The 288,358-nt window shown below is 45.8% G+C and overlaps 1 long non-coding RNA gene across 1 annotated transcript; it reads left to right on the plus strand.

Moving 5' to 3' along the window:
* The first annotated feature begins 6,054 nt into the window (after window positions 1–6,054).
* Window positions 6,055–213,137, plus strand: LOC125152520 (uncharacterized). Its single transcript, XR_007147235.1, has 3 exons — window positions 6,055–6,137; window positions 66,289–66,412; window positions 213,075–213,137. It is a non-coding gene; the product is annotated as an uncharacterized LOC125152520 (long non-coding RNA).
* Window positions 213,138–288,358: the final 75,221 nt, after the last annotated feature.

A 288,358-nucleotide genomic window follows, 5' to 3' on the forward strand; every position in this document is an offset into this window, starting at 1 on the left:
AACATTTAAGAATTGATTCAGCAATGGATAGAATTTCATAACAATGAAGAATGGGCTTCAAAGTCCAGACAGAGTTGCTTGTTAATCCTACCACTGAACAATGACCTTGAGCAAAGCAGATTGTTAACCTCTTGTAGCCTCCGCTTCCACATCTGTAAAATGAAGATGACGCTTGTGTTATTTAACCATTGCTGTATAAACACCTCCCAACATTCATGCGCTTAAAAGAATCTTTTTTTTTTTTTTTTTTAATTTCTTCAGCATCTGTGTTTCAGATGAAGTCATCTGCACTTAGTTGGGTGACTCTGGTCAACTTGGCTGGTCATGGCCACATGACGGTGGGTTGGCTGGGAGTCAGTGGGAGTGGCTCTACTCCACGTGTCCCTCATCCTCCTTGGAGCCACAGGCTAGCCGAAGCCTGCTCTTCTCATGGCGATGGCAGAGGGACAAGCCGGCGAACCCAGCCATTCAACCCCCTGGCAAGACTTTTGTCACTCCTGCTCACATGCCAGTGGGTGAAGCAAGTTATATGGCCAAGGCAAAGTCAAGAGCTAGGGACTTCTGTCCCTGCTCCTCTTCCCTATTTTCTTCCTCCCCCCACCTCCTCTCCCCTCCATCTACCTCTTCCCCTTCTTCTGTGTCTCCTTCCTCTTCTCTCTGTGAGCAGTGTGAGGGGGAAAAAAACCCATGTTTTACTAACCTCTCTCCACTTGACACCCTGTGGGTACCTGATGCATGTTGACTGAAAAAACACTGTAAGGGAGTTTGCACTAAGCTCGTGAAAACACATGTGCTCCTGCACGGACACACACACACACACACACACACACACACACACACGGTTGGAAGATGTTGGACACGTTCTGCTTCTGAGTAAAAAAAATGACCTCAGCCTTGTCAAATGCTTCAGGAGAGAAAAAACATTTTCTCTCTATGCCATCATTTGCTCAAAGGCAGATCCAGAGTGTTAGTTCAAATGTTTCTTCTCCCCCCGATTATCTTGTACAAAGCTCTCCATTTGGGACTACTTGCAGGCTTCCTTGTCATTCTCCAGCTCTGGTTTATATAAAAATGGATCATTTGTTGAGGCAAACTTCAAAGCCAGAGAGTGCCCTAAGTCATAAATGGTTCCGTCGTTTAATTCAGGCATAATCCTATTAGAGACACAGCTCTCAGGGCTGGGGAATCCTTTTAGGCCTCTTTGATCAAGGGAGCACATTTGAGTTCAGCGGCTTCAGCTGCCCAAGCCCTAAAAATAACAGGGAACCCATTTAATATCTGGAAATGTCAATTTCTCTCATTTCTGGTGAAAGAAGTATATTCTCAAGTGGACCAGTAACCGTGTCTGAATTCAAGGGAAAGAGTTGTGCTGTGTTGCCCAAATGTGGGGCACCCTTGCCGGTATGCCAAAGAACTTAGGTGACATTAAATTGTGTCTGGAGGCATTTGCTACCCTGCTGGCTCATTAGCCATCTTCAAACCATGTTTCTGATTGCAGGAGATGAAAGTTTCAGTTTGGTCTTTGTTTTTTGCTTCTCAAACTCTCGTTAACTTTTTCATCTCACGGGCAACATTAGAAAAGATGCTCAGCGTCGCTCCTCATCAGGGAAATACAAATCAAAAGCACACTGAGATACCACCTCACGCCAGTCAGAGTGGCTAAAATGAACAAATCGGGAGACTATAGATGCTGGCGAGGATGTGGAGAAACGGGAACCCTCTTGCACTGTTGGAGGGAATGCAAACTGGTGCAGCCGCTCTGGAAAGCAGTGTGGAGGGTCCTCCAAACATTAAAAATAGATCTACCCTATGACCTAGCAATAGCACTTGCTAGGAATTTACCCAAGGGATACAGGAGTGCTGATGCACAGGGGCATGTGTACCCCAATGTTTAGAGCAGCACTTTCAACAATAGCCAAATTATGAAAAGAGCCTAAATGTCCATCAACCGATGAATGGATAAAGAAATTGTGGCTTATATATACAGTGGAATACTACTTGGCAATGAGAAAGAATGAAATCTGACCATTTGTAGCAACATGGATGGAACTGGAGGGTATTATGCTAAGTGAAATGAGTCAGGCAGAGAAAGACAGATACCATGTGTTTTCACTCATATGTGGATCTTGAGAAAGTTAACAGAAGACCATGGGGGAGGGGATGGGGAAAAAAAGAGTTACAGAGAGGGAGGGAGGCAAACCATAAGAGACTCTTAAATACTGAGAACAAACTGACGGTAGATGGGGGGTGGGGGAGAGGGAAAAGTGGGTGATGGGCATGGAGGAGGGCACTCGTCGGGATGAGCACTGGGTGTTGTATGGAAACCAATTTAACAATAAATTATATTTAAAAAAATAATAAAGAAGATAAAGGGCATGTTGAACACAGGAGCCCACCTGGAAGAGATTCCAATAGCCAAAGTTGGAATAATTTGAGCAACAAACTAAAGATAATATAGAATTATAACCGCCCCCCCCCACCAAAAAAAAAGACTGGGGTTCTTTGCACTGTGCTAGCCTCTGCCTCCCTGCCGGCCTGCAGTCTCTGCTCAGCCCCGCCTTTCTCTCCTGCCCTCCTTCACACTGCTCCAGCCACCTTGTGTTAACATTCCAGACCTGTTCCCACCTCACAAACTTAGCACACTTTGTTTCTTCTGTTTTGGAAGGTTTTACCCCCAGAAATCCACGTGACTCAGTCCCTCACCTCTTTTTTTTTTTAATGTTAATGTTTATTTCTGAGAGAGAGAGAGAGAGAGAGAGAGAGAGAGAGAACCAGTGACAGCGTGAGTGGGGAAGGAACAGAGAGAGGGAGATAGAAGCAGGCTCCATGGTCTGAGCTGTCAGCACAGAGCCTGATGCGGGGCTCGAACCCATGAACTGTGAGATTATGACCTGAGCTGAAGTCGGACGCTTAACTGACTGAGGCACGTAGGCGTCCCAATCCCTCACCCCCTTCTGATCTTTGATCAAATGCTGCCGTTTCCATGAGTCTAGCTCTGTCCACCCTGTTCCAAGCATCCCCTCACCTCTGGCATCTTCTCTCTTCCGGCTCTGTTTTGTTTTATTTTCACAGCACTTTCCACTACTCATCACAGTATAAAGTCACTTACGTGTTTACTGTGCATCTCCTCCATGAGCAGATAAGCTTCTTAAGTGCAGGGATTTTTGTCAGTTTGGTTCTGTGCCATATTCCCAGGATTTAGGACGTGCCTGGCTCATAGAAGATGCTCATTAAAGATTTGTCGAACGGATGAGTGACAGAACTGCTTTTTGGCTTTGGTGGATGATAGTGTTTGGCTGGAGTTTGGTAATGCTGCTCTGTTTCCATTGGAATCATTTTTACCTGGCCTTTCTATTTAAGGCAAATGACACTAACATCTGGGCCCACAGTTCCTGGACCGGAATTCCTTTTAACCTTCTGCATTCTGATTCCTCAATTATCTGCCAGGCCTCTAGAGTTCATGGCAATATTTATCACACTCTTGGGATCTTTCCTAGTCCGGTTGAAATATGGGTCTCATTGGGTTTGGAAAGGTACATTTTGAGGCCCTATTTCAATTTATGGTTTTCATTTGTTTTTCTGAGTTTTTCACGTACAGTCCGCATTTTTCATGATCGGGGAAATGAAATTTGTGGACAGGAGGGCTGCGTGCTCTTCTTGTGTCAGCTTGGTTCAAATGTAACGGAAGAATTCACCCATCAAGTTTAAAATGGAACTCTACCCTGAGCGCCATCTCGGAAGGATGAGAGTCCTTGGAAGTGCTTGGAAGGTAGAGTCCAAGAGTGAGTGGGCTTGCCTCCGATTGAGCACGTAAGGCCTTTCCAGACACTCAGAGAATTTACTGTGAAGAAGCACCAGCCTCGGAGAAATTTAAAAAAAAATGGTGAAAAAGCATCAAGGAGGCAAAAAGAGTCGGGCCTGAGCTTGACGGTGGTTGGGAGGCAGAAGTCTGTGACTCTGAGTAAACAAATTCAGATGTACCTGAGCTGTCCTCACCCAGCGGATGCAGTGACCCAGATCACTCGTGAGGCAGCAGGTGTATTGAGCTGCTTTTACTTACCAGGCACCATGCTGCGTGCCTGCCACCCAGTGATGAAGGAACAGAGAATGGAGTTCATGTCCGGTAGGCAAGAAAACAAGCCAACACTCTAAGTAATTATCCAGTTCCAAAGTGGGAGAATATCTCTGAAGGAAGAGGGAAGAGAAGTGGTCCGAAACTAGCAACAGGGGTCAGAGACTCTCGGGCTCTGACTCGGACTGGAGGGAGAGCATCTAGCATGCAGTGGGGATGTAGGGCTCTGATTTAGATTAGGATTCAAGCTGAAGGTCTGGCCAGGCCATGTGGTGGGGTCCCCAACGTCTGCCCACTTCTCTCTTCACCCATGAGCTCCTTCCTGTCCTTTCCTTACTCATCTTCTACCCCTAGGCCGGTGCCCACCAAGCCTGGCTGAAGATTGGAACCTGCTAGGGGGACTGCAAATGGATAACCCTGGGGCCCTTTGCAAACTTAGGGACTCTGAGTCTCCAGGGATGGGTCCAGGGAATATGCATTTTGAAAACTACCCCTCACATTGTTCAGTTGGCTCATGCTTGGGGGCTCTGTTTTGGGAGAGCTTCTGAGAGTCCCCCGGTTCTCCCACCAAATGACGCTCTGGGACGTTTCGCTTCTGCGCCTGCATCTGCGTGCCCTTCGTCATTACGTGCCATCTCTGACCTGTAGCCCAACCACACGGGACTGTAGCAGTTGACTCTCGCCTGCCCGTCTCCTTTGTCTGTTTGGAAGGCCCTTGAGTGCAGGGTGGGGATTTCCATGTGTGCATCTCCAGCATGCCTTGTGAGAAAGTAAATGAATTATAACAGGCAGCACTTACATGGCACTTACAATGCGTCTGACAGTGTCCTGATACTTACACAACGTGTCAAGTCCTCCCAGATTCCCCAGGAGGTAGATACTGTTGTCATCCCTACTTAATGGGAGAAAAAACTAAGACACACAGGTATTAACGCAAACACGTAGCTAGAAGTGGCAGAAGCAGGCATCCTGATCCCAGAATCCAGATCCTCGAGCGTTGTGCAATTAGTGAATGAACGAATAAATGAATGAATGAATGATTTTTGTGTCACCCCATCCCATTTTATCCTTGAATAATTAGTACACACTGTGTTGGGGAAGCCCTTAGAATGGTAAGGAGCTTTGATCTCTGTTAACACAAACCCTGTTTTGACTCATCCCCAGCTTTTGAAGATTTCATTACAAATACCTTGAGACAGGCAGTGGACAGAAAGTCCCCAAAGGGAGGGATTTCCTAGTAAATAGCCCTTGTCTTTCTCCTTCCCCCACCCCCTAGCATCACTGTTCCCTTAATGCACATTGTTAAGCTGTTGATACTAAGGCACTGTTGGATATCCACTGCTCATGTCCATGGGTGGTTCTTGCATGGGGCTGAAGCAAGATATGGGGAACTGATCGTAGTTTACAAACCGATGCATAGAGGGAGTCTCTGGGTTGTGTCCAGCGTCCTAAAGTGCCAGAACTCTCTTCTCTTGCAGCGTGTGCTAGGTAAGTCAGGTGTGGTTATTTACTCAGACCTGCTACAAGCCAGGCACTGCACAGGTAACACCACTTAGCTCATAGTGGCTCCTTCCCCAGATGGTTGGATGGCTTGACCCAGCAGACATTGCCAATCTGCTGATTCACTGGTTCCCATTCTTGGGTCATATCAAGATCACTCGGAGAACCTGGCAAAAATACAAAGTCCTCGGTCTTATTTCAAGGATCCTGGGCTCTTGTCTTTAGTAACTTTCCTTGTGATCCTGATACACAGTTACTTTTGAGATCCTCTGTAGTAAGACAATGAGCCCTGCACTTAAGGAAATATCAGAATTAACTAGGGGAGCTTTTAATGCCAAGCAAACTGGTGCCCAGGTGACTCTGATTCAGAATCATGCCTCGGGCTTCATTCTCACCTGCTGCACGCCGCCGGCAGTCATGGGAAGACAGTAGGCTGGTCGCTCCTCCTGAGTCCCAAATACTCCAACTTACTCTTCCCTCCCAGGCTCTGCAGTCTCCTGTGGGAAGATCTGCATGGACCCAGCATCCTTGCTACAGAACCCTGGGACTGCAGGCTTTTGTCAGGGTAAGGAGATCTTTGCCTTTTATTTTGAATACAGTATTTTTGGTCTAGGTTGCTTTTGGGTTGGCTCTGTTTTTTGAAAGCCAGATCAATGTGGTTTCCTAAAGGCTGAGGCTGGGTGTCTGTTCTACGCGGCTTAAGGTAGGCCCTATCTCTAACGAAGCCTATTTCTGTGCCACGTTTTCCTAAGCCTGTTCCCACCCAGCCTGTCTTCCGTTCTCCCCAAGTGCAGCAAGATTGGAGGGGTGGTTTTGTTACAAGAGAGGAGACTGAAACACAAAGGAGAGGCTGGGGCGATAGCCGAGGACTTCTGGCTCTAAGCCGGTGCTTGCAGAGGCCGTGATGTGCCAGCCCCTGCGCACCGGCTCTCTTGACAGAGGAGGGTCCTTGACATTGCGGCCCGAGGTGGGGCTTGGGGAAATCTCCGAAACTGCACCAACCGCGGCTTCTACCACAAGCCATAGCGACCCTAGCTAGACTTAGGGCCCTGGTGATAAATTGGCATTAATGAAATCTTAATAATCTAGCCACGAAGAGCAAAACAAAAATCCATAATGAGCCGTGATGGACCATTAGGTGTTAATAAGAATACCACAAATGCCTGACAGAGTGCGTTACGGAGCTCAGCGAGCCTCGCCCAGTCCCTCCCAACCTGTAATGTCTCAATATCTTCACTGTCTACATAGACGCTGGATTGGGGATGATAGGGACTAAGATTGTGGGGGAGGGACCTTGCAAGTTCATGGTGGCAAACCTTCACTCACCGCCGGAAGAGACGGGTTTGGGCGAGACTTTGAAACTCTGACCTTCTCTTTCCAATCTGTAAAATGGGAACAAGACATTTTCTTTAGTCTTTTATTTGAGAAGATGGAAAAAGGCCATGCGGTCTTGTCTTGTCTTGCTTTCCCCTCATTTCTAGGTGAATTGGTCCCCTTTTCACATGCGGCTTTTGTAGTTGTCTTGGCCTGTCTGCCTGCCGAGTTTCTTCTTTTGAGGTGTCCAACTGTACATTATGGACGTTCAGCTTTTTTTCAGCTATGTCGCAAATATTGTCTCCCTATCTCTTTTTTAAAATAACTGTACTGAAGTATGACTCACACACCATAAAATGCAACCGTCATAAGTCTACCGTTCAAGAATTTTAAGTGAATTTACAGAGTTGTGCAGCCTCACCACAATACACTTTCAGACCTTCTCTGCCAACCCTGAAGTTTTCCTTGTGCCCATTTGTAGTTCATCCACACTCCCACCTCCCAGCCCTTAGCAACTACTGGTCTGTACTCTGTCTCAATGAATTCACCTTTTCTGGACTAAATGGAATCATACAATATATAGTTTTTTCCATCTGACTTCTTTCATTTAGCATAATTGTTTTTAGGTTCATCCATGTTGTAATGTGTCAGGACTTTATTTCTTTTGGCTGTTGGATAGTATTCCATTGGAGGGGTATGCTGTGTTTGTGTCCTGCTCAGTCCCTGCTGTGTGTGTGTGTGTGTGTGTGTGTGTGTGTGTGTGCGCGCGCGCGCGCGCTCATGCATGTGCATACTCAGCCAGGAATGTGCTGTCCCCAAGACCACAACTTCAACCAAGTAAAGCCATGGGCCTTCCCTGCCTCCACGATAGTCACCTTCACTGATAACACCTGCAGGTTTGGGCATTGTCCTGCTGGGCATGTGAAGTTGTCACTCCTCAAAGCTATCCGCCCTGGCCGGATCTCTGCCAGCTAGGCACTAGCCCTCTGGTGATGGTGGTGGTGATGGTAGTGGGTAGTCAGTTCTGGTCGCAGTCCAAGGCGAGACTACTGCAGAGTCCCCCTGTTCTTAGTGAAAGTCTAGCGGTTGTATACGCACAAACACTTCGCAGGTTGTTGTGTGCCTTTGGTGATGTCCAGGGCTCTGAAATGGTTGTTTTTGTTAATATTTTTCAGCTTTAGAATTGCTTTTAGGGTAATGATTTGCTGAACTCCTCATCCTTGGCTGGAAGGCTCACCCTGCTTCTCAATCTCTTGATTGCTTTCAACTTAGCTGTGAGGTCTATTGTCATAGAACGACTTTAATTTTAGTGTGGGTGTATGTGTCATTGTTTCTATTTTGGCATCTATTTTTTTGTCTTGTTTAGAGAGACCTTCTCCCTCCTGAGATCACTAACAAATTCCCTTATATTTTCCTCTGATACTTTTTTACAGCTCTGTGACTTACATGTAAAGGCTCCGATTCATGTGCAATTGCTTTCTAGAAGAATTGTATACATGTATTATTCCAGTGGAAAAGTATTAGAATTGAAAAAATCCTATGCTAGCTAGTGTTAAGATTCACATATATTTTCTCTACATTAAAGGTGTTTTTTAATTAGTTGTTTATCTTGTTTTATGAGTTTATGCTGTTTGCCATGTATTTCTTATGGAGTCTCTACACAGAAGGTATTGAGCCCGCGTTTATGATAATTGCTGCAAATATTTCACCAATATGCTGTTTGGGTAGTAAGTGGCTTTATTTTCTGACGATAGGAATATAAAATCATTTTAGAAAAATGGAAAAATGAACACAAGAAAAAATTGGAAAGTACAGTTTCATTTAAATTTTAGTATTGATGCTTTTTGTGGTCTGTATAAATATAAACACATATTTACGCAAAAAGTCCACCTGACATACCGTATCTTTTCAATTACCGTATCATGAACCTCTCAAGGTAAACAGAATGGTAGTGATTGAAAAGTATTCTATTATATGGATATATGGATACACTCTAATTTTATATCATTTACTCCCTTCACTTGGTCACGTGGGTTCTTTGCAATGTTGTATTCTCTATATAACACTCTGAGGAACAAATCTGGAGCTAAATTGTGATGGAGGCCTTATTCATTTCCTGGCATACTTTGTCAGAGAACGTGACGATTACCAAAGCTTTTGATGCCTCTTGACAAGCCGGCCTCCAGAAAACTTACTCTAGGTTACATTTTCATTGGTGGTGTATAAAAGTAACTTTACTCTGAGAACAGCAGGTGTTACCATTTTAAGAAAATCTCTGCAAATTTGGGAGGCAAAATTGTATCCTTTCAATGTGTTTAGAATAGATTCATAAATTTATATATTTTTATAAAAAGTAAAAAATATATGCATATGTGCGTTTGCGTGCATATATCCGCATACTTATATATATGTGTATGGATGTGTATATGTGTAATGTTTAATTGCAATGATTTAGTTACTAATAAGTTTAGACCGTTTTTAATTCATGCAATTGCATTTCTTCTATGCATGGTCTCATGTCACCTGCCCAGTTTTTAATGTTCATTTATTTTTGAGAGAGAGCGTGAGCTGGGGAGGGGCAGACAGAGAGAGGGAGACACAGAATCTGAAGCAGGCTCCAGGCTCCGAGCTGTCAGCCCAGAGCCCGACGCGGGGCTCGAACTCACGGGCCATGAGATCGTGACCTGAGCCGAAGTCGGATGCTTAACCGACTGTGCCACCCAGGTGCCCCTACTTGCCCAGTTTTTAAAGGAGTATTGATCTTTTTCTCATTGACTTACATGTTTTTAAAAGCTGTACTTTCTTTTCACTCTAGTTAACGGTGTTATATGAGACTTATGGGTTCCTTACATATTTTCATTTGACAAATATAAGACTACAGTATTTTATAGTGTGTCTTTCTTAATTTAGACTATGTAGTGAATCTAATTCCATATCAGTAGTAAATGTTTATATTAATATCAAGAAGATGGCATTGTTTTACCTGCTTTCATTATTCTTTTGCCACTGTGCTAGACCGATTGCACAAGTCAATCAGAAAGTTCCCAGTTCTCTATCTTTTCTCCTCCATGTGCTCTCTGTAATAAGACTTTGCCCTTCATCCCATCCGGGCATGGAGGCGTTAGTCTATGCTGCCTCTGAGACTTGCTTTGGCCAACTGAATGGGGTGGAGGTGACAGTGTGCCGTGATTGTTCTTTCTCTTGGAATTAGGCCACTGTCATGTGAACAGGCCCGGGGCTGGCCTGGTGGGTGCTGACAGACAGGGCCCGGTCACCATATTGCCTTGGCAGGCACGAAGCCCACTGCCAGACTGGTACATGACGGTGTCATTGACTACCAGACCCAGATGACCTGCCAGCTGACCAAAGGTGCGTGAGCAAGTCAGGCCAAGATCGTCCCAGACAGTCCGGAGGAACAGAGCCCTCCAGCCACTCCCTGGAGTTGTTAGTGGTAATACGTGGTGGTGTCATGAAGACTTGGGAGTTCCTTTTACTCTACATGTGGTTGTGATTTGTTATGTATCCTATTTTTTCATGATTATTTTAATTTAATAGGTATCTTATAACAATAGGGGAGTTTTCAGTCTTTACCACCAGTCATTTTATACAAGGTGCTCATGTTCGAGTTCCTCATTTTGAGTTCTCTCTTGTTCTGTTTTTGTGCATATTGATGAGGAAAAAGTGACGATGCAGCCTGATTTTAAAATGTTTCTGTTAAAGTGACCGTTTATGGTCACTTCTGCCATAATTTGTACAAGGCAGGAGAGAGGCGCTTTCTGCCGGCTTCTCAACTCCAGGAGAAGAGGGACTGCTTTTGTGTCAGTCGAGATAATTACAGCAACTTCAGAACGTTCATGGTTGTCACATTTGATGAGTAAACTAAAATTCCACTCCCTGAAACAAACACAAAGGGTGAATAAAAGTTCCCTATTAGCAATAAACGAGTGAAGTTAAAGTAGAATCTTACTGAATAGCTTCAAACGAAGTAGGCAGAATTCAATGTTTCTTTAATGAATCGCTAATATTTAATTTCTTGGTATATTTAAAGCATCGGATTCTTCTCCAACTCTGGCCTTTATATTCTTGGATGTCATGGTTTGTGCATCAGATTCTTGAAGCTTTATATCAATAATCAAACTTCCGTAATCTCTCAAGTTCATCTGTGACCTCTGTTTCTTTTTGTTTGTTTGTTTGTTTCTATTTTAGAGAGAGAGCAGGTGAGCATGTGAGCATGGTAAAGGGGCAGGGGGAGAGAGGGAGAACCTTAAGCAGGCTCCCTGTGCTCAGCAAGGAGCCTGCTGCTGGGCTGGATCCCATGACCCTGGGATCATGATGTCAGCCAAAATCAGGAGTGGAACGCTCAGCCGACTGAGCCACCCATGCACCCCTGTGACCTTTGTTTTAAGTGAGATTTTAATCCAGGCTAAATGAAAGATTTGGGATTTATTGTTTTCTATTTCCCCTAGTATTTTAGTGATTTTATTCCCTACAATCATAAATGAATGTTAACATTCATGTGTCACTACTTATCTAAGAATGTCATTTAATTATCTTCAGATGCTTCTGTCCATTTGGCTGGGTATAATATTCTCAGGCTATGCATGTTCGAAAAACCGTTTGCAAGGGCCTTGTTCACTTTTCTTCTGCCCTGTGCTCTTGGAAGGCCAGCCTGATTTTTCTTCCTTTATGGTTAACCACCGTTTTCTACCTGACTCCTCTTAATTGTCATCTGTTCTTGGATTTAAAAGACAAAGCACACAAACAACCACAGTGAAACAGGTTTTTGTCTAGCTATTGGTTCCTTTATGTTGATTTTGCCTGCTTTTTTGCTTACAGATTAACTTATTCAGCTTCATTGTAGCTTTGCATTTTACTTTTGTTTCCTTTGTTTTGGTTTTCTGCAACATCCATTACCCATATGTTGCACTTGGAGCTTTGCCATTTGTTTTTCTTGGCTACCAACTTCCCCTTCAACTTGTATTTGCTCTTTTAGTTGGTGTTCTGTGAAAAGCACACCAAGCTTGTTCTCCACTTTTTTTTTTTTTCGGTGTCAATTTTACTTGCCATGGTTTTTAATGCTATTTCCTTTTTCATTCAGTAAAGGGTTTTGTTTTTTCCTTACATATGTCAGGAACCATTATATCTTTAGGTTCCCTTATCTACATATCCTTGTGACTTCTCTCCCCGGAAAGCAGACCCTATGCGTGTAGTTAAGAGAAGAAAACTTGTAAGGGACGAGATACTAAGCTAGCTGACACAGTGGCACCTAAAACCAAATCCCAAATGGAAACTGTAGGAAATGGTATAAAACACGTGCATTATCCCATCCGGTGTGAGGAATCTGGGGTATTTACACTGTTAACGGAACCTGGTCTGGATGACCCGGCGGAATAACCAAGCGGCACTCAGAGATCTCGGAAGGCAGGGGGTTTATTTCACACTGGCGGGCTCCGGAAGAGATCACTCTCCAGAGGTCTGAGCCCGAGCACAAATGATAGTCTGTTACTTCCGCGTTAGTAGCAATTTGGCGCATGCGCGGCAAGTGGAGTAGGAAGAAGAACCCGGAACGGGAGTCTCCGGTCGGGCTGGAGTTTCCCTATCAGTCCCGTTGGCCATCTTATACCAGATTTTTCCCTGTCAGTACAGCACGCCTGCCAGCCAGTGCTTAAGGGCTATCTGCAGGGGGGATGTTAACATCCCAGGGACCACAGCTCGCCTCCTCCAGAGGTTGAATGGGTTCGGGAAGCCTGAGGGCAGACATCTGAAAAAGATGCTGGCCTTGGCCCTTGTAAATGAGGCTAGTGTGCCTGGACATTAGAAGGAGCCTTGAGGGACTATGAGAAGAGTGTTACTTTTGGCCACGTCAGATGAGAAGAAAATCAGCAAAACTAGCTGCTGCCCTGATAAAGCCAGGCTGACAAGGATGTGAGTAAGTGCACTTTAAATTCAATTCACTTCTGCCACTTCTTGGCTGTGTCTCATATCGCTAAGACTGCATTGCCTCGTGTAATTTAGGTATCCTTATAGGGTAGCTTCCAGAGTCAAATATGATAGTGCCTGGTATCTAACAGGTGCTCAAATAGACAGGTATCTATTTAAAAAAATTCAGTTGTGATTTTGCCTTCAAATGCAGCTTTGGCCATATCCTTTAATTTTGTGATGTAGTATTTTTTGTGGTGTTTTAAATGTGCTCTGGGTGGGTGTGTGTGTGTGTGTGTGTGTGTGTGTGTGTGTGTGTGTGTGTATGCTCCTTACCTCACTTGAGACCATTTTAAAAAGCCGCCCAGCTGCCAAGCCTGGGCAAACAAAAAAAACTGAAACAACAAGACTTTGTACTTGTTTTGTGTTTTGATGTTTAAAGGGCTTCTTAAATGTAAATCTTTTTCTGAGAGTACCTTTGTGAGGTTTTATGGATGAAGAATTATGCTCAGAGAGGTTAGGCAATGTATCCGAGGTCACAGAGGAGGAAGTAACACTGTCAGAGCTAGAGCTCTCTGACTCGCCTTCTGGTGCGTTTTCACAGTGTCCTTTGTGTGGTAGTCAGATACTGGCCCCCAAAGATGTCTACGTCCTAATCCTCTGAACCAGTGAATGTTATCTTCTATGGCAAAAGGGGCTTTGCGGTGTGACTAAGTGTTGTAGATGGAGAGCTTTTCCTGGATTATCCGCACGGGCCTAATTGAATGCTAAGGGTCCTTGTAAGGGAGGGCGCAGGAGGGTGTGGGTCAGAGAAGAAGATGTGATGGAGAAGCAGGTTTGGAGAGTTGACAGGGCAGGGAGGTAGGGAATACGAGGGGAGGAGACAATGGGTGGGAGAGAGATTGGAAGCCACTGTGTTTCTGGCTTTGCAATGATTGAAGGGACCCTGAGCGGAGGAATGGTGGGGGCCTCCAGGAGGCAGAAAGGGGAAGAAAACCATTCTCCCCAGGGAACCTCCCAATGGAATGTGGGTCTGCCACCAGCTTGATTTTAGTCCTGTGATTTCAGACTTCCAACCTCTGAACTGTTAATAAATTTATGTTTTAAAAGATTTATTTTTAGGGAAAGAGAGCAAGTGTGGGGGGAGGGGCCTAGAGGGAGAGAGAACCTCTAGCAGCCTCCACGTTCATGGCAGAGCCTGACGTGGGGCTCGATCCCACCACCCTGGGATCATGACCTGAGCCAAAATCAGGAGTCGGATGCTCGACCAATTGAACCACCGAGGTGCCCCAAATTTACGCCGTTTTAAGTCATGACGTTTGTAGTCATTTGTCACACCAGCCATAGGAAACTGACACGCTTTGTAATGGTAAGCGATTTGCACACCCACAGGTGCACTTGAGGTGTTTAGAAATTGCTGATTTGTTTTCCATGCTAGGAATAGTAGTAGGAAGGACAGGCAGGGATAAAGGCAGGTTCCTGCCAGCGAACGCCTCAGAGCTGAGAGCAGTAGCATGGAACATTAGAAGGCTTTGACCATAGGTTCAAAGAGACCAGCTTAGATCCTGCATGAGTAGAGAGAGTTCAGAAGAGGTCAAGGTGCAGCTGGAGCAGAGAGATGGGACCCGGCTGCCCTAGGCGGCAGGAACAGCATGTGCACAGCCATGGGAGGAGGCTGAGGAGGGCGGGGCGGGTCAGAGGTAGCACGGGGAGCAGCCAGAGCAGCATTCGGTACGCGTGGAGGGTGATGACAGATGTGGCTGGACAGGTGCTTCTCCTCTATGCCCCATGCTCCCCAGGTTCTTCCCTGTAACAGCTGGCCTCTGTGCCTATTCCCCAGCACTCCTGTGGGCTTGCTTCCACTGCTCTGGGCTGGGAAGCCCCAGGCTGTGGGCTGCTCTGGGCTGGATCTGGTCTTCTCAGCAGAGGAAGGAGAGCAGGTCAGCATCTGCTGGCAGTTCTCCTGGCTCCAGAGGGGCCTTCAGTCTGCTGATTCATAGGCACTGAATGTCAATAAAAATAATCAAAGGAAACCAGCAGCCCAGAAACAATATTAGCTCCAGGACTGGTAGGATACATGGGGTAGGAGAATATTGGTGCAGTGTGCACTGGGATGCTGGCCCAAGCCCCAAGGTGAAATGGGTTTTCTCTATTAGTAACAGATGCTGATCAAAAGATCAAATGGTAATGGTTTAATTTTATATGTCGAGGGGAAGACCATGTTCTTTCCTCTTTTCTGTGTATCTCATCTTGGAGTTGGGTCTTCTCTTCTGAGGTCAGCTCTGAACATTTCCAGGTTTTCCAGGAGAGCTCTGGACCCTGTACCTGGAGCCTCCCTGCTGCTGGGTCTCAGGTTTGGTTGAGCTCATAGCCTTGACCCTACTACTCTTTTTTTTTTTTTTTAAGTTTTTAATTTATTTTGAGAGAGAAGGAATGTGTGGGAAGGGCAGAGTGAGAGAGAGAGAGAGAGAGAGAGAGAGAGAGAGAGAGAATGAGCATATCCCAAGCAGGCTCTGCACTGCCAGCACAGAGCCTGATGTGGGCATCCAACTCACAAACCATGAGATCATGACCTGAGCCAAAACCAAGAGTCAGATGCTTAATCAACTGACCCACCCGGACACCCCGATCCTATGACTCTTTGACACCAGAATTCAGATTCCCTCTACCCTGCCCCTTAAGTAAAATTCAAATAGCAAATACTCAGATATCCAGCTCATGTGAAAAAAAAAAATCTAGGTGGATCGGTTTTGAGTGTTAAAAGTAGGAAAGGTAAAAAAGATGAGAAGCTGACTTGGTATGCTTGCTGTTTCTTAGCATCCCTTGCCTGGTTTCATTGACCAAGTTTACTAGTCATGTCTTCCAGCTCTGCCCTTTCCCTTGTGCTGTGTGGACAGAGCCTGACACCCAAAGGCTGAGTCACCTGGACACCCGTGTTCTCCCTGGGGCTCTCTCGCCTCAGTGTGTGTGTTGTATTTGTGTAGCACGTACTGTATGGCAGGTATTCTTGTAAGCACTTAAAGATATCACTTTATTTGATTTTCGTAACAATCCTACCTGGCAGTGACAGTTATTAACCTGCGTGAGCAGGGGAGGGTCAGAGCGAGAGGGAGAGAGAGAGACACAGAACTGCAAGCAGGCTCCAAGCTGTCAGCACAGAGCCCGATGCGGGGCGCGAACTCCCGAACCATGAGATCATGACCTGAGCCGAAGTCGGACGCCCAACCGACTGAGCCACCCACATGCCCCAGTTTGGTTTAGTTCTAACGCCGCCTCTTGGGGAATGAGAGATGTGGTCACTCTGCAGCGTCCTCTTGCTTGCCAACCTCTTATCTTCGTTAGAAGCCACATCTCTCACACCTCAAGGTGTTTTGCCTTCTCTCACACCAGCCCTGTGTGCTTGCAGAGGCCGAAACCTCTCTGCTTGCCTGGCCCTGGCCCAGGGAATGCCCCCCTCTCCTCCTCCTCCTCTCTTACTCTGTGCTACCAGGCGCTGAAGGTCGACCCCAAGGGAAGCCCTCCAGCTCCCTGGGCCTGCCACCACCCATAGATGTGCCCTGCTCCCAGACGTACAACCAGGCCCTTTTTTGGAAACTGACAAGTGGATGCCAGTGGACAAAGAGCTTAAGTATCCTGCTGTATCCACCTCACTGGCCACTCACCCCCCACCATCCCCCACCACAATCCCAGAGTTTGGGGCAGAAGTGTCCGTGTTCTTTCAACAGCTCCTTTGAAGTCCCATCACTCTTCTGTGGGGCTTAAGGGGTGTGCTAACCTCTTAGGGTCATTCAGTAGCACTCCAGACAGGGTAACGGGAATGAAGGTCTGCAGGATCCAATCTTCTGGACGGTGCCTTGGTAAAGATACATCTCTTAAGTTGCCCCTGTGCCCTGTACAGAGAGTGATTTGATTTTCTGAGTGCAGCATGGTCCTGGGCAATTCTCTTCGACTTCTTGTTCCTTCCATCAACACGTATAGACAAGTCAGGCCCCGTGTAAAGCACAGGGAAACCAGAGAAGTTCCTGCCATAGTTGTTGTTTCATTGAGCTCATCATCCCCTGGGCGGAAAACAGATAAAGGGGCAATTACATCAAAGGTGGAGAAATGCTATGATAATAGCAAAAAAGTGGGAGAGACAGGTAGCCTACTGCAGGGTAAGGTCTTAGGAGCTGACCCTACACTGTGTCCTAGAATAAGTGGTGGTTATCTGTGTGGAGGAAAAAGAGAGACTGTTCAGGTGTAGGGAACAGCATACGCAAAGGTATGAATAAGGGAGAAAACATTTTTGAATGCTGCTTAATGTGACAGTTGATCATGGGATTAAGATTTGCCAAACAAGGGGTGCCTGGGTGGCTCAGTTGGTTAAACTTCCAACTTTGGTTCAGGTCATGATCTAACAGTTTGTGAGGTCAAGCCCTATATCAGGTTCTGTGCTAACAGCTCAGCATCTGGAGCCTGCTTTGGATTCTGGGTATCCTTCTTTCTCTGCCCCTCCCCTGCTCATGCTCTGTCTGTCTCTCTCTCTGAAAAATAAACATTAAAAAAATGAAAAAAAAAAAGACTTCCCAGTCAAATGGATACTCTTGTGTAAGAATTGATGTTTGGCACTTCAGCAGCCATCTTGTGATCATGAGGCTGTGAGCCAGAGGATTGGAGCCAACTCATTTGGGATGTTTTGTAAAGTATTAAGTATCCTTAGGATCTAAGCCACCCTTTGTTGTTGTTGTTGCTGTTACTTTCAGCTTGAAAGATATTAACTGATACAACTTTGATAAGGAATTTGGCCTTTATAATAATGAGAAGACCTAAAATGTTGAGTAAGCCGTCTTTTTTCTAGACATGTCATGTCCATGATGGGTGTGTGTGTGTGCGTGCACGTATACTTGAGTGTATTTTCCCAATACCGCATACTCCGGTTGTGTCCTTACGTTATTGGTCTCAATAAGTATCAGTCTAAATGGGGGATAGATGGAGACATACCTGCATCCCTTACACTTGCTGGAACACAAAACCTTTGTGAACGGTCACCCCCATAACAGGCCACATTCATGCAAATATTCACAAGGAGGATGCCAGCTCTCTTCACACCCACCCTGCAGCTTTGGAAAACTTTTCAAGTTCATCATTATTTAGAAAGTTAATGCTTATAATGAAAAGGTTTGTCTTTGATGTGGGAGTGTTTTCGAAGCCTTGGTGACCTATATTGCCGACGCACTCTGTGTACGAGGTGAGGCAGGGACCGGCTGGGGAATTACCCGTGTTTAATGAACACTAAAATTAGAATTTGACTGAAATCCACAGAAATGGCTCGACAGCAAGTTCGAGATGCCCCTGGGGAGCTATGGGCAGCTCAAATTTACCCACAGGCGTTTTTGAAAATGTTTTCTTTTTTTTTTTTTTTTTTGAATCAGCATAGTTGGCTCTTTTGAGCGGAGAATCCTGCTTGTACTCAAAGTTCCCTCCCCCTCCCCCCCCCCTCCACCCCGACAGTGATGCTTCGGGGACAGCTAACGGCCTCTGTGGGCCTTTGTCATTTGGTCATGCCCTAGTGAGCACAGAGCATGGAGCCCGGCGATGGTCCGTTTCGCCTGTTGCCGGTGGCCATGCTCCTCATGGAAAGTTCTAAGGGAAATCACAGCATCGTGACCAGAGGTATGGTCAGCCGAAAGGGACCCTAAATGTCTTCCTGTTCTGTGAACCCCAAAAAGGGGGCCTCGAAGTTAATTTTGATGTTCAAAAAGGCCTAATAGAAATTCTCTGTTTAATGAGAGCAGAGCCCCACGTGAATAAACGAGCTTAGTTTGGTGATGATCTCTCCAAACCTAGGAACCATATAAATGAAGCACTTAGGAAATAGAGTCCCAGATGTTGACAAAGGGTGGGTTTGGAGAAAGGTCCAGAGTGCTCTGTGCCCGGGCCTCTTATCCCGGTCTGGACACAGGTGCTCCACTTGTATTGGAATTCTCAGTAAGCATTTTATGTGCTTGTATAATTCTAAGACTTCTTTCTGCTTTGAAGCTATAAAAGCATTTATTAAAAGTGCTTGTTTTAATAAGTAAATAAAATACATGTATTGAAGTGTAAGCACTCCCCACACTTGCCAGTTTCTGCTAAGGAACTGATGTTAACATTTGATGTGTAGTATTCTCTAGTTTCTTCTATTCTTTATTTTTAAATCTTTTTAGGGGCGCCTGGGTGGCGCAGTCGGTTAAGCGTCCGACCTCAGCCAGGTCACGATCTTGCGATCCGTGAGTTCGAGCCCCGTGTCAGGCTCTGGGCTGATGGCTCGGAGCCTGGAGCCTGTTTGCGATTCTGTGTCTCCCTCTCTCTCTGCCCCTCCCCCATTCATGCTCTGTCTCTCTCTGTCCCAAAAATAAATAAAAAACGTTGAAAAAAAATTAAAAAAAATAAATCTTTTAAAAAAACATTTTTATTTATTTTTGAGAGACAGAGAGAGAGTGTGAGCAGGGGAGGGGCAGAGAGAGAGAAGGAGACACAGAATTGGAAGCAGGCTCCAGGCTGTGAGATGCCAGCACAGAGCCCGACGTGGGTCTTCAACCCACCAACTGTGAGATCATGACCTGAGCCAAAGTTGGATGCCCAACCGACTGAGCCACCCAGGCACCCCTAGTTTCTTATATTCTTATGTAAACATACAAATATATAAATTATAGTTAGGTATGTCTGTACTTCTTAAAAAGGGTATTATGCTCTTTACTCAGCACTTTGCTTTTTTTACTTAAAATTACGCCAAAAGTACCTTTCTTCACGTATATGCATCCTCTAACTCAGAAGAATTGTTCCATAAAGTTCTACACTATTCTGATTTACCAGAATTTATTCATCACTCCCTATAGATCCGCTCATTCACTTTTCAAAATATATTTTCATGTGTCCCCCTCTCTGTTACTACTACCCAGATCCAATGCTTCTCAAACTTGAGAGTGTGTAAGAATCACCAGGTAAACTGATTAAAATGCAGATGCTGGGGCCCAGCTCCCAACAATTGTGGTTCAGTAGGTACAGGTCAGTCCTGGGAATCTCCTTTTCCGAAGGTCCTGGGCGTGGGGTGATACTGCTGGCTGAAACATGGCTTTGAGTAGCTCTGCCCTGGTCTAAAGTCAGTCACCTCCTAGTGTGATGGGTAAATTCGTGTCTTAACTCACTGGCTCTCCCACACCTCCTCTATCGCCTTGCGATCTGTTCTTGGTGCAGCCAGAATGATCTTTTGGAAGCAAAGCTCATTAAGCTTGTCACTGCTGAAAACCTTTCAGTATAATCTTTTGTGCGGTGGTCTACCAGGACCTGCCTCCTTTCGTTCCCCCCCACCCCCTTCTCAAGGCTCACTCTCCTTGGCTCTCTGCCCTTGAGCCACGATGGCTGTCTTGCGTTTTCTCCTACTTGCCTTGCTCCCTGTAGCCTCGGGACCTTTTCATGTGACTTAGCTGCTTCCCCCAGTGTCTTTCCTGCTGTCCTTTGCCAGCATAGTCCTTTGCACATAGTACAATTCAGAGAACAGCTGTGGAATAAATGCACGTATAAGGCAGCCCTACGATCTTTACAGACTTGGCAGACTCTAAAATGGACTTTTTGGGGAGCCGAGGTGTGCAAATGACACCTACTCGGTTTGTTTCTGTTCTTCTCCAAGGTCAAATCGAAACCACCTGTGCTTTCCAGGAGGCAGAGCAGACTGGTACTACTCTGAGCTGCTCTCCGAGGTGTGATATTCATTAGTTGCAGAGAGAAAATTCATCACTAGCATATTGTGTTCCATGTTGCCCACCCTCGAATCCAGACCAGTTGCTGCTGGAGGTCTTGGCTGGTGACGGCCAGAGAGCACTAATCCAGGTGGGCTAGACTACAGCCACTATAGAAACTGCCCCTCTGTGTGTCTGGTTTTGCATTAACAGGCCCCCTTCCCATGCCTCTCAGCCTCTCCCTACTCTGTCTTAAGCACACCCCTGTGTTCCTTGGCAGTCCGTTCTGGACTTCTGGACAGTACAGCCTGCCAAAATGGATAAACAGGAGGTATTTCCTATGTTATGCCCACCCAAACCATCGTTCATTTAAAGTGTTCAAATGTTTCCGTATCCTATTAAAAAAAAAAAAAAAAAAAAAAAAGGCTGGGACCCATCCGTCAGATTCCATCTTGAAAATTAAATCCTCCTTGAGTTCTCCTATGACTGCTCCCCCCTCCCCGCCACCACCAGTTTGGGTCTCTCCACCCGCCACCTCCTTCAAGGCATGTATTTGTAGTCTGTATCCTCACCGTAATTAAATATGCACCACGGGACAGAAACCACTTTAGGGACAAAATCATGATTATTTTGGCTCTTTTTTTTTTGCTAGTCAATTTTCCTCCCCTCAGTCTTCGGCGGCTGGCACGTAGTAGGTGCTCATCAGACATGTGCTTCATGCCTATGTGAGCGCGTGGACAGATTCACAGCACGCCCCCTGCCCAGTCCTTCACACACTCTAGGCCCCAGATAGAGTCCTGTACCCTAGGAAACAGCACGCTTCTTCAAAAATCTTTGCCTTCCCATGGGATTCTCCCTCCTCCTGAAATGTTGTCTTCTTCCTCCTTTCCTCTCTTCACCACGAAACACCTCCCCACCTGTTGAGGCCGAGTGCCAGTGTCAGGGGCTCTGTGGTGGCTTCCCAGGTGCTCGCGGTGAGTTTATCTCTCCCTGGGTTGAATGTGACTCCTGATGGCTGTGAGCCCCACCCTGGGTTTGAATCCTGCTCATCTCCCCTTTAACGCCAGTAATCCACACCCACACCTTAGAGCCTCTGCTTGAACATGTTCACCAGGGCCCTGGATCCTGTGACTTTTTTCCAATGGGAAAAATTGTATGGCATTATATATCAACCCCAAAGCCTTGACACATTGCTTAAATCATAACGAAGACTCAGTAAAATACCCATAGATGCCATAAGCTGTCATGTTAGAGTGTAAAATGCTTACAAGTTTGCATTTGAACACCAACAGATCACACAGATGTTATCTATCGACAGGTTGTCTTGTCTGCTGTGAGGCTGTAATGTATTTTATTTTATTATTAAATGTTTTTTTAAGGTTTATTTATTTTTTTTTTTATTGAGAGAGAGACAGAGCATGAGCAGGGGAGGGGCAGAGAGAGAGGGAGACACAGAATCCGAAGCAGGGTCCAGGCTCTGAGCTGTCAGCACAGAGCCTGACATAGGGCTCGAACTCACAGACCGCAAGATCATGACCTGAGCCTAAGTCAGATGCTTAACCGACTGAGCCACCCAGGTGCCCCTATTATTATTATTATTATTATTATTATTATTATTATTATTTTAATGTTTATTTATTTATTTATTTATTTATTTTTTTCATTTTTTATTTATTTTTGGGACAGAGAGAGACAAAGCATGAACGGGGGAGGGGCAGAGAGAGAGGGAGACACAGAATCGGAAACAGGCTCCAGGCCCTGAGCCATCAGCCCAGAGCCCGACGCGGGGCTCGAACTCACGGACCGCGTGGGGCACGAACTCACGGATCGCGAGATCGTGACCTGGCTGAAGTCGGACGCTTAACCGACTGCGCCACCCAGGCGCCCCAATGTTTATTTATTTTTGAGAGAGAGAGAGAGAGAGAGCAAGTGGACGAGGGGCAGAGAGAGAAGGAGACACAGAATCCGAAGCAGGCTCCAGGCTCTGAGCTGTCAGCACAGAGCCCGACGCGGGGCTTGAACTCGCGGACAGCAAGATCATGACCTGAGCTGACGTCTGAGGCTTAACTGACTGAGCCACCCAGGTGCCCCATTTTTTTTTTTTTAATTTGAGGCTGTAATGTATTTTAGTGCAGCCACATCTGAGACATGTGTCCCATCTGTTGGCCTTCAACTAGCTCTTTAAAATATCTACATGTCATTCTGACATTATGCTGATTTTTGTCTGGAAGGTCATACAATTCTTTATTTGCACATTGTTTTTAAAAAATATGTTGCCCAGAGTTTTGGGGATGTAAATATATATTTTCCTTGATAAACACTGGTAGAATAATGTTGAGAAATAGTTGCATATTTTTGGAGAAGTAGTTACATTCTTGAAGTTTGAGTATTAAAAACCAAAGTGTTCTGCTAGAAAAATGTTAACTGGGGAGATGTTCTCTCTGGAAAAAAAAAAAAACAACACATTTTTTTCCTAAAACCAGCCAATCAATAGCACCACCTGGAGAACTTTCGCTTAAATGATTCATAGTCTCCTCCCCCCAGAGATTCAACATCAATAACTTTGGGGACCTGGGGATGGGGCCCTGCAATTGATCCCCAGTTATTTCACATGAACAACCAGCTTCAAGAATGATTGGTTTAGATTATGGTCTTTGCCAACTAGCTCATGAATTTTTCAGTGACAGGAATTCCTGTGTGGCTTTATGCTTGGATGTCTGGAATGGAGTGGTGTTCCAGTGGAGTTGAAGAGTCCTGATGCTGTGTATACAGCAGGCCTGCTGTTGTGCTTAGTTGAGTTGAAGAGTCCTGATGCTGTGTATACGGCAGGCCTGCTGCCGTGCTTATTCAGAAGTATTTGTGTGGGACCAGATTCTTTGAAGATTGTCCTTGCTACCTCTGCTGCAGGGCAAGGAGTATGAGGAATCAGTTGAAGATATTTCTTGGTGACAGATCTCGAATAGTATTTAGTGTAAAATGTTCCCTCTGCTTTTCCTGAGTCAGGCGGGTTTGGTTGTTTGGCAAGACTGAGAGTTTCTCGAAGCATCTGTAAGGCTGAGTGAAGCCTGATCCTTGTTATAATCATTATTGTCATCTGGTTCTCATATCCTCCTGTCCACCCTAGGGCCAGGTCAAGCTGCCCCCTTCCTAAGCTCTCGCCTCCAGTAAAGCTTCCTACCCTTGACCTTGGGGCCCATCAGCTTGCACTTCACTTTGCCTCTCCAGCAAGTTCAGGGTTGCCTCTGGGGCTCTCACCTTTCATTTTATTTTCGCTAAATCCTTCTGGGGCTTCTATTTTTATCCTTGTGTTTGAGATGTCGGGGCTGTTTAAGATGAGGCCTTGCTGTGGTAGTAGCTCTCCTTCCAAGGGTGGGGACTGCTGTCCCCACGCGGCCACCTTGTAGCATTTACCTGGACACATCGGGGTGACTTCCTTTCTCATTCTTCATCCTTTTCACACGTAACAATGCAAGCACATGCTGCCGTTTAGCAACTGATAAGAGGGGAAAATAGGACTTGGTCAATTTCTGGTCACTTCTCTTATGTGTAATTCATTTTAAGCTCTAAGTATTTTCTGACTAATACCAGTAATTCAGCTTTGATCATGTAATATTCTGTCCCTTTAGTAAGGCTGTTTGTTAGACTCTTTGAGATCAGAATTCTGTCTCACCCACCTCGTTGCACCACCCAGGAGCCCTCGGTGGCTGCTTGCTGAATGAAATGTTAGGCTGTGGATTTCTGAAGACACGGCCATTGATGCTGAGCAAAATAAAACACTGAAAAACAAAATTCCAATGGTTTATTTTTGAAACGTGCAAAATTTAAATTCTAAGATACAAAAATGTTTACAAAAATGCTTGGTTTTAGCAGGTAAAAAAAAAAAAAAGGAAAGAAAAAGTTAATAGTCATTCCCCACGCTTCTTCAGCCTCTACACATTAGGGAACCAATGTGAACATTTGATGTATGGTGTTCTATAGCTTTTTCGATACTTACATCAACATACAAGTATGAAGATATATAGGCAGACCTGTCTACATATTTTTAATGGGTTTTTTCATGTGTTTCCCATTTATAGTTAGATGTAAACAGCTGAGCAGCACGACTTGCTCTCATGTCCAGGAAACAGGTTGGTGAATGCGTCAGAACCCTGCCTCGCACACGTCTCCATGGTGACCGTGCCTTAGCTTGCCTTCCTCTGGAGAAACGGAGGAGCCCATTTGAGCAGAAACCGATCATGAACGAGGAGAGGGGTTGCAGTGGTAGTCCCACAATCCACCCTGAATAACACCTACATCATGTCTGTAGCCCAGTCTGCTTTTTTTTTCCCCCTTCGACAACCTTTTCCCCCCATAAGCTCCAGCACATCTTTCTCCCTGAAACACTGTTCCCTTGTTCTCTTCACCTGAGAAAGGTCTGCTAATTTTTCCCATGTCAGCTCCTCCAAGAGGCCGACCCTGACCTCGCTGCCCCTTGGGACGGCATTAGGGGCCTCTTCTCTATAGTACCGTGGCCTCCGTTCTTCCCTTGCCTCTGTGTGTTGTTATTCTCTGCAGCAGTTTTCAGCATAGTGCACGCGGAGGCGCACCGCCCAGCTCCCCTGGGAGGCAGGACTGGATACCCAGCAGCAGGCCGTCTAGGTGGCCCATGGTGGGCGAGCCACGTAAGCTGGGGCAGCCCCCGTCCAGTGACTGAGCGAGGTGGCAGGTAAAGACCCTGCCGTTTGACCCAGGTTCCGGACAAGCCCAGCAGGTGGTTCCTGCCCCAGGGCGTCTTACTCAGCGAGCCGAGGTCCTCTCGGACCTGCCTCCCAGCCCCCTTTTCCCTCTGCCCGGTCCTGCACCTTCCCTTCCTAATAAACATCCGCACCTCAGCTCTATCTCACTGTCTGCATCGGGAAAGCTCAGACATCGGGTTAATTGCCTACCTGCTTCAGGTGAGGACAGGGAGAGTCTCTCACTACTTCACAGAACTGGGTACTGTTGACGAATCTATTGAACGAATAAATGAATGAGCGGAATGAATGAATTTGCATGGCTCCAAAGAAGGCTCAGATACTTGTTTCCCTCTGACCTCGGCCAGCTGCCCCTGTCTTCCCATCACCCCCGTGACCTGAGCCCTGTCAGTCTTGCCTTCCTGCGGAGAACAGCACATTCACTGCATCTCTCCCCTTTTGTTCTCTATCCTTGCCTGTCCCTGGGAGGGCCGGGCAGGGGTGCTAAGAAGCCCACAACAGACAACCCCTTTTATTCCTTTTGACGGCCTCGGGGAAGTTTGATGGGGATATTTCCATAATCGATGAGGGAGCCCTGTCACCCCAAACATGGAGTCTTTAAAGAGAATAGGTTTATGCAAATGAGATATTGATGGAGTAATGATTAATTGGCCCTGAGCCTTTGTTAATATGCAATTGTAGTAACAGAGATACATTTATAATTATTTTGGTTAATTGTTCAAACAAGCACTCAGGACTTAATTGCACAGAGTAATTGAAGAGCCTTCGTATTAACATTATTTCTTTCCAGAGAAAAATTGGAGGTGTTTAACTAGTTGGACTCCTGTGCTGAGTGGGGGTGGATGAGGTCTGATTCTTTGAGGTTCCTGTAACTCCACCACAAGATGGGACAGTCACGTACAGTTAAGTCTTCTTGTGTTCGCAGAGGGTTGGGGATACGGGCTTTGCCTTAGGACGGTTGAAGGTTCAGAGTCCCAACTTTGCCACTTCAGTAGCCCTGTGGTGACGGGCAAGTTATTTAGCTTCTCTGAGCTCGTTTTTTTACGTCTGTAAAATGCGAGAAATAACACTTGACTTATGCCGCGGTGGGAGATACACACGAGGCAGCCGGTGCCCCGTACGCGGTCCACGGCCCGAATGGGAGCCGGGACAGCACTGCCGTTGGCAGAGGCAAAGACAGAGGGAAACCAATGCAAGCCGCCAAACACCTGTGAGCCGGTGAACAGGAAGCATTTGGGAGAGGAAGGGCATAAAAGGCCTGACTTAGAGAGTTTATTTAAAAACGCAGAGATTGAACAGATTGGAGGAACATGTGCTCTGTTGCTGATCTGCAAAAGGTGAGGACAGTGCTCTGCAGGGAGCTGGTTTGGCCACCCACCCTAAGGTGACCCACTTCTGGACGAAAGCAGTGTCAGTTCCAACTTTTTCTTGTTTGCCTCTCTTCAAACTCTAAAGGAACTTGAAGCTGTCTGGTAAGGGGAGGGTGTTCTTTCCAGTGGTCCCTGGGTTTCTCTCCGGCCCGTCCTTGAAACTGGACCCTCCCAGCCATGCAGGGCGGGAGACTGCGGGATGGGCCGGTCGGTGCCGACCAAGGGCCGCCTCAGCACCTGCAACCCAGGCCCAGCGGGAGGGGAGAGGACGGATAGTGGTATTCAGAGCACAGGCTAAAGAGCCCTACCAACATATTTGCCAGTCCAGGCTGTGCCATGCCCAAGTCCTTGATCTTGGACAGGCCATCTAAGCTCTGACTCAGTTTCCCTATTAGTAGTTTGGACTTCAGTGAGCTGAAATGAGGCCTGAGTGGGATCATGCAAGGAAAGCATTTAGCCCGGTCCCCAAGCACTGTAAGCTAAGTGTTTGACAGATACGTGGTGATGGTACTGAGGGTCGAGAGCTCTGAGATGGCCTCAGCCAGGCCTGTGGGAAGTTTTAGAGGTACCACCAGGGAGATCTCCCCTTCCCACGTCACCCCATCAACCGCAACCGTCAGCGGAGTCACCCAGGCTACGTGGAACGTTTATTTCCGTGATCTTTTGGTGGGTAGACCACTTTTCCAAGAGAACGGCTAGTGATTTCTTTGGCTGGGACCCTCCACTCAGCACGGCTAACCATGCTGCCTTCTGGTCGTCTTCGGCTAAGATCACAGAGCAGAAGGCAACAGGCACAGGGAGGGTTGGTTCTGCGTGGTAGACAGACCATCGAGATCGCTAGCTTATTGATTTGGTTACAACAGATGCTGTGCAAAGAACAATTCTGTGTAGCGAACGATTCCTCTGTCCCATCGGTGTGGGGCTCAAGACCGAGAAATGCTGAGGGCGCCCTATATATGCAGTGGACTCTCACAGAGTCATCTTAGTGAATTTCGTCATCAATGCAGGACGCGGGGATTTTCGTGATCGCCATTTTACAGGGAAGCAAGCTGAGACTGAGACGGATGTAAGTTGTATGTGTGAGGCACAATTCTCCATTTCCTGGTATATCGGGGAATCCCTTTTCGTAAAATATTCTACAACCTACTCACTGAGGCTCAGGGTTTTGCCATCAAGGCTCCAAAGAAGTCTTTCTTCCCTTTTAAGTTAAAAATCATGGTGATGAGGTAGGGACGTGTGCAGACCCTTCCTGAGGCTTTTACAAGCAACGGACGTTCCTGTGTGATTGGTTTTGTCGCTGCCGAGCGGTGCCTCCGCATCGGGAGCTGAATTTATTCCCACTTCGTCAGCCGCTTGCCCTCTCTGAGCGCCGGTCCCTTCTCTGGTAAATGTGGCCACCGTGGCACGTGTCTCATCAGGATGCAGTGAGGATGAAATTCACCAAGGCCCACTCAGGATTTAGCCCGTGGTTTGATGCGATGTGCCGGCATAATAGGTAATGTTTTTGTCTCTTTTTGAAAGCATGGAGGAAAAGCACCAAGGAAGCTGGGTGACGGGACAGGAGGAAGGGGTGACGTCAGGATCGAGAAGGGGACTGGGCAGGGTTGCTCTTTCTTGGCGAAGGCATTCATTTTTGGGAACTTCCAGTCTCTTGCTTCATAAGAAGTCTACTCTGGTCTAAAGTTTAAGGTGTGGTGGAGGGTTGCATCCTATATAACACAATGTTTTAGCTAATAGTTGCTCTACATCCCAAAAGGAAAGGATTCAGTTTTCAAAGAATGTGAAGGAAATAATACAGCAGAGTGCCCGTGATGTCCTTGTCCACTGCTTGGTGCGGAGAAAATGCTCCGTGAGTACATGTTTACTCCGTGGAAAAAATGAATGAACTCTGGATCTTCCTGCTCCCAAGCACTTTGCTCTGGGTTTCTCTCTGTTCTTCTCTTCTTCCCCTCATGCCTTCCTGTCTCTTCCCCCTCCCCTCCCTGGGAATCTGGGGGACCAGGCACCCCTGTGTCTCATGATCCCATGGGAATGATGTCTGAGACTCCTCTGAGACGGTGGAATCCAAGTCCAGGGCCTAAATGAGGGCTTGCTCGCGGACGTTTGCCGTGGGCTGCTTCCTTCACTGTTTTCGTGTCCTTCCTTCTCCGCCACGAAGCGCGAAGGCTGCTGCTTTGCCCATCCAAATGCAGGGAAGAAGGGATTACCGGTTCTGTGAGCGGGACCCCCTTTATCCTCCTGTGTCATGATCGTTCCCGATTTCTGCCCCCACCCGGTCTGGATTGGGGGATGGTTCTCCTCGACACTGCTGTGCGTCAGGAAGCAAATCCCCACCTAAGCAGAAAGAACTCCTTGAGTTACTTTGCTTCCTTGTCTTTCCTGGCAGCTCTTTGGTCCTGTGGCCTTTGTCAGCTGTGGTGTGCCAGACTGCACGGAGGAGGCCAAATGCATACGCGCGTTTCGGAAAACACTTCCCTGACCACTTTGCTGCCAGCTGCAGGCTCGGATTTTGCTTGGGGGTGTCACCCCCATCTGTTTCCATCCCATCCTGTGACACCAGGTCTGGCCCTGGGCCACTCACCCTTAGCAGCCTCTCCCCAGGCCCTGGGTCCCCACCTCCCTGGCTGTGTCTTCAGGCTTCCTGGAATCGGGGAGTTTCACGGCCTGCTATATTCCATAATGATCCAGTCATCTTTATTTCACTCTCTTCTCTGAAGAGGATGAAACCGGGAAGCAGAGGACTGTCACCGATGGCAGGTCTGGCCCAGGCGTTTTATACGGAGGGTGCTTCCCAGTGGCCTTCTCCTCCCCACCTGAGGCACCAGCTCTCTTCGCAGCTGCATCTCTGGAAGCACATTTTGTGTCCGGTCTCCCTCGCCGGATATTACGCTAGATGAAGAGGTTCCTAATTGCCCGCTCTACTCTTGTGCATCCAAGCTTACCTTCAACGTATGTGTGTCTTTATATTTAAGACCCCTCTCTTATACACCACATATGCTTGGGTCTTGATTTTTTTTTTTTTAATCCAGTCTAATGATTTCTGCCTTTTGTTTAATGTAATTGTTGATGGGATTCGATCTCACCTGCTTTGTTTACTATTTGTTTTGTCACGTCCTTTATTTTTGTTCCCCTGTCTCCCCTGCCCCCTTTTTTTTGGTGTTAGTTTAGAGCCTATATTACGATTCCGTACAACTGATCACCTTTTTAGGTGAATCTGTTTTTAGTACCGTCTGTAGGTACTTGAATATATATTCCTGACTGTATGCTCAATCTACCTAGAGTTAGTATCTTGCACCACTTCAAATAGAATGTAGAAAACCTCCAACTGTGTGGGTCCGTCACCTCCATCCATGTTACAGTTGTACGTCTTCTATCTACGTATGTTATAAGCCTCACAATAACATTTCCTAATATTTGCTTTAAATATGGACAACTATGGCCTACAGGACAAAACTTAGCCATTAGCTCCTTTTGTAAATAAAGTTATATTTATACGTAAACAAGCTCAGCTGTTGACGTGTCGTCTGTGCCCGCAAGTAGCTCCAACGGAGACCACAGGGGCTACAAAGCCCAAAATATCTTCCAGCCCTGTGCAGAAAAAGTTTGCTGACCTCTGCTTTCAACTAATGGTGCATATTATCAAGGGACTGAGAAGAGGAGAAAATCCTCTCACGGAGTCCACACAGTTGTGCCTCTGAAGCTCTTCGTTTCTTGGTGAGCGTCCACATTTCCGGATTTGCTGCCATTTCCCATCAGCCTGTGTCTTGTAGCTCAGAGTCTGCAGCGCTATCTTCTTTTTGGTGTTACTCGTTTATTTTTTAATTTCCATCCGAGTTGCATACGGCGCAGTGATGGTTTCAGGAGCAGGATCCAGTGACTCATCCCAGCAAGTGTCTCCCTCAATGCCCCTTGACCATTTGGCCCTCCGCCCACCCACGGCCCCTCCAGCAACCCTCCGTTTGTTCTCTGTAAATTATTTAAGAGTCTCCCGGGTTTTGGGCCCCTCCCTGGTGTCCTATTGTTTTTGGTGCCCTTCCCCTGCGTTCGTCTGTTTTATATCTTAAATTCCGCTTACGAGTGGGGTCATACATGTCTTTTTCTGATGCGACGCCATCTTCTAAGTGCTGGTGCCCCTCCAGACTCTGTCTGCCCTGGGTCCCTCTCCGAAGCCCGCAGGTAGATTTAAATATTTTGTTCCGAGTGTTCAGTTGTTACCTGCAGCAGTAATCTTTTTGCTAAGAGTTACTCTGCTAGGCCTGGAAGCAGAACCTCTGATAGCCTCTGAATTCTGAGTTAGTAGACACCTCCACTCATGGGGTGTGTGCAGCGATGCAAACAGACTGTGTATCTGATTGCAGGCGCTCTGGTAAACCCTTCAGGCACTTACCGCATTGCACCTTTATGAAAACCCTCCGACTTGCGTATGATTCACGTCCCGTTTCACAGATGAGGCCCGGGAAGGTCTGAGGGACAAACGGTGCGCTCAAGGTCACGCACCCAGTAATGGGCCCCCAAATCGAACCCACGTAGTGAGCCAGGCCTTTCCAACCTGGGCAGCCTCGGTAGGCCCGCAGCCCCACCCTGCCCTCAGCACGTGCCTGATCTTACAGGTGTGGAGAGGCAGGGCCGCTGTGAACTGGCTGGGATGGGGGAGATGCTCAGATTAGGAAATGAGTGGATCGTTAGAGAATCAGAAGGCAGTGGTGGGGTGGATAAGGCAGGGGCCAGGGAGAAGGGGTGGACTGGGTTCTGGGCAGGGTGAGACACTGAGACGATAAACAAGGAAGGACAAACTCATCTGCAAGAGGCAGAGCTGACAGGAGACTGAAATCTGTGCCCATAAGAGAAAAGGGACGGGTTTCAGGAACAGGGTAGAGAGGTCAGCCACCAAGAGAATGCCTGGATCATACTAACTTGCTTTTGGAAGGTTCACAATCTGCCACTTTTTCCCCAGCCAAGAGAATATACCTCCCTTTCTCTCCCTCCCTCTCCCTCTCCCTCTCCCTCTCCCTCTCCCTCCCCCCCTCCCTCCCTCCCTCTCTCTCTCTCTCCCTCCCTCCCTCCCTCTCTTTCTCCCTCCCTCCCTCTCTTTCTCCCTCCCTCCCTCTCTTTCTCCCTCCCTCCCTCTCTCTTTTTCTTCCTCCCTCTCTCTCTCCCTCCCTCCCTCTCTCTCTCTCTCCCTCCCTCCCTCTCTCTCTCTCTCCCTCCCTCCCTCTCTCTCTCTTTCTCTTCCTCCCTCTCTCTCCCTTCCTCCCCCCCCCCCCTCTCTATCCCTCTCTCTCTGTCTCTCACAGTTTGAGCTCCCAGAGTTTGGCTCCTGATAGCAGGTGCACAATAAATCCTTGTTGAATTAAATTAAAATGTTTAAGGAGCCATTTTCTGAGCCAGGCCTCTCTCTGCCATCAAGGAAGGATTTATTTAACAAGATCTACACTTTGGCAAACGAACTCTACTTCTCTTGGCTGGTCCGTGGTCATGATTTAAGATGCCGATATTGCCGCCCGCTGTTGGAAAATGGGTTCTTGTTTGGGGAAGGGGGTGGGGCTTCGTGGTTTGGGAAGCAGATAATTTCAAGATGCTTGAAAATGATAGTTGTTTGACACTCTGGGGCTTCCAAAGGACTCCGGCTGGATCCTTGAAGCACACGCTTGGTCCTCAAAAAGAATAGTTCTGTGAGGGCAGTTGGTCATTTGTGTTGCAGCTGCAGAGGCTTTCGTGTCAGAAAAGCACCTCCAGATCATCCCTTTGCAAGAGGCGGGGGATATTGATGACATCATTGCGGTGTCTGGTGCCCGTTTCCTTTGTTTCCCCCTGTGGATGTTGTCCATAGCAAGTGCTGGCTGAAATACAGTGTATATTTGCCGTGTCTGGGAGCACCGGTCAGCAATCCGAAGCGGCCCCTAGTTATCACTTCATGGTGCATCTTGCCTCCTCTTATTTCATGACCCACAGCGAAGCCTTTCCCTCCTGGAGCAGAAAAGTTGCTGTCCTTTTCTAGAAAACCCAGGGCTGAGATGGAGTGTCTGTGCCAGGACTTAATGATCACCTGTTTCTCAAGAAGAGGGCCACAGCAGCTAGAAAGAGCCCCATGATTCAGTGAGGTAAGAACGAAGGGAGACGTTTTAATTTTAGCGGACAAGTGCCTTGCTGCTGCTGGGAATCCGGGCACTCAATCTCCAGTCCGATGAACGCCAGCTCTGTCTCCAGTTCCAGTGGACAGGAGAGCCAGGGCCTGTTGGCAAGAGGGGCACCTGCCAACCAGCTCTTGCTTCTTCAGCGGAGACGGGGGATCAGAGGATAAGGAAGCCACGTAGGTGCTGGTTTGGCCCATGTATCTCTTGGCCACGGGGCAGCAGCGTGGCCAAGTACCCGGGATGCTGTTATATTTGTCCAGATCTCGTGCCTGGTCTCAGCTGGGGAGAAGGTCCAGCAGACAATCTACAAGTTGTTAACCTTCCTTATGGGTTTCATACATCGGACCTTTGGATCCCTCCGGGTATAATTACCTGAGAAGTAGGCTCCGTCTACTTAATTATGTAGGATTCTCTACTAACCCCAAATGATTCCTTTTGCAGAGCTGATGTGAAAGAGGGAACAAAGTTTCAAAGTTGCCAGACACTTGGGCAATCAGAGAGTTCATTTGCCCTTCTCCCAGTGGGGGCTGGAGTTAACAGTGAATAAGGCATTCCCTTCTAATTCATCTTGAATACTTCAGTGTGAAGACAGTCCTGTTCTGAGCATAGTGATGTGTGTTCGGTTTCCCAGCAAAGGCTTTTCACAAGGCATTTTTCTTCCTTTGCTGCTTCTTTCCCACATATCACTCCTGCATATTTTAAATAAATAAAAAACACAAGTATTAATGACTTTAAAAATTGGAAATCTAGGACCCCAGCTAACCCATCATGATTTCATTTCTGTTTATCTTCTCTGCCTGTGTAATTACAGAGAACACAACACCAAAACTACTCCTCTGTGTTTGATTTGCGCTGACACTTTCCTCTGTGATTACACAAACTCATTTTAACGATCCCTCAGTATTCTGTCCTGTTGCTTTACAAATATTTATTAAAATTGTCCCCAAATATTGAACATTTATGTTGTTTTCAAAGATTAACTTTTAGAGGGAATATGCATTAAGTATCTGCACGCATATAATTTTTTTTTCTTCCGTTTCTGCTGAATTACATCCTTGGATACAATTCAGGAAAGCAGGATCGTTACCTTAAAAGGCCTGTTTTTCTAAATCCTTTTTTTTTTCCTTCTAAGATTTTATTTAAATTCAAGTTGGTTAACATATAGTGTGGTATTGGTTTCAGGAGTAGAATTTAGTTGATTCATCCATGACATGTAACACCCAGTGCTTGTGATGACGTGTGTCCTCCTTAATGCCCATCACTCATCTATCCCAACCCCCACCACCTCCCCTCCAGCAACCGTCAGTTCTCTATTGTTAAAAGTTTGTTATGGTTTGCTTCCTGCTCTGTTTTAATCATGTATTTTTAAGTTTATTTATTTTGAGAGAGAGAGGTTGGGAGAGGCAGAGAGAGAGAGAGAGAGAGAGAGAGAGAAAGAGAATGAATCCCATGTAGGCTCTGTGCTGTAGAGCCCGGTGCAGGGCTCGATCCCGTGAACCGTGAGATCACGACCGAGCCAAAATCAAGAGTCGGACCCTTAACCAACTGGGTGGCTTTTGATCTTCTTTCTAGCAAGAAAGTCCTGGTCGTATCTGAGCTTGTCAAAGGCAGTGTTTACTTGGCTTCGGGGCACACACAATCCTTTCCCTAAGGGCTAAGAATTCCTGTAACTTCTCTTTTGGTGAGTGAAACCCAAAAGAGACAGAATCCATTGTCTAGCAACGTGATAACCCAGGCTGTCGTTCCCTCAATGGGGAGGGATTCTGCTTGATCCTTGATTATTCTACTTGATTCTACTTGATTATTTTCTCACGTCTGAGACCCCCAGCTCTTGTGTGTCCTTAATCCAGTGCAGAATGTTCAGTCTTCATCCTACTGGACCCTCAGCAACTCTTCATCCCGGACCATTCTCTCTTTGAAACAGTGTCTTCCTTTGGGGTCTGTGACCTTGTCTTCCTTATGTCCTTTCACTTCTCTAGCTGTTCTTTGAGGTCCTTTGTTGCCTCTGTCTTCTCCCACCTGGCCTTTGAACGTGGGAGATTCCTGATACTTGCTTTAAGGTCTTTGGAGGCCTCGTCCTCCATGCACCCCGGACAGTCTCAACCTCACAGAGGCTCAGTGATGAGCCTTCTCTGTGCCGTGGCTCCTAAATGGAAATCTTCATCTCAAGCCAGAGTGCCAGACACAGAGATCTGAGCATCACCTGAGCATCCCTCTCCCCCCCCCCCCCCCCCACCGACCTTCTGGTACGGTGTGGTTGATTCTGACGTCTTGGGGTTCTCTGTCCCAGCACTGGTACCTGCATTTGTTCATTCAGGCAAACGGGGACCAGGCAGCATCCGTGATCACACTTTACCCTGTGCTCGCGGACGGCTGCACCAGTGCCAGGGCCTGGAGCTTCACCTCCTGAACCTCTCTGGACTCCATTCAGCTCTCGCCATCTCCAGAGTTGCCACCTTGGCGCACGGGAGCTGGTGTTGCCACGCCTGCTCGACCTCACCTCTCCCCACTCCGCTCAGTTCTGTTCTCTGCGCCGCAGCACGTGGCTTCCTTTGCTTAAGACCCTCTGTGGCTTCAGCTTACTCTTGGAGTGAGGACCCAAACTTCCCATGGCCCCCAAGGCCCCACATGATCTCATCCTGGCCCTGCTGTCCAGCTTCATCTCCGCCCACGCCTGTCCTTGCTTTCCGTTCCAGCCCCGCATGAGCCTTCTCTGCATCGGTCACGTGTTGATCCACGTGCTCTGCTACCACAGGGCCATTACACATGTCTTCCCACTGTTGGCTATAGCTCCCTGTCTCCTTGGTCTCTAGCTCCTTTTAGGGATGTGGGGTTGGGGAGTGATGCTCACCATTCCCATTTAAGCATTCACCCCCTCTCCTGCCAGGATTGCCATTGGCTGACAGCTGAGTCTTTCCCCAGATGTTGTCCTCAGCTGAAGGGAGCTGACTTGACCAAAGTTATGAGTGGTTGATGTGGGGGTACAAAGTCCAGGCGTCTTGGCCTCAGCTGGGGACATTTCTAATCAGTCTCCCCAGCTCCTGAGCTCCCAGGTCCTGGAGACCTGAGCCATAGCCCTCCTGCTTGTCTTTTAGGTCTTGGCTCATACTTCAGGCATCTTCCCTGATGCAGTAAAACTGTGTCTTGATTAGTATCATTGATTAGTGCATGGCTGGACTTTGAGCTCCTTGAAAGCAGGGAGCTCACCAAATACTCAGCTCTAGGCATGGTGCTTGGCACAAAAAGGGTGTTCAAAAAGGGTTGATTCTCATTACCCGTGGTGGTTACGTTAGGGAACATTACAGAGAACACTGAATTAGCCATCGCTGAACCACTCTTCCTAGGGCAAAGAAAGGGTTAAGTTCCAACCAGCCTCTGGTCACAACATCTTCATCAGCTAATCTTGTCTTATGTGTGTTTCTGTTTAAAAACACCGGATTTAATATGTATTGTTGATTCATTAACCTAGAACTCACGGCCAATAGAACCACAGCTTATGCCTAAAGGAAGCTTATCTGACACCCGTTTTTTCTCCATAAGGCACATCACAGCCTTGTCGTACTCAGGACCACTAGACAGCGCTATGTTTTGGGGCCGTTTTAAACCGCAAAATCGCCAACACGCAAGAGCACCCCAAGATCGTAAAGAAGTGGCCCCAAGTAGACCACAAGCAGGGGGCTTGTTCTGAAACGAGGGGGTGGGGTCTGGCCACTGAAGTGCTGTGATTGTTGATTTTGGGCTTAGAAATTAATTCAGTGAGTACGTGAACTTACAGATATGGAATCTGTGAGTAATGAGGATCAACCCTATTTGTTTAATGAACAAACGCGATAAATTAATAACGACCACATACGATTCCTCTGGCACACCCTTTGGTAATCACCCCCTGTACTGACTCTGAGCTGGTCCTGGGACCTGGTCAGTGGGACGGGAGCAAACAGAAGGCAGGCAGAGGGTTGGGGAATGCTTATGCGTTGTGGCATACTGTCTTGGTGTTGCCTGGAGCCCCCCAGCTACCACCACGTGAGGGAGCCTGGGCCAGCCTGCTGGGGGACAGGGCGTGTGGCCGGGTCATAGCCACGCTTTCCCCTCATCTGACCTTGAGTCACCTGCCAGGTGTGTGAGCGAGGCCACTCTGGATCATCGGTCCTGGGCCACCTGGCCCAGCTCAGAAGGCCTACCAGTTAAGCCACAGAACCTCGAGAAGTAAAAAAAAAAAAAAAAAGCAAAAATGTGTGGAACAAATTGCCTCCGCTTCCGGAGTTTGAGGTGATTGTTCTTCGTGGCCTCTCCCAGTTACGAATGGGAACCCCTGTGGCATCTACAAAGGGCAAACTGTCTGTGAGTATGTAGACTGGGCATTGACAGTTAAATACAAAAGCTCTAAGCTTACCTGTCGAGGCTCTTGAACGTAGTAAGTGGAATTCTGACCTGCTCTGCTCTGGGTGAGGAAGAGAGGGTGAAGCCACGTGTGTGGGGAGCAGTGACAGAATTCCTTTGGTGGCTGTTCTCAGGCCGCGGCAACAGGCCACCTGTGGACTCCTGAGGCCCGCGTGGAGTGATTCATAGGACAGTGCTTCTTCCTGTGTTGTTGCATCGTGCCAACCTGTGGACTTACAGCCCTCTCTCGCAGCCAGTCTGCTTGCTGGTGCGTTTGCCTTTGATGCTCGGAGCCTTCATGTTTAGGTTTCCTAATGCCGTGTTTAAAAGTACTTTCCAAATCCCCGAAAATCGTTTATCTCAGGCCATGGTGCCTCTTGGGGAGAAAGACATCTTTGCATCAAAAACCAGAGCGGCAGTATTTCTCAATAAAACTGGGGGAGAAATCAGAGTAGCAGTTAAAAGGCAGAGAGGTCCACAGGGGTAAGTGTAAATTGAATTGGGAATAGGATGTACGACAGACTTTTCAAAAAACCAAGAACTAATCATGCAGTAAGCCAACAAAGTTATTTTGTAAGGCAGGCTTTTTCAACAGCTTCCACTTTTTTTTTTTTTTTAAATGCTTCAGTGACTAAAAATAGCAAAAACATTTTATTTATGTAAAAAGAAATCCCTTGTATGCAAAGTTGCAGCAGCTGATTATAGGTATACAAACGAATAAAAGCCTGGGAACACGCTGCGTTTTCTTTTTTTAATGGAAATCTTGATTCACTCTTCAGTGTGGAGTTGAGAATCCTCCCTTCAGTGGTTCAGTGAACCCTTCTTGGAGTTCAAACTGGACTGACCTCAAGATAGGAAATTCTAGGGAGACGTCCCTGTCCTGGTTATATCTCATTAGATGCAATTTTGCTTTCGAGAATTGTGACTTTCGTGATGAAGCTAGAAAATAAAAACAATGATGCTGGCGGCAGTAATAAGTAGTAAAATTTCTAAGCAATCATTGTTTAATATTATCTGATGTACTTTTCTCCTCCCCTACACCCGTGTCTTAAAATAATCATTTTTTCCCAATGAAGAATATTCAAAAACAGAATAATGACTCTAAAATTGTTCAGAGAGGATACCAGAAAATATTCCGTACTTCGATTAACTTGTTTTTGGTGACTCAGAAAAAGAAAAAAAGAAATCCATTGTGTATACTGCAGACAGGAATGATGCTTTTATAAAGAAGATCATATAATCACTTATCTTTCAGAGCACCATCCAGTCTAGTTTTTAAAAAAATTTTTTGTTATTAAAATTTTTAAAAATGTTTACTTTTTCTGAGACACACACACACACACACACACACACACACACACACACACACACAGAGTGTGAGTGGGGAAGGAGCAGAGAGAGGGGGAGACACACAGAATCCAAAGCAGACTCCAGGCTCTGAGCTGTCAGCACAGAACCCGATGCAGGGCTCCAACCCACGAACCGTGAGATCATGACCTGAGCTGAAGTGGGACGCTTAACCGACTGAGCCACCCAGGCAGCCCCAGGCTAGTTTCTTTTTGTTCAAAGGCAGTAAAGTTAACTCTGGAAGGCAATAGTGATGGGGGTTTAAAGGACAGAAACTGGGCAGGGACCCAAATGCTGTCATGGTCAGACCTTGTGTCTGGGCACCTGTCCTGAGGAGGGACAGTCTGGGCAGAATGGGCTCAAGAAAAGGTGATTGTTCTCTAGTAGCAATTTAAAAAAAAAAAACAAACTTTTTTTTTAACATTTATTTATTTTTGAGACAGAGAGAGACAGAGCATGAATGGGGGGAGGGCCAGAGAGAGAGGGAGACACAGAATCTGAAGCAGGCTCCAGGCTCTGAGCTATCAGCACAGAGCCTGATGCGGAGCTCGAACTCACGGACTGTGAGATCGTGACCTGAGCGAAGTCAGACGCTCAACCGACTGAGCCACCCAGGCGCCCCTCTAGTAGCAATTTTTAACGAGGGGCACCTTTGTCCCTTAGGTGACATTTGGCAATGCTTGAACACATTGTTGGTCATCAAAGCTGGGTGGAGGCCAGGTCTGCTGCGGAATATCCCACAGAGCATAGGACAGCGTCCCCCACAATCCCCCACAAAGGATTGTGACCCGAATGTCCACTGTGCAGAGTGGGAAGCCATCAGGTAGTGAGACCCTTGCAGTGGCTACGATACTCCCCCCGGGCCTGTCGGGGTGTTTGTGAAGAGGAGTGGCCGTGAGTGCCAGTGAGGAAGCAGAGTCATGGAGGTGGTCAGAGCCCAGCTGGAACTTCGGTCCCCAAGGAAGAGCAGGGGACACAGAGTCTAAGCTCCGAGTTCCCGTACGGGGCTCTCACTGGCACGGACACTGGAGTTGGCAACAGTGAGGGCTTCGCAGGAGCCCGCTGTGCCACATGACGGAGAAGGGCTGCCACCCAGAGTCCAACGGCGGGGGTGAGAGTCCATGTTCTGTGGGGGGGGCCTTGGGCCCGTCACTTAAACTGCTGGGGCTGGATTTTGTTGCTTATAAAATGAGGACATTGCATCACGTGATCTCTCAAAGACTTTGCACTTGGCCCGTTCTAAGCCTCTCCATGATTGCATGAATTTTCTGCCTTGTTCTGGAAGGGATTTGAGGCAGCTGACGCGCTGATGAGCATGTGGTTTTCCCCCACTTGTCCAGCACCCGAGAGTCTCCTGATGGCCGTTGACCGAACGATACCATTCACAGCATCTTCCCAGAAGCCTTTTCTCATGGTGCCCTTTAGTTTTGCCAAGAGAGACGGGGAGTGTTGGCTGCCCCTTACAGGGAGGCAAGCTGAGAGTTAGCAGCGGCTCGCGGTGCCGGAGATGCTTGTGCCGAGCTTGATGCCCGCGGGACTCCCCACGCCATTTCTGGGAAGTAGAAGCTTCAGGTGAATGTGCGTAGCCCTGTGCGTTTGCATCAGGTAATTGCTCTAAGGTATGGTCGTGCTGAACACGTTCATCTGAGAGAATGGTGGGTCTGGGAGAGAGTCTTCCAAAGCCGGGAAAGTTCACAGGGCCGTGCAGAGTCGGGCAGGTGTCCCGGCAGTGTCCCTCCACGCCAGGCACCTCCCGGAATCCGTGCAGCAGGGGCTCTGTTTTGTGGGTGTTGTCAGAGGGTGTCTTCCTCGGGGCGTCCAGATGGCTTGTCAGCCCAATCATGGGGTTGGTTCCAGTGGGGTCCTGACCGCGTGGTGGCACGGAGCTCAGCTCAGTCGGTCCTGGTGCAGGATGTGGCAATGACAGAAGGTGGTCCGGGCGCCTTTTGCTTCCTGGAAGTGTTTTCTCTCTTCCTAGCTAGTCCAGCTGAACGCTGGGGCTGAGAGCCTTTCCAGTGATGAGCACGAGGCTTTTCTTTCATTCCTGATCAAGTTTCTGTTCCCTTCACCCCCAGTCTGCCCAGAGGTTCTGCCTCCGAGCTGGCATGTGCCAGTCTCGCTGAGTTGGCCATGGTTTCTTCGAAGGCATGGACGGTGTCATATTTTGTCAACAGCTGGAAGAGTGCCTGGCATGTGCTAGATGCTCAGAATTTGTAGGAGTGGCCCAAGTAACAGTGGGGACGGGACCCTCTGTTACCAGGGACATTCAGTAAGCCTTACTCTGTACTGGACACTGTTCTAGGCCTTTCCATCAAGTCAATCACTTGGCCCTCACAGCAGCCAACAGTAAGGACTCTTGTTATCACCGGTTTAGAGGTGAGGATGCTGAAGCCCAGGGCATTTGAAGGACATTCCCCCAGTTGCTTGAGCCCAGGATGGAAAACCTGGAGGCTACCCTAAGAGCCTGGCTTCTCGACAGGAAACCAGGACTGCGTAAGGCACTCCGTGTTCTGTTCGTGCTGCCCCTGCCCCCTGACCTCACCCCTCCTCTCTGTAAAGTCCCATTTGCATTTTTGCTCGTGGCATTTGTAGAACCGTGTGGTCTCCCAGACCCTGCACCCCAGCTGGAAGCCAGAGACATGGCTCTTATTTATTTTTTTAGAGTTTTATTTACATTTATTTATTTTGAGGGAGTGAGCGTGCATGCAGGAGGGGCAGAGAGGGAGAGAGAGAATCCCAACCAGGCTCTGCACTGTCAGTGCAGAGCTTGACTCGGGACTCGAACCCGCGAAGTGTGAGATCGTGACCTGAGCCCCAAATAAGAGACCTACCCTTAACCAACTAAGCCCCCCAGGCACCCCAGAGCCGGCTTTTATGTTACAGGCACGCTGGGGATGCGGTGGGCTGAGGTGCGTGTTCCTACTCTCTCATCTATCCACCAGCGCCCCAGTCCATTGTTCTCTCCCTGCTGTCTGGTCTTCCTCAGCACCGGCCATCCCCGCCTCCAGGGCCTTCAGTCAGCAGCATCGCCCTCTCTTTCCTGCCGTTAACCATTCTCACCAAATCTTCAGCTCCGTACCGGGATGCAGGCTAGCCATTTCCGTGCCAGACAAACTGCGTTCTGCCCCCTTCTGCACTCATGGTCTCTGCTCTCCCCAGCAAGAGCCACCTTCCAGGAGTAGCTAGCGAGCTCCACTGATACCCTCCCCTTCACTCTGTGCTCACCGCAGTGCTGTCTTTCTCTTCTTTCCACTTACTTGCTTATTTATTGTCAGTCTCCCCTTTTTTAAAACCAGAATATAAGCCTCTATGTTAAGGCTCTATCTCCAGTGCTTGGAACACTATGGGCAATGTAGATACTTAGAACACACGTTTCGGAATGAACACATAACGGGTAATGTTTAATTAAATTTCTGAAGGCAGGAGGCCTCATCTGACTTGTGGGCCTGTTTCTTATCCTGGTCCCAGCTTTGCTCCCAGTTAGCATCATTGAGGGACAGCAGCTGTGAGCCAACTTTGGGAATGAAAGTGTTGTGGGGTTGACTCATGTTCCCCTAAAAGACCCATTCAGTTGCTAAGCCCCAGTACCTGTGAATATGGCCTTATTTGGAAATTGGGTCTTGGTAGATGTAATCAAGCTGAGATGAGGTCATACTGGATTAAGATGGGCCCTAAATCCAATGATTGGCGTCTTTGTGGAAAGACGACATTTGGACTTAGAGACATGAAGTTACACACAGATGGAGGCAGAGATTGGGGTGATGTGTCTACAGGCCAAGGAACGCCTAGGATTGTCAGAAACAACCAGAAGCTAGCACAAAGGCGTGGGACGATTCTCTCCTAGAGGCTTCAGAAGGAGTGTGGCTTTGCTGACACCCTTCTATCAGACTTGGAGCCTCCAGACGGAGAATACATTGTGTTGTTTTAGCCTCCCAGTTTGTGGCCCTTTGTTGGAGCAGCCTCGGGAAGCCAGCACACAAGGGAACCTGTCTCAGGGTGCTCCTCATACTTTGGCTATTCCTCGAAGCTTGGGAAATGCTCAGGGTGCTCCTTGTCCTTTGGCTAGTCCTCGCAGCTCAGGAAATGGTCAGAGTGCTCCTCGTACATCGGCTAGTCCTCGAAGCTCGGGAAATTCGCCCCTGAAATAAACCCAGCGTGAACTGGCCAACTCAGCATTGCCAGACAAAAGGATGTCAGAGAGGCGAGGCAGCGAATTTTTCACTCCCACAGAGCAGGGATGTGACCAGAAGCAGCTCTGGGAACCACCATGGGCCTGAGTGGTGCAGGACCTACGTGAAGCCTCTTGGTCTGGACCTCCCAGATACCCGGGACCCGAGAGCTAGTAGTGGGGACGTGAGCCAGCTTCTAGCTTAGACGAAGCCCAGCTTTGACAAATGTCCCCTTTGTGTACATTATTGTGGCTTCTGCGTGCGCCCTTTGGAAGGGGCACCTACTTGTCATTACTTACTGAATCTTCATCTTTTCTCTTAAACTCTAGACTTGAGGAGGAAAAAGACTTTTTCTGTCCTCAGGGCCCAGTTCCTGGTACACAGTAAACACCCTGTACCGTACGTGTAATTGGACCAGATTGATTGGAGTTACATATCCTTGCAGTTATTTATCCTTTGATAATTAAGTAAGGAGTCCAGTTAATGTTTATAAAAAGGCTGTTTTCGTGCCTTAAAGAAAATTTTAGTGATTCCTTAGGTGCTTAAAGGGGTAGGAAACCATCTAAAACAAAGCATCTGGAAGCCTGTAGGAGGTACACCACCAAGAGTGAGCTCTGATGTCAACTGCGGACTGTGGTTAGTAAGAGTGTATCCATATTGGTCCATCAGTTGTGACAAATGTGTCACTCTGATGCACAATGTTGATACTGGGCCAGCTGGGGTGAGTGGGGGAGGAAGGAAGAGAGATTACATGGGAACTCACTCCACTCTCTGCAAACCTAACAGTGCTCTCAAAAATAAAGTGTATTCATTGAAAACATCTAAATACCAAAAAAAAAAAAAAATCTCATTTCCTTATCATGTCCTTATTTTCTGGAGACTTACACTTCTTTTCCAGGATTACTAGCAACATCTCTCTCTCACACACACACACACACACACACACACACGCTTAAGTGTTTTAATAGGAATTGGCTGTAAGAGGGGGTATGAGAAGGGGTTTCGCTCGCCTCCATCCACTATTTAAAGCCCCTTAGCGAGAGTTTTTACCCATATTAACTCCATAGATTAATTTTTATATGTAGAAGCCCAGGTAGCAATGAATCAAGATGCAACCGATAACAAATTGCATAATTAATGCCCTGCCTGAATCCCAGATCATTCCTCCCACACACGGCCTTAGCTTTGGTGGCTCACACTCGGCCTCCTGTTGGATTTCAAGATCTCCTTGACAGCCACCTCTGGTATGATTTTTAGCCGCTCCTCAAATCCGTTGCAGTTGGAAGGCGCTGTTCTGGCTAGCACCACAGTCTGCGTTTTCATGATTCCACGCCTCTGCCTTTTGGGGAAAATCCAGAAACTTAGGCCGACAAAGATGATACGGTATGTATGACCCTAGTGAGATAAATGGGCTCATCAGCACCCTCTCCCCAAAAGTCCACCGCAGAGGAAGCTATGGTTGGAAGCGGAGAGAGGTCGCCTCTGCCACAACCTTTCTAGCGCTTTGCGATGCGGGAGCAGGTAATGAGTCAAGTAGAGATGACTGGATGGTGGGAGAACTGGGTGAGAAGGTCACCCTGAGCGACGCAGACACCTAACATGGCCAGGAGGAGGGAAAGTAAACACTGAGCAGGCCACGGAGGGAGGAGCGGGTTTGGGGGGCAGTTTGATTAAATGGAAATCTCCGGAGAGAGTGGGAAGTAAGAATCAGGAGGAAAAAGAGGGGGTTGAAGACAAGTTTCTGGGCCGTGCTAGGTGTCCTTCAAGGGAAATGAATGTCCTATTCCAAGTCATTTGTCAGCCCTTTAATTTTTGGTTTCTTTTTTAAACATAATACATTCTCTGAGACAGAAATGGACACCTTGTGCCTTCACAACCCCTTGTAGGGTGTGTGGGACCCCGGGAAAATTTTGGGGGTCCTCGTCTATATAAGCAATTTGATTATATGGGGCGCCTGGGTGGCTCAGTTGGTTGAGTGTCTGACTTCGGCTCAGGTCATGATTTCAGGATCTGTGAGTTTGAGCCCCGCATCGGGCTCTGGGCTGACTGCTCAGAGCCTGGAGCCTGTTTCAGATTCTGTGTCTCCCTCTCTCTCTGACCCTCCCCCGTTCATACTCTGTCTCTCTCTCTGTCTCAAAAATAAATAAACATTAAACAAATAAAAAATAAATAAATAAAAATAAAAATAAAATGTCTTCAAAATTCATGGGCCTATGTAAAGGTTGGCGATCTGGTGAAGATCTAGAATAGCAGGCAGAGAACACAGACTTATTTATTGACCCAGTGGTGCATGCAAGGAGTCCCGGCACCATTCACCCAGGTCTGGGGACCACTTCTTTGTGCCCCTTCATTGTTAGTGCCCCATTCCCGGTGAATTTCGTACCTTCTACCGGGAGCTGCTGTCGCTCGTAATTACGCCGTGACTTTTCATAACCTGCTTATATTCCAACAGGTCGGGTGTTCTTGTGTTTGCAGTGCCCACCAGCATATAGTTAGTGCCGGTCCCATCATTACTCACGGCGATGCATCATCCTTCGTGCTGTCTGTGAATACCACTAGCCTCTGGTGATTCTTGCAAAGGTTGTGCTTTGTTGATGGCGACCACAAATACAGGAGGTTGGGCATGACGACTCATTGCCTGGTCATGTTAAATCTGCCGTTCAGAAACTGTTTTTGTGTGTCCATGTAGAAGAACACATCTTCCGACCGTGTCTCCTTCTGAAGTCTTGAGGGTATAATCACTGTGTGCCTGGCACGTGATTTATTTTGATGTTGATGGTACCCTGCCATTCTCCGAGTGGGATGCATAGGGGTAGACAGGAAAGGGCCCGTGAATGGAGAAATGGGAGTAGTTCATTTGTGCAGAGTATCTGTGTCTCATGCAGCATGACCTTGGCAGGTCCTGGCTGTGGGGCCTCAGGGAGACCCTAGAGGTAGGAATTTTGGAACTAACTGGGACATCTGTTTGACTCAACATATGGGGTAAAGATCTAAGAGTACCCCACAATGGAGAAATGAAACCCAAAGTTTAAGGAAGGTACTCCAAAGTGTGTGGTCCCTAAGGCATGGAGTCAGGTTGGGGCCCTACTAGCCAGGGCCTAAAGACTCCTTGCTTGCTGTCTGTTGTCAGTAAGATTATGAAGACAAGTCCTCACATGGTATCACTTCTCCCCAGTCTCCTGATGTTCTTTGTGACCCACCGCTCAGGTTACTGTGTTCTCTCACCTCCTTGTTCTCTCAATGCAATTTCCTGCCCTATGGTTGGATAGCAGATATTACAAGTGAATTTCCTCCTCCTCTTATGGTGAATGTTTTTTTTTTCTTCAAAATCCAGCTTATTCCCTCCTTTATCAAATCTTCTGGTACCTTTGCATCTTCCCAGTCCCTTGATCTAGCCTAGAAATGAGAACTTTCTAGTGGGTGCCTATCCTGTGCCAATCTGTGTTCCAGGCATTGTATCAACAGCAGTGAACAGGACAAATCCTCTAAGTTGCCATGTAGGCCCCCTGTGGACTCTCGATATTACTTTTTAATTTTTTTTAAGTTTGTTTCTTTATTTTGAGAGAGAGAGAGAGAACACCAGAAGGGGAGGGGCAGAGAGAGAGAGGGGGGACAGAAGATCCAAAGCAGGCTCTATGCTGATAGTAGAGAGCCTGATGTGGGGCTCGAATTGATGAACCATGAGATCATGACCTGAACCAAAGGCGGACGCTTAACCACCTGAGCCACCCAGGTGCCCTAGACTCTTACGTATTTATATTTCCATGTCTCTTGTGTTAAAATTACTTTTATATGCCAGCACATGTGTTCTGTAAAGGGCCAGACAGTAAACACTTTATACTTTGAGGGACACGTGGCCTCTGTTATAACTACTCAGCCTGCTGTTGTAGCACAAAAGGGACCAGAGACAATGTGCAAACAAATGGGTGTGGCTGTGTTCCAATAAAACTTTATTAACAAAACAGGCATGGACTTTGCCCGCTAGCCTCAGTTTGCTGGCCCCCTGCAACGAATAGAAGCTCTCTGAGAATAGGCCTGATGTTTTTCCCCCTTATTTTTTTGCTGGTGTCTTCCAGGTGCTTAGAACAATACTCTGCACCTAGAAGGCACTCGACATAGTTTTGTTAAATAGGAGAAGTGAATAAATGTCACCTATTAAACGGGAAGTTCCTGAAAGGCAGGGCTCCCTGTACAACTCGATCAGCTCAGAGAACACGTTAGGTGAAAATGGACTGAATAGGCGACGAGGGACGGAAACCCCTCCTCCCATCAGCACCTCTGCTGGCTGGACAGGAACCGGGAGGGTCCAGGCCAGCCTCATTCTCCCGGCCCCGTCACAGCGGCCTCCTCAGCGGCCAGCCGTGGATCCACATGAGGAACCAATAACAGGATCACAGGCGGGCCTGGCTGCTCCCCGCGCCCGCCCCACGGCCAGCTGTGACAGCCGGCTGCAAGCCTGCAAAGCAGAGGCCAGGTTTCAGGGAACTCGGCAGCGGAAAGGGCCATTAAAGTTAAACACGACTGCCTGTCAGGGGGACGAAGTGACAACAGGAGCCCCGCTCGCCACCATCCAACTACCTGTCAGCGCCAGCCGGTTGGCCTTCCCCGGGGGCACCATTCTGGCGCTCGGGGCACCGGCTGGGACAGGCGGGGCCCTGGTGTTGGGTGGGGGGGGGGGGGCGCGTCAGCCAAAACCCAGAGGCCGAGCTTGTGTCGTTTTTGGAAATTGGGGCACGGCCAGTGCAGCCGGATAAAAGACGGGAGGGGGAAGGGAGGGTGGGGGTGCTGCCCTGTGCCGGGGCGGGGGTGGGGGCTGGCCAGCGGGGCCCTCCGCTGCTGGGGCCTCACCCAGAAAGGACCCGGCTCCTCTTCCGTTGCACGTCAACTTCGCTGCCATTGGATAGTCTGCGAGATTTCAAACAGATAAATGCCCCTTTGGGAAGCCGGAATGCCGTGGCAGACAATTTTAGGCCTTGATTTGATTGATAAATCCTTTGTGACAAGAGGGGATGAGAGAGGCCCCCGGTTTGGTACATATAAATAGGAAATTAGCTGGCAAAGTTGTCAAAGATAATTAACTCTCCGATTCTGCGGGTCTATTCAGGTTGACATCCTGAAATTATTTGGAAATGCACATGTCAACGCTCTGACAGAATTTGGGGCTGATCAGATAAACAGATTTGGAGATGTTTGATTGTAAAATGATGTAAGCGCTTAGCTGGTGCTTTATCACCGCGTGCTTCCGTTCTCGCCAGTGGATGTGGCCGGGAGAGGGTTTGGCTGTGTGGGGATGGGGGATGGGGGATGGGGGATGGGGGGAGATTGGGTAGGATGCACAAGGTTGCACCCGTTGCCTTCTTCCTGCTTTTTCTCTCACGGACTTGGGAGATTCCTGACCCTCAATTCAGCTGCAGTGAACCTTGGACTCAGCCCAAGGACTTGTCTCTGAACCTCAGCCTCCCGTCAGAAGGGAGGTGTCACAAGGATTCAGCGACGTGTGTCCTGTCTCCCCCTGAAGCCCAGTATGGGTCAGGCGAGCGCAGAGTACAAAACCATGTAGAGTCACTGCTGTTCCTTCTTCATCCCGACTTTAGGGTAAATCACTGGGCCTGACATGCTATTAAGAGGGGAGAATGCTGTCTCTGGCATTTCCATCTTGTTATTGGAAATTGCCTTTTAAAAAGCAGATCGGTTTGGAGCCAGATCCTTCCAATGAGGAAGCATCCTTCCTCCAGGTGGATGAAAACTAGTATTTAGTGGGCACCTACTATGTGACAGAGACCGAGTTGGAGGCTGTATTGTAAGATTTGCTTACGTCGGTCTTCAGAATTTTGGTAGACGTTTGTCTTTCTCGTTGGGATGAGAAAACATACTGAGAGAAGTTAAATCAGCTACTGGAGGTAACCAGCCATCAGAGTGAAATTTGGATTTGAACTTGGGTTTGCAGTCTCAGCCCTTCCCCACCTCCCACCTCAATGTTATTTTATGGTTAATTGCATCAGCTACTTAGAAGAAAGGGAATTTGGAGATCATCTAATTCAAGGTTTAATAACCTATAGGTCAAATCCATTCTGTTACCTGCTTTTTTTTTATTTTTTATTTTTTTTAATGACCCATGAGCTAGGAATGCTTTTACATTTTTAAGTGGTTGGGGAAAAAAAATCGAAAGAAAAATATTTCGTGATATGTATGAAGAACTGGTGAAGTTCAAATTTGAACTGTCCATGAGTAAAGTTTTATTGGGACACAGTCTCCCTCCTTCATTCATGTATCACCTATGCGTGTTTCTGTGCTCTGAAGGCAGGATGGTGACAGAGACCATTTGGCCTTCAAACTTCAAAAGCTGAAAATATGTACCGTTTGGCTCTTTACAGAAAACATTTGCTGAGCCCTGGTTTCCCTCTGTCTCAGTGAGAGCTTACTGAGCTGGCACTGGTAAAACTCTCAACAGGCATTACCTAATTTATCGTAGCCACTTGAGGTGGGTCCCAGTAAGTATTACACAGGCGAACAAGCTAATGTTCAGAGAGGTTCAGGAAGCTGGCCTGGCTAACACAGCAGAGCCAGGATTCATGGCCAAGCCCGCCTGATTTCACACTCAAAGCACAGACCCTGAATTCCCTCTCTTTGTTGCCATTTCACTGGAACTTCATGTTACCTGGAAGTGGCTTTTCTTGGCCAGGCGCTTAAGACACAGGGGTGATTACCACCGTGGTGGGCGGAATAACGCCCCTGCAAAGACGTCCTCATCCCAGTTCCCAGAACTGTCACTCAGCTACCCTCCGTGGCAGAAGGGACCTTGCCGATGTGATTAAGGATCTTGAAATGAGAAGATGGCTCTGGTTACTTACAAGAGGGAGGCAAGGAGGTCAAAGAGGAAGAGCCGGGAGACTGAAGCAGAGGTTGGAGTGATGGGGCCCACGGGCCAGGGAGAGCAGGCTACCTCTCAAGGTGCAAAAGACAAGGAAACGGGTTCTCCTCTGACCTCCACCACTGCAAGAGGATGGATTTGTGTTGCTTTAACATACCAGGCGAGTGGTAATTTGTTACGGCAGCTACAGGAAACTACCGCACCCCTGCCAGGTCCTTGCCTTCAAGCCGTTCATTCTGGTAGGAGACGCGGCCATCAACCGGAGCAGGCTTCAAAGGGAAACCTGAGCTGCAGGCGTTGAGAATAAAATCAGACAATTTATTGGGGGGTGGGATCATCCTCGAAGGCCTTCCTCAAGGAGGGGCCAGAGGGCTCGCAATAGTGCAGAACTGTGTCCTGCACGAGGTCTGTCTTCATTCTGGTTTCTGGGGCCAGATCCTGGCATCTCCCAGGGCAGCCCCAGAGCATAAGGAGGAAGACAAGAATCAGGCCATTTCCTTCACTTTGCCCTGCTGCAGTGTCTGCCCTTTGCACTGCACATCTGGGGCCAGCCTCAGGCTTTTGTGGCACGTGACCTACAGCTGCTGTGCGCTCCTCAGCGAGTTTGCTTTTGGTTAGTGAGGACCTAGACTTTTGCAAAAGGGAAATCACAGTCTCGCCTTCATTTTATTAATATCGTGACCATTTGCAAATGAATTTCGAAGGCAATATAATTTACCTCTTGTATAGAATTCAGTTTTGATTACTGCCCAGTCACTGAAGTTCCACCTTTCACGAGAGCTCTTATTATGAGAAATTAAGATACCTTTCTCCCTCATCCCAATAAAATAAACGTATGGCTATGGGATGCGATCAAATTAAAAAATATCATTTAATCCAGGGAAGATAATTATTTGAATGAGGCTGGAGAGGAGAAACTCAATCTAGGGTTTGATTGTTGTCGTGGAATTTTGAAGGCTATTTTCACTCATCACTGACTTTTAATAGCATTTTGCACAGAGTAATTTGCAGCATAAACCTTGTTAGGGTGATATTGGTTATTTCGGAATCATGTTGGATCCCAAGACAGAACCTTTCTGCCGACCATGTTGTGGTGCCCCAGTATGTTTGAATGGATATTCCAGGAGCCTCATTTAACCAGACATCGCTATGCCTCTCCCTCGTTAGTGGTGACCACAGTGGCTTTATTTAATTTGGTCAGGCTTTGTTCATGATGTCATTTGGGAAGGAAGCAGAAAAGTTAGCTTTTGCTGTTGTACCTTGTGTATGCCCCGCGTTGTGTGTGTTTGCGGCAAGGTTCGTAGACTTGAGGGAGTGGCCTCGATTTTCAATGCTGGACTGTGTGCCCTGAGTTTTGTTTCAACAGTAAAGGTCCCTGCCATATATGTTCTTGGAATGTAGCACTTTGGAGCACACCCTGCCTAATTCCCACCTGCAACCCCTATGATTGTTTTGAGTGCTTTCACTGCCCTGGGAAGCCCAGTCTGCCTGTTTTGAAGGAAGCTGGAAGTGTTGCGGAAATCATAGCCCTCAATAACTCATGTGCTTTGGTGGGAGGTGGAGACATACTTTCTCTCAGGGTGGAGTGTGGGTGGCCACATGGCTATTGTTCTATGTGCCTAGTGTTCCCTGGTGGGAGCCCCAGTTGCCCCTAATGGTCACAGGCATGAAAATCCATCCTTACCCCAGTTTGTGTCCCTCCTGTGTGTCACTCTCCCACTTCCTTGAAGTTACCGCCCAAGTAGACCACTTGCACCCAAATCCTGTCTTGTCCTTTGGGGGAATCCAAATCAAAATGATCATTGTACCAACAAATTTGTTTGCTTGCTTATTCAGTAAACACCTGTCTTGAGCCTGTTCAGAGCAGGCAGCTGGGAAGTAGGTAAGACCTCTGACTGGAGGAGCATAGACCCTGGGGGAGCAGACAGATGAGATAGGCAAGCAGACATAGAATGAATAGTTGTACCGAAGTGTCCTGCTGGAAATAAGCGGGGTCGCCGGAGGGAGAGAAGGGAGACTCTTGGCATACAGCAGTCGTCAGGTGAGCTGTGGTGAGCTGGTGACCTGAAGCCTGGCGAATGGGAGGGAGCCAGAGGCACAAAGACTAGGGCAGCATCGGAGCGTTCACGGAGCGTCAGGGAGGATGTTGAGTTTGTGGTGTTGATGGGGATTGTCGTGGGAATCAGAGAAGACACAGGAAGGACCCAGATCACCCAGCTCTCTGGGGTCGTGCCAAGACCTACTTAAAATTTTTTTTTTCAATGTTTATTTATTTTTGGGACAGAGAGAGACAGAGCATGAACGGGGGAGGGGCAGAGAGAGAGGGAGACACAGAATCGGAAGCAGGCTCCAGGCTCTGAGCCATCAGCCCAGAGCCCGACGCGGGGCTCGAACTCGCCGACCGCGAGATCGTGACCTGGCTGAAGTCGGACGCTTAACCGACTGCGCCACCCGGGCGCCCCATGACCTACTTTATTTTAAGGGAGACCGACAGCTCAAGTTAAAATCTATGTGAAGAAGCAGGAACACTTGAAGTGAACCTGACACCTGAAGAAATGATCAGACTTGGTGATTGCCATTGCTGACAAAGGCTGCGTTCAGGTTTCAACGATAATAAAGATGGGGATGAACGAAAGGGAAGCAGCACTTGCCATGAACTTGCTTGGCAGAGTGCTTTGTGCCTGGCAATATCCCACTTTCATGCTTTCTGCTACCAATTAAGCTGGTCGTTTCCCATCCCCGTTGACACGGTGAGAACATTGAGGATCCGGGAGTTTGGATAATTTACCTAAAGCTAAGTGAGATTTGAACCCAGATCTCTCTGGCTCTTCAACAAATGACATCCCAGTTACTAAAACACTACCCTCTTTGTTTTGTCTGAAACACTGTTTAAAATAATTGATACGCAGCGAGTTGCCAGTAAGAAAACTAGCATGAGACCTTTTGATTCAGTGAAGACAATGGAAAGGTTTATTGACTCCATGGCTATTTAACTTGCATGTTTCCTATTCCACAAAAGCATCAGCACACTTTGATCATTCCACCTTGCCAAGCTTTGAGTCTCTGATCTACTGTTATTTTTCATGCTTAGAAAACTCCCTAACTGGGGTGTGTGCATGTGGGTGGGGTATACCCTACAGGTGTGGTGCCGACTGCACTCGGTGTGTTCATAGTCAGACGCCATAAAAGGTAGGAAAATGCTTAGCTCCGTTCTGGCGGCCTAACGTTAGAAATGACGATCTTCCCTAGGCTGGTTTGTATCTCTAGGACTTGCTTAATTAGACAAAAGTGTTGCCCATCCACTGGAGATGCTTAAAGCAGTTCAGTAATCTCTTAACAACCCTTATCATTTGCCAATAGAAAGAGAAGGAATATGTTTACTCCTCTTTAACCCCCCACCTACTATTGATAAGCAGTTTAGCCCCTTCTTAGCTTGTTTAGCCAAAGAACTGAACACTTTCTCCCACGGCAAGCCTTTGGCTGGCGAGATGGGATGAAGGGCGGGGTGGTGGGGGTGGTGAGGAGTCCATAAACGTATGGAATACTTGCTGGATTAATGTTAGAATTTTGTTGGGGTTCACTTTGAATTTAATGTTAATATTACTTCAGTAGTTGAATCAACCCAGCTGATTATAATATTTTGATTGGCATGGCCTATCAACTCATTTATGAAGAAATTATTGAGCACTTACTATGTGCTGAGCACAGCGGTTGTGGCCATGACCACAACATAGATGGTCCCTTCTCCTCTGGAGCTGCAGTCTAGGTGGGGTTTCAAACAAACAAATCCCCATACCTCAGGTATGCACATGAGTTTTGGTGATGCTAAAACCCAGGGAAGTGACAGACACCGGTTGCAGGCGATCTTCAGACGGGGTGGTCGGGGAGGGCATCCCGAGAAGATGACAGCTGAGAGCTGAATGTTGAGGATGACTCCAGGCCAAGATGTGAGAGAGGAGCTTGTCAGGAAAGGGGAAGTACAGATGTCAAAGTCCCAAGGCGGGAATAAACTCAGTGCAGTTTCAAGAACATATAAATCAAGCCACGTTGCTGGACATGAAGAGCCAAGAGGGAGAGAGGCAGAAGGAGGTGTTGGTGAGGTATGCAGAGTTTATACCGAATTGTGTGGGGAAACCACTAGATGGTTCACATCAGACTCATGGCATGCTCGGATGCTCATGTTTTTAAAAGATCGTTCTGGCTTCTTTAGGAGAGCAAAGACCAGAAGCAAGTGTACCAGCAAGGGAGCTGTGGCGGGAGTTGGGGATCGCTGTGTCTGGCATTAGGCGGTGGGGGGTGCGGAGGGGGCAGTGAATGGATTTGGGAGAGGCCTTGCAGGTAATTCCACAGTGCTTGCTGATGGATTAGATGACCGGAGGGAAAAAGAGGGAATAGGAGTAAGTCCCTTGGGGGCGGGGGGAGGGGGCAGAATGACAGGGCGGTGCCATTTTCTGAGATACAGATGACTGGGGGAGAAGTTGGCTTAAAAAATGAACCGAGAGGGGGCGCCCGGGTGGCTCAGTAGGTTGTCTGACTTCGGGTCAGGTCATGATCTCACGGTTCGTGGGTTCAAGCCCTGCCAACGCAGGGCTGACAGCTCAGAGCCTGGAGCCTGCTTCGGATTCTGTGTCTCCCTCTCTCTCTGCCCCTCCCCTGCTTGTGCTCTGTCTCTCTCTGTGTCTCTCAAAAATAAATGTTAAAAGAAAAATCAAGAGTTTTGTTTTAGTCTTGGGTTTTAGACATCAGTGGAGAAGTCCTATATATGATTTTATACCGTTTACCATTCTAAGAGTTTACAGATCAAAATTTAAAACACAGCCTAGTCAAAATAACTTTAGGTTAACATGATCCAACTCTTCCATTGTGTAATAATAATCTCTGTTCTCTGAGTCTTTGTCCAGGTTAAGACAAAATTCTATATTTTACTCATATCCTTCCAATGAACTTTTGAGGACACTTTCATCGTGAAGTATGGCGTATGTGTGTGTGAGAGAGAGAGAGAGAAAGGGAGAGAGAATCTTTGTTTCTTAAAGTTTTTATTTTAATTCCAGTTGATTAACACAGTGTTCTATTAGTTTCAGGTGTACAATATAGTGATTCATCATTTCCTTACATCACCCAGTGCTCCTCACAACAAATACACTCCTTAATCCCCAACAAGTATATTCCTTAATCCTCATCACCTCTTTCATGAGAGGGATAATCCTTGGTGTATTCCTTCCAGGCACTTTGCACTCACCTTGGCTTTGTAGGTCTCACAGAAAACCTATGAAGTTGGTACTTGACTCATTATGATGAAATTTGGCTTCACTTACTGGAAAGTCTCCTGTAGTGGTTTAAATACACAAGGTTGATCTCACAAGTGAAGGGATAACTGGAGCTGGGCAATCCAAGGCTGGCATGGCAGCTTCATGAAATCATTAAGGGGACACGGGTGGATCCCTTCTGCCTTGCTGCTCTGCTAGTTTTAGCTTGTTGTCTCATGGTCCAAAATGGCTGCTCAGGCTCCAGCCATTATATTCTATTCCAGGCCACAAGAAAGTAGGAGTGGAAGGTCTTCTTCTTCTTCTTAAAGGACTTTTTTGGAAGTTTTCTGCCATAAAATTTTCTACTTATAGCTCATTGTTGTATGTCTACAGCTAGCTTCAAAGGAGTCTGGGAAAATAGTAAAGTGGCATTTGCTAAGGAAGAAAGAGATTATGAATATTAGCAATTATCTAGCAACTTTCCTTCAGTCCTAGTATGCCTGCTTTACTTGCCCACGACCACATAACAAAATAGGTGGGTAGGCTTTACTATTATTTGTTTTCTTACTTTCTGCCTTTCTTATTCTCAGCTCTTCTATTAACTTCACAGTTGAGAAAATGGCTAGTTTTTTTTTTTTTTTTTCCTCAAACACCCTCTCAGAGCTATTTATTTTCCCATTTCTAGTGCCAGGACCTTTCTGTGAGTTCTGCAAAGTGTTATGGGAAACAGAAGAAAGGGAAAGTACTGATTTTCGACCTTGCAATGCAATATCTCCCAGCTTCCATAAATCAGCAGGTTTTCAGGAGGCGGGAAGGAGAGTACCATCTGATTTTTACACCTGATTCACAATAAAATGTGCACGGGGGCTTCTGGGATGCTTGCTTTCCCAAAAGGCTGAGGCAGCAGAAACATGTCTATTATGTCAGGAGAGAAGGAGTCGCCCATTTAGAAGTAAGTGCTAATGCTGATAGAGAGCATTTGAACTTTCTGTATCTATTTTTAATACAACTTGGTGGGACACGTCCTTCCACGTGTCTTTGTACATGTCCTGAGACTCCCAGAGAGGATCCTTAGTGACTTTTCTGCTGTAAACCAAAGCTTCATTTTAAAAATCGGAACACTGAGTATGTGGACCTCAGATCTCTTGGATCAGCATGGATGTGTGGCTTCTCAAGGTCCCTCTGCCATAGATTCATATCCACTGGGTTATATGACTACAAACCCAAATCTTGGGCTTGGTGTCAGTGTCTTTGGAATCTGGGGACCACATGTGAACATAGAGGCAAGGCATAGCTCACCTGGAAACAGAGGTACCCATTGTCTTGACGTGGAAGCCACTTCAACACTTGGGTCTCAGGCTCCGTCGGCTCCAGGTGCCAGTCCGTTTAGACCATTTACCGCATTCCTGAACAGGGTGACGGGGTGGTAAGAGTTGTGATCTGTTATCCTAAGGGTGCCATCCTGTGACTGAGGGCTCTCAGCAGGAGTCCATTAGGTGAGCTCCTTTGGAGACACACCGTTTCCTGGACCCTGCACATTCTCACAGCATCCTCTTGGTAACTCCACGATGTAGTTGCTGACATCCTTGTTTTACTATCGGGGAAACTGAGGCTGGGAGAGGTCAATAACTGACTGACACTCTGCCTCATAAGGAGTAGAGCCCAGATCAGAGCTCAGACCTTTAACACCTGTCCTCGAGCTTTCTTTCAAGAAAGCTAATTTACTACACGTACACCCCAAAGGAAGAGTTTTTCAAACTTAGCAGCACAGGGCTGGGTTAGGTTGAACTCTGTGCCACCGCAATACTCGATGGTATTTGTGCTACGAACATGTCACTTCCACGTGGCTCCATCAGTACCTGAAATAACCCCTTGCCAGGTTATTTGATTCATTTTAGGGTTGGGAAACTATAATTATTAAAGGACTCCTCTGCCGTTAATATTCTAGAACCTGTAATCCCAGCGCAAATGAGCATAGTGCCAATAAGGACAGCATTATCGATAGGCTTGGCCATTACTCCTGGCTAGACATCTGTTGTCCCCTGTCCTTCTGCATCCCACCAGGAACTGCTAGCTTTCCACAAAGAGGAATGACACTTCTTCAGTGAAGTACTTTCATGGAACTTAGGTAGTTGCCTTTCGGAAAAAAAAAAAAAACATTCTTTACTGCCACAGTTACAAAAACTTGTAAGATTTCTGCGTAAAGACGTTTACTGCGTAAAGAGGCACAATATGTACGTGATCGCGGTCAATACAGGAAGGTCGGACTGGAGGACTTAGGAGAGCGTCTTAGGGACTGCCAGTGAAATGGAGCGGAGGCTGTTTTATTTTCTCCCTGCTCTATCACACTTTTGTATACTGCCCAGCTTTCCTCTGTCATATGCTTTATACACACACACACACACACACACACACACACACACACACACTTATGAGAAGGAAATCAAATCCTCAAAAATGAAAGAAAACTCAAAAATACAACTTAAATATGGTTGGGCAAAAATATTGATGCGAAGAGGAAGTCTTACTCTGTCTTTTGGTGGAGAAAGAGTTTGATTTGCTGAGACACCCTGCCTCTACGAAAGGAGTGTGGAGGGGGCTGTGGGGGCGGGTGGGGGAAGGAATACGAAAAGGGTGGAACAGCATGATGGCAAGCTGGGAGGATTCTAGAAGGAAGGGGACAACGGTCACACAGTGGGATATCTCACTGCGATGCCACATCCTCCATGGTGCCTCCCTGAGCCCCCACTCTGATTAGAGTCTCCCAAGTGCACCCTCATTAGGATGACATTGCGTGTTCAACCAGGACCTCCTGGTTTTAGCACTGCAAGTTCCATCTCCTGGAAACCCACTGCGATGGTTGGCCACCTGACCGCCGTGGTCCTCTTTCCTTTCCTGTCGCTGTACTTAGCACAGATGAGTGCAGTTGTTAGTTACGGGGTGTGTAATTTCTTTATCTCCTTCATTTTCTTATAACTGTTTTCCCCTGTTAGGCAGTAGATTTCATGAATGCAAAAACTATACAGTGCCTTGCACACAGTGGGTACTAGAGTATTTATTGAATGAAGAGATACGCTGGCCAGGAGCAGGCAGTCAGGCTGTGCACGTGTGAAGATAGGTGGGGAGAGAACTTGGTATATTCTATAAGCAGCACGTTCACAGCAAGGCCAGTGAACAGTCAGAGGCTTGGGGTGAGACCATCCTAGAGTATTTGTATTTGGAGGTTCATCCACCCTCTTCACTGTCTGCCCAAAGCTATCGACCTGCTCCCCACAGAAAGGCCCGGCTGCACATCATTTTGCATATATCTTCGAAGGTTAGAGCAAGAGTGACAAGACTACATCCCATTGGATAAATGTGGCCAGTGGCATGTTTGTAAATAAAGTTTTATTAGAGCACAACCACGGTCATTCATTTGCCTATCGTCACTGGCTGCTTTCTTGCCCGAGGGCAGAGTTGCATGGTTGTGACGGGGAGTATGATGGGCCTACAAAGCCTCAAATATACCTTTGGGCCCTTTACGGAAAACATTGGCTGGCCCCTAGTTTAGAGAGTGCCGAGGGCCTCTGGGTGTCTAGACGTAGGATCAACCTTGCTGTAGTGGCTTGAGAGCCACTGAAGGATTGTGAAGATGACAGCAAAGCTCTCAGTCTCCCCTTGGGGATGATGGCTCTGGCTGTGCTGTGGAGGGGTATAGAAAGCTTAAGACTGGCAGTGGGGGAACCTTTGTGGTCACAGCCCACAGGTGGGATGGTGAGATTGAACTAGGAGGGAGGCGGAGAGGAGAGCATGGAGTTTCAGATGCCTGCCTTTCCCGCTTGCTCTGCCTCTCCGTCCACCCAACTCTGCTCTGGATACGCCCCTGGCAGTTGCAGTCCGCACTTGACCATGACCTGCTGGGTCCCACGCAGATATTGTCCAATCAGCCCCTCTTAGGCTCATCCCTGGCAGCATGCAGAGCTCTCATCAGGGGAATTCACTCATACGCTTGTGCTTTGTGCAGTGCTGGCTTTAAAAAGATCTAAATGCAAAAATTGAAAAAAAAAATCTAAAACCCTGTGGGGCTCACAGAGCAAGTCAAAGAGCAAGAGCTTATTGTTGGCCTTTGAAACAACCATTGCCTTTGAAATGTGAGGTCTTGACAGTTCTGCACCAGGACAAAGTTAGGATGCAGTGAGATCTAGCTACTCTGTACCCTTTGTCTATGATGATGCTGGGAGCATTGAGAAATAAAGAACAACATGTACCCTGAGATGTACTCCCCCCGGGAACCCTGTCTTCCTGTTTGCTATGTCAGGGTACAGGGACCACATCTAGAGATGAGATAGATATTGGAAGTGAGTGCTCATCCCACAGTTACCATCATTTTTTTTCCTCCACTTGGAAGGACTTGTACAATTATTTGCCATAAACAGCGCCCTGAAGGAAGAGCTCCACCAGTGCTGGGCTGTTGTGGGCTCTGAGAATGTTCTGAGGGGTGATGTGAGGTGGGACAAGCCTTGGAGGGGGGGGGGGTCAATTACACAGATCATGCTGCGGTGTGGATGAACCTGAGAACAAAACACTAAGTGAAAGAAGCCAGTCACAGGAGACAACAGATTGTATGATTCCATTTGTGTGAAATGTCCAGAAGAGGCACATCCATAGACACACAAGATTAGTGCCTGCCAAGGCTAGAGGGAATGGCGAATGGGGAGTAAGTGCTTAATGGGTCTAGAGGTTTTAATCTGGAGTGATGGAGGTATTTTGGAACTAGATAGAGATGGTGATTTCACAACGTCGTGAATGTACTAAATGCCGCTGAACTGTCCATTTTGAAATGGTTACTTTTATGCTCTATGAATTTTACCTCAATAAATTACTCTAACAAAGGAGGGGAGGAAGAGCAGGAGAAGGGAGAGGCATGTCCCTCAAAGGATTACACTTCTTATGGGATTCAAGAGTCACCTTCATCTATCTCCCTTGTAGAACTGTCTCCTGTATGTATGTGGCTGTGTTAGTTCTCCCACTTTTATGTTCTATGTCTTGCTCCCACAGAATGTGGATTTACCCCCGAGTCTCTCCAATCCACCTCTTCCTTTCTTGTCTTGCTGTTACCCCCTTTGTCTGGGACCTTCATCTTGCCAGAGTGGGAGATGCCCTTTCTCCCTGCCCCCAGTGCCCCCACTTCCAATCTGCTCTCAGCCCTGGACTGGAGAAATCTCAGTAGCACACCTCTGGCATGACTTCACACTGCTGTGCCCCATGTCTGTTCTGGTTCCCCTACTTTTTGTAGAGAGTTCTAGTTTACCAGCCTGGTATGATAAACTGAAGAGGACCGTGGGCCTGGCTTCAGAAACTCTGGCCCAACCTGATTCTGACATCCCCCAGGGTGGCATCTTGGCCAACTTGTGTGTATGTGTGTTAATTTACACAGGCTCAGTTTTGTTTCTCATTTGTTTTTTCCTTTTGTTGCGTGGTGGTAATGGCAGTGTGTCATGGGGTTTGGTGTGAATCAAGTGATGTTATGTGTGGCTGACAGTTGCTGAGCACTTGTGCTGGCAGTGCTGGACTAAGTACCTAATTTGAATTTTGTCATATAGTAGAAGACAGCATCAACCTGAGGGTCTACCGATGTTTGGTATACCATTTTCATCAACATCATCACTACTTTTCACTGTTCTCTTCAGTATGCTCTATTGCTTTGGCTCATTGCTTTCATTGTGTACATTGGGTCCATTTCCCTACCCCTGAACATGACTCATGTGTGCTGGCCTCCACACCATTGTGTGGACTGTCCCCTCTGCCTGGATCTCCCTTCCTTTCCCCAGAGTCAGGCTACCTGCAGTACCTCTAGTAGCCCAGTTCCCTGCAGGGAAGGTTTGAGAGGACTTTGGTTATTTTCCCAAAGGTTTCTCAGACTCAAGCTGCCTGAGGTGGCCATGGGGAGTGAGAGAGGCAGAAACCCTCAGAGCTCTCCTCGCCCTCCCTGCTGAGCCTCTAGCAGAAATTCACAGCTTCACCTGCAACGGTGTGTTCCAGTGTTGGCTCAGGAGAATTCACATCCTGGTTTGCTAAATTTCAACCGTGCAAATATTTACATTAACATGCCCTACCCTTACTCTTTGGTCAAATGCCAGTGTTGGGTAGGACATTCCTTGTAAATGCCACATGTGTTTAGTGTGGCTCATCCAGCCTCTGACTCCCTGCCCTGGGATGGACCTGCTTCTTGTGCATGGTCCAGAGCTTGGGTGCTGCTGTGCGGTCTCCTTTCCCTCTCATCATTCAGGTTGTATCCAGGAAGGCTGATGAGGAAGGAGGCCTGCAGAGAGGCAGGAAACTGACAATTGCCACTTTTGTGATCACTTGACACATAATGTGACTTCCCACACATCCAAACAGAAACAAACTTTCCCCCTACCCCTCCCCTCCTTATTGGAATTTTAGCCTTAGATCTGGCTGAAAGGGAGTACACAGGCCCAAGACTTGGCTGGGGTGCTATGGACAGTGTTTGGCTTATTGATCCCCTGAATGAATGTTTATTCAGTACATGCTCTGTGCCAGGAATTATGCTAGGTGTTGGAGTATGAGGTGAAGCACGTGAACATGCTCACGGGCCTCCCAAAGTTTACCACATAGTACGGATGACAAATAAGAAATTACCATCAGGGGCGCCTGGGTGGCGCAGTCGGTTAAGCGTCCGACTTCAGCCAGGTCACGATCTCGCGGTCCGTGAGTTCGAGCCCCGCGTCAGGCTCTGGGCTGATGGCTCGGAGCCTGGAGCCTGTTTCCGCTTCTGTGTCTCCCTCTCTCTCTGCCCCTCACCCGTTCATGCTCTGTCTCTCTCTGTCCCAAAAATAAATAAAAATGTTGAAAAAAAAATTTAAAAAGAAATTACCATCAGACAGTGTTGTGAGGGCAGTGGCAGAAGTCAGAGTGTGTGTAGGAACGTAAAACAGACTACTCCCTAGTGAGGAGTAGTCTGGGAGGGCTTCCTGTAGGAGTTAACATACCAGCTGAGGCCTGAAGAATCGAGAAGAATGAGCTGTAGGAGCATCGCAGGCCACTAGAGTAGCACGTGCAAAGTCTTGGAGGTGAGTGACAATGTAGAACATTCAAGAAAGTGAAAGGGGGTCAGCATGGTGGCTGGAGTGAATGGAGAGTTCTGTTGGGTTAGGAGGGACAGGGAGAGGGAGAAAAGTGAGAAATGAGGCTGGAGAAAGTAGATGGGCCTGACACCTGAAGTGCCTCGCTGACCCCAGGGTACCCAGAGAGAGTCCCTTCTGTGCCCTGGTTGTTGAAAGGGCTGGAATCACAGGGCCTTCTGTGTTATAGCTCCCCCAACACTTAACAGCAAGTCACTACTGCTGAACCATGGTGTCTTTCTCTGTGAAGGAACATAGCTGGCCTCGCCATTCGCGTGGACAGAGGATTGGAGGGGAAGTGCCACTGATCACCGTTTCCGTGTGACCGACGCTCCTCTGGAGGTGCTGATGCTGTGGCTGCTGGAGCTCAGCCTTCTCTGGCCTCCGCTGGCAGCCATCGAGCCCGAAAGGCTGGCCAGTGAGCAGGCAGGAGGGGCGTCCAGCTGCACTCGGCCACAGACAGAACCCCTGCGGTTTTCTTCTGATTCCTTCAGTAGAGGAGAGGGCTTTGGTACCACACACATGCGGACTTGGCTCTGTTGTGTTCTCTGCTCATTTTGTTCATCGCTTCTCTCACTCCAACATTGCTTGTCTGTTGTGCACAAGGATGTTCTCAGCCCCAGAGAGACACCCAGGCATGGTGAGCCAGCCACACATGATCGTTGTCCTTGGAGACCTTACCGTCTAATCAGGAAGAGGGGAAGTTAACAAAGACTTGCGGAAGTAATGACCAGGACTGTCAGAGGACCGATAGAGGGCCAGTAGGGCATGACCAGGGCTCTTGTCCCACATTCTAGTTCATAGTTTAAATCTAGGCTCTCCTGATTATCAGATGGGGAAGTTCTTGGACTTTTCTATGCCTCGGTTTCCTCACCTGCAAAAATGTGAAGATTAGGGCTAAACCATGCAAGAAATGCTTCTAAACTTTGCTGCATCCGAATCCCCTGGGGAGATCTTAAAATTCCCATTGGCCAGGTGGTACCCACACCAGAGCAGTCAGGATTTCTGGGGCTGGGGCCCAGACACCAAAGTTTTCTTAGAGATGCTTAGGTGATTCCAGTGGGCAGCCAAGTTTGGAAACCAGACCTCTAGCCCAGTGCTTGTCCTATTTGAATGTGCCCATGAATCACCTGGAGTCTTGGAATATGCAGATGCTCACTAATTAGTTCTGGGATGGGGCTGGAGCATTTACATTTCTGACGAGGTTTGGACAATGGTTCTCAGTTTCGGCGGTTTTGCCCCTAGTAGACCTTTGGTAAAGACTGGAGACATTTTTGGTTGTCAGAGTTGGAGGATGAGGGTGCTATTTGCATCTGGTGGGTGCGGGCCAGGGATGCTGCTAAATATCCCACAGTGCACAGGACAGCTCCTGTCACAGGACTTGCTGGCCCCAAATGTCAATAGTACTGAGGTGGAGAAATCGTTTTCCCACTGAAGCCGATGCTGCTGGTCCACAGACCACACCCTGAGTGGCAGCAGAGTCCCCTTTTCTGGCTCAGCCACAAGGACTCTGGGCTAAGCTACACAAGCGAAGCTGAGAATTTGTCACAAAAGTGAGCTGACAAAATTAGCAGAGATCAGCTTTTATCCCTTGTTAGGCTTTTGGCGGCAGGTAGAGAGGATTTCACCAGCTCCCAATTCCTGGCATTAAAGAAGTAGCTGTTTGAATGTTTGGAAGGATGGGGCATTCAGAAAGCAAAGGAGCACATGCACACAACCGCCGGATTTAAGCAGCGAATACGAAAAGAACTGAAGAAGGCAAGGGCATGAATTATTAACAGGGCTGGGTGTGAAAAGTGTAGTGCAAGCCTTTTTAACACTGTTTGAGATCAGGATGAGGAAAAATGGGCAGAGACTTAATTGTTTCATTGACTTCTGCAGAGGAAACCCAGAGTCATCAAATACACACACACAGAGCGGAAGAAGAATTCACACACCACACTCTCCTCCTTTATTTTTTTTTAAAGATTAATTTGTAATTTATAGCTTTAATGACCTGCCTGGTGATGGAGTCGAGATCTGGATTTAGGACTCATAACATGGTGACCCTTCCACAGCTCTCCAGAGTGTTCCCTCCACCCCGACCCCCTTGCCATACTTACACCCTCGTTGTTTCTCATCCAGATGAATTCAGTGGGTTCCTAAGTGGTTTTCCTGCGTTTACCCTGTCAGCCTTCCCTTCAAGCCATCTCCACGTTGTGGCCAACAGGAGGTTTCTCAAGAGAATGTCTGATCTCCTCCAGTCCGGGGGAAGCTGTCCATTGACACTTCCCGGATGTGGTCACTTAAGCTTCCTAGTGCTGTACCATTGCCGAGGTCCTCTGAGCATGATCCAGGAGACCTCGTGGGTCCCCAAGACTTGCAGGAGGTCTGCGAGCGCAAAACTATCTTCCTAATGTTGACACATTGGCTTTTTCATCGTACTGACACTGGGTCTGATGGTGCAAAAGCCATGGTGGATGCCAGTGTTGGTGCCTTGGCGGGAGTCAACACAGTGGTTACAGAAGCTGGGTTGTACAAGCTACTACTGTCTTCTTCACTCCCCTGCTCTCACATTAAAAAAGAAAATAAGACAACTAGAGCCAGTTTTTCTTAAGCACGTCCTTGATAAAGCAATAAAGATTATTAATTCCATGGAATCTCAACCCTTGGCCACACAGCTTTTAATATTTTGTGTGATGAAATGAGAAGTATGTGGAAAGTACTTCTGCAGCCTAGCAAGAGTGCGGTGGCTGCCTTGAGGAAAAGCACTTGAGTGACCGCGTGCTTGGGTTGTGAGCTCAACTAGCCACTTTGTTCATGTGACACCATCACCTAGAAGAATAATTGACAGACAAATTATAATTATGCGGAGTTGGCTATTTGGCAGACATTTTCTCGAAAATGAGTAAGGTGAGCCTGTTGCTTCAACAGACACAACCGACAGTCCTTGTTGCCAATGCTAAAATTCAAGCTTTCAAGTGGAAATTAGAATTTTGGAACACTTGTATGTGCAACTGTGAGCTTGACAGCTTCCCAGTTCTGGATGAGATTGGTGGTATTAACACATGTGTGATTTATTTTTTTGTTAGTATCATATAAATGAAATGTGAAAATATTTAGAAAAGATCTACACACCTCAGGGAATCTGTATTTTCTTTTTCTTTTTTTAATGTTTATTATTTATTTTTTAGAGAGGGAGAGTGTGTGTGTGTGTGTGAGCAGGGGAGGGGCAGAGAGAGAGGGAGACACAGAATCTGAAGCAGGCTGTAGGCTCTGAGCTGTCAGTACGAGCCTGATGCAAGGCTTGAACCCGTGAACGTGAGATCATGACCTGAACTGAATTTGGAAGCTTAGCTGACTGAGCCACCAAGGCACCCCAGGGAATCTTTGTTTTCCAAATGATTCATCATGCATGATAAACCATTCAAAGTGCGAGATAGACTGATGAATTTTAATTGGACAGATTAAAAAAACATATTGACACGGTTTCAGATTCTACATTGCAGCTAATCTTGGAGAAATACCCCTTGTTGAGTTTTGGTGTAGTATCAAAGAAGGCTACCCACAATTATCTGAGAAGACTATTTAAAGTATTCTTCTCTTTTCTAATTACATACCTACGTGAATCTGGATTTGCTTCATAGACTTCAACTGAAAACCAAATTCTAACAGATTGAATGTATAAGTAAATGTAAGATTCTAGCTGTCTTTTACTAAGCCAGACATTGAAGGCATTTGCAGAAAATGTTACTAAACAATGCCACTGTTCTCACTAAGTTGTCTTTTGTCTTAAAAACTATGGTTATTTAAAATTGAAACTGTTACTTAGGTTGACATGTGATGGATTTAGTATTGCTCTTTTAAAGGAATGAATAAATATTTTAAAATGTCATCAGTTTGAGTATTGATAGACATAATTCACACAAACCAAAGCTCCTTGAGGCCTTCCATAGATTGTCACTGTGAAAATGGGTCCCTGAGACCAAGAGTTTGAGCAATACCATCTTAGACCTTCACTACTGACACCTCTTTGATCTTCTCTGTGCTTAGAGGGATGTGCTACTCTTGTTCTTAACCTGTAAATGTGCACCACTCCAGAGATTGTTGCATTTCATAGCGTGGTCACATTACATTATCAGCTGAAGTTTCACAAGGCTGAGGAGTTTGGGAGTTTGGAGGCTTAATGACCTGCAGCACAGAAAGCCATGCTGTGAAAAATAATACCAAACAGCTGGTGAGAATGCCCACTGAGAGTTGTCCTTGAATGTGTCAATCTTTCACCCTGAACTTGGAGACCTGCAACTCTCAACCCTCCAATCAGCGGGAGCTCGGTTGAGTCTTGTGCGGGTTATTCCTTTAAGGCGCACTTGTAACAGGTAGATTGGATTCTTGGGGTTGCCTTCTCAGCATTGTGTCTTCTTCTTTCTCAGAGATGATCCATTAGTCGCCATCAAGACCCAAATAGACCGGTCGCCAATGAGAACGTCGGTCTTCCACAAGCCCGCCTCCACAGAACTGCAGGCCTTGTCGGGCCTCATCTAGCCTCCTCATGGGGTAAGTTGTCTTGGCCTGGACCAGATGGATTCCCCCAGGAGGTTTGGCTAAAACGTCTTCTTTTTCTGAACGTTTGAAGCCCTCATGCTTATAGGCACCCATCTGTTCCTCTTGGAAATGTGTCTCAGCCATTGGGTTTGGGATAATCTGGAATTTCCCCTACAAATGAAATATCTCTGCTCCATTTTCTCTGACACCCAGTTGCCACTTTCACAGGTGATGGGTTTGCTGAGAAGACTCAAATATGACACTAGCATTTTAGAGTTCTGTGTCTGATTGTAATGTCTACATTCTGCCATTCACCCTCTTGTTATCTAGTCTCCTGAGACAAGGGAGCTGTGTGACCAAGGGCAAAAGCTGAATGGAAAGCAAGGAAGGACTTGGACAGAAATTTATGTACCAAGAAAAGTGAGATTCCTACAATAAGCAGAGATGAGACCAAGGGCTTCAGAAAAACTACTTGCTTCTCCTTCCTGAACCTCTGCTTGTTTTACCTGGAAATAATAGAGAGGGGTACTATGAGTATAGTTCAAGAACAAGTCAAATCAATGGCACCAAATAGAGAGGGTAGCTAGACACAGGTGGCCTACGATACTGGCAAGTTATTGGCATGGGCAGCCTAATCCTTGCTGGTCCACATTACTAGGTCAATAGTTGGAGAAGGGAGAATGGAGATGAGAAGGTTTGGTCTCCTGCCACATGGGGGACAATGCTTGGCCTAGACTGGAACTGGAGAAATAACTAAGACTATGTCCTTCTGGGCAGTGTTTCTCGGTCTCAGCACTATTGACATTTTAGGCTGGGTAGTTCTTTATTATGGTAGGGCTGTCTTGTATATTGTAAGATGTTTAGGAGAAACCCTTGATCTTTACCAAGTGGATACTAGTAGGACCCTCCTTCCCCCAAGTCACAACAACCAAAGATGTCTACAGACATTGCCAAATAGGTCTTCCTTAAGCTGAGAACTACCAATCTGGGGTCACTGGAAGAGTGGCCTTGTTTTTTTCCTTGAAGATACAGGAATCAGTAACACATAGGCCAGTGAATCTCCTCCACCTCTGGACCACCAGCTTAGAAAGTCATCTGATGAGGGGGAGCTTGGGAAAGGAGGGAGCCCAGGGTCTGAGGCTCACGCTCCACACTGCTCCCGTATACAACGCCTCTTTCTACTTTCCTGTTTGAAGAAAAGCAGAAATTCAACCTTTCTCCACCCCAGTCCCCATAAGAAAGAAGAAAATGCACATTGTGGAGGTCAGTGGTACAATGTTTGGTTTATCCCTTGGTAATGTACTATTCTAAGTATTGTGCATCATCCAGGACTCAGATTAGCAGCCCTTCTCTAGAAAGTGTTTTCTGGCTACCCTATTTCATATCATTTCTCTCAGTCTTTCAGTATGTAACTAATGATCATTTTGTGTTTCCCAGTCATTTTAACAGAGATTTTTTAGTTTGTTTTTTTCCCACCCACTGGAAGTAAGGTTGCCAGGTCTCTTATTTATTATTAGATACTGGGAAGGTGTTTATTGATTATCCATGCCACCTCCATGGAGGGTGAAGCATGATGTTACTGATAAGGGCTGCACTGTAGGTTCCAATCTGGGCAATCTGAATAAGCATCTATTTCCTCAAATTATAAAAGGAGGAGCTCAAGTCAAAAGCAATTAGTGAGAAGAAAACATCTAGACATGTGTGACACCTAGACATGTCAGAGATCCATCAGACACCATCAGTTATAGCCCCATTCACTTCTATTCACTGTCAGCCTTTAGCGAATCACTTTACTACCTTGAGCCTTAGTTCTTTAATCTGTGCAATACTAGCATAGCAATATGTGCATTCGAAAGCTTTCAGGAAGATGAAATAAGGAATGTGTACAGTAAAGACTGAGCCCTGAAGAGGCTCAAGAAAGAGACTATCAAACCTCTAGGGGTTGAGTTTGGGTGGGGCAGGGGACTTGAGAACGTATGTCATTGTAGGGAGATGGGCCCAAGAATCTTTGGGCTGCTAGGAAAGTTTGGGGAGGAGTAGAAACATCTAAACATAATTTCTTAACAAGAAGCTGTGTTTGTGAAAAAATAAATCTGTCTTCTACTTAAAAAAAAAATCTAGGTAGTTGCTAGTTTATTTACATAAGCTTTCAAGTCAGATTTTTGTCTCTTTCCATTGGCAAATTCTACAGAAAGAACCAGGAAGGAACCCATGTATTTATAAATTACATTAAAGAGTGGCTCTAAAAACTCCCCTTAAGTTCTCACCAAACACTGGGTTCTTCTTCAGCCCTTCTCTGATAGGATCCTGTGAGGGTAGGTATCCTGTGTAAATTCTGTGTGTCCCTCACTTATAAGTGACAGATATTCTAAGTGTGCTGACATGTTGACAGATCTGACTGGGAATGACAGGGGCAGGTGATGCCACTTGGATAAAGTTTGTGATGTATTTTTATGACGGGAAGACTAGCCTTGTGCTTTTTGGTCTAGACAGGAAGTGATCGAAGAGGAGCTTGGACCATGGTTGATTCTGTTATTTAAAAACATTTATACGACAGCAGCCATAGAGTGGAACAACTCACATTACAAAACAGACATGGCTGGAAGTCTGTTGCCATTATTTCTGGGGCTGGAGCTCATACTGATTCATTACTGAGGCACTCAGAGCAAGCTTCCTGTGATGAAACCGCCCTGATGAATTCGTGGCAGGAATTGGTGGAGGGTATTTGGTTCCCTGTCAACTTCCCAGATCCCAGAGAGGAGAATTAGGTGAGCAGTGAAGGGCTGATGGTCCCCAAGGAGGCCCCACTGCCCAACAGAAGCAGCCCCATGTGGGGAGGGAGGCTGGTGTTGGGGTAGATAGAGAAGGTCCAGCACGTTGTACATTTCTTCTCTTAGATAATAGCTTTATTGAGATATTACTCACATACATAAAAGTTACCGTTTTTAAACGAGATTTTATGCTTTATTTATCTTTATTATTTTTTTTAATTTGAGAGAGAGAGAGAGCACGCGCGCGCACATGAGCACGAGGGAGGAGCACCGGGAGAGAGAGTGCTCAGTGGAGCCCGACACAGGGCTCGATCCCATGACCCCGGGATCATGACCTGGACCAAAATCAAGAGTTGTGTGCTCAACCGACTGAGCCACCCAGGTGCCCCTAAATTTCATGTTTTAGGGCAGTTTTGGGTATACAGTAAAATTGAGTGAAAGGTACAGAGATTTCCCTTATACCCCCTGCTCCCACACATGCAGAGCCTTCCCCAGTAGCAGCGTCTCTAGCTAGATTGGTACCTTAGCTACAGCCTTTGAACCTGCATTGACACATCATTATCACCCAAAGCCAATAATAGTCTACGTTAGGGTTCACTCTTGATGCATATCCCATGGGCTTGGACAAGTGGATAATGACATATATCTACCGTAAGAGTATCATGCACAACTCTAAAAAAAACCTCTGTGCCAAAACTCACCATTTTCAAGTGTAGAATTGAGTGGTTTTTAGTGTGTGAACATGGTTGTGCACCCATCACCAGCATCTATTTCCAGAATATTCTCATGGCCTCTGAGGAGAAACTCGTTAGCCCTTAGCAGTCACTCTTCACCCCTCCTCCAGGGACCCCTGGCAATCGCTAAACTTTCTGTCTCTATGGATTTTCCTGTTCTGGACATTTCATATAATTGGAATCATGTAATATGTGGCTTTTTTATGACTGGCTTATTTCATTTAGTATGAAGTCTTCAAGATTCAGCATGTGTATCTGTTCTTCATTCTTTTTAATTATCAAATAATATTCCATGGTTATACAACACGTTTTGTTTATTCATTCCTTGGTTGATGGACATTTGGGCCGTCTTCCATTTTTTGGCTCTCATGAATAGTGATACGGTGAACATGCATGGTTTTTGTGTGGACACATATTTCTCCTGGAGATTATCTTAGAAATATGCCTAGGAATGGACTCGGTGGATCATATGGCGACTGCATGTTTAGGGTTTTGAGGAGGTGCCGAGCTGTTTTCCAAAGTCGCTGGACCATTTTATGATTCCACCAACAATATATAAGGGTTCCGATTTCTCCAGATCCTCAACAAGACTTGTTATTGTTGGTCTTTTTGATGCATCTCTTTATTCTTTCATGTATTCACTCAGCAGTTAGGCGTTGGGTACCTGTATGTGCTAGAGACTAGGGTATGATAGTGAGAAAACCACACAAGAAGCTTAGGACATGTTGGGAGAGACAAATAACAATTGTAGGATAATATAAGTAAAGATGTGATTATGTGAAGAATTACAAGGGGAGAGCAGTGCATGATGCTCTGAGGTTGTATCCAAGTGACACCAAGTGAGACCAGACTTTGACCAGGGGTTTAGCAATGGTTTCCCTGAGGGGGCAATGACTGGGCTGGGAGGTGCAAGGTAATGAGAATTACGTGGTGGTTTGATCCTGAGCAGTCATGTGAATGTGTCCGTGCCTCCGTTCTTCCTTTGTAGTATGGAGTTAGCCAGATCCACATAGCAGAGTGGTTTAGGCGGCTCAGTGAAAGCCATCGTCAGGCACAGGTTAATTCCCTCGATTAGTGATTCTCTGGCTTCCACTTGTCGTCTTCCAGCCCCCCGCACCTCCCTGCCCCCCACCACTCCAGAAGATAGGTCCCTAGACAAGTGATGGTGAGGATGATGCTGATGACGATACTGAGGTAGGCTAGGATTTGGTGAGTGCCTTCTGTGCGCCAGGTACTGTGCTAAATAATTTACATCATATTCATTCCTTATGAGGACACTGCACTAGAAGGAGGTCAGCATGAGATTAGAAAGGGTGAGAAGATAAGGCAATGGGTGAAAAAGGCCCTGGGTTTATGTCTGCAGGAATTGGGCTTGTGGTTGAAGAAATGATTTTACGGCAAATATTTCCAAGGCCACGTTTAGAAAGCACCTGAAACAGGTACTTGGTTTCAGAAAATATATTTTTATGCAACTTAATTCTGTGTATACTTAGAAGGCTATTTTATTTCTTGAATATGGAATGCAATTTCTTTTATTTCAAATGACTTCTCTGGTATTAAACTAAATAGTTTAGCTTAATCACATATAACACACCTCCCAGTATAAGGGCCTGGATCCCAAATCTGGCTACAAATTAGTTTCTAGCCCGGGCAATAAATGCATACCTGGAGCAAATTCAAAAAGGGAAACCACTTTAATTAGGTTTGAAAGTGTCTCCAATCAGTTCCAGAATAGCTGTCGCTGGATTTATGATGCACCTTCCAAACCGTGGCTCTTTTTATATCTAGCTGAAGTGAGAAAGCCCCAGAGAAACTGAGCGTAATTTCTTGAAACCTAAATATTTATCTCCCCCAAATAAGTGCCCCAAGAAAATATGGACAAGACTGATGGAGGGAAAGCTGGCTCACCTTAGCCAAGCCTGTCAGCTAGCCTCTATCATTGTTTCCACATAATTGCAAGGGTTCTAGAAGGATTAATTCAATCAAACCTCCCTTGGAACGTTTCCATAAGGATAGTCTGACCCCACTAATCTGTCACACAACAATTACCTTCACTGTTACATTTATGTCCAGACGGCAGTAACACAGGGCCTTACTGGAGAAAGAGCTGGCAGTGAGACTCAGAGAGGGTCGTGACTTGCAGAGTATCACCGAGCTCTAAATGTCAGAACCAGGACTCAAGCCCAGGTCACTCCACCACCAGGATTCTGAGCCCAAGGAACATACTCAAAGGAAAACATTGCAATAAAAATAATGATCGGTCATCTCATTTACATGATTCCCAGCTGCTCTGAGGTTGACTCACCTGTTAATTTCTGTTGGAGTCTTTTATCCTTGTTTTCCCAGCTGTAATACATGGATGTGACACAAACATGAGAAAATATACAGACAGCGTGGGGTGCAGAGTTGGAAAAGCTGGACTAGAGCCTGGGTTTCCATTTCTCTGTCATGTGACTTTGGGCTTAACCACTCTGACCCTTATTCTCTTCCTCTGGGTAGAGAGAATTAACACCTCCAAGGAGAGAGTCGTGAATATGAAGGCAGAAAATGCCGTGTAGGCTCTGAAACGCCTTCCATGTTATTTACGACCTCTAAAATCTGTAAGAGTGTAAGTCTGACAAAAGAAGTCTTCGTGGGCTTCTCTAAGTGAGTTCTTTGGAGATGTCGTTGTGTCAGGAGGTCCCAGTGCCACTTATCCTTGGGCGCTCAACAACCAGCTCTTTTCTTCTTGCGGGAATGGTGTGGTGGTTGCAAAGAGGGGAGGACCTCAGAGTTAGAACTAGTGTTTTTTTCCCCACAGTGTGCTGGACACCTACCAGATGCTCTGTGAATATCACCTCTCTGAAGCAAGTCTGTGTAATTGGTCGTTTTATAATCATCGTTTCCCCAGAATGGAACTGACCACAGAGTGGCTCAGTTTGAGTTGAACCAACTCAACAATCATTTCTTTTGTTCCACCTTCTTTTGCCCTTCCGTTTCTTTGTTATGTTCAAAGTGACTTGCCAGTGGAAGTTGAGCTCTTTCTCCTAGGTTATTGTCATTGAATTTTAATCTGACTGACTGTACAATGGTGTAGTAGACAGAAGACATCCCTGTCCCCCTCCCCCGAGATGTCCACACTCTAACTTCAAGACCTGTGAATGTGTTACCTGACATGGCACAAGGAACTTTGCATGTATGACTAAGGTAAGGACCTTGAGGTGGGAAGATTATCCTAGATTATGTGGATGGGCCCAGTGTCGTCAGAAAGGTCCAGTGTAATCCAAAAGTCAGAGAAGGAGGCGTGATGACAAAGCAAAGGCCAGAGTGGTTCATCTTAAAGATGGAATAAGAGGTCAGAGCCAAGAGATGCAAGCAGCCTGTAGAAGCTGAAAGGAAAGGAAGTGGATTCCCCCCTAGAGCCTCCAGAAGGAACCCAGTTCTGATGACACTGCAGTTTTTGTCCAGTAGGACCCCCTTTGGACCTCTGACCCCAGAACTGTAAGGCGTTGGTTTTAATTCACTAACCTTGAATTGCCTTAAGCCACTAAGTTGCGGTAATTTGTTATAGCAGCTATCAGAAACTAATGCAGAGGGTCAGACCAAATAATTGTTCATGGTGAACAAACCAACCACAAAACTTCGTCATAAAAATTCAAATGAGTATAGCTCTGCCGTGGATTATCAACATTCAGAGTGGCAATGGATTGGGAGGCCAGCCAGTGAGGTCAAGGCCACCCAGCTAGGAAGTGCAGCTCCTGGAATCCAAAGCCCCGTCGTTCTGACCACGTCTGCCCTCTGTCTTTATAAATATGGCCTGCATCGTGGCTCACTCAGGGGTTGACAGCTGACTACCATCAGAGCCAGGCTTACAGGTGGTCCTTATTCTGCAGATACATTTTCTCGAAATCAGCGACGTGAACGCACACTCATCCCAGGAAGGGGATGCCAGACCTGGCTCTTGCGTCTTCTCCATGCAACTTATTTCTGCAAGCCCTTGAGTGTGCTGCTCGTTCATCACTTGTGACTAGCTTGTCCGTCCTCAGGATCCTGTGCCAGCGATTAATTGGCGTACAATAGAGCTCAATGTGAAATAATCACTAATGAAGTGGTTAATGTTTGCTGAATGTCCCAGGACTGCACTTTGATTCCTTGTCACCACCATCCATCATCGAATGAGAGTCCCGATAGAAGAATCTCTTGTGGTGTAAACAGAAGCTAGGTTTGCGCACGGTTCGGGGCATATCCTATAGAATATCATGTCCTGCCCAGGGCTGAGATGAGGGCACGGCTATGTGACAGAGCTGTGTTTCTAGGGTAGGGAAGGAAACTGCATGTGGCTGGGCACCCATTGTCTCTACAAAATTATACCTAGTGCTTTCAGATCTGTGAATCCTCACAGTGGCACTGCGAAGTATTAACAGTTCCTCTTTCCAAATGTGGAAACTGAGGCACAAATATTATGGGCAACAGGACTGGAAGCAATGCTGGGAAGCTTAGAAACGTGGGATCAAAAAAAGAAAAAAAAGAAACGTGGGGTCAGTGGTGTTAAGAAACAAAATTCAGCCGAGTAAATTTGAAGCTTTAATTGGCTTTAGTAAGCAATTCATAAGTCAGGCAGCAAACTTTCTAGCAAGTAGAGAGATGCTCTGAGGAGTTGTACAAAGTGGAAGGTTTTTATAGGAAGGAGGGTGGGGGGAGGAAGTGATAGCAAAAGAAAAGAAAGGATTGCTTTAGGTCTGGACACCCTTTTGGCAGGACTTTTATCATGCAGATTACCTACCTCCCCAGTGCTGATAGGAAATTTCAGATGAACTATTAGTTAAAAGGGAGAGGTTGAAACTGGGATTCATTCTTGGTTTGCTGTCCTGGGGTTCAGATGACTCTATTTTTTGGCTCACTGTCTCTTTTTTTTTTTTTTTTTTTAATTTTTTTTTCAATGTTTATTTATTTTTGGGACAGAGAGAGACAGAGCATGAACGGGCGAGGGGCAGAGAGAGAGGGAGACACAGAATCGGAAACAGGCTCCAGGCTCTGAGCCATCAGCCCAGAGCCCGACGCGGGGCTCGAACTCATGGACCGCGAGATCGTGACCTGGCTGAAGTCGGACGCTTAACCGACTGCGCCACCCAGGCGCCCCTCACTGTCTCTTTTTTAACATTGGGGGAAAAAAACGAAGTTGTGATTCATACCCTTGGGTAATCAACAGGCACTAAATGTCCCCTTTTTCCACCTACAAACAGCAGTCTTAAAATGCCATTATTGGCCAACACATAACGTGTAGTTTATGTGGGCATGCACATGTCCTGAATAGAGATGCTCTAAATCTATTTGTGTGGTGCTGGGTGAGCCCTTGAAGGTTGGTGCAAACTAAACCAGCATAGGATTCAAAGAATTGGATTGTAGTTGGGTTATTAGTCCTATTTATTTATTTATTTATTTATTTATTTATTTATTTATTTTTATCTTGAGCAGATTAAAATTTAAAGAAGTCTTCTCTCCAGACTTTCTTACCTGTTGAGGCAATATACAGTATGGAAAAATAGCACAGGCTTTGAAGACGGGCAAACCCTGATTAAAATTCTGGTTCAGCCAGGTGCTAACTGTGGCCTCGAGGAAGTCACTTAACCTCACTCGTCTTCAGGTCCTTCATTAGGAAAAGGAAGATAATGATATGTGGCCAGTAGGGCTCTTTAAGAACTGTAAATAATAAATTACAAGCATCCAGAAAGCCAGTTGGCACATAATAGTTCCCAGTAAGTGGTAGCTCTACGAGAGATGTTCAACTAAGTAATCTCTGGATCTCTGCATGTCTATAATTTTAGTTTTTCAAAACCTTCAACTGCTGTTTATGGGGGACTTATGACATAGTAGGCTCTGTGCCAAGGATTACACCTGCATTATCTCATTAAATTTTGGTCACAACCTTAGGAGGTACGCTATCAAATCCTTATAGATAAGGACACCTAGGCACAGAGAAGATAAATAGACTGCCCCTGTTACAAAAACTAGTGATAGAGTCAAGATTTAAATCTAATTATCCCTGACTCTAGAACTCCCACTCTTAAAATTAAGCCCTTGTTAATAATACGTGTCTAGGCATACTATTGCTTTCACAAAAAAGGCTGGACATCGATTCTCTCTTTTCCTCTACTGTGGGTGACCAAGCTGTGACTTACTGAGTCCTTGTGAGTCCCCGGATGGCATCAGGACAAGAAAACTCCAGCATAGACTATCCCAGTACTTTCAGTAGAAAGTTATAACTGAGAGCAATTGTCAAAGCTGTGGGGAAAAAAGTGAGATTCACGTGTTTGGTTGACCATGTTGTTAGTGAGAGGAAGAGGCTCTGCTCAAGGCAGGTGGGAGCCTTTTTCTCTGAGACCAGCTGGGAGATGTTGGAACAGGGCTTGCCCCTTTCCGCCATGGTGATTCCCAACCATTCAGTAGGTTAGACAGTTGGGAAAGCCAGTCTCTGAATCATGTAACTATCTCCAAGTTGCTTCCCAGAAGATTCACATTTAATGAGCATCTAGAATCTGCCATGCAGATTGTTAGCAATGAGAACATAGGAAAGAAGATAAAGTCTTTATCCAAAAGAAAGAAAGAAAGAAAAAAAAGAGAAAAAGAAAGAAGGAAAGAAAAGCCCTGATGTGTAGCATCTGCCCATGTCTGTGGTGTACTCCCATCACAGCCAATTTCAAGCTCCAAATGTGATGTCACTGAGCATGAAGTGGGGAGGAGTTGCATGTAGTTGGCTCTGGCGAACTGGTACAATCTGGACCCAGCCCCCACCCAGTCCTCCTCCTGGGTTCCCAGACGTGTTCTTCACTCCTCTGCCTTGTTCATGCTGGCTCATCCTTCCCATCGCCACTCAACTGTCACTTCCTCACAAGTTTCAGCTGGACCTTTGCCCTGGATGAAAAGCCTTCTGAGAGCTTGAGAGTCCTCTCCAGTCTTCTCTGTTGTTTCATGAGATCCGAGAGAGCACCCACAGAGAGAGATTTTGGCTGTGACTCCGCGTGAGAACCCCTGAGCAGGACAGAGACTGGGGTGAGGTGCACACAACCTTGAAGGAATCTTTTGAGCTGGAACCTTTCTGTCAGAACAGCTCTTGGAGCGCATCCTCGGTCCCATGGAAACTTTTGCAATGTATCAAACCCAATCTTCCCATAAAACAACTACAAAGAGACTAGCTGACATGTGCATTACATAATACTGAAAGCTCCCACCCCATGCGTTCATTGTGGAACACGGGATAACGCTCTTAAACGATGTATGGTTCTACCTTCCAGTGGCATTTTAGGTGTCACAGGGCAGAGTAAAGACATTTAGTTGAAGGCTTTGGAAATACTGTAGCAGCACCCTTGTCTTCTCTCTAGAGGCTGCTGAGCTCATTTGGATAAAATAGGAAATGACTTTACCCGTTAGCCTTGAACAAAATTGGGACAGAGTTAAATGTGTGAACTTCAAAGGAGTTCACCCACCTTCTCCCCTGCTGGTCTTATTTGCCTCTGCTTTCCCTTCCTAATCACCACGCCTGGCCAGCTGTGGGGATGTCCCATTGGAAGTCAGCTCTGCCTGGGGTATTTCTGGCCTCACCCAAAATAGGAAGAACCCAAGGTCTCCTGAGAGCCGTATCGCCAGAGATTCCCGTCCGAATCTGAAATCCCGAGAGAGAGAGGAGCATTTGCAGGACTTGCTGTCAGAGGCTGAACTCTCGTCTCCTCATCAAACTAAGGAGAGCCACCTACTTTTGAGAGGGTCACATGTTACCATTTGTCACCAATGCCTGGGGATATTGATTTTTTTCTCATGGTCTGTTCTGACACCAAAGAGCCTTTCTGGTGCCTCCTCTTGGGTCTAATTGCAGACATTCACAGAGCCTCTACGATGATCCAGTGGCCTGCTGAGCATGAGCATTTCCCATGTAGTGTCTCATCTAAATCTCACAACAACCCACACACTTACGGTTTTTGCTTTAAAGTTGAGAATTCCAGGACTCAAGTTAGGAAAATTGCCTAAGATCACATAGCTCATAAGTGACAGATTTTGAGACTCAAATCTAGGTCTGGTGACAGAACCGTGTCTTCTGTCAATAGCCCATCTAATGGAAATCGATGGAATGATACAATTTCATTTGGGAAAAAATAACTTCTTGGTGAACAGATCACTTAGGGGTTATATTTTCTTCCTGTCACTTAGTTACTCTCAAGAAAACTTGCTGTCTGACCTCTTCCTGATAAAGACAGAAGCCATGGGCACATCAGACATAGCTCGAGGCCTCCAGTGCAGGGCTCTTTGGGGCCCCCCCAGCAGATGTGCTGTTTAACCCATGGCCATCTTCGTTGGCCCCTAACCTCCCATAAGGACCTAACTGGCTTCTCCTCCAATTTCTCTAACAGCTGAACAAGACGATAGGACATATATAAATAGTGAAAAAAATGTTTTTAATAACTTTATTCTCACTGCACATATACGTGCCTCAGATTCAACAACAGGAGATGTTTGGCTCTTTCATGACTAATTTGAACGATTTTTACTTTCCCACACATAATACCCTTGTCTCCAAAGGTCTTTGGGCTTCCCTCACCATGCAGGGAGGGGCTGGTCATATGGTCCTCGCAGGGAGGCCGCAAAGGTAGAATTTCCTTAAGACAGTTTGAATGACAGATTCTGCCTCGAGGCTGCCTTTACTGTTTTTCCTGGATAAAAAAAAACTCAAAGTAGTGAGTGGATTCTGCATTTAGTATTCTAGGGTACAAACAGCCTCACTGGGGGTTAGAGCAGTGGGCTTGCAAGCAGTGGGCTTGAACCTCCAGAGGTTCCCAGGGAGGAGGAGAGGAAGCAGGGTCTGAGTTGGGAAGGGATTATATGGCCTCACAATTGGCCTGAGAAAGTTCAGTCAGGCAGACCCAGATGCTCTGCCCAAATGATGGGGAAAATCTATAGTGATTCTGGCCTAGGAACTGAATCTGGAGGGCAATAGGCAAATCCCCAAGTCAAGATGGATGGGTGTCTATATCAGGAGATCTGACTACATCATAAAGAAGATTAAGAGACAAGAGGGAAATTACACCTAGAGAGTATTTACTTTGTACCATGTTTTTTATATATCTTACTTTAGTTTAATGTGGGACTAAAGCTTCAGATAGATCTGGGTTCTATTTCTGGACCTCCCTGAGCCCATCACTTCTCCACTTAGGAGAATGGAGTAAACTGATTGGTGGGCTGGGTCACTTGCTTAATTCTGTCTCATATGGGGAGTTATGGCTCAATCCTTTTCACTTAGATCCCACAGAATGGGTTCCCTGCAGGAAGTGTATAATTATCAGAAGTAAAGAGAATGGATGTGGAACAGCCAGAAGCAACAAGTGTCTGTTCAGTGATTGAGCCCCAAGTCCCCAATATTTGTTAATCTCTATACTGAGGGCGGGAGGGAGAGGAGGTAGCCTCCAGAGCTCCAGCTTCAAAGAAGCATGGAAGACTGATGTGAGCCACCAAGTAGAACATTTTAATCTAATTAGAGACCAGTTTCCTCGATTACAATTTTTTTTTAATGTTTGTTTTTTGAGACAGAGAGAGAGCATGAGTGGGGGAGGGGCAGAGAGAGAGGAAGACACAGAATCCAAAGCAGGCTCCAGGCTCTGAGCTGTTAGTACAGAGCCCCATGCAAGGATGGAACCCATAGACCACGAGATTATGACCCGAACCAAAGCTGGATGCTCAACCGACTGAGCCACCCAGGCACTCCTAATTTCTTAGGTCTTAGAACTAAAAGGTGAATGTTTCAGTCGAACTGAATGGACAACTTGACCCAGAGATTCACCTGCCAGGTATGAATAGAGCAAAAATGAGACAGGGAGGGAAAGGAGTGTTTCCACTCTCAGGAAGAATGAGGGCGCCATTCTCACCCTCTCAAGTGTGTTGACAAAGAAGGAAGGTAGAGACTGTCTCGTCCCAGCCCTGAGACCAGCCATGGAGGGCTGGTCCACCTTGGGGGGTGGGGGGAACTGCTGTTTCCATCGGCTGCCATCAGCAGCATAGTCACTGTGGTGACTCCATGAGAATCTGTCCTGCAGCCCCCCTCCCCCCAACTCCAGTGAGGGAAATGTACCAAGCCCCACCTGCTTTGCTCTGAATGCTTCACTGTGTTTGTGCCAAGGGTCACTCTTCCTGGGGGCTGCTTCCAGCCAATGACTGAGCACAGCAGCCCCGTCCAGAGACACAGGACGGCTTTGACTGGTAACTGTGCCTTGAGGACTCCCCAATGATCCTGAAGAACTTGCCTTAGACTGCAAAGGGGTCTAGGATTCTTGCTTTACACAGGTTGTTTTCCTAATGAATTCCCACTAAACTCCTGTATGTCTGTATATTAGTTTCCTGTTGTTGCTATAACAAGTTGCCACAAACTTAGTGCCTTAAAACAATGCAAATTTATGCTCTCACAGTTCTGGAGGTCAGGAGCCCAAATGGGTTTCACTGGGTTAAAATCAAGGGGTTGGCACAGCTGTATTCCTTCTGGAGGCTTTAGGGAAGAATCTGTTTCCTTGCCTCTCCCAGTTTCTAGAAGCCACCTGCATTCCTTCCTTGGCTTGTGGCCTGTTCCTTCATCTTCAAAGCCAGAAGTATAGCATCTTCAAATCTGTCTCTGACCCTGACCCTCCTGCTTCCCTCTTATAAGGACGCTTGTGATTATGTTGGGTCCATCTGGATAATCCAGAATAGTCTCCCCATCTCAAAATCTTTAACGGCGTCAGCAAAATATCTTTTGCCAAGCAGGGTAAACATATTCACAGGTCCAGGAAGGAAGCTCTGTCTACCACAATCTACTGAAGCTTATCCAGGAATCAGCTGTTCTATTAAGACTTCTTTTACTCAAAAGCAAGTACTCATGGAAGCAAGTACTCATCCCTATGAAACACATAATTTTAGTTTTGTCATACGATATTGTGTTATTGGACACATCATGCTACAATGCCTTATTTTATTGTTTATATCCCATGCACTAGATGATGAGATCTTTGGGATAAAGGGTCATCATATCTTACCTCTGCAGTGCCTCAAACCGAGCAGAGTCTGGCACAGCTTAGGTTTCAGTAAATACTCACCTGAACGGAAGGATACACTTTATAATGTGTAGATGGCATTTTAAGTATTTCTAAGGTGGGGGGAGGGGAATCCATTAAAAGGTTATTTGTAGATTGTCCAATATTTAGGACCAAGCAGACAGAGGACCCATGAAACAGGTAGAAATTTGGGGAGATTTCAAAGTCCAGCCTAAATTGAAAGGTTTGGTGGAAATGCCAAGGCAAGGAGGTGTGCTCCAACATAGTGTCTTGGGACAGTAATAATCCGTTGGAGTTGCTGGAACATAAAATGCCAGTAGGAGCAGAGCCTAAAGATGAGGCTGGAGGGAAAGAATGAAAATCTGTGCCAGACTCTTGTAATTCCTGCTAAGGAGTTGGGGTCTTGTTCTGTAGGCATCAGGGAGCCATCATGGATTTCTAGTTTGAGTGATGTGATCAGGTTTACGTCTTCTGAGGCTGGAGCGTGGAGGGTAAAGGAGAAGTAGGCAGGCTGAAGGCAGGCGGGTGGCCATGGCTCATGATAGGGACACTCATGTGCTGAGCTAAGGCGGTGAGAACCGAGATGGAGAGGCAGAGAACCCCGGTGAATGAGGGAGTGACCGCGTCAGTTTCTGCTCGCCATTTTACCCCAGGCCCCACAAAGGATCAGTGGGCATTCAGTGAATATATATCTGCTGAGTAAGTGACAGAAGTGGTTCTTGTGATGTTAAAAAAAAAAAAAAAAAGCAGGATTGGGGGAGCCGGGTCGTTGGGACCTGTGCAAATAAATACGCTGCAACTGATCAGGCAGCATGGGGGAAGCCCACTGTGAGGCGAGCTTGAACCGGACATCAGTTTGAACTTGGCTGTCAGATACCTGACTTGCAGCACATGTGAATGTGTGCATGGTGTGGGGGGAGGTGGGCTCGGGGTGCAGGAGTGCCTCCCTCCTGGCTCCTCCCTGCCCTGCACATCTCTCTGGGCTTGTTCTTGGCTACTCAGGTTTCTAGTCCTGGCTTACCCCAAAGGGCATCATGCATAGCATTCCTTCTGCAGCCCACTCAGGGATTCTTAAATGTTGCCTCATTTCCATACTCCCAGCATTTGCCAACAAATTCATTTGGGTTCATTTTTAATAAGCTCCTAGGCGCTTGGCTCAGACCTTAAATATTTCACTTGATTTGTGTTTGAGAGGGGGGGAAAAACCCACAAACCAAAAATGATGGCCCTGTGTAAAATGACAAATATTTATTGGACTTTTCTAAATGCACCCAATACTTTTAAAGGCCTCTGGGAAAATATTAAATTAAAAACTGTCTGTGCATTAAACAACCTGCAAAATCAACTGCTCTTGGTACATAAAGCTTCATTTCCCCGACCGGCGTGTATGGGTTTGGACCGTTTGGCCACTGCTGTCTTGACGAACAGAGAGAAAGTCATGATGAAACATTACCTATATCTGGATGATTCTTCCTCGTGGGCCAATTAAAGTAACTCCCACCCACCACATTTGTCCTTGCTTCTTGTTTTGGTGTGTGATTTGCCTCTCTCTGATTCAATAGACCTGGAGAAATTGATCTACAGAGACATTGTGAAATCTATAATTTTACCACAGTTGAGAGAATATGAATAGCATAATTGACCAAATATAATTCTCGTCTCTGAGGCTCACCCGTGATATGTCGATATTTTAGAAAGGAAAGAAACCAGCATTTATTGAACACCTACTGTGTGCCGGATATAGAGCTGAGTGGCGTTTCTGATCCAGGCTCGGTGCTTCTTCGTCTTTCCTGTAGCAACAGTATTCCTGTCTCTGTCATGTCGAACAGGGAGAGGCAGCTCAGAGACAGCAGACGCTTCGGCCAGGATTACACAAGAAGTGTGAGTAGCAGGACTCAGGGCTCAAGCTTACGTTTGTCACCTGCAGGAGCAGTTATAGGAGCAAACAAGGTGACAGCCGCCCGCGGCTTCACGGGTAATGCTCCTTCTCTGTCCTGGCTTGCAGAGCATCAGCTCAGGCACTGCACACGCCGGCTGGCTGGGATCCGAGGCCACCATGTGCAAGAGGGAGAGGGCCCTACTCCCCAGGAAGCCCCACTCTCAGTTCCTAGTAGCCTTCAGGAATGACTGCCTTGCCTTCGAATCCAATGGGGATGCTTTTGGTGTTTGACTGTCGAGTGTGACGTTGACTTGTGGTTTAGGGTGTCTTGTTTCCTATTTCTGCTGCAACAAATGACCACGGACCGGTTGGCTTAACACAAAAGAAATTCATTTTCTCCTAGTTCTGGAGGCCAGCAGTCTGAAATCCAGGTGTTGACACGGTGGTTTTGGGGTCTCTGAGCCCGAAACCGTCCCGTGCCTTCCTCTGGCTTCTGGCAATCGCCCGCAGGTCTTGGGGCTCCTTGTCCTGTGGCCGCATCTTACTCCTGTCCCTTTCTCTGTGTACGTCATCTTCCCTGTGCCTCCGTGCGTCCATTTCTGTGTCACATAAGGACACTCTCCTTGGATTCAGGGCCCACCCTAAACCAGCATGATCTCATCTTGATCCTGACCTTAGTTACATCTGCAAACACCCTGTCTCCAAATAAGGTCACGTTATGATGTTCTGGGTGGACGTGAACACTTTGGGGGATACTATGCAACTCGTTACAGATGGATATTGTTTACGGTATTTAGAAAGTATTTTGATAAGATGCTATCAGCATTTGGTGTTTAATTTTATTAACTATAATTTTGGCTTTCTTTGAGTTAAAAAAAATTTCTTTTTGTCTTTGATGGATTGAAGAGGACCAGTCTTTTAATAGACCCCTTATTATTAAATGATGCTTTAATATGGTATTCAGCTCTCTTTAGTAGAGAGCTACATACTATTGAAATGCTTGTAGTCTTATTTAAATGCATTGCTAGATTCAGTTTAAAAATATATTATTTAGGGGTGCCTGGGTGGCTCTGTCACTTAAGCGTCCCACTCTGGCTCGGGTCATGATCTCGCAGTCTGTGAGTTTGAGCCCCATGTCAGGCTCTATGCTGACAGCTCAGAGCCTGGAGCCTGCTTTGGATTCTGAGTCTCCCTCTCCCTCTGCCCCTCCCCCTCTCTCTCTCTCTCTCTCTCTCTCTCTCTCTCTCTCTCTCTCTCTCTCTCTGTCTCTCTCAAGCATAAACATTTAAAAAATTAAAAAATATTTATAAATATTATTTAGAATTTTTACATCATAGCCCCAAACAAGAGTGAATTTATAGTTTGTCCTTTGGAATATTTCAACTTAGTTATAGTCCGTCCAACTTAAAAACTTTGGGAATTGTCTATCTCTTTTGTGTGGGCTGGGTAAGATTACATATTGTAAAAATGAGTTAATCTTTGAAGTGATGTGTCTATTAATTCTTCTGGACCCAAGGCTATTTTACATAAATGATAGTAGGAAACTTTTTAAAAAAATTCTTTGCAAATAAATATTGATCTAAGCAAATGGATCAATTTTGATAGCTTCCTAGAAAATGTTTAACATTTAACTGTGATTTTTTTTCTAATTAATTAGTAGACTGTCAAACAGTGTTCTGTTTCAAAAACTCTGCCTCGCTTCTTATCCAAACATTGTCCTTTTCTGTTTCCTCTCTTTTTGTCTCCGTTACTTGACTTCTCAGAGTTCATTGTAATTTCTACCTTGTCATCCCCATGTATCCACTCTTAGGCATTTTGATTACTTGTGTGCTTTTTCCGTTTCTTATTTTACTAAGTTACCATTACTTATATATTTCCCTTTATTTTTCAACTTAAGTGGAAAAAGATTGTAATGTAATATACATGTATAGCATTTAGAGTATAAAATATTTTTCATATACGTAATATTTAACCCTGTCTTATGTGTATGCATAAAAACATAAAATATTTAAGGTGCCTGGGTGGCTCAATTGGTTAAGTGTCCGACTTAGCTCGGGTCATGATCTCACGGTTCATGAGCTCGAGCCCTGCATTGGGCCCTGTACTAACAGCTCAGAGCCTGGAGCCTGCTTCACATTCTTTGTCTCCCCCTCTCTCTCTGCCCCTCACCTGCTCATGCTCTGTCTCAAAAATAAATAAACATTAAACAAAAATTTTTTAAGTATATAAAACCTTTACCCTCTGAATCTGCTTTTGACTATAGTATTTAACACATCTTGTATGGATTTATTGGTCACGTATTGGCATTTTATATATTATATACCCTTTATTTACTTGTAAATGTAGGTGAAAATTTTAATTTTGAACTTTTTTTCTGACCCATGAATTAAAGGTGTGCTTACTCAAAATAATTACAGTTTTTGCATAAATTGTTTGCTCTACATTTTTTACATTTATTTTTGAGAGAGAGAGAGAGAGAGAGAGAGAGAGAGCATGCATGGGGTCAGGGCAGAGAGAGAAAGGGAGACACAGAATCCAAAGTAGGCTCCAGGCTCTGAGCTGTCAGCACAGAGCCCACTGCGGGGCTCGAACTCAAGAACCGCGAGATCACAACCTGAGCCGAAGTCTGATGTCCAACCAACTTAGCCACTCAGGCGCCCCTCTACATTTCTAATCTTACCACTTTCCGATTAAACCATTGTGTTTGGAGGGCTTGTGTTTTGGGAACTTTATTTAGATGATCAATTTGTGTAGATATGCCAAGGACATTTGGGGAAAATAAAAAGACATTCTGTAGAAGTAGGTATAAAATTATTACATAGACAATCCAACTTGAATTTTCATTCCTCGGAACTTTCAAAGAGTGTTAGTCTGTCTTGTTTTAGTTACCTAATTGTTGATGAGGCATTAGTTAGACCCTAAGTTGGTTAGTGTCTTTGGTCTCCTTCCAGGAGGGATTTATAACTACAGACAATCCCATTGGTGGTGGTTCATATCGCCTACATTTTTTTGGTTAATTTCTATTTCGGTTTCTAATGATTTTGATTTTATATTTTGACTCTATTTTTTTGTCCATAGAGCTGCATGATTATTATATTAACTTTTTAAAAATGTTTACTTATTTTTGAGAGTGAAAGAGAATGAGAGGGACAGAGACAGAGCCTGAGCAGGGGAGAGGCAGAGCGAGAGGGAGACACAGAATCCGAAGCAGGCTCCAGGCTCCGACCTGTCAGCACAGAGCCCGACACATGGCTTGAACTTACGAACTGTGAGATCATGACCTGAGCTTAAGGTTATCCGACTGAGCCACCCAGGTGCCCCTATATTAAATTTAGGTAATTTCTTTGTGTACACAAAACGAGACTGTTGCTGGAATTCTTTAATGCATTTTATTTTCACTTTTCCTTTGTCTACCTGACTAATATTAAATATCACCCCTTATTTCCCATTCCTTTGTGGTTGCCTGCTGTATATATACCTGAATTCCATCCTGGAGGTAGAGGAGAGGTACCTTCCCCTAACATTTACCCACAGTCTATGTGTGTGCATGCACACACGTATTTTAGATGCAGGTATGTAGAAGAAACTTTCTTTTCTTTTAAAAAAATTTTTTTAATGTTTATTTATTTGTGTGTGCGAGAGAGAGACAGAGTGTGAGCAGGGGAGGGGCAGAGGGAGAGGGAGACACAGAATCCGAAGCAGGCTCCATTCAGGCTCTGAGCCGTCAGCCCAGAGCCCGATGCGGGGCTTGAACTCAAGAACCGTGAGATCATGACCTGAGCCGAAGTTGGACACTTAACCGACTGAGCCCCCCAGGCGCCCCATGAAGAAACTTTCTAATAGAGGAAAGCCGTGGGGGCAGGACAAAACTCAAGAGTTGTTTCCAGGTTTTACAAGACGGACTGTTCCTTTGCTGCCACCTTCTTTCAGAAGAAGCTGTTAGTGAGACAGGGGGACCTCAAAGACGACCCTCCTGAAATCTGGGTCCCCAGGCCCTGACTTCCACCTCAGCACTTTGCGGTATACACAGCCCAAACCACAGTTCCTATCATGACAAACACATAACGCACCAGAACATCTGTGTGCCCGCTGAGTCTGGTGGCCATGTGTGATTTCTTCGGAATCCGCTGTGTTTTGGAAGACAGGTCTGGAAGAAAGAAGTCACAAGTCATGCTACCGCACCACTCATAATTCATTCATTAAACTTTTAGTGAGCAGCTAATGTAGCCGTGTGGGGGAGACTAGCCCTGAGGACAGAAAGGTGAATAAAGCAGACCTGGCCGCGTGCTCCCTCACGGGAGGACCGAAAACCTGTTCCCCAGAAGACAAATAAAGCTGCGGTTGTAGGTCACCTGTTTCCAAGAATCACCTTCCTGGGGGGGAGAGGAAGGAGACATGGGTTACTACAACTCCCTCACATCTTGGAGAAGACAGTACGGAGAGATGATTTTTGTGATGAACTGTCGGTGAGGAAAGTAATGTGACAGAAAGTGTCATAGCCTTGGGCTAAGAGAAAATCAGCAATTAGCCAGAGAGAGATTTGTCCCCCCGACCCCATCAAAAAAAAAAAATTGAAGATGGAAAAAAAAAGTTCCTTAATTTTATATGTACGCTAAGGAAAGGGGACACTGTGGAGAGTGACTTCCTGTGCCCAGGGTATAAGTTAGAGTACAGTCCATGCACATGTCCTGGCAGACCCAACCGAGAGCACCAGGAAAGTCCTGAGGTTACATTTTTCTTTTTGAAGAATGCTGCCAAATTGCTAATTTGGACTTAGGTTCTTTTTCTGCAACATCGCTTTCTCTGACCTCGGAGGAACGAGGGTGTAGGCAGCTGAGTATCTTAACGTCTGAGAATTGCCAACTCTGCTTCTCCTCCTAAACTCTCGGGTGGATTGGTCCATAGGGTTAAATGGCTCATTGCAATTCAGCAAAGTGGCTTTTATGTGCAATTAATGTTTGTTAATTTGGTTAAATGTCAAAGTATACATTTTTTGGGGGAAAAAAAAAGTTCCTGCAATACGGTCTCCACCCCCAAACCTTTTAAATATCGAGGGGTGAGATGTTATTCTCAAACAAGTGCAGAGGCAAACATATTCAGCGTCTGCTTGAAATTGAATGGACGATACCTTAGCTAAATGTCCCTCTTGGGAGAAGAGACAGTAATATGTCAGCACATCGGAGTGTAGAGCCAAAACTAACAGATAGTTGAGAAAACCCACTGGAAAACTATTGCCTTTACCACCTGGCCCCTAAAGAAGAAAGAAGGGCTTTGACTCAACTGTTGGCTCATTGTTTTGATTCCCCATCTGTTTGTTCCCCTAATATCTTAATATTTTCCCCTTGTATTTGTGTCTTGCATGCTCTGGGTATTTGTTATTAATCTTTGGTGCGTCCATATGTATATATTCTGATTCTGTTTGTTTGGGTGCTAAAGGTTCAGGCATAGTTACTAGATCCTTTTTGTAATGAGCATTTTCATTAAAGCCTACCATGCATTTATGTAAAATATATGTAGTGAAAATGTACACCATAAAGATTTAAATAGGCTAAAGCTCTTGATTCTTCAGCCTTGGCATACATCTGCTACAAAATGGTCGTCTTTTCCAAATTCACCGGGGAAAAAATAGATTTAAGGGTCTCAGTATTAGGATTTCTCTCATACTTGTTATTTTTTTCCATAACGGTTTGATCCCTGCTCCAGCCCCGTGCTGGTTAGATGGCACTGCTTCCATGCTTAGTGTGACTTTGGGTGTCCTAGATATTTTTAATTCCATGTCTTGTCCTCTTTTAAAAAATCATTCTCTTTGTGCTGCTCCTCTGCCGTGTCTTTGGTATAATTCGGTGGCTACATTTTGTCTGCCCCACTCACTGCCCATTCACCCTGCTGCATGGCCGGGGCTGAGGCCGATCCCTTCCTAGCCTCAGTGATATATTCCCGCTTCTTTTTGTTCTGTCAGTTGTTTTACACTCATCACTCCCTTCTTCCTTTTAACCTCAGGAAAGAAAGACCCCCCAAGGGCCAGGATGTAGGGTGTATGGAGACCTGCTTTCGTTTGCTCGTTAGGTCAGAGGGCCAGAGGCCGTCCTAGTGGCTCTTCCACACTAGGAAGGACCCCCAAAAGCCAGCTGATCGTAAAGAACATATATTTCTTGATTACATTCTCTCTTCAGATCATTCTCAGGAACCCATCACAATGGGTTTTCTCCAGTAGGGCCACGCCTGTGAACCTGTGGCCTGGTCCCCATGCTTGGAGGGGCCTTGCACTTGGTTTAATGCTCCGCTGTTGACATCTTAAAAAATTATTAATAATTTTTGAACAAGAGGTCCCATGTTTTGATTTTTCATTGGGTCCTACAATAATGGAGCCGGTCCTGATTTTCTCTGCAGGATTCTGACCATTCCTCTTAGGAGATCGTCAACCCAGTGAATGTTGTTGGCCAATAAATGGGAGTTTCTATCGTCCTCATCTCGGGAGGGTCAGGGACATCTAGGTACCTCTCTGGGCCTGGAAGAATGCGTTAATATTCCCCAGGGTTCAGTGAATTGAGTTCAACAATGATTTAACTTAACTGCCAAGGAATTTATGATTATCTTGGGTGGTGAGCTCATTCACTGATAGCACCGTTTTTATGAATGGAAGGGAACAAGGTCCAAGGTGCTGATCAGTATGTGGAAATCAGTCATGGCTTATCTGGGATGCCCTATGAATTTTGTGGCCCTGGGATCCTTGAAGGTTACATCTCTTCAAGTTTGATACAGAGTCCCATTTCCTACTTTTCTTATGTAACCACTAGCTGTCCTTTGGTTGTTCTTTCTCCCAGGACTTCTGCAGAGTCCTCCCAAACTTTGCAGAAATAACCTGTGGATTTTTCAACCAAAGAGTATACCATCGCCTTTCATGGGATGTGCTATGTTCAGGAACTAGACTATGGTAAGCCGTCAGAAAAATGATCTCCTTTCTCTTTTCCTGTACCTTTGTCTCCGGCCTTTAGTTGGATCTCCACGGCCCACTGGAAACAAACAACAAACGCCTCCTCAGCCAGATATTCAAGACACATGTCATTCTGTAATCCATTTATTTTTCTAGATAAGTCCCTAACTCCAGGTGCTAGGGAGGACATTTTGCTAGAATTGGAGGAGGTAAGTTACACACGTTTAACTTGTGTGAGCAGTGTGGTCAGCTTGCTTTTCTGGCTGATGGGTTACATTTAAGAATGGGCAGACAGCTTGGTGGAAGGAATTGACCAGCTGACTTTCTGTCCTGGAGGCATCACTACGATCTCTCTGCCTCTGACTCTGGCTTTGACTTCCTCTTGTGTGTGCTTGGATTTTAATTGGATTCATGAAGGAGAGAGGAGAAGCGCTCTGCCCCCAGCAGAATGGTCCACTATGGAATTCTTACTGAGTGTGTAGAATCCTGGGAAGGATTGGGTTTGCTTCTTTGTCCTCCTCCCCCCAACCCCACCTCCCCACCCCCGGTCTTGATTTGATAGAGGAATGAATTTAAAACTTCATTTAAAAAAATACCATGCTAGCCTGGACTCACTGTCTATCCTACCCAGGGCCTCTGTTTCCAGGAAATGGTTGGACCGGGGAAGGAGTCTTGGGAAGGAAGTGGGAAGTCAGGTTTCAAGTCCCAGCTGTGTGAGTGAGTAGCTGTCAAACTTGCAGTCTCCTCTTCACCACATTTAAGAAGGGCGGGGGGTGAAGTCGAATTATCACAGTGACCGCTATGGTTTCAGAATGTTGTATGTGGAAACTGCCTAACCTAGTGTCTTGTGCATAAGAGACGCTCAGATTGTATTCAGTTGAACCAGAGCAGGGGAATAGCTCTGTATTAGTGTTTTTATTGTTACTAAATGTCCTTTTGGCAGGAAACTAGGGTTGTCCAAATTCTGCTTCATCATTTGCCTACTTATATGTTCTGTGATTTTTATATGTGTGTACACATGTGTGTGTATGTGTATATATATGTATATACATGTGTGTATATACATACATGTGTATACACACATATGTACACACACACACACACACACACACACATATACACGCACATATGCATACATAAAAGATTGCGACAAACCGAACATTACAGTAACTGATATTTGTGCCCAAACCTCAATGCAGGGGAATATGGTGAGGCGGAGTGTGCAGAAATCTATCTAACACAGTTAGGCTTAACCTTGTTCCAGGCCGGTGTGGCATACCCACAAGTCCTGGGATAATGGACGCGGAGAGCAGGAACAAATTTGCTTGCTCTGGCCTGCTACAGGGGAGTAGCCCTGGTTCCGGCTGACAAGTGAAATCGGGAAGTGCAAGGTGGCCATCAGGCGGCCTCCAGTGTGGGACTAGCCTGGGCCCCCCAGAAGGACAGAAGGAGAGAGGAAGAGGGAGAGGCAGAGTGAAAATGACAGGGAACCTGACCTATAACGTGGCGCTCGCGTGCACGGTGACCCTGGCTACCAACCAACAGGGCTAGGTCAGACACTGCTTCCCGTTCCGGCAAATCCATAGCAGGTCCTGCCCTTGGGAGAGAGAAGCATCTCGAAGAGGAGGATTAGAAGTTCACCTCCATCCTAATGGCCCTTCAGAGGCCACTCCTTGTAGATTTGATTTGATGTCTCTCAAGGGAAACTTAGATTCTGTTCTTCTCGGGAGAATTCCACAACAGATCACATTCCCTGGGGTCTTGCTTTTCCCACCTGAATAGAAGAGGGGCGCATTGTAGGCCATCACGGAATTCCAAATTCAGATTCCAAGAAGGAAATTGCATTTGTTCATATAATAAATAACAATGCATTTGGGCCTGACAACCACTAGGCATGGCTGCAGAAGATATATAATACAATTAGCCCTTGCTGGGAGTTGCCAGCTGACAATGGGGCAAGATTTATGTGGTTGCTTTTTCCATAAGTACAGTTTTATTTGATAAGTACTGCCCAAAGATATAAAGAATTAATCCAAGGTCTGCATTGTGGGATATTTCCTCTGTAATATTAAAATAAATATTACCCCTCTATCTAATTACATAAAATTACGTTAATAATATCTTCTTTGTTGTTGTTGTCTGCCTGTTTCATCTTTGTAGCCAAAGAGTTTATTAAAAGCAGTGACTGGCTTCCTTTCAGAAAGAGGTAGATTTTTTTTTTTTATCATCTTAGAAGAGTACAATTATCTCCTTTTAAAGAGAAACCCTCCTCACTGGGTTGGAAGGTCTGGTGACCATTAGGGTTGGTTTTTAGGAGACAGCCTTTGCCCTGAACTCCCTCACATCTAGCTACTCCCATGTGGCAAACTTGAACTTTGAGGAGTGGTCAACTCACGCTCCGCTGTGATTGTGTGTGGAGGGCTGGGAGTATATAGAGGTGTAAGGTGGGCTTTTGATCGTTTTGAAGGATTCTATACTTATCTGCTATGGGGCGTTAACCCTGCAGTGTGAGAAGGCAGAGGGTCAGAGGGTCACGGCTTGGGGAGAGGCTACTTTCTTCCTTTCTTTTTTTAAGTTTATTTTTTTATTTATTTTGAGAGAGGGAGAGAGAGAGCAGGAGAGCGGCAGAGAGAGAGAGGGAGAGAGAGAATCCGAAGCAGGGTCTGCACTCCCAGTGCAGACCCCGACGTGTGGCTCGATCCCACAACCGTGAGATCATGACCTGAGTTGAAATCAAGAGTCAGCCGCTCAACGGACCGAGCCCCCCAGGTGCTGCCTGGGAGTTACTTTCTTAATTGCCCACGTCATGCCCAGACATTCGGTGTGTTTATTGGTGGGTACTTAGTAAGAGTTTATCTGAGGCCAGGGGTGGTATAGACAGTCTCCGTGAGGGACCTGGAACCTGGGAGAGAAAGCAAGAAGGTGGAAACCTTAAAGTGCGCGGCGGCCTCAGAAATAACAAGGTCCCCTTCTTCACACGGGCATACACCCTAGACAGGCTTGCCAGCCGCTTGTCTTTGATCACACTTGACTGAAGGTGTGCTCCATTGTGTGGTTTGCCAGTCTGCAAACTGCTGGGAGCTTACTCTCCAAGGTAAGGGAAGCACGCAAGTGGAGAGCGGGTGTTTGATTACATTTACGGCAATATGACACTGTCATCCTACGCCTACGGACTCTCGGTGGTAACAGTCATCAAAGTTTGGCATTATAGGTTGCATCTCATGTCACTGTTCTAGTTATATCGTTTTCTAGTAATTAATTTTTATTAATCGGAAGTGCAATGAACTGGGGAAAAAGAAAAAGGAGCATTGAGTTTTTCAGCTGATGATTTGCAACAGTGCAGGTCTTAATGGATAGACCTTTTTCTATCCCCAGAGCCCATTACAAAGATTAATACATGGCAGAGCCCCAGTAAACGTTGGTAACCCTGGCATCAGCTTTTTACTTATTTATTTTTTGGTTTATTTATTTATTTTGAGACAGAGAGAGAGAGAGCATCCTAAGCAGGTTCCGTGCTCTCCGTGCAGAGCCTGATGCAGGGCTTGATCCCATGAAACTGACATCACAACCTGAGCTGAAATCAAGAGTCAGATGCTTAACCAACTGAGCCTTGCAGGCGCCCTAAGCATGAGCTTCGAATGTGATTCCAGCACCTCTGCTCACCCCTGACTTCTGCTGTTGGGGAGGAGGAGAAGAAGAAGAGGAAGAAACGATTTACCGTGGGTCCCGTGTCCTGGATATGCTCATATTGAGGCCTCACAAAAACCCTTTGAGGAAGTATAATTGGAGACATTTTCCGGAGGAGACAACCAAGGACGCACAGGTTACCCAGCTCCCAACGGATGGAGCCAGGTTTCGGTCCTGAGTGGCTGCTTTCTTTTTTTTGACGTGCCTGTGCTCAGCTGAGACTGTCGGCCAGCAGGGAGCGAGTGCCCACTGTGTTCTAGGCACAGCGCGGAGCTCCTTGCAGGCTTCCTCTGGGGAATTCCTCAGGAGCCCTCGGGGCTCATTTCGCTCTTTACCGATGAAGACTTTCAGTCACGGTTTGCTTAACTGCCACAAGAAAAACTGGACCGACCAGTGTCTGACACCGATGCTGTTCAGCGAGGGGCAGTGTGGCCCGGTGGTTCCTCTCAGGTTTTGGACTTGAACCAACCCTGTTCACGTCTGCCGAGAATAGGGGTGCCACAGCTGCAGGCTGCAGGGGTACACCTGTGCACTATACGACATCAGGGATCGCCATTTGCATCATCACCTATGTGATGTAATGTAAAGTTGTGCCGTGTGTAACCTGCAAGGCTGCACCCGCGGGCCTGGCTGGGAAAGGCTGCAGAGTCTGAAACCTGCGGTTCAAAATAGTCCCAGATGCGCTTTTCAGAAAACACACCAAGCTCCACCCTGCTCTCCGCGGAGAGAATGCCTCCACGCACTCCCCCTGGTGCCCCTATTGTGCCGCCCCTGGTGCAGGTCACTGGTCAGAAACAAAGCAAGACGAGCTTGTGATACACCCTTTGTTGGCCCTTTAATCTCTGGCTCACTGTGCTTTTATGAAATGTGAAAGTAGATTATGGGCTGTGAAACACTGTAGAGCTTCGTTAGGTAATGATTAAAACATAGCAAATGCTGCCCATGATAATAAAGGCAGAATGAGGTCATAGGAAAACTTACTCACGTTTCAGCTACTCGTTGTTTTAGAAGATCCAGATTCCCCGAGAAGAACAAAACCAGCATTTGTTCTTATTGAGATCTCTGTTGGCCTCTCTGAGTGGACTTGGCCTGGACTGTGCATTCAGTAAATGCTGACAGATGAAGGAAGGAAGGAAGGAATGAAGGGAAGGTTAAATGATTGAATAAATGAAGTTGCAGGGACAGCAGAAACTGGGAGCTTGCTGCCCGGCTGTAATATTTTTGGAGAGGTAGATGGGTGCAGATTATGGGATGGTACCTCCACGGGTGTAGATCGCCGGTCATGGAAACCAGTGTTTCTTGAGACCCAGCTGTGTGTCCAGCCCTGCGATAGGGGCTTGTCCACGTGACAGTTCATTTAATCCCTCATCAGCCTCACAGTGTAATTACCACCATCTCCCTCTTACAGGTTAAGTAACCGGTTTAGGTTCACACTTGTAAGTGACAAATACAGGAGTTGAACACAGTTCCGCATGACTCGGGAGCCTATGCTTGTCTGTCCTGTCTGTCAGGCCAGGCAAAACTTGCCCAAAGTTCCGTGGAGATAAACTCCCTGTTTGGAATTGTGGGCTTTCCGGGGTCTTGCGTTCCCACCTCCCTTCCCTGTTTGTGTCTATTCTTAGGGTTTTGCCTTTCCTGAGAAGTGCCTTCTTCTCCACGCCCCTGGCAGAGCCGTGGGTGCAGGAGCGGGGATGGGAGGTAGAACCTCGGGTCCTGTTACACTGCCCCCTCAGCCCCACGTTTTCTTCCGGCCTCAAGGTATTGCTGCTGCTTGAAAGCGCCAGGGCTGGGCTAATGGCTGCGAAGGGCTATTAATAAATCAATGTGCACAGATCAGAAGATCATAGCGAGAACTTTCTTCGAAAGGGGGCAGGGGAGGAAGGAAAGAGAAAGAAAGAGACAGACTTAAATTTCCAGAGTTGACAGATATCACCTCACGCCAGTCAGAGTGGCTAAAATGAACAAATCAGGAGACTATAGATGCTGGAGAGGATGTGGAGAAACGGGAACCCTCTTGCACTGTTGGTGGGAATGCAAACTGGTGCAGCCCCTCTGGAAAACAGTGCGGAGGTTCCTCAGAAAATTAAAACTAGACCTACCCTATGACCCAGCAGTAGCACTGCTAGGAATTTACCCAAGGGATACAGGAGTACTGATGCGTAGGGGCACTTGGACCCCAATGTTTATAGCAGCACTCTCAACAATAGCCAAATTATGGAAAGAGCCTAAATGTCCATCAACTGATGAATGGATAAAGAAATTGTGGTTTATATACACAATGGAATACTACGTGGCAATGAGAAAGAATGAAATCTGGTCATTTGTAGCAACGTGGACGGAACTGGAGAGTGTGATGCTAAGTGAAATAAGTCATGCAGAGAAAGACAGATACCATATGGTTTCACTCTTATGTGGATCCTGAGAAACTTAACAGAAACCCATGGCGGAGGGGAAGGAAAAAAAAAGAGGTTAGAGTGGCAGAGAGCCAAAGCATAAGAAGAGACTCTTAAAAACTGAGAACAAACTGAGGGCTGGTGGGGGGTGGGAGGGAGGGGAGGGTGGGTGATGGGTATTGAAGAGGGCATCTTTTGGGATGAGCACTGAGTGTTGTATGGAAACCAATTTGACAATCAATTTCATATATTGAAAAACAAAACAAAACAAAACAAAATTTCCGGAGTTGATCCTTGAATTACTGGATTCACCTTTTTCCTTCAGTGATTAGTGGCAGAAAACCCTGGGGAGAGTGAGGTTCAGGGTCATGAAAAAAGAGAGGGAGAAAAACCCCACTTCTTTGTCCTGTCATTTGATGCCCCTGGATGCTGAGGCGGGGCTGCAAACTGCTGACCGGTGTTTGGTTGGTGTTGGGAACGTTACTTCAAAGCTCTGGGAGCCTGAGTGGTGGGCCTGGGGAGGAAGGAGAGGGATGCACTTGCGGGGGCGGGAGGGCAGGGTGCTGAGGTCAAGGGGGAAGAGGAGACTCACCAACCATTGTTCAGTCTTTCAACCTGTCAGCTCGTTGCCACTGCTCCGGCCAAGGCCCGCAGCTCTCCCCGGGGCCCCCATGTCACCTCGAACCTGACTTTATGTTTCCAGGGCATGGTGTGTTAGCCCCCTCCCCCTTCTCTTCTGCTTCTGTGCTGACCCACGATCCTTTCCATTCACCGCCAGGGCGACGGGGCCAGGCCAGAGTCCCTGGGCCCCGAGGCCTCACTCACATCACGATGGCCTTGTGCCGAGTCCACCAACGGGGGCTGCCTGACAGTGCCAGCGTGTCCCCCTTCTTTCCTGCACCGCCACAAGGAGGCAAGGGCCTGGGTGTGATACGTCGTCCGTGGTGTTTGTGTCCTCAACAGTAAATTCTTTTAGGATTTGCAGCCAATCAACAGAAAGCTGCTGAGCGTGGTGAGTGGGCCCCTTACCTACTGATGCCGCAGGGAAGCTGGGAGGGCCCAGGTGTTTCCATTTGCCATGCTCAGTCTCGGTAGGGAGTCTGAACACAGTGCCCTTATGTTTCATTTCCTCCGATTGCATTTTCATGAGGTCTCTCAGAGCTCTGTAGTGCTTAGACACATGGTGAAGTCTTCTGGTGGGTTGTTTGTTTGTTTTTCTTTTTTTTTTTTTTACCGTGTGCTCTTAATCCTGAATTCTTCTTAAGGATTTCAGACCTGCATGTACATGTGTTCTGTGTTCGAGGCCCACGTTGTGCCCAGAATCCTCCAGTTTGCTGCCTCCTATTGGCTCCTGCAGAGCCTAATCTCGGTGCCTGTTTGGTGGGTGGGGGCCGTACAGGTTTTCGCCAGCACCGTCCCTCTTCCTCCAACCAAGGAGTTGGGGCGAAAAAGGCAATCCTGTGGTTGGTCGGGGGTGAAATTCTGCCTTCACATAACCCAGGATGTCTGGGGCCTTCCTATCTGTTGGATTTAATCCCCCAGCAACTTTCTGAATAAACCTTCCTGTCATGGTTCTGGGCTGTTGCTAAAGCAACTGACTGAGTGTTCACGTGCTGATTAAAAACTTTAAAACTCATATAGGATCTGGTTCACGGGACTTTGGGGTCATGCCTTCACTCCTTTGATTTGGGAACCTTTTCCCGAAGCACATTCGAGCGTGTGGTGGGTAGATTCAAGAGGACCGCATTTGTTCTGGTATATTCCTCCCATGAGTGGGGAGAATCTTACTCCCCTTCCCTTGAATCTGAGTGGCCTCACGACTTGCTTAACCAGTAGAAGGCAACAAAAATGATATTCAGGGGCACCGAAGGCCGGGTCATAAAAAGCCTTGGCGGCTTCATCCCGGACCTCTTAGAACACTTGCTCTGCGGATATGTCCTCTGGGAACCCAGGCGCTAAGCCCTAAGGAGAGAGCGTATGCAGGCGGTCGGTTTAACAGACCCCATGTCAACAGCTGGCTTTGACAGCCAGCCTCCCAGCCCAGGCTCCAGGCTGTGAGTAAAGAGACTACCTTGGGACAGACCCTCCAGCCCCCTGGCGGGATTGTTCCATGTAAGAGATGACTCACCCAGCTAAATCCGTCTTGAATTTCTTATCCACAAAATTGTGAACAAAGGCAAATGGCCTTTTATTTAAAATGTTGAGGCAGTTTGGCATATAGCAACAGGTGACTAGAACACTCGATGTACAGAGATTTGAGTTCTTGGGAATATGAGGTGTTGAGAAGGGTCAGTGCACCCAGTCAGAAGGGAAAAAGAGAGGAGGGCTCTTTGCTACCTGTTTACCATTCCTGATCTTCCCCTGTCTCCTCGTTTCTTGCGGTCCAGCCAGTCAGATTAACTAATTTCCCAATCCCTTGTTCCACCTGGATATTTTTGTTAGCTTCAAAGTGGCTTTAGGAAATGCAGAAGCAGAGATTTTGAGGCTTGGGGTGGTTTGACCTTGGAGTTGCACCTTTGCTGGGTTTTACTGGGCAAATCTGTGTGGTCGCGAGGTCAGAGGGATGGATGAGGCAGGCCTGGCCGTGAGAGCGCCCTGTCCTACACGGTGGGGGGTGTGGGGGTGTGGGTTCAGTGTCATGTGTGAAGTACAGTCGTCCCGTAGCAGCTTCCTACGGTCCAGAGTTGAGAAGGTTTCTGAGGCTGGCAGCAGGCTCAGGGGGAAAGAGCATTATCAGCGGTTTGTGATGTTTGACAAGGAATTGTTGGTGCTACACTGTGAGTTCCCTGTGGCCGGAGACCGGGCCTCTACTGGTGACCACTGGTTCTGATGCAGACCGTACACGGCTCACTGAGCGAATGAACCCAAAAAGAACCATCGACTGTGGAAAATGCCTGAGAAAATTTCAGTAAATTCTCGCAGTGGATCTTGGGGGCAAAGCCCGGGAGCCTATGATTTTGCCCCAGTGGAAATTGATGAGAATGGGGATATGTACACTCTATGGATTCACAGAAGCTATGACGTGTGGTGCTTGGAGTGGATTTTATACCAGACCGCAAGCAAACACACACACACATCCTGATAGGGTGGCCTAGTGACATGCACACGAGACACGAAACGAGAGAGCTGGTGTGCTACGGCCGCCATGACAGCACGCCATGCGCTGGGTGGTTTAAACAACAGACGTTTATTTTCTCACAGTCCTGGAGGCTGGAAGTTCAAGATCAGGGTGTCAGCAAAGTGCGTACCATCTGAGCCTTCTCTCCTTGGCTCGCAGATGGCGGCCACTGGGTCTCAGAGGGTTTCTGTGTCCTAATCTCTTCTTACAAGGACACCAGTCCTACTGATTTAGGGCCCACCCTAACGACCTCACTTTACTTTGGTTACCTCTTAAAAACCCCATCTCTGAATACAGTCACATTCTGAAGTACCTGGGTTAGGTATGCAACATATGAATTTGGGGGCGTGGGCAACACAATTTAGCCCATAACATTTGGGTTTGAGTACTGGCTTTCCTACCTACCGGTCATGTGACCTTGAGTAAGATATTTAACTTTCCTGAGCCTCGGTTCCCACATTTGCATAGTGAGAGTGAAAAATCACAGCATGTTGGGCGGTGACCTGATGTGAAACACGCACACAGCAGGTGCCTCGTGTGTACCGACTGTGGGTGAATAACCGCTCCTTGCCTCAGCCTCTCGGTAACAGCCCCTTCTGGGATGGGGGACATTAATCCCTAACATTTATAGAATTATTTAGAGACTGTGAGGACACTCTTCAGATGTAGTTCATCTAATTTCAAAAACTGTGTCATTACTATTAATACCAAAACTGTTGTTAGTGCCATCATTATACTGATGTGACAGGTAGAAAATAGGTCTCTGTCTCCCATCGTAGACCCACTGAGGCTGAGCATCTTGTCCCTGGTAATAGCTTTCACGACCTCAGGCACTGGTAGTGGACTGTCTCACCCACCAGCCTCAGCTCTGGGAGGTCTGTGGCAGTCTTAGGATCAGGAACATGAGGGACATACAGGTTGTCAGGTCGAGTACTTTGAGTTGGAAGCCAGGGGCCTGTGGGGTCTGTCACGCTCTCTCTGTCTTGCCTTCCCATTCGTTCTAAAATCAATTGTGCAGAAAACCCACTGTCTTTATGTGTCCTCTGGCTCCTTTTCTAATTTCAGAATTTGATTCCAGTGACTTCTTGTCAACTCTTAGTATAGAACTAAGAACTGAAGAACTAAGAACTGAAGAAACGCCTTATCAAAGTTCAAAACTGTTATCTTGAGGAGGTCAATGAGAAGGAAAACAACATCTTATCAGCTGGGAGCCAAGTTAATGTTTCTCCATTTATTTTAGCCATAGACGGGGGGTCAGAGGACTAAGGGGCATATGAGTAATGATAAAACCTCTGTGTATAACACGTGGCCTTACTTTGTTTTGCGGCTAAAGAGGCCTCTGCTTTGGGAATACTTTGAAGAGAAGACTCACTTACGGGGGTCTGTTCAGGGAATGTGGAGATCATCATAGGAAGGACGGGACCAACCATCTTGCATGAGCATACCAGCAGCTGGATGTGGGTCAGGTGTTTTGTGGATGTAATGTGACTCGATCCTCCCACAAAGCGATGAGGAAAAGAAGGAAACCGACTGCAAACCTTGACGTGTGTATTCTTAATAAGGTCTCTGGAATCAGCAAGATTTAGGGTCAGATCCTGGCTCCGTGATCAATACGAGATTGAGGCCAAGTGTAATAGTTCTCCAAGCTTCTCTTCCCTTCCCTGCAATTAGAGGTGATGTAAGTGGAGTGCTCAGCTTAAAGTCTGTTACATAGCAAGAGGTCAGTGATGGATAACTCACCTTCACCGTCATCACCACCGGACACCTCGATCATGTCATTTTCTAGAAGGCTCAGTGAAGTGGGGCTTAGTGTTATTTGGCATGGAAGATGTTTTAAGTTATGCCGATAAGCCTTCTTTGTATACTCTTTCTCCTAGAGAGGAAGTCACTTCCTTTTCAAGTCTTTTTCAGTCCTAATTATCTGAAGGAGAATATCACCATTTGGTGCTAATAGGACTTCCACACCTCTCTAATGCTTGTTAACAAAGAGAAATCAGGCCTGAGGCTCAGAAAGCTAGACAGGGGGTGGTATATAACTAGAATTTAACAGTATGGCTTTTGTTATCATGTCTTCACGTCTTCTTTTTATAGATGGCAAATAGTAGTGGTTTCACACTCACAGTGGTATTTGAAGCATCTTACGTAACATGATTAAGGGAAAGGCTGGAGTAGTAAATTAAAAACAAGGAACGAACAGTGCAGATTGTAAACGGATATGACAAACGTGGTGATGGTGCTACGTGGCTATTTGGAGATTGGAGGGCTGCCTCCAGACAAAGAAAGCAAATCGCATTAATGTTGGCTCTATGCTCAGAATTGTAGCGGTTTTCCATCTCTTTCTGCTTCTCCTGAAAAGCCTGGTACCGTGTCCCCTGCGTCAGAATCATCCAGGAGAGCCTAATAAACATGCAGGTTCCTGGCCCTGTCCCCATGGTGTCCTGGAACCAGCTCTTACCAGCTCACAGGCGCCGAGGGGCCACTTCTGTTCCCAGCTTTGCTCAGTGACGTCATCACATGGGAAGCTGAAATTTGCCAAAGTGAGAATACTTACATCAGGAAATCGGCAAGTGCCGCAAAGCAGGGGTTTCTTCTTCCTCTTCTTCTTCCCCCTCCTCCCCCTCCCCTTCCCCCTCCTCTTCCCTCTCCTCCTCCTCCCCCTCCTCCCCCTCCTCCCTCTTTTTCCTCCTCCTCCTTCCTCGTCTTTCTTCTTCTTCAAGAAAGCTGGTTGCAAAATTTACCAGTGCACCAACTGCCCCTACCCCAAACCTGCTGGGGCAGAAAGTTTAGAAGGGCCCAAATATCCACGCTCACTAGGGTGCATGCCATCCAGGTGATTCTGCTGCTTGGTCCACATTTTGTAGTCACCGCCCGAGAGCCTCAGCAACCCTCTGGACCTGCAACCCTGGCTTCGCTAAGCCACTGCCCCTGCTCCTCCGCCCGCCTCGTCCCCCAGCCTCTGTGGCCGTGAGGGCTCAGCTCTCTGGAGGGAAAATGCTGCCGACGCTTCCCTATCTGATGAAGCAGAAAGACACTGGACAGGGACAGAAAAAACACTCACTTAAACACAAAGAGCCGAAATAATTGCTGAGCAAATCTAGAAAATGACTGGCTAAGTAAATTGCTTTTTTGTGTGTAAAGTTTCTTGGAGTTTGCCCCTGGCTGCGGGGTGGAGGGAGAGAGCGGCTGCTTGCGAAGCCCGGGGCGGACTCGGAATCCCTGGCTGTACCTCCCCCGGGTTACACAGGCATTTCCTCCTGCTTCGGGTCACGGCTGCCTCTGCCCGCAGGACCCCTGAGCGTCCCTTGGAGGCTCGGGAAGGAGGCCATGGATTACCCTAAGACACTGAGATCTCAGTCTGGAGTCGCTGTTGCGTTGGCTTCTCAAAGTCACGCTCTTTTGGTATGGAATTCAGATCAACATACAGCCTGTGAAAATGGTGGTCTAACTTTCTTGCAGATAAAAGCCGTGGGGATGTCCCTTTCCATCAGTAAGCACTTAATACGCGTTTATTGTGCTAAGGTGATTTTCTTAAGAACATAATCGCAGCACCCCAGCACGGGGAGCATACGAGGCACCGTCACAAAACCCCTTTCATATGATCACTTATTAAAAGCGCATAATGAGTCTCTGAGGCACGTGTTCTTGTTCTCCACTGAGGAACAGGATTCAGTCGCTCGCCCAGAGTCACAGAGCTGGGGTTCCAGGGCGGCCAGTCTGCCCCGGGGGCCGAACTCTTAACCACGCCAGTGAGGCTGCATCTCCCTGCCGGCCATCGGCGTTCCCTGCTCGAAGTCCCGCGACACAGATTCTTGCTTGTGGTTGTGTGGCTGAGACAGTAAGACTCAAACAAGTGAAGAGACTCACCCGTGATCACACAGGTAATGAAGGCAAGGGCGGCGAGGAGAGAAAGGACCGCAACAGAGGTAGACACGTAAGGATGTGACCATTCTGTCTGCGCAGGTGGTGCTGCTCACATCCGCCTGGGACGGAATCTTCAGGATCACAAAGCTTGAGAGCAGAAGGGACGGTGTGGGGTCCGCGCTGAAGCAGCTCCCCCTCTGTCGGGCTCTAGCTCTGTGACCCTAGCAAGTCCTTCAGCCCAAGACTTCGTCTACCCTCTTGTAAGATGGCCATTATAACATTCGCTCAAGACGTCATCAGAAACATTTAATAAACGAGCGTGCACAGCCCTTCTAGCAAAATTCCTGACAAAGCACGGGGGAAAAATGTGTTGTTATTATTATTTCAACCCAAAGCTGGATGTTTTTGTGAGTTTGTTATCGTGGTGATTTACAGGAAAATCCCTCAAAGCCTGGAGCCTGCCTGTCCCCAAGGTTAGTCCTGTGATAAGCCCTAAACCCAATCAGGGATCTCTTCCTGGCTGGCATCCCACAAACATTAATGAGAGAGGGAGAGAGGAAGGGAGAGGGAGGGAGAGGAAGGGAGCCGGAGAGGGAGAGAAAGATAAGCGGGGGAGGGAGAGGGGGGAGAGACACATGGTAGGAATGTCCTGACCCTCCAGAAGAGGCTGTCTGGACCCCAGCAAAAGTCCGGCCGGGGCCCCTGGGCTGCGGGGAGGGTCGTGTAAGTCCGGCCGGGGCCCCTGGGCTGCGGGGAGGGACATGTATTGGTTTTGTCTCCCTAGAGGAACTCTGTTGTTTGTCACCACCTAGTCTGACCTTAAGGTTGACTCACTTGCCCTCACACAGCAGCAATCTCCACGCAGAGCCAGCTGGGGATCAATTTGATCTCAGAGCAGTCCCTTTGGACCAAGAGTAAACTCCCCTTTCCTGTCAGAATGAAGGCTGTCTTGTCTCCCGCTGGACTCAGTAGACATGTTGGTTTCAATTTCTGATCCTAGAATGTCAGCAGTCATCCAGATGTAATGCAAGAATCTGCCTGGGGCTTCTTTTTATTCTTATTTATGTTTTAAAATACTTTAGAATATTATAAGTGCAATAGTTGGCGATTGAAGACAGTTCAAAAAATACAAAGAAGCCAAAACAAGGAAAAAAAATGGAACTACAAATCCTACCTTCCATAAATGTAAGCTATAGCTTGATATTCTTAATTTGCTTCCAATTCTCTTATAAAATAAGAGAATAAATAAAAAAAAACGATGCAATGCTAAGTGGTTAAACCGGCTGGATTCCGTTGCTTCCCAAATGCACATGGATAGAAATTGGGGGCACTTGCTTTGAAGTTTGAAAAGGGAAGAGTTGTTCCTGACCTCTTCTGAATAAAGGAAGACAGGGAATATCCGTGGCCTTTGCTGGGGCCCACAGGAATGGCACATTCCAGAGTCTGAAAGGAAGCAGTGAGGAGCCCGGAGACTCCTAGTCCAAATTGCCCGCCTTCCCAGGGATGAGCGGCAGCGAGGACAAAGATGGAGTTAGGTCTGCCAGAGGAAGGCTCTTTGCCACCCACAGATCCACTCCCTGGGCTTTCTGATCCGCACAGAGAGAGAACGGGCAAGTCCGCTCTCACATGTTGGCAAGGCTGGCAGCGGGGAGGAGGGGCGGGCCCACCAGCCACCCGTTGGCAACGCTTTGGTAAAATCACCATGATTCAAGGTCCAGGCTCCTTTTTGCAGTCCCAGGATTGCCAGTGCCTTGCAAATGGAAAGGTTCACGTTGGCACGACCGGCCCAGTTTCTACCCTTTGAGTAGCTGCAACCCGCAGCCGAATTGCAAGCAGGAGATTGCTCGGCGATTGTGTCACAAGAAAAAGCTACCGAGTAAGTGAAGCGGCCTGGTGCCTTCACCTGAGCCTTCCGGCTCTGCTGTGAGGAGAAGGTGGCCGGGAGGTCTGCACGATGAAGGCTTTTTCTTTTCTGTCTCTCCTGCTTACTGTGTTGTGGGGTTTGGAGACAGTAGAATGGGTAAGTCACTTGAGTTACTTTGCCTCAGTTTTACCACCTGTAAAGTGGGAATGATGTAGGATCAACAGATGCTGTTTGATGTAAACCACCTGGCAGGCTGCCCTGCTGTTACCCAGAACCATTTTCTTTCTTCCTTTCTTTTGTTGTGGTCGTTTATTTGTAGTTACGGACCTAGTCGGTTACTTTTAAGTTCTTGCTGCGATCAGAGGCCATCCAGTCCCATTAAGGTGACACTCAGCCTTCAACTGAAAGCAGTTGCTGGCAGTCTGTGTCCGAAGCTGCTCCGTTTGGTTCCTGATTGTGAGAACCGCTCCAACTTCCCAGATCTATAGGGGAGGTTGAATGGTGGGTAATCCAGCAGAGGAGATGAAGAGATCCCAGTTTAGATTACTGCCTCTCGGAAGGGTCCACATGGTGAGTAGAGACTGGATATACCTTGTGATCTTCACTTCTGCCTCCCAGCTTGGTAGGTCTCATGCTTTCCTTCAGTCCCACCGTGTGGGGGAAACACACAAATCTAAGAGAAAATCTTAGCATCTCCTTAGAGAGGCACCACACTCAGACCTGACAACATATGACGTCAATGGAATACAATCTTACGAATCTGTCAGGTTGTGTATCATTTCTGAGAAAGTATTTGTTAGCAGGCATTGAAATTATGAGGAGTTAGTTTTAACCCAGAAAGGAATATATTTTGCAGGCAAGCAGAAACACTTCACCATTTTTTATTAACTTCAATCGACGTCTAGGGATTTGATGGTTTTCTTAAAGAAAGCTGGTTGGAAAGCCCAGCCATTCGTGTGTAAACTTTCCCCATTAGTCAGGCTGATTGCTCATGGACTTGCCCATTAACCCACCATTTCCTTCTTGCCCGAAGCCCCCTTTGTGGCCCTCACAAGGATATAGATCCTCTGCTCCTATATGCAAATGTTAGATCAGTCGATTCCTTCAAAAGCACAGATGCCAGTCTTAGCTACAGGGAGCCCAAGATGGTCGAAGATCGGTCTTCTCATTCTGTTTTCAATCCATGCTTTAAGGCAGCATTTTACAAAGTCAGGGACTTCTATTCCCAGAGGGACCTTTCCACTTTGGTACCTGTGGTCCAGCTGGTACCTAGTAGACAAGGCATTAAATAATGTTATCACACATTGTAAGATAATTATTTCCTTTTCAGTTTTCTTTCACTATTTCTGAAGGTGTCTCAGAGAAAAGGTCAGCATGATGCTGGTGTAAATTGTCAGTCCCTTTCTAGGCTTGCCAATTTTAGCAAATAAAAATCTAAGAGACCCAGTTAAATTTTTCAGATAAGCAACAAATATATTTTTAGCATAAGTATGTCCCCAATACTACATAAGCCATACTTACACAAAGAATGTGTTTCTCTGACATCTGGATATCTTGTATTTTCTCGGGTACTTCCGGCTCTTTTTGATTTCTACTAATGGCCCCTTTTCTTTTAAAAAAAATTGTCTTTAACGTTTGTTTATTTTTGGGAGACAGAGGGTGAGTGAGGAGGGGAAGAGAGAGGGAGACACAGAATCCAAGGCAGGCTCCAGGCTCTGGGCTGTCAGCACAGAGCCCGACCCGGGACTTTGAACCCACAAACCATGAGATCATGATAGGAGCCCAAGTCAGATGCTTAACTGACTGAGCCCCTCAGGCTTTCCTACTGATGGCCCCTTTTTAACAAACATTCGCAGACTTCAGGCTTGCGAACTATGCTTGGCAATGACGTCTAATTAAAGTTTAATAACAAGGTTTTGTTCTCACAATATTTATGTTTACACATACCTTGTAACTTAGGAGAAATAACTCCAGTTGTGTATTCACAGTAGGTCATTTAAAAATAAAAGGTGCTTTTTAAAAGAAATTTAAGTAAAGACGAAAGCGCGGATAGATGAAAACGTGTTGGTACAGAGTGAATTTGAGTGTGGGCCAGAATGACTGAGGATGGGACTTGCTTCCTCCCTTTCGTTGTAGTTAGAAGTATGTTGTATATAAGCCTGGGGTAAAATGCAATGCGTGCTACAAGTCCGAGGAATCCACAGCTCTCTCTGTGAATTCTTTTAATACGGGAACATAGAGAAAAATCCCCAATTGCCGTTTTTGTTTCTTGGTTATCCTGAGAGTCAATGAGACTGGACTCCTAAGTGAAGAGATTCAAGCTTTTGCTCAGATGATTTTCTCACTTGGAACTGTTTTCTCTTTCTTCCCAACTTCTCCTAGTTCAGTGGTTTCTGCCCGTCTAGGGCCAGAGCGCTGAGTTCATGGGGAGCATGTCAGAAACACAGATTTTTCCGGCCCCACCTTGGACCACCAGCCTCTGTGTTGACAAGCTCTCCAAGTGACTCTGATGGGCCTTCCAATTTGAGACCCTCTGTCGCAATGCCTACATCGAGTCACAGCTACAAAGCTGGGACTGCTGGCAGTGTCCTCTCCCTTATCGGAATATCCAGAGCAGTTCATCTGAATTCCCTTGTTTTTTGTGGGCACTGCAGTTTTTTGCAGGCAGTGTCTGCTGTCCTGTTTCACCGTGAGCTCCCTGCGAAGAGGAACATTATAGATGGGTATCTAAAACTTCCTGAAGAAATATCAGAACTCTTTATCTGACAAGGGGTTTTTAAAAATGCATTCCTAAGAGGTCTTGAACATAGGGATCATTAAGAAAAAAAAAAATCACTAAACTCTTAATAGCCGTACCTTGGGCTAAAGGTGCAAGCAAGACAAGACACAGAAGAAGCTATGCAAATGGCTAAATATGCAAAAATATTCAGTTTCCCTGGAAAGTAAGTTCAAGCCAATTAAGCTATGAATAAAGCCATGTTAGCTATAGAATTAGCAAAGATTTAAAAGTGGTAATAGGTTTGGCAAGAATGCAGAAAAATAAGCACTCCCATAAAGTGCTGGAGGGAGTTTAAGTTAGACAATTGATACGGAAAGTAATTTGGCAGGATGTAGAGAGAGCCTAAGCAAAGGTCATGCCCTTTGACACAGCCATTTTTCTTCTTGGGGAACAGTCAGAAATGCATATGAATATTTATACACAAGTATGTTCATTGCAACATTATTTATAAATAGCAAAAATGTGGGAATGGAATGCATGCCAAAATGGTTAAATAAATTATGTTAAATAGAAATGATGGAACATATGCAGCCATAAAAAAATAATGTTTTCAAAAGATATTTAATGACATGGAAAGTTGGTGTCTTACAATGTTAAGTTAAAAAAAAGAGCAAGATAAACATTTATATATACAGTATCATAAGAATTATGTTAAAAATGTGTGTGTGAACACACAAAAGAAAATAGACCAAAACGTGGGCAATATTAGCTCTGAATAGTAGGCAATTCTTTTACTAGAAGATGCTGGGTCCCTTTATTTTCTTCTAGGCTTTGTGGCATTGGGTAGACAACTGGTTCAACAGAACAAAAATGTGTACCAAAACAGATTCACATATATTCAGTTGGTTTTCATGGAACATCCAGATAAGCATGTAGAAAAAAGTAACTCTTGACCCCTACCTCACGCCATGCTTAAAAATTGATTTGAGGGGCGCTCGGGTGGTGCAGTCGGTTAAGCGTCCGACTTCAGCCAGGTCACGATCTCACGGTCCGTGAGTTCGAGCCCCGTGTCAGGCTCTGGGCTGATGGCTCAGAGCCTGGAGCCTGTTTCCGATTCTGTGTCTCCCTCTCTCTCTGCCCCTCCCCCGTTCATGCTCTGTCTCTCTCTGTCCCAAAAATAAATAAAAACATTGAAAAAGGAAAAAAAAATTGATTTGAGATGGGTCTTAGACTTAAAGGTTAAATCTAAACCTTTCTAGAATAAAACATCGGGGAATATCTTCAGGACTTGGAGGTAGGCCAAGACTCACTTTAGTGGGGTGGGGATACAGGTATGGGGAGTCCCCAGGGTTGAATATATCCGTCCCAAGTTATTTCAGATTTCATAACCTTTCAGATAAGTGTCACAGTTTTGTCTCTTTCCTTTCCTTTCCTTTCCTTTCCTTTCCTTTCCTTTCCTTTCCACCCATTTTCTCTTCCCTTAAAGGATGCATCTCATAGGGAATTAATTGTTTGAAAAGAATGGGACGACCTTGCTGTGTAGCACCAAGAGCCCCAGCTTTGGAGCCAGGCAGACGTGGGTTTAAGTGCGAGCTCCTCTTGTAGCAGCATGAGCAAGCCACTCAAGCTCAGAGTTTCAAAGGGTCATTTTACCAGTTAGGCAAAATCATGTGCATAGCGTGGCCAGCACATAGCATAGTGTCTGTCACATCATAGGTACTCACACATCTGTTCCCTTCCGTCATCTCTTTTATCCAGGCACAATGGTGGCCGTCTGCAGGCTGGTGTGCGACACATGAGGAAGTAGTGGTTAGGGTACAGGTTGTGGAGTCAGGCCTTTTGGATTGAAGTCACACACACTCCCTGAATAATGGAGCAAGTTGTATTTAATCTCTCAGTGCTTTAGTTCCTTCATATGCAAAATCCTGAATTAACCCAGAAGGTTGTTGCACCATAATCTCTATAAAACGCTTAGCACGGTGGCAGAACGTATAGTCAGTACTCGAGATGTTAGCTCCAGTACTCTTTCTGAAGAAGGACCATCTTCGGATGTTAAATATCACCCCACTCTGATTACGGGATAGAGGGAATAGTGCTGAGGGCTTCAGAGGGCTGTCTGAGTCACAGAGATGCCTCCACTATTCAAGGCCATATTCTCTGTATTCCCAATGTCAATGAGATGCCGGAGCACATGCTTCTTGGAACCCAGAGCACCACCAAGGTCGTTCTACTTAGCCCAAGTGACAGCTGAATTATGAACATTTCTCATGTCCTCAACTCTGGGTCAGGATAAATCACACACTGTTCTTCGTTATTATTTTCGTGGGGTCTGTGACACAGTCTCTCGAAATCATGTGGTGTTGAAACATTAAGACAAGTAACATCTGTGGGGAAAGCCCAGTATCAAACCAGAAGCCGAGTGTTCTCTGTCGGCTTCATTGCCCAGGCTGGGGGGGAAGCTATTTATAGAGTATTCCTTATTTATATCTGTGTAATGGCAACTTTGCTGGCTCCGAAGGAGGAATTATGAGCAGGTACATTGTCTCTGAGTGGTCTCTCTACAAAGAAAAAAGACTCAGTGGATATCCAAAAAATCAAAGCAAAATTGAGTTACAGCTCCCACGACTCACAGAGGTATAGGGAAGATGGTTTGTAGCTCAATGATGAGTAAGAGTTATATTCTCTGCACTCTGGGCAGGGGGATGAAGAAAATGCCATTGAAGGTAGGGTGTGCTGCATCCTGGCAGCCTCAGGGTCCCTGAGAAGTGCTAGATTCTACTTGTCTGATGTGAAGAGGGTCATCAGTTCAGCCAGCAGTATTCAGTATGCACAGCTACAATGGCATGGCCCAGAGAGAGGGCAAAAAGACTTTTCTTTGATGGTGAGGACTTACGCAGTCATAACTTTCACTGAGAAGGATGCATGTTCATAGATTAGTCCACAAAAACACAAATAACCCTCTTGTACTTTCTAATTATCCTTGGTAAAGCCCATCACGCATGTAACTCGGACCTTGCGTTTATGTCTAGTACCATTCCTGAATGTAGGAGATACTCAGTAATTGAGCAGTCGCTTGAACTTTGCTCACAGGATATAATACTGCCTGAGAGGGCATTGTTTATTATTTCCTTCATTCCCTTTCCAAGAAGGTGGTTAATTCACGAGACCCTAGGGAAGAACCTGGGTAAAAGGAAATCAAGAACATCTCACTGGTGCTGTAGAACAAGTTAGACACACTGGGGTCTTCTTAGTTAGGAGTCTTTTGGTTCCAAGCAACTGGAATCAGCTTTACCTAGATGAACTCTGGAGGGAAAAGTTTGTATTATAAGGCTTTGGGGTAGAACATGATCTTCAAGGGCAGGGAAGGAGCCACTGTTGTTCTTGGGTTTAAATCCAAACATGTCATCAGGACTCTCCCAGGTCTTGTCCTTGCTTCTCTCTATGTATGTAGTCTTCCCCTCTTCCTTGCTGTAGTCTTTCTTTTCTAGCACGCATGACTGAAAATGCCCACCCACACGTCCACTCTCAAGACCAGACAGACCCAAGCTGAGATTTCTTTGTATCTGTTCTGTATTTTCCAGGAAAGAGACTTTAGTCCTTTTTGGGTCACATACCATGTGTCTTTTAGTTCCTTTTAGCCAGGGGCCCACTCCTATTGCCAGATGGATAGAACGCATGGGGCAGGACAACTCCCAGCAGAGATGCTAAGTATTGTGGCTTAATTGGTGGGTATTCCATTTGTGATTCTAAAGCTTCAAGATGGCCTGTCCCTTCCCTAGGAATGTCAGAAAGGTTTGAGAAAGGATCCGAATGTCCCAACAAAACATCCAGTATACATCCAGTATACTTTCTTGAGTATACTTAACAACAAAACATACAGTATACTTTCTTAAGAGGCTAATGAATGATGCTACTAAGATAGGGGACCCAGAGGGTAGCCTTGTAACACAGACAATTCATGCTTAGGGACAGAACATCCCACCAGTTTGTCCTTGGGAATATGTGCTTCTGTCCACCTTCATGGCCATTACCTTCTTTGAAGTCCTCATCCTCTCCTACCTCAACTACTTGGTAGCCTGACTATTTGCCTCCTTACCTCATGGACTCCCTACTCTCACTCCTGTCCATTTCCTGAAGTGCTTTCAGAGACCAGGATTCCTAAAATTCAAGCCTGGCCATGTCACCTTCACTCTTGAAAATGTTAATGACTCTAGTAGCCCTAAGAAGTCCATACGCTTGACTTTACCCTTTAAGATACCAAATAGTGATTTCGGCCTCACTTCCTCTTCATGCACATCAACCAGAAGGTATATCTTAGGTTTGTCCAACTCAGCCACCAGGAAGGACGATAGAGTCAGAGCCCTGGATTCAAGTCCTCCTTCACAGCTAACTAGCTCTGTGACAGAGGGCAAGATATTTAGTTTCCTCCTTTGTAAAATAAAAATTAAATATAATACCCACACATAAGTTTGTAGGAAGAACTAAATGAAATAACCTATATAAAGTGCTTGAAATAATGCCTGGAATATGATGAGTATGCAGTAAATACTACCTATCATCATCATTGTTAGCATCATCAATAAAATTAACACCTTGTTCCAACAAACCATCGTTTTGATTCCTAGACCCTCAACTCTCATGAATTCCAAATTTTGTTATATCACTCATTTCTCTGAAGCCAAGTTGAACATATTCTTTTAGTATGGCCAAAAGGAAGCTAGGAACTGTGGATATAATGAATAAAACGCTGCCTCATTTATGAGTCCTTAACCGTGTCTTCCTCAGAGGCACCTAAAAGATAAGAATAAATGTTTTGTTTTGTTTGTTTTTTAAAGAAATAATGTCTTTTTTCCTAAGTAGAGTGGGTGGAGCATTCTAGTTCTTGACCTGGGACTGCTCACATAGGAACCCACAGGCAGAGGGCTGGGCCCAAGATGGCTGCCACTGGGTCTCTGGAGCACAGGGTCTGAGCTGTAGCACCTAGCTTGTCTCCACTGTCACAGGGGAAGGATGTGGCAACCCTGTAATTCATTACCAGTGGAAATAGAACATCATTGCAGAGATAAGGACAACAATGGCTTTCTATCCAGTGATAAATTACTAACAGTCGCATTATTTTCCCTTATTTATATATGGGTCTCTTTATTGAATTTAGGGGGAGATAAATAAACGATCTGCCAAGCGTCTGGTTAATATTACTTCTCAGGGACTCGTTTTAGGCCCAACTAGACTCCTACTGATAATATCTGTAAGCTTTTCGGGAGGGAGAGACATAACATTTGTTTCTGACAAGAACCCTCTGTTTGCCTTATCTGTTTCATTTGAGAGGCCATCGACCCCTAGCTTCTTTGGTTAAAACAAACTCTTTCCAGCCACGGAGGAGTTCTTGAACTTGATTCTCGCCACACAACGTGACAGGGTGTTGTGGCTGCAAATCTGAGGTCCTCTGTCATATCCAGTCAGACTTAGTGCTTCCTGTTGGCCACCAGGAGCCAGTGAGGGACATAGTGCTGAGTTTCTTCCCTATTGCATCGAGACAAGGATTCAGTTATCCAATTTGCATATTCTTTCCTGGTAGGAATTGAGAGTTTCTTTTTCTTTTAATCACAGCATTTACATTTTTTTTTTTTTTTAATTTAAGGAGCTGTTGATACACATTGGTTTAGAAATGCACAGCTGGTCTGTGGCAATGAAAATTAGCCCTCGGCCACAATAAAAAAACCCAAATAACCCTAAGTTTCCACCAACATGCTGCGATAGGGCTGTAAACTCAGAGACCCTCTTTATTTTCAAGATCTGCCATTCTAACGTTCTGACTCTGTGCACCATGTAGAAGGCGTTTTTCTACAGGGTCCCGAGGAACCTGTGCTCCTTCTCTGCTGGCCATTTCAGAGGCAACAGCCTCCGAGAACCTTTTTCTGATCCTAGGTCTGTGTCTAAACAGCTAACTGCTCTGTTCTACGTTGTTGGCACCCATCACGCCGCTTTGCTGTGTCTCCATACTCCTCATGCCGGGCAGTGAGTTCCTGGAGGACAGGCCACCTTCTCTCTGTATCTTCAGGGTTTAGTTCAGGGTTTGGCATGGAATAGGTGCTTAGTAAATATCCCTAAGCCATTGTGAACCCTAATGGGACAGTGTTTCTTTCCCTGGAGTGCTGGTCTTCGTTTTCTTTCTTTGGCTTCGTTTATTATTTGAGAAATGCATTTCTGTCTCGCCAGACCGTTAAGTTCTGTAGAAGCAGAAATTGTATCTGTATGTATACACCATTTCCCCGATGTCTAGCACAGTGCCTGACATTTAGTTGACGCTCAACATATGATTACCGAATGAATGAATGAATGAATGAATGAAAGGCACTAGGGCTTCTGATGCAAGGCCTGTGCCTGTGGGGCAGTGTCACAGTACCATGTAAGTACCACATAGAAGAGGGCACATCTGAGTCAAGCTTGGTTCAAATTCCAGCTCCAACACATCCGTTGGGGAGAGACACAATGCAACAACAACAACAACAAATGTGCCTCCATTTCATCATTTGCCAACGTGGGAAAAATCTTAGGGATGTTGATAAGAATAAATATCCAATGACCCTGAAAACTTCTACTTCACTTAGACGCACCATTCTGATGGTAGTGACTCTCTGACTCGTGTCCTAGCCTTGAGTGCTTCCTTGAACAGTAGTCAGTATGCAGTGAGACAGGCCCAGGTGAGGCTCAGGAAGAAGTTCTGGTCCCGGGTGACCCTCAGCTTGCAGGAGCCATGGTACAGAAATGAGAGAGCCAGCTGGAAATAAGAGGCTATGTTGCTATGGCAACAAGATCTGTCTCTGGTCCCTTCAACTGTGCATATTCCCTGGTGAAGGCCTTGAATGGGCTGTCCTTGTTTTGACCATCAGTGGTTCCTTTTTCTCGGAACCCTCCTCACCTTATCCCACATGGCCCGTTCATTCTCTCTCTCGGTTTCTCTCCTTCTTTCTCTCTGACCTTTTCTGCCCCTTCACTGATCCTCCAGTTGAGCAAGGTGCCAGTTTCCAGCTGGGATTGAACACAGCAAGAAAACCCTTCTAAGTCACAGGTGGGTGGGTGCAGTTTGGGAGTCTGGCAACTAGCACTGTAGCAACAGGCCCTGCATCATCCCACCCAATTAGTGTGCTGGGTTTTTTCTAAACCTTTCTCTGTGTCCTGCGCACAGCTCATCCTCTCTCATCCACCCGCCACCCTACCTCATGCAGGCTCACTGCGTTGCTCTGAAATCGCTGAAGGCACTCTGGCTAATGAGCTAACTTCTGGCTAAAATTCAGTTTCAACTCTGAAATTCTTCACGTTGCTACCAATGTTATTTTTTAAAAACCAAATTGGTGGCATTATATTCCCTTTATCCCATCCCTTGAATGAGTTTCTACTTCTCCCAGTTAAATTCCATATGCCTCATCCTGAGATTTAACGCTTTGGATGTGATATGCCTTTAACTCAGCTTTCTAGCCTCATTTCCCTCGGAATTCTGCTAACCCCCAACTCTGACGTTCCTCTAGACCCCTTCTGGGGGGGGGCAGGGAGTATGGAACATCACTTGTATCTCCATCCTTCTTAATCTGTATTTGTGCTATTTTGTATATACCTTCCTTGGAATATAAAAGTCATGATCACCTTCAATTATCACCTTCTTTAGGAAATTTTCCTTGAGTCCCACAATTAAAATAAATTTCCCTTTGGTGTTCCTGGGTGGCTCAGTCAATAATCATCCAGCTTTGGCTCAGGTCATGATCTCATGGTTTGTCAGTTCGAGCCCCGCGTCGGGCTCTGTGCTGACAGCTGGGAGCCTGGAGCCTGCCTCGGATTCTGTGTCTCCCTCTCTCTCTCTGCCCTCCCACCCTTGCTCTCTCTCTCTCTCTCTCTTTCTCTCAAAAATAAATACACATTAACAAAAACTTAAAATACATTTCCCTTTAACTTTGCTCCCAGAGCAATTTGACTCTGGCCCCCCTTAACCCATCATAGCTGATGTGGTTTCCAGAGCTATCTTTCCTTTCAGCGGCATCTTGGTCAGTTCAGGCCGTTGTCACAGTACCATTGACTGGAGGGCTTCAACAACAAACACCGATTCCTCACAGTTCTGGAGGATAGGATGTCCAAGGTCAAGGTGCTGGCAGATTTGGTGTCTGATGAGAACTCGCCTCCTGGTTTGTAGATGGCTGGGTTTTCACTGCACCTTCACCTGGTGTGGGGGGAGAGAGAGAAGGATGATCTCTCTCATGTTTTGTTTTTTTTTAAGGACACTAATCCCATTCATAAGGTTTCTACCCTCATGACCTAATTACCTCTCAAAGGCTCCCCTTCTGAAACTGTCTCGTTGGGGTTTAGGTTTTGACATAGAAACTTTGAGGGGACACAAACATTCTGTCTGTAGCAAACATCTCTCACTTCGACCAGGGAATGAGTTTCTTGAGGACAGTTTCTTGTTTCCCATCTATCCCTCAACTCAGAGTCTAGGACACAGTGAGTGTTAATGTATCTATGGGAAATGAATTTTCATAGTTTTTGCATAGATATACCTTTCCCCTTTTATTGCCAGGTCCTTTTAAAGAACTGCTTTTTATGGAAATTTTCAAAGTACACAAAAGTTGTGAGAATAGTTTGGCAAACCATGTATTCATCATCCAGCTTCAAAAATCTTGTCCATTCTTTTAAAAGCAAAAGTCTGCTTCAGACAAAGACTTTGGTGGTGAGGGGCATAAAGACACCATTCTGTAGTGTCCAATTAATCCAAATCAAGTTTGAGCAGAGTTTACCCCCACCCCCAGAATATAGGACTCCAAGTGAAAAGATGTCTTCCCAAGGCAATTCTGAAGAGAAAAACGCAATATAAGAACACACTTCCCAATAATGTGAAGATCTATGACTCTACTAAATAAAAATGTTCCCTTAATGTACTGTAAAAAAATAAAGCTGTTTGACTAGATTTATCAACCTGCTCCAGGAGCAGAATTAAATTTCCATCCTACATTTTTTTCTACTTATTTAAAAACACCTGAGTTGTTACGTAGCTAGTCAGACAACTGCTTCATTATGTAAGTATAATACATGTCTGCCCTAGAGATGTATGGTTTCAAAAAAAAAAAAAAAAGGCTTCGGTGTTCTCAGACCTGTTGTTTACAAGTCATTGTTTATGATTCCTAAGGAGACAGATGTGGGTACAATTAGCTACATGCTAAAACATTACTAAAGATTTTAAGAAATTAATAATGAATCTGATATTTAATGTAGTAGAGGTTCAGACTAAGTTCTCACAAAATGAAATTAAAGCCAACTCAAAATTTTGAAGTTATGTAGCATGGAAATCGAATGGCAAGGAAGGCCTAGGACGGAAATCTTGATTCTCAATGGAATGGATCACCCTCGGAGATTCATGGTTGGCAATAACGAGTGTATGTGCATATTGACATGTCATTATATCACATTCTCATTTTAGAGTCGTGCAAAGTTCATGGCCTTGAGTTCCAACAAACAGCGAGTGAGGAAAGGTTTTTCTCAAGTGTTTTCTCCTTCCATAAGCTCTTCACCAGTATTGTCTGCAGCTTCTAAACCGGGCAATTCACAGGCCATGAGATGATTGAAAACAACCCAACACAGAGTGCTAAAACAGTGACCTGTGGCCGCCAAACTCCTGGAGGGAGCAAGATGGGAGGTTGGAGAAGGCTGGTGAGAAGCTACAAGGTTGTGAAGGTGAACATCAGGGTGGGTGGGGCTTCCTCACTCCTTAGAGCCGACTCTAAAGTCCATTTATGATGGAACTGGGAGATTTGGAGTAAGCCAACCAAGTAGCCAGTGGCTTCTTCTCCCAAAGGCTTCCATAAACCTGGATTGGTGGAGTATTAATTTGTTGGCTTTTTTATTTCCTCTTTTCTGTCTCAGTGTGAGCCCAAGAGAGAGCCGGAATATCACATTTCACTGGGAAAATCACTCCAAGCTCCTCTGAGCAGCTCTAGCTCAACCAACAATCCTGCTTATGAACATAGCACAGTGTAGATTCCTCATGAGCCTTCATCAACAACTAATTGATTTGCTTAAGTTTAAGTAATGAATAATCAGTCTCTCTTGGCCCTCTCTCCAGTTCTCAATCTCTCCTGATCAGGACTGACATATCAATTTAATGAACTGCCTCCGTTCTCTTGTCTTCCAGCCATAGAAAACACCACCACTTCCAATTAAATTCTCTGTGATTTATGGAAACCTACGAGCTCATTTGCCTTAATTCTTCCCTCTCTTGGCCATGTGATCCTATTACATTTCTTCCTTAAAATGTAGTGCTCCCTACTCTGAAATGACATGGGTTGTCGTGCACAAAAAAGTTGGAAGAAAGAATGGGCTAAAGGAAGTCTGAAAAATAGTGATGGCTTCCTACCACTTAATGGGCAGTACCATGTTCCAAAAAAATGCCCTGGGCCCATTAGTGAGGAGTGTGTTCATTATATTATTAAATCCCAGGAACCTCTATAACCCCCCTTGAAAGACAGTGTAGTGTCCCTGTTTTATATATATGGGAACCTGAGACATGGAGAGATCATGGGATTTTACTAAGGTTCCATAGCAAGTGGCAGAGTTGAAACAAGTGCCTGGTGCATAGTTGACTGACAGTCATGTTACTCATGATTACTCTTCTCGTGTCATGCTGTGGTTGGGTATCTGTGGTCTGTATACTTCTAGAAGCCTGGGAAAGTATTATTGGTTTCTAAAACCATTTTTGATATTTCAAACATAGAAGTGATTCATGCATTTATCGATGGGATGGAGCCACAATCTGACAAAACGTGTTAATTTTCTTTGTTTGGGCTGGCATTTTAATAACTCAGAGCAACTGTCCTGATTATCCCTCCTGATTAGTGTACTAGCAACGTGAAGGAAGTCTGATTAATGTGGTTTGACACAGAAACAAGGCAAAGAAACAAACAAATGAAAGTTTAGAATGTGGGTTCCTTGGTCAAAGGAATAACAATATTCATGAGAATATTTGGTTTTGTAGTAAAGAGAGTATTGTTTTGGAGAGACAGAACTGATGTATGTGCAAAAGCAACAGACAGACTCCAGACACATGCAAACATATAGACCTAAAAGGAGTGCTGTAGCCTACATGCTGCCTTCCCTTGTATCTCTAAGGAATAATGGATGAATATCAGATGGGTGGGTTAGGTCAAGTTATTTAAATAGTGAGTTTGAAGCTGGACCTGAGGAAAGAGTGGGACTTGAGTCGGAAAATTAACTGACTGTGTGTTTCCGTGCAGAGGAGCGTAAACATAGCATAGTAACAGCTTCACCTGTTCATCATACTCAGGCATCAGATGTGTCTTGGGTCAGGTGCTGAACTAGATGCTAGGTGTAGAAGTGAAAAAGTCAAGGACTGGGGCGTCTGGGTGGCTCAGTCAGTTAGGAATCTGACTTTGGCTCAGGTCACGATCTTGTAGTTTGCGGGCTTGAGCCCCACATCGGGTTCTGCGCTGGCATCTCAGAGAATGGAACCTCCTTTGGATTCTGTGTCTCCCTCTCTCTCTTTCCCTCCCCTGCTCACACTCCGTGTCTCAAAAATAAATAAAACAGTAAGGAAATTTTTTTTAATTAAAAAAAAAACCCATGAAGTCAAGGACTATCACTTGTGGACCTCAAGTCTAGTACAGAAGGCTGAAGCATCAATAAAATAATTTAGTATGGAGTGATTAGGCTTCAAGGGAAACATATACTTAGCAAGGCAATGACAAACAAGAGGGAGTAAGTAAGACTTTCCTGACCTACCCAGGCTGAGTAAAACATGTGAGCTCCTTCTTGAAAGGTGACTGGGAATTGGCCAGGTGGGAAACGAAAGAAGAAGGGGACCCCACTCATCATCCTGACACATCACAGTAGCTGTGGGTATTCAGCGAATTCAACTGTGTTTTAATATCATTTACTAAGACACTTATTCTCCAGTTGAGTCAATGGAGAATATGCTCAATTTGCTAACTGAGCTTCTTAAAGTCAAGAACCTTGCCTTTGTATCTTTGCATCCCTGAGGCATTGGCTTGCGTATAGTAGCTGCTTGATAATTTTATTTTTTTTTTGGCACTTAGTTGGGTGTAAGGACGTGCAGAACCTGTGGTACAGTGAATAGTGTTAGAATTTTTTGAAATGTATTGATAACTTGCCTTAGGAGACAGAAGACATTACATGGGTCACAGAACTGATTACATTTGTAGGAAATGCTGCAGGGGAAGGGGATATGGGTAAGCAATGGTGATAAGCGTTGGTGTGGTCACCAGTTGGCCCCAACAAAACATATATTTACGTTGGGGCTATAGACTGTTTGGTTGTAGAGAGGAAGATACAGGAGTGAGTTATGGGGCAATATCTTATTGAAAGAGACTCTCAAGAACAAGAGAAAAAGACTTGAATGGAGCCCGCATGGTTCTGAGCTAAGAGCTCTGGTGGAGCAACAGGTAATGGTTCTTGTTTGGACTTGGCAGCCGTTCTGTAGACACCGATTGTGATTTAATGACATTTTACTGCCTACATCCCATACAAACTGGTCTCCTCAGTCTCGTCTTCCCAGAGTGGTTTCTTACTAAGCATTTCATTCTGTAAGACTCAAACCACAGAAGTGCTTGATGGCTTCTCTCTCGTAACATGCCTTCTTCTTGAAGTCATAGGAAGCCACGATGGGAGATAAACTTGTGATACGAGCAACTGTCACATGTACTCTGTTGTGAAATCCCAGACATAATTTTTCTAAATATGGACAGGTCTTTGTGAGGGGGAGGGGCATTAAGAAACAGCGAAATGATTAGTAGCTTGGGGGAAACGTCCCTTTTCTTCCACGTGGACTGGAGCATCGCTGAAATGAAGCCAGGGAGCATCTTTAGGTTTTACTTCATTAAAATGACTCATGTTTATGTGGAGATACAGAGGTTAATCGCACCATCTCAGAGAGCCAGGCACATACATCTACATTCAAGAGAGTTTCAACCGCCAACCAATACCACTTTGATGCCTGAGGTATAGTAAGCTTCCATTTTCAAATTCTGTGCCTTGCTAGAATTTTCTGGAGCCCACCCCGTTACCAACTTGGAGACTAATCCTTCAATATTAACAGATTGAAGTTTTCTTATTTGTCTGAAGATCATCTCAAGTTGAGACCTCATGGTGTTTTCCTGCCCTCTTGTCCATTGATCCAAATTGTGAGGATTCTGTAAGTTGCACCTCTTTCTGAAAGCCTTCCATCATGCATTCTTTGGAGCCCTTTAGTCCTCAGAGGCTGGCTTTGAATGGGAATGGTCATCTTTCTGGTTCTGTCATGTCTGTACCACCTGTGCCTTTATGTGGACCAGAAGCCCCTATGGCCACAGGCACGTCTCACGTGTTCTCCATCATCTCCCTCCCAGAACAGAACATGGAATAAGCCCTCACCAGGGATCGTGATCCTGCCCCATGCACAATGTCATAAAATGAGAAAGGAAACAAGCATATATCGAGCACTTACTGTATGCTAAATCTTGGTTCCGATTCTTTATATACATTATTGATTTACTCGGCAACCCTGAAAGCTGGTACTCACATTTTAGAGATGGGAAAACAGAGTCATAGGATGCTAATAAGTGAAAGAACCAATATTCAAAGACAGGTCGTGTGACCCCAAGGCTCTGCCTCTCTCCTCAATCCCCCGCCGTCTTTTATCTCCCCCGGGAGCTGCTTGGGCTCCTGATTGTAGCTAATATACTGCCAAGAGAATGAATTTAAGGGATAGAGTGAGTGTTAAATAAGCCTATGCTTACTGCTTGCCACTATTCATCTACTATCATGGCCCGTGAGGTGTGGGTACTTCCATGAAGCCTAGAAACTGAGGCTAGTGCAGTAAATTGTATGGATTACTCTCGAAGGTACAGCCAGTCCTTATTATGGGGCCCATTTTAAGTGAGATACTCGCTCACACAGTTGCTTCACCCATGGCCACTTTTCCAATTAAATACAGTGAATGAGGAGAAAGAACCAGAGGAGAGGAGATGTGGCCTCAGAAGGAATTGGCTTTTGTATGCTCAGTCGCTGACTCCTGGGTTTTAATTGGCTTTTTGTTACCAGGACGTTCTAAAGAAATCATTTCTTCTGACCCTTGAGAGGTCTGGCAGTCATCACTTTTTTAAACATCGATTTGCATATTCAAACATTCGCTCAAACATGAACTGAGAGAGATGGGCCTGTGAGGCTGAATGCAGACGCTGTCTCATGCGCTGCCCGCCCCCCCCCGCCCCCGCTTTTCCCAGTGCTGTCCTCTCTTCCACACCATTTGCCACGTGGAGATGTCGTTTCTTCCAAATGTCGCTCAAACATCACCTTCCCCACGGAGACTTTTCTGAACCCTCGCACGGCCCCGCCCGACACAGATAGGTCCTTCTACCTCTGAGATCCAAACTTTGGGGTGCTTTCAGCATCTGTCTGCTGCTCTTCAATATGTATTAAAGCATGGCTCTCCGTTCAGGACATCTAATTATTTGAGGAGGCAATGCTGCACGGTGGTTAAGACCGTGTGGCTCCTAATCCAGACTGGCCTTCCACATCAGTAGGGGCGGCATCCCTTAGGTCGCTGGGGGAGCTAAATGAGACAGATGATCCTGGTAAAATGCTTAGTGCAGGCCCTCGACTAGCGTTAGCTATTTATATTGCTGGCCGTTCAGCCACCCTCCCAACCCCCACCCCGGACCCCCTTGACTCTCTGCTGTGTGCAGAGAGCTGAGCACAGGCTGGTGAGCCTTGGAGCTCAGAGTCCCCCTCCCCAAGGACGCTGGTCCTTGTCCACTTGTATGGCCCCTGCTCTGTACGGCCAGGTGCCGTCTCTTGTGCTTGGCATGGCTTCTGCAACCTCTCCGAGTCATTCTGATCCTTGCTGCCCGTGCTCCACCTCCCCCCAAGAGTCCCCTGACCCACCCAGCCCAGGGATTCCACCGACTGGATTCCTGCAGCATTTATCTGGGGTGAGTAATTGCCAAATTCTGGCTTTCCTCACCAGTTTGCTTCTCAGGTGTCTGCATGTAATCTCAGACTCTGAGTGAGAAGCTGGGAGGCAGGGCCTGTGCCAGATTCTCCTCTCTTCCCAGGGCTTGGATAAGTGTCCCACACAATCTTAGGGCCCCGGTCATTCTAGATTCCAGGTTGGTCTTTCAGCGAATGCTTTTTTGTCGGCCCCTTGCACCAGGCTGGGCCCTGAAGTGCATCTGTGAACAGAGCAGCCATGGCCCGCCCCCCCCCCCCCCCCGAGTCTCCCTGGAGTTCATCCTAGCCCAAGTTACGATCCAGTAAGCATGTCAACACATGAATGAAGGCGATAGTTCGAGATGGTGTTAAATCCCACGCGGAAAATGTGTTACCGAATGACTGGGGGTGGCAGCCTGCACTCAGCTTTGTCGTCCCATTACTCAGCAGTCACATATAGGATCTCCTACGGAGCCGCCGGGCCACAGGCTCAACTACAGGAAAACAAGGGGGCCTATTGTCAAAAGCGGTTGGAAAATACATCCTACATGTTTATTTCCTGTTGGAGTCACACAGTTTTTTGTTAGTATGTTAAAGGCATTGACGCTTACTTCCGTAAAGACATTTCTCTTTTGCTTCAGCTGGCATTTCCTAACAGCGTTTTGATAGAACTTTTTGTCTACCTTTTAATATTTAGCACCCACTAACGTTCCCTGAAACCCATGTCTATGGAATAAACTTTGGGGTGTATTGATTATGCTGAATAAGGTTTCTTCTCAGCAAAGCTCTCGTTTATACACACTACAGAGAAGCTGGTCCACATGTCATTGCCAAGCCATAATATTTAGGCAGAGGAGAAGGAACTGCATTGGGTGAGCCGATCATGAGTTTATTTTCTTAACAGTCTTTTTTAAAAACAGCTTATTTATTTATTTCGAGAGAGAACAGGGGAGGGGCAGAAAGAGGGAATGAGAATCCCAAGCAGGCTCTCCATCATCAGCGCAGAGTCAGACATGGGGCTCGAACCCATGAGCTGCGAGATCATGTCCTGAGCCAAAACCAAGGGTCAGACACTCAACCGACTGAGCCCCCCCCCCCCCCCCGGTGCCCCATAATGAGCTTCTTTTCTTTTTAATGTTTATTTCCGCGCATGTGCACGAGGGACAGAGAGAGAGAGAGAGAGAGAGAGAGAGAGAGAGAGCGCGCAGAGGAAGGGCATAGGGAGGGAGACACAGAATCTGAAGCAGACTACAGGCTCTGAGCTGTCAGCAGAGACTGACGTGGGGCTCGAACTCACGGACAGTGAGATCATGACCTGAGCCGAAGTCGGACGCTTAACCAGCTGAGCCACCCAGGAGCCTCGAGCTGATTTTCGTGAATCATTTTGATCTTGCCTTCTCTCAGTCCCCTAATCCTTAAGTACCTGCTAGATTCTGGTAAATGTTCTAGATGCTTGGAGTAGCGGAGAGAGCAAAATATAGTTCCTTCCATCACGGAGCCATCCGCACGTCTTGTTGGATGATTGCTGTTGCTTCCTCCCTGGCCTTTCCTACAGTTTACTCTCTGCAGAACAGCCAGAGTGAACCTTTACAAGAGCGGGCGGATCATAGCCCTGCTTCGCTCAGTTTCCCAATGGGTTTTGCCTCATGCCCAGACATCGCCGAAGTCACTTACAGTGATCTGTAACCGAGCTGTCCTGAACTCCAGCCACTAGCCACACGTGGCTTTTTAAATTAAAATTATTTACAATTAAAGAAAATTAAACATTGATAGTATACACGGCGCTTAGCCACATTTCAAGTGCTCCACGGCGGGTGTGGCTAGGGACCGCTGGAGTGGGCAACCCTGACAGAGAACATCCCCATCCTTGTGGAGAGCACTGCTGCTCGTGCGGTGCCCTGTGAGATCCGGCATCTGCTGATGCTCTCATCTTCCACTGCTCTCGCCTGTCACCACTGTGCTGCCACCACGGTACCCTCCGTGTGGTCCTCCCACCCTCTAGATGCAGCCCTACCCGCCTTCCTGCTCCTTCCTCTGTCTGGCACCCTCTCCCTCCCGTGGCTACCTGGCTCATTCCCTTGCCTCTCGCTGCTTTTCTCATACGTCACCTTTTCAGCGATGCCCCCGTGGCCACCTGCCCGGTGCCAGAAATGGCAGCATCGGCCCCTTACCTTACCATGCCCTATTTGCCACCTTGTTTTTCCCCTTAGAGTTTGTCACCATCTCAGGCACAGACCCTTTACACATTCGTTTCCTGTTTGTGTCTTCTGTGAGGATAGAGAATGTCTGTCTGTCTTGGTTCCCTGCTGCTTTCTGGCGTCTAGAATAGTGCCTGGGACATAGCAGGTGCTTGGTAAACCTTTTTGGCTGAAGGAAGGAGCTCTATGAAGAAAGACGCTAACAACAACTGCACAATAACATCAATGTAAACAGGTAAAGATGTCTGATGTCGGGTAGTGATAAGTGCTATGGAGAGAGAAAAAAAATGAAGCCACCTTGCATGGAAAGTGTTTCATCACCATTTTAAATAGTCAGGGACACAGAGGTTCAGGGAAGTTAAATAGATTGCCCGTGATCATATTCACAGTGGACCAGCCAGGATTTGAACGTCCGTCCAGGGTGGTGCTGTTAATAGCTAACTGGCTCTCTGAAGGGAAAATAAAGTGCTAGGGTGCGGTGTTCACCTGTTTCCACAGTGTATATAGTCCCACCTGGCTGATGTCAAGTGACCGACATGATGTCACTGGCCTCGGAGTTGGAAAGAGACGTTTATAACCATCCCCCCCACCTCCACCCCCCACGTTGTGCAAGTTGCAGTGCACCACTGCACCTGACCTTGAGGTCCATACCCAGCCCACTGGGTATTCCTGGAAAGAGGCAAGCACGCCCCTCTGAAGAGTCCTCACCGTCCTGAGACTGGAATCTTTGGCTCTTGCTGTTAATCTCCGTCCCCCCAAACCAGTTGGGTTTACATCCGACCTGTTTGAATGATGGCATTTTCCTCCTAAGACGATCATGCTTATTTGACGTGACAGCAAAAGTTGCTCTCAGAGGATTCTTTTCTCCATGTTAGCCTTTGAAATGACTGCCTAGATGGCACAGGTAATCCTGGTGGACCTTTGGGGCCTGGGCGGACTAGTTTTTAATTGATAATTCCATGTTTCTATAATAAGTGGCCTCCTTAGTAATAGCCTGCCACGTCCTATGTGATGATTGCTAATTTAGGTTTTCAGGCTTCCTGGATGTAATGAGCTCTAATAAGGCCGAGACTTGTCACCGACTCAGGAAAGCCCGTTTCCCCCCTTGAAGCAATGATCTCCCTCAATCCCTGGACACAATTGGGCATACTCTTAAAGATATTAATAAGTGTTACTGGGATGTTCACCCCTTTCCAAATAAAACATAGAGTCCTGGTTTCATTAAGCCAAGCTATTAAATTAAGAAAGTGTTTTTAATTATCTGAGCATTTCAGGGAGCTCATAAAACATTTAAGGACCTCACAGGGGTGGTGCTGAAGCCCTTTCAGAGTGAATTAGAGCCTTGACTTCTGGAGCTGGATCGGAAGGGCGAGGGGCACGCAGCTGCGGATTCCATTTGGCCCAGAGCATCGACCTGCCAGAAAGGACAAAGCCGTGGGTCTTGTCTGGGGGGTGGGTGTGCACCTGTGTCCGAGCTGCAGAGGAAAGCAGATCAGCTTCCCCCAGGAAGGAAAAACTCGACCCGACAAAAGCTGACAAACATTTCCTAGCACTTCCTCTGTGCCTGGCTCCCTGCTGGATGCTGGGGCTTCCGACGATGCTCCTGCCTTCTGAGGCGTCTCTTATGTGCTCGGCACTCTGCTTGTGTCGTCTCCTGCCATCCTTATAAAGGTCACGTGAGCTTCCTGTTGTCACCCCCATTTGATGAGTGAGGAAACAGAATTGAAATTGCCCTTGAGAGGGAACTAGTGAGGCCCGGCCCTGTGAAGCCACCGACCCTGTCTGGCCCCAAGCCCCCGTGTTCCATCCTGACGAGTGAGCTGAGCTCACACTCTGTTGCCATAAGATAAGAACCACTATCGCTGTCACCCTGGAATAATTGATACTATTTATTTAGGGTGCCGGGCACAATGCTAGGCCCTCTACGTAGCTCGTCCGATTTAATGCTGACGATGCCGTGAAGTCATTAGCTCCTCTATTACTGATGAGGAAACTGAGTCGTGGAGAGAGGTCAAGGGATTTCTGTGAGGTGTCACAACCAGTGTTGGAGGTGGGATTTGTGCCAAGATCACCGATCCCTGGTCTTTGCTCTTACTCACTGTGACCCTTCAAACCCTCATCTGAGCCTGGCTCGTCAGCTACCCACGCCTGTGATTTGTTAAGCGTGAGCATTAGGTTGGACCAGAGCGTGCACCGTGTGGGAAAGGCGTTTTTCTTTATGAACCAACCAGACCTATGGGTCCTTTCCAGCTTCCTCTTTTCCCTTCTTACTGCCTGGGTCACTCCAGGTAATGCACCTGCCTCTCAGATAGGCTTTTGTGTTAATTGGATGAAGGACCGAATTAATGATAACGGGTCCTTTAGTGATAGAAGTGAACCAGTAGCATTCTTTTTTTTCCCTTCAAAAATCATAGTTTCCTAAGTGTTATTACATACATATTGCTGAAACACTGATGCCCTGCTCAGATACCACATGTGCAAGGGTCACCCTGGTTCATTGTTAAGTCTTTATGGCATTTAAAAAATCTAGTAGGGGGCACCTGGGTGGCTCAGTCAGTTCAGCGTCTGACTTCAGCTCAGGTCATGATCTCGCGGTCACTGAGTTTGAACCCCGCGTTGGGCTCTGTGCTGACAGCTCAGAGCCTGGAGCCTGCTTTGAATTCTGTGTCTCCCTCTCTCTCTGCCCCTCCCCCACTCACACTCTGTCTCTCTCTGTCTCTCAAAAATGAATAAATGTTTTAAAAAGCTTTAAAAAGTCTAGTAGAATCCTTTTTTTTTTTTTTTTTGCCTACCAGAGTGATAAAAAAAAAAAACAATCTTCTGGAAAGGTTGTGGAAAAGAGGCTCTTGTGAGTGAGAAGGTCATTTAAAACTCTGATGGAGGGCAATTTAGCAGTGTTTATCCAAATTGTGAGTGCATAATCTTTTAGATTCAGCCATTCCTCTTCTAGGATTTTGTTGTTTAGGTAAACTTACTCCCAGTGCTGTATATCCATTATTATTTGCTGCAACCTTGTTTAAAGTGGGGGGGGGGGGAGGGGAGAAAAAAGACAAAAAAGAAATGACATAGAGCTTTGTGAATGGGGCATGGTTTACGTAAATTATGGAACATCCATAGACTGGAATACTGTGCAGCTATAAAAATGAGGCAACCAAATTGTTTAGTCAAAGGAGGAAGCAAGACAGATGTGTGTATAAATGGTGCTACCCTCTGTGTAATACTGGAAAGAAGATAGTATATGTGTGGATGTGCTTAGATATGCTTTAAGAATCTCATAAAGCATCTGGAGGTGGGGATTGAGCATGGGGAGGAATGAGGTGAACAGCGACAGAGTTGGGTGGAGAATGTATTCGGTATGAACTTGCAGACTTTGGCTTTACAAATCAAATATGTTGCCCATGCAAAGATTGTGGCAGGAGTGTGGAGAAGGGGATTCCAGATGGGGTGACACGTGCAGGCAGGAACCTGGTATTTGCAGGGAACTGAAGGAGGGTCAGTGGCCAGAGTGGAGAGGAGAGAGGGGCCAGAACATGGCTTCTAGGGCTTCCTGAAGATTTCTGGGTCGTTAGCCTCAGAGTGACTGAAGCGTTCTGAGCAGGCTGGGGGTGTCTTGATCACCCCCACGCCCCAGAATGATCACTCTGGCCACGTGGCAGGCTGGTTGGAAAGAGAGCCGCGAGGAGCATGTTGGCTCTGCCCAGATGAGGCCCGGCTGGAGGCTGTTGCATCAGAGTCGGGAGCGGCCAGGACAAGGAAGGGATAGGACGTATTGGCGACATTGTTAGGAGGTGAACTGTTACACTCAGGGAGGGATTGGATGTGGAGGTGAGGGAAGCAGAAGGGACGAAGGTTCTGTCTGGGACCTGGTTTGTGCAGCAGGCAGGTGGGGCCAGTTTCCGAGAGAGGCTGGGGACCAGGTGTGTGGCAGGGGAGCTTGGCTGTAACCTTACTCCCTGAGTCCAGGTTCCTTTGACACATCACCGAGGAGACGGCAAGAACGTGACTGGGGGTGGAATTCTGGAATTTGGAGAAGTCTGACCACAGCCGGGAGCCCTGTATGTAGATAGAAACTGAGGATGTACCCAAGGACGACATTTCCTGGGACACAAGTAGTAATTATGCCCTCCTCCCAGAGATGTGAGCAGAGCCCTGGGCATTTACTTGCGAGCACCATCCACATCATGCTCCGCTGGGTGTCTAGTCAGCAGCAGTTATGGGGGCTACCTGCTCAGTCTCTGTCCCTCTTCTTCCCACTTGGTCCCCTCCCACCTGGGCGGCCTCTCCTGTGCCCCTGGAGTCTGTCGTGGGACCACCCGCACAGTCCCTCGCGTGGGCCGTTCCCCCCGCAGCGTGGAGGTGAGCCCGTGATAATGCCCTCCTTCCAAGCACCTCCCAGCCCAGTGAACAGCTGCAGCCTCCGGGAATAATTGATATTACAGAAAACACAGGGCCAGGTGCCAGCTTCACATTCTCCAAACATTGAATGATTCAACCTTTTCAGTTTCATCAAAGCCAAGCTTGGAAACTCCCTGATGGCCCACCGGCTGACAAACAGCAGGGTGCCTGCTTTCACTGTGCTGGTCCCCGGGTTTCCCAGGGGGTGGATGAGACCCTGGGCTGGATGACAGCAGCCGGGTAGCCCCTTTGGTGCCTCTGTACCCACAGAGGGGCCTCAGGTTTGGCAAGCCGGGTGACCCCTCACTCTTGTAGGGGATCAGCCAGCCACGTTGGCTGGAGGATCCAGAGGTTGGCACGAGCCACCCATTAAAATGTGTTTGTTTAAGCTGTGAAGACAGGAAACAGCTGTTTGTGACAGGAAAGGGAAGCACGGGACAGGCCAGAAGTCTGTTGTGTTGTAGAAGCCGGGGGGGGGGGGGTGTCTATTTGGGGAGTGCCGAGGCCACTAAGGAGTGAGGCTGGGGGAGGGTGGGGGATAGGGAGCAGGGCAGGGGACCCAGGGAAACGGGAAGGAATGGGAAACTAAGAGACAATAGAAGACGGACAACACAACACAACAAAGAGACGCAGAGAAAGAGGAAGAGAGAAAGTCAGGAATCAGAGCTGTGCACATACACACACAGAGACACTCACACAGAGGTGGGGGGCGGGGCACAGCCAGCTCCCCAGACTTCAGACCGCTGAGCTGGGTTCAAATTCATTGAAAGACACTTGGCTTTCCCAGTTTGTTTGATTACGGACCGCAGTGAGCCTTGAAAGCCGGGCCCCCCTGGTATGTTGTCGTTATTTTTGGTAGTAACAATAGCAGAAGCAGTCATTGTTGTGGTAGAAAGAGAACTTGCTCTTAGAGCTTCGCAGGCTCCTCGCACAGCTATCCAAGGTAGACTTTATAATCTCTGCTGACAGTTTAATAGCTGAGAAAACCGATGCTCAGAGGAGTCAGATCACTTTTAGAAAGCCACCTAGCTCGTCAGAAACAGCAGCCCTGGGTTCATTCACTCTCCATCTCTTAGCATTTCCATTACACCTGTCTTTCCTTCCCACTCATTCCATAAGATGAATGTATTTCTTTGAAGGCAAAGTAGACATAAGAAGAAAACAAAGCTTCAGGTGTACCGTGATTAAAAACAACAACGACAACAAATCTTCAGTTTGCAAACATTTCCACCTCCCTCTTGTAGGTACTGGACCCTTGACAACGGTGGGGGAGGAGAAGGAAGTAGGGCAGGAAGGAAGAGAAGAAAGAAGGCAGAGAGCTTTGGCAATAGGTTTTTAGGTGTCTGCACAATGTTCCCAGTCCCCAGCACGTGACAGAAGGTGGGGTCAGGGGTGCATACCTGACTTGCGGTGGTAGCTTGACTGGGTTTCCTCTCAGTGAATATTTAAGAACTTGAAACAAGAGACCCAGGGCCTGGGGTATGCCCACAGCATCCCTCTGGGTCTGCTGGTCTCGGGTCTGCTCTGGTTTCTACCATTCTCAAGGCCCACCTGTCCACCTTGCCCTTGAATCCTTTGAGGTTCCGCCATCTGCCTCAGTGGTCAGGCTGTGTGTTTCGTTCACTCAGAACCCCTACTTGGGAGACAACCCCTCTCCCTCTCCATGTCATCCTAGGAAGGGCTGGCCTTGCCGCTTGGCCTCATGACACAGCCAGGCTGATCAGAGTGCACCCCCTTTCTGCCCATCATGGTCGGTTCAGCCATGGCTGGGCCAAATCAGGCCAATTAGAGGCCCCCCCCCCCACCCCGGTCTTGTTGGAAAAGCCATTCCTTCTCAGGGCTTCCAGGTTGGATGGGTGAGGTGAGGCATTGCTGCTTATGGGCACATCTTCCCCAGATGTTCGAAGGAGACACGTGTTAGTGGCAAAAATGGAAACAACACACAGCACTGGAGCCCTAGGGTCCAATGTGTCTCAGCATCCGTGGATGCCATCTCAGCCAAGAGAGCCAACACGGGCCTTATTTTGGGCTCATGTTGGTTTGAGTTTGGTTTGTGGCCTTGACCACCAGAAGAGTTCTGATAAACGCAACTTTAATTAATTTTTGCTTTCAATTGTAGCTACATTAGCTTTCTACTCCTCGTACCTACGCAAGCTTTAATTTACACAGTTATTCTCTGTTGACAGTGAAAAACAGGACTCCTGAAAATGTCCCTGCTGTAAGTAGCCTCTGGGGATCATGTCTTGACGCAAAGCAGCTTCTATATAACTATGCAGGTGTCACAAAAATGTGAGCGTGCTTGAAGGCAGGGCTTATTTCTACAGACTTTTTTCTATGCCGAAAGCACACCCAGCAGGAGCAATGAATTCAAATGCAAACAGGATTCACGTGTGAAAGGAATTCGATGCTCTCTGAATGGAAGTTCTTCTACTTGGTGGCTTGGAGCAGTTAGCTATGGCTGCGTAACAAATAACCCCACACCAACGGATTCAACGCTTAGCTCTGTCTTTGCAGGTGGTTATGAGATTCCGCTGGCTTGAGCTGGGCTTGGTAAAGCTCAGCCGTTTCTTCGAGGTCAAGTGTGGGTGGTTTGGCAGCTTTGCTGAACCTGACAGGGCTTTCCTACATGTTCCGGACTCTGCCTTGTATGTTTTCTTATCTAACAGCCAGTAATTCCCATGATGAAGACACGGAAATGAGAGAGTAAATGGAAATGACTCTTTAAGCTTCTGCATATATTGAGTTTTCTTCTGTCCCATCTGCTGAAGTAAGCTAGATGGTCAGGCCCAGAGTCATTGTGGACAGACATCCCTGAAGGGCATAGATACTGGAGTATCTTCTGTTGTCATTAGTGAACTTCCAGAAAGTCTTAGAAGTGAACCCTCTCCTCACCTGGCTAGCAAATGAGAATTACTGATGTGAGATGCTGAGAATCCAGAACTTGACACAAGGGTGGATGGGAGAGTGGGCCTTTCAGTTCATACTCAGGAAAGAATTTAGAACTCTATGTTCTGTTATTCTTCTCTTAAAAATATCTCACACAGAGAAGTGGGTTTTTTTTGTTTGTTTTTTTGTAACAACCACTTCAAATCCCTCTTTTCATGCCAGGGCCCTTTTCTTGTGTTTTCAGAAAAGAAGGTCCTCAAAGAACTTACAGTCTAGAATAAGAGGCAGACACAGAAACAGAAAGTGTCCCGATCAAAAAATAAGGGCTGAGGCAGGAATAAGCAGAGATGCTCTGGGAGTCCAGCGTCAGGGCACTTAGCCCAAGCAGGCAAACCATTTAGAGAAATCTATTTTAAATTGATTGTTTTATTTGCTGGATTTTATATTGACATGTTTTGCTTTGTTCTCAATGTGTTCTGGGACTGCAGCCTATTCATTTATTATTAAGAGAACGGTAATTATTTCCAGGAGCTCCTGAGAATACGCTTTGCTTCCCCTTCGCCTGATCTCTGCTGATTCTGGTGTAACCTTCATATCTGCGAGGATGTCTGGCAGGAAGTGACAGCCCCCGGGTGCCGGGTGGAATCCACCAAAGACCCCGCTCCGTAAGGAAGGTCTGCCGACCACCGCTTCTCAAACTTTAATGAGCGTAGGAGCCCCCTGGGAGTCTTGTCAAAATGCAGATTCTGATCTAGGAGTTCTGGGCTGAAGCTCGAGATGCTTGTTTTTCTAACAAGTTCCCAGCTGCTGCTGCTGCTGCTGTTACTGGTCTGTGGACCACATTTTGAGTAGGAAGAACTGTATAAGATCAGCCGCACTTTCTGCGCCGGTGAATATTATAGCAGGGATACACAGAGGCTTACCTGTACCTTATCTGTCTACCTTTCTAGACTGTAAACTCAGTGGTCTTCTCACCTTTTTCTCGCCTGGACTCTATATCCCATGCCCGGCGCATAGAAAAATCTCAATAAATAATTGTCAAATGAATGCCTCCTGTCCGCCCACCACCCCTTTTCCACAGGTATGTATATGTGGAGGTTTACCTGATGTTTTCATTTGGTGCTGTGAGTGGAGCCTAGACCTGCGTCCATCCTGTGGGCCACAGTCTTGATCCCTTACCTAGCGCAAGACAGCCTGGTGGCCCGGGGCCGGGCCTCGTGACCTGCAGGTCCCTCTTGGATTTGGATAAAGCTCATCTGACACTGGAGCATGTGTCTGATTTGCGGCAGTCCTTCCACTGACTACCTTACTGCTCCCTGTCTATATCATGCCCACGGACCAGACCAGCTGGGTATCGATTCTGTCAAAATACTTCACCAGAGTTCCTTACATCCTCTTAGACTCGCCGATTGACACTGTTGACTTCTTCCTATTGCAGCTCTTCTGGCTTGGTTAAATTTCCCCAAATCCTTTAGCACCTTCCTGCTTCCTTACTTGGGAATCCCAGCAAAGCTGCGTGGCTGGAGCTGGAGGTAGGCCCGTGGTGACATGAAGGACCAACGCTGAAATACAAGATCGTCACTAGTCTCAGCTTGAGTTCCCACCCAGAAACTTGGCACCCTCTCCTTAGAATGCATTTTGAAAAAGCCAAAAGCAATTAACCATTATGCAAACTATCTAATCCTCAGCTTCCTCAACTGCAAAATGGGAATAGCTGCACCCTCCTTGTGGGATTTTAATTAAGACTGAGTTGTGATGTAATAAATTGCGTAGCTCAAGATCTGACCCTTGGAAAGTGCTCCATAAAGGATAATTCTTTTTATTTTTACTTGTGAAGGGTGAATCCTAAAGTCCAGGATCCCCAAGGGGGAAAGTTCCAGTGAGTCTTGGCTCATTTCTCTAACAGCTCATCATGGAAGAGAGAAGGTGGGGTCCAGTAGGGGGCAAGGTGTAAATAGCTAATGTAGTGAAAACACAAGGCTGGCACCCCACAGAGTTATGGACCGTGAGAGTACGTGGACCCTGAGTCAAGCCAACAGAGTAGCCCTTTGGTGCCTCAACTCCTAGGCATCCCTTAGACTCCTTTCTCTTGTCTAATACCTCTCTGGTCTCCTTGCTCTGAGTATAGATTGTACCCATGTACACCACCCAACACTTCTCCAGAGTTGCTTTCATTGTAATGTTTATATTTTCTTCTCTTTAAGATTTAATATTTACTTATTTTAGAGAGAGAGAGAGAGAGAGCACGCACAAGTGGAGGCGGGTAGAGAGAGAAGGTGACAGAGGATCTGAAGCGGGCTCTGTGCTGATAGCAGAGAGGCTGATGTGGGGCTTGAACTCACACCCGGTGAGATCATGACCTGAGCTGAAGTCAGACACTTAACTAACTGAGCCACCCAGGCACCTCTAATGTTTGTATTTTCCAAGCTGTCTGTATTACCTTAAGTTTTATTTGTCTTCTGAGATTTTTCATCTTCAAAGAATATGGTAATTGAATTTATTCAGTTAGTCACCAAATATTTAGCAAGCATCTTCTATGCATAGGACACTATCCTAGGATAGGGCATATCCAAAGATACAGTGCTAAACAAGTCCGAGAAAGGTCCTGTCCTTACAGAGGTTAAATGTATTTTGCAGAAGTGGTATGGATTTTTCACTTAGTCAGAAAACAAGATGGTGACCAGAATGAGTCCCAACCTAGCAGATATTCTAGTAGAAGTCCTAGTAGGAATGCATACACAGTAGATACTTGTCTGCTGACCGAATCAATGAATATACGATTGTGATGGTAAAAAAAAAAGAAGATGGGAGAGGAGAGATGGAATGTGGGTGGATTCCCCAGGACCCACTCCAATTCTTCCTGGGGGCCAGGTACTCACTCAGTTGTGGATGACCAAGAACATGCATTTCATAGTCAACAAAAATAACGAGACTGGCTTTGAACTTTGACCATGTGATAGCTATTAAAATTGGAAAGACAAATAGTGCAGTTAGCAAGACAGACTAATTCCTGTCTTTATCAAGTTCGCTATCTAACTAAACATTCTTCCTGGGTTCTCTGAATGAGCTCATTGCCTCTTTCCATATTATCTTAGGTATTGGAAGGTCCATCTTGATCTTAAGTTTCATTGAATGTATTTTGGGGTATGAGGTCTTTTTAAGTGTGTGTGTGTGTATGTGTGTGTGTGTGCACACGTGGGTGTACCTGTGTGTGCACGTACCTGGGCTTCAACTGAGGGATATACTGCTGAGAAAGAACTAACCTCTGTGTGGCTTAAGAACTCCTTGGCAGACCATGAACGATCTGGAATGACACTTGAGAGCACAAGCTTTGGAGAGAGATCTGGATTTAACTCCTGGATCGGCCATCCACCTGCTGGGTGATCATTTTGGTCAAGTTGTATAACTTCTCTGCCTCAGTTTCTTTATCTGACAAATAACAGTATCTGTCTCATAGGGTCACTGTGGTGGGGGGATTAAAAGAGCCCAGGGCTGTGAAACACTGAGTACCTGCCACGTCAAGTTTGCTCAATAACTATTAGTTGTTGTTGCTATTATTATTCGTGTTATTTCGCCCTTGGGTACATCCCTGGGGATAATTTCAAAGCAGATAGTGGCCTCTTTCCAGGGGTTTCCTATCGTGCCAGAGTAGCTCAGTCAACAACTTCCCTAATGAGCTCAAGACTCCATCAGCAGGACCCTTTGTTTTCCTACTAACTCTCTGTCAACATGGTTTCCTCTCTTGCATCAACATTATACGAATTGCATATTCACTAGCCTGCAAGGGACTCAAGACTATCAATTGCTACAATGGAGTAAATGATATTCATTGTTAAAACAGGGTAAATGCCTATTTCCTTTACACAATAGGAGGAACTGTTATAGCCTATTAAGTAAATAACTATAAATAACACACTATAAAATGCTTTACATATGCCTTATCGCAGAGAACTATGATGCTCTGAAGTAGCTGTTATGGCTGGGTAAATTATACGTGTTTTTAAACACTGTCCAAAATACATATTTACACGTACTTAAAATCCTACACTAAACAGTCTCTATAGCAACCAGTAAAACACAAAAGCCTTATTAAGCATTCTTTGTAGTATTTTTAGGAGTTTAATCATTAGGAGAAAGCTCATAGGCCATGTAGACACCAGGGAACATGAAGAAAGAAAGTCTTTATAGGAACAAAAGAATGAGGTTGGCTTTGAACCTGGTGGGAGAGGATTTTAGTTTTTTAAACTAATAATCACCAAGGGCCTTCTCTTTGTGAAGGCGATGCTGTGTTTGGGGTACATCAGACACAATTTTGGAATTACAATCTGGTTCTCAACAGAGGAGAGAGATTCTTCAATTAACATATTCCGGCAAAAGACCGCTTTCAATTTTCTCTCTTTAGTCACAGCAAAAAAAAAAAAAAAAAAAAAAAAAAAAAAAAATTCCTTGCCATTTGAAAGTGAAGAAATATGTAATGTCTCTGTTGAGCCAGAGTCCTATGACTCTTTGAAGGGTAATTCTGAGGGTTTCATTGGGGTGGCGCCACATCTCATCATTTAAATTCTGTATTTACCCAGTTATCTATGTGGCATGGTGCAGTGACCGTGTATCCTAGAAATACCAGTGACTCAACACGGCAAACATTTCTTTCTTGCTCATTCTCCGTGTCCACAGTGCCAGTCAGTAGAGTTTAGGTTCCATTCTGACTCTCAGGGACCCCAGGGAACTCTGTCCTCTTGTGATGCCACCAGGGCTCTGCAGCCAGGCAAGAGAGTGCTGGAGGGTGGCCTGGGGACCCAGAAGCAGCACACCTCATTTCCACTCACACCCTACTGGCCAGCACACAAATCAAGTAGTTCCAACCAACCTGTAGCAGAAGTTGGAAAGACAGGGAGCACAGGGAATATTTACTGAGCCCTAAACAGTCTTGAGGAAAATATCACTTAAACGTCAGAACTATGCCAGATACTTTATACTCCTTGATTTGATCTTTAAAACAACTTTGCGATGTAAAATTTTCCCATGCACTGATGGAGAAACAGGCTCAGAAGTTTTCATTTTTTTTAATGTTTTTTATTTAGTTTTGAGACCGAGAGAGACAGAGCGTGAGCAGAGGAGGGGGAGAGAGAGTGAGACACAGCCTCCGAAGCAGGCTCCAGGCTCTGAGCTGTCAGCACAGAGCCTGAAGGGGGGCTCAAACTCACAAACTGCGAAATCATGACCTGAGCTGAAGTCAGACACTTAACTGACTAGGCCACCCAGGCGCCCCCAGGCTCAGAAGTTTTAAATGACTTACTTAAGGTCACTCAACCAAAAATTGGAAGGGTGAATTTAAATTTAGGTCAAGCTAGAGCTGAACATAAGATACTCTGTGACCCAACATTTCTACTCTTAAGTACTTTTCTAGAAGGACGCTTATATTTTCACCAAAAGACACGTTTGTAGACTGTTTCTACAAGCGCTCTCCATAATGCACTCTTCATAATAGCCCCAAACCGGAAACAACCCATCATCCACCACCAACAGTGGGATAAATTGATTGTGGTATATAAACAGAGTGGAATATTATTCAGTACTGAGAACCAATAAATGGTAACTGCATACAGACATGGGTAAGTCTCACAGTTAGCACATTGAATAGAAGAAGTCAGATAAAAAGAGTTGATGCAGTATGATCCCATACGATGTAACTCAAAAGCAAGCAAAATTAATCTGTGGTGATAGAAGTCAGGATAACGATGACCTTGGAGTTTGGTAGTGATGAAGAGGGTGCATGCATAGAGCTTCTGCTTTTCTTGTAGTGTTCAGTCATCTGGATGCTAGTAACATGGGTCTGTTTAGTGTGTGGAAATTCATCTATCTGCACAAACTTTTGCATATTGCTCTGTAGGTGCTATACTTTAATAAAAAGTCTGCTTGGGAAAAAACAACCTGCAAAAGTATAAATTGTAGGTTCAGGTCAAAGCAATTCTAGAACCCTGTCTGTTCTCATGTAGCATTTATTTCTTCTCCAGCCACATTCAAGCAAAGCTCACTTCTACCCTTAAATAGTTCAGCTTGATTTCTACTCCACCCACACAGCCCCTCCATTAAGATAGTTCCTTAGAATAATGGTTTAGATAGAAACTTCCAGAAGATTTGAGAGAATTGTCTAAGTCGACTATGATTCACTCCAACATGGGCTTTGGTAAGTTAGCTTTCTTCACCCAAATACAAAGTAAACCTGGAATTTCCGGGGGATGGAGAAAAAGGCGACCGAATCTGTTTTCTCCTCAGGCTAGAGGAATGAACACAGCCGAGCATGGTGTAGAGAATGAAACTTACATGAAACAGACCCCCAAACCGAGACAACACAATAATACAGGTTGGGGCTGGAGTTGTTTTCATCCATGTCACTTGGAGCCATCATAAAACTCAAAAACCGTCTTACGTACTCAGCTGAAATGAACTGACAGCTGAGAGATTAATCCCATTGCTTTTTGTCTGCCCCTTCCCAACCCCCAAACACACCCAACACCAAAACAACAATTTGGTGGAGCGCTGACTGCCAAAAGACAATGTTGTCTTCGGGAAGGTATTAGTGGTAAATCCTCAAGCTGTTTTATAAGCACCTCGTAGGTTGGCAACAGAAGACTAAACACAAAATTGCGAGATGAGCTTGAATTTAATTTTGCACTTTTCATCTGTCATCACGTTATGACAGTATGGTGTTCTGGGCTTTTCAGGAGGTTCAGGGCACGGGTATGATAACTCCTACTGGGAAGGCCTTCTCTCCCATCTGTTCCTGTCTTGGAAGCAGTGCTTGTGGGATCATGGATTTCAAAGATCTAGCTGAAGTTGCCAGAGCCCACTCTACAGACCTGTTGGATTCTTAATGGCACTCTTTATCTGCATTCTTTGTTTATTCATTTATTTGGCATGTTGTTTCAGGTGCTGTGCATGGCTCTGGGCATGAACTAGTGGACACAGAAAATGTGCTTCCTGCCCTGGAGAAGCTCCTGATCAGAGGGAAAATAGACAAGTCAGTGGGGGAAATACTAAGAAATACTAATGGTATTCAATAGTGTGCTATAAGAGCAAATAGGAGGCATGGCCAGCAAGCCTCGAGGAAGGGCGTCACTTCTTGGAGGTCGTGACATCTAGGGTCAAACATGAAGAGTGCGGTGAAGCTGTATTGGATGGCCACCCGCATACCAATCACTCTGCGAGGCTTTGGAAATACAAGGATGGATAGAGCCTGGTCTGAATGAGGAGGTAGAGTGTTTTTCGACAAGGGATAAAGAGAACCAAATGGGCTATTTCAATAGATGGGTGAAGTTCAGTGGGGTGTTTGGGAAGCAGCTTGATGGAAATGATGCCTGGGGAGTTAATTCTGAGCAAATGAGTAGCAGTGAGAGGAAGAAACATGGGGGGAGAAAATGGAGGATGTCCTAAGAGAAGGGACACCATAAGTTGGCACAGAGTCATGAAACAGTGGACCTACAATGGCTACTTTGTGTGTTTCAGTGTAACTGGAGTATACAGGTTGAAGCTGGGGGCTGTGGCATCTGAGAAGTGCTCAATGTGGCAATCACAGTGAGCCATGGTGATTTTGGTGAATCACCAGTTGATGGTGGTGGTGATTTGATCACAGTGTGCTTGACAAGGATCACTCTAACACCAGTATGGTGAGCGGATGACATGTGAAATCCAAATTAGCATGACCACTGTGCCAGCGGTACCCGCAAGACGTGTAGTTTCCTACCTCGGTCCTCTGGACCATTAGAAACATGAAATCCAAGCCCAGAGAACGGCCGCTAGAAACACAACAACCTGTTATCCTGCATTTCCCCTGTAGACAGACACACGGCCTCAGTGTGGATTTATACAACTACATTTAGGACTGATGATAGAATCGTTGTTGGTGGTGTGGTTTTTTTTTTTTTTTTTTATCTCTTCCATGACACAAACCAAGAAAAAAAAATCATAATAAAATTTTACAAGTTAGCTGCCACCAAGAATCAACAAGAGAGCACTATAGGAAATGAATCAGAGGCTCTAACTGAATCTGCTCTCAGGACAATAACTCTAATGCAAAGCCAGGGTCTGAGGAGGTCGCGGTGGGAAACTCTCCTGGGGCATTTCCGAGGAGAAAGGAGATATTCTCCTGCTGTCATGTTCACTTCATGTCCTAATATGTCTGTGGATGTGCAGAGAAAACATAATCCACAGCCTCTACTCTGAATCAAGGTTTGGATAACCAGGGCCATTAAAGCATCCCCAAGGATCATAGAATTAACCCTCTCTGAACCTAAGGAAGCCACTGCCACTAAAGCACCAGAAGAAAGTTGCTTGATTCTAATCACAGCTGAGCCATAATGTCACTTACCATTAGGTTCAATGGGCATTCCCCCCCCCCCCTTTTTAAATTACAAGATTACCTTTAAATTGTGTACAGGAGCTCATAACTGCTGTCCATTGGAGGTAATCAGGAGTGATTTCATTTTACCCAAAGACAGGTTGCCTCTTCCAGAGTCTTTGTTCATTAAGCCTCTGTCTGTCTCAGGTTCCATTTCAGCATCAACGAGGAATAAATTCTGTAGCGTAGAAGACCTTGCATATTTGCTTTAAGAGTCCCCTTGTTTATTGGCCGATGATGCTTCAGAGCAACTTGGACCCTCCTGAGCCTCTCAGGTGTGTGTCGCAAATATGCATTCTCTATGCCCCCTGGGCAGTCTTTTCAACACAGATTGCTGTGCTGGGCTGACCCCATGAACTCTCCAAAAAAATCGCTTGGAAGGACAGGTCTAAACTGCTTGTCATTCTTGGTTGCCTTCAATGGAAGCAACCTAATTATAACTGTTTATAGAACAAGTCATAGCACTATTAATTAATTAACTAATTAATCCATCCATCCATTCATTCATCTGAAATAACTATTGTACAACAACTGTGGGTAAGACATTGAGCCTGGCCTCGGATACACTGGTGAGCTGGAAACTTCCAATATAGTGGTAGATGGGTGAAATTAAACAGGCTATTTCACTGCTCTGTGACAATAGCCATGAAATGGAGAGACTAGGAGGCCCAGCCTGGGTCCATTTGTTACAGGGTTCGGGGCACAAGCAAGGCTCCTCAGAAAGAGTAACATCTGAACTTATCCTGGAGGTTGAGAAGAGTCTCACTGGATGAACGGACAGCTTGTTCAAGGGTCTAGAGGGGAGAGGGGCCCTTGGGGAGGGGGAGAATGGAAGGTAGGTATGCATATGAAGAAAGCAGAGCAGTGGATCAGATTGCCAAGAAGAGTTGCAGATGGAAAAAGACAGGGGTCATATTACAGGGAGCTTTGCCAGCCCTGTTAATGAGCCTGGACTTGATCCTGAGGGCAAAGGGGTAGAGAGGAGAGATGTGAGTAGATGTGCATTTGGGAAACATCACTGTGGGCGTTTTACGCACAGCAGATGACAGGTTCTGTGGGGACCTGATGCGTTTGTAAACCTGGTGAATCTCATATGCATCATCCCTTTCCCCAGAAACAGTCTCTAACCAGTCACCCCCTTTTATTTTGATCTTTCCCCCTGAGAAGACCCTCTGTACTCCATTTACTCCACTTCTGCATGTAATGGAATAGAGTTGCCCGAAGAGGACATCTAATGAGGTTCACAGCAAAGGGCTGAGGGCCTGACAAGATCATAAACACTCATGGCCCAAGACCCTCACCAGAGGCCACTCGTAAGCAGAGGAAGACTTTGGATTGGTCGTAGCAGAGTGATTTAAATGGCTGCATTGTCAAGTCCTTCTGCTTTACTGATAGAAGAAGTTTAAAAACTTGGGTTAAGAGTTGTAACATCTCTGACACCCGTCAGACACACCGGATTTAGAGTCTTCAGATCCAAGTTTGAGGTTCAGTTATGGCACTTAAAATCTTAGACAACATACCAGACTTCGGAGTCACATTTTTATTTTTCATCTAAAAGATTAGCATATAGCTCTTACATCCTCAGATGCTATGGGGACTTAATGACACAGGTGTAGCATATTGCAGATAGTTATTGAGTGAATGGAAATGTGATAGTGGAGAAGACCCCAACTCTGTGGGCTACAGTCTCCTCATCTACAAAATGAGAAGGGTGGGCTGGGTGCTTTTGATTCTTCCCAGCTCAAATGATCTACAGTCCTTTGACACCGGCCTCTTTTGAGGCTTATACTGACCAGTGGCGTGGTGTATGAAATATAGGAAAATCTGGTTTGGTATCTTATAGTCAGAGGACAAGGAATAGAAGGTTTCTGAGAGAAGACACCAGAGTGATAGCTCTGGCCCCACTAAAATCACTCTTAGCCCAGAAGCCAGGTAGCGAGAAGAATGTTTATTTGCTGCGGTCACTGGCTTTACTTGCCTTCTCTGGTAAAGACTTGGTCTCAGAGGGTGCCACTGACAGCAAATTTCCTGTAAGACCACTTTGAACTGCAGGAAAAAAATGACTTTATCCTTTCATGTTATCTCATGAAACACTATTGATGCAGTGTTGATATTAAAAAAAAAAAAAAACCTTCATGTTTCTGCTTGAGTAAGGACTCGAAGAAAGACAATCTGAGCACAGAAAATCTGATATTGAATACATGTTCTTGCTGGCTTCTGGAAAGTGATCTGATTCGGAATTTAAGCACCTCTGGGAATTATCCCCTCTGTTCAGTACCATTGAGGTATATATATTCTATTCTTGCCACATTTAAAGAATGTGTTCTTTCTTATTAAGTAGACGTTGGCATGACTCAGATTGTAATGCCTCAGCTGATTAGCCTTTACTGTGATGATGTAGCTAAAAATAGCCACATGTGGAGCTGTTCCAAAGATAGGGCAATGGAAAATTTGGGGGAAATCTGTCTTATCTATTTGGGAATGATTGAAATACTGTACGCCCCAATTACAGTTTGACTATCTTTTGGCCACAGTGGGTTATCTCCTATGTTGTTAGGACCTGGCACCTGCTGTTTTCTGTATCATCCGTATTTTTCTTTTGCTGCTTCAGAAAGGCTGACTATGATGGTGATCGCATAGGACCATCCAGATGCCCTTCCTAGAAGGCAACCCTTAAAATGTAGGAAACAGAGCTGCAAATCCAGTACTCAGGATAGCATGAAATAGTTAGAAGGCAAAACCACAGTTTCAGCATCCTTTTCTCTGGGAATCTGGGCTGACCCCTTTGTCAGTTGCTTCCTTAGAAAGCAGCCTCATAGCATGTACTTTATCATGGTCACTCCTTTGATACTCATTTCTTAGCTTGAACTTTACGTTCCTAGGTGATAGGAAAGCTGGTTGCTTGCTCAACTCTACCATTAATTGTCTGGCACATAGTAGGTACACAAGATAATTTCCAATAAAGGGTATACATATAGTGTTGCATTTTATTTTATTTATTAAAAAAAATTTAAGTGATCTCTACACTCCATGTGGGGCTTGAACTCACAAGGCCAAGATCAAGAATCACATGCTCCACCAAGTGAGCCAGCTAGGCACCCCTGCTTGTGTTGCATTTTATTTGTCTCTCTTCCTTACTAGATTGCAATTCCGTGAAATAGAGACTTCATCTTTTAAAAGAAAATAATGTATTAGGAGAGTGCTGGTTGTTAGTGCTCAATAACTATTTACTAAATGAATGAATGAATGAATGAATGAATGAATAGATACACATAAGCCAAAACAACCAATTTAAAAGTGAAGAAAGTGTTCAAACCTTTGCATTCAAACTCTACTACCCAGAACAAATACATTGTGTTAAAAATTGTGAAATTAGTGCATTTATCCTTTATTCTGAATCATCAATCCACTTTGTCTAAAATATGCATAGGCACATTTTAAGAATTCTGACACTAAAATCATTCCAGTATTTGCTATTTTTTTTTAAAAGAGCTCTATTGATGAAAAATTAACATAGAGTAACCTGCACATATATAAAATGCACAGTTTGGTAAGTTTTGATATGTGTAAACACTAGTTTGATATATACGTAGACAAATTTCCTTGGGTCCCTTTGTAATCACTTCTGCCCATTAGGCAACCACTATCTACTTTCTGTCACTATACATTAGTTTGTAGTTTATACAATTTCACATCAATGGGATTCTATGCATACTTGCTGTTTGGCTTCTTTCGCTCACCACAATTTTGAGGCTGATCCATGCTGGGATGTGTATCAGATATTCATTCTTGTTCTGCCTGGAAGTATTCCGTTGTATGAATATGCCTCTGTTTAACCATTCACCTGTTGTTGGAAATTTGGGGAGTCTCCAGTTTCTAGGTATTATAAACTAGGCGTCTACAAACATGCACGTAAAAGACTTTGTATACACAAATCATTTCTTTCGGGCAGATAACTGGGGTTGGAACAGTTGGATTATAGGATAGGTGGATACTTTGACATCTTAAGAAATTGCCAAGCTGTTTTCCAAAGTAGTGGTACCATTTTACATCCCCACAACAGTATATGAGAGTCTTTTCCAAGACCCAGTGAGATCAGCCATTTTAATTTTAGTCATTTGAATAGGTATGTAGCAATATCTGGCTATAGTTTTAATCTTCATTTCCCTAATGACCAGTGATATTGGCAACTTTCCATGTACTTGCAATCCATATATCTTTTTATTTGTTGGGTGGTTGGTTTGCTTATTATTGACTTTCAAGAGTCCTTTATATATTTTGAGTGCAAATTCTTTGCCAAGTATATTACTTGTGAATATATACTCTCAGTCTGTGCTTTGTCTTTTCATTCTCTTTCCAGTATCTTTTGAAGAGTAGACATTTTAAATTTTTATGAAGTCCAGTTTATCAATTTGTTCCTTTATGGATTGTGCTTTTGATGTCATGTCTGAGAAATCATTGCCTAGTCCAATGTCAAAAATGTTTTCTCCTACGTTTTCTTTTTGAAGTTTAATATTTACGCCTGTGATCCACTTTGAGTTAATATTATATATTAGCAAGTAAATGGATCAAAGGTGATATTTTTATATGGATACTCAGTTATTCTAGTACCACTTGTAAACACTACCTTCATCTGCTGAATTGCCTTTGTCCCATGTAGAAAAGCTGTTGTTTGCACATTGGCACTTTGTTATAAATCTTGAAATCTGGGGTGTTAGCTCTAAAACTTTATTCGTTTTCATAGTTGTTCTGGCCACTTTAGCTTTTTTGCGTTTCCATATGGCTTTTAGAATACTCTCAGTTTCTGCCATAAGGAGCCTGCTGGGATACTGATTAGTGAGAACTGACATCTTAACCATATTGAGCTTTCTGACCCATATCCTCCATTTATTTAGGTCTTTAATTTCTCCAGCAATGTTTTATAGATTTCAAAGTACAGGTCCTTCAGATTTATTCCTAAGTATTTCATATCTTTAAGAGATAGGCAAGGGAATTAAAAGCCAAAATGAACTATTGGGACCTCATCAAGGTAAAAAGCTTCTGCACTGCAAAGGAAACAATCAACAAAACTAAAACTAAAACCGACGGAACGGGTAAAGGTATTTGCAAATGGCATATTGGATAAAGGGCTAGTATCCAAAATCTATAAAGAAGTCACCGGGACGCCTGGGTTGCTCAGTGGGTTGAGCGTCTGACTTTGGCTCAGGTCATGATCTCGCAGTTCATGAGTTCAAGCCCCACATGGGGCTTTTGTGTTGACAGCTCAGAGCCTGGAGCCTGCTTCAGATTCTGTGTCCCCCTCTCTCTACGCCCCATCCCTGCTTGTGCTCTGTCTCTGTCTTTCAAAAATGAATAAACATAAAAAAAAAGAACTCCCCAAAGTCCACACCTGAAAAACAAATAATCCAGTGAAGAAATGGGCAGAAGACATGAATAGACACTTTTCTAAAGTAGACATCCAGATGGCCAACAGGCACATGAAAAGATGCTCACCGTCACTCGTCATCAGGGAAATACAAATCAAAACCACACTGAGATACCACCTCACACCGGTCAGAGTAGCTAAAATGAACAAATCAGGAGACTGTAGATGTTGGCAAGGATGTGGAAAAACGGGAACGCTCTTGCATTGTTGGTGGGAATGCAAACTGGTGCAGCCGGTCTGGAAAACAGTGTGGAGGTTCCTCAAAAAATTAAAAATAGATCTATCCTATGACCCAGCAGTAGCACTGCTAGGGATTTACCCAAGGGATACAGGAGTGCTGATGTATAGGGGCACTTGTATCCCAATGTTTATAGCAGCACTTTCAACAATAGCCCAATTATGGGAAGAGCCTAAATGTCCATCAACTGACGAATGGATAAAGAAGATGTGGTTTATATGTACAATGGAATACTACTTGGCAATGAGGAAGAATGAAATCTGGTTATTTGGAGCAACGTGGATGGAACTGGAGAGTATTATGCTAAGTGAAATAAGTGAAACAGAGAAAGACAGATACCATATGTTTTCACTCATGTGGATCCTGAGAAACTTAACAGAAGACCATGGGGGAGGGGAAGGGGAGAAAAAAGTTACAGAGAGGGAAGGAGGCAAACCGTAAGAGACTCTTAAGTACTGAGAACAAACTGAGGGTTGATGGGGGTGGGGGAGAGGGGAAAGTGGGTGCTGGACACTGAGCAGGGCACCTGTTAGAATGAGCACTGGGTGTTGTATGGAAACCAATTTGACAATAAATTATATATAAAAAATAAAATAAAAACTAGTATTATTGCAAAAAAAGATATTTTAAATGGTATTTTTAAGATTTTGATTTCCAGTTTTTTGTTGATAGTATATAGAAATAGAATTGATTTTTGTGTATTGACTTTGTATACTGCCACCTTTTTAAACTCATTTATCAGTTTCAGTATCATTTTTGGGGGGGGGGCCCACCAAGTCTTCTCCATTGAAGACCTTGTCGTATGTGAGTAAGAACGGTTTTGATTACTTCTTTCCAATTGGGATCACATGGATCCTATGATCAGTCACATGATTGGTTGATTGATTGATTCATTCATTGGTTGATTGATTTTTACTTGCCTTATTGCCCTGGCTAGAATGTCCATTACAACATTGAATACAGGTGGTGAGAGTGGCTCTCCTTTGCCTTTTCTTTGACCATAGACAGAAAATATTCAGCCTTCAAGTGTAGACTCAGAACATTTGCAGACAGAGACCAACTGTCCTCTGCAATTTGTATAAAGCCCCAAATGTATACATTTTACAATGTATACAATTCTAATGAAGATTGCAATGGAATATGGAATAACATTACACAAAAATTGGAATCAGCAGCTGACACTAAACCAGATGATGAAAAACAGAATTTCGGTAGGGTAAGGATAGAAATACTCCCTTCACAAACAGAGGCTAGGAGCCTGTTGAGAAGGGACTGAACATTAACATCAGAACCGCACTTTAGATTATTTATAACTTAGTATTGTCAGGGTGATATTAAATACAAACACTGATCAGGATTTACAGGCTGTTCTAGCCAACCAGTGTTGGTCTGCTGCCTGAGACGTGCTGTCTGGGAAAGAGTTTGAAATTAGCTCTAGATTGACATGGGTACAGTGGTGTGTTGGGGCCAGCTCACACACGCTCTCCTGGCCAATTTTGCTGAACCCTTCCCACCTTACATTCAATGATGTCACCTTGGTAGCTTGAAATTGACCATGGTAGGAGTATTTACGCCATGAAAATTTGCCAATTGCTGTAAATCAGGGACTTTTTCCCCCTGGAGAACTAGTTGTTAAACATATATGAGCACACTACAATGTAATTAGCACTGATCAGTCCACCACACCATAATCAGAACTCTGTATATAATTATTATATTGATCAATTAATATATAGGTTATAATTCCTTGCATCTAAGAGTAAGACACAACATGATTTTATGTATAATCCCAAAAAGAAAAAAATGCTATCCATTGCAGTTTAGAGATTCCACTGATAGGGTACACATCCTATTTTCAGCCATGCTAAAGTGTGAAAAACTCTGACCTTTAACATTGAAGAAATAGAGCATTATTAAAGTTTGTTGTGTAGGAAAGACCAGGTAGTTGATTTTATTCTGTGTATTGCTCATTCCCAGAAAATGTTTCACTTTTATTACAAAGTCCCATTAAACAAAACAATTTTTGGAGTTTAGCTAAAGTATTTCAACTTGGTGAGCCCAATCCATAGTCTGAGTCAAGATTTGGAGACTTTATGCGGGCAAACCAAAGAAACAGCCCTATTTCACCCAATCTCATGGAGCACTTCCTACTTTGCATTGGTGTATTCTGTTCATTCGTTCACCTGTCTTTCCCAACTAGATAACAGTACGCTTGAGGGCAGAACACTTGTGTTTCTTATTCCCCTTTATCTTCTCAGTATTGTGATAGTTACCCAACTATTTCCTTGTAAGTAACCAAGAAATTTCAAGTAAAAGAAGAATCTGTCTACCTCCCTACCTACTTTCCTACCTACCTACCTACCTACCTATCATGGCTCCTCAAGAAAGCATATCTGTGTCCACACCAGCCACGTGTGCACCGCACAGATAGGAACATACACACAGATGGCAACACGAAGATGCTATTTTTACAGATCTGTCATTATAACTTAGAAATAAGATATACTGTTGAGTAACCTCTTTCGCCCTGAAAATCTCACCAGAGAGCAGCGCTCAGTGTTGACTAAGTAACGTAGTTGGTGGGGTCGGCTGTTTCTGAGAGACGAGCTGAGTAGGAAGATAGTCGATGCCTGAGCGTCCTGCATGTACCATTGGGCTGGTAGGCTGGTATCTGTGCATTTGGACGTGGGTAGGTTTGTCCTTTCTGCTCTTCTCTTAAGGACTGAACGCAAGTGAGTCTTCGGTCAGCTTTTGTGTGCCCAGTTGCTTAATGGGCTCTGGGAAAGTCTTAGGTCCGTTCTTCTCAGGCAGCCTGGTTGAGTGTGTGAGCAGCTGACCCTTACTACCGGGCAGCAGCCCAGCGCATCCCTCCGAACAGATCCATTTGGACATGGTGGCTTCTTTCCCTTCCTTTTTCCAGAAGCTGAAAATATCCCCTGATGGCTCAACAGAAAAGAATAAATTGTCCTCATGTATTTACACAGAGGAGAAGATTTTCCTCATTGTATTTGCAATTCTGTCTCATGCGATGACCCCCATTTTCATAATCCTTCATGGAGTATCATGATTTAAAAAGCTTTCTCTCCCTGCTGTTTCTGTTAAAAGGTTTTCTGGTGCGATTCTTGGGAAGTCAGATTCTGCATTTAAATGTTGTATTTTTGCAGATATAATTTTAAAGAGGCCATACTTCTGGAATGTTTTTCTTTCTGGGAGAGGAGCAAGCAGTTCCACCCTTCTGCCTATATTGTTAGCCGAGCCACGAGAGCGTACCACAGCTTTAATAGCGAGGCAGTTGTGATTACATCTTGCTCGTAATTACATTTATTTGCTCACATATGTCCGAAAAGGCAAGCATTAGCCAGACCGTATGGGTATGTGTTTGTGCAAGGAAGATCATCTGGCGGATTGACGGTGAGGAAAATAGCTTTCAGCCACTTAGGCCTCTCCTGTCACGGACACGCGCGAAGACTGTCAGGGCTTACTTCGTTTTTGCTTTCATGCCTCTAAAATCGATTGCGTTTGGAGAGCAGGGGAATTTATTATGGGTGATGGATTTGCATCAAAATAATCAAAATATCAGGGGCTGTGTATAACAAGATACGTGCCTGTGGTCCCTAAGAGAAGCAAGTTGAGAAGTACCGTGGTTCAAAGCAGCTTTGGAAACGGCCACTGTCCCATCCGAGGAAGGGATGTATGTAGCTTCCGGGAATTTAGAGGAAAATGACAGGATGAGGCACGTGAAGGAATTTTAGCTCTGCATCCCAAGCCGTCCCCAAGGAAAATGAGAAGGTGGTGAAAATGGCACGGGTTTGTTTGTGAGACAGACATGGTTGGATCCCGGCTGGGTCATTAGTAACTCAAAAGACTTTGGAGAGGTTACTTTAGTCCTCTGTGTCTTCAGGTTCTTAACATTCGAATGGGTGTAGCAGTACCCGCCTTTGTGGCCTGTTTCCTCACTTACTGTTCTCTGGCCTATAAATATGTTCCAGACTCTTTGGGCCACTGCTGTGCCCTCAGAACCTGGCGCGATTCCTGGAGCAGCATACTTACTCAGTGAGTGTATTTTTTGAACAAATGAATGTAAATTATGTGATATATGCCTGACAACAAATAATATCGTATTAGCTTGCTGTTGCTGCTCTAGTAAATCACCACAAGTTTTATGGCTCAAAACAGCACACATTTATTATCTCGCAATTCTGGAGGTCAGAAGTCCTAAAATCAACCTGTCAGGGGCTGCACTCCTTCTAGAGGTTCCAGGGAGAACCTGTTCCTTGCCTTTTCCAGCTTCTGGAAGCTGCCTGCATCCCTTGGCTCACGGCTCCTTCCACCATCTTCAAAGCCAGCTGCGCCTGCCTCTGACTCTGCCATTCCGGCCTCCTTGTTGTGAGGACCCTTGTGATTACATTGGGTCCACCAGATAAGCTCAGATAATCTGTCTCAAGATCCTTGGCCTGATCACGTTTGCAAAGTCCCCTTTGGCCATGTAAGGCAACATAGTCACAAGGTATGGGATTCTGGGATCAGGGTATGGACGTCTTTGGGAGTGCCATTAATCTGTCTCGCGCAAGTTTCCGTTTTGGAATAGACCCCCTCCCCCTGATGTGTTACTGCCACATCTTTTTATTACCTGGTTGAAAGCTCCTGTTGAAGCTCCTCCTAACAAGTAACAGAGAACTTGCAGATGTATTTTTTTGCCTCCATGGCAGTGGTCCAAGGATGCTGGACACAACCTGTGTCCCTTTAGGCCTCAGTTAATGATGATTTATCTCACTTATATTTGGACTTAGGAGGGCCTTTGTGGGGTCGAAAAAAGTTCTCTCCGCAACTAGCAGAGGATTTGGCATTCCGTAAATGTTTGTGGAATGATGCGTAAATCGGTGTCAGAAAGGTATCAGCCTACCTTCCAGGATCATCTCTAAAGGCAAGGGATGCCTTAGAGAAGATTCTTTGTTAGCAGCAGAAGAGCGACACAGAGCGGTGAGCGTGTAGCTCCTGGGACTCAGCTATCAAGAAAATGCGGTGGGTTCTTGCGCCTCTCTTCCCTTGGGCTGAGAAATTGTCAAACACCGGGCTGGAGCCGGGGCCTGAAGCTGGTTGCTGGCCACCAGATACTGGGGAATAGAACTGAATTGCGTGAATAACCAAAGAGTTCAGGGAAAAGCCGAGATCTCCTACCTTTGGGGCTATGAGAAGGTGAGAAAGGGCCATCAAATTTAACCTTTTACCCGATATTTAGAATTTTTCTGGCCATGTGGTCTAAAAATAAGCCCTTGAAATCCTTCTATGATGATGTCAGAATAAATGAATTTTCTATCTCTGCCAAATCTGGTGGGAAGTTCTTTGTTATATTGAACCAAAATTATCTCACTATGGTGCCCGTCCACTCATGCGTTCTCTGTGTCATACATCACCTTCTGTGGACTTCTCGCGACAGACGAACGTCTGCCTTCCCATTCTCTCTTCTCCCATACGTTCCACATGACTCCTATGGTTCCTGTAATGTCGGGTTTCAGGAGGCCATTTCACATCTCTCTTACTAGACTTCTTAAAAGCAAGTTTGTTTTATCTTTAGCTTTGAATCTCACAGCTTAGCAGAGTGCCTGATTTATAGCATACACAGAGTCAAGTTTGCTTGAATTTATACCGTTGGTAATGGAGCATAATGGAACGGGCCCAGGACACTCAGTAGAGAATTGGGTTTGAAGTTTGCCCATGCTGCCTTTGAACCGTGTGGATTGGGCAAAGCAATTCTCCTCTCCGAGTCATAGATTCCTGTCTCTATGGCAGCTACCTGGGGTTGTTTTGAGGATAAAATGTGTGAATTATGGGAGCATATTATGCAAATGGGGAGGGTTGTCTCAGTGCCCTTGAAGCCAGAGCAGATCTCACCCTCTTCTGTTTGGCAGTCCTTCAAATATTCACAGGAAGAGATCTCACACTCCATATCCCAAGCTGACAATATATATATAATGACTACCTGTGAGATGCCCAGATTTAAAGCTCTGGGTTTCAGGTATCTGCTCTACTGTTTAATAGCTGTGTGATCTTGGGCAAAGTACTGCTCCATGCCTCAGTTTCCCCGTCTGTAATTGTGGGATCTAAAGGTGGGACCCATTTTATAAGGTAGATGTGAGGGGGCACCTGAGTGGCTCAGTCACTTAAGCGTCGGACTTTGGCTCGGGCCATGATCTCGTGGTTTGTCAGTTCAAGCCCCGCATCTGGCTCTGTGCTGACAAATTGGAGCCTGGAACCTGCTTCCGATTCTGTATCTCCTTCTCTCTCTGCCCCTCCCCTACTCGCGCTCTCTCTCTCAGAAATAAATAAACATTAAAAAAAAATGGTAAGGTGGATGTGAAGATTGGCTAAGATGTTGGGTATCCAAGCTGAGGACATCTCCTGACATGCAGCAATTAATCAGTTGACCTTAATGTCCCATAATTTTCACCCGACTGAGGATGAGAAGTTGATCGTTTTCCACTCTTCAGGCCTCACCTTCCACTGACCTGGGGTTCTGTGTTGCCCGCACACCTCACAGACTGAGGTGGAAAAAAGGAAAGAAGGAGGTTCATAATAAAGAGAGTGAGAGCAAAGGCTGGAGCCCCAGCCCTCGCTTTTGTAAGAGCAGGGTTCGTAGCATCAGCACCCGTGTCTTCTGGTCCCGTCTAGACACCTGAGCTCAGGCATGGTCTCTTACCCTCTAGGCGGTGCCCTGTTCCCTCTGAGGGAGAGCATTTACTGTGGAATCTTTTGGAGGTGCCATCAGACCTCCACTACCTCTCCCCCTCTCCTCCCTGCCCTCCTCCCCAGGCTGCTGGCCAGGTGCCCCGGGCAGGGAGCCCCCTCTCCCGCCACAGGGAACCCTGGACAAGACGCATGCCGACAACCACTTGAAACCGCAGCGTGTACTTGAGCATGAGCCGGACGGGGCTTTGCGGCAAAGCACGCAGCTCCCGAGCAGCAGACCCTGGCTTTATTCACGCGGTGTAAGAGCGAGCCACGTCCTGCCATCTGTCCTCTGCCGTTTCTCCTCCTCCAGAAAGAATATAATAAATTAAACATAGTATGAAATGCAAAAAGGTTACATTGAGACATATACTATTTGAAGGTTTAATTCATTTTTCTAGTGTATAAGACACAAGGCTATTAAATTTTTAAAGCCGTGATCTCCTAAACTCTCTACTTTATGAGGGCTTTCTTCATAAAGATAAATGGTTTCCTTGCCAAATCAAATGCAGATTTGAAACAAATTAAGTTAATGTTCAATGGTACAAGGTAGAATGGATGGGGGAACTGTTTAATTTTGCATTGTAATAGCCATACACACCTAAATCAATAGCTGTGGAAAAAAGGCAATAATATCGCGTAACTGCAGGAAATGAAATATAGTGGCTGGGTGGGGGGGAGCAGACTGCAAAAAGAAAGGGTTTGTATTGGAATAATGACATTTCATTAAACAGGGAAGGAGTAGTATTGAAGAGAAGTCCATAGCAGTAAATTCTATTTCGTATAATAACACTTGAGACAAGTTAAAGTTGGCTGGGTATTGTGATAAAGGATAATGCTGTCGTCAGTCCGTGCATTGTGCTGTAATTTTCTGTTTAAAGAAAACCTGAGATATTAAAGAGGCAGCGTATGTTTTCAGAGTGCGTCCCCATTCTCCTAACCTTTTGCTTAATTTGGTACAAGCCCCAATAATCTGTCTGAAAGTCAGCAGTTGGATAAGAAAGGTGGCCTAGTTTTTTTTTTTTTTTTCTAATTCCTTTTGAATAAAGCCAACAGGTTTCCTTTTAATTTATGATTATGATTATGATTGTGGTAGGGAGTAGGGCAGGGACAAAGGGATTTGCTATTAAAGAAAGGGGCTTTTTCAACAGTTGTGAGAAAGAGATACGTTCACAGAGCCGCCTTTTCCCAACATATCCCTGCCCACCCCTGGGCTGTGCAATAGCTACCTCTACAACGTGCCCGGGAGACCCAAACTCCTTGGCCCCCAGAGGTGCAGGGGCCTGCCTCTCGGATATCCCTGTGTGAAAACCATTTTGACTAACCCATTGCCGTCTTCTCAAACTGGCTCCGAAAGACCTTGGACAAGGACCTTCATTCTTCTCCTCCAGCCACAGCCCCTGTGGGTGCGTTCTTGGATCTCCCTGGTGCTTTGAAATCAGCCCGTAGGTGCTGAGAACTTGAACCTTCAGAGGAGCTGCTGAATGTTTTTTCATTCTGCTCCCTTCCCTGGAGGAGACAGAAGCACCTTTTCTATTTGCCACATAAACACCTACCTGGCTGCGCCTAAGGGGTGCTTATACAGCAAGCAAGATCCTAGGGGAGTCACCTTCTCCGGGAAGCTTTCCTTGCCCTCGCCAATTAGATGAGCTTTTCAGTCTCCATTCACAGCGCTGCTTTGGAGCGGGAAGGCAGGACAGTGCGTTTTACTCTATTACCTCAACTAACCCCGCCAGCATAATGGGAAGCAGGTATCACAGTTAAACATGTGGGCTCTGGAAGACGCACCACCCAATACCAAACAGTAGCCCTGCAGTCTTGGGCAATTCCCTTCACTTCTCTGTTCCTCAGTTTCCTCATCTGTAAAGTGGTTCCCACCCCTCAGGGATGTTGTCAGCATTAGATGGGAAGATGCACATGAAGCGATGATCATCGGTGTCTGGGGTGCAGAACGTTCGGTAATTGTTCAGTGTTAGTTGGTACTCGTATTGGGGCCCTTATCTTTGCCATTAAAAACACGATCACAGATTATTCTCCCCTATTTGCATTTCAGGAACTTGAAGCTCAGTGGTGCATGGGGCACATAGAATGCACTCAATAAAACCTTCCCATCAAATCCCTTCCTTCTTTCCTGGAGTGCTCGCAGTGCTGTAGGGTAATTTTATGCACATAAAGAGTCCCTCTCCCAAGCTGATGAATAGAAAGGGTTGCTTTGTTGAATAGGAAAGGAATGTTAGGTTTGTTTGTTTAATACATTAATCTGTAAATAATGCCTCAGCTGTCTCCACCCCAGACAGGTGCCTCAGTGCCTCTGGGTGTCTGAGCCTCCCAAGGTAAGCCCATTTACCAAATGCTGCTTTAATGACTAGGAAGCATTACATAAACTGTAATAAAAGAGCTCTGATTAGACTACCAAGGGTATAAACAGAGCACATTTAATTACCCACCAAGCACAGCTCTTGGAATTAGGTCTCACGGTTTTTCTGGTCCCGTATATTCTAAGTCACTCTCCACTTTCCCTGTGCTGGAGAACATCCTGAAGCCTCAGCCCTGAAGACACTGGCAGGGGCCCTTGTGGGAGACACACAGAAGCGGAAGACATGTTCTGCCTAGTGCCCAGGGTTGAGCGGGGGCCTGGGCACCCAGCTCCCAGAGCAGGCACAGCGCAAGAAGGTCAGAGACGACCGTGTGGTTCTCGGATACCAGACTGCGGGAGCGCCACAAGGAGACCCGTCTTTGCAAATTCTGCAGTGGGCTGTGGCTAGAGAGGGTGAAACCACGATGCATTGTCCCCAGGCACCACTTACCCTCAATTTCCTGCTGGCGTCATCAGGAGAGAAGCCTTCTTCATTCCATCTGGGCGTGGCATGGCTTGGGTCTGCACCGGGTGGGGGGGTGGGGAGGGTGATTCTCTTGAACTCCCTCGGCCTCCATACCTGCCCGGCCAGTCTTCCCTCCCCAGCTCATAGGTCCATGATGCCTCATATACTGGCATGAGTGAGCGTGGAGACTCCAGTCCCCTGCCTGGTTCCTATCAAAACACTGTCTCTTCCTAGCTAGGTGGCCTCAGGAAAATAACTCGGCCTCTCTGAACTTTCGTTTCCTTCTGAACTGAAGGAGACTCATCACGGTGATGATGATCTGAAGGTTAAATCAGATGCGCAGCCTCGAATATTGTGCCTGACCGATAACACGCGTTTAAGAAATGCGAGCTATTGTTAGTAGCTGGAGGCTGACTCACCAGGTGTGCAAGAGGCAAAAATTCAACCAGTGTGGACGGCTTAGGAGAGAATTTCTCATCATCTGCCCCCTGCCCCCCAACCGCCGCCTCTTACATTGACATTAGGGTCTCATTTGATAGGTGCATAGCCTAGGGATAAGCATATGGACTCTGCAACCAGACCTCTCGAGTTTGGACCTCAGCGCCAGCCCCTCAGTCTCTGGCACCCTTTATGCCTCATTTTCATCATCCTGTGAAATGGGGGCACTGATAGAAACTTCTTCAATAAGGTCAGAGTGAGGATGAAATGAGCTAATGTAAGTTGCGTGTTGGAATGAGGAGAGTGCCCAAAACATTGTCCGCAGCGGAAACAGATGCTGTTCATCCGTATGACTGCCAAGTGTAAGAACAGGTATCTGTAGGTGAGGGAGAAAGAAATTGAGGCACAGATGTGACACAGGGGATTTCCCCAAGGTTACAGAGTGAGAAAGTGACGGATCTGGGTAAAACAGAGACACCGGTGGTGTTAACCCTCCGCTGTCTCATGTTAATGAGCCACCTCTGCTTTGCCCACTTCTCCTCCGGGACACTCCGTCTCCTCCCCATCAGCTGGCTCATCCTGGAAGCCCCAGCCCATCGCTTCTGCCAGAAATCAGCCGATCCTTCTCCCGAGCCCCTTTGGAATTAGTGCCTTTGCCACGTGTGTCTGTCTTCTGACACTTCCCACACGGCACAATACAGCATCTGCCCTTGCTGTGACTCTGTTTCCACTGTCCTAGAGGCCCCTTGATAGCCTAGAAGAGCCTGTTAACCATTTAGTGTCTGATGGCTTGACTCGTGAGTAGCAGGTAATAAATATCAGTTGGACCGAAGAGCTAAAGGAAGAAGGATCGAAGGAAGGGAGGGTGGTAACTTTGGTTGGTGGCATTTAAAGTACTCTTGACTTTCTGTTTTTTCTCAGAACCTTTCCTAAAATTTGAACCATGAGGATGGCATAATCACATACAAATGAGGTACATGATAACTGTTTGCAAACCCAGGATTGATTCTCAAGTTTTCTGGGAACTGCAAAGGTCAGGAGCTTTGTAACCAAGAGACACTGGGTTTGAATCTTGGTTCTGCAAATTACTAAAGTCTCAGTGTACTCACTTGTGAAATAGGCATTCGGATCACCTAGCCTGTGAGGCTCTTGTGACAATTAGAAATCAATGATGGGATGGGCACCCCAGTGTTTCAGTCAATTAAGCGTCGGACACTTGATCTTGGCTCAGGTCATGATCTCACATTTCATGAGTTCGAGCCCCACATCAGGCTGTACGTGCAGAGTACCCTTTCGAATCTTCTGTCCACCCCCTCCCTCTGCCCCTCCCCCTGCTCTCTCTTTCTCTCAAAAATAAACAAACATTAAAAAAAAAAAAACAGAAGACACATACTTGCAGGGGATTTGTATCGTCTGGCTTGGGCACTTGGTTAGTTTCTACTTGTTGCTATAACAAATAAGCCAAACCTGCTGGCTTAAAAGTATGCACGCATGGGGCACTTGGGTGGCTCAGTTGGTTAAGCATCATCCAACTTCGGCTCAGGTCATGACCTCACAGTTGATGGGTTTGAGCCCCGCATCGGGCTCTGTGCTGACAGCTCAGAGTCTGGAGCCTGCTTCGGATCATGTGCCTCCTTCTCTCTGCCTCTCCCACGCTCGTGCTCTGTCTCTCTGTCTCTGGAAAATAAATAAAAGTTAAAAAAAATTTAAAAATATAAAACTACGCACACACATTATCTTAGAGTTTCAGGGGTTGGAAGTCTGATATGGGTCTCACTGCACTAAAATCAATGTGTCGGCTGTGCTGCACGCTTTCTGGAGCCTCCGGGGCTGGGGCAGGTGGGAATCTGTTTCCTTTCTTCTAGGTCTTAGAAGCCACCCGAATTCCTTGGCTCCTGGCCTCATCCTCCCTCTCCAAAGCCAGCAGCGCCTCATCTTCACATCTTTGACTCTGAACCTCCTGTCTCCCCTCTTCATTTGTAAGGTCCCAGGTGTTGACACTGGGCTGTCTTAGACCATCCAGGATAATCTCCTGATCTCAAGATTCTTAACCCAATCACATCCGAAGGTGACACAACTCACACGTTCTAGGGATTAGTATGCAGACATCTCTGGGGGCATTTTTCCTGTCTGCCCCACATTCCATGAAGATCTCCCACAAGGGGTCCTGAGTGGTGATTAAGGGAAATGCAGAGTAATCTACCAAAGGCTTTGGCAAGCAGGGCTTGGTCCTGTGGATAGGGAAACATGGAGAAAGAGTTTTCTGTTTGAGTTTATTATTACCCTTTTCATAAAAGGGCATTTCCATTTTAGTAGGAGGTGATAATCGTGACGCCAACGGCCCTTTATTGAACGTCCTCAAAGAGTCACTCACTTTGCAAAGTGCCTGACCACAGAAATTTATTTAGTCTTTATAATAACCCAGCAAAGCATTATTTCCATCCTGTTCAAGGTCCCATAGCTATTTTACTGTGCAGGTGGAATTTGAAGGCGTGTCAGTCTGACCTGAAGCCCCAGTTTGTTTCCCCTAGGACATACTAGTTTTTGGAAAAGAATTCCTTGCTTTTTCCATGGACTGAGCTCCTGGTCAACAGTCTCTCTTTCCCAGCCAGATGTGGACAGACGCAAAATCAGGGGCCAGTGATGCCTTTTTTTGCTGGAACACTAGCTTGACTGGGGAGATCTGGGCCGGCAAGAGCTCAGTCATCTGCTCTTTTCTCGCTGCCCTTGGAGACGCAAGCCAATCCGGAGAACAGGATTTCCCTCCAGCCCGACATCAAAAGGTTCCAGTCAGGGGCGCGCTGGGCCAGGATGCTGTTAGCATGGGATATTAACCAAACACACTTCACCCCTGTGTTTGTCAGGGATGGTTGTGTCTTTGACGCAGCCTCATTCCTTGGACTTAATTAAAACCCAGTTCCCTCTTTTATTCAATTTATGAGGCCTAGCCGGCAGGATTAAGCGATTACAGACAAAAAGCCCCATTTGTGAAACACTCCTAAACTCAAGCTGTTACGCTGCTTACTTGTACTCCATTAAATTAATAAGGAATGAATCGGCTGATCCATTATGAATAAAGCAGTGGGGAGTCTCTGCCCCGGTTCATACTTCCTGCTCCCTCCTCAGAGAACATTTGTGTAAAATGATTATGTTCATATTCATTCAGTTGGAATTCTCTAAAAGTGGAATGCATAAATTACTCTAAAGACACAGAGTTTATCTTAAACATTAACTACGAAGGGTGAATTAATAAGACTATTATAAAGCCATTAGCATTCAGTGTATTTACCTACAGTTGCAGTATACCTAAACCATATTCAACCCACAGTTGCCATTTGTGTTGGGTGATCAAGCTAGTTTATTTTAGCTCACAGTTCATTTAAACTCGCAACACACCCTTGAATATCCAGGTTTCTATTAGCTTCTTTTTTTAGGGCTCCTCTCAGTTGGAAATTGACTGCTGTTATTTCCTGATTCAACCACAAACCTCTCTCTGGCAACTGTTGCACCCAAATGTTTCCAAATATTGGTTGTTTAACGCTACAGAATAGGAACCAAGAGGCTAACCTTAGTCAGATGAAATGTGAGTTCACATATTGAGGTCCCGAGAAGTTAGTTTTCTAAGAGGTGTGGGGAACACAGTTGGAGAGAGGGGCCATTGGAGGATTTTTAGTTGACCACAAGCCCAGGCTGTTTGGGGAGGGTAACAGGGTTTTGTAGAAGTCAAATCATCAAATCTTACTTTATCCAGGATTTTCCAACCCGAAAAGTCCTGACGTTTGGAGCTGGATTGTTCTTCATTGTGGGGCTGTCCTGCGTGTTGCAGATGCTTAGCAGCATCCCGGGTCCAATTCGCCAGATAGCAGTAGCAACAGTTGCTCCCTCCCTAGTGGCTGTGACAACCAAAAACGTTTCCAAATATTGCCAGGTCTCTCCTGGGGAGGAGAATAGTCCAGAGTAGACCCTGGTTGAGGTTGAGAGCAACTTAATTCTCACTAACAATTAACAATAGGGTTAATCTGTGTAATCCTCCAAATACTGGTTTATATTGTGGGATATACACCTGCTCAGAGACGGTCGCTTCTCTGTCCTTCATCTGGTGGGGACACAATAGCTTGGAAAGAGGAACCACTTCGTGCTCTAAAACCATCCCCTCCCTTCTCTGCCATCCTATCTCCTGCTTACAGATTAATGTCTCATTCTAGGCTTGAGTAATAAAGCAGAAGCCCGCCAGAGAGAATTTCCACAGGCTTTACATCTACCTTCCCACCCGCATGTGTGTCCACGCACCCTGCCTTCCCCCTGGTAGTGTAACTCAGAATCAAGTCTAAAGTTTTTATTGTCTGACTCTATATTTTAAATTCTTTATTGTCACCCGAAAGGACTTCCAGACAAGGGGGATGCTTCCAAACAAGGACCTGAGGTGTTGCCCCTCCGCTGCTTAAGATTCCAACATGAACACGTTGCTGCAAACGTACCCCTCCCTTCTCTAAGAGATTCCTGCTCTAGAGGCTCCCCAGCTGTCAGGGACTCAGATGCCCTGAAATCCAGGCTGTCTAAGCTTAGAATGGCGAGCTCTCTCCCTCTTGCCATGGTGAAATCCACCCTTCAACACAATCCTGTATTCCAGGTCTCACTCCCATTCCAGGGCGTCTCCGGAAGCTGGCGGAAGTGGTTCTGAGCCGAGCTCGCAGGAGGAAGCGGAGGCACGTGGCAGCAGATGCACGTGTCGGGGTTGACTTCAAGCATGTGGACGTTCTCTTTTGATGGCTTCTACTTTCCTGCTTGACGCTGGACTGGGAATTTTGTCTGTTACGAGGCAGTGCTCTCCTTGTTGTGGGCCCAGAAGCTGAGACCGAGAGAGAGAGACCAGTTAACTTACTCAGTGACACACGTCCAGCGAGAGGCAGGAAGAGGGAGGAGTGCTGATTGCCTGAAACCCAATCTTCTGACCCTCTGACCTCAGCATTCTGCTTTCTTACCGTCTTCAAATTACCATGGTCATTACAACCTATCAAAAACCAACTCTTCATTGCCAGGACTGAGCACTGAGTAATTAAATGCATTAAAAGTCTGCTCTGTACCTGGGGTTTTGAGCTCTTACACTGCCATTTTTTCTTCTTCTTTCTTCTAAATAGTACAGTAAGCGCTTTTACGTTGGCTGGTTTTCCTCTTGCGTCTCTAACTTTTTCACCTTTTCTCTCTGCGTCAACTGCCGTAGTGGCTCGCATATCCTCAAGTTTTAAGAGGAAGGAGAAAGGAAGCCAGGGAGATGGATAACCAGGGACGGGGCTGTTCATCACCTGCTCGTTGGCTAAAGGCAGTAGTGGGCGTCGCTCAGTACAGAAGGAACTCTCCGTGTGGACCGTGTGTATGTGCAGCAGGGCCTCTGCCGTCCTGGGACAGGGTGACACCCCGGCTGATGTTGGATTAGCTGCATGCGCTGAGACAAGTTACTTACAACGAGTCTCAATTTTCTCATCTAAAAAATTCATAACCCGTGCCCCTCGGTGCTGCTGTGGATAAAGCGAGTCCACTTATTAAGGTGCCTGTTAAGTGGTCCTGGCACACCCTTTACACATACAACTGGAGTCAGGAGCACTCTCCCCCGTGGGGCCCCTAAACTCCTCATCCCCAGCCCAGTGGGAAGGATTAATGCATTCTTTCTTGAAAGAACTTACGTGTACATATGGAATTGGCAAAAGTCTGGCTCTTTGGCCTGATTCCAAGCAAAACTAATCATCAGAAACTTCATGCAGATTTACGATTACTTTTTCTATAACGGGGTGAGGCCCAGGCTGCTGAGACAGAATTAAAAAGGGGCTGGTACAAGCAGAGAAGGCTCAGGTCTTCACAAAGAAGGATTTTCACGCAGGGCACCGCATGTGCAACTCTGACTCAAGGTCGGCTGTAAATTAGCATCAAGTGTTAAAACAGCCCAGCGCCCCTTGCTTAAGATTGTTGTGATGAGGCCTCACAACTGGGCTATGGGCTTTCATTTAAGGCTAATGAAGAGTCACATTGGATCTTCTCAATATAGTACGCATGATCCAACACATAATTTAATGTTATGAAGGCTGATGGGCACACAGAGGTCTTTCTCACTGTGGATGGGATGGCCACGGCTTTGAGCTATAAGCCTGAGTTCCAGACCACATCTTGCCACATACTAACTGTGAGATCTGTAACGAACCATCGTCTTTCTCTGCTCCGATCCCTGTTTATAAAATGGCAGATTAAGGTCAGGATGGAGGGCATCAGCTGCAGGCGGCCTGCAGAAACAGTTTGCTACACACTGGCTATATACACTTTGAGGAGACATTAAATTTATTACCGGTACTAAAAAATTGGCAGAGTTCACATACAAAAAAAATGTGCATTTTTGGCCTCTTCGAGAAAGCTGGGGGATTGGGCAACAAGCTTTGCATTTCGTAATGGCAGCAGGTGGATGGTGCTGATCCGTAGTTACTGCATTTTGCTTGGTCATGGGCTGGTTTTTCAGCCTGCCACTGTCCCCACCATCCCCTCTCAGTGCCACCTGGCCTCCGTTATTCATCTCTATATTTTCTCTTCCCTGTGTTATAGTTTGAAATCGCTGTATTGTGAAAACACCTCTAGTTTTCGAACAATTGATTGATTTAGGATTTTGAGGATGGTGTGATGTGTGGAATTATCTGAGTAAAAGTACTGTTGCCAGGGAAATATTTTAGTGAGACAAAAATCTAGTACTCTTGTACTAACACACCTAAGATGCTTCTGGCTCAATTTATGCGATAAGTTAATTTTGAAAGCCTACTACTATGTGAAAATGTTTGCTGGCATATACTGGAGGTACAAGGTTGAACAAACGTTGGTGGGTAGGGAAGACAGAAAATAAATAAGCAAACGGCCAAACAATTGTTAATGAAATGAACATCTGAGAGAATTCCAATATCACAGAAGAACAGATTTCATGAAAAAGAACCATTCCGGGGGATGTCCCTTCAGGCTGGGGGGTTGCCATTTAAGCGGAGAATCGGGGATGCTGAAGAAGGCGAAAAAGGTCAGTGTGGCTGGACTTTAGTGGGTCAGGAGACAGAGGAGGCAGAGAGGGATCTGGGTAGTAGGCAGTGGCTAGAGCAACAGGGCTTTGGAGGACCTGACTGAGAGCCCAGCTTGATTTTTCAAAGCTTAGGGATGAAACAGATGGGGCCATTCATGAACACCCACTCTGGCATGGATCAGTGGCCCACCGAGCTGATGTCATTAAGGATATCATTTACAGATAGAGGTTGCTTTTCTTGCACAGGTCATGATGGAGTCGTTTGAGGAAAGAAAACAAGCACTTCCTGAAAATGCTCCACTTGCCAGGTCTATTCCGTATAATTGAAAACAAACAAAGAAACCCTTTGCACCAGAGTATAAATATGTATTGAAGTTCGCAGATGCTAAGTGTACAGGTTGATGTATTTCATGGTGAACAGCACCCAGATCAGGAAAGAAGGCCGTCAGTTCTCGAGGAACAACCTTGTACCCCTTGATCGCCCCCTACCCCTTCCAAGGGTGACCAGCGGCCCAGATTCTAACCCCAGAGCCCAGGGTTTTGCCTGTGTTTTAACCTTATGTAAGTACAACCGGGTGGGTGTTCATGGGCTTGTTTTGCTCAGTATTATCCTTTGTGAGACCTGCTGTTGTGTTTCCATTACCCCAGTAGTTCCATATGTGCATATAGGGCCGCCCTTCAGTTTTACCGTAGACGGACATTTGCGTGGTTTGAGACTTTTGCGACTGGCGCTTCCCTGGACATCCGGGTACTTAGGTCCTCATACGCATGCGCATGTATTTCTGAGGGCCGGATACCGACGCACCGCGTTCTGCTTCAGTACTGCGTACCAGACCGCTTTCTGTCCCTACAGCTTTTACCCGCATTTATGCTTTGTGTTTTTGCATCAACCTTTCGATGTAGCCATTTCATCCCCATTGGCAGATGAGGAAACAAGGGCTCGGAAAGGCACCGTGAGTCCCTCGAGGTCACAGAGTCGGTTGAGCCGCAGGACGAGCGCACGAACTTGATTTGTGTGGCTCCATCACACCACGAGCCCCCGATGATTCACTTGCTCCGTGGCCCCGCCCAAATGGCACCCCTTCACCAACCCGTGCCCTGACCCAGCCTGGGGGAATTCGTGGTGCTGCCGTCTGCTCCCCGGGCACCTGGGGGGCTTCCTGTGGCCGCCACGCGTGGTGAAGCTGCCGGCTCCGTGGTCAGACAGGCCGGGTCTGAGTGTCCGCGCCCCCGCTCGGCTCACGGAGACTCGTGGCAAGTTGCGTTTATTCCTTGGTGCCATGAGGGTAATGACGATGGCGAGCTCACACCTGTGGTGTGAAGGTTGAAGACGTGACATCAGCAGGTGCTCAGGCAGGACCTGCACGTAGTACCGGCAGTCAACAGGTGGATGGACAGAGAGCGGCGTAGATACTCCCGCAGACGATTAGTCACAGCTACCACGGTGGGTGCATGTATGTGTGTGAGCCTCGTATGCCTGCAGTTAGCTCTGCATTTACCCCCACTTGACGGGCTTGGCATAACCTTTCTCCTTTTAGGGGTCTGGCTCTCCTCCTCCGTCACCGAAGAGATGCCAGCGCATTCGGATTAAACAAGCTTTTGTTGATCAACTACTCTCTGCCAGAAGCCTCTAGAATCGTCTCACGCATTAACTCCATTATTTTAATTAAGTAGTTAACTGAATTAAGTAATTAATCCATGCCCAATTTGAAGCTAGGGAAAGTAAGACTCAGAGAGGCAAAGCAACTTACCCAAAATCGCCAGCTTCTGAGCAGCAGGGTCAAGTCAGTGTTGAGTCGCATTCCCAGGGTGGCACGTTTCTCCTGTCCTGCATCCTAGCGTTTCCCTCCCGAGTCTTTGGTCCTCTGTGATTCTTCAAGGGCTTTCTGTGCTCCTGCCTAAGGAGAGTTTGGCAGAGGCCTGGTCTACACTTAGGAGAAGGAAGGGAATAAAGAAAGCGGAGGGGAACTCAGTGGGAAGCCAGAAAGCCAAGTCGCTGTGAGCAAATGAGTGCGACACAGCCCCACATCTGTGTGAGTGGTTTTGCACTCCGACCTGGCTCAGCTCCTGTGTCGCACTTACAGTGCTGGGTTGAATAGTGTCCTCAAAATGTCTGCGTCCGCACAAAAACTCAAAACGTGATCTGTTTTGGAAAGAGAGTCTTTGCAGATGTAAAGAGTCAGGATCCCGGGAGGCACGCTGGATTTAGGGTGGGCTTTAAATCCAACAACAGGTGTCTTTATAAGTAAAGGAGAGGGCACAGAATTCCGGAAAGAAGATGCCGTGTGGACGCAGAGGCAGAGATTAGAGCGACTGTAGTAGCCGTGGAACCCCAGGACTGCCAGCAGCCCCCGGAAGCGAGGACAAAGGCGTGAGACCATTTCTCCCTTAGAGCCTCCAGAAGAGCCAACTCTGTCTCCTCTTTGACTGGGGACTGCTGGCCTCTTGAACTGTGAGCGAATATATTTCTGTCCCTGGTGATCCTCTATGGAGCCACAGGAAGTTCATCCACTCACAGGCTCTGCCTCTTGGGGAGCCCCTAACCTCTCTGGGCCCTGCTTGCACACATGGAAGATGGGTCTGGTGGCTGGGAAGCCCCTGGGGGACTTCTGAAGATTGTAGATAAAGCATAAGAAAAGAACCTCCACCAGGGCGGCTGGTTGTGAAAACTCCCAGGCCGCGTTGTCCCTCGCTGGGTCTGGCCACTCTTGGGCCTGTGCACGACACCAGCCCTCTCATCCAAGCTCCCCAAGGCGATGCTCGTGAGCCCTTTCCTGAGAATTTTGCAGCGGCCACTAGAATTCAGCACACCCTTGTTGCTTTTAGTTGCGAGCATGTATCGCCGAAGACGCGTATCCCCCTTAGAACCATAAACGCTCTAATAGCAGTAACGGGGCAGCCTCGATCATGACCAAACGTGATTACATTCCACATAAAAATATAAAAGCTCATTTGAGCCGGACTCCCTCTGGGCCCATTGCCTGAACTTTTATTGAAAACCCCACATTCCTGACTTCGTGAGCACTGATGTAAGGGCCCGGTGAGGCTGGATCTCGAGAACCCCTGTAAAGCCCCGAGGTGGCCTGGTGGGCTGGACTCAGCAGGAAATCCCTGAGGTATTCTCAAGCACAGAGCCTCACACTTCATTGTCTGGCGACTCCTATCCTCTTGGACCTCCCTAGATCCCCTGTGCCAGCCCAGGCCTCTTGCTTTGCCCCTGCTAAAATGTAAGGCTGTGGAAGCAGGGAATTGGCCTGGCGTGTTCCCTGCTGTATCCTCAAGGCCCAGCCTGGTTCCCAGTGTGCAAGTGAACAGTCGTCCCGGGACACCCCTCCCTTCTCCACACCTGGCCGTCTGGCATCCTCCTCACTAACCTCCACTCCCCACCTTTCCCGTCTCGCCTTTCAGCCACACCCTACAACCTGAGAGTCAGCCAGTCAGGCTCTGTCATTCCCCCATGTGCCACGCCATTCACTCTGGGGGGCTCTCCCTCCTCTGTGCCTCCCCAAATCACCCTGACCGGCCAGCAGCCCCTCACCTGCTCACCTGTCTGCGCCCGTCTCTAGACTCTAAGCCCTGCGAGGTCCTGGACGGTCTTCTTCACCCTTCTCTCCCAGGCCCTGGTGGATGTCTGGCTCGTGGCTTGTGCTTGATAAGTATTGGTCAAATCAGTTGGCAAACTGCTGAGAGAAAAACAAACACATCATCATAAAGTAGACACAAAAGGGAGGGAAGTGGGTGGGGGAAATAGAGCGCTCGGTCACTATGGTGGCAAGTACCATGGAACGTAGTTTTACAGGTCTTTTCCGTTGGATTCCTCCACCAGCCACACGAAGAAGCCCCTGTTGCCCTCCCTCTCTTTTCCACACAAGGGAAGAGTGGTCAGAGATGGTAACTTGGCTGGCGTCACATATGCTGGAGGCGTGCAGGGCCAGGATTTCAGTCCAGGTTTGTTTGACTCCAGATCCAAATTCACAGCACAGGGAGGATGTAAGAAAATGTAGGAACAAAGTCTTAATAAATGTTTCCAGAAAGTGTAATTGTTAAAAGCCCAGAACTACGTGCCAAGGCCCAGGAGGGCCTGGGACAAATCGGTTCACTGCTCTGGACCTTGGTTTCCTCATCTGCACTGAAGGGCTGGAGACCTTTGTGAATTGGATTAGGTGATCTCAGTACCCGTCTAGCTCCAAAAGTATTCTGAAATGTTGCACAATTTATGGAAAAACGTATATTTTGAAATTCGGTGATTGAGGCAACAGCTGTCAGCATGAGGTTTTTTTTGTCCTATGCTTTAAAAATAGATTATACAGAACTGTGTGTGTGTGTGTGTGTGTGTGTGTGAGAGAGAGAGAGGCTGTGTATAGCCACATGCATACAAACCCATGAGTTGAACAATGACAGTTGTAGAGCTGTGGCTTCCTTTTAGACTGTTGTCCTCATGCATATCTCAGGGAAAACATAAGCAGCTTGCTGATAGAGATGCTCTGGAATCAGACCAAATAGTGTGGGTTTTGTCAACACTTTTATCTTGATTTACCTGGATTTCTGTCCAAGTGGAATCTCTTCTCTAATTCCAGGAGACAGTCAGGTCAATATGAAAGGTGTGGGTTATGGGGGGCAGGAGGTGATGCTGAACGAGCCTGGGGGAACAGGTAAAGAAGGCAGGCCACTATCAAGACAGACACGTTGAGGGGCGCCTGGGTGGCTCAGTTGGTTAAGTGTCCAACTTCGGCTTAGGTCATGATCTCACGGTTCATGGGTTCGAGCCCCACATGGGGCTCTGTGCTACCAGCTCTGAACCTGGAGCCTGCTTCCGATTCTGTGTCTCCCTCTCTCTTTGCCACTCCTCTGTTCATACTCTCTCTCTCTCTCTCTCAAAAATAAATAAAAAAGATTTAAAAAAATTTTAAAAAGACAGACACGTTGATAATACCTAACAAAGCAGGATGACTAGGTGGTATCATCAGTCCCACCACGGCTTACACCTGTTGTGACATGAGTCCCATGTGTGGTTTCCAAAAATATAGAAGCTAATTAAATGCTTAACAGGCTCTTCGTAGATTTTGCTGCAAGATGATTTCTTCTTTGTGGTAGAGGAATTACATTGTTCGTTCATTCACAACACACACACACACACACACACTCCACCAATGTGCCACATACTGTTCGTGGCGATGGCGAGCGGCCCTGTCCGTCACAGAGCTCCCAGTCTAGTTGGGAGTGTAGTAGGCATAATAGTGCCCCCCTCCCCAAAGGTGTCTATGTTCTATTCCTAGACCCTGTGAACACGTTACTTTACATGGCGGAAGGGAGCTAACAGATGTGAAGGATCTTGAGATGAGAATAGCTTGGATTATCTATATGGGCCCAGTATAATTATTAAGCGTCCTTAATGTGGAGAGGGGGAGGCAGAAGAATCAGGAGGTGGAGAAGGGGCCATGAGGCAAGGAATGCAGGTGGCCTCTAGAAGCTGGGAAAGGCAAGGAAACGGACTCTTCCCTGGAGCTTCCGGAGAGGAATGTGGTCCTGCCGACACCTTGACTTCACGCAGCCCTGAGACTCTGACCTCCTGAACTGGAAGAGAATAGATGCGTATGGTTGTAAGGCACTATGTTTGTGGAACCTTGTTAAACAGCAAAGGGAAACAGACACTCTCTTTAGGACACCAGAGGGCTAAGTATATATAAATGCACAAAGTGGGGAGTGCTAAGAAGAAGAAGAACAGGGTGACTTAAGACCAGTCAAGGTCCGGAAAGCTCTTGGTTGGGGAAGGCTTCCCTGAAGGAGAAGGGCATTGGTGCCTGGGGGATGGTGTGGGTGGGGAGGAAATTCCACGTCCAGTCTATTCTCTGCGCGCGGGGCTGTGCAGGGAAGGAATGTGGCTCTGGAGGCCAGAGGGCCTGGTGTGCAGAGTGTGAACAGGAAATAAGGCAGACCGCATGGAAACCACCTCTGGGATCTAAGTTGGGCAGAGCCTTTGTAAATTGCCAGGAGTTTGGGTTCTTAACCTAAGAGAAATGGGAATGTTTTGAATGGTATTGAACTGCAGTGAGATTTGGTCAGCTTAATATTTTAGATCTGTGCTGTCCAATTCAGTAGTCGCTAGCTATGTGTGGTTATGTAAATGTAAATTAATAAAAATCAAATAATTTTAAAAATTCAGCTTCTAAGTCACACTGGAACATTTTAAGTGCTCAGTAGCCACATGTAGCTGGTGGCTACCACATCAGAGAGAATAGATCTAGAACATTGCCAGCACTGCAGAAAGTTCTGTTGGACGCTGCTGCTTAGAAGTAACACCACAACTACAGAGTGGACCATGAAGTAGGGAGGGAGGCACGAGTGGAGGTGGGAGAGCACGTAGGAAGAGACTTCCCAATATTCCAGGTGGGATTTGATGGCAGTTCACACTAAGACAGTGGCAGTGGACATGGACATACGTGGGGAGATTGGAAATGTAACTATGTATTTATTTGGAAGGAATGACTATGGATTTGGAGCTCAGATATTGGGAAGTTTCTGCCTCATTTTCACCCTTCATCAGAATCGTTACCGAAAACAAGTCGCTTAAATTCACGAGCTTCACTTTCCTTATCTGTGAGTAGGAGTAACATCTACTTCTAAAGGGATATTGTAACATAAAATCTCTGGCATGGTGAGTGTTCAATAAAGGGTACATCTCATGCCCTTTATAAATCTCCAGCTGAAAATGGTCTTTTGGATGTTGTTAAGATCCGGGAAGAATCACTTTGGAACTACAAACACCTACTGACCTGGTGAGCTCTCTCTTTCTCTCTCTCTCTCTCTCTCTCTCTCTCTCTCATAGAGCCTGATCAGAGTATCATCCACTCAGATGGACAAGCCCTTACTCTGGGCCTGCCCTTGGGTGTGAAGGTCACGGGGAAAGGTACAGAGGGAAAGAGCCATATGTAGAAAATGAGCAATTCGGTTCCCACCATGACGGCAGGGCGTCCAAATGGAGCTATTTTGTAGTCAGAATACCACGTAGGACCACACTAGGAGAGCGAGCTTGGGGGAAGCCAGGAGAAGAGCGTGCCATCCGTGTAGAGAAGATAATTGAATCCATGGGAGGTCGACTGGGGCTCATTTCACACAGAACCGCACAACAGCACGTGGCTCGCTCAAAGACAATACAGGCCTTCAAAGCGAACCGCTGAGGGGAGTGCATTTCTATATTAAGGGCACAACATCCTCTAAGTGAGACGCATTGTTATGCCTCTTCTTCCCAGCCACAGCCTGGAAATAGCCATAAAAGAAATGAAGTATATTTGCCTTGTTAACACAGTTTGTATTACATATTCATAAACCATTTTGTGAAACTGCAAGGGAAAGATTCAATTGTCTTGGAAACTGATAATGGCCAAACAGCCACACAGAGAGCAGGCAGCATGTTATGGAATTAGCTGCACAATGAATGAAATGCAACGCCTATAATAAACCCATTCAGATATAAATTATGGCCCAGTAGATGCAATGTTTGTTAAGCCATAAAGCCTGCCACCCTACGTGGGAAATTGAACGAGATTTATCATAAAATATGGCGGAGAATGTGCTAAGAATCTGGCTCCCCAAACTGGGCTTAATCAGAACAATCTAGAGAGCAGGCTTCCAGGAACAGGAAACCAAAAGAAAACGACAGCAGTGGGTCCAAGGGGGCATTTTGACATTGTGACCCAGCATACCCTTGGTCTCCGCAATTCCACCAAGGATATTTGTATTTTGAAAAAAAAAATCTGTTTTGATTTTTCCTTTGAGGATTATCAAAATGCCTTGAGCTCTGGGAATATGAAATGTGGCCAGTAATTGGCTTTCTGGTTGGCCAAGGCAGTAATTGAATTCAGGGACAGGGACCTTGTCCAAGTGACATTGGGCTCTTGGTCTCCCTTGGAAATGGTGGAGTAATGATCCGCAGGGAGGCAGCTCGCTCTCAGACTGCACCGTTGGATGTTTTACTGGGTCCTTGAAGGACGTGCAGCTTGTTTTCTCACAAGACCTCCCTTGAATCTTCCATGCACAGTGCTACACGAATATGAGAGCATGTTGTGTGTCATCTCCTGGAGCTGGATCTTGGGTTTATCTCCACTTTCTGGGAAAAATAAAATGAAACCAAATAAAATAAAACAAGAATTAACCCAGCGTGCTGCAGGCTTTCTGGTATTGTTACTTGAAAAGAACTGCAAATATTTTATGGCTTTACAAGCTGAAGTCAACGTTTGCAGTGTGTTGAGAACAATGAAAAATACCTTAGGAATGTATTATAGTCCCAGAGTTGGATTAAGAGTGTTCAGAAGCGGAAAGGAATTTTCTGCCTGCTAATAACATTACCCTGAAATCTAATGAAATGATCTCCCTAAAGCCAAGTTTATGGCATAAGCTGATTTCCCATTTGCTGTTAAAAATAAAACAAACAAATGTCTTCTTTGGTCAGCTCATCACTCAATCCACATACTGTCAAACTGTGCTTCAGATAGCCAAGTTGTACAACTTAAACGGGTCACTTAGGGTGTTTTAGAAATAAGGATTATTACGGACGTTCAGTGAAGTGACTGTAGAATTCGAATTTGACAACACGCGCCAACACATTCCCAAAGAAGCTTTAAAAGCACACATTTCGGAATTGCTGATGACTGGAGCTACCTCACACTCCCTGTGTCCTCACATTATGTGTGTCTGTGCAAATATGTACACACATATACCTGTATATGCAAATCTACATATGCGTGCACACACACACACACACACATCAATAAGAAAATCTAGGTATTAACAAAAAGATTGGAAAAATCAGAAGTCATATTAGATTCTAAAACAATTGATAACAAATCTTTTCTTCCCTTTCCTCATCAAAACATATTCTCTATACTCTTTCTCCCAACTAAGATGAGCTAAGTGCCAGGTATTTGGGAAGGTAGTCAGAAAAACAGGGGACCGAAATCAAACATAAAGATGAAGGAAGTTCTCAGTATCATAGTCAGGAGCATTATGTCAACAGCCTGCATTCCTATAGGCTGTTTCTTTTTTCCATGCTATCATCTCATTCATGTCTCACAAAAATCTCCGCAGAGCAGGAATCTCCATTATCATCTTCCAGGTCGTGGGATCAAGGAATCTTGTGCATCATTAGAAAACGTTCTTTCTGGACTTGAAATGATGACACATTTGTCTGTCCCACATAGCGAGAAGTCTGGTGGTAAGCCTTTCAGAGTAGGATGTACCAACAAATACTTAGAGCCCCTTCTCTCTCTGCTCACCCCCATCCTGTAGACTCTCCACAATGAAAAAAAAGTGAAGGGCAAAAGAATGAGGGCCACACCCTCCGAGTGCATCCTTTGTGTTGCCAAAACCACAACTCTCCCGGAAGCCCCATCCTGCAGACTTTCCCACTTTGGTTTCATTGATCAAAACTATTGCTTGGCCACCCCGGACTGGGAAGGAGTCGGGGGGGGGGGGCTTTGGAGGTTATCACGTGTGAATTAAATGTAAATCTGAGTTGACCCACTTGGCACTCCTCTGTAATGGAGATTACATTGAACTTGGTATGAATTCACCAGATCCACATGCTAAAGATTTCCAAGTTCTGGTTTATGATTCTAAATTAGTTTAACCAATAAGGATAATTTAGCATAATTTCTGAACCATTTGGTTTCTATGGGAATATTAGGTGAGGCAGCAGTTAGGGACGATTTTTAAAGTCTTAGAAATACTAGGGGCTTTACTTCCAGTTGAAACCTCCCTGAAATGAGCATTACATAGTCTTCATGCTAATGTGCATTAAAGATTGCTTAACTAGTCTCGGAGTAATTGGGTAACTAGGGGATCAGCCATTTTCCCTTACCTGAAAAATGACCAGAATTTATCTGAGAGTTTCAAGATCCAAGAGGAAGAAAGAAGACACTTTCCTTTTGAAAGCCTCTTAGTCATCTTGGTTGATCCAACCAAACATCATGCTGTCTATGGACACAACCAGTTTGGTATGGATGCCATTCAGCGTCCATCATCCAGTGTGGCTATTTTCCATAGCACAAACGTTCCCAAGCGACATGCGTGTGGGAGGGAAGGAGAGAAAGGAGCCACAAAAATGAAACCCACTCTAGACTACACTCACCTCTAAGACAACACCTGACTCCAAGACATTCATCAGTGAAATGTCGGCCTACGGTGTTACGTTTCATACTCCTGCTACCAACTCTTGTTCCAAAGCACGGGTCTCTGTTTTCCAGGGTTTGGCTGAGGTAGAAATGTCCCGAAAGCTTCAGTTCTCTGTTACTGTGCACTAAACCATCCTAAAATCTAGTGACTTAACCCCCTGCCTTGGCTCAGACTAGTGCAGTTTCAGAAAGGCTGGTGGTAGCTGATCTCTGTTCCAGGTGGTGTTGCTGTCGTGCGACTCGTTCATCTGGGAGTCATCCGGGGGTGTACTCTGAGCTTTTTTATGTGGCAGCTGGATCCTAAGAAAACGAACATGGAAACATCCAGGCCTCTTGAGGACTAGAATCCAAAACTCACGCATCACCCTACTACGCTGCACTGGTCACAGCAAGACACCGGCCAGCCCAGATTGCAGGGAAAGAGAAACATATCCAACTCTTAATGTAAATGGTGGCATGTGCTCACAGGGACAGGAGGAGTCCTTGGTGGCCATCTTTACAGACACCTGCACGCCCAGCATCAGCACCTCTCTCATGCTTTTATTGATTCCCTCAAGGACTCATCCCCACTCTCCCAGGAACCTGTGTCTCTCTCAAATGGACCAGCAGTACAGTGTGGAGAATTTTACAGTGGGGGATTTAAGGTGGGAGTGCTGATTCGAAGCCTGGATGTTCTAGCTTGCTCACTGTCAAATCTTAGTCAAGGTACTAAATGTCTTTGAACATTAGTGTTCCCCTTAGTAAAATGAAGATCATAGTGGTGCTGTCTTCATAGGCTGTTTGAAGTATTTTACAGAGTTAATCCACGTCAACCACTCAGGGTAGTGCCTGATACATAGTCAGGTGTAGTAACATTGATTCACACCTGCTCCCTCCTTTCGTCTATGAGTTTCTGAGGGCAGGACTGGTATTGCCTTTGTCTCTGTGCCCCTGGGATGCTGTAAAGATTTTAATATGCAGGTGTTCAGGGAAAATGTGATAAGTGACTAATGAACCAGGGCTGTCTTTTCCTTTAATTGGCCCAAATGAAACAATTATTTATCTTTAAAAAAGATGGGGGCTGCATATGTCAGGTCATGTGCGCCAGAAGCATTAACACACATTCATTCATCCAGAAAATATTATTGAGCACCTATTATGGGCTGGAAAGTCCATTGGGTTCTGGAGGTAACATGGTAAATATGCCATGCATAGTTCCTGCCTCCTAGTAATTACATTCTAGTAAAAGGAGAAAATTAATAAACTCAGGGGCAGAAGATAAAATTAAATAATAATCTGTGTTTTGAAGATCATAGCTGTAAGGTCAAGTGTTTGGTCCAACCAGGAGTGGGATGAGATGCAGCTTTGAGATAGTGATCCACCTTTGGCTTGGTGAAACTCCTACTTTTCAGAAAAGTTGAAATTTTAGCAGAGACCTCAAGAAGAAAAAGTCAATCATTTGGAGGTGTGTGGGTGGAGTCTTCAAGGAAGAGAGAGGAGCAAAAACAAGATTTGTGTTGGAACTGAGTGTGGGGCTTGAAAGACATGAGGAAGCCCCTTGTGCCTGGATCTTGATGAGTCAAGGACAGAAAGGCAGGCAGGGGCTAAAGGCTGTGGCACTTCTGATTCAAAGTTTACTGTGTGCAGTGGAATACCATCGAAGGGGTTGAAACATGAAAGATGGAAGTGGTTTCCCTTCCTTGTATATCATTCTTCATTTATTTTATTACCGATAGCCACCCTACTCAACCATGATCCCACATTCACAGAAATTGGGGAATCCTGTTGTTTTGATATATGTGTGTGTGAAACTCTGTGGTTGTGTATAGTGGTGGTGGAGGGTCCTTTTCCAGCTACGTTGAGAGTATCTTGATTTCCCTGAGAAAAATCCAGATGATCCGGATTGTTTTTGTACCAAGAACGAAATGGAGACGATGCATGATGATGGCAGCTGTCTATCTCACTTTTTACTACGTACCAGGCACTGTTACGTGCTTTACAAACATCACCATGTTTGGTTCTCACGGGAACTCAGGAGATCTGCTATTGACATCCGAGTTTTACAGATGAACACACTAAGAACTATGAGGCGAAGTGCCCGCCAAGGTTAACCCACTGGGGATTTGAGTCTGAGTCTTTGGACCTTTGCTTCTGAGCACATTGCAAAGTTCTGCTCATCCGCACCTCCTCCCGAGAAGCCTCCCAGACGGTGCAGATAGACAGCAAATGAAACTCAATGATCGGTTACAAGATGTTCTCTAGAACTTGCGGAAATCATAGGGTGGGATAGCTGTGCTGGTTTTGCAACAATGCTCCTAATGAGCAATTTAGCAATGAGTGGTGCACATGTGTGGGGGAGTCTGAAGCACAGCCTGCCTCTGGCACACATTTGTGTCATTGTTTGGTGTCTGCATACAAGTTGAGATTTCCAAAATGTTACCCAAAGAAGTGGATGAATGGCATTTCTTCGATTCTATAGCTTCCAGGCTGAGACAAGCTAAATGTTGGCCTCAAGTCACACGGCAAGATGACGGAAGCTTCAGAGGCCCGCCTGGAGAAGCCATATACCATGTCCTTCTGTCTATATGATAAGTGATTTGACCTTCACCTGGGGATCAGTGTTTCCAGACAAGGTTTGCTGGACCACACTTCACCAACTTCTTTAATTTATTCAACCAACGTTAAGTAGGTCTTAGGCACTGTGTTAGGCAAGGAAAAGGCTGGAATGGAGGAGACATGGTCCCTGCCCCTGAAAGGTACCAACCATTTCCATCTGGACTCTGCCTTCCTCAGTGTGTCCCAGCCCAATGCAGTAGTGGCGAAGACTGTAGATTGTGGTATTTGACTGCTTGGGTTCAAATCCTGGCTCTGCAGGACCTTGGGCTAGTCCCTTAACTTTTCTGCCCCTCACTTTCCTCACCTATAAAGCTGTAAGATTAATAGTACATAGTAGCCCATAAATAAAAGAAGGGTTGCATAAATAAAGTGACACAGAGCAGCTTATTTTAAGTTCCTTAATGATAAGGTTTACTAGGGATACTTATTAAAAATGCAGCTCCTGGGGCACCTGGGTGGTTTAGTCGGTTGAGCGTCCGACTTCAGGTCAGGTCATGATCTCACAACTCGGCTCGTAGGTTCGAGCCCCACGCCGGGCTCTGTGCTGACAGCTCAGAGCCTGGAGCCTGCTTCAGATTCTGTCTGCTTCTCTCTGTGCTTCTCTCTCTCTCTCTCTCTCTCTCTCTCACACACACACACACACACACACACACACACACACACACAAGTAAACATTTAAAAAATGCAGCTTCCCCTTCCTTGGAAATTCTAATGCAGTGGCTTTGGAGCCCAAGACCTTGGTTTATATTGTCATTGTTGTTTGTTGTTTTTAAACAATATTCGAGTGATAGTTGTCATTGGGATAATTGGGGAAACGTTGCTATAATGCATGGGGAGCGGTGGTTCTCGTCTTGGTTGCATGTTGCAATTTCTTGGGGAGCTTTAAAAATACAGATGCCTGGGTTCCCCTCACGAAGTTCTTTTTTAGTAGGTTGGGGTGCAGATCAGAATGTTTAAAGGCTCCCCAAGTGTCTCTAATATGCACTCAAGGTTGAGAATACCTGCTATGAAGCACAAAGTGCTACTCAAGGCACCATTATCATTGTCATCCTTCTTGACTTCTCCAAAGGAAAAAGGAAACATACAAGTAACAAGAAAATTAAGAGTGTCAAGGGGCACCTGAGTGGCTCAGTCAGTTGAGCGACTGACTTCGGCTCGGGTCATGATCTCACCTCCCCAGCTCACACTCTTTCTCTGTCTCTCAAAACTGAATAAACATTAAAAAAAAAAAAGAATGTCAACTGGTGTGTAAGAAGAGTGAAAAGAGCCATTCTGAGCTCCCATAACACTTAATGTTTCATTATGACATTTAGGCTCCTTCGTGATCTCCAAACCTTAAACATTTTTGTGTCTTTTCCCTCCTTGACTATAAGCTCTATTAGGAGTAAGAGAACTTTCTGGTTTCCTTTTTTAATATCTCCACAAAAGTTTACCCCATGCCTTATCTGTGGAGTGGGTACTAACCAACTATTAGGTAAATCAGATAAATGCATTAGTGGAAGTATAGTGGAGACCAAATACTACAGGAAAGGTGAGGAAGGAAGGATTTCAGACCATTGGAAGTGATGTAACACCTGAAGAATGTGTAGACTTTTTTTGAGCCGAGAGGAAGAGGGGTTTCTGGTGGGAGAAACAGCTTGAGCAAAGGTGGAGAGGAGAAGATGTCTTCATTGTGTGCAAGGAGACAGGGACACCCAGGCTGGGATGGAGAGCTGGCATGGTAGCTCCAAGGGCACATGGAGGAACATTCGAGAAGGTTGTCAGTACTGGCTCCTACTTACTCGAGGGCGAGGAAACAGGCACAGGGAGGTTGGGTCCCTTTCCGAAGGCGCACAGCGGTGGATCTGGAACTCGAAGTTCGGCTCAGGCAGCCTCCACAATCCAAGCTGCTGCACCCTACGGTCTCCCAGTGTCTCGAACAGCAGGGGGATAATGAAGACTTTCCAAGCAGAAGCATGACAGCGTCAGACAGATTCTGGAGAACAATCATCTTGGCAGCTGTGAGGAGCGGTGATCGCAGAGTGGTGAAACCAGAGGTCAGGTGATGAGTGCTTTCCAGAGTCTCTCCTTCTCAAATAAGGGTGAGTGATGTGTGCTTACAGCAAACGTGCGTGCCCGCACACACACACACACAGGACAGAGGTCGGCACACGGAGTCTGTAAGTACCTGTCATGTGTCCTCTTCTCCCGGATAGAGACGGGCCACCAATTTGGATCTCAGGGCTCTGGAATTCGACCCCCAAAGGGCACATGGTTTACAGAGGCTATGAAATGAAAATATACGGTCGCTCAGGAGATGTCTAGCCCTTGCTGTCGCTGAAGCCGGAGAGAAAATCCCTCCTTTGGTTCCCAAAGTGAGGACCTCTTGCAAGATGCTGGATGTCGCCGTCAACAGTAGAAAGAGCAGAGTCCATCGTGTTGCTTCCTGAACGGTCTTTAGCAAAGGAGGCCTCGTCAGTGGGGAGAGCTCCACCTTAATCCTGGAGCATTTAATTTCAGGACTTGGATAGTCTAACTTAGTATTTTCATAGCATTTTCACTTATTATTTAATAATAAACAGTAATAAATGTGCCAACCCCCCCCAAAGCAACGGTTGCCTTTTTTTAAGCAACTAAATGATCGATCGGTTCTTACTATATTCTACTTTATCTCCAGTGCTGAAAATATAAAGCTGGGCTTTTAAATATGTATATTGTAATTTCTTGCTGTCATATCTTTGGCATTCATAATGAAATGTCGATAGCTGTGGTAGCATATTAATAGGAATCTTCCTAATGATATAGTAACAGAACAGAACCACCCAGCTTTTCTCCTTTGATGTTTTTATGCTGATTTTAAAACCCTGTTGTACCCTGTTTGTATATAACCATAGGTTCTCATGTTCACAGTCGCCTTAGTCTTACGTAGTCACTATCCTTTTCCTTCCTCTTCCTACCGCTTCCCAGTCACGGGATGTCGCAGAATCAGTTTGAACATGGCTTTTCACACTCCAGATGCCACCCGCATCATTGCTCCGGGAGAGCAGGATCAGGGAGGCAGACAGGGAAGGGGAGATAATAAATGAATAGTAATTAAGCACCTTCTCTGTGTGAGGCACTTTGCACATTGCCTCTCTGAACTAGACAACACCCTCAGTGACACGCATTCGTCTCCCGGCTTAACAAGGAGGGGCAGCGAGGCTTATGGAAGGCCAAACAAACGACACATGTGGGTTTACACATCTAATGGTAAACATCAGAGAAAAGTGTATCTCAAATCTGACTTCAGTACCCAAGTTCTGTTCATGGCACTATGTTTCTCCAAGGATAAACCTGGAAACATAAGGGCAGTAGGTTTCAGTCCCAGGTAAAATGATATATACATACTGCATTCTGTCTCTTCAACTGAACGAAACTGTAAAAGCTCAGCAGAATGCACGGAGAAACTATTTGAAGACTCAGTGTCACAGCAGCAGGCATACGGGGGACAAAGACCAGAATTCAAAGTGCCACCACGGGACCCGTGGTTGAGTTTACAGCTTCTTTGCCTTCCTCTACCCTGCAGCCTAGACTCAAGTCAGCTGAGCACACACCAGTGTGCATCAATACAGAGAGAACTCGAAAAGGGCAGGAAAGTGGACTCCCAAAGCTCAGAGAGAGCAGGGAAATTCTTTCCTTTGAAAAATGGCTTACTCTCTCGAGCCCCAGTGCCCGGGTGATCATTGCACAGTGGTGACAGTGCAGTGTCAATGATGAAAATGGGGGGCCTTCCAGCCACTAAATCTCTGGGGAAGATGAACCCTTCTCTGTAACTGATCCCAAGAGGGAGTGATGTATCCCTATCACTTTTTTCCTCTCCTCTCTTCCCACTGGATGCACGTGCAGATGTGGGGAAGCTGCAGCTGACCAGGGGAACTAAGAGCCCAGCTTTCTAGTGGGGGGAACCAGAAAAAGGAACTTCAGGGAAGTGGAAAGTATTGGGGAGGTTACGTAGAGAGAGGACGTTGGGCCTCTAAAGGAAGTCCACTAAGTTGTGTATGAACTGAGCTCGTTTCACACTGAGCATGCATGTTTCTGATCCCAAGGAGCATACCAAAGTCTTTGAGAACTGAACTGGTATGCCACCAGCCGGGTCCCAGACAGCCTGCAGGGTGAAACTCATGCCGGAGAAATCCAAAGAGAACTGCAAGGGTTTTGAAAATGAGACTTAAACTGAAACCACAGCCCACAAAGGGCTGGGGAGAATTTGCACCCTTGACCCAATGGGGTTGATTGCCTGGTAAAACAAAAATGTGAACATTCCCTGTAAGATTTAAATGAGATCCATTGTCTTGTAACCTCAGACTCAACGTATTCAGGACACAATTCAACATCACCTGGCCTACAAAGCACCAGAAGGGTATCAATTTGTGTGGCAAAAGATAATCAATAAAATATCAATGCCAAAGTGACACAGATACTGGACTTACCTGATGAAGTCTTTAAAACAGCTCTTCTTCGAACGATCCAGGTACAAGTTTATACTTTTGAAAAGAATGGAATAATAGAACATTTCACCGAGTAAGGAGAAGATCGATAAAAGGTGAAAACCTTAGAAATATAAAAACGATAACAAAACAAACCACACGGCCCCTCCCTGAATGTCCTTCATGACAGAATAGGGTTTAAACAGAGAAGAGTCACTAGATGAACCTGAAGACAGACCAGTAGAAAATATCCAATCTGAACAACAGATAGAAACAAAAGGAAAGGAATTGGAAAGAGCCCCAGGGACCTGTAAGGACACCACCAAAAGCTTAAATGCTTATTTATAGGAATCTGAGAGGGGAGGAGAAGTAGTGTGTTGCAGAGCAAAATACTTGCAGCAGTAATGGCTGAAAATTTCCCAAATTTGGGAAAAGACGTAAATCGGCAATTCGTGAATCTCAGTGCGTTTCAAATAGAATAAACCAAATGGAAGACTCTCAGATGCATTATGATCAAACGATTTCAATCTAAAGGTAACACAATCTTGAAAGCAGCACGTTACTTGTAGGCAAGTAACAATCTGAATGACATGGTTTTCCTCCCAGGAATCAGGGAGGCCAGAGGAGGGGGAAAAACACTTTTTAAGCGTTGAAAGAAATGAAGTATCATCCCCGAATTCTACAACCAGTATATCCTCCCAGAATAAAGGTAAGATTTAGATATTCGGGGAACAAAATATCCCTGTTTGTCCAGGATTGAGGGGCTTCTCAGGATGCAGGACTTCTAGTGCTAAAGCCAGGAAAGGCAAGACAGCTGGTCCCTCGAACATTCTAAGATGAAAGAAAACTAGAAGAACTTGTTGCCATTGGACCTGCTCACCTGGTCTAAAACGGAAGTGCTGTAGTTAGAGGAAGTGACACCAGCTTGAAACGTGGAACATCGAAGAAACACAGGAAGGGAAATTAAAGTAGTAAATATATGGATAAATAAAATGGTGAATTGTTCTCACTTTAAGTTTTTAAAATGTGCTTAATGGTTGAAAGCAAAAAATATGACCATCGTCTGGTGAAGTTTTCATGCTGTCTAGTAGTGTCACACTTAATGATGAAAAGCAGAATGAATGCTGTCTCCCTGAGATTTGGAATAAGCAAACGAGATATACTCTTAGCACTCTTATTTAACTTTTTTTTTGTGGAAGTTCTAGCAAAGATAATAAGGCAAGCAAAGGAAATAAAATTTATAGAGATTAGAAAGGAAGAAATAAAAGTGTCCTAATTCACAGATGATAGGATTGAGTTGTTAGAAAATCCTCATGAATCTACAAGCAACAGAAACGACAATATAAACTCTTAGTTCTACTGAGTTAGTTTGGGAAAATCCAGGATACAGAGTTCACATATAAAAATCAATTGTATTTGTGCATATTAGCAATGAAGACTTCAAGCCAAAACATAAAAAAAACAGGCAAAAATACCTTCTACAACAGATGAAATCGTCAGACACACATCTAAAAGTCATGTCCAGGATGTATATGCTGAAAGCTACGAAAGCTTATGTAAGAAATAAAAGAAGACCTAAATAAATGGAGAGATATGCATGATCACAGATTGGAAGATTCAGCATGGTAACATGTCCCTGCTTCCCAAATTGATCTATAGAGTTAATGCCCTCCCCGTCAACATCCCAGCAGGATTCTTTTTATACATCTAGAATAATTTATCCTAAAAATTTACTTTAAAATCTAAAAAATGGAAAGGCAAAAGAACCAGAGTAACAAAATGATTTTATCGAAGGAAAATGATGGTGGAGAAACACTCTATTGTATTACTTACAATAGTAAGACTTAAGTGCAACTCTGCAGTAATCAAAGCAGATGGTGTTAGTTGACAGAGGGAAATTCAAACCCAATGGAACCAAGTGGAGGTTTCGTAAATAGACCTACACCAACATGGCGATTTGAATTTTAAAAGAGGAAAAAAGAATTCAGTGGAGCAAGGATATTCTTTTTTTTTTTTAACGTTTATTTATTTTTGAGACAGAGACAGAGCATGAATGGGGGGAGGGTCAGAGAGAGAGGGAGACACAGAATCCGAAGCAGGCTCCAGGCTCTGAGCTGTCAGCACAGAGCCCGACGTGGGGCTCGAACTCGTGAACCATGAGATCATGACCTGAGCCGAAGTCAGACACTTAACCGATTGAGCCACCCAGGCGCACCAAGGATATTCTTTATAACAAGTCGTGTTGGAAAATTGTGGACTTTTACATATGTATATAAAAGAACCTCAACCTAAACTTAGCATCCTAGAAAAGAAATCAAAGTATGTAGTAGATGTAAAAGTAAAATGTAAAATGATTATACTTTAGAAGAAAACACAGGAGGAAATATTTGTTACCTGGGATGAGGAAAAGAGTTCTTTGACATTCCAGAAGCATAGTTCACTAAAATAATAATAACTATTTTATTATTATTATTAATCAAAATTAAAAATGTTTGCTCTGTGGAAGATACTATTAAAAAAGGAAAAGATAACGTACAATCTAGGGAAGAGTCTCTGCAAACTACATATTCAACAGAAGAATTCCATCCATAGTTTATAAGGAACTCTAAAACTCAGTAGTAAGAAAGCAAATAACCTATTTTTTTTTTAAAACAACAGAAGACTTGAGCAGGTATCTCACCAAAGAGAAAGTAAATTAGCACATGAAAAGATGCCCCGTCATTAACAACTAATTGAATGCAAATTGAGTTACTGTTACACGCTTGTTAGAGTGACAAAAAAAAAATACTGACACTACCAAGTGCTGGTGAGGATGTCGAGCAACTGGAATGTTGCCACATTGCTGGAGGGAGTAGCGATACAATCTGGGAGACAAGTAGTCTTATGGTTGTTTTTCGTAAAGTTAGTATAGACTTGTCATATTACAGCGATCCTGCTCTGATTCTAGAGGACTAGGATCCTTTCATTACTCTGGAGAAATGAAACTTATGTTCCCACAGAAACCTGCTCGTGAGTATTTATGAACTTGGAACTGGAGAAAAAGGGAAACAAGCTGATTGGTTTTCAGGGGATGAATGGGTAAACTCAATGTGGGGCATCCACCTGCTATGGTATTTTCAGCAACAAAAAGGAATAGCTATTAATACACCCAATAACTTAGACGAGTCTCGAAGGCCCCATACTAAGTAAAAAAAAAAGCCAGTCTCAAGAGGTTATGTTATACTTCATTCATACGACATTCTCAAAAAGACAAAACCATAGTGACAGAGAACAGATCAATGGTTGACAGGTGTTAGGGATGGGGGAGGGGCGGCTACAAAGTGAGAGCATGAGGAGCATTTTGGGGGGTGATGGACCCGTTCTGTATCTTGATTGTGGTAGTAGTTACAGGAATCTATGCGTACATTAAAATTTATAGAATTGCACACACACACACACACACACACAAGCCAATTTTACAGTATGTTAAGCTCAAAGAATTTTAGAAATAAACACAGCAATTGTTTTTTTAAAAGTTTATTTTTAATTACAAATGTATTTCCTAAAGAAATTCTCGTTGCCAATATGATAATAATAAAGATGCAGAGAAAGTTCCTTTGGCACCTTGACTAAAACTGCCACCTTACTCTTCCTCCCTGTGGGGGTAACCTCTCTTACCAGTTCACATATGTTCTCGTAAAGAAGCAGTGGTTTCTCATGTTTGGAATTTCATCTCAGAAGCTCAACTCTTTAATTATAAAATAAATGAAATGAAACAAGTTTGAAGCATTTCAATCCCACGCACTTAAATATGTGGAAAACACTGGTGCAATGTAGGCGATGACCCTGCTGTTACGACGCTGCGAGGCACGCAAACACGTGTCTATGTTCGTTGAGCGTATTTATAAATTAGTTTCTGTTCCCATCTACTGCACTCACTCGCACCTCAATTCTGTCAGTGTTATGTTATGTTATTCATTTTAAATGGCTTATTTCCTTCCTTTTAAACCTTCCCATCTAAACTCTCTCCCATCAATCATGGACGATCACAAAATCAATCTTAGGGCAGATGTTGTGAACAGACACTCAACAGATGCAAAAATTACAACAGAAACAAATCACTCCCTTTTGATGTGCTGGTCCCCTGTGCTTTCGCTTGGTCTCCGTGTCTTGATATTCTTCCTGCCATCTTCCACCTAGTATCTCCGACTAAACGTTCAGAGTTCTCTTATTTCCGGTTTTAAATCTGAGCTCCGTTTTCCAGGTTCTGGCCACATCTCTTGTTTTAGTATAGAGTCGCTCCAGACTGAGTCAGTCATGGCACCTGTTTGGCACACCCTTGGGGACTCCATTATTGGTTAGCAGATTGCACCCCCTCCCCCCCAGTCAATTGCCTCCTGTGTTCGTACGAAGCAAAGCCTGGGCCTAGACTCAAGCCTCAGGCACAGTCCACTTTTGTCCTGTCTTGCACATCCACATTCTGGATTGCTTGTGCTCTTTGCTCGATCATAGGTGGTATCTCTATGCTGGCACCCACTCAACCGTATTTTAATCACATTAGTTAGTCCAGTTGTCAAGTGGCAAAAAATAGATGACTAGCTTGAACAGTTGAGCTAAAATGGTTATTTTATCATCGGTGGCTGTAATGGTTCAGTGACTGTAATGGGATCAGACTGAATATTTAGGACCAATCCAGTGACTAGAAATCGACCTAAAACAGCCTGAGAGTCAGACTCAGTTCTTATTTTTAAGCATTGTCTTTCTCGTTTGGATCACAAGGCCATTTGTGTCCTGATCTGCATGAATTTTCTTTGTTAAGCATTGTCATACGACAGCAATCATCGCATCCACAGATACGATAACAATGGGCTGTGCGCTAAGTGGTATTTTTCTCGTTCTTCAAATTCCTGTGATAGCCACGATATTGATTTTATAACAAAACAGCAACCCAAAGAGAGGCCACCTTTATGAATGGATCTGTAAAGAGAGAAGCTTCTTACATATTTAACGCTCCCCCCCCCCCAACCCCGCAAAGGAGATGGTTTCCTTGTCTTCCACTCTATTTCCTGGCACCCAGGACAAGAACTGCATACAACAGGCACTCGCACGGGGAAGGCAAAAAGCGTGGCCAAAAGTAAAAATGTGTGTAGTGTGTCAGGCAGTGTGCTGCACCCTTTACTGGTGTGGTATTTAAAAAAATTCCCAGGGGTGTGTAGGGGTGCTTGGGCGGCTCCGTCGGTTGAGTGTCTGACTTCGGCCCAGGTCACGATCTCGTGGTTTGTGAGTTCGAGCCCCACATCAAGCTCTGTGCTGATGGCTTAGAGCCTGGAGCCTGCTTCGGATTCTGTGTCATCCTCTCTCTCTGCCCCTCCCCTGCTCATGCTCTGCCTCTTTCTCAAATAAATAAATAAATAAATAAACATTAAAGAAAACATTTTTAAAAATTCCCACAGTAATTCTGTGAAGTTCAGTATTCTATTTTAGAGGTGGGGAAACTGAGTCTTAGAGTCAGGGCCACCACAAGCTTATATAGTGACTTTGTGCAAATGAGACCCCTGGAAGACATAGCTCCGTGAGTTGGCTAACGGGGCACAGGTAGGATTTCAGTCCTCACTTGCCCCCTCCACTGGGAAACTTTTTGCTATTAGCAACCTGTACAACTGCACATGGTCATCCTGCTCAGAAAAGTCAAGAAATGTTACCCAAGGTCACAAATTAGAAATCAAGGTTTAATCAAGGTTTGACTCTGAAGTTGATGCTCTTGCTATTTTAGCAAACTACTTACTGGTAAATGAATAAAACTCATGCTGTCCTTCCACTGAGAATATTCAATGATCTAGATTCTAAAACTTAAAAAAAAATTTTTAATCTTTATTTATTTTTGAGAGAGAGACAGTGTGTGAGCAGGGGAGGAGCAGAGAGAGAGAGGGAGTCAAAGAATGCAAAGGAGGCTCCAGGCTCTGAGCTGCCAGCACAGAGCCCGACGTGGGGCTCGAACCCTCGAACCCTGAGATCATGACCTGCGCGGAAGTCAGATGCTCAACCGACTGAGCCACCCAGGTGCCCCTAAAACTAAAACTTTTAAAGAATGGATGTAACAAAATACATAGGGCTGGTTTCTCCACATTCAGCTCAGATTGCCTTTCATCGAGAATCTCTTTTTTTTTTTGAATGTTGTGGTTGACTTTAAATTCAACTTAATCAAGCTCCCAAACCACCCCTTGTTCCCACCACCTCCCCACCTCCCAACTTCAGGAGCCAAGTTCAACAGTACCCTTGCCTTATGTCATAAGACAGGGCCCTGAAATATTGGCAGTAGCATCAGAGAAAGCCACAACAGCATTAGGGGAATTCAAAGAAACCAATTTGCTTTTAGTAGCTCAAATAGCCAACTCTTTCCAAAAATATCTGCAGCTTTGTCTAATGCAGATTTATAACTCCACTCCCAATAAAGCTTTATTTCCCCCCAAGTTGTGGTGTTTAAAATTCACATGATGTAATGCTGTTAACTAATGTTGCAATTTATTTCTATTTAAGGCATTATGTAGGGGAAACATAGAAGAATAACTTAACGGGAGTGATTCAGAATGATATTAAGTGTTAATCAAAGCACAATAAAGTAATAATGAGCTGGATTTTCTGGCCCGGGTCAGAGGTAAATTTTCCCCAGATCTCACCCACCCCCTTGTTAATTTGTAATGCTGTGCCCCTCTGAACTTCCTCTGATTCGCCCTCCTTGGGATTTGGGTCCGGGATTGACTGCTTGTAGCTTCAAGAGTTCTGTTTAAGGATGTATGCAGCCAGATGAAACACAGCCCGTCTGTTCTCTTAATAAATGGGCAAATCTGGCACAGACACACAAACGTTCTGGTGTAAAACAAATTAAAAAAAATTTTTTTTAATGTTTATTTATTTTTGAGACAGAGAGAGACAGAGCATGAACGGGGGAGGGGCAGAGAGAGAGGGAGACACAGAATCAGAAGCAGGCTCCAGGCTCCGAGCCATCAGCCCAGAGCCCGACGCGGGGCTCGAACTCACGGACCGCGAGATCGTGACCCGAGCTGAAGTCGGACGCTTAACCGACTGAGCCCCCCAGGCGCCCCTCGTGTAAAACAAATTTAAAGAACACATACCCAACCGACACCGAGTGCAGTGTTCATAGGTGCACTTTTTGTAACAGCCCACATCTGGAAACGACACAAGTGCCGTCCACAGTAGAATGTGCTACTGGAGGGCTCGGGCAGGTGGCTGGTGCTCCGTGCGTGTCTTCCTTCCCTTGCTCCTCCGCCTCCATGTTTGCTCATTTCAGCGGATTCCAAACTGACAGCCAAGTTGCTCCATTCCCAGCATGCTCCAGGGTGCTCCTTGCCTCTACCCACAGGACTTGTGAATATCAGGCACAGACGCTTAACCGACTGAGCCACCCAGGCGCCCGTATCGTCATCTATTTTAAATTTTTTGAGGATTCTCCATACTATTTTTCATGGTGGCTGCACTAATTTATAATCGCACCGACAGTGCACAAGGGTTCCCTTTTCTTCACATTCTTTTTTTTTTAAATGTGCTTTAATGTTTGTTTTTGAGACCGAGAGAGAGAGAGAGAGAGAGAGAGAGAGCACGAGCAAGGGTGGGGCAGAGAGAGGGAGACACAGAATTTGAAACAGGCTCCAGGCTCTGAGTTGTCAGCACAGAGCCTGATGCGGGGCTTGAACTCACGAAGTGTGAGATCATGCCCTGAGCCGAAGTCAGACACTCAACCGACTGAGCCACCCGGGCGCCCCTCTTTTCTTCATATTCTTGCCCACACTTGTTATCTCTTGTCTGATAGTAGCCATGCTAACAGGTGTGAGGTGGTACTCTGGTTTTGCTTTGTATTTACATGATGATTAGTGATGCTGAGCATCTTTTCACGTACCTGTTTAACATCTGTATGTCTTCTTTAGAAACATTTCTATTCCAGTCTTCTGTCCATGTCTAAATCATGTTATTTGTTTTCTTGCTATTGAGTTATGTGAGTTCCTTATATATTTTGGATATTAACTCCTTATCTGAGATCTTCTATATGGCTTGCAAATATTTTCTCCCACTCCATAGGCTGCCTCTTTATTTTGTTGATTGTTTCTTGTGCTATAGAGAAGCTTTTAAGTTTGATGTGGTGCCACTTGTCTCTCTTTATTTTTATTGCTTGTGCTTTTAGTTTCATATCCAGAAAAATCCTTGCCAAAAGAAGTATCATGGAGCTTGTTTCCCTATGTTTTTTTTTTTTTTTTTTTTCCTAGGAGCTTTATAGTCTCAGGCCTTACATTTAAGCCTTTAATCCATTTCAGGTCCAATTTTGTGAGTGGTAGAAGATAATCCAATTTCATTCTTTTGCATGTGAATATCCAGTTTTCCCAGCATCATTTATTGAAAAGATATACTTTCCTCACTGTACATTCTTGGCTCCCTTGTTAAATATTAGTTGACCATATATGCATGGGTTTATTTCTAGGCTCTAGGTTCTGTTCAATTGGTTTATGTGTCTTTTTGTGTGTGTGTGTGCCAATACCGTACTGTTTTGGTAGCTATAGCTTTGTAATGTAGCTTAAAATTAGTAAGTAATGCCTCCCGCTTTGTTCTTCCTCAAAATTGCTTTGGCTATTCTGGATCTTTGTGATTCCATACAGATTTTAAGATTGGTTTTTTTTTTTTTTTATTTCTGTGAAAAATGCCATTAGACTCTTGATAGGGATTGCCTTGAATCTATAGATGGCTTTGATATCAGGGCAGTTAATACTGGCCTTATAAAATTAGTTTGGGAGTGTTCCCTCTGGAAGAGTTTGAGATTGGCATTATTTTTTTTTTCTTTAATGTATGGTAGAATTCACCAATGAAACCATTTGTGGCTTTTGTTGTTGTTGTTGTTGTTGTTGTTGTTGTTGGGAGGTTGATGCTTACTCCTTCAGTCTCTTCAGTCTTTAGTGTTTTGTTTATTCAGATGTTCTCTTTCATTATGCTCCAGTCTTGGTGGGTTTACAGGTTTCTAGGAATTTATCTATTTCTTCTAGATTATTCAATTTGTTGGCATATAATTGTTCAGAGTAGCCCTTTTCATCCTTTGTGTTCCTTTGGTGTCAGTTGTAGCATTTCCTCTGTCACTTAGAATCTTATTCGAATCCACTTTTCTTGGTTAATTAGTGGTGTGTTGATTTTGTTTATCTTTTCACAAAACCAACTCTTTCTTTCACTTTTTTCTATTATCTTTCTAGATCCATGTCATTTATTTCTGCTCTAGTATTTATCATTTCCATTCCTCTAAGCTAAATTTTGGCTTAACTAGTTCTTTTTCCAGTTCCTTGAGATGTAAAGTTAGGTTTTTTATTTCAGTAATTTATTTTCTCTTAATGCAGGCATTCATTGCAACTCACTCACCATGAGTTCTTGCATATCGTTTTCATTTTTATTTGTCTCGAGATACTTTCTGATCCCTCTTTTGATTTCTTCGTTGACCCACTGGTTGTTGGTGATAGTGTTGAATTCCCACGTATTGGTGGATTTTTCCTTTTTCCTCCTGTTATTGATTGTCTAGTTTCATATATTGTAGTCAGAAAAGATACTTGATATGGTTTAAATCTTCTTAAATTTGTTAACACTTGCTCTGTGGCCCAAAATACCATCTACCCTGAGGAATGTTCTGAGCATGCTTGTGAAGAATGTGTATCATGCTGCTGTTGGATGGAATATTCTATATGTCTGTTGGGCCCATTCATTCAGTAGTGTTATCCAGGTCTGCCATTTCCTTATTGGTTTTCTGTCTGGATTATCCAGTGCTGCAGGTGCAGTGTTGAAGTTCCCAAACGTTGCTGTATTACTGTCTGTTTCTCCTTTGAGTTCTAGTCATACTTGCATTGAATATTTAGGTGCTCCAATGTTGGGTGAATGTATATTTATAATTAGTATGTCCTCTTGGTTAATTGACCCATTTGATAATGGTAAAGCCAATATCTAGAGCTGTCCTTTGCTTCTTATTCCATCCCTTCACTTTCAGCCTAACGTGTTTCTAAAGCTATAGTGGGTCCCTTCTAGGCAGAATATTGTTGGATCTTGGTTTTTGGTTTTTGGTTTTTTTTCTTTATGCATTCACCCACTCTGTTTTTTTGTTTGTTTGTTTGGGGGAAATTAGCCCATTTATGCTTAAAGTAATTGCTGATAGGTAAGGCCTTATTATTGTCCTTTTGTTAATTGTGACTTTATAAAAAAAAATTTCAGTTCCTTTGTCCCCTTGGTCCTCTGTGATTTATTTTTTGTAAGGGTATATTTTAATTCTTTTCTTTTTATCTTTTGTGTATCTACCACAGGTGTTTGCTTTGTGGTTACCATGAACAAGGCTTACATAAAACATCTTTTAGGTCCAACAGTCCCTGTGAGGCTGATAACAACTTACCTTCAGTTGTATACAAAAACACTTTTGCGTCTCCTTTCCCCACATTTTACGCTGTTGGTGTCACGCTTTACATCTTTCTGTGTTGTACATCCAGTAACAAATTATTGTAGCTATGATTATTTTTAAACTTTTGTGCTAGACAGGAAAGTGGTATCAGTCTTTGGGTATCTTGAATTTGACTATGAATTTGCGTTTACCAGTGAGTTTTATGTTGTTACTTAGTGTCCTTTCATTTCACTTTGAAGAATCGCCTTTAGCATTTCTTGTAAGGAAAGTCTAGTGGCGATGAACTCCTTAGCTTCTGTTTGTCTGGGGATGCTTTTGATCTCTCCATCCCTTAAGAAGGACAGTTTTGCCAGGCGTATCGTATTTGGCCATGGTTTTTAGATGGGTGCCCTCCTCAAGGGTGATGGCCCCAGGATCCTTGCCCCAAATAGGTACTCCACCTAAGTCGGTGCACTGAGCAAGTGAGTATCCATGGGACGCAACCAGCTCATAAAGATCCAGGCCTACAATTCAGGCCTCAGATATCGAGAGGCCTTTTCCTTTCAGAGACCATCTCTAGATTGATGGCTCCTTCGGTGCAGTGGCTTCTGGCTCACCACCCCAGGCAGGGAGCAACAGGAGTGATTGGATTGGGGTTGTAAAAGTCACATTCCCTAATGAGAAACAACGTGGGGACTAGATCCAGGAAACCAGCCCAGTTGGTAACACCCTTGTAAAGACCAAAAAAAAAAAAAAGACTGATAAATAAATAAGCTAGCCGTCCAGCTTTTCTTCCCCTCAGCAAATGAGATGAGGCAGCTGGCCTCGGAAAGAGGCCCTGTGCTTTGTTAACTGGAAACAGATTAGCCGACTCAATCGGCCGGCCCGTTTTCTTCAGTCTGTGGCCTTGCAACAGTCGAAAAAGGGAATTTTTGTTGAAAGTTTCTCTGGCAAGGGCCAGGCAGCAAATGACACTAGCCTGGCCTGAATGTTACACGCTGGTGGGTAAAAATACTTCTTTTTTTTTTTGGATTCTCATCTTTAACTTTCCTGTGGGTCTTTGACAAAAACCTCAGGGAATTCTATAGAGCGCATGTTGTCAGTATTTTAATCAGCTTCAGCTGTCAAAACTCTTGTAACCCGCCTCTTCTATTTAAAATGTGTCTTCTAGGCATAAAATAATTAAAGGTGCAGGGCCATACCGTAAGCTCACAGCCATTGCAATGTGACAAAACCCTATGGATGAAAGGTATTATTTCAGGAAGTTTTAAATATAAATTTTGTTTTGTCAGAAGGCTGCAGGGCACACATTTTCTATACTGTCAAGCTTGATAGTAACAATATTTATATTTCAAATAAAAAGATTAAATTGCAGTCTTACGTGTTTCTGCTTTTCATCAATTTTTTTTAACTAGTTTATCATATCATAGTGCTTTCTCCGTATGGCATCATGCTTTTTTTTTCTTTTCTTTCTTTCTTTTTCTTTTTCTTTTTTTTTTTTGGCTGACAATACTTTTATTTTATTGAAACGTTCTGCCTTTTGCCGTCAATCTCAGAGTTGGAATAACGAAGGCGGACAGCCGCGCCACTCGGGTTTGGTTGTTTTACAGACGTCTTGTTTTACACGTTGTTGGAGGCTTTGTGAAGAAAATGCAAAACAACAAGACCAAACCAAATGGAACAACAACAACAACAAACCCCCAAACCCCCAAACTCCGCCCAGTCCACTGTGTTCAGCGCGCGTGCTGGAAAAAGCGTTGAGCGCGTGACCTGGGGTCACATGGCCGCGTTTTCCTCCAGGCGGCGGGAGGCCGGGAAGCAGAGGGCGTGCAGGCAGGGCCCCTGAGCCCCCGGAAGGGACGCAAGCTGTGCCCTGTGTGCCCTGTGTGCCGAGAGCCGCAGCGCTGGCCTCTCGGTTTCATAGCTTGTCAGCCGAGGCGGATCCGGGGTCTCCAGAGGGGCTGGGGCGGCCCGGGGAGTTTTCTGAGCCACGGGGTCCGCCGGGCCTCTCAGTTTCCCGGCTGGTGTCAGCCCTTGAGGATCGCACCTGGCAGAGCCGTTTGGGGGCAGCCTGCAGGGTGAACGACTCTCAGGCCCGCTGGACCAGAGGCGGGCCGCTCTCGGGGCGGGCGGCCGCTGGGCCTGCTGGCCTGGAATTGGAGGGAGGGTCCTGGCCTTCAGGTGGGGGCTCCCTCTTCTTTCCATTCAGCGCTTGGCTCTGTCGGGGGAGAGTCAGCCGGCTGATCAGAACTCTCCCACCCTCTATGGAGTTGGCGTGTTTCGAGTCCCCGAGGCCAGAGGAAGTAGCTTCATCTCTGTCTGAGCGGACAGGTCCCAGGGGAGCAGGAATGTCTCCTGCTGCGCCGCAGCAGACATCACTAATCGATCTCAGCGCTTTTACACTCAACCAGCTGCACCTCAGAATCCCTGTCTGCAGGTTCCAGGGCCGGGTCACAACCAGGCAGGTGACAGGCTGCCTTTGCCTCACCAGCTCCCTCTGCAGGGCAGGGGGGAGGGGGAACCAGTCCAGGCACACGTGTCTTTAGCCGCCTCATGACTCGAGCAATGCTGTCATTTTATTTTTTTTAATATTTACTTATTTTTGAGAGAGAGAGTATGAGCAGGGGAGGGGCAAAGAGAGAGGGAGAGAGACAGAGACACAGATTCTGAAGCAGGCTCCAGGCTCCAAGCTGTCAGCACAGAGCCCGGGGTGGGGCTTGAACCCATGACCTGTGAAATCATGACCTGAGCTGAAGTCCTGTGCCCAACTGATGGAGCCACCCAGGCGCCCCAGTACTGTCGCTTTAATGTTGCGGTTCCCAGACCCAAATAAATCACATTTTAACCATACTTCAACTCAAACATACTTTCCTCTCCTGATCTTACTTGGCAGCTTAGAGCTCTCAAAAGCCCCAGTGAAAGCTGCCAAGCAGAGAGCCACTTCTGCCACATTCTGTTGGTCAAAGAGCGAGATGGGAGCCGCCCAGATCCCGCATGGGAGGTGAGCCTCACTGGAGGCTGGCTTTGGAGTCTGGCCACCACAGGAACGCTCACTGCTCACTATGATCTAGATGAGAACATCTGACTCTCATGGAAGGATTTTCTCTGTCGTCAGCTCAAAAGTGACCTTTTGCTTTTGAATTAAAACCCATACCCTTTTGCATAACTATCAAGGCCTCGCACCGTCTAGGCTCAGTTTGTCTGGTGTCGAAGCTGCTATCCTTCTCCAGTATATGCAATTGTGTCTATGAAGCACTTCCTTTCTCCAGTTTCCTCATCCCCGTGTGATCACTTCATTATCCTGGATGATCCAGCCCCAGTGCCCCCTACTGTCTGCTCCTAGCAGAGCCAGAATGAGTCACTCTTTCCCCTGAGCTCTTAGAGGACCCTGGAGGGAGGAGGAGGTGGAGGAGGAGGAAGAGAAAACGCAAAGAAGGGGGAAGAATTCCTTGCGTGAATCATAAACGACAGGGAAAGCCAGACAGTTTGAACCAATGATTGGATGGACATACGTTATGCATTGTTTTCGGCGTGTAAGCATACATGCACGCACACACACACGCTGAAGTTTCACCGTCAGAAGCTGAGTCAGAGACCTTATTCTTTCCCCTCTAAACTTCACTGGCCACCCGGAAACCTACTGATCATCTCATCCCATTCAAACTCATATTGCTGTAACATCTTCCAGGGGACAACCCCTGTCGTATGCGTGTCACATGTCAGCCTATACAGGGAAAGAAAAACAAAGTTTTGGTTAAATCTGAGCCATTCACTGTACAAGGCAGGTTAGATGCCAGTCTCCTTTTACCTTATGTCTCATGATATTCAGCGGCAAAGAACAGCCTAAGCAAAAGTAGAAGAAAATTTAAAAATGAAAGATACAGGACAGGGTCTTCTGGAAGCCAAGGAGGGGAGGTGTCAGCACGCGTCAGTAGCAATGGGAACATTGTTGGCAGAAGCGAGAAGTTCCCTTCTCGGGTCCTGTCAGCTTTTGTGTCTAATTCTATACGGGTGTCTCTTCCCTTGGTCTCGTCGTCTCTCTCTTTCAGTGGTTGCAAAGCAGGTTTCTTTGCCTCTTTGCACATGGTCCAAACATGGCCGTACCATGGTGACCTTTACACTCTCCATGGCCACATCTTAAGACCTGGCATTTCTCTGTCCTGATTCCATATTCCCAAGGGGGAGAATCTGATTGGTCCAGACAGCTCCTGAATATTTCTGGGGAAAGTGGCCACTTCTGGTCTAAACAGACATGGCTACTGTGGTGGGGAATGGGGACTTCACTTCCCACCATGTGGTTTTAGGACCTCCTTCATGTTTTTGTGGGGGAGATGTTCTCAGATAAAGTCTTTGGAGGTGGATGAGAAGAGACCTGCCCATGCTTACTAAGGCTTATAATTCTTATTTCATAGAGAAGAAAATGGAATTTCAGAAACTTTGTTTTTGGAGACAGACTCTTTCTCTTTTCTTATATTTAACACAGATATAAGGCCATCTTTGTGGACCACACCCCGGTGTCACCTTCAGCCCAAATTTGGCATAATTTAGTCATCTCCAAATACCAGGCTTTCTTTTTCTTTTTCTTTTTTTCTTTTTCTTTTTCTTTCTTTCTTTCTTTCTTTCTTTCTTTCTTTCTTTCTTTCTTTGTCTTCCTTTCTTTTTCTTTCTTTGTCTTTCTTTCTTTCTTTTTTTCTTTCTTTCTTTCTTTCTTTCTTTCTTTCTTTCTTTCTTTCTTTCTTTCTTTCTTAATCGCAGGGGGGACCATCATTATGACACAGCATACAGCCCATTTACTTTGGGGTTGACAGGTTAATGGCATGCCTAGTATGTAATGAAAGAAAAGGCACTCCCTAAAACTCCTGGGGGTACATGGCTAACCTCCGGTTTCGTGAGCAGAAATTCATAAGGATAGAGTCATTAGGAAAAAAAGTGGTTTTTTTGAATAGGTGATTGATAGCTTTTGAATAGTTTTTGAGTAGGTAATAGACCTGAAATTACTGGCAAAGGAGGGTTTCATTATCAAAAGCCAAAAGAGTCATTCTTAGCTTAAACTATTATGTGTCACAGGATAGTTTTCAGAGTTTCATACATTTACAAAATGTATGACAGAGCCCATTATAATTCACCTCAGTCTGTCAAATGACTTTTAAATCTTCATTGGGAAATGTAGTGTCTGTTTGTAAAAACAAAAAGCAAAACCAAAAAAACAAAACAGAACCAATATTCTAATTGTGTTAAAACAGAGAAGAGAAATTTATCATGTGGATCTAATCCCATTTTCAAAAAAATAAAAAAGATATAAGGGGAATCACTGAAGCAAAGAGAAGACAGGACTGTGTCAAAAGCTATAACCAAACTATTTAAACATTTTTAACGTTTATTCATTTTTTGAGAGACAGGGACAGAGCGTGAATGGGGGAGGGGCAGAGAGAGAGGGAGACACCGAATCCGAAGCGGGCTCCAGGCTCTGAAGTGACAGCACAGAGCCCGACACGGGGCTCGAACTCACGGACCACGAGATCTTGACCTGAGCCGAAGTCGGATACCCGACCGACTGAGCCACCCAGGCGCCCCAACCAAACTATTTAAAAGCAATAGAAAAATAGATGTAACAGATCCTAGGAAGCAGGTTAATGTAGGTGATCTGTACTCAACTACCGATAGGAAGCCTGGTCTTGAATATTCTCTCACCGCCAAGTAATCCCCAAAGCAGTTTCCCAGGACCTGCCAAAAAGGGGAGACATTCTGAGTTTGATTCTTGAATAAAAAGTAAACAGTGCACAGCCTCCAACAAAGAGATGGTGCCCTGTCTAATGTCAAGTTGAAGGCAATAGTTTCTCTACTAAGGGCACTTAGGACAAATAACACTTACAATGTGGGGAATGGGCATGGAAAGGGTGGGGGGGGGATTCAGTCCTTTTTTAGCGGAAGAGAATCAACAGGGAAGGATGAGGTGGGAACAATATGCTCTCATCCATCTCCTCTGTGAATTGTTATTGACAATACCAGCAAATTAATCAGGAAGCTTGCTGGTTTGATGATAAGGAAGCTGTCACTTTTCCTGCTGAGATTGACATGCCTCATGCCATCAGTATAATTGATGTCTGTTCAATAATACTCAGATCTGTCCCAGAATCTGTGCAAGAACATCTGATAGTTACATCAGATTTAAAAGTGAAAATGCTAGAGAGGAGAGCGTCCAGATGGACACAGATGTTCTCAGACAAAATAAGATTAAAAAAAAAATTATTCAAAGCTGGTTAACAGATGCCATGTTCAACAAAGGAATGAATGGTTCACGGTACACGTGTTGGTTTTGGAGTAAAGTACTTTGTATCCAACGAAGCCTTGGCTTCATTGCCGTTGTTCTTGGGGCGATGGTGGTGAAGATTGTTTTTGGTGATCGCTTACATTTTTGAGCTCTTGCTAGACGACAAACTCGGCGGTAACTGCTTGACCTGCGTACCTCATTTACTCCAAACCCTGACACCATTAGGTAGCCACTACCCCCATTTGACAGATGAAAACACTGAGGCCTAGAGATACTGTGCCGTTTGTCCAAGGTCATGCAACCAGAAAATGGTGGATGCTACATGGAACCCGGACTAGCCGCAAGCAGAGCTCATGCTTTTGAAATGGTCAGGACGAGAATCTGGGCGTCACCTCCAGTCAACACATACTGGATTTGTGCTTGTTCTTCCCCTGACCTGACTGAACACAGGGTACACAGAGGGCAGCTACTAGCCTAAGAATCATACGCTTTCGGGTTCACCATCTTAACTTCAATTCAGCACTGCCCTGGACTCAGGCTCGCAGAATTTACGCCTAATTTCTATTTCATGAGCACCAAGTCCTTGCCGTAGCAATGCGCAGAAAACCATCCCAAACTCACGACCCGCTGTTGTGACTCCCCAGATACTTGTCTACCTCGTGGAGATGAAAGAAAGAAAATGGAATTTAGTGGCAGCTCACATTTATCTAACGAGCAACACAAACCCATTTGTATTCTTTTACTCATTACTTTCTTTTGCTCATTACTTTCTTAAGGAAATTAAATGAAGTGACACATGCAAAGTACCTAGTGCATGTTTAATTGTTGGTAACTGTCACTATTACGACCTCACGCTCAGACTCTTGACACTTTTTAGCCTCTCTTATCTGCCGAAGAAAGCACTTGAGTTCCCATTTAGTATCCTTTGGATACTAAGGGCACAGAAGTTGCTTAAACAGCGGATAAGATTTATTTGACAAAGCAGTTTTCTACCCAAAAAGGCCCAATCAGCCCCGTGAGGCACATGGCTCTTAAATCAATCTCTGTGGAGCTGGAAGGCAGGGTCTGTTACATCACTGTCAGCTTTCTAGGATCCACAGAGGGGAAAACCTCCCCCAGCCCTCCCAGATCTCTCTCTTTAGTGGAAAGGAGTTTAAATCAAGGGTAGAATGGGCCCTCAAGCCAAGAGTCAGTGAAGCACCCCAGCGGAGGAGCCAGCCCGTTGTGGACATTGTTGGTGGATTACCCAGGATCCAATACACCTCCCACCAGTAGGAAACTCATTTTTTAGATTTTTGATTTATGTTTTATGTTTCTCATCTTCATTAAGCAGCTCATTTGCCTCAGGGGGAACTTACTCCATGCACAGCATCAAAGGCGAGCTGGTTTAGTTGCAAGGAAATCATCTCCCCTGTCAGTGATTGTTCCATGAAGGGTGTCATACCCCACTGGGCCAGTGGATATAGGAAGCCGTGTTCTGGGGTCTTCCTCACTCTTCTGGGAGAACGTTCTAGAGCCAAGCTGTGCAGTAAGATAGCCACCAGCCACATGTGACTCCTGAGCACTCGATGTATGGTGAGTCTAAACAGACATTAGGTCTCCAAGTTAGTATGAAACAAGAATGCAAAATGTCTTATTAATATTTTTACTATTGATTTAATGTTGAAATGTTGGTGTTTTGTATATATTGGGTTAAAGAAAATATATTTTGGTGAATTTAATTTTGCCTATTTCTTTTGACTCTTTTTTTAAAATATATTTTTAAAATCAAGAATAATTAATGTGTGGTGTTATATTACTATCACATGTACAATATAGTGATTTAACAATGCTATACATTAACCCCTGCTCATCATGATAAGTGTCTTCTTAATCCCCTTCACCTTTCCACCCATCTGCCCACCCACCTCCCCTCTGGTCACCACCAGTTTTTTCTCTAGAGTTAAGAGTCTGTTTTTTGTGTGCGTTTGTCTCTTTTCTCTTTGTTTATTTTGTGCCTTAAATTCCAGGTATGAGTGAAATCATGTGTTATTTGTCTTTCCCTGACTCAGTCACTTGTGCATTCATCAGTCAGCGGACACTTACATTGCTTCCATATCTTTAATGTTTATTTATTTTTGAGAGAGAGAGAGACAGAGCATGAGCGGGGGAGGGTCAGAGAGAGAGGGAGACACAGAACCCGAAGCAGGCTCCAGGCTCCGAGCTGTCAGCACAGAGCCCAACGCGGGGCTTGAACTCACGGATTGTGAGATCATGACCTGAGCCGAAGCCGGATGCTTCACCGACCAAGCCACCCAGGCGCCCCACATTCCTTCCATATCTTGCCTGTTGTAGATAATGCTGCAACAAACATAGGGATTCGTGTATCTTTTTGAATTAGTGTTTTTGTTTCCTTTGGGTAAATACTCAGTAGGGAGAATTGCTGGATCTTTTTACTTTTTTGATATGACTCTTAGACCGTTTAAATTAGATATATGGCTTGCTTTCTCCTGGACAGAACTATTTCACAGTGACTCCCATGAGTCTTCTGGGCATTGCTGTGTGCAGATAGGCCAAGAGCTGCCATGGCCATGTTGCCATCAGCCTGTGGTTAGTAAAGCCAGCACAGGCAGAGGGACAGAGTGAGGAGAGAGCCAGAACATGATGTCCAAAGAACCTCTGAACTTCCATTGACGTGATCTAATGGTTATCTTTATTGTTCAAGCAAATCTGAGATGAGGTTTCCTCTTACTTGCTATTGAAATAATTTACCCTTGTACATGGCCTTGAAGCCTTACCTCCAGAGAACCTGGGGAAGGGGGTACACTGAGGTGTGAGTGTTTAGACCAGAATGAGGAGGAGAAAGCCTTGACCTCCAAGTCCGGTGACCAAGCTCCGAAGGAGCTGGGCAGGCAACCTCTCAGAGATAGGATATGACAGTGTTTCCAGAAGGTTGAACCATCACTGATACCTCAGAGCTGGGAGACCATCTGTGAGGATAAGCTCCAGGAGGGGAACTCTGGGGCAAATACAGAGCACGGGCCTCCTGACCTTCTACACCTCTCCAGCAACACAGGAAGGAAATGAGAAAATGAGGCTTAGTTGACCTGAGCAGTCAGAATGATTGTGCTGGTTGCCTCCCTTAGCCCCTCCAAGATACTCTCCACCCTTCTCTGCCCTGCTCCCTCTCTATAGGTCATCAAGAGCTGGCATTATCCCTCAACTTGAGATCATGGTTCCTGTCGGGTTGTCCTCTCCTTCTCAGCACCAGGCCTCTCCTTTTTCCCCTTGTCCCTTCAGGTCTGGCAATCGTCATGGTGCCCCCCTCCTTCTACTGGCCCCACGATTCTAAAACTGGTGGTTTACCTATACCCTACCCGTAACTTCATCAGTAGTCCTGGTTAAACTCTTTTCCACTGATCCAAATTGACTGTGGCATCTTTTTCTGTAGGGACTCTGATATCCTGTTGCTTCCAGCTCTCCCGTGTTTTCTCTGACCAGGTTGTGGGACAAGGTTACCGAGGTCACAGACTGCCACGTTCCAGTATGGAGAAGCGTCCAGTGATCAGAGAGTAGGGGTATGACTGGTCGACTGGAGCAGGAAGGTGAAGGGAGTTGGCTCAAGGATTGAGCCACATGAGGCAGAGGTGATGGGCCCTCCCAGCTGACAGTGACTGGGTTTGGAATCTCGACTCTTTGGAAGCAAAGAGTGCAGGTCAGAATGGCCTCATCTTCACTCTTGACTTGTAACCTACAAAGTCATCTGTAAATCACACTTGTATCTGGACTCTTTAGGGTGCTGTATAGAGTTTCTAGAAGCCTCTTCTAAAATCCCACCTATACAGGGCATTCATGTTGAATGAACTTCCTGGAAATGCCATGAAGCCTGAGCTTATGGAGCTATGGAGTATGTATTGACTATTTATGACTCAGGTAGGTAGCCATGTGATCTGGTCTGGGTCGGCCCAGAGAGAAACTGGAAGGTTAGAGAAATTTGACTCCAACGTTGTTACCTCTCTTCCTCTCAGTTCTGCTCTTCTTTTTTTTTCTTTCACCTCTTCTTAAACTTCCTGTCCCTTGGCGTCTGTTGGCTCAGTGTTTTTCAAACGTCGGCCATTCCTTTGTGTACTTCTTCAGGATTTATGGCAAATAGTTACAACCAATATTGATTTATTCAATATTTTCTTAAACCGACTTGCTTGTTTTTTTTGTTTTCGCTTTAACTGCCGTGTCCTAAACATTGACATTTATGAAACCACAAATTTGACAACTGAGTTGTAATATTCCTTTTATACATACACACAGATACATAATTATGATAATCAAAAAAAAATCATGTGCCAATTACATCATTCCAGGGGCCATCAGATCTATGGCTCCAGCTCAGGACACGTGAGATTGTCTGACAGTTTCTGGAATAGTGCTGATGATGGGAATGTCTATGTCTGCGCTATTTGGTACAGCAGGCAACAGCCCCATGTAGCGACCGGGTACTTGAAATATGGCAAATGCAACCGTGAGACTGACTTTGTAGTATATTTAATTAATTAATCTAACGAATGTAAGCTTAAATTCGAACAGCCACATGCCGAGCGTGGCTACCATGTTGGACAGCACAACTCTAGGGTCTCTGCACTTAAAAATAAATCATAGCAGAAGGGATGAACCTCAGGCCAGATACCGTTTAAGCAGTTTGCATATTTTCCTAAGGACCCCGTGAGGGAGGTATTTCCGCATTCAGGCAGTAGGCGCAAGTCAGCGAGGGGGAGGATTTGCCATCGCATCCTTAAATACACAAACAACGGAGCCATTCTCTGTTATTTACAGAAAGAGAGAGAGAGAGAGAGAGAGAGACCTGTAAACGAGCAAACTGTCATCCAGTCCCAGCCACATTCAAGATTTAAAAGGTTGACATTCCTTTTTTCCTTCTCTCTCCCTTTTTTTTCAAACATCCAGCCTTCCTCATTAACCAGATATCTTCATTCTCTAAATATTTACCACCCAAACGAAATTTACAGTTTAATTTGCTGTATAAAATCATTTATTGACTGATAAACCTCATTACTAAGCTCTAGCACAGCCCCTGGTACTCCCGACAGTTTTAATTCTTGTAACAGCAGGCTCCTGCGAGAGAAAAACAATCCTGTCAAATGAACTGCGGGGGTCTAAATTATTCAAATACACTAAATCCATGCAGAACCCTTTCCCCGGCTCATAATTTTTCTTTCGGAGCCAACAATTAACTGGCAATATTCTAACTTGAACAATGACAGCCATTCTGAAAGAATTCTGGGAACGGGGAACATCCCACCTTCTCACGTGTCCTTTTGCTCCTGGGGCACCAGAGGAGTGACCCCTGCAGGAGGCCCTGTCTCTACCCAAAGCCTCACCTCTTCGGAACGTATCATTCTCTCTCCCCTGTCCCCAGGTCAGAGACTGTCTTCTGGACATCAAGGTATGTGTGTGTCTGTGAGTGTTTGTTTCTAGCATTTATGAGGAGCGTCGGTCTGCAATTAGTTAATTGCGTATGCATCCTTCTGCCTCTAGGGGAAAGAGGGCCTCCGGTTTTCTACCTGCAGATGCAACCAAACTAATTATTGAGCTGCTGATTCAGAAGGCAGGCCTATCTAATTGAGTCTGCAAAAAGAGAGGGAAAAAAAAACCCCTCTAAAAATGTTATTAGCTCAGCACAGCAAATAGCAAGAGTCCGTCTCACATTTGAGAAGGCACGTTTTTTTCCACCATGTTGGACCTCAGTCATGATCGGCACAGTGAATGGCCTTGAATGTCAGTGGATGTGGTTTTGTGTCTCATTTCCCATAGCCTGTAGCCCCTAACAGTCATGGATCCCTCTGCCTGACACTCAATGTCAAAGTTCTTAAACAGGAAAAAGAATTGTTTTAAATGCTGATCTTGACAGTTCATCCATGTGTTCCTTCTTTTATCAGATATTTAGCGAGTGTCAACTCTCTGCCAGCTCATAGCACCTAGGAAGCATCATGGCACCAGATGTGGGAGGCGAAGCCAAAGAGTGACACTTAATCAAAGTGGGTCTTAGTCCTTGACCCCTAGCTCAGGGCTGATGTGAATGTGTGAACCAGAAAAACTTCAGAGGTTTATTTAAAATGCAGATTAATTGGGGGCGCCTAGGGGGCTCAGTCGGTTAAGCGTCCGACTTTGGCTCAGGTCATTATCTCGCAGTCTGTGAGTTTGAGCCTTGCGTCAGGCTCTGTGCTGACGGCTCAGAGCCTGGAACCTGCTTCAGATTCTGTGTCTCCTTCTCTCTCTGCCCCTCCCCGCTTGCTCTCTCTCTCTCTCTCTCTCTCTCTGTCTCTCTCTCCCCCTCTGAAAAATAACAAACATTAAAAAAAATGAAATGCAGATTAATTGGACTCATCTCACAGAGTAAATCAGAATTTCTGAGATGGAACCCAGGAATCTGCATTCTTCCACGCTTCCCCAGGTGGTTCTTCAGTGCTTGGAAATTTCAAAGTGTTGGCTTCCGGCTTGCCAGATGACTTACGCCTGAGAGCATCAGGCACCGCTAGATGACCATGAAAGAAATGTCAGCCTCAATGGTACAGATGAGTAACCCAGAAGACCTCAGTGAGGGGCATACCCAAGGTCTGCACTCAGAGCTGGCTTAGAGCCGAAGAGACGAGGTGTGGGGTGTGTTTGTACAAATGCAAGGGGCAAACGGTCATTGTGACTGTGGTCGTCCTGCCTGTGGGGTTCATGGGGGCCTTGGTCTTGTGTTTACTGTTATGTTCTTCATGGCTTTACTTGTTTACTTTATTAAATATTAAACTTTTAGTTTTAGAATGAGAAGAACTTTGGAAAAGTATGCACGGATGGTGTGGAGAGTCTCCATATACCTCCCACCCAGTTCCCCCCATTATTAACATCATCAGTTAGTGTGGTAACTTTGTCACAATTCCCGAACCAGAATCAATACGTGATCATTCACTGATCTCCATACTGGAACCGAATTTCCATAGTTTTAAACTTAGTATCATCTCCCCCGTCCAGAATTCCATATGACACTCCATCATCAGGTCTCCTTAGGTTCCTCCTAGCTTTGACTGTTTCTCAGACTCTCTCTGTTTTTGATGGCCTTGATGGTTTGGAGGTGTATCCTTCAGGTATTTTGTAGCCTGACCCTCTGTCGGGATTTGCCTGATGTTTTTTTTCATGATGTTTTTCTCATGATGTTTTTCTCATGATGTTTTTCTCATGGTCTTATCCCTGTGGATGTTGACCCCGCTCACCTGGCTGAGTATGTTTATGAGGCTTCCCCGCTGTAAACTTACCTTTCCCCTCCCTTCCCATCCTATGTGCTTAAAGTCAGTATGTGCAGCCCAAATTTAAGGAGTGGGGAATATGTTCCACCTCCTTGAGCAGAGAGTATTTACATAAATTTTTTGACATTGTTCTGTATGGAGGACTTGTGCATTCTCTTTTACTTATTCTTCCATTCATTCATTCAAACGTTTATTATGTTAGTATGAGCTTATGGATATTTATGTTATACTCTGGGTTTTAACCCAATATACTATGTTATTATTTTTTTTTTTTTTGCTCACATTGCTCCAGTGGTAGATATTGGGGCGATTTCAACTGGCTTCTGTGTTCCTCTGACATATCCACATAGTTCTGTCTTTTGAGCACTCTGCCGTTGCATTTCCTGGCCATAGTGGGGTTACCAAAATCCATGAAAGAAGTGCTTTCTAAGAGTATGTACTCCACGCCTAGGTCAGTGGTAAAGATAAGGTTATAGAAGTTAAGGTACCAGGGTCTCGTCTCTAGTAGCTCTGTTTCTAATGAGGCGGGGGGAGCTTGACCCTTGTTCCATTTTGCCATTGTCAGTTTGTTTCTCTAAGTGCCCCCATACAGAGGAGCATGGGATGCCACGGTGTCTCAGAGGAGAGGACACCTTCATCTAGTTTGGAACATGTGGGGAAACATTCCAAAGGAGGCAACTCTTCAGCTGAGTTCTGAAGAATTGATCAGTATTTTGAATACGTGTCTGTTGAGTGTTCTAGTACAGGCTGGGTGTTGAGAACATAATGGAGGGGAGAAGAACCCAGATAAGGTTACTGGATTCACGGAGCGCTCAGTTAAGTGAGGAACTCAAGCGTTTAGTAGCACAAGGGGCAGCGAATCAGGTGGCGACCTGGTGGTGCAGCCCTGAGGTTTCACCTGCAAACTTTCCTTTGGGTTCTCACAGCTCCGTGTCCGTTGAGCTCCTTTGCGAGCATGTTCCGCCAAGATTCCAAAGCCCCTGGCTTACCGGGAGCTGTGTGCTGACTCCTGTGCGTTGCATCAGGCACAAGGGAGAGGGGAGGAAAGGCGGGGGGCCAAGTGGGACAACTTCCATTTTATCCTTTTTATATGTAAATGTGACTTTAAATAATATTTTGTAATGACCTGCATTTCTGTTAGGAAATATCTCTTGATGATTTATCTTTCTCTCTGCAATTATGACAGCCTAGTGATCTTGTTAATTAATGCCAAAGTGGGTTTTTCAGCACCTCATGAAAGGCTTGTCCTTTCAGGACACCGACACTCATGCCCGGGGCACAGAAAGCCGTTTTCTGGTGGGTGGAAACAGACCTTTTGATCCCCCACCTCCTCCTTTTCCTCTCCTTTGGCCTCTTATCATATTTCCGTTTTCCCTGTTCTGTATCTCCTCCTCTTCCTCTTCATTCTCAGCCCTCTACCTTTCTCCTTTTCCTTTTCGTCTCTTCCAAAACACAGCTGCTCCTTATTGCTCTGAAGCGTTGTTTTAAATAGTTCATCAGTGTGTTCCTTTGGAGGCTCTCTTTCTTCTGGAAGGATTGTTTTATTTTACCGTTTCGTTCGATGTTTCCTATCCAGTAAGTTTTGGTTACCTTCCAGACATCAGGGAAACGAGAGGGAACCAGAGAGAGTCCTGCCTGCAAGACTCTTAATTTTGACCCATAAAAATTACTAACACGTTGAATGAGTGAATGAACGATTCTCTGGTCCAATAAATGTGTTAATCCTACCTCAGGGCTGGCAAACTGTGGCCTGAAGGCCAAATACTTGCTTGTTTTTGTGAATAAAGTTTTATCGGAACGCAGCCACACCCATTCACTTGCATATTATCCATGGCTGCGTTCCTGCTACAACCACAGTTGAGTTGTTGCACGATAGAAACCCTGTGGCCCACAGTGCCTAAACTATCTACTTTCTGGCCCTTTACAGAAAAAGTTTCCCGATCCCTGCTCTGTTCCCTCACTGGAGATTCTGAATGCCCATTACATATTCAAAAGTCTGAAAAAATTCTGCGGTCAGAAAACTTGATTTCTTCAACTCATTTTTTTCCCCAAATGTATCTGATCACAGAACCCTCCTCCAACCCTCATTTCCATGAATTGATTTTGTAGACAGTGCCCTTAGATGAAATGCCTAGACCTGAAGTTTGTCTTCGTCTGCCTGATTTCCATTCTGGCCCTCTGTCTTCCCCTGGCTGGACGTCCCCTGGCTAACTCCAGCTCCTCTCTCAGCCCCTTTGAAAATACCCTTCCACTCAGGCAGGGATTCTCCTCCATTCCAGTGAGACCGGTTTCTCTTTCCAGGAGCAATGATGTGTAAAGCCCAAGTCACCACTCATGGCAAAACCAGTTAGACGGGTCTTCTAGCCATGGGGTTTCCACTCTTGCCTCCTCTGAGTCATGTCAAAGGAAACTCTTTTCGATTTGTGGTTTATTTTTCTGTGGTATTCTTGAAGCAGAGATTAAATGGAGAAGGCTTAAAGATCAGCCTGACCTGAAGGGAGGGTCACGGTGGTATTGAAAATCCCAGCAGGTGTCAGTTTCCCCTAAGGTCCCGAGAGAACCTGGGGAGCTACCGCAGGAGAGCCGTCCTTCCTGTCCTGGATGTTGGGGGTGGTCTTTGGAGGGGAAGACTCAGATTATACCTTGGCCCTTGGAGAGTGCCTTAAAAGTAGACATGGCTCCAAGGTCACTTCCCAGTCCTGCTGCTTCTTCTGTTCTCATAAATGAGGCCTGAGGAAGACAGCAGAGTGTCGGGTACCACAGGTGGGGTGTGGGGACAAATGCTTTTTCACTGGGCTGGGGGCGTGAAGTCGATAGATAGCCACCAGCCGTAGAACCTGGAAGAGGGCATTTCCAGAGCCAAATCAATAACCACAGTGCTAAAGTCAAGGAATGGTGCGCAGAGCCCAGTGTAAGTGTGGCAGGCAAAATTATAAAGGAGTATTTTCTCTCACCCTCCAAATTTCCTAATCGCCAGGAAAATGAATGTGATGGTGTTACTCCTGTGATTATGTGACATTACATAGCAGAAGCGGTTTCGTAATTAAGATGTAATTAAGGTTGCTAATCAGTTGGCCTTAAAATAGGAGATCAGCAGTTTTCTTCATCTAGTGGCAGGCAAGGAAGGCAGAAAGATTCAGTGCACAAGAAGGACTGCCCTGTTTCTGGCTTTGAAGGTGCAGGGAGCCATGTGCCAGGATACAGGAACCACCACCACAAGCTGAGAGCAACCCCCACTGACAACCAGCCAGGGAATGGGGACTTGAGACCTGCAACCACAAGGAACTGAATTCTGCCAACAACCTGAATGAGCCCAGAAGCATGTTCTTCCCCAGATCCTTCAGATAGCATTTAGCCTGGCTCACACTTTGATTTCAGCCTTGAAAGATCCTGAGTAGAGAACTGAGCCATGCCATACTGGGCCTCTGACTTTCAGAACTGTGAGCTACTAATGTATTTTGTTGAAGCTGCTAAGTTTGTGGTCATTCACTTAGTGGGAAACCAAGATAATAAGCAAAGCATCAAGATGGCTAATAATTTGATGAGGAGTGTCAAAGGGGCATGTTATAATGTTTTTATAGCATCCCTTACTTTGTTAAGCTAACACTTCCCTCTTCTATAATAACGTTGGCTAGTCTATGTGGTTTCTTTCAAATCTACTGCATGTCTCCACTCCACCCCAGGAGTTGACATCAGATCCAAGTCTTGCTAACGACAGGATTTCAACCTCCTGGCCACACTGATAAGTTCAGGAGTAAATTTATAACATAAGTGGGGCAGACAAAAATTATCGGAAAGACAATCTCAATGAACTCTTGAGCCATGAAGACTATGTGAGTTTCTTTTCTGGTAGTTGGAGAAAGCTTGGGAATAAAGCAACCACAGAGGAAAACAGAATTGTTAGATGGAGAGAGTCCATGCAATTGAAACATAACTCCAACTAGCACCCATGTCAAAGTGCAGGATTTGTGAGCCCCATATCGTTCTCTGAGGTTGGGCTAGTTTTACATAATAGGTTGAATCCCCAAAACCATACCAGATGTCATGGAACAGGCAGACAGGTCCCTCTTCTGCCCGTCAGGATTTCCCCATGAGTCTGCCGCTAACGCATACGTGACCTCGGGCCAATTGCTTCTCCTCTTTTACTTACAAAGTTAGGGTTTGGATAAGAACTAGCAGAGTTCTTGAAGACCAGCTAACACCACGTGATATCCATGATTCCCTGGATGCACACCTGCGATCCGATTCTCTAATGGATATGGGCCTGTGTGTGCGAACATCGGAGATTTGGAATCATTGTTCTATACTTACTAGTACGGCACTCGTCATTCAGAGTTTCGTGGTACCCGAAGATCTTTCGTGGGTGTGAGACTCGTGGCCTTCTCTAGTTATGCTGTGAGCATTGTCATCTACATGTCATGGAAGAGGTAATGCGGTTCAGAGAGGCAAAGCGACTTGCTCAAGCTCAGGGAACCGGTAAGTAGCAGAGCCAAGAGGAAAACCGAGAGAGCCCAGCTCCGTGGCACTACCCTTTCTGCCGCCATCCTTGCGTCGTTCAGACTGCTCGGGGAGGGTTCCTCTGCACGTGGCTGCCCTTCACTGTTCCGCACGCTCAACGTTTGGGTTTGCGCAGGAGGAGCCCGGTGCATCGGCCTGGAAGCGTCCGCCCTGTGACTGCCCATTATAAGACCAGCACTGCCACAGAACAAGTTTCTAAGCACTGTCCACAGAAAAACCTGAGCAAGCCCGAGTCTCGCCCGTGGTTTGAAGAACTCTAATGAAGGGTTGATCTGTGTCCTGAGCCTGAGTCTAAAGAAACTAAAGAAGAAGAGACAAAGGAGTAGCAGATGAAGAGACACAGGTTGACCTTTCTTCTAGTGTCTGAAGACGGGGCCAAGAATTCCACGCACAGTCCCTCAATTACATGCTGTGCCGGGGGAGATGGCTTCACGCACTTGGGACGTGCCAGGGAAGGTTGACAGCCCGAAGGCGTTGGGCAGACCTCCTGCTTCCAGCGGGGCTCCGAGCCCCAGAGGAACAGGGAGGAGCTGGGCCCACCTGTGCTGGGCGTTCTCCCTGGCTCTGGCATCCAGCAGGCCGCTCCCTTCTGTCCTGGGGCGGGAAGAGGAGGAAGTGGTGTGCTAACCAAGTCCAGTCCGAGGGGAAGGAACTATCATGAGTTAAGGAGCGTTTCTTCTTAAAATAAACAGAATCCTTGCACAAGCGTGTACCTTTTCCCGGACTATCGGCCATGAGAAGAGCATTGTCCTTTGGTGCTGCGATGTGCCCTCTGCCCATCCGTCCTTCCTTGGTCCCCTGCAGTGTTCTGGGATCCCTTTGGAGCAGAGATGAAACCTGAGTGTGCCCCGACACCTTGCCTTCATTTCACAAGATTAGACCTGGAGGGCGATGCTTATCCTTCTGCATGGAAAGCAACTTCCACTCCTTACGGTGTCTTTAATCTCTGTGCCACAGGCCGAGAAAACTCAAACAGCCATTTTCAGCTTTGGGAAAGAAAACCAAAATAAACTAGTCTGGCAAAGGGTATCTACAGGAAGTCCCAAATGCTCGTTAGGTTCTCCCACGAAGGAAAAGTGCCCTAACGCCTTGCAACTCAAACTGTGGTCCGTGGATCTGGAGCACCGCATCCCCGGAGAACCTGTTAGAAGTGAAGGGTCTTAGGACTTGCCCTGGCTCACCCTGAACTGGAACCTGCATTTGAACAAGATCCCAGGTGATCTGTGTGCTCATTACAATTGGAGAAGCACTGCCATGAAGTCCTTCCCACCCAGGGAAAGGACAATCCAGTTGTGAATACTTCAGTACACATCCATCCCACCACCAGGGGAAAGATGCAGGTATACTAATAATCAGGAGAGAGTGTTGGGGAACGTGTATTTTGGTGTGTGTGGGGGGGGTGGGTACCACCGGACCTCCTCTCTGAGAGAAAATTGGTTGACTGTTTTTGTAAAGACTGAGCAGACACATTCATTCATTTACTTTTTGTTTGTTTTGAGAGATGACTCTGGGCTCCACACTTTGCAATAATCTCGGCGTACTCTGGTGAAAAAAATAGACATCATCGCTGTGCACATGGAATTTATCACCTGCTGGGAGCGACGTATGTTTACTTTTATATTTGTCTGCAGTTGTGACCGGGAGGAAAAGAACAGGGGGCTGCGCAGGAACTACTCAGTTACCTTGGTAGGAACGAGGTGATTTCAGGGCGTTCTGGAGGGGGAATCATACAGATCATCTCGACCAGGGACCAGGAAGCTAGAGCTCATGGGTCAACTCCAGCTTGCCACGTGTTTTTTAAGTGACGTTTTAATGGAACAAAGACACTCCCACTTGCTCGTATTTAGGGCGGCTCTGGCCCTACACCAGCCAATTCCAGTAGTTGTGACAGAGACCGTGTGGCTCGGCAACAGCTAAAATATTTATTATCTGGCCCTTGGAGGGTAAGTTTGCTCCAGCCTTTTAGGGTTTTTGTTTTGTTTGGTTTTGTTGGAGACGAGCGAAACGATATCCAGGCAGGGGAAGTTAATTACCCACGATCACAGAGCAAATGAGTGCAGAGCAAGCATAGGACTCCCCCTTCCCTGACTCTCAGGGTTGGCAGGGGCACTGGGAATATCTAGGACGTGCTATGGCAGAGGGACAAGTGGAGCCAAGGACCCTGTCTGGGCCAGGGCCCCAAGCAGCGAGCTGTGGACTTAGAAGCTGGCCTTGGTAGGTTAGGAGAGCCTGTCCAAGGCCCAGTGGGGAGAGGAGGTCACAGTGCACCCAGGAAGGAGGGAGGAGCTAAGCCTTGAGCCGACGCACAGACAACCAACCGAGGAGAAGTGGGGTGACGATTTGCATAGCAGTGGTTCAGAAAGCCCACAAACAGTGTCTTTCTCCAGAAAACTCCATTTCTACAGACCTGAAATGCCAACCCCCACAGAATGAAAATGAGAGTGTATGTGGGGTGGGTACAGAGGTGGGGGACCTGGGCCAACGAGACTTACAGGCAAGGAGAAGAACAAATATAGACCCCAAGGCAAGCAAGGGCATGAAGCAGCTAAGAAACCGTAAGGAACTCAGTGTGGATCGTCCACTTTGCACTCTTTCTGAACTTGACCTCACTGTGGGTAAGACCACCTCCCTAGTCATCGCCAAGGCAGACTCTTCACTGGGGCTTTTGAGCCACATCATCTGAGCAGAAGGCTTCCACATATAGGAAGAAGGTGCTAATTCCTTGCTCTGGCTCATGCCTTAAGCAGAACAAAACAAGACAAAGCAACACAACAGAACTCATCTGATACCATCAGGTTCTGCATCTGAGGGAGATTATTTTTGACTATGTTTTTCAATTAAGAGAGTATCCTAGAAATAATATCAGTCATTAGAGTTAAGCCCCATTCATCAATGTATATTGATTGATCTTAGTCATATTCACATAGGAGAATGGAGGCCATTGGGGGGAAGGCGTTTTTTGTTTTTGTTTTTGTTTTTCTGTGAAGTCCAGTTAGATGCGCTTAAAAGTAGAGAAAATAGAGGCATTAAATTCACTCTTGAGCTTGTCAAAGAAATCCAGCAATTACTTTAAAAAAGTGACAGACTCAGGGCCAGCTTTCTATCTGGCTGTTTGTTGGTCTTTCAGTCTTCGTGTGATATGGTTGAACCTCATTGTTAGGGGCAAGCCACTCTGCTCCTGGATTAAAGGACTGTTCTGAAACTTGTAGTCAGTAATTATTTGGGATTTTTTTTCCCGCCTGATGTTGTCATTTGAACTAAAGGCTAAGACTAGAGTCTCATTTATTACCATGATTCCTCCATAACAGGGATGAATATGGAATTTAAATACAACCCTCTTCTGAAAGCCACGGTGCCTGCTCACACACAAAAATGTTCACTGAGTATGCTGAAATGTCAGAAGCAAGGCTCTTATGGAATCTTGTAGTAATGTCTGACATGCTCTGGAAAATTCCAATGTAGTAGACAGAGGGCTCCAAGGCTAAAATTTAACTCTTTTCCCCTAAAGTTTAATTTCCATGGCTTGATTTCATGAAAAGCAATTTTCATCATGGTTTTTAGGTGGTCATAATTGAAAGAGAAATTTCTCCCCCTGAGAGGGTCTCTGAAGATAGCTGTCTTTGACATTGATGCATCTCCCTCTTGGCCAGAAGCCACAGAGATGGGTCCCCCTCATGTTAGATCATTAATTGTTCCTCTCCAGGTTTGCACGCACTAAGCTGAGAACCGAGGCAATTATGCAATTAAGTCAAGCAAAAAACGATGCTTGTGCTCCACTGAGCCACAATTTTAGTTGACAGTTGCTTTGACTTGACTTGTCCTGATAATTGCTTCAAGTCCTACATGACCCTCTGACAGAAAGTGTGAGCTCCTTTGGAGAGTGTGTGATTTGCGGGGGACAGTTCCACCATCTTCTTCCAGAAAAGTGGGGAATGGATACAGATATCTTTCATTGACGTCAAATACAACCCGTGTTGGTTGGGATTTGCCCAGAGGCTGATCCTAAGACAAGATCCCAAATCCATTGGATTATCCCAGAAGTGACTTCGGGAAGTGTTGGTTGAGGGATGAGGGTGTAAGACCGCATGTTACCTCTGCGGGTAACAAGCTTACCCCCATGGGGCACATCTAAGAACCAGTGTAGGCACCCTGCTCAGAATTCCTGCCTGAGGGAGATACACAGACCCCCAGTGGTCACTGTTCAGGGCCTTTACCGGAGGCATTAGCTCTTTAGCACTTGGGGCACAGTGGGCTCCAGCTTACAGGGAAAGCCATCGGGCAAAGAGAGGCAGATGTTGGCCTGTGAAGTCTGGCCGGCAGGCTCCGCGAAGAGGAGTCCCAAAGGGAACGGACGGGGCACCAGCTCTACGTCCAGACCTCCTCAAGCCAAAAACCCTCACTTTTTGCCCCTCCAGATCTAGCTCCACCTTTCTTTTATTCTCTGCTTTCAGAACAAGTTCTGATGTTCGGACCTGACCTTGACGAGCGTGCACCTTGTCATTCTCCTGGAGAAGGTAAGTCACCAGTGGAACATGCACATGACTTTTCAGTCTCTTTGCAAAACTCAAGATATTAGAGGCACTTCAGATAAAATAGTCCCACGCTGGATTACCTGAGTTGGATGATTCCTCTTATAAAGCTAACTCCGTAATGTTACCTATTTTTACTCTCAGGTACCCTTTTGTCTTTTAAAAAGAAAAAAAATGTACAACTTCAAAACTGAAACACCCCACTGTATCTGGTCTTTCTATATGCCTTTCAACAGCCTCTGGCTCGAGGTAATGTCATCCTGATCAGATTATTTTCTTCGCTAGACTACACACATAGCCAGGCCAAGCCAAATCAACACGTATTTATTTAACAATTAATGTGTATCATGATTACATAAGGTAAGTACTTCTAAACCACATACTGTGTAACTTGCTCTAAGTCAACTTTTCTTCTTTGCTTGTGGTATTACTTGCAAATACATCTAGGAAAGGAATGGACACAGAGCTAACAATGTGTTTGTGGGATGGAAAGCATAATCCCCTTTCCGCATTTTGCCTCATGTAACGTTCTTAGAAAACCCGAGTACACGTGAGCTCAGGAATTGTTCCCACCAGTATTTACAATGGGATTCTTTATTCTTTCAATTACAGCTCCTTTAAGAATGCTTGATAATATTAAAATCTAAGTGTCACGGGCACAGAAATTTAGGGTAATCTTTTGGCTCCCTGAAAGGAAGTCCGCATGTATAGATAAATACCCAGAAGAGAGTTGTAAGGGAGCAGGCCTTGTACATCATTCTTCTTAGCTGGGATCTCATTTATCTCATCTCCTGAGACCTTCATGTAATGCTCTGTGCTCTGAGAGCCTTCACTAGCTCCCCTGGACAGAGCGAGTTGTTTTTCTGATTCTCCCACCTCCACCACTCTGTTTGGTGTTTACCTGTTTTGCACCCTACATAGTGAATTTCTCAGAGCAAGGATAGTATCTTATTCAAAATGGGAATTTAGGGGGTGCCTGGGTGGCTCAGTTGGTTGAGCATCTGACTCTTGATTTTGGCTCGGGTCATGATCCCTGGGTCATGGGGTCAAGCCCCGCATCAGACTCTGTGCTGAGTGTGGAACCTGCTTGAAATTCTCCCTCTCTCTCTCCCCCCACAGCTCTTCCTTTGTCCCTCTCCCCCACTCACACACTCTCTCTCTCTGAAATTAAAAAAAATGAGAATTTAAAATTCTCCTCTTGCCTAGGATAGTGACTAGGACATAATGGGTGATCAGCAAATGCTTGTTAAGTTGACATGAAGAAGAGTGTTCTTTATTCTGATAATGGCTACAAAAAAAAATCTACACCAAATATCATAATTAGTGGTGAAATATTTAAAGCTTTCCCTTGAGATTGGGAACCAAACAAGAATGCCTACTATCTTTTTAATGTCACAGTGCATGTCCCAGCCAGTTCAGTGAGGAAAGGACAAGAAATTTTAAAATATAAGGATAAGGGGAGCCTGGGTGGCTCAGTCGCTTGAGTGTCTGATTTCAGCTCAAACATGATCTCGCGGTTGACGAGTTCGAGCCCCACATCAGGCTCTGTGCTGACAGCTCAGAGCCTGGAGCCTGCTTCACATTCTGTGTGTCTCCCTCTCTGCCCCACCCCACTCATGCTCTGTCTCTCTCTGTCTCAAAAATTAAAAAAACATTTAAAAAATTTGTTTTAAAATGTATGGATAAGAAAGGAAGAAATACAACTATCATCAGCACACAACATTACTGGAAAGTAGAAATCTAAAAGTCTACAAGTAAAGTGTAAGAACTAATAAGTGAATTTAGCAAGGTTGATAAAGTCAGTATGGAAATATGTACATCTGTGTACCAGCAACAGATACTTAAGAAAATGAAATGAGGGTCACCAGGACGCATTAGCAATAGCATCACATACATTAAACATTAGGGGAAAAAAATCTAACAAAAGATGTACTGGCTTCTAAAACCATAAAACATCATTGAAAGAAATTAAAGAATGTGGTCTTCCCCCCAACCCTCATGCTTTCCATGTTTGTGGACGTACAGAGTACAGAGTATCCTGGGAGTGTAGAGTGGTCGAGAAGGAATCACAGAGCGATCGAGACCCTGGTTCATATTGATCCGGGTAGGCTCTTCTAGTTATCAGTTGCTGTGTAACAAATGACCCCACACTTTGTGGCTGAAAACAGCGTTCATTTGCTTGTAGATCTGCAGTTTGGGCGGCGGCTCGGTAAGGGTGGCTCATTGCTGCTCCATGTTGCATCAGCTATAAAGGCCGGACACGGTGCTAGGAAATTTCTAGATGATTCCGGTACGCGGCTGCTGAGTGGGTGCTGGGTGTTGGCCGAAAGCTCCGCACAAGCGTGTGCCTCTCTTTGGGCAGCTTGGGCTTTCTCCTGGAGTGGCTCCAAGAGAGACCGTCAAGGAGAATAGGATAGACGTGCATGGTGTTTGTATGACCTGGCCTCCAGAGTCACACAGAATCACTGGCACCGCACTCTGTCGATCCAGGCAGTCACAAAGTGCCACTGAGTTTTAAGAGGAGGGGACATAGACTCCACCTCTTTGCGGGGAAGCAGCAAGGTTCCAGAAGAACATGTGGGGCAGGAGATGTTATTGTGGCCACCGTAGAAAATACAATCTGCCACAAAGGCTCCGGTAAGCTTTCTGGATTTTCTCTTTTGTTACAAAGTTTTGAGCAGAGGGGTGATGTGACCTGACCTGGGATATATTTTGCCTTATTATTTTACCTTATATTTGTATCTGGGCTTTGATTCCACAGATAGGATTTTGTTCTAGAACTAAAACACATGGGTCGTTGCATATATAACTGTGACCCTCCGGAAGTCAGATGCCCAGAATATTACAGAATATCATCAAGTGCTGGGATCCTTTAGATTTTTGTGTGGTCATATCCAGCGGCCAGACCTGGGTGGATGGGCCCATGAGTCCCAGCAGTTCTGTACACACGGGGATCTTCGTGTGCCAGAGAAGGGGCGTGGTGGAGAGACCTGTTTTCTCAGGCTGGGGTGTCGGCTTCCTGAGCGAAGACGCACACTGTGCAGAGACACAGCTGCCCGGCAGAGGCAAGGTCTGTTGGAATGTGTCTTGACGACCATAGAGGAGGCTCTACCCCTCTTGATTTGGAGCAATTTCCCAATTCTTACCCAGAGTCAGATGGAGTCTTTGGATGAGATGAGTGAAGGGAGACAATGTGCTTGCTTTCTGTCCTCCCGGGCACTGGGGAGAAGGCCAAGGAGCTAAGTAGGTCACCAGAGGCAGGAAGAGAAAAAAAGAGAAGAGCCCCAGAGATGGAATTTCTAGGGGAACCCTCGCCAACTTGGATGAAATGTTCTCTAGATTACTTGTACAGCTCAGTATGGCGTCATGGAGCAATCACCAGCACAACAGTCAGAGAAGACGGCGTTTGAATCTTGCCTCCAGCACCCATGAGTTATGTGCTGGTAGACATGTAATGAAGTCACGCCTCAGTCCGTCCATTAAAAATTAAAGGTAAGGATGGCCACCAAAGGTCATTTTGAGGATTGAGTGAAATGACATACACAATACCCCCGGTACAGTTACAGTCACGGTGGACTCTGAAAATGGCGGGTACCTTCCCCCCTCGCTATTGCTTCCGTCCATCCTTCCTTTCCGTTGCCTGCTCTGACATAGCGAAGCTCGTGCGTTTTCGGCCAGCACTCCTGGAGATTTTGTCTAGAGATGAGGCGTAACATTCACGAAGGAAGACTCACCATCTTTTCCACCATCTTTTCATGGGATCACACAAACTTGGCAGGTATTTTGAGTTATTTAGTAATTATGAGTAGGAAGGGTAGTGGAAGAGAGGAAAAGGAAGGAAGGAAAGGGAACTCTATTTTACTTGTAGCAATAAGAACTCATTTGCTTATGAAAACAAAAGAGAGCATCAAAGAAAAGTGGATGGACTGATTCCACATAAAGCCAAACAAATACATATTTTAGTAGATCCCCCGATAGAACTTAGAGGTTTGGGTAGTTTTGGTGGTTTTTACTTTTTTTTTCCCCCTAGTAATCCTCTATACCTAAGTATATTGTTTGGGTCAACACAGCCGTCACCCGTCAGTGTCGAGAAGCTTTCGTCACGTATCTCAGTATGCATGTGGCACGGCTGAGAATGAGGTACGTGTTGCTGCCATCTTGTTGGGGATATTCCAGATGGACAACACTTGTAGATGTAGACTTATGGAGGAAGACTCAGTGGTGTGCCAGAACCAGCTCGAACCAGCTCATGAGACCTGACTGTGCTAACTTGCTAACTCCACATTCGTTGCCGTCCCTCACTTTGGTAGCTTAGAATCATGAGCCACCCGGGGAGTATTTGCATCATGGACACCGGCAGAAGTCCGAAGTCAGCATGCACCCTCTCCCTGACCAAGACTGATGGCTAAACATCTACTGACACACCACCGGACAGACAGAATGAAATGAAAACTTGTAACAGCTTCATTCAAAGGCAAAGAAACTATATTACATATTAAGATTTTGGTTTTGTTTTAAATAGGCAAACATGAGTTATGTACTTGAAGGTATTAAAAAAAAATCTCAATTTAGAACTTGTATTTTGAGTTCCAAGGGGTTGCATTGATTACCATCCAATTTAATTTTAAAGAAGAATTTCATTGGTTTTGGATTCATTGAAACAGGGATTTTGAAAGAATTGATTTTTGTTTTAAAGTTCAATAAAATTTTATTAATTTAATTAGTTCCTATCAATTTTTAAATAAGCAGTGGCTTAGATTAAATTTGCGTGCTTGGGGCGCCTGGGTGGCTCAGTAGGTTAAACATCTGCCTTCAGCTCAAGTCATGATGTCTTGTTTCGTGAGTTCGAGCCCTGTGTCTGGATATGTGCAGACAGTTCAGAGCTTGGAGCCTGCTTCAGATTCTGTGTCTCCTTCCCTCTCTGCCCCTCTCCTGCTCGCTCTTTCTCTCTGTCAAAATACATAAACATTAAAAAAAAACAGTTTAAATTTGCATGCTCTCTCTCTCCCTCTCCTCCTTCACCCCCTCTCCTTTTTCAACCCAGTCTTCTCTGAGCGCATTAATGGATCTAGGCCATCATTTTGTGGATAGAACACAATGGGTGATTGTAAATGAGGTAAAAGACCTGGGCCAGAATTTTGAGGTGTTGTTGCCATTAGGCTGTATGTTACCGACTCTGTAAACCAGGAAAAAGAATTTGGGTAGATGTAGGACAGGAGTTGTGTTTGTGGTGGAGGTCAGTCTAAGCCAGTTGGACTTGGTGTCACATTCAGAAGTTGATTTGAGAGCGGAGTGGTATCGGTAGGCATCCCATCGACAGGATGGTCCGGGTTCACCTTCCCGGTGTGTGTGGACATGAGGGTAACCAGGGAGGAAGCAGCGTCATGCAGTGTGATCAGAAGAGGGCCAAGTTAGAAGATGAAGGGCCCACAGTTCATAGTTCTTTTAGGTGAGCTTGCATGACTTCAGAACAGGATCGAAATCACAATCCAGAGGAACTAGAAAAAGGAATAAATAGGTAACGAGACTGCAGTTAGATTCTGAGGAATGAGAACCCAAGTGTGAAGATGTCTTTCCCCGCTCACTTTCTTCCGCCCGCTAGTCCCACGTGATGCTTTCCAAAACAAGGATTTGCAGTCCAGTAAGTTTGCAACTTCATGGTGTCATCCTCCACCCCCTCTCAGAAATGCATAATGGGCATTGGTGTAGTTAAGGCTCTGACAAGTCGTGCAGTTAATAAAGCCTTTTATGCTTGTGGAACTGACTCCTTTGAGCACAGAACACATTTTGGGCATCACAGTGTGTACCTTCTGAGACCACACAGACAGAGCATCTCAGATCAGTCTGCGACGTAGGGCAGAAAGAGCTTGGGGTCTGGTCAAATACTCCCAGACCCAAATCTGGAGATAAGGTCTGCAAAGAGATGAGCACAGAACCAGGCACGTAACAGACCCTCATCACACAGTGGCCTGAATTCTCCCAAGGCGGAGGGGGGCATGATTCTGAAAGAGAGGCTGTCCTCACAGGGGAGTCAGGTGGGTTACTTGCTCTCTGCAGAGTTACCTGTCTGGAGTGAGGACGTGAGAAGGTCTAGAGTGGTTTACGGAGTCCAATAACCTGATACCCATTCCTGACTCTCCTGCCGTCTTGGCATAAACTTTTTGGCTGTGAAGTTGAGTTCAAGCTTCATGTTCCTCAGGAAGCTCCCAGAGTTCCGGGGCTCAGAAAGTCAAATTGGGGACAGGTACTGAGGGCTAACTATGTACCCAGGATTAGCATCCCGGGTTTGGTAAAGACAGTATCTGTTGGTGAGTGTCTGTTTTCTTCCCTTTTGAGCAATCTGCAAGGGAAGAGTAGTGTCTTCTGGAGGCTCCCAAGATCTGAAATAAGAGGATTAAAGGAAACTGTTTATAAAGACCTGGGTGTAAACAGTAGGGCTCTGGAGAGAGGAGGTGGTGGGGGGAGTGTGCTTTTTGCGCCCTGGTAATGATCAAGACGTCTTGGATGGTTTTACCTTCCTGCTTCTTCTCCAGGGTGTGATCCCCTGGGGGAAATGCACCCTGGGATCGGCATGTAGCCGATCTTCCCCAGCTCAGCGGTCATTTTTGACTCAGTTGGCTGAGTCATAAGCAGAGGGTGGGTTCAGATCCTCATTTCTAAAATATTTCCCGTGCCAGGCCTTGTGCTAGCTACCCGGAGTACAAAGAAGGAGATGGGGCAGCCCCCTCCCTGAAATCACTCGTGGACTGGGCGGGGGAACAGATGTACATACTAACTGATCATTAAGCCACAAAGCAGTGAATGCTGGGATAATCCATGAAAAGTGCTTAGAATACTGTCTGAGCACATGATAAGGGCTCAATACATCTTGATTACTATTATGATCGATATAATTATTATTATTAAACAGGCAGGTTGCAGTGGGAGCATCGAAGAGTGTGTGTGTCGGGGATGGCTCGTTTTGCCTGGAAGCTGAGAGAAAGCTTTGCAGACAGAAGGTAATATTTCTCTTGAAAAGCTAAGAATGTGGCCACGCTCAGGAGAAGGAAAACATATCCCTCTGGTCAAAGAAACATGTACAAAAGCCTTGACATGAATATTCAAGCATGTCGAAAGAACTGCAAATATTTTAGCATGGCTGAGTCATGAGGGGTGTGTGTCTGTGTGCGTGTGTGTGTGTGCGTGTGTGTGTGTCTGTGGCCAGAGGCAAAATGGGAAGATGAGAGGTTAAGAGTCAGCTTGTGCTTGAGAAGGTGATCACTTACTGCAAAATTGGGATTATAAATGCTTACAATAGGAACATAGCTATGGTGGTTTTTTTTAAGAAATATAAATCAAGATAATTAACTATGATGAATACAGTAATGCACCTCTGAAAGTTACTAAGAGAGTAAATCTTAAAAGTTCTCACCAGGGGCGCCTGGGTGGCGCAGTCGGTTAAGCATCCGACTTCAGCCAGGTCACGATCTCGCGGTCCGTGAGTTCGAGCCCCGCGTCGGGCTCTGGGCTGACGGCTCGGAGCCTGGAGCCTGTTTCCGATTCTGTGTCTCCCTCTCTCTCTGCCCCTCGCCCGTTCATGCTCTGTCTCTCTCTGTCCCAAAAATAAATAAATGTTGAAAAAAAATTAAAAAAAAAGTTCTCACCGTAAGAAAAACATCTTATAACTGTATGGTGATGAGTATCAGTGAGACTTAGCATGATGATCATTTCACGATACATAAAAATACTGAATCGTTATGTTGTCTACCTGGAACCCGTGCAATGGTATAATGCCAGCTATACCTCAAGGAAAAAAAGTGAAAAGCTCTTTGACCAATTGATTCCAATTCAGGGAGTCTATCCTCACAAAACAGAACTGTTCATGTCAAAACATTAGGTAAAAATCTGGACCAGGAGGAATTGCCGAGTAAATTTTGATATGTCTCTCTGATTCCATTAGGGAACTATTCAGATTGTTATTAAAGAACAGACTTAGATAGTTTGGGGGAAAGCAGGTAAGGTAGCTTCAGGTGAGCAAAGTCTAGAAATAAAAACGGACTCTCAAAAAGAATCTTGACTCTGTTACAAAATGTGCTGAGCTGGACGATGAGAAGACAGTATTTTGAAAGATTAAAGTTGTTATTTGTGGGGGAAGGCGTCAAGGGAAATTTTTCTTTTCTTTTCTGTATTTATTCCAACCAGGGAAGAAAGGGGGGGGGGCGGCAGGGGGTGGTTCATGGGCCCCAGTGGAGAAACCAGAAAGCGGCCTGGTTTGTGACATCCCTCCGCCCACCCATAGGACACCGAGCCATGCCTCCGGGGTTCACCTCGGAGCTGAGAGATGAGCCTTTGTGGGCATGTGGGTGAACCAGTACCCCACAACTACACCCAGTAACACTGAACTTGAACTCTCCAACAGGGGCTACAAGAGTTCTTGAGGGAGAGATCAGGGTGACCAGGGCCAGGAGAAAGACTTCTTGTAGACGGCAGGATTCAAGCTGACTCTCACAGGGTATGAAGGTTTAGACGGGGAAGAGGAAGGAAGCTAAACCTGCACCCCGCTTGTCTTTTCTAGCTCCTTAAGGAGTAAGTAAACCCTGATTCTTGAAGATCTGCCTCCCACTGGTGCCTTATCTAAATGTCGATGCCTCTTTGTACGAAGCGAGCTAAACTGAGCCATTTGCTGGTTGGAGACATGATTGTAATAACTACCAGTTACTAAGCACTCGCCCAGCGCGTTAACCTGCCTGGCTGCTTCCTCTTCACCGAGCCCTATTATAAATTGATGTTTTTACAGATTGGAAGACGGAGGCTTGGGTAGATCACCTAAAATAACACATAAGTGCTGGAGTATAACTGGATCCAGGCCAATCTGGCTTCAAAGTCTGCGAGTGTAAGCCGTGGTCAGTTTCCACTGTACCGGTTTTCCCCTCCGCCTCCCCACCTCGTATCACACCTATCCTCGTTCATCTGGGGGAGAAGCAGGGCCCCCAGAATGATCTCTGTTTTCTGAACAGCAACAGCGAGTTACTGAGATCCATTCTTGTATGCTTTCAACCGGTGTGTGTTTGTTGAATGAGCACACTGTGTGGGATGCCATGCTGGGTGAGGGGGTGACAGTGCGCCCAGGCGCTCCTGGAATGGAACCCATCGTGGGTTCCCCGGCTCCTCGCTGTGTGTGGGGGGGACCGGTGTCCTTTAGCCCCAGCCCGGGGCCAAGTCCTGCCGTCTCTGGGGTGGTTAGCGCGGGAGCCTTATCATCCAGGGGAGAGACCTCTGAGCCGGCCGTGTGACCTCAGAGCCTCCTCTCACCGAGACAGGACAAGGCTGAATTCAGTGATTTTCCACATCTCTCCGTTCTCGCACGTGGTTCTACTTCCCACCTCGGGAAAATACGAGACCTCGGAACATGGAGGCAGGGTGAATCACACACGTGGAACCGAGGGAGAGAAGCCAGGCCCCGTGTATAGTGTAATTCGTGTACAGTTCACAAACAGGTGAGACCAACTGAGGTGTGGAGTTAGAGATCTGTCAGGATACTGGTCCCCCCTGGAAGGGCGGGGGCGAGGGATGACTGGGAGAAAGAAGGAGGTTGCTTCCAGGGGCCGCCGGATGGGTCCTGCATCTGGATCTGTGTGCTGATTCCCCCGCGTGTTCCCTTCGCGATGCTTTGTTGACCTGCACGCCTAGGACTTTGGGTCCTTTTCTTTATGGGTAAACAGTACTTTAATTAAAAACAGTATTCACACAGCATCAAAAGAGAGTGGTAGGGTGGGAAGTGTCCCTGAGGGGTTTCTGGGGGAGGGCAGGCGCTCCGGACTGGGTCTGTGACTGGAGCAAGTCTCCTGCCCTCTCTGGGCATAGGGGGTCACTCAGGGCAACAGCCTCACGTTATAGATGATGCCGGAGGGTCCGTGCCGTCGACGCTGCCCGGATTTCTCTGGCTCTGAGCTTGAAAGGGAGCAGGGCACTGCGCTGTGCCGGACCCGGCGCCTGAGCCGGGAGCCCTGGGCAGGAGTCCGAGGAGCACGCTATCGTGAGCATTCAACAGGTGGCACTCTTCCCTCAGCCTCCCGAGCTCATGCGGCAGGGGCTGCCTTGATGCAGAGCTGAGCCAGGAGGCGAATCTCCAGGAGCAGGCCTCTCCACTCCCGGGAGCAGGGGTCTCAGACCCAGGGTCCCCCCGCACATAGTCCGCCCCTGGCCATTCTTCTCAAGGCTCCCGGGATCCCCAGGAGGAGCCCGGGACCAGTGTCCCTGGTCCCCTCCTCCTTGGGAGCGCTCCCACAGCCCTTCTGCCGGCGTCCCTCCGGGGGTCCCGGGCTTCAGGCGGAGAGGGTCCTCCTTCCTGTGGGGCGGTCCTTCTAAACAAGAGAGAGAGAAATTTCTGGGAACCTGGGTGACTACTCCAACAGAGAAGGGAACATGAATATTTCATTAAGGTGGTTCGAGCTATTAAACAACATTACAAAACCAAGCGTGTTGGCAGGAATCTGAGAAGCACATTTACATGGGTACAAATAGTGTGAAAAGAGGCCCAGTGAGGAGGCAGCCTCAGGGAAAGCCCCCTGCTGGTCTGCCTGAAGTGGCCTCCGGGACACCCCTGTCCCCGCTCCAAGCACATTCCAAAGGGGAGGTGGAAGGGGAGCTCAGAGATGGCAGGACCCCCAGCCCAGCGTAAGTTCTTTCAGTGCCCTGGGGCAGTGGGGGGAGACTCTCAGGCATCCCTTTCCTGGTCTGAGGGGCCAAGGGCCTGGGAGGAGCTTAGAACCCATGGCTGCCCCAAGAGACTTCCCTAGAGTCTCAGATGTCTGCGCCGGAGGAAGTCAAGCTTGGGGAAACGGGCAAGACGTCCGTCACAGTGAGGGCAGGATCCAGCGTGAGGCCCCATGCTACCCTCGAACCACCAGTGGACCGGCCGTCTCTCCCCCATGTGTCCCTCTGGCTGAAGGACAAGGACACACAAAGGCCTTTTATGCAGCCGCCACCTAGAGCATTGAGATGTCCTTACACCTCATGTGTGTCCCCTTACACAACTCGAGGCTACCTCCCCAGAGACCACTTTTGCATGATTTCTGCGCAAGATGATACTACAAAAACATGCGTGGAATTTAGCATTTTGCATCTCTGGTTTCTTATAAAGCTCTGACGTAGATGCTGATTATAATCTCCATTTTACAGACGAGGACACCGAGGCTTAAAGAGGTTAGGTAAATTGCCCGAAGTCACACTGCTTAGTAGAGTCAGAGGGCAGTTGAAATCTAGGTTCATTTGAATCCAGAACCTACACTCTAAATCCATCTTGGCTGGAGAACGTGTCAAAGCCTCTGGTTCTCTGACTCCCTGATCATACCAGAGAGAGGTGTGACGGAGGAGGGCTCACAGAAGAAGCTGGAGAGTAAGGCCATGGGAACAAAAGACCAGGTCATTTATGAAGGCTGCTATTTAAGCACTTGGACAGACAGCTTAGCTGCTTGGAGACTCCATTTTGTCTATTTACCCTTAGAACTCATCACAGAAATACCTATAAAGTGCCAAGCCCGGTGTCTGGTAAACAGTAGGTACTCAATAAATGGCAGAGCCCTTCCTCACTTCCTGCTGCTCCCTCCACCTGCCCAGCTAGACATGGTTCTCTTCCAGGTTGATTCTTTCTGCTCAGGAAGAGTTTTCTAGAGAGGCTGTGAGTGGTGACTCCAAACTCGAGCTCTGTGTGGGATGTCCTTTCCCCACACCTTGAACTCTTCCTGTCTCAGTACTTATCACATCGTGCTGTAGATTGTTTAATTTGTCAGATATCTTTCCTCCGCTGGGGACTTGATGTGGCAGGAAATGTGTCCACCTCGTTCCCTGTGGAATCCCAAGGTACCAGCAGAGGCCCTAAAATGTTAGAACACTCATTAAGTATCTGTTGGTGGCTGTGTGGATGAGAGGATGGGTGGGCTGATGAGTGGGAGGAAGGATGGAGGGATGGATGGACGGACTGATGGGTGAATTGGATGGGTCATTTGGTACATAGATAATCAGCTTGAGTATCTTCACTTATCACATTCTGTCACATGTGTACACACTGGGGTTTCCAGGAACGTTGTCCTCCTGTTTACCATTAACTCCACGGTTTTTTTTGTTTTTTTTTTGGTTTTTTTTTTTTTTGTTTTTTTACTATCCTGAGGGAGGTAGAAGCAATACCCAAGGCTGGCCCTGCCCAAGCTGATAAGGGCCACTGTCCAGCCCAACCCCCACAAACAAACAAAGGCATTTTCTGAGCCTTCTCCATCTCCACAAGCGTCCAGGAAGAAAAAATTCTGTTTGGTAAGAGTAGATGCCAAAGTCTATCCCTCATTTCCACAAAGCTTCCCTCCACTCAGGAAGAGGGGCTGCCTATGATTTCTGGAATCTTAGACTCCCTTTTTTCTTTTTTTTTTTTTTCCTTCGGTGTTGATGGGAAGGAGGGGGTCTGATAACCAGGCTGCTGATTGCTCTGCCTATCAGAAGATGGTCTTTCATTGCCGTGTGTATGCGGGGAGTGGGTGGTTCAGAAGGCGGAGCGAAGCTGGAGTCTGTGGCTTGGCCGGGACTGGGGCCCAGTGGAGAGATCAGGGTTCAGGGAGAAGCGAGGGAGGGCAGGGCCGGTGGAATGCTCTCAAGATAATCTCCTGTTCTTATCAACGGCACGTTTCCCCAACACACATACTTAATGTACTTGAACTTGTAACCCTGGAAAGCAAAATAGCAGCTTCAATCTGTTGGGCCCCAAGGGAAGCAGATTCTGGTTCTGGTTCTCGAGTGGGCTTGACCAGAGATCAAACCTGGGGGGGGGTCTCCTTCTCATGCCCCTTTACTCCCTGTCATGCTCTTCCTCCTTCCTCTTTGCAGATATTATCTGGGGACTCTCTTCATGCCCACCTCGGTCCCCTTTCTAAACAAGTTCTCACGATAGACTCAGCTCAACGCAGACCCGTGGAGGTGTTAAGGACTGAGAAAGCTCTTGTTTGTACCAGCGCTGAGATAAATAAACCTGTCTTGGGAAGCTCCCCTTTGCACTTGGCCAAAGAAATGAAGTCCCTGTCTTAAATGAACAGATTGTTCAACACAGTGGTGTGCGGGGGTGACCTGTCAGGGACTATTGTAATTATTGTCTCAAGGAGGGAGAGACAAGATAATAAGAAAGGAAGGAAGAAGGAAGGCAGGGAGGATGAGCTGAAAGGATGGGTGGGCAGAAGAGAGAAGGGTGGTACATAATATTCATTGAGTATCTACTTAAGTCAGGGACTAAGCCACACCTTGTAGCACATTTTTCTCTAAGATCCACAGCTATCTGGTAGATTTGTTGCCTTCCATTTAATAGATGAGGAAGCTGAGGCCCAGCAAAGTTCATGAATATGCCTAAGGTCACACAGCAACTGGAATTGAAGCCCAGTAAACCTGGTGAGATAGGCTGCCTTCCGTCTCACCCCTGCTATGATCGGGTGGCCCATTATAACTTGGCCCAACGAGGTTCTACTGGGCATCAGGACCACCACGCTTGAAGCCCCAGCTAGGGCCTCCTCACTGGGCAAGTCTTCATTCTCAAACTCGGAAGCTGGAGTTGTCAGTCCTCAGAACTCAGTGCCCAGAGTCTGAGATGCAGTGAGAGGTCAGGTCTTATCCAGGGTCCCATGGTTGTTTGAGGCAGGAACTGGGACTAGATCTGTAGTTTCCTGAATCATGGTCAGTGCGGCTGCTTTGGAGACACTTTGAGTCTCCTGTGCAGTCAGTTCCATTATTGTGTAGAGTCGCAATTCAGAGGGGATATCACACAGGAGAATGGGATGGAGAATATGAGAGCCTAAGTCTCGACGTCTGCCTTTACACGGCTGATCTGCGAAATGGGACTGTTGTGCCATGCTGTGCCCACAACAGTCCTCCACACTTCGTCCTTTCAGGCTGTTAGTAGAATATTTTGAAGACTTTATAGAAATAAAGGTTGGTACATATAAATCATATGGAGTGAGTTACCTGTGACTCTGGAAGGGAGTCCTTCCAACTCCCGTTAGTGAGGTTGGTCAAGAGGGCTGATAGGGAGTCCAGGGAAGATGGCTGATAAGGTGTAGGGAAAAGGTCCCTGAAGTCAGAACTCTTGGTTTGTGCTCAAGCTTCGACCAGTTGTTGGGTGGTTCCCATTGTTCCTGTGATAAGGCCTGGACAGGACAGGGTAGCCTGTGGGGCCCCTTCTAAGAAACCTCATCTTCCATCCCTTTCTCCCTCCGCATCCCATCCTGGGGTCCTCGGATTTGTCATGCCATCTCCTCTGCAGGGACACTACCTGGAACCCCACCCACTCCTCCTTTTCCTGCCCAATTTCTCGTCTCTGATCTCATCCCTGTTGTTATTTCCTCAGGAAAGCATTTTCATCCTCGCGGGCACGTCAGCTCCCTTCTGTTGTGTGTCTTTTCTCCCACATACCTCTGTGATCATACTTTCTGTTTGTGGATTACCCTGTATTAAACAACCATAACGATAAACTCCCTGACGTTTGGGATCATGTTGGTTTATGCTGTCCGTTTTATCCCTGCGCTGAGAACGTGTGATAAATTCAAATGTTTGTTGAATGATTGAATGAATGATTGAATGAATGAATGAATGAATGATAGGACATTTGGAGGAAGGGGTTAGGAAGGGGTTGAAGGAGGGGCTAAGGAAGGGAGGGGTTGGGGGGGGACGCCGATCCCCAGCTGTATTTGACTTTTCTCCGAGAAGACATTTATTGTCAGTCACTAATGGTTGGACCAGTCAGATGTGATCTCAAGTCAACATGGCCCCTTTGAATTCCTCCCAATTCCCCAAGGCTGAATCCTCATGGAAGCGTCCCCCGCCCCTCCGGTGCTCGACGCCCCGAGGGGAGATTCCATACCCTCCCACCTCTGGCAACCAGACTGCGCACATTATTTCTTGCTAGAAGACTGCTAGCTTGTACAATGCCCATCCCCCATTCTTTTATTGCATACTTTCTTGATCAAACTGTAAACCAACAAGAGAATGCTGAGCAATCATTAACAGCTGTTCTTGGAAAAGGACTAGATCACATAATTGTACATTTTACAACGTTCACCCTGGCCACTGTCCCACCTCCACGGCCGTGCATGTCCTCTGTAGCTGGAAGCATCACACACGAGGCTCCTGGCTAAAATCAGAAAGGGAAGGAGCAGGGAGTTCAGGAGAAAGATCCAGAAAACAATTTACTTGCTATAAAGTTGCTGAGAAGCTTAAGGCCACTGCATTTCGGTTGGCTGTTAAGTGAATATGTAACTACTTTATATATTTCAACAAAATTAAACTTAAACCTACAGAATTAGGTTTATTAATTTCTGTCAGGGCTCAATGGGGGAATAAGAATGGCCATTCATTATGGACACACAATTACTGGAGACAAAAATGAAGCCCAGCACTATTAAGTATAATAAAAATGTTGAACACTGAAGAAATTTTCATTAAATATAATCTATTCTTTATATTACTACACTTAATCCTTTGCTGTCTGCTTCTCTGTTTTTCTCCAACCTATTTAATTTTATTACTTAACTTTTTATAAATGTTTCTTAATATAATTATGATTAAATATTTGGGAGAAGAGAAGAACGTTTAGTCCCTTAAAAAAGAAAAAGAAAGAAAGAGGAGTTTTTCTTCCATCTCCTCTTTGCTTCACCCCTAAGGTGGTGAAAAATGATGTTTTTTTGGAAAAAGCAAGTGCTAAGTGGGATTTTATTGTGGGGGCAAGGCCGGAGCATGAGAGAAGGGAAGGCAATAAATAAGAAAGAAGCCCCAACCAGCAAGTGCGGGAGCCCTCTTTATATCACACACTTAAATAAAAGTCCAGGGCCTGACTAAAGACGCCTGAGAATATTTGCATGACCAAACCATGGAATTAAAAGAGGGGCCCGGCCAGTGTGTCCTACGGGAAAACATTTGTGACCTGAGCATTTATTGTCAAGCCACGGTGTTTTTCCCTAAAAGTTGCTTTCTCCTCTTGGGGGGGGGTGGGGGTGGGGGTGGATAATGGGGAGCTCAATGGGGAATTTAATGGTCTTTGCCAAATATGGTCCTGCTGCTGTGTCTTCAAGCTTCTTCTTGGACATATCAAGGTCTTACGTATTTTTTTTTTTTTTAACACAGCTCAATCAGGAAGTAGCAGTCCCTGTAAGCTTGGAATATAGGGATGTTGGAATAAAACAGTGACCCAACTTTTACCCACTAATGAGTGCCTTCATGGCCACGTGCAAAACAGAGGGATCTTGGTTCCAAGTCACTTCAGGAGTTCGGTTCTGGGCACCACATGTTCAGGGTCAAGCATTAACTATTTTCTCTTCTTCCAGCCACGTAAGATGAGAATCATGCCTTTGTCCGTGGCAACCACACAGCCCTGCCCAACCTCCAGGTCCCACCACGTCCACGTATTCATATTTCCTGGACCCCATCCTCTCAACATGCTTATTTCGTCATTTTGCTAAGCTGGGTATTTGGTGTTTATGTTGTAGCTGATTATGTCAACTGTTCACAGCTGAGTCGTGTAGCGTAGAGTATGACGCCTTTTCTCATTAATAGGATGTCTTTGTTGCTCTTACTACTATTTGCATAGTTCTTGACAAAGTTACTCTGCCCCCAGTCCTGCTTACCATTTGGGTAAATCTTCTCAAACGGCGATATTCTATCCATACCATCTTCTCAAAGAAGTCTCTCCACCTTCTGAACCGCTCCAGTCTGGATTGGTAGCTCCCCGGTGGGGATCACAGCTATGACCTTGGGATTTCGTCCTGTCACCATTTCAGGTGGCCTTCCCATCTCTTTCACACTGAGTCCCTATTTCCTTAGTCCTACACCATCCTCTTGGTTTCTCTCCATATTTTATAGAGCATGTCTTCTAGTAACTTGCAAAGGAGGAACGCATAGGAATTAGAACTTTAGGAACTTGGACTTGAGAGAACCTTCCCTACCACTACCATCTAAATAATCTCCTCCCCCCCCCCCCAGTTTCTTTCTAGAGCATCGCCTTTTTGGATCCTCCGTGTAGCCTCTGTGTAAACTGACGCTCTTCAGACTTACTTCTTAGCTTACTTTACTTTTCATCGTCCCCATAAGAAAGTAAGGTCATGAGTGGTGGGACCTCATCGTCTTTGCTTACGGCTGAGCCCCAGTGCCCAGCACAATCACACCTCTAGTAGATGTTCCCTGAATATCTGTTGAATAATGGAACTAATGAACTTATGGGCTTGCTTCAACATATGAGTCTATAAAGAATGGGAGGCGTTGGAGAAGTTTTGGCCCTCACCCGGCACAGCTCATCTTTAGGCAGAGGGCATGTGGGTTGCCATCTGATCAAGAACATACGTCAGAACTTTGAACGTGAAGCTGATGGAAGCTTCGGCTGGGTCCCCTGCTCTCAGCACCTCCAGCATGCTGGAGGGTAGCTCCCCTTCCAGCAACCCCACACAGCATTGGACTTGAAGCACTTGCTGGAGCCCTCCCCCTGAGGGATTTGCTGTTCTCCTGCCAAAAGTTTGGGGAGACACATTCCAGAGAGGTAGGCTAAGGGGCAGACCCCCAAGGATTCAGTATTCTAGATTGGTAGTCTCCAAACTGTATGTGTGTAGGTATGTGTGTGTAGAAACATACACATTTTACACATACATGCTAATTTAAAAAAAAGTTTTTAATGTTGATTTATTTTTGAGAGAGACAGAATGTGAGTAGGGGAGGGGCAGAGAGAGAGAGAGGGAGACACAGAATCCGAAGCAGGTTCCAGGCTCTGAGCTGTCAGCACAGAGCCCGACGCGGGGCTCAAACTCACAAACTGGTGAGATCATGACCTGAGCCGAAGTCGTCCACTTAACTGACTGAGCTACCCAGGTGCCCCGCTAATTTTTTTATATAAACGACACATTTATAGTGTTGTTGACATGTACTACAGCCATTATAAAACATGTGAAAAATTGAACTGAAAAATAGAAGAAATAAAAATAAATTTTAACAGAAACGTTAATATTTTCTTTATGTACTCTCTTGGATCACTGTCTTTTCGGAGAGCCTGGGTTAGATAGGTATTTCTAAACTTCTGTGTGCTGGGGAACCACCTGAATGGCTTTTAAAAATTGAGATTTCTGGGCTCCTTTCAGAGTGTGACTCCTTTCTTAGGGTGTGAGTCTACATTTTTTCCCACATTGTAGTTATTCTGGTGTCTGTGGCTGGCAGACCCCACTCCCAAACATTCACCCAGATACTCTACTTTGCTTCTGTATTTGGGCAGATCTAAGTGATCGCCCCCATGTTGGGACATATTTGGACCATGTTAGCTTAGCTTCTGGTCGAAATGCCTTCACAGATGCATAAAACCAGTAGGCTCTTGGCTTTGATGGGAAGGGGCATCAGTTAATGACAACAAAAAAGGACCTTGTTCCATTTCCGTATCTCTTATAAAGACTTATAATCAGTACCTTCCATGGTGGCCGTTGATGTTCCTCAAGTTCCAAATTCATCTCCAAATTTAGTGCTAAGTAGTTTCCACTTAAAAATAGGGCAGGAACACAGCTGTCTACCATGGACCCCATATTTTACGCCTCATTCAGTGCTGATCACTTATCTTTAGTACTCGTAAGAAAGAGATAGGTTATATTATCCCCATGTTATAGATGTAGAAACTGAGGCCTAGAGAAGTAACTTCATCGGTTGCTCCTACCACCCATCGAAGCAAAACAAATGAAGCCATAAACAGACAACAGACACCCCTTGACTCCAGACTTACAGAGTCATGTGTTAAGGCATAGGGATGTGCAGCACTCGCTCAGGAGCCCAGGACTGGCAAGCGGTCGAGTGGGGTGCTGGCCGGAACCTCCTGGCTCATGCCCATGGCACAAGCTAGAAGCCTGCCTACTTGCTCACACCCCTCCCCCAGTGCTTGGCTGCCTGCGACGGTACATGGAGGACTCTGTAGTCCTTCCTTCTGCTTCTCTCCATTTACATCCCCGGTCAGCTGCTGAGCTGTGTACCCTCCCGTGATAAGTAATGGGCTACACAAGAGGCTTCGAACAGGACCGCAGGGTATGTTGTCCAACACGCCTCAAATGAATAGGACCCCAGAGTTCTGCTTCGCTGGTTCCACCGTGTGCCACATTCTTCTGGGAAACTCTCTGCGCACCGAGTCTCGGGACGGTTTGCTGCTCAACCAGCGCTGCATGCCCATTACTCTGTCCGTGTGCCCGGCATCAGGTACGCACAACAGGTGGACGCCAACAGCTTTCTCTCTTTTCGTCCCCGTGTTTTGGCATTGTGAACACAGCGGCCTCCGGGGGACACTTTGATGGATGTTTTCCCCCTCCATCACAGTAATATTAACCTTGTTTAATAATCTATTAACAAAGAGGATAAAGGTCTTATTAACATTCACATGCTTTCTTTGCTGCTGAAATAACACTGCCTTTCTGTGTATTCGCAAGGCTGATTTTTGTTCCCTTTTTTTTTTTTTTTTTTTTTTTTTTTTTTTTTTTTTTTTTTTAATGACAGCGGTTGATGAATGTGGTGGAAAGGGCACTGGTAAAAAGACTGCAGATCACCTGCTTCAGACTCTGGCCTGCCGTTCACTCTCTGTGTGACCTTGGAGAGGTCACCCAGCCTCTCTGATCCTCTGTTTCCTCATTTGTATAAAATGGAGACATTTGGATCTACATGCATTGTCAATTTGGAGGCTCGAGAAAACGTACATAAAGTGTCTAACTTGGGACACAAAGGGCACGAATATGAGTTCGTTCTTTACGCAGTTTTTGTACCCCGTGAAACGGGTTTTCATGGAATTGTAATTAAAGCCATCAGTGAGTAATAATACGTAACCGAGGGGCGCCTGGGTGGTTCAGTTGGTTGAACGTCTGAGTTGGTTTCGGGTCAGGTCACGATCTCACGGTTCTTGAGTTCGAGCCCCGTGTTGGGCTCCGTGCTGACAGTGCAGGGCCTGCTTGGGATTCTCTCTCTCCCCCGTCTCTGACCCTCCCCTGCTTGCACACGCTCTCGCTCGCTCTCTCTCTCAGCAATAAATAAACTTAAAAGATAATAATGATGCGTATCTGAGAAGTGCCTTCAAGACACATGCCTTTGCCTTCTGAAACAAACACCATTCTGTCTACCATGATAGTGTGTCTGTTCCTGGGCTCAACCACGTCTTGTTGAACAACAACGACAAAAAGAAACCCGACGGACAAAGCCAGGGTGGGTCTTAGGGGACATTGGAAAGGACACGGATTCGTTTCTCTTCTGAAACGGTTATTTTCACAAATTACGTATTTATGTCGCCAGATCATCCTGGGCTTGAGCAAATCAAGCCATCTCTCTGGCCATTTAGAAGGAGTCCGAAGCCGGTTGTGTGTTCGTGATTAGCCGTCGAGGGAGGGAAGAGAAAGGGAGCGATGCGGTGTGAACCCTGGTCACAGAGTCTGTTCTACCCGTTACTGAACACCCATGGAGTGGTTCTCAGACTTCTCCACACACGCGCATCACCTGGAGATCTCCTTGATTGCCAGTGCCGATTCATTCCTAAGGGATGGGCCCGGGAACTCTGAGTTCCCGAGAAGCTCCCACTCGCTGCTGCCGGTCCTTGTGCTGCCTGCACGCTTGTGCTTGGCATTCTGTGCACGTCCCCCAGTGGGCACCACCACTTTCACGTTCCTTCCTGCGTCCACACACCCCTCTTCCTCCACCAGTTGAGCTCTAGTCTGCTTTCTCTTCCTCTGTCCCATGAAGCTTCAGTGCCCCCCTGGCCTTCTCTGTCATTCCCGTCATGCTCTGTCTTTCTTGGAGGCTAAGCAACAGCAGACGACCTCAAGGTTTACCTCTAAAGGCGGAGTTTGTGCCTAGAGAAGGTGGAACAAAACAAGACACGTAGACAGAACTGCAAGGCTCCAGAATACAGTTCTGTTACAGGCAGGGAGACATCACACGTGCGTTGGAGGAGGGGGCCGTCCCTCCCAGCACACCTCACGTGCCTGGGGGCCACATCGAAGGTGTGAATGCCTGGCACTGCTAGGACGTCTGGGGAGACGCAGTCAAGACGCTACCCACACTTAGGGAGGCTCACCCTCACTGCCACCGAACGGCACCCTCGAGCCGGCGGGCTGGGTACCAGACTCTTGTTTCTAGGGCATCAGAGGCATCTGGAGATACAGATCTGCACAGATCAGTGTCCACGCCCTTCCCCATTCAAGAGTCCATGTTGGGATTCAGGTATTGATATTTTGAAGCCACCACAGTTGAGAGTCATGCCCCAAGGTAAATGGAGGGGCAGGGGTGCAGGCTGGTCGAGGGAGACACGCTCCGCCTTCCCCTGTTCAGGATTATCTGGCATGGAAATGTAAGGAACGCGTTTCTGTAGGGATTCAGAACTCATATCTACATTTAAAAAAAAAGTGTTTCCTCTGTGCTGTTTGTTTTTTGTTTTTGTTTTTTTCAAGTACATTCTTCAACAGGGAAATACTCATCTCCCTCCTGGATTAATTGCAGCCCTGTGGCTGACGGCTTTTGCATGAAGTTCAGCTGCTGCTTGCAGTGGGGAAGGAAGGAGCTCTGAAACGCAGACGGGCAGCTGCGATTCATGGGGAAATTATTACCATTGCAGATGTCACTCAGCCTGATTTGTGATTAGGGGGAGCTGGAGACCCCTCCTGTCTGAGCTGCTACAAAAGCAGAAAGGCACCGTCCGGACCGGGCGCGCTGCATGTGACCAGTGCCCGTCACCTCCGTTCCGCCTCGTCCGGTGCACCCGGGAGCCTGAAGCGTTTAGCTTCAATTACAAACGTCACTTGTCGTTTCTGGGATGCTGACTACATTAATAACTTTTTTTTTTTTTTTTTTTTTTACTTTTTGGAGGATTTGATTAAAGTGCCTTGTGGGTAAATAACATTTATCTATTTTCCTTTTATTGCTGTGTTGTGTAAACGCAACAGCGGGGAAGGAGAAACACCTGAACTTGCAAGTCCCTTGAGTGGGCAGATGTGGCCTCTCTTTGGGTACTCCAGACGCTCTTGAGCAATCCTAGCGAGGTTTCTGTTTAACTTGATACACTGAACCCTTCGTTCAGCCGGCAGCCTCCCTGTGCACACGGGACGCGGTGAACTCTTGGAAGGGGAGGGAACAGTTCTGCAGAAAGTGCAGGGCCTCCTGGGGCCAGGCGGGCCAGGCGGGCCAGGCAGGGCTCAAAGTGTGCGTGTGGCGCCTTGAGGCCGCGACGCTGAGGCGGCTGGGTGTGGAGCGCTTCCTCGCAGGGCTGGGGTTTCAGAGGTCGAATGTGGTTCCAGTCCAGCTGGTGTCCAGAGCCGATGGCCTTTGCCAATGGCCTTTGCCAATGCTAGTAGTAAAGGTAGGGGCTCTGGGTTACACAGAAGTGGGGTTTGTCCTCAAGGACTCTGGTCCACACGAGCTCTTGGGACGTCAGGCTTCGGAGAGTGGAGGGACATGCTGAGGTTCCCATGAGAATGGTACGTGGGTCAGAGGACTTGGCACTGTTTGCCTATTAGCAATGCTCACGGGTGACCCTCACGACCTATGATAACCTGTGAGACTGGTCACCACTGGCACAGCTCTGGAGCAAGGTGCCAGAGCCTTCTCCTGGGTCAGGCCGTAACCCTTGAGTTGCTGGATTGCAGCGATATATGGAAAAGCCAAAAGTGGGGAGGGTGAGGACACTAGCTCGCGCGCAAGTATCTCCATATTGTAGCAAGGGGGACAGCTGCATCAGTACAAAACAGCCTGTACGACAGCCTGGGGCTGTTAACCCAGTGGCCCACTTGGTGCCAGCCGTCTGTGTAGACTGGGCTAGACAACTGCAGGGAGACGGGTAGAATCCCAGGGCTTAACGGTGGACTCACTGATCCACCCAGAAGGCTGCTGATGAGACCCTCTGAGTCATTCGTGGGTGCTATGCACCTTCTGTGTGTTAAGCACCTGTTCCCACCCAAAGGGACAGAGGTGGGCAGGAAATGTGTCAGCTCTCAGTGAGCTCGTGGTCAAAAGGGGGAGACAGGAATACAAACAGATAATTGCTCACAACATCCAAGGAAGTCAAAAGCACATAGATGACACTGGAGTGGATTCTTCCAGGGACACAGAGCGTCAGAGACATTAGAGCCTTAAAAAAAAGTATGAAATATTAGTCATTCAGATAACACAAGAATTAAATATCACTTACACAAAACTAAAAGTTGAGCGGTAAGGTTGAAGACCCCTAGGCCACCCTACCTCGATCCCCAAGCCTGCTGGTAACTGTAGTTACTAACCTGATGTGAATCTTTGAGGCTCCTGTTCTGGGAAATAGGAAAGGCGCATCTGTGTGTGTCTCTGTGCCGTGTAAGTGAACATTTCCACAAATTGTATCATGCTGCCCATACCAACATTCAGCTCCCATTTTTTACTGTTATTTCAATACGCCCAGATGTCCACGTAGAAAGGTACTGCTCAAAGTTCGGTCCACAGACCAGCGGCATCAGCATCACCTGGGGATATGTTCCAAATGCAAATTCGTGGCTCCACCTCAAGTGAACCAGAGGTGAACCCCCCAAGTGAACCAGAATCTCTGGTGGCGTGTCAGTCTCCACGCGATTATTTTGCTCACCAAAATTTGAGACGCGTTGCTGGCCGAGATTACGTCCAAAACTCCAGGGCTTGGATCCCTGAGTCACCCTTTGGAGGAGAGCCACTCAGGAGAGCCGGCTGAACAGGATTGCCTGCGTTGGGTTTTATGCAAGGGAAATCGTAAATGTTTATCTGGTCGAGCTGCCGAGATCATTGCTGTTTGTTACCGCAGTCACCCTGGTCTCCAGTGACCAACCACAGTTCGTTTCCATGAGGCTCCAGACTTCTGCTCAGTGGCTCTCCCCTACCGGAGGCTTCCAATACCCGCTCGGGGAGAAGGCTGTTTTTATAACCAGTGGCCAGGTTTTGCAGCTTCCAGGTGATCACGAGAGAACTGGAGTAGAATTGGGTCCTTCCCCTTCTCTAGAGGGGAGAGGGGACCAGAACCAACCCATCCGGCTCACCAAACAACGTCATTGCGGATAAAGTACTTGTAGAGAGCAACTTCTTTGTTTGGTTGGACATCCTTCAGACTGAGAAGTGGCCATAGCGCTTCCTTCCTTGGGAGGAAGGCCTGCAGAATAAGCACAGGGAAATTCGTGCTTCGTGTTTGCCACCCTTCACCCTTGAACGATAGCTGCCCCTCAGAATAAACATCTGTATCGGACCTAGCCAGGTGCCTCCAGTCAAGTATCCTGTATGCCTCTAGCTAGAAAAAGAAAAGAAAAGAAAACATGTAGATGGTGGCCAACTGGTTCCCTGTGTGTGCTTGCATTATGCTGTTACTGTCCCTGTAGACCAGCGGGTTGGGAAAGATTCTGAGGCTTTGTTGTAACAGTGAGAGAAAGTGCCACTTAGCCTTGCTACGTATTGCCTGCCCTGTTCTGCTTGATGCCTAGCTTTCCTTCTCCTCTGACCCCACATACTTTCTGCTCTGTCTGCACAACGCAAATGCATCCGGGGGTCTTGGGATTCTCTCTGAGACTCCTTAGGATTCAACCCAGGAGTCTCCTGTGGGAATTTTTCATTGACCTGTCAGAGCATTAGTGACTTGGGAAGGAGGTGCTTAGGAAAGAAGCAATACCTAGTGCTTGTTCTCTACCCCACACAGTAGTTTTTGGTTCAGTGGAGAACCCTTGGATTTTGGTGCTGGAGGATGCATTCAAGGCCACTCAATCCAATGCCCTCTGTACTAGGGTCAGCGAACTGTAGCCTACAGGCTAAACAGGTCCACTGCCTGTTTTTGTATAGTTTACAAACTAAGAATGGTTTTTACATTTTATTATTTATTAAAAAAAATTTTTTAATGCTTAGTTTTGAGAGAGAGAGAGAGAGAGAGAGACAGAGTGTGAGCAGGGGAGGGGCAGAGAGAGAGGGAGACACAGAATCTGAAGCAGGCTCCAGGCTCCGAGCTGTCAGCACAGAGCCTGACGTGGGGCTCAAACCCATGAACTGTGAGATCATGACCCGAGCCGAAGTTGGACGCCCAATCAACCGAGCCACCCAGGCGCCCCTTTATTTATTTTTAATGTTTATTTATTTTTGAGAGAGAGAGCATGAGTGAGGGCAGGGCAGAGAGAGAGGGGGACAGAGGATCCAAAGCAGGCTCCAAGCCGACAGCAGCGAGCTGGATGCGGGGTTGATCTCAGAACCTCGAGAGATCATGCCTTGAGCTGAAGTCGGATGCTCAACCCCCTGAGCCATCCAGGCACCCGTAGAATGGTTTTTGCATTTTAAATGATAGGAGAAAATTCAAAAGAAGAAAGCTTAACGATGCCTGACAACAACATTTAGTAGCATATTGAAAAATGTAGCAAATGTAACAAATGAAAAATTCAGTTCAGGGGCACCTGGGTGGCTCAGTCGGTTAAGCTTACGACTTAGGCTCAGGTCACAATCTTGGCGTTTTGTGAGTTCAAGCCCCACGTCGGGCTCTGTGCTGACAGCTCGGAGGCTGGAGCCTACCTAGGATTCTGGGTCTCCTTCTTTCTCTGTCTCTCCCCTGCTCGTGCTCTGTCTCTCTCTGTCTCTTAAAAATAAATAAACATTAAAAAAATTTAAAAAAATTCAATTCCAATTCCAGTGTCCATCTGTAAGTCTTACTGGAACACAGCCATGCCCATGCATTGACATATTGTCTGGGGCTGCTCTTGTACCACAACGGCAGGGTGGACTGGTTGAGATGGGAGACATGTATGGCATGCGAATCTAAAATGTTTCCTATCCTGCCTTTTCCAGAAGAAAGGTTGCCAACCCCTGGTCTGTAGAGTCTGGAAACTGGAGGCTTCCAGTAACACATTGCCGTGCTGTCAAACCGATTCCTTGGCCCGACACAGCCTCGGTGTGGCTACTTTTTAGATTATTGGGGGCGAGGAGGTAGTTGTCAGGCTTTTCCAAATTGAAAACTGGGCTTTGGGTGGGGTGTGACGTCAGGCGCATGTATTGCCTGAAGCTCCCGAGCTCACGAAGGTGTGGAGGAACTTGCTCTGTTGGCAGTGGCTTTCACCTTGGGGAGGAGACCGCAGGGAAGCTTTAATGGAGAGGGCTTTTGCTTTCTCGGGTGCCGCTCTTTTTCATTAGGGTGTGGGCTGGCGAGGCCCAGCTCCACCCCAGAGACATCACGGGAAGAGGTAGAATCCATCAGACATCAAACAGATGGCTTTGGGTGAGCGCATCTCACAGGCGGCGCAGGCATAATTGTGGGGCTCATCGCTCCCAATGGGTGCTGGGGAAATCAAGATGCGACTCAAGATGACATTTCCAGCCGTCCCCGGAAATGGGGGGAAATCAGTTTTATTTATTAATTCCATCTTGCCGGCTCCCAATTTGGTGTGAACAGTTATGTTGTGAAGCACGTTTCCACCCTGCGACTAGCAGAGTTAATTTAATGAAATGAGTAGTCTTGTGATGACCTGAAGGGGAAAAACACATTAATCTGGAAACTATCAAAGCCGTCTGACATGTATTATTGTAGGACTCAGAAAAAATAAACAGTTTATGTAGAAGATTAAGTGGCAGTGTGGATTTGCTTTTGACATATCTTGTCTCCAAATCTAAGTTGGGGATTTATTATCGCACTATCATGTCACAGCTATCTCATTTATATGATAACACATCTGTAATGTTTTACAAGTGCAGCACTACTTGTTCGAAATGGGGCTTTTTTAAGTCCTAAATTATAGTACCTGGAGAGGCATGCATAATTATAGTGCGTGTTAGCAAATGAGAGGGTGCATTTTCCACCCGCACTCAGCATTAATCGTCAGCACAGTGGGTGCAATAAAATCATAATTGCTTCTTCCAAACTTCTCATCTGAGCTGCACAGGTTGAAGTCAGTGGTTTGGTGGAAGGATGCCTCCTGTTAGGGTGGATGGAGGCCTCACTCGCGTCTTCCCAGAGGGTCCCTGAATTGTGTGGCCGCAGGTAGCCTTGAGTCCAGGTGGAGAGCGAGACTCCGCCGGGGCTGCGCCTTGAAGTCCCCTGATCTCAGTTGGGCTCTCAGATCAGCACATGAGAAAACGCTGGAAAATGGCGACCACAGGTCCTGGTGTGGGGAACTGGGTTTGGATTCTCGCTCTGCTTTTCAGCTTTGGACAAATTGTCTCGCTTCTCCCAATAACGGCTCTGTCATCTGTAATCGAAGGGTGAAGGGCCGTAGTCTCTAACTCAAAGGGTCCTTAAAGCAATTGCCATTGTTTATGAAGCACAAAACACACCTGCGATACAGAATAGACGTGATTACAGCTCTCTCCCCTGAAGATGATTGTCCAAAGCCTTCGCTGTCCAATATGACGGTCACTGGTCATGTGTGGCTGGACAGCACCTGAAACATGTCCAGTCCCAACTGGGAAGGACTAAAATACAAAACACAGGGGCGCCTGGGTGGTGCAGTCGGTTAAGCGTCCGACTTCAGCCAGGTCACGGTCTCGCAGTCCGTGAGTTTGAGCCCCGCGTCGGGCTCTGGGCTGATGGCTCGGAGCCTGGAGCCTGTTTCCGATTCTGTGTCTCCCTCTCTCTCTGCCCCTCCCTGTTCATGCTCTGTCTCTCTCTGTCCCAAAAATAAATAAACGTTGAAAAAAAAATTTTTTTAAATAAAATACAAAACACAGACCAGTGTTTGAAGACTAAGTATGAAAATAATGTAAAGCGCCTCAGTGGTGTTTTATATTAATTACATTTTGAAGTGATAACATTTTGCCTATATTGGCCTACATATATTAAAATAAATCCCACCTGTTCCTTTTTACCTTTTTTTTTTTATTGCGACTATGGAAACATTTAAAATTACACAGAGGCTCACATTATAATTTCACTGGACAACGCTGGCCTGAACAGATGTATGCATGACCAAAACGTTATGTAAATATGTGTTTTGAGTTACAACTCATGGTTCCTGGTACTAATATTATTATTATCGTTGATTTATAGTTAGCCTACTTTAGAAAAAAAAATATTTTAGGTGGTTTGCCAGGGAAGAATAGAAAAGAGCTAGTGATGGCAAGGAACCATCTAATTTAACTCCAAGCTCCCTGGTAGCTAAGGCAAAAAAAAAGAACACATAGTTGGATAGGTGGGTCTTTTTAAAAGGTAGAGGATTCACGGACGTTCCTTAAAGGAAAGCTTCCTCCTGGCACTGAATCCTCAAAGGACCGTGTCCTGGTGCAGTCCCAAACTGCAAGTACAGCTGCACCCCTCCAACCTCCCCAGACAAAGCTTTTGCGGACTTGGAACGCTGTGAGTCATACGAACGCAGTGATGATAATTACACCTCCCTTGGTTTATGTAAATTACCTGATTTGATCCTTGAAGCAGCCCTGCAGGATGGGCCGTGCAGGGACCATTGTTCCTTTTTTATGGACGAGGATCCTGAGGATCAGGGAGAGCTTTAGTGACTTGCTCAAGTTTTCATGGCCAGTACGCTGGCAAGGCCAAGGCTCAAACCCTCGTCGCTCAAAGTGGAAACTCCCTGTACTTTTGGCAGGGACGCACGCTTCGGTGTGAGAGGAGGCCCAGCGCAGTGACTGATGGGAAAAAGCCTCCAAGGGCCTCTGCCGGAAAAGGGGGCCCACGCAGCTTGGAGGCCAAGAGCCCCAGGGATGAACTTGGCTTTAGCTAAATAGAAGAGATCGGTGTCTCTACACAGGCATGCCGTTGTGTTTCTAACTGTGGCCCGCGCAACTCAAGATAGCCTGTGACTGGGTCCCAGAGGATGAGCTTGCTCACCTCTGAGGTCGGCTCTCCTAGAACCTCAGGGCACACACCGTCACCTAGGACCTCATCACAATGCATTTGCATTCAGAGGCCCGACATAAGATCCCAGGGAGTGCCTGCTCTGTTGGTCTGACGGTCAAGTAGCGGGCTCCGACATGTTTTCTGCTTTCTCCCCCTCCCCAAGCCCCCCAAACTGCCTCAACCATAGAGTTGTATACAAGGAGCAGAGGACTGATTCTTAAACTTGGCTGCACATCAAAACTTCCCTGGGGGCTTTTAAGCATTGCTGATGCCTGACATCCACCCTAGGTCAGTTAAGTTAATCAGTTTCTGGGAATGGGGCTCTGAGGTTGGCACATTTTCACCTCTCCCCGGGTATGTTTAGGAGATGCATCCAGGTTAGAAGACATTTGTGAACAGTGGGATCGTGTGGCTTAGAAGTTTGTTTTCTGTTTGCCTGGCAATTGCCCAAGTACCCCAAATCTGAGCCCTGGCTGCCCAGAGGGTTTTTCTCCTGTTGCTACCTAAAACAGGCTGCGTTACATGACCCGGTTCATTCCTTCCTAAAATCATCTATTGAGAGCCAACAGCGTGCAAAGCACTGACCTGATTGTGGATGCGCTTGGCAAGGTCCTGGCCTTGTAGGCATTCATATTTCAGTGGGTATAGATGTGAAGAGCAGAGGCAGGAGGTTCTAGTAGGAGGGAATCCCAAGTTCAGGGGCTGGGCCAGCTACCAGTAGAGCAAAGTGGGACCTCACCTGACTGCAAGCCAGAGCAGTTACATAAACATCAGCAGAGAACTGTAACAATCCGGATTCTCGAGTCCCATGCCAGCCTGGTTCGTCAGAATCTGTAGGCTGGGTCTGGGCATCCTGGGTGTAGATGTCGAACAAGACCGGGGTGATTGGGAGGCAACCTCCAGATTAAGAAGCCCCAATCTCGAATTCAAAAAGCACGAACTTCGGCTAGAAATAAAAGGTGTATTAGGAAGCCCTCTCTCTGCTTAAACGAATAGCTCACACGCCTTCTTTAAACTACGCGCATGGTTGAGAAGCAGCCTTCCGAATGCCCACGTGGCTCCCTTTCTTTTCCTTTTTTTTTTTTTTTTGAATAAACAGCTGGCGAATATGACATCAATTTAACTGTAATGACTGCTTTTCATTTTCATTTTCAATCTATACTATTACTATATATTGGGATCCCGGCTCGTGCCAACAGCTCCGGCCACACGTCTGGCTTTCATTTAGTCTCTGATTCCTTTGGGTAGTCGTGTTCAGAGGCCTGGTTTAATGCATGACCCTAATTGCAATGTGGAATTAAGTTGGTGCTGACTGCAGCATTTCCAGTCTTAGAATCAAGGAAAGTGTCTAATAGGAGGGGGAAAGCAAAGCCTCTCCAGAATTTCACCCCTTACCAGTGCCTTATCTTTATAAATTTTTTACATCCAACGTTTTTTGTTTGTTTGTTTTGTTTTGTTTTTAATTGAGTGCATCATATGGCTACAAAGCAGCAGTTTAGATAATGTGGTCAGGCTGCTGATTTATATATGTCTCTTCTCAGCTTCAGAATGTCCCATTCTTCTCTTGCTAGTCTGACACTGGCTTCCTTTCTCATTAAAAATGCCGGCGGCTTGGACGCGAGGATAGAAATGCAGGCTGAGATCCTTCTTCCAAGTTATGCTTGGTGATGAGTCCTCCTGGAAGCCTCGAAGGCTTTGAGGGAAGCTTGGTTGCCAGCTGATCGTTATTTCCAACAACTGTTGGCCAGAGATCTGCTATGTAAAGGATTAAATTCAATGTTTTCACATCAAATGTGTTTAAGAGAGAGATTTCCTCCAACATGGCCAAGTACCTCTCGGTAAACTCGGGTGGAGCCACGACGGTGAAAATTCACCCGTGTTTCCCGCTCATGGGAAAATACAGACAAAAGGAGATTCGGATTGCAGATTGGATGAGATGCCGACTGGGAGAGCTGAGTTGGATCAGACATTTTTGGGGTGAGATGGGAGAGACAAATCAGAAGCCCTGACAGGGCCCAGCCCCGTGTTTGATGCATAATCCTCACTATACAAATATCTGCCGAACGAAAGTTAGTCGTCATGTAGATATGTTGGTGCTCCTCCAAAATAGTTCTCTTGGATTTGTTCGTTCTTCTGTTTGTGGTCTCTTCGTGTATTCATTCAACATGCTATTTACTGAGTAATTGCTGTGCTGTCACTGGGGGCCTTGGGAAACGCTGGGGATAGCACATGACACGAGGGCCACGTGCCTGCCCTCCTGGGCCTTACAGTCTAGTGATAAACAGGGGAGAAAATGTGCAGCCAGGAAATAGGTGTCCCACGTGGTTTTGTAAGGGGTAGTAAGTGATACTGTGGGCACCAGCAGGTACCAACCCCAGGCCGAAGGAAATGGAAGGCCACCACGGGGCCCAAGAAGCCCAGTCCCTGCCCAAACTGTCAGGAGATGGCCTGCTCTTACCGAATGGTCCTGGCATCTTGCCTGAGTCCTGATTTGGAGGCTGCGAGATTATCCCATGGGAAACTTTGTACTGACCGGAATAATATCGTTGAAGATGATTTTGAGTCTGTGGTGGCAGAAATTTCTCTCTGGTCTCCGTACAAGGAAATGCTGTGCTTTTCCTAGTTTGGTGTCTCTCAGGGGCAGCACAAACTTTGTCGCTGAAGATGTATTTCTTGCCCAGGGAGCTGGGTAACTCAGTCACATTTGGACGTCCCTTCTGGAAATTGCACAGGTTCATGGAGTATGCCATTTCTAGGTTAATTTTACCCAAGCTCACTATTTCTCTAGCCTTATTTTCTCACCTTACCCAATTCCTTTTTTTTTTATTTTATTATTTGTGTTTTGTCCATTTTTTTTTTTTTTTGAAACTCTCAAATCCGTGAGGAATAAGGACTAGGAGCAAATTTGGTGTCACTGAACTCATTTGAGGAAATAAACAAGTTAAAACGGGGCACCATACTCAGAGTTGAGAGAAAGGAGAAAGGGAGTGTGGAGTTTAAAAGTCAGGTTTTAATTGTGGGGCGATTCAAAAATAGTTAGGTTAAATTAAAAAAAAAAAAAAAAACCAGAACAAGAGCAAGCTTTTCCAGTTTCTCCAAATCCTGGACATCTGACACCCAGCCAATGTCAATATTAGCTAAAGGGGTTTGGCCCCTGTTCAGTCTGATCAAAAATAAATTAGGAGGGTGCTTATAAACAGGGCTTACAGGAGACACACACACACACACACACACACACACACCAAGAGTAAGAATAACAATTATAGGCTTTTAATAAATGCTAATTTAGTGATAACAATTTTACACACAACTGTTTATGCCAAGATCTGACGTTAGCCGATTTGGGATTTCAGCCATCGCCAAAGAAGCCAACTGCTGTGCTCTCCAGATACCTCCTGCCTCCCCTCTCCTCCACGTCCAGTGCCCCCACCTAACAGCTCCGACCAACTGCCTCGCAGGGGCTCGATCCAGGATCCAGGTGTGGCTCCGGGTAGCCTCTACTGTGGGGCCTGCCATACAGCCCTGTACATTGACCCCCCCCTCACCCCCCCCAGTGTCTCGCACTATTCATCAGGTCGAGTTTCTTTCCTTGCCTGTGAAAGGAACATTGAGTGCCTTGCAGAGAAATTCAGGCAGTTCGGGTCTAGATTTACCTTCCTCCCTTTCTCTCTCTCTGGTCGATGTTGGCCCATGCTATTTCCAGATCACAAGAGGAAAAGAAATGTTTTTTTTTTTCTTCAACTCTGCAAAGGGCTGCCTTGGGAGCAGTGAGGGAGAAGGAGAGCTAAAATCCAAGCCGACGATTCTAGCGGACGTTTGAACGTGTGCACCACGCCTCTGCTCGTCAGCTCTCCCTGTGCCTCCCCTGAAGCCAGAATTCCCCCTGATGGACCGTTGTGTAGACACAGTGACGCGGTATTGAAAGCGTGGGCGTTAGTCCGATGGATCCGTGTGCAGATTCGGCTCCCTTGTTTGCGAATTAGGTCGTGGGAGACACGCCCCATTCTGCCTTCCGGGTTCAGTTTCCTCACCTGCAAAAGAGCAAGAGCGTTAGCTGGTGGACGATGGGCCACCGAGACTCGGAGCGCGGTGGAGGGTTCTGCGACAGTACCCGCCCTGCGCTAGGTCCCCACCCCGCTGATCACAGCGAACCTTTCTCGGCTTATGCCGTGCCAGCCACTGCGCTCAACAGTTCCTGTGCAGTTTTTATCCTTACTTTTATTAGAATCTTCCTCCGATCGAGCTCTGAGAGGAGCATCCTCAGGGCGTGGGAAATACTCTGTAAATATGTGTTAAGCGAATGACCAGCTTCATTTAACCCTGAAAAGAACCCCGAGGAAGTCAGTACTATAGGGATCCCCGTTTGTCAGAGGGGGAAACTGAGGCCCAGGCGGTTAAATAGCTCGTGTGAGACGGTGCCAGCTCACAGAGGCCAGGGCGAGGATTCAGTGCAGGCGCATCTGGGGCCTCACCCGCTATACTCTCCCAGCTCTGGAAACATTTTTATGGTGGAGCAAGCGGTTCCCACGGCCTTCTCTAGCCCTCCTCTCTCCTCCACCAAACACTAGTATGCACACCGGCCCCGGCGCAGGGTCCTGCTCGGGCCTGGCTGTCAGTAAGACAGCACCTGCACTTGGTGCGGGCGGGTGTGTGCCGGGGACATAAACCAGCGCCCGCTACGTGACGTCCCAGGAAAGACCCGTCTGACACCAAAGCCGCGCAGACAAGGAAGCTGAGCCTCTCGGCGGGCCCCAGCTTGCCGCCTGTGGGTTGTCTGTGAGCGTGTTCACGGAGGCTCCCTGCCAAGGCTCCAGAAGAAGGGACACCTCTCCCCGAGACCGTGTTCTTTGGCCGCTAGGGCCCTTGGAGAGGCCGGACGGAAGGGAGGGTGAGGGCCGGGGCTGGGAGACCGCGGGAGAGGCAGAGCTGGAGGCGGGGGCCTGGGTTCTGCTGCCCCCACCGTGCTTTCTCTCCTCATCCTGGTGCCCGGCGGGGTGCTCTTTCTCTTTTCTTTTCCTTCCTTCCTTCCTGTCTTCCTTCCTTCCTTCCTCCCTCCCTCCCTTCTTTCTTTCCTCCTTCCCCTCCCTTTCTCTCTCCCTTGCCTCTCCATATTCCTTCTTCCTTCCTTCCATCCTTCCTTCCTCCCTCCCTCCCTTCTTCCCTCCCTTCCTCCCTCTCTCCCTTCTCTCTTTGCTCCCTCCTCTCCCTTTCTCTCTCCCTTCCCTCTCCATATTCCTTCCTTCCTTCCTCCCTCCCTCCCTCTCCTCCCCTCCCTCTCCCTCTCTCCCTTCCCTCTCCATCTGCCTCCCTCCTGTCTGTCCTCCCTCCCTCTCTCCCTCCCTTCCCTCTCCATCTTCCTTCCTTGCTTGCTTGCTTCATTTTCACTTTCTCTTTTTTTCTCTCACCCTCATTCTTACTCTTTCTAAAAATTATTCTCCTCTCTCTTCCCGTGTTCCTCTGTGTTTCTTGGCCCTTGTCTCCAGCTCTCTCTCTCATCTAGTTTTTCCTCTTCCTCTCCACTCCTCCTTCCCTTTCTTTTTTTTCCTGAAAATTTGAATTTTTTTCCTCCAAGTCCTCACAGTCTGGTGGGGAAAGGGAGGCTAGAAGAATTAACAGCCAACTACTCTTTTCTTTTCTCATTCTTCAAGTTGGCAGATGGGGACAGGGAGAAGGTCGTCCCCTTCAGCATGGTCACCATGCTGTAGGAAAAAGATATGCATAGAAGTATTGCTTTCATTTGTACCAGTGGTTCCCAACCAGGGATGATCTTGGCTGCCCCCCCGCCCCCACGCACCCCCCACACCCAGTGACGTTTGGCAGTATCTGGTGACATCTTGGGTTGCTACACTGGGCAAGGGGGTGGTGGTAGTGTGTTATTGGCATCTGGTGGGTTGGGTCTCAGGATACTTCTGAACATCCTACAGTGCATAGGATGGCCGCCTACCACAAAGAATTATCCGGCCCCAAGTGCCCATGCTTCTGAGGCTGAGAAACCCTGGTTTATGTCAAGAGAGAAATAAAAGTGTTTGGCTTTAGAGAGACCTCTCGGCTCTGCCATGACAGACTGAGCGGGAGAGAGACTGAGGCTGGGCGAGTAGCTGGGAGCAGATGTGGGTACCTGGGAGATCTGTTCTTGGTCAGATTGAGACAGAGAGAGCAAGAAAGGAGGGGCGGAGAGAGAGGGAGAGAGAAATCCCAAACGGGCTCTGCGCTGTCAGCCCAGAGCCTGATCCGGGGCTTGAACTCACAAACAGATGACGATCCGAGCCAAAACCAAGAATCAGATGCTTAACTGACTGAGCCACCGAGGCACTCCGTTAAAAAAAATATTTTTAAAGGAGTTGAGGAAGCATAGCTTTCCATTTGATTGGAGAAGTCAAAGTTTCAGGGAACAGGTGGTATTGAGATGAGCCTTGAAGTCTGGGTGACATTAAGTTAGCTGAGATAGTAGAAGAACCATACAGATAAGCAATAGTGTGGGTCTGGAAATACCCAACCAGTACGTGAACATAGGCTATAAATCGGGGTCAAACTGAATAGCCCTACATGAGATTGAAGGAAGTTTATAGCACATATAAAGCAAAGCTTGGAAATAGAGGTGTCTGTATTTCCCATGGAGCCATGAAAATAAAGGTAAACACTGCATCATTAGATTGTTTTCAGCTGCAGGTGAGAAAACCGGGGGGGGGGGGGGGGTTGGCTGGTTGGGTGACTCCATGATGCCATCAAAGACTCAGGCTGTTTTTAAGACTCAGCTGTGTTATCCAAATGCTGTTGGCTTTTCCGTCACAAGTGTTTGCCTCATGGTCACGAGATGGCTGCCACAGCCCTGGGCATCAGGAACTCACTGTCCGTTCAAAGGTAGAAAAGAGGATAAAAGAAAAGTTTGCTTTTATCAGAAAGATCAAAACTCTCCGCCAGGTTCCCCGGCAGACCCCAGTACCTCCCACTGGCAAGAATTTGAACACAGAGTTACCCTGAGCTTCAAGAGGAAGCTAGCTTCTTATAAAGGGTAATATGATTATATTCTTGGCTTAGATTAATCATTATCTTTCTCTTGAGATTGGGTACATTGGTGCTCAAAAAAATCTACTTCTGTTAGTAGTAGAAAGGGAAAAATGGCTCTCTAGTGTGCAACAGACAGTGTCATAGCTATGGCACAGTATATACGCGCTAAGAGGCATTTTTAAAAATAATATATATTTATGCTTCTTAATAACGTTGTAACATTGGGATACTTAACTTAAACTCAACATGCCTTGGTTTCCTTACCTGTCAAGTGGGGATAATAATAATACTATCACCCAAGTTCCTTGTTCACGTGAGTGAGATAATTCCTATAAAGTGCACGGAACAGTCCCTGGTACTTAGCGACCCCTTAATAAATGTTGGTATTGTTGTTGGCAATGATGTCAATTGTGGTTAGCCGTTGCAAGCGGGTTAGGCCTTATTTGTTTATCCCAGAGTGTTTAGCGAAGTCTTAGAGACGTACCAGTCATTCAGTTAAAGCTTCTTGATGAATTTTCTAACTGCTCCGTCATAGCTGCACTTTTAAATTGCAAAATGCACCACGTTGCATGCCTTCTTAAGGCATTTCAACGGTTCCTGATCTCCTGTGAGATAATGCAAGTTAGAAAACACCTTCCAGAAGCACTTCTTACCTCCTCGACTGTATGTTTCACATCCCACTTTTCTCAGTGGTACAGTCCAGTAATGCTGACCTTAAAAATATCCAAACCTGCTGTATCACATATGTAGGTTTACAGATTTTCTTTCCTTTAAAGCTTTGGTTTCCTCCACCTAGAATATACCCCCACTCCCGTTGCACATTTGGCAAACTCCTATTCATCCTTCAAAATCTTTCTCAGACATCATCTCCTCCGAGATATCTCCTTGCCCAGGAGTGTGATATCTGTGTTTTTCTGTCATATCTATAGTTTGTACTGATGTCTGTTCCTGATTGTGTTATTTCCTAATTTAATATTTATCCTTCTGTGTTCACCTTTAAACCATACATCAGTGGTGGGAAGAAACTCTCTTCTACATACGTCTAACCACAAAGTTTGCTTTGGAGTACATAAAAAAATAGTCATTCTTGGGGCGCCTGGGTGGCGCAGTCGGTTAAGCGTCCGACTTCAGCCAGGTCACGATCTTGCGGTCCGTGAGTTCGAGCCCCGCGTCAGGCTCTGGGCTGATGGCTCGGAGCCTGGAGCCTGTTTCCGATTCTGTGTCTCCCTCTCTCTCTGCCCCTCCCCCGTTCATGCTCTGTCTTTCTCTGTCCCAAAAATAAATAAACGTTGGAAAAAAAAAATTAAAAAAAAAATAGTCATTCTTTTCTTGAACTAGATCTTTTGCTGAACAGAGACCTCTTGCATCTATGAAGTACTACGGTGGCATTAAAAAATAGCTTTATCTGTTAACCCCCTGAACTTGCAAGAGAGTCTTACTTGCTAACGGTAAAATAATTCTCTTGACAGATCCTTAGTGATTCTTCTAGACTTGTCCATACAACTTACCCACGGTCACCTGGTTCTTTCTTACTCTCTCTTGGTGCAGATGTGTCGGGAGCCTAAATTGCTCACTCGATTTGCCTGCAAATAAAACATCCTGCCAGGTTAGTTTATAACCCACTTGTATTGACAGGTTGGAAGGGAACAAGACGGTCCCCGCTGTTACAGATATGTTGATGCCATTGTTGTCCAGCCCTGGTTCCATCAGACAAGGACGGTTCATCGAGAGTGAAGCCCTTGGCTTGTTTTCTGTTTCTGGCACCATAGCTAAACTCTGTTGGTTCCTTGAAGGGTACACAGTTAGCAACCAGACCGCATCAAGCTTTCTGTCACTTGAGATGTCAGTAGCAGATACAGCTCAGGAGAAGAGCAGGGCTGGTCCCAAGACAAACACTCATTGTCTTATCTAGGGGTTCACCGAGAGGCGATGGAGGAAGTCAGGAGCCAAGGATTCCAGTTACAGGTCAGGAAACGGAGTGCATGTTGGTTCAGGATGACATCTGTGAAAAAAATAATCATTTCCCTTGGATTCCTATTGGTTGCTGGATCTTACTGTGGAAGAGGTCATATAGGGAAAAGGCACAGGATGGAAGGGACATGAACAGGCACCTGGGCCCCGTGAACAGCACCTCGGATGGCCCTGTGATCTGCACTGTGTCACCCGCTTGTAGCTCCCAGCAGCCCTTGTGCTTTCTTCTCTACGATTCTTTGAGCATCCCCCTGGCTGTCCCTGGAACACGAGCAGTTCCCTAAGGGTTCCGTAGAGAGGAGACCGAACAGCATTCTGTGCTTTGTCCACTACCCTGTCCTAATGAAACGCGTTATTTGAAAGAATTATTTAAGCCTATGTAAATTGGTCACTGTGCGAAGATGTGGTTGGGGGGAGGTTCAGCAGAGTTGAGTAGGGTGATAAAAATAGAGTTTTATCTGCATTTGGACTGATTTTGAAAAGGTTTTTCACCATTGCAACTGAATCCTTTTCAGAACCACCCCCCCCTTTTTTTTTCCTTCACCCGAGTTGTTATGAGAACATGAATCATCTCTTTAGCACAATGACAGCAAGTGTAGCATTTAGGAGCGGACTCTGATTTTTCACTGTTTGTTCTCCGCTCTCGACAAGATAAGCTGTTGTTATTTCTTTCTTCTTGAACAAGCACACCATGATTGCTGAAGTGGTAAGAATAATTGAACCAAATAGTCATGCGATTAATGCAAACAGAGAGAATTCATCTGTTTCGAGTACAGTAAATGCACTTCTGAAGATGTAAGAGCCTGCTCTCTGTTTATTCTTGGGCTGGGGAACAAATGTTGCTGAGTTCACTGCCACAGATTCCTGTGTTTCCTCCATGGGGTGGAGACCTGAAATGAACTGAGTTAAGGGAGAAATCAGCCCTAGCTCGAAGGGAGGGGCTGCTCTGTCCCAACATGACACCCTCTTCCCCTGCCGGCGGGGGTGGGGGTGGGGGGAAGAGGACTTGTGCTTTCTTAATGATTTGTTTCAATTAAAAGTGTCGAGCCACTGAAACGGAAGGGAAATGCACATTGATCCAAGCCTTCAGGTGCTTAGCTCTGTGCTCAGAATTGTGTCATTTAGATGCCACAGGCATGAGACATCCCTTGTCCCCATTGGACAGTTCAGGAAACTGAGGTTCAGAAGTAAGTCTCCACATTCACAAACCTGGTATGCTGACGTGCTGGGGTTTTAAAACAGGTCTTTCTGGTTCAGGGTTTGTGGTGGAGACACGAGCTCTGGGGTCAGTCTGTTCACTTTTAATCCTAATTCTGCCGTGCAGCCTCTGTGCAACTTTGAGCAAGGGCCTCCTTCACCTTTCCGCATCTCGGTTTTCTCACCTGTAAAAAAAAAAAAAAAAAAACAACTGGGGATGATAATAGTACTTATCTAATAGGGCCGTTTCAAGGATTCAATGAGTTATTCCATGGGAGGAACATAGAATTGTGCCTCGCAGACAGCATGTCCCTGGTACACAGCGGCCGCTTTGATTATTCCATGCTCAGGGACCTTCTGCACAAGAATGCCCGTGCATCGTACCTGTGATTCGCTGCAACGGTGCCCCGGCTCATTTGTCTTCATGCAGTCGCCCTGGCGCACCCTGGGAAGGTTGATGTCTCTGAAATCCCCCTCCCTGTTTTTTTGAGGTCGCTTGATAACAGTGCTGTAGGGGAAACGCTTAGCTGTTCCTCCATTGACTGTCTGTGCCCCATCGCCCCCGTTAACTTCCCATTGCCCTCCCTCCCTGCTCCTTGCCAACGGCTCCCTCACTGAGCCTCTCAGCCCCCACCTCTGGTACTCGGCTGACTCTCCCTCCTTTCGTTAGCCTGCCTTCTCCTACATACTTCTCAGGTCCCCTCCCGAGTCCATCGTCCCCCAGAAATGGCCCCTGCAGCGTGAACCCACAGAGGGACGTCAGCCCCCCCGGCAGCTCCCAGGGCCCATACTTTCGGTGGTGCCCAGTCATTCCGTGTTCATGAATTCCTGTCTCTCCTAATGGCAGGTGCGAGGCAGGAGACCTGGGTGACCGCACTGCACTCCACCATCTGCCGACTTCTCTTTCATGGTGACGTGCAGAGGGTGCTGTGGTTCCAGAAGCCCAGGAGACCCGGGGAAGGTCGCTGCGGGAAGAGACGTCTGCCTCTTGAAGTATCAGCTGAGCTTGGCACGTAGGAAAGTAGAATGGAGGAATTCTAAGCACAGGGAAATGTTTGTGCAGCGTTGTGGAGGCATGAGAATCGACACGGAGGGAAAAGTCTGAGTTTTAACAGATGATAGAGGGCACTGTGAAGAGACGTGGAAAGTTCTCCGTGGCCAGGGCCCGCAAACGTGGTTTCTCTTCCTGGCTTTGACCCGCCGCTCCTCTTCCCCACGTCTCTGGAATCAGGTTTCGGCCCTGAGCTTGGTTCTTCTTTCAGTTTGATAAATGCTTTCACCGTTTTGCTTAGTTGTCTCCTTTCAGCATTTATTAAACAGAAAGAAGTTTAAATCCAATTAAATAAATGAAGCACCTCGCACCGATTGTGACCATGAGAACCCTGTCCGTTTGTGTTTGTGTTTGAAGCGAGGAATCCACTGGGAGCTATTTCCCCACAAATGGGCGCTCTGTCCTGGGTTGGAGGACTTCTGCTACAAGCCCTGTAAGTCCAGTTTCTGTTGTGGAATCGCCAAAGTTCATGGCAAGGGGAAGGCAGCCACCGTCTGGGTGTCAACCAAATGTTGGAGGCTCAGCAGCCATTATCCAGTGAAGCTGTAGAGTAACCCAATGGAAACAGGTGTCACCTTCCCCCTCTGATAAGTGGGAATAGGGAGGCTCGGAAAAATAGGGCACGTGCCCAGGTTCATGAACCCCGTGAACTGAGGTGAATGACAGATGCCTTCAGGTCTCTACCGCTGTGCATTTTGGGTGTGCGCTAACCTGACTTTCAGCTGGGGCGCTGGCTTCCCCCAACCAAATCGCTTGCAGGGACGAGAACTCCAGTGCTGTGTTCTTTACATTCTACCGAAGCTCCCAGAGTCCCCGGGGGGAGGGAGCTCCACCCACTTGGTGACTGATCTTACTCTATTTGCCCCCTTTCCTTCCCCGCCTCCCCTCCCCACTCTCCCACAATATGTCCAGGGATCACCTTATCACCCCCCCGCACCACAGTCCTCGCTTCGGGGACTGCCTCTGATATTTGAGCGGAGATTTATCCGCCTGAAATCTACAGCCTTCACGTTGTGCCACGCCGTGGAGGTCACTCGCGAAGGATTTCACCGGGGCAGGGTAACGGTGGGATGGAGAAACCCGCTGGAGGAGCGACAGACGGGTTTTGCCTCAGGGGCCACGTGTGAGCAGTCGGTGGGAGCCCCCTGGAAGCTTCCCCGGAGGGCGAGTTTGAGACCGATAGGAACAACGTCTGGACGGCGCATGCGGTGGTGCCAGTGTGGGCGAGGGAGGGAAGAGGACCCGGCTTAGTGGTATCGGCCTCCTGGCCCTTGCTCCTCCTGCTCTGCGTGTCTGTACTTTACGCCCTTTCTGGGAGGAAGCTGCAAAAAGCAGATGGAGGCCACGGCCACCTTCTGAGCGCTTAGCCCAGGGGGTAATCAGGTGGAAATGGCCCAGCGTGGAACAGCAACTCAGAAACTCTGAGTTCCGGGGTTGACAAGAATGCTCTTTGGACACGTCGCTTTTCCCTTCCTTCCCTCTTTTTGTGATGAAGGCGTTAAACACATCTGCTGCAATTTGGGCTGCAGGTTGCATCCCAGCCAGCGTGTCATCCGTCCGTAACCTCATGACTGTAGTTCTCTTCAGGGAACAGTGTCTTTAATCAAGGGGTTAATTCTCACACGTGGCAGACCTTTATTTTTGAGGGGGTATCTGCCCCCCTTCTAAGCTTCTGCTTTTGGTAAGCACACCCCCGTGTCTTTCAGAGGATCCACTTCCTCTTCTGGTCTCAGTTCAAGTCCTTCACCCCAGGAATGGTTCCGTGCTATGATTATGCCTAATGCGGGCATGGCATTTCCCCGTCACTGTGGATGGTTTGCTGATGAGAACAGGATTCCGATTCCAGACCTCAGGGCCATTGCTGGCCACCTGTGACTCTGGAGAGGGGCAGATCTGGACCTGTAGCCCCACCTCACTGCCCGGTGGTCCGAAGCAGAGGAAGGAAAGGAAGGAAACTGACAAAGAAGGATCGAGTCTGGGAGTCACTGTGTGATCCTCTTGGTCAAGCCAGGCGTGAAGCTCATCGTATTCTAGGGATTTTCATTTGCATGAGCCCAAAGATGCCATTTTTTTTTTATTTTAACAAGTTTGCATCGGAACCTCTGTGTCTTGCAAATGAAAAATACCTAACTAATTGATGGATAGAAAAATTTGGCTGGGAGTACCTACCGTGTTATGCCCACATTGAGTCTTCTAATCCATTGGACTTCTTTTTTGGTTCTCCAAATAGGAGAAAATGGGCTCCCCAAATTAGAGGGTGTCAGTGGTAACTCTCCCCAGGGCCGCTCACCTCACCCCACCCACACATCCCTACCCACCCCTGCTCGTGACTGGGCTCTTCCTTGCCCCAAACACAGAGAAAACAGACCTCAATGTCTTTTCTGTCTCAAGCAGTAGACGTTTATTATGGCCATAAAATGATTTCCCAGAGACTCCAGCGAGGCATGAGGCCTTTGTGTTCTGAATTTACCAATTTGCTAAAATAATCATCTTCACATTTGCTGTTAATAATCTTGCTTCAGGCTGTTACAACCAAATGGTTGGTCACTTCCAGTAATGGCCAATTTTTCAGAGATTATTGCTAAAATGATTAGGCACATCATGATTTCCCAGGGCACATGCTTTGGAGTTGTTCCATTAGCAAATAAAAAGCCTTCTGGGCCGATTGGGAAAGCAGGGGTGGGGGGGTGCTTATCTGAAAAGGTAAATATGTCATCATTTTTTTTTTTTCTTTTCTTTAGCTAAGTCCTAACTTTAGGTTTCTTCCTGCCCACCGTTGGCTCATTATTTAGTCACTAGACAGACGGCTTCTTTGCTTGTTCCACCCTCCTCGTTGTAGCTGATGGGCCTGGGAAACAATTTTTAGTAAACCAGATGGATCAATACGGAAACGTCCATCCTTGAGGTCCTCAGATGAGCCAGCCACCGGCCTAGAAATGTGGCGCAACATCTCATTTAATTCTTGCAGCCAAGTCCTGGCCCCCGTTTGCACAGGAAGAGCCTGAGGGCCGGAGGGATCAATTTGCTTCTTGCGTATCATCCAGCGAGGGAATGCATGCCTGCATTTGAATCCAGTGTTCTTCCCACTGTACCAGGAAGCCTGCTTTTCTCATTCACCTCCGCTCAGTTTCCCCACTTGTGCCAGGGCCAAGCGTGGCACCTGGCAGCCCGGCCCCAAGGTGGAGCAGGTTAGGACACTGGCGGGCAGAGAATGGAGAGCCACAGCCACAGCCCTCTTGGTTTGCAGGTGGCCGCCTGGGTCACACGGAAGGCCAGCACGTCGGCTGTAAACCCTGGGCTTTCGGCCCCAGCTCCTGAAGCTGCAGAAATCAGGTGAAGCAGACTTTAGAGAGAGCATTCTAGACTGAATCTGGCCTGACAAATACTCTGATCTTCCAACATAAAGGGAAGAGATGCCTCTTCGTTGCAGGCGGAGTAGGCATTCTGCGGAAGGAATGCACAGACCCTCAGCTGAGAGTGGAACAGACTCGCAACTGGATCCTCACGCATGCAGGAGCAAACTGGGACACAGTGCTGGAGTGCGGGGGAGAAAAATGAAAAGGTGGAGGCAGACATCGTCTGGTCTTGACAGACGGAATAGGAATTGGGGAAAGCTGGCCATTTTCTGTAATTAGCACGTTACCTCTAACACCAGGAAATGGCCGTTCTAAGATTTTAATTTTCAAGTAATCTCGACCTTCAACATGGGGCTCAAACTCATGAGACCAGGCATCACCAGGCGCCCCAGGAAATGGCCATTCTAAAACGGATCAGTGCGGGCAGTAGAAAGAGTCCCTTAGATGACTCAGACCCCACCTGTACGAGAGCAGACGTATCTCTAGCCACACCTGGCAAAATGCTCGACCAACAAACTACTGTGAAGGCTTTGGTAACCAATAACAAGGCTACATTCTACTTTTCTGGGTGTTGTATCCTTGAAATGTTTTAAAATCCTCAGTTTTTAAGTTGTTTATGTTTTAAGACAAAGCTATTACTTGTTTGCCCCTAAACAGAAGCACAAGAACGTTTCTCTTTTTTAATTTTTTTTTGAGTCTATTTGTTTATTTTGAGAGACACAGAGACAGGGTGAGCAGGGGAAGAGTAGAACGAGAGGGGGGGAGAGAGAGAGAGAGAGAGAGAGAGAGAGAGAGAATCCCAAGCAGGCTCTGCATGGTCAGTGCAGAGCCCAACACAGGGCTCGAACGAACCCACAAAACCATGAGATCATGACCTGAGCCAAAACCAAGAGCCAGACACTTAACCGGCTGAGCCACCCAGGCTTCCCAGCACAAAAACCTTTCTTAACCCTACAGACCTTAAAATTCATTACAATTCAACAGCAGGGATGCCTGGCTGGCTCAGTCAGTAGAGCTTGCAACCCTTGATCTCAGGGTTGTGAGTTCTAGCACCACGTTGGGGGTAGAGATTACCTAAAAAAATCAACATCAAGTGCACCTTGGTAGTATAAAGGTAGAAGCATTTTAATTAAAGCCCTCAGGGTGTGCAAGCTGGACACATCGATACGTACGTTTAATCTTAGTAAAACGTACAGCAGTTCATTCTATGAAGTGGACCAGGTGATCAACTCTGGCCGCTCGGAGAGATTGCTGTTGCTCACAACTCATTGGTCAGAACAGGTCACATGGTGCTGACTTAACTGCAAGGGGCCGAAAAGTAATCTCTAGTACCTAAGAGGAAGTATAGGGCGGAGGAGTCCTCAGAGACCCAAGTTCAAAGAACCTCTGCATGTCTGGCAAAAGAGGCATACCCGAAACATAGACTTTCTGGTGGAATCAGTACCTGCCCCCGTGGCCATGTTTGACAGGCCAGGAAACAGGTGCCCTCATAGAAAGGGCTCCTCGCAGAGACGATTCGTTTATGCAGTAGTAGCTTTTTGGAACGGTAGTAGGGTTTAAAGCATCAGAAGAAGAAGGAAAAGCATGTGCCCTGACAGTTGCTTCTGCTCCAGGATAATAAAGAAAATGATTTATAAGAAGAGAAAGATGACCGCGTAAGAACTGAGGAAGTAGACATGGAGAAAAGAGCTTCAACCACACCTGCACCCGGGTGGTTGTGCTGGACATTGACGGTGTTAGTTCAACCCCTTGTCTTCCGGGAACCCTTCGGTTAGGATCTCTCTAAGTAGGCTGGCAAGGTGATTAAGTCTCTCATAAAGCAGAAACAAACTGGAAGCAGGCGGTGAGTAGGAAATATTTTCAAGGAGTGTTTCTTCCTCCAAGTGGGATTTTGCAACTGCCTGATGCAGAATTACTTAGCAAATCAGAATCTCCAGGGCCGGGGCTGAGAAAGGTTCATACGAACAAGCTCCATGGTAATACTATATCCACTAAAGTTTGAAAGTAACTGGCCCAGATCCTCCCCTCTGGCTATTATGTCATGCTCTGCCTTCTAATTCTACCCCGAGTCTCTGGATTATTGGAAAGCAGTTGCCAGCCCTCCTTTTCTCTTCAGCCATGAAAACTGCTAAATGAAGCCAGGAGGAATGGTTATCACCACGGAAAAGACGTTCTTCAAGTGGACATGACTAGTCTCAGATGTGCCGGTTTGGGCCTTGTTCATGCAGCCAGAAAAACCACACACCTTTCCGAGACCAGGTTCTCACCAATGTTTGGGTGGCTGAGTAGAGGTGAGTCACTGAAGGCAGCTGGTGAAACTATTTGGGGTTTGCGTGCATCGAGATTCACTCTATCTTCCTCACCATGAACCTGTTTCCACGTCTTTGGCTGGGATTTGTCATGGGTTCCAACCGCAGCGGAAAGCCCACCTTTTCTGCCTTCTGTGGAAAGCAGTCTCTTCGTCACCTGAAATGTGCCAGAGACTCAGACGAGATCTGAATGGATGTCTGAAGCTGGGTTTTGTGTCTGAATTAGGAGCTTCCCTGAGTACGGTACAGCTTGCCAAATGAGTCACTGCACTTTGGATCACCGTAGACTTTCAAAACTCAAGTAAAAGTAGAACCACTTTCCAAGAGACGGAAAACCTTTGCAGATTTTGTTCACCTCCTGGCATATTGAAAACAAAACTGACCTGAATGACATCACAGCCAACTACAAAGCCTGAACAAATTTTAAGGATTACCGTTAAGTCAAGAAGCCTTCTCATCAATTGTCCTTTTTTGCTCTTGAAGCTAACCCAGTGAGACAGGAAGGTCAGGGATGATCCCCCATTTTCCAGATGAGGAAACCAGGTGTGAGGGAAGCAAGCAGTATGCTAGGGGGCAAATCCCCCATAGTGGGGGCAGATTCCTCTGATCTTCTGATTCCGAGTATATTATTATTGCGTGATGAAAAAGGGCAGAGAATGAAACTCAGAGCCTGGATGTGAATCCCAGCTCTGCTCCTGACTTTGGAGCATTTCCTTAGTCTCTCTGGGTATTCGGCTGCTTCTCTTGTATGGTGACTGTAATATCTTTTATCTTTCTCTGGGTAATTGGGAAGTTAGATAAGGTTTTTTTGTTTTTTTGTTTTTTGTTTTTTTTTGCAATTAAAAATCAATTTGATTTATTTGTTTATTTTTTAAAAATTTAAATCCAAGTTAGTTAACATATAGTATAATAATGACTTCAGGAATAGAATTTAGCGTTTCTAGTGCTTGTTTATCCTGACAAGTATCCTCCTTAATGTCTCTTGCCCATTTAGCTCATCCCCCCACCTACGAGCCCCTCTGGCAACCTTCAGTTTGTTTTCTGTATTTAAGAGTATCTAATGGTTTGTCTCTCTCCTGGTTTTTGTATCATTTTTGCTTCCCTTATGTTCATCTGTTTTGTATCTTAAATTCCACATATGAATGAAGTAATATGATATTCGTCTTTCTCTGACTGATTTCGCTTAGCATAATACCCTCTGGTTCCATCCATGTAGTTGCAAATGGCGAGATTTCGTTCCTTTAGCTTGCCGAGTAATACTCCATTGTATACCTAGATATACCACATCTTTTTTATCCATTCTAGACCCAGCATAGTAGACATTCAGTAAATCTAAGCGCCTTTCTTCTCATTCATGCATTCATTTCCACTCATCACATATGCACAGGGCACCTAATATATCACAGGAGCTGTATTATGTCTGGGGTTGGAGGAGTTGACAGAATGCCCTTGGTCCCTGACTTTGGGGAACCTATCGTCCATTCCCCACCACCTCAAGCCAGGAACTGGAGAGCCCTGCGCCCACTTGTTCCTGGCCCTCTGCAAGCACACCCGGCCCACTCTCGCTCACCCTTCCTTCGTGCCGTGACCACCACAGAGATGTCATCCAGGCTGTTCTTCCTCCCCTACCATTCACGAGGCTATCCTACTCCTTCTTCATCATCATCACCCATTCTTACGGTGTCCTGTTCTATTTCTTCAGAGCACTTGTCCCAGACTTTTCTAATTATCCACTGACATATCTGTATACTTGTTTATCTTCTGTCCAACAGGAAGCCATGAATTCCACATAAATATTTACCTGTGACCTGTCACATGATCTAACACTCATTTAAAACTCAGTAGAAAGGGAAAAAAATGAATGGATTATTAACTTATTTACTATACACCCACACAGTTCCAAAAATAAACTGTTGAAATTACATGTACGTATACAAGAAATAGTAGTTCGGCATATTCCAGCTGGTTCTTTGATGACAATAAACGCACGAGTTCCTCATTCATTCATTCATTCACTCATTCACTCATTCACTCATTTGTGTAATCAATCAAAGTTGTCCTGGTATATCTAAAGAATCATAAATTCCAGGCTGGAAGATCCTATGCACTGTGCTTCCATGCTTCGACTCCATTAACTTTCCCATGACTGATATCACTAGTCAATTTTGACTCGTTCCCTGCTTTGTGTGGAGAAGCAGATGCTCCTAGTAGATTCTTCCAGTGACCATGGTGTGCCTTTACGAGCCCTCCCTCCAAGCCTTAGACATTACTACTGTCTCCAGGAGTCCATGTTCAGTATTGTTCTTGTGCCCAGCCTCTTGACCCAACAAACTTCCTCAGTCGTGGGGACACCACTGGTGTATGAATCTCAATTACCAGAATGTGCAGCCATGAAGTTTCTGGGCTAGAGACAATACGGACTCCTTAAAAGTGGTTCCCTTCCCCTTCTCCATTCATCATTCCAAGAATGCTGGGATGAGGAGAGATGATCTCTTGGCCCCTCTGGAGATGGAGAAAACAAAGTTCTTTGTGTACGAAGTCCAGATGCTACTTTTAGCATCAGGCTATAACTACCCCACGTCCAACCAGAACACAGAGAGAAGCTCTAGAGATTTCCATTCACAGCTCTTCATCTTTCTAAGTGCCTCAGCGCCCAGCCCCTTATCTTAAGAGATATCTCTCCTCGAAACATCTCAGCCCATCTCCACTGTGTAGCTTCCCAGCTGGATGCGACTCATAATTTCTCATTCTTTGTGAAACTTAAATTTCCCTGAAACCTCCAAGCTTCTCCCTCTATTCACGGGCTCAATCTTTTCCCTTCCTCTAGAGCAACAGTTTCCAACCAGGGTTGATTTTGCCCTTCAGAGGATATTTGGTAATGTCTGGAGACGTTTTTGGTTGTCACCACTGGGGGATGAGGGGTGGATGTACTACTGGCATCTGGTGGGTAGAGATCAGGGGTGCTGCCAAACATCCTCCACTGTGCAGGTCAGCCCTGCAACAAGGAATTATCTGGCCCCAAAAGTCAGCTAGTGCTGAGGTTGAGAAACTTCGCTCTAGTTTGGTACCAGCATCCTTCCTGGCATTTTGAGGTCTCCCCAGAAATTCTACCATAGTTGGCACACTCCAGGCATAGCACATCTACAAACCACGTTCATTTCTTTTCATTTCTCTGACTCCAGCTGGCATAGGGGAATCCCATGATGTAAATGAGCATTCCTCAAGCATGCTTCCATTTTTTCATCTCTAGGTGTGACAACACTACCTCGGGGCGGGTAATATGAGAATCCTGTAAGAAAATTAAGATATTTTACTGCCAAGTCCTGTCGCACAGATGGGGTGTGCTAAACAGTAGCTCTTCTCTCTGCATTGTTATTATGACCATCCTTGTCACTATTATTCTCTCCCCACAATGCCAGACTTTGACCCCAGGTCTCTGTGCAAGGCTCTTTCCGCTCTCCTCTTGTTGTCTTTTTGGTCTTTGCCTTGTCTGCCTTGGTTACCCTTTTAATACCTTTTACCAACTTCAAACTTAGGGGGATAAAGTGAATTTAATTTCCTGTAACTATTTGTTTCCTGTAGCTGTGATTACCTTTGGCCCAGACTCAAGCTTGCATCTGAGAGTTTCCGTCTCCAAACTATGAGTCACTTAGCAAAAGGGAAGGCTAAATGTGTGACATCCCAGGGCTCTTGACGATGATGGACCATGTCTCGGCCCTAGGACTCTTTGAGCATGGGGCCACTGACCTATCACAGAGTGGTTACACCCTCCCAGCTTTGATAGCCCTTTAGAACCAGACACATACCACCTTCTACCTAGAGGGGATGAGCAGAATTTTAGAACTCACATTAAGCTCACCAGACACACGTGGACACATCCAGAATCATTTTTCACATCTTTTTTATTTTATGCAAGTTCTCCAGATACGTATCATTGGCACCTCAGAGCCATATAAAAAATGTATTATTGAAGTATAGCATATATCCTGAAAAGTACACAGATCATACATGCACAGCTCAAAGACTTTTAAACAAAAGAATATAACCACGTGGCCCATAACTCAGATCAGAAAATAGACAGTTGTTAGCTCTCTAGAAGCCTCCTATGTCCCTGTTAGTGACCAGCACCCGCTCCCACCCAAATGTCACCACAGTCCTGATTTCTCGCATCATAGATTAGTTTGCCTGTTTTTAAAACTTATCTGGTATTATATAGGATGCACTTTTTCCTATTTACTTTTTTTTTTTTTTGCTCAGTATTTGAAAATCAGCTCTACTGATAGGTATAGCAGAAATTGATTTCACTATTTTCTGTGATTAATTTGAAAGCATCGACCATGATATATTTTTTCTATGCTTGATAGACTCTTAGAGTTTTTCCAGGGTTGGCTTTTATGTACTGATACCATTGACTCTCTCATCGCTGTCTCTTGGGCTTATAAACAGGAGCAGAATTGCTCCTTTATAGAAGTGGCAGGTGTTTGGCTCGTGGAGACACTGCCGGTTTCCCAAAGTGGTTGTATTAACTTTCCCTTGAGCGGTACAGTGAGTTCTATTTGCATGACATCTTTGCAGACTTTGACACTGTCCGTTACATTTTTTGTTTGTTTGTTTTAACCAGTCTGGTTGGTATGTAGTGGTATATCATTGTGGTTTCAGTTTGCATTTCTCTGATGACTAATGGAATTGAATATCTTTTCATATGCATATTATCCATTTGGTTATCCTTGTGAAATGCCTGTTCAAATCTTTTGCCCATTTTTCTATTGTGTTGTCAGTCTTTTATTGATTTATAGAATTTCATGATATATTCTGTATAAAAGCTCTTTGATGGTATATATCTATCATCTATCTATGTAACTACCTATCTATCTCCAACTTCATCTTTGTATCTATATGCTATTATGCCACCTCATGCCTTATCCTTTCACTAGGTTAATGATGTCTTTGGATGAGTAGACATTCTTTATTGTAAAGAAAGCCAATTTATCAATTATTTTCTCTAAGGTTAATGATATGTGAGTCCAGCTTACTATTTTCTTATCTTAAGATCATGAAGGTATACTTTTTATTATATTCTAGAAACTCACCTGTTTTTTGTTTTTTTTTTTTAATGTGTGGGTTGACAATATACCTGGAATTGACATTTATATACGGTGTGAGGTAGGAGTCAAAATTTGACTCTCTCAATTGATCCTGTGCTATTTATTTATAAATTTTTATTTTTTATTTTTGAGAGGGGGAGAGAGAGAGAGAGAGGGAGCAAATGGGGGAGGGGCAGAAAGGGAGGAGGACAGAAGATCTGAAGCGGGCTCTATGCTGACAGCTGAGAATCTGATGTGGGGCTTGAACTCATGAACCATGAGATCATGACCTAAGCTGAATTTGGCCATTTAACCAACTGAGCCACTAAGGCAACCCACACATTTGTCATTTATTAACAAACTATAATTTGTCCCTCTCCACTGCTATTGTTTGATATAATACTCATATAATAAATTAAGTGACCACATATATTTGAATCTGTTTCTGACTGCTACATTTCATTGATCCATTTGCCTATCCTTGTATCAATAATTACTATATGTTTTTAATTGCTCTATGTTTACGATTAGTCTTGATGTCTCATAGAGTAAATTTTTTAACTTCTTTTTTAGGATTGTTCTGGCTGTTTTGGGCCCTTTTCATTTTGATATAAGTTACAGAGTCAGCTTGTCAATCTCTATAATCTCTGTTGGGATTTTGATTGGGATTGCATTGAATCTATAGGTCAATTGGAGAAATTTAATGGCAACATATTTTTCATCCTTTTACTTTAAATATTTGATGATCCTCATACTGCAGATGTACCTCTTATAGATAGCATGAAACGTTTTTCCGCTTTTACAATTTTTATATTTTAATTCGGCTGCTTGAAAATCCCTTCTATTTATATTTAATGTAATTACTGATATGTAATTACACGTCTATTCGAGTTTTAATTTGCCTTTCTGCTATTGGTGTTTCATTCCTCTTACCTGCTTATGCTCTTTTTTTCTTTCTTCCCTTCCTTTGGATTAATCAAACGTTTCTTAATTATCCATTCCCATAGGCTTGTTAGTTATACATTACTTTATTTTTACTTTAGTTATCACATAAGAGATTAAGCCATACATCATTTACTGCTTAGAGTCTAATATAAATAAGTATATTTATCAATTCCCAGAAAGCACGAAGAAGTTAGGACACTTTAGCTCCATTTATTCCCTCACACATGATGTGTTATTGCTGTCATTTATGTTAATTGACACAAGCCATAACTGTCATTTTATACAGTTAATATTACTTGAGAATGATCTCTGTACTCACCGTTTTCACTGGTTTTCACTCCTCCGTGCTTCTCTGATCCTCCATCTAGGTTTGTGGTTCTCGAACCTGAAACACTCCTGGCAGTTGTTCTGTTGGAGGTGAATTTTCTTGGTTTGTGTTTTCCAGAAATGTCTTTTGTTTTTTACTTCATCTTTTAAAGATATTCTTGCTTGGAAAAGGATTCATGGTTAGCCATTATTTTCTTGTTCTTTTTTTTACAAGTGTCATTCCACAGTCTTTTAAGATTCTGTCTTCTTAGTTGGGAAGTCGGCCGTTTTACTGCCTTTGCACTGAAGATAATGTCTCTTTTTGTCTGCAAGCTTTTAAGATTTTTTCTTCATCTTTTTTGATATCGTAAATGAAATTGTTTTCTTAATTTCATTGTTGGATTGCTTCTTGCTAGCATGTAAGAGCATAACTGATTCTTTACATAGATTTTGTTAAATTTGCCATTTTGCTGAATTTGTTCTGACAGTTTCTTTGTGGCTTTTCAGGATTTTCTATATATAAGATGATCTTACCTGCAAATAGAGACAGTTCTACTTCTTCCTTTCTCATTTGGTTTCCTTTTCCTTTTCTTGTCTGTCTGCCCTGGTTATAATTTCCAGTACAATGTTGAATAGAAGTGGTGACCACAGATGTCCTTGTGTTGTTCCCGGTCTTAGAGGGGAAGCTTTCACTCTCTTATTGGTAAGTGTGACAGTAGCTGTGATTTTGTCACGGGTGCCCTCTCTTAGGTTGAAGGAATTCATTTCACTTGTCAGGTTGTTGAGAATTTTTATAATGAATGGGTGTTTGATTTTGTCAAATACCTCTTCTGTATCAACTGTGATGATCATGGACTTTTTTTGTCCTTATTCTATAAATAAAGCGTGTTACATTATTTGATTTTTATTGTGAAACCACCCTTGCATTCTTGGGATGAATCCACTTGGTCATGGCGTATAATCCTGTTAATATGCTGCTGGATTAGTTGCTGAGGTCTGTTTATATTTGGATTTTTAAAATAGTTTTGCTCTTATATGCAGAGCTGTAATTTCCTTTATATTTATCTTCCTTTGGTTGGTTATATAATAAATATATATAAAATGGCTTGAAGTCTTTCATCACTTCTGGAAAATTCCTAGCTCTTGTCTCTTCTCTATTCCTTCTTCATCCTCCTGTCTTCCCCTTCCCCTTTGGTTTCCAATTGCACATATATTAAACCTATTTCCCATGCCTCATAGTTCTCTTACACTCTTGATGTAGTTTTCATCCTTTATAATCTCCACGTTTCATCCCAGATTGTTTTAGCTAACTTCTGGTTTCTTCCAGTTACCTTCTTCCTCTGTGTCTAAACTGTTGGTAAACTCATTTCCTGAGTTCTTAATTTCAGCAACTGTATTTTTCACTTTTACCATTTCCATTGTATTCTTTATAAAATATTTTGTTCTCCTGTGAAAGTTTCTATCTGTCATGGTGATCTTAAAAAATTGGCAACTTCGAGGTGCCTGGGTGGCTCGGTCGGTTGGGTATCCAACTCTTGAATTCTACTCAGGTCATGATCTCACAGTTCCTGAGATCGAACATCGCATTGGGCTCTGTGCTTACAGCATGGAGCCTGCTTGGGATTCTCTCTTTCTCTCTCTCTCTCTCTCTCTCTCTCTCTCTGCCCCTACCCCACTCGTGTTCTTTCTTGCTCTCTCAAAAATATATAAACATTTTTTGAAAATCTGACAACTTCAGTGTTTACTTCATCTTTATTCTGTTACTTTTGCTCATTTTTTCCACTCATTTTTTTGGTCCTATCTCTTGTTAGCTCTCATAATTTCTTTTTCGAGCACTAGACATAGACATTGTGTATGAAAAATTATAGGAGGTCTAGATGAGCCTTCAGCTTCTGGTAGGCAGTTAGAGTAGGACCGAGCTGTTCCAAGCTTAGGATTCAGCCTGGGAAAGATCTGGTCTGTTTCCTCTTTGCACTATATAGAGAGTATAGTTTCCTCAGAGTCCTGACTGAGAGTCTGGTGGTAAGTTACCTCTGTTCAGCCTCTCTGTTGGAAACTGAACTCCAAATTTCATCTCCCCAGGACCACAAAATACCTGAAATCTCTGTGAGTCTCTTTAGCTGACTGCCTGCTATTTCTTGGCCTCTCTAGTTTAGGAATTGGTAAATGCCTCCTGGAGAGTCAGAGCTCAGACCTTTAGGCTTTTCCTCTCCGCCTCCCCTTGCAAGATTCTGGCCCCTCAAGTGCTGGCTACCTTAGAAGCCTAATCTTCACTTTCTCTCTCGCTCACACCATAAGACTGTCAAAAACCCTGTTCAGTTTTTTTTGCTCCTTAGCATCTGTCACTACTTGGCTTCTCACTCTGTCTGTCCAGGATTGTTACAAATTGGTAAACGCCCCAAAGGAACATGGGGTATAGAGTGCTAGCTTCAGCGAGTTTTTCTTTTCTCAGATTTTGGCCCCTGTTGTTTTGGCTCCCTTGATAGCTCTTTAATGGTGTTTAGGTTTTCTAGTCGTTCTTGGGGAGAGGTTTGGTTACTGTGGGTTACTCCGTCCTCACCACGAGCAGAGCCCCCTCGCCCCCCCAGGGCTACTCTGGATTATGTGCCATAAACGTGAGAGGACTAACCAGGTAAAATGAAAGATCCCTTCGCCATAGTGAGTGTTTAGGGAACGTTCCTTCATGTCTGCTTCAGAGAAGACCCCATCCTCAGGTCCTTATCATGTCCTACTACTTATTAGTCCCTCCACCCCAAGCCTGTTTTCTAAAAAAGACTCTCAAGCTTTGGACTAGAGTATCAGTGTGACGCTGGAAGTATGTAGTTATGTTTTGAAATATATAAATATATATATTTATATATAAATATATATAAATTATATAAACATATATATTTATATATATTAAATATATGTTTAATATATAAATATATATTAAATATTAATTAATTAATATATTAATTAATATATATTAATTAATATTAATTAATATATTAATTATTATATTATATATTGTATATATTATATTATTTATATTCTATTATATTCTATTATATTATATTCTATTATATTATATTATAATTAATATATTAATCAATATATTAATTAATTATATTTATATCAATATATAATATATATTAATTATATATTAAATATAAATATTATATAAATATATATAATATATATAATAAATATATAAATATATATATTTATATATTTATAATAGTATACTATTATATATATATTCATCCTGAAACATTTACAGTTGTGACGAATACCTATTCATCACAAGGAAAACACTTCTTTTTTTTAATTGTATCTATGTGGAAAGGATGGATATTGTGCTAATCATGGCACAATATATAGAAGTGAATCATTGTGCTGCATGCCCTAAACTTCTGTCGATGATTTCTCAGCAAAACTGGGGAAAATGATGAGTCCCTAAAATTTGCTTTAAAATAACCCGGCAAAGAGTTCCAATGGGAAGAGGAGATTTGCCATGTGTGGATATTTGTTAAAGATGGATTATGGCTACATGGTGGTTCATTATACTGTTCTATGTCAGAGTGTTTTGATATTTCAATAATAATAATAAAAAAAATAGACATGGAAAGAGATTCACAACCATGGAAAAAATATGCCCAACCCCTACAGAATAAAAATCAGAATTTCTAGACTATTGCATTAAGACCCATATACTGTTTGCACCTCCAGTCGTGCCGTGTTCTGAGTTCCTTACAGACGCTAATGCATTTTCGTATTTTATTTCTTGCCTAATATTATTTTTAAATAATTTACAAATTAACTGTCTTTATTATATTGTTAAGGGAGTGAATTCCAAAGAGTTTGAAGGAGAATTTACAAGCTGTTGGAGGCACCCAGAGCCCTCCCGCCAAGAAGCTTTACAAACTGCAGCAAACATAAAGTTACAAATAAGCATCCCTCCCGCTCTCCAAGCCCTCCTCCATATTATAAAACCTTGGCTCTCTGTATCTCTCTCTCTCACTCTCTCTCTCTCTCTGCCCCTCTCCTCTGTTTGCTCTCTCTCTCTCTCTCTCTCTCTCTCTCTCCCCCTCTCTCTCTCTCTCTCTCTCTCTCCCTCTCCCTCTCCCTCTCATAAATAAATAAACAAACAAACAAATAAGATGAAAATCAGCACTAATTTTTACTGCCTGCCATACATAAAGCATCATCCTAGATGCCATACCTGGGTTACTGAGGTTAATCCCCAGGAATTCTGAGATGATTGTTATGTATTATTCTTTGGTAAGGGTGTAGAAACTGAGGCTCAGGAAGTCTAAATAGGTAGCAGCAGGGTACCAGGTACTAAGTGACCACCTCCCTCCGAGTGGTGACCCAGGGCCCCTTCCCTAATTAATGCAACAGTGGTTCTCAAACTTGAGCCTGTATCAAAATCATCTGGAGCCTTGTTAAAATGCATACTGCTGGGCCTCACCCCTCAAGTTCCTGACTCAGTAGGCCTGGGGTAGGGCCCCAGAATTTGCATTTTAATAAATTCCCAGGTGACACTGATGCTGTGTATTTGGGGATCACACTTGGAGGAATGTTGTTGTAGAGTGCGTTATTTTCGGGAAGCAATAATATGATTTGTTCCCCTTAGATATGCAGAATAATCTTAGTGGTTCCTTCTAGGTGTTGGGGAGACAGGGACTTTGCTGTCCAGAAAATAGAAAAAATGCCCTACGGCTTTGATTTCTTTTACTAGCGGAGCGGCTCTCCTCTGGGAATTTCCACGGCCAGGAGACTGGACCTGCATGCTGGGCCTGGAATGCACTCAGGGTCCTTCCTGTCACTTTGCCGCGGGTGGACAGCCTCACCTCGTAGCAGCACGGAGACGGTCTCTGTTTATGAGCCACTTCGGAATCCTTAGTATCTCTCAAGGCCCCAGTCCCCAGTGTTGGGTCCGTTAGGCCTTTCCCTGGAAAGGCGTCAAGTATAGTCACAGTAAACTTGGGAATCTTTGCTCCTTTCTGGCCCCTCCTGCCACTCCAGCCTAGTTCTCCACTCGTATTTCCCCGCCACCCAACCTCTTCTTCCTACAGCATTGCCTGCAAGGCTCTTCCAGTGCAGTTAGGGGATGCTTACATTCTGCAAAGCTGTCTTCTAGTCAAGAGGGCGAATCAGGATAATGGTGATAGAGAGGCTTAGTGGCCATGGGACCCTACTGGTTAGCAGTTAAGAAACTGCCTTCCTTCTAATACAGCTTTTGTGCTTTGCAGCTGGATGGTCTTGTAGAACTTAAGTACTCAGTGCTTCAATTTCCTCATTTACAAAATAAGTATTCTGTATTTCAGAGTTGTTGAGGATTCTAAATGACCTGTTGCACACAAAGGTCTTAATAAGTTGTCTGGCACAGAATAGGAGCTAAATGGGCTACCGTGGAGAAGTGTACCTTCTCATATGCACAAAGGTCAAGAATACTGGGGAGAGACTGGAGGTATGGAATCTGGACTGGAATTTGCAATGACCAATGCTAGGATGAGTTGTTTGGACCGTTCCACTGAGAACAGCCTCTTGGCTGATAGGATAGGATAGGATAAACAAAGGCACAAATATAGCCAAGGGGTACAGGGATGGGTCTCTGGCCAAGAGAAGATCCACTCCGTGCCTATTCTTTGAGCCTCTTCTCCCTTTCTGCCCACTACTCGTGATGGGCTAGAAATTCAGAGAACGGCTTACGTTCCTTAGAATCCTGGTCCTCTCCAGCCCATGAACACATCACACCTGGCCAGGCTTACCTGGACTTCCTCCTGCCATGCTTTGGGGTGCTTTCCTTCATTCTCTGGTAGAGTCACCGCTTCTTTTGTGTGCCATGCTACAGAACAACGTTCTTCTGTTTTAGACCTGATGTTCAATTATGTGTGTGTGTGTGTGTGTGTGTGTGTGTGTGTGTCTGTGTCTGTGTCTGTGTGTGGGGGGGTGGATTTCATCTCGGTCGAACTGATTTTCTCTATGTTTGCTATGGAGACATGCCCATTTTTACATTCTCTGTGCTTCAGTGGGTGTTGGCTGAATGTACAGATGCACAATGAATGGATAAACAAGTGAAGGGATGAGTGAAGATAATATTTTCCGACTGAAGACCAGCCCAGGGCATAATGAAAATATAATATAGAGTACTCAAAATATGGCCCAGGGACCCGTAGTACCTGCCTCACCTGGAAGCTTGTTGGGAACGCAGAGTCTCAGGCCCCACCCCAACCCTGCTGAATCAGAGTCTTGGTTTTAACAAGAGCCCCGGGGTAACTCACGTGCACATTACAGGGTAAGGAGACTGGTCTAGTGGTTAAGAGAGAAAGCTCTGGAGACTGGACTCAAATTCTAGATCTGCCTCTTACCCAGCAGTGTGGACTTGAGCAAATCCCTTTTCGCTGCTGGGCCTTAGTTTCCACCTTTGTCACATGGGCACGATGGTAATCGTTACCTCGCGGTCTTGTTGTGAGGGTTAACTGTGTTAACAGATGTGAAGCGCCCTGTGCAATCCTGGCCCGGCACGTGGTAAGTGCCCAACAACCACGAGCGTATTATCACCAGCCATGGCCCTCTGATTGCACATGAGGCCACAAGGGAAGACAGAGCTCACTAAAGATCTGAACGGACACGGTGCCCCGCGTTTCCTCTCCACACCGGTACCCCGGGTGGTGGAGGCCGGCTGGCCAGGGGCTGTCCCTTCCTGTGTGGGGCTCCCTCGGAGGGGCGCTGCTGACGTGGGTAGCATGGCCTTCCTCTCAGCTGCCGCGCCACAAGCCCGAAGCTTCCTGGAGCTGGGGACAGCAGCCGGTCGTGGAGAACCACCCTTCCCCGGCGCTGAGTCATGCTGTCTCTATTCAGACAGGGATCAAGGCAGGTGGGAAGCTCCACAGGCCTGGCGGAGGTGCCCCAGGCGCGGGTTTGGGTGACTCATACGGTCCCGTGAGTCATACTTATTACATAAGGGCGGATCAAGAGCATTCAAAGGCCACACAAGCCCAAATCTGCCCCCACGGCCTGGGGAGGGGGATGTCAGTGGGAGACCCGCCTAGAGATACGTCCTGGAATCTCCAGAAATTTGGCCCCACTGCTCAGAGGTCTCTTCTCACTGTCACCATCGTCACTGAGGTGGTTATGACTTGAAACCGAGGGGTAAGTTAACTTTTTGAAATAAGAGAAAAGCTGTAGGTAAAGAGATAGAGATTAATTAGCACCCCCCAGACTGGGGCTATGGAAAAGCAATAACTCCTTCTTAAGAGCTGTGTAAAAAATAAATGCAGAGTCAAATTAAAAGGCAGCCCAATAAAGGAAACACATTTATCTAGCGAAGGAATAAAGCTTTTACCCCAGTGAAGTTAGCAAAGCTCTTTCTTAAAAATATGAGTATTCAGGGATGGTGAAGGGAGAGAAGGACTAACACCCGGGCTCCCGTCTCAAGGCAGAAACTCAAGAGATTTCTGATCGCAAGTTGGCCTTAGGAAGACTTGCCACCTTTGACTCTCTAGGTTTGAGCTAAAGACACGGTATGAAACTACAAAAATATTTATGAGGAGAAAAATTATTATACATAATAAAGGAATGCTAAAAGCACCCTTTCAGTCCAACTTTGTGGTTTGGTTTGGTTTGGTTTATAAATATTAGACTTTCTGGTTACTGCAGGTGTCAGAAAGGAAAGTCCTCCATACCATGGAACATGCTACTGTTAAAATATGAGGTAAAACAATAAAGCAGAAGACAAGATTTCTTTTTTAAACTTTCAGGTGGAAGGTACATTAATAACAACAGAAGCTTGCCCCAGTCTTAAATTAAAAAAAAAAACAAAATTGGAGGGGCACCTGGGTGGCTCGGTTAATAAGTGTCTGACTTTGGCTTGTGTCATGATCTCACGGTTCGTGAGTTCAGGCCCCACATCGAGCTCGTTGCTGTCCTCACAGAACCTGCTGTAGATCCTCTCTTTCTCTCTCTCTCTCCCTTCTCTCTCCCCCTCTCTCTCCCTACCCCTACCCTGCTCACACTCTCCCTCTCTCTCTCAAAAATAAATGAACATTAAAAAATCGAAATTTGAAAGACTCAAACACGAAAAAATTGCTGGTAGTTATCAGGATTCAGGGAACATTTTTCCCTCTTAACATAAATTCTCAAAACTTTCTGTAATTGACATTGGGTTTTTTTTTGATAGAAAGGTGTGCATATATACAAATTAGTGAATATATGTTTGCATAGACCATATATGAATATGTCATGTAAAAGCAGTATATAGTATATATGTAACAAATATAATGTGTGATGTAATAGAATATAATACACAGTAAACTGTAAAATTAAACCCAAAGGACAAGTCTGTGTCTGGAGCATTAGAGTTATTCAGGTCTTCTTCTTTATCATATTCTCCTTTATATTTATGTGCAAATGGTGCCCAACAAACGAAAATTAGCCAGTTTGCAACTTTAGTCCAGTGGGCTTTAGGATCTGTTTTTTAATGTTGATTTGAGAGAGAGAACACGTACGCACACGCGCACACACATGTGGGGAGGTGAGGGGGAAAGAGAAAGAGAATCCCAAGGAGACTCCAGACTGTCAGTGTGGAGCCTGATGCGGGGGCTCAGTCTCAGGAACCATAAGATCGTGACCTGAGTTGAGATCAAGAGTCACATGCTGAACCGACTTACCCCCCAGGTGCCCCTGGTCCAGTGGACTTTAGAAGAAAGCTGTATGGGTGTGGATTACATGCTATATTAATCCTGATGGATGAGATATTTCTGTACGGAGAGCTCTGGTTGACTTCCCCACTGCTGGCCGAGCCAGGGACCGGCTGTTAGTTGTGGTGGTAACAGGTCTTTTAGCTTCATGGTAGATAGACCAGGTGGCAACTGGGTTCTTCCTTCTCATCCTTTCTTTCCCTCACCGCTTTAATAACTGTCGGTGGTTTTCCTGGGCCGCAGAATGTCTCTGTCAGGGCCAGGGGGCAAGTTCGCAGGCATCTCCAACGCAAACGCAATTGTCAGTACAATCTATCTGCATGTCAGTAGGACTGTGGTCCTGTGCCTGAAACGGCAAAGAGAGAATCTCTCATGCAATCTCCAGATCCATTTTATGAAGAGAAGAAAATGAGCTAAACCAGTGATCCTGACCCATCACTCCAGGTCATCCTCTGATCGGGCCGGGCAGCAGGGACTTCGGAAACACACTCGGCGCTCCCCGAGAGGCGTGAAGTTCTTCCCAAGCCCTGACAAACCCCAGCCCGTGCACTCCCCAGCCAGCTGCCTGGTTTCTTTATGACCCTTGAGCTAAGGGTGACTTTTATTTATTTATTTTAACACAATGGATTTAAATGCTTACATCAATATGCGCCTATTACTCTCAAGCCTGTCTTTTGGCCTCGATTTCGCCTAAACTATTTACTCTGAGTCTTCAAGGAAGCCCTTCCTGAGTGTTTCCGTCCTCGTCCATCCAGCCCCAGCTCTTCTTTCCTGTTGGAAGTACTACCGTGTTTCCCACTGGTACCCCTGTTCCTCTCTGCCCTCCCCCTGCATTTCTTTCTGCACACAGCGGCCAGGAGGCAAATCACAGCAGATTTTTCCTTGCTTATTGCCTTCCAACAGCTTGTCACTGCTCTTAAATAATATCCACACTCCCTACCCCGCTCCTAGAGCCTGCAGCCCCTGCCGGCCCGCACTCTCCCGCTCCCCCCACACATTCACTGGGTTCCAGCCACCCAGCCTTTCTGGTCTTTCTCACACTGAGCCTGAACATCCCTATTATATACGCCTCACAGAGGTATGGACTTGGTCTTGGTGACGTCATGCTCCCCAGAATGATGTCTGGCACATAATAAGCACTCGATAAATATGTATTGAACAAATGACCTTGAATCTTCAAAGCAACCCTGTGGGCAGGATTTTTTTTTTTAAATCATCATTTTACAGATGAATAAGAAGAAGTTCAGAAAGGAGGGGAAATCCAGTAGGCAGTAGAACCGGAATTAGAATTCAGGACTTTCTGACGTCCCACCGGATCACATTCCCTTAGTTCAAACATTATGGCTTTCTTCCGCTAAACTACATAGGACACATCGCTGTATGTGTGGACACATGACCTTCTCCTGGAGGGAACACCTTTCTCTTGTATGAGTTCTGTGCTCCACTCTGCTCAGAATGCCCTGATCCTGGCCGCTTTGTGTTACTGAGCGACTCAAATTAAAGTTTACCTGTAATCCTCTAAAACCAGTGTCTGGCTTTGGGCTGAAGAGCCTTGTTTTCATGCTGGAACATTCCTTCATAACTACTGCCTGGTGGAGGCCTTAAAACACTACCTGTCCATCCTCTTCCCTCCCAACTGGGAGCGATGAGGCCACCCCTTCAGAACAGGAGTCTGGCCTCCTCCTGCTTTTTTGCTGATACTCAGAACTCCTCAAGCTGCATGTTCTTGGATTATGGTTGGAGTAGGGGTAGGGGTGAGGATTTCTTACATCATTGTGCCCTTGCCGCCCTTTATTGGGTCTCCATCATCAGCCATCGTCTTTCCCAAACTGTGGTCATGTTATTGCTATCTTCACGATGTTTGCTTTATGTACGCAGTAGGCTCACTTTTTTCTTTTACTTGTTGCTTTGAAACAGTTACAAAAACTTATAGGATTTCTTATATATGCTTCATATAGATTCTCTGAATGTCAGAATTTTACTGCATTTGCTTTATTATTTGCTTGTATAGAATTTCTGAACTATTTATACATGTGCGTGTGTGCATGCATGTGTACATATGTGTAGGCATATACCTTCTGAGCTACTGAGAATACAGTGTAGACGTGGGTATGTGTTTCTTAAAATTAAGGGCATTCTCACATAACCACAATGCAAATATCAAAACTAGGAATTTAGGGGCGCCTGGGTGGTGCAGTCGGTTAAGCGTCCAACTTCAGCCAGGTCACGATCTCGCGGTCCGTGAGTTCGAGCCCCGCGTCGGGCTCTGGGCTGATGGCTCAGAGCCTGGAGCCTGTTTCCGATTCTGTGTCTCCCTCTCTCTCTGCCCCTCCCCCGTTCATGCTCTGTCTCTCTCTGTCCCAAAAATAAATAAACGTTGAAAAAAAAAATAAAAAAAAAAACTAGGAATTTAATATCATTGATGTGATACTTTTACCTTATTCACATTTTGCTAATTTCACTGAAGATTTCCTTTACACAAAAAGATTATGTGTATCCGAATATGTGTGTGTGTGTGTGTGTGTGTGTGTGTGTGTGTGCACGCACGCATATTTCCTGCTTTGCGATCGGTCCAGGATAAAATATTGCATTTTATTGTCATGTCTCTTTAAGCTTCAATCTGCAACAATTCCTTGGTCTGTGTCATTCATGACCTTGAAATACTTAAGAGTCCAGGCCAGTGATTTTGTAGAATGCCCCTCAATTTGGGTTGATTCAGTCAATGCATTTTGGGCAGAACATGATATCAGGAGGCAGACAATGTCAGTTTGTCCCATTACCACCACTTAAGGTGGGGTCCCCTGGGTTTCTCCACTGTAAAATCATCCTGTACTCTTTCATTAATAAATATCCTGTGGGAGGTACTTTGTGATTCCGTAAATATCCTGTTTCTTGCCAAACCTTGATCCACTTCTGTAAGCCTGATTGTTGCATCTTGCCTGAATCGATGATTACTATGCTGATGGCCCAGTGGTGATTTTCTAATTCCTTTATTTTTTTCTCCGTTTGTTAGCTCACCTTCTATCACAAGGAATTGTAAGTCCTCCCTTTCCATCCACTCTATTATTCATTCCCATGTATTATTCATATATTTATGTATTTACTTCTATCAGTATGTATTTGCGGGTTCCTGTATCATTCCCTGAGTTATGATCTGTGGCTAGCCCTATTTATTCTAATACTCAAGTCGTCCCCACTTTGGCCGGGGAGAGCCCCTTCAATCTGCACCCTCTGTCCTTTTGATATGTTTCTATATTTCTTCAGGCACATCCTTACTTTGTGACTCGATGAGCTCTTCCAAGCTCATCTTAGGCTTTTCTAGTTCCATCTCCGGAATCAGCCATTTTTCCAAGGGTTTCTGGATTCTTTGGGAGGATAATGATCATCTGGATAACAGGTCTCTCCTTGTTATGGGGATGTCATTGCCTCTCAGTGAACAGAGCTACAAAACAGAAGTATGATACGTGTGTTTATGTATGCCCACAGAAACAGACCATAAACCTATTCATCTATATCTCATTTTCTACCTATATTTATATCTATTTATCCATCTATATTATAAATTATGATTCCACATCCATACCTCGAACTCCAGTCTAACACACAGGGTTCATGTTGATCTGGCCCCTTTCTACATTTCTTTCTCTCTTCTTTCACCATGAGAAACTGTGATCCCATTATCCACAATATATTTACTTATTTCATCAACCTTAGAATGCACAAAGAGTGGTTTCAGAATTGCTAATCCATATTACTGTGAAGAACAAACTGACTAACTACATGTCAATATTTGCGTATAGCTACTCTTGTCTTTAGTCTGAGGGATATCATCCAGATACTGTATTTAAGTTATTTGGGCTTATTCTTTGTTCCTCTTTCGGTATGGGCATGTTAGTCATTCAATATAGAGTTAGTTCATCTGTTACTGTTTGTATTCCATTTTAGGGGTTTTTTTCATTATCCCTGTTGATTTTTTTTATGTGAAACGCTAACATGCTTACAAATGTCCCTATTCTACAAAAAGATGCCCTCAGAGATATACACCTCCCCCATTCCTGACCCCTCGCCTCCAACCTTTCTGCTCTTCCTGACCCTGTTCACGTACCCCTACACATAACCAAGGTCATTGGGTTATGATTTATCCTTCCGGTATTTAGGAGAATACATGTGTACTTTCTCATTTTCTTTTCCTTCTGACACAGAAGGTGGCATATTATAGATATTCTTTCTACTTTGAGTTTTTTTCGCTTAAAAATAATCCCTGGAAATCACCGCCTCTCAGTTAGTGGAAATCATTCTCGTTATTTTTCACCGAGACATTGTACTCAGTTCTGTATGGATGAATCACAGACTTGATTGAACCATCTTGTATGTATGGACATTTAAAGTTATTTCCAATGTTTGCAGTTGCAGACCGCTGCAGTGAATAAACTTGTGTGCGTATGTTCTCTTAGTGTTGGAGTTCTATCTTCAGGGTAGATTCCTAGGACTGAACTTGCTGGGTCAAAAGCTAAAGGTGCATGTTATCTTGCTAAATATTGTCAAATTACTCTCTACAAGAGCTGTACCAATTCATATTTCCACCCCCAATTCATGAGAGTGCCTAAGACAGTTCACTTTTTAAAAACTTACAAAGACGTCTTTTAAAATTAATATGTCTGTAGCTAACATGGTTGAAAAAAAGATATCACTGTCCAGTAAAAGAAGGTAATCTGGAAAATAAGTGCCATGTCAACAAAAGGTAAAGTTGTACTATAGCCAGTGATGATTGGCCGCGTAGGTCCTGCACCTGGTTGTGTTAAAAAGAGAAATTAGCAAATGCTCAAGAAATGTTGACGATCCGCCAATATCGAAGTGACTTTCTTCGTAGCATAAGCAGAAGTTATGAAGTGGGGTTTGAAAGGGCAAGAACACTGTCTCTGTGGTCCAGGGTTCATTAGTGCTTGGTCAACATTCTAGGTCGAATTGGACTCATTCTGCCTGTTTCACATTTGGGATATGCCAGTCTGTGGACATCAGACCAAACTCCTTGGTGGGGCCTAGACGCTCCCTCCCTCTCTGCCTGACTTGCACCGCAGCCCCCTCTCTTGCACTCTACTCCCATATCTCATGAGAAGTTTCTGGTGACCGAAATCTCATCCCGGTGCCGACTGTGCACTGCCTGAGACCTTACCTGTCCCTGGGCTTTCGTGCACCTTATTTCTGTTAATCCTCCCCACCAGCCAACACCTTGCCAAGGCCTCACAAAGACGGAGCATTTCAGAGCAGGTTGAAATCCTGGTGGTGTTCCTGTACTTACTTTTTCCAGGACTCTTGCCCATCTCCCCACCCCGAAACGACTTCACTCTCCAGGTCAAGATCTTTTAGCTGTAAGCCCAGGAACAAGCATGGGTTTGATGCTCTTGCTTTTTTTCCTAAAAGTACTCAGTGACTGGCTGGTGACTGGAGGGGACCATATCAAAGCTTGTCACCTGTGCCCTGGAGTCTGGCATCTCAAGCTTTATTGTGGCGGCCAGAGGAGGGGAAAAACATTTAAAAAGATTTTTTCATGAAGGGATGAAGAAGAGGAGACGTATGCCGGTCTCCTTCCGAATCAGCAACAAATAAAGGGTCCTGTTTATTTATTTTTTTAACCCGGTGCAAACTCTTATTTATCCAGACAACGCATTTGGTTTGCTTCTTTTATTTCCCCCTTGAGGCTGCTCCCAAGGCCACAGAATGAAAAGGGCTGCGAGGAGTAAGCCATCAGTAAGCCAGCCTGCCATTCAGTACCTTTTCTTATACAACAGTTATTTGTAAACTAATCAATAAACTTTTCTTATTTTGTTTGCTCCTTTAGAACTCTTAGGCAGCCGCCTGCTGAACCATGAAGAAACTTAAAATAGCGATGATCTCCCTTCCGCGCTGCCTCTTTCCCCCCATAGAACCCGCAAGCCAATCTGTGGTGTTTATACTCGAGGCCATATGAAGCTAATCTGTATGGAAATAAAGGATAGAAATATTCAGATTGAGTTTTACTAAGTGAACCTGAGGTTTTTCTGTTCAGCAAAATAGGCCAGGTAAATGCGTTTCTGATACAGAATAAATCACTTGTTTGAAGACCTATATTTCCCTTTTGCCATTTTGCTTAGAAGTGAAGAATTCATAGTCCTCTGCATAGACTGTGAAAAGCGCCAAGTCTCTCCTCCCCACCCCTCCAGGTGGTTCCCTGAGCTGAACTCATCTTTCCATTAGGGTTTGAGAGCCCCACTCTCCCAGCCTAGGGCTGCAGGTGCCAAGGCTATTCTCAAAGAGCCAAGGAAGAGAGAGGAAGGGAACTGGGCCCGAGATACACTTACAGAGCACCTTATTAGCCACATCCCAAGTCTTCACTCGGGGAATCTCTAACGTGAAAAAGGTGGTCTCTGGCCTTGTACAATAGGGTGTCGCTACACATTTAGTGTTGTGAGAGCAGAGATGAAGACACCTACAGAGGTGCCTCGGGAGGACATGGGGGGGGGGGGTCCTCACCAGCGAGACGTGTGTCTGGGCCAAGTTTTCTGAAGCTCTTGATGCTAGAGTAGGCCTTTGCACTTATTCATTTATTCACTCATTAATTCAACCAGTATCTGTTGAATGTAGGTGCCATTTTAGGAATATAAGCAATGGACAAGACAGACAGGATCCCTTCTCCCATAAAGCATGTAGTCTTAGTGTATGATAAAGCATGGTTTGAGGTATGGGAAAGAGGGGAACAGAGGAGAAGAAAGGCATTCCAGGTAGAGGGAATCGCAGGAGCAAACACGTGGAGGCTGGAAATAGCCCATTGCCTTCCGCAGCCACCCTGAGTTCATTAATGCTTCCTGGTAACCTGAGGCTGGGAGTGGGGAGAAGTAATCAGAGGGCTATGCTGCTGACTTGCCCAGTAGGCAGGCCGACGACTTTGAATCCCCTCTCTTTTATAAAAAGAACCTCCCACGTGCTGCTTCTACATCCCAGGCAGGGAAGACAATAAATCTTAGGATTCTTGGGGTAAATTTTTCAGAGACACCTCTTTGGTTCTATATAGCCAACCTGTTCTAGTGCCTCGGGGCAGAGCTAATGGAAGCAAAGCCAGGGGCAGGTACTGATGATCTGGTCTTGGGAGAAGACCATTGGCCAAGGCCAGCCACCTGTGGCCACGTGGCTTACATACTCTGTGACAGAGCTTGCCTAATGGTCGTCTAGTACATGTAGTCCATTTACAGAGTCTGGGAAACATCTGAACATTCTCTGGTTTGCGAATCCTGAGGAAGAACATATGACAGACATGAGTAGCCCTTACTGAATTATCGGAATTTTTTCAGAAGTGAAACCAGCTCCTCTTAACGGACAATTTTTTTCAGTTTATTTATTTATTTATTTTTGAGAGCATGGTGGGAGGAGAGGGGCGGAGACAGAATCCCAAGAAGGCTCCACGCTGGCAGTGCAGAGTCTGGCATGGGGCTCTGTCTCATGAGCTGTGAGATCGTGACCTGAACTGAAACCAAGAGTCGGACGCTTAACCAGCTGAGCCACCCAGGTGCCCCTTACCTGACACTTCTAAGTCAAACCATATGAAACTGCCAGAAGTTGACCATTTTTTCTTTGTAAAAATGGCATTTTCATATGATTTAACTACTACGTTTTAGGGACAGTATGGAGCTCTCCGTATTTTATTATCTCACGAAGTCTCCCCCCCCAGCTGAGGTATATATAATTAAGTTCCTCGTTCCATAGCCGAAGAAATTAAGACTCAGTAAACTGCCCCAAGCCACACAACTAGAGGAACTAGGATGCAGATTTGTGTGGTTTTGTCAAAATCTTGCTGTGACTGACCTGCAGGAGTTCTGTTCTCTCTGCCTGGGAGCCTGTGGGGCCACTGAAGGCCCTGTGGCCTGGGTGGGTCCAGCCGGGCCTTTTTACTCTGTGAATCAACCTCTGTGCTCTGAAGCCAACCTGACTGCCGCTGTCTTGGTCCCCTGCTCGGCTGGAACCACAAGGGGCTGGAGGACAAGGTGCAGACATTCCGCTGGGGACTTGGCTTCCGATGAAGGTGGAGGCCAGACAAGATTCTGGAAGTGTTTTGGAGATGACTCAGTCTCTCCAGGGGTTTTTCAGAATGACTGTCTCAGCACCTGTTTGCTCCCCTGTACCACAGACCCTGTTATGTCAAGAAGTCGCCCATGACTGAATTATTAACATCCAAGCCTGCAGGACTACCAACCCTTGCCCACATCCTGAGACTTCAGAAGGGAATGGCAGTCAGGATGGGCCAGGTCATGCTGGGGAAGACAAACACTCCACGGATCCCAGTGGCTTAACATCATCAGTTCCTCTCTGAGTCCGTCTGTCCATCTGCCCTGCCTGCACATCGGTCTGTCTCTCCTTCTCCCTCAAGCCCCATCTCTAGCAAAGTGATGTCAGGAGGGTCTGCTCATCAGAGGAACGCAAGGCCCCTGGCTGAAGGAGGCGCCCCCTCGGCACGTGCTTCTATAATCACCTCAGCTTAGGGAGAAAACAGGTCAAATTGTGCCCTGGTTTTTAAAGCTTCCGCCAAGAAGTAGCACACATCACCTCTGTTTCTATTCCCTCGGGCAAGCCGAGTCACATGGCCATAGCTGTCTCAGAAGAGGGTGGCGAAATACAACATTATCACGTGCCAGGAAGACACAGCACAGAAGTGTTTGGTGACAGCACCAAGGACTTTCACAGCTGCTCCAGGCAGCATAGAGGAGTGCGTGCTCACCCCTGGACCCCTGGACCACTAGACGTGGCTCTGCCGAGCACGTAACCTCATGGAGGGCCGGTTCGATAGGACAAGAGGCTGATCCGAGCAAACTCTAACAACCAAAGAAGTCATTAGGATACATCTTAGTGCAGTTCTATCCCTGAGTGTTGCTATTGTGGCAAGAGGCTAGAATCCAGTGAGCCAGGGGACTTCTGTTTCCAGCATCTCTCAGTACTGCCAAAGCATCTCTTTTCCCTTGGTCTTCTGTCCCAAGTAGGCCTGGGCCCAGAGAGCAGTCCTACTTGAATAATTAATAGTAAACTTAGATATTACATCTAAAGAATGCTTCTATATGAAAGCCAATGGTAATTCTATGGGAGAACCTGTCAAAATACCACTCCAGAATCCCCTTCTGAGTTATGAAATCCAAATAAACATTTTGAAATCTTGCTTTGGATAGGTGTCAGTTGCTGGGATGAGTTGCATACTATAAACTGATGACATTTAATGTTCATGTCAAATCAATTAAATATGCTTATAGTTTACATGTCTTCATGTAATGGGTGATGTTGATGGGTTCTTAGAAATTCTGATGTGTCTGATGCGAATAAAGAGAGTTTATAAGCAATATATTTTTTTAAAAATTTTTAATGTTTATTACTGAGAGACAGAGAGGGACAGAGTGCGAGCAGGGGAGGGGCAAAGAGAGAGAGAGAGAAACACAGAATCTGAAGCAGGTTCCAGGCTCTGAGCTGTCCACACAGAGCCTGATGTGGGGCTCGAACTCATGAACAGCGAGATCATGACCTGAGCCGAAGTCGGATGCTTAACCAACTGAGCCAACCAGGTACCCCAGTTTATAGGCAATGTTAGGAGAAAAGAAGAAGAGAAAGCTATTTAGTATGTAACTATTTAGACATTAAATAGTTCCACCTCTACATTTTCTTAAACTCCATCTGGATCTGGAGGAGATACAGGTAGTGGGTAAGGAATTTAAATGAAATTCATATGCCAACACAAGCTTATGTCTTCCTTGCTTCCTTTCTTATTTAAGCCAAATGATCATGTCTAATATGAATGCAGGAAGTGAAAGTTCTGAGAACATTTCACAATTATTATTTCTGCCAATAATATCAATCATTTATCCAACTAATGTTTATTTAGTGTCTACAATGTGCTGTGCACCGAACAGTGAATGAGATGGAGAAGGCCCTTGATCTGTTGGAAATTACATTTTAGTGGAGACACGGACAGTGAGTGAGGAATAAAATACATGTATAATGGAATTTTGGGTAATAAGACTCTTCTAAAGAAAAAGCAAAGAGTGAGGATGATGAATGACAGGTTGTTTGAGGGAAAGTAGTCAGAGATGCTTCTCTGAAGAGGTAATATTTGGGTTGAGAAATGAACAAAGTGAGTGGGTGAGTCATTGAAAGGTTTGTGGGGAGAGAGTTGCAGGCAGAGGGAACCATGAAAACAAGGATTCTGATGTGGGAATGAATCTGGTGTGTCTGTAAGAACTCAGGCCAACCAACACGGTGGAGCTGAGTGAGTGAGGCAGAGTATGGGAGGTGAGTGCAGAGAGGCAGGTAGCGGTAAGAGCATGACTGCCAAGGTGCAGAATCTGGATTATAGTCCATATGTGATATAAAAATCACTGGAGTTTTATGAAAAGAGCAATGACATGATCCAATTTTTGTGTGTCTGGAACAAGCTCGCTCTGGCTGCTATGTGGGGAGAACTAAGTAATGATGCAAGACTGGAAACAGGGAGAGCAGGTAGAATATTTCACAAGTCCAACTTAGAAACCACGGTGGCTATCCAGCTGGTCAGGAGAGTCAAATTCTGATATATCCTAACGATAGAGCCAACAGGACTTGCTGATGGATCGGATGGAAAGATGATGGAAAGAAAGAAAACAAGGACAGCCTCTTAGTTTCTGGATTGACTGAGTACAAGGTGGTGCCTTTTCCTGAAAGGGGAAGGAAGGAACTCAAGGAGTGAAATCACAAACTTCTATTCTGTATTTCTAATGTTTGACATGCTTATTAGGCATCCAAGTGGACATAGCAAGTGTGCAGATGAATCTATGAGTCTGGCATTCCAGGGAGACATCAGAGCTAGATATATCAAGGTATGAATTTGGAAGTCATCAGCAAAGAGATCATATTTAAAGCCAAGAGTCCAAGTGAGGCCACCTTGAGAATGAGTTGTAGATATGGAAGAGAAGAGGGTGAAGTCCATAATCCTTGGGTGAACCAACACTGAAGACTGGGAAAAGACAAAAGTTGGATTAGCCAGTGATGGGGGAGGAAAGCCAAGGAGGTGTGGTGACTGGGGAAAGCTAAGGCAATGGAGGGTTTCAAGAGGAGTGACCCGGGTCAATTATGGTGAATGACACTGAGACTCAAAGACATTGCCGTCTAAGACATGGGATTTGGACTGAAGGAGATGAAGACCACCAAGGAATTTAACAAGAGACTTCTTAGTGGAATCATAGGGGAGGCAGCTTTGAAGTATTCTGAAAGGGTAGATAAGAAATATAATGAGATACCAGAAAGAGTTGCAAGGTCTTTATTTGTAGATGCTCCATGTTTGGGCATGTCCAAATGCCGATGGGAGTAATTGATTGGTTGCTGATTTGGGGGTTGGAGGAGCACCTTTAAGAGAAAATTCCCAAAGATGAGATGGAAGAGGGTGGGTTCAGAAAGCAGTAGAGACGTTTGATCATCCTAAACAGGAATAGAGAAGGCCAAGTCTACATGCAGAGATGCAGGTGGAAAAGAAAACACACTCTTCTGAATGCTCCTATTTTCTCAGTAAAATAAGAATCAGGCTCATCTATTGACAGTGAGTGTTGGCTGCTGCCTGAAGAGTGAGAAGGTGTGAGTAGTTACCTGGATAAGTGGGAGGAGGTGCTGAAGGCCCACTTAAGATATGTGGCCAGAAATCTCACATGAGGCCAGTAAGCATGGTCGTGAGTTTTTCTCTTGGCACATTCTGCTCAGGTCCAGGCATGGAGCAAGAAGAGAGGTGAGTTTAAGCGGGGATGAGATTTACCACAGCATAGACAGGGGGGATCAGGAGCCGAGGTCAGGGGGTTGTTGTAGGGGTGGACCATGGAATCCATACTGGAGAAAGGTAGGTGACAGCGTGGGAAGCCAAGCCTAGAGTCTCTGATGGGTGTGAACACTGTTGAAGTGTGTAGATTAGAAGTGATCTTGTTTGTGGCCAGAAAGTCTGATGTTTTAAACCTACCTATACGAAGTGGTGCAGCTAATGATAACATACCGACTTAAAGTATATCTTTGAAAAGGTTGGTGGTATGTGCTGGAGAAAAATCACCATAAAGTCACGATCCAGAGGGAAGAAAATGTAATGAGAAAAAGACTAACGTTACTTTTAGACTGTGGCTACTGAAAACTGGGTGAGAATGAATTCCTAAATTGAATAAGTTACATGGACTAATGAATCATGCCCAAATCAATTTCGAGATCTACTAATACAGTTTGTTATTAATATTGTAGTGTTAACATTTGATATAAATGGCATGTTTTATCAAGGAGAAGAGACTTAAGGTTAATCTTTGTAATAATCTCACAGTGTATGTCTCACGTTGACCATTTTTTCTTGAATGTAAAAGAAGCAACATTTAGAACAGAGTGGGAAATACTACGGTTTCCATAGGCTCTCTTGGCAATACTGTAAACTGCAGTGGGTGACCTTGGACAGATGTGCCATTATTAATTGTGGTGATTCTGAGTCTTTGTGATATACTGTACTTCCCATGTGATTTGAGGGGGCTTTGTGAACAGCTGGACACCCGCAGAGGTGCATGTTAGCCACGTGAATGGCATCCAGTGTGTTCTTATGGGAAAATAGGAGAGAGGATGTGCACTACAGCTCTTGGCAGACCGCGTGGCAGCTTGTTACAGAAAGGGTCTCAGTGAATGGCACTCCCTGCAAGGTGACTGCTCTCTTCCTTCTGTCAGAAGTGGAGTTTGTTTCCCCATGCTTTGATGTGAGATGACCTTGTGGCCTGTCTTGAGTGCTGAAATGTGGTAGAAGGAATGTGGTGTGACTTCTGAGTCTAGGCCTCAAGAGGCCTTGTAGCTTCTTCTCACTTTTCTGGGACACACCTGGCTCCAGACAGAGGTCAAGGCTAGCCTTGTGGAGGTTGAGAGCGATAGCAGCAGGAGGCCCTACAGACAGACATGCGAATGAGGCCATCTTGGTTCATCCAGCTGCCATGTGAGTGGCCCTAATTAAGATCGGCAGAAGAACCACCCTGCTGAACTCATCCCAAATTGCCAACCCATGGAATCATGAGCTAATGAGGGATGTAGTTTTATACCACTAAGGTTTGGCGTTATTTGTTACACAGCAGATGGCTGATGCAACCAGTAAGAGTTACTAACGATAAGGACAGGGAGGGCAAGAAGTAACATTTATTGAGTACCTACGTTGTGTTGAGCAACTCCTGAGAACATTGTCTCGATTTTGCCTTACGACACCTCTCTGAGAGTGCACCATTTTCCTCCCAGTGAGAAAACCGGAAGTCACCGAAGCTCAGTAGCTGGTCCAAAGTTGCGTATCTAATGAGTGATAGAGCTCGGATTAAAACACACCCAAATCCCCCTCTTTAAATACATTAGTTTCACAACTTTAACTTACTTACAAGACATCTCCATAAACCTGACATATCTTTATGCCGTCTGAAATATTGTTTATTTAGTATTTTCTTCAAATTGGATTCCTTGAATAAGTTACCAGACAAATAAAAATATTTAAAACAGAAACATTTTGTTACTAGGACGAATAACCATGGCTGATATTTATTGAATGCTTTTCCCAGGTGGGCTCTCTTCCGATTGCTTTGCATGAATGAACTGATTTAATCCTCACAGCAATTCAATCAGGTTAGGGCTATTGTCATCATCATGCCCATTGGAAAGAGGAGAAAGGTAGGGAGGGGAGATTAAATAGTTGCTCGATATCATGGGAGAAGTAAGTGATAGAGGCATGGTTTGTGCTACCAGCATCCAGTGGGTAGAGACCAGGGATGCCACAAAACATCCTACAGTTCACAGCCTCCCACCTCCAGCACATCTGTCTATAGTGCCAAGGTTAAGAAACCCTGTCTCTGCCTTTCTAAATGGTAAACAGAAACAAGCATTACTTGCCATAAATAGAAACTCAGAACAAAAAGGAACAATAGTTGAAGAATCTCTAGAAGCTGTTCCTTGCCAATATTGAGTCTTGGGAGCTCTCTTTTTGTTGAAAAAGAGGTTAACAAAATGTTGGAGAAATAGTAAAGGCTAGCACCCTATAGAGACTCTCTGCTTGGTGTAATCATTGCAAGAGACTTATAGTTGGCATTGAATCTCCTTGTGTGATTCTAAGTCATTTATACCAGGTCTGTGTCCCTACCCAGTCATTCCATGGTCCCCTGAAGGAGGGCTCATCCTTTGGGGAAATGTGGCTCTGTATACCAGCTGGGCTATCTATATCCCACAGGCCAAGCCCTGCCCATCACCTTCTTTGTTAATCAATTTCGGGGGAACCTAGCTGTACCCATTTTTTAACAAATCGTATATGGCTGATTTTGCACTGCAGAGACAGAGTTGCTATGTGGCAGCTGAGACGATTTGGCCTGTAAAACCTAAAATATTTACTGTCTGTCTCTTTACAGAAAAAAAGCTTTGCTGACCCCTGCCCAGAACTATGCTTGGTACCTAGTAGGCACTTGGCCTACTGTGTGCTGATATTTGC

This window comes from Prionailurus viverrinus, chromosome E2, assembly GCF_022837055.1.
Source record: "Prionailurus viverrinus isolate Anna chromosome E2, UM_Priviv_1.0, whole genome shotgun sequence".
In the NCBI taxonomy this organism is placed as follows: Eukaryota; Metazoa; Chordata; class Mammalia; order Carnivora; family Felidae; genus Prionailurus; species Prionailurus viverrinus.